This window comes from Agelaius tricolor, unplaced genomic scaffold (assembly GCF_023055355.1).
Source record: "Agelaius tricolor isolate 1412-34295 unplaced genomic scaffold, bAgeTri1.0.p SCAF_4, whole genome shotgun sequence".
Classification (NCBI taxonomy): Eukaryota; Metazoa; Chordata; class Aves; order Passeriformes; family Icteridae; genus Agelaius; species Agelaius tricolor.
The window spans coordinates 2,510,959-2,768,661 of record NW_027269264.1 but is presented as its reverse complement, the minus strand read 5'-3'; the positions used below and the strand labels follow the sequence as shown (position 1 = coordinate 2,768,661).

The following is a 257,703-nucleotide window of genomic DNA, read 5'->3' as shown; positions in this document are numbered from 1 at the left end:
TTCAGAAGGCAATACTGCTCCAAGAAAATAAAATCATATGGGTCTGGAAGTGAAGGGAAAAGGCCCAAAAGCAGTTTGCCCTCTTTCCTGTTCAAACATGAGCGTAGCCTTACATTTAGATAGGGTATGGAAAAACTGCAGCTTAGGGACAAATTTCAGGGGCTTTGCAGTTCAAAAAGCTGTGGCCTGGCCATATACCTATGTGTTTGCCTATGCTTGAAAATATTAAGACCACTGTCTTCCAGTACAGAGCTAAAAAGGAGAATGGAAATAATGCTCCTCCTTCTTGGTCTGCACATTGTCTACTAGGGGCAGAACAAGAAGCAGTAAATATAGAACTGTAGCAAATGATATGGAGGTCATGTGTTAGTAAAATTTTCCACTAATAATGATAGCACTGGAAACAATAGCCAGGGGGAAGATGGGAGAGAGTTGTAATCAGAGGATTTTAAGAACAGGTGGGAGAAGCAACTGTCTGAAATGACATGCCAGCAGCAACCATCAGAAATGCCATGAGGCAGGCAGCTGGACCTGGATGACCTCCTGAGATCCCTTTTAGGCAGGCCTCCTTTAATGGGTCTGTAATTCTACTGCAATTTTCCTCTTTAAGAATCAACTTAAAAGGGAAAACTGTGAGGTGTCCACACTTTGTGACTTTTATAGCACTGTCAAGATAACCAACAATTCTGCCTGTGGTCCATGATATGGCATTTATTTACTGAGAGCACTGGTCAGGTAAGATTCACCTATAGGTTTGCTAAGGAATCAAATAAGTGACTTCACTTTAAGCTTTCTTGAAAATGTCTACCCAAATGTAACAGCTTCTAAAATATTCCTCTGGTCTTTTAAGATGAAATCCTTTTGTTCAGTGCAATGCCCACTTTTCACCGGGCACCAGGAGCTATAAGCAAAGGGTTTTTTACAGGAGTCTCATTGTCCACTTGTTACACTGTACATGAACTGTCTGCTTCCCTAGCAATGGGAGCAAGGCCTGTGCAGAAGAGAGCTGCACCATGAAAGTGCGTGTGTAAAACAGGCTGTTCACAGTTTTTTTCCTGTTTTTCAGAGGGAATTGTTTGTAATATGTCACTTGATGAACTTGCCACAGGTGCTACTAGCTCTCTTGGGTACCTCAGGCAGCAGTGCACTTACATGCTGCAGTGCTCACTGTTTCCTGCTGGTGTCAGGGGGTAATTCACTGATGTTGCTCAAGAAGAACTCACTTGGCAATACACAGTAGGATGCTGATTAGATCTACGTTATTCCAGGTCCTTTATTTACCAAGTAAAAAAGTAAATAAATCAGCCAATTCTTTTATTTCCTGGAGCATGACATCTGACAGTTGACCTAGAGGAGACAATAAACTTCCTCTTACTATGAAGACTTAAATCCCAAAACCATGTCTGAGGCAGCTGCATTTATGTGAACTACTTTCTGAGACACTTGATAATGAGAAAATTTTGGGTACCCCTTACAGATGATGTTACAGATCACAATTGTCCTTGGATTTCCTAAAATCTTAACAGAAGAAAGAGACATCCTCAAAATCTATAGCCTATAATTTCTGGTTCCACTGGGAATGCATTTGCAATGAATAAATTTACATGCATTGCTTTTCAAATAGTACAAACAGCCCTGTGGCAAAAGTGCTGACTGGTCTCACCTAAAAGTCACTTGGATACCTCAGTGTCTTGAATGCGTTTGTCTAATATGTTCCTGGGCATACTCTCCTAAGTGGCTTTTCTGAAACTGTTTTCCCTCTACAGTACAGAGTAGAAAACAAACATATTCTGAGCAACTCTAACTTTGTGGTAGAAAACTGCTATCCAGTGACATCCAGTGTCAGCATTGAGGATAATTTTTGCCAGTTTTTAGTAGAATAGCAATATGTCTTCACAAATCTTTTGATACTGAAGGTAAGTGTTTTAAAGCATTAAAAGGAGTACTTCAAAGCATTAAAAGAAGTTAAGAACAAAGATTACTACAAAGAAATCCCATTGCAAATATTCACCTTGAGGCCTTTTCTGTCTTCATATAAGCAAGGTAAGCATATGTTGAAACAGGGAGAAAATCCTTTCTATGCCATAGCAATTAAAAACCCCAGACCTTCTCCTAATTTGCTTTTTGTTATACTTTTAAAACTAATATTAAATAGGCATGTATTTCATTAGGCAGTGTTAAAAAGACAAAATATTCACCAGGACATCAAATGAATGTGTATGTTTCAATTTAATTGGAGGTTGTGTTTGTGAAAATCCTCTACTGGAAAAGTAGTGAACTCACTCTTTTGGAATTTCTGGTTTTGTTGGGCACAGAAATTTGCCACATTACAAATAGTAGGCATCTATACTGTAGGGAGCTATTTCAGTGCCTATTTCAGCCTTTCTCCTGAAAGACAGGAGAGACTTGCACTTCCATATGAACATTTTAGACCAGATTCTGTGTGTTTAACATGTCAATTACCTGTTCTGAGCAGTCTTTAGGACAAAGACTGGACCATATCCAGCAGAGACCAAGGAAAAGAGAGTTTGGACTTGATTAAAACCAAAGTAGCTGAGCCACATGGAGATTTACATTGCTGTCTCCCAGGTAAGTGCTTGGCAGTCAAGAGGCCCCTCACGCTTCTCCGGTAACTTCACCTTTTGAAGCAGATGGAAGCCACCATCTTTAGCACTATTAAGTCAGGTAGGGGAAAAGAATGAATTTGTTCTGCCAGTAAGGACAGTACAGAATTCCAGAAACAGGAGAAATCCATTTCTACAGAGATTGATTTTTCATTTCTGCCCTTGTCCTCCAAGTATGTGAATAGATATACACTCTTTTATATGTATATTTATATGTAAATATATAGATACACATCAGAAGAATTTAAGATGTCACACAGGTATAACATAAAATATAACTTGGCAACCACTGTTAAACTAACAGGTTTTCTCTGGCATTTTATGATCTTCATCTAGATTTATGGAGCAGAACATATGTTAGTCAAACACTGCCTATTAAGAATAACAGTAACTTCGAAGAACTGAAAGTATGTTGTGCCAGGCAAAGGGAGCTCCATAAGAAATATTTCACATAAAAGTCTCTTTAGGGGCCACAGTTCTCCTAATGATATATTTAGAACTTGATTCAACATGGCTTGGAAAGATTTTAGATACAAACTTTTCAGGAAACAAGTTCAAACCATTTGCATTGGAATTCTATTTGAAACTCAGTAACTGCAAAATCATGTGTCATTAGTATGATTATCTAATTAGTAGCTATCCTCAGAGTATTGTTTTCTGTATTCCAGATGCTTTTTTTATGCAACACTAAGTGAAGCATGCTCCAGGTTTTAAAGCATAAATCTAACATTTTCTCTAGCTTCAGGCACTAAAGTATTACAGGAACACTTTTCAGCAAACTGTCGGCAAAATGCAGGAACAAATAGAAGGTATGTGAGTAAGGTATGTTAAAATAGAAGGTATGTGAGTAAGAATGCAGATATTATTTGCATGCAATAGCTTGGATTTTGAGTGGCAAATGAACAGTGTCCTGTGTGCAGACGACAGAAACACATCATGGGGATGCTGGCTGCCCTGTGGCCTCGCTGATCACCAGAGGGAGACAGAGCGTGTAACATTTCCAGATAGTGCTGAAAGTGGCAAGCAGTGCTCAAGGTAAAGGTAGCATGAGATTATGCAAGTTTCCAAAACAGTGACTGATAGGAATAATAATGAGACCTCACTCTGTGCTCTGTGTTCTCTTGGACAGACATGCATATGACAGATGAGTAACTTCATAATACCTCAGGACAAAATATTTCTGAATATAGGCAGACTTACTAGTAATCATTTTGTTTTATTCTAAATTAATGAAATACATATGTAAACACAAATGGTTTAATGAAATCAGCACAGAAGCATGTGCATATGTGCATTTTGGGGTGCTGCATTATTGAGAGAGAACAAGAGGAGCGTTTGAGACCCCATTTTCACACCAGAGGGAACCTGTTGTTGTTAAAATGGACATTTTACATCCTACGATAATATTTAATTATTTCAAAACTTCTTAATGTGTTGTAAGTTTTGGTGGCGAGAATACTGAGAAGTACATTCTGTTTTATAGCCACATTTCTTGTAATTAACCTGTGTTACAACAAGGCTGAGAAGACAGCAGAGATGATCTCTGCCTGACACCTGCAGAACAGTGAGATCATCCTGTGGATGATGAACTCAAGCCTTTACCGTTTCATCAGCCAAAATAATGATTTAGAAGTCTACAGTGGCTGTAGCAATGACTGTTGGAAAAAATCTAGCAGCCAAAAATCATAGTACTGCTCCAGGCAATAGACCAGCAGGTCTCAGAGGCCTCATAATTACCTGGATGAGATGGCTTCTCACAGGTCCCATAGCTAATCAACATCCTCTGCTCTCAAGAACTTGCATTTGCTAACTGCCTATGTGGCTAAATTACTTCGTTCTTCTTTCTATCTTACTTTATTGATAGGAAAGAAAAAACTGGCAACTTAATGATTTGCAAGTGGTTGGGCTGTCAGACAGTTTTTCCCTGAAAGCCCATTCAGTGTCATTTCCCTGACATGTGTTGGAGCAAAACCATTCTGTAATGGTCTAGGATAATGTGGGCTCTCAAGTATTCTGTCTTTCAAAACACACACAGAAAATCTATCATTTCTTCTGTGCACCACCCATGATTGCTGCAGGAATGGATTGCTTACACAGCACTCATTTTAAGTTATCAAGTACAAACAGCTTTTATCTGTTCAAACACAGTGATATGAAAAGTTATTTGAAGAATAGGGGAGAAGAAGGAAAGACACTGAAGCTTCCAAAACACAGCAAAGCAAAAATAATTTTTTAAAATCAGATAGCTCATGTTATAGTGCTTTCATGTATGGCTGTGGCCTTGGCTAATTTTGGCTATTGCAACTGTCTTAAATTTAGTGTGGAAAAAGTGTCCCACTTGCCAGTTCTATGAACCATTTCTTTTGTAGCACTGAAATAATGACATTTCTTGATCAGTCAGGCCAATGATTACCTGGGATTACCTGGTTGTTAATTTCTGGCATTTGGCTTTACTGAAAGTTTTTTACATTTAAAAATAAGCTGAAATAGATAAGCAGACTCATACTGTTCTCTTGTTCTGTTTCCTCTCAGATATGTCAAGTTTGTGCTGGTTCTCACTAGCAGAATGAATTCTACAGTGGCCAGAGAAAAGAAGCCACATATACTTCTACACGTAGGACATGCACTCACATGAATATTACCTGACTGGAATTTACTCTGCTAGTGCATGGTTTGCTTTAGGAAATCTCTGTTCTTGCAAACAGAAACTTAAAATGGGGGAAAGACTTTTTTACAAAAGCAAAGCCTAGAATTACATCTATTTTGAGCACCCATTTTAAGATCACTTTAGAAAATATATACTACTATTGTTTTTATTTCATCATGTCTTTTCCTCCTTTATTTAGTCATTTACACAGTATCCATCATGATAAAATTTAACCATCTGTACTATGTCACATGAGCCAAATATTCTTTCTAATGAAGTTCCTTGGGAATATTGTCATTAATTTCCAGCTATACTGGGAATTTTTCCCAGTGTTTAAAATTAAGTAATGTCTTTCATCTCCAGAGATCTTCGGAGTTTCTCACATGCTGTGGACCTGCCCCCAGTCATACTTAATTCTTCAAAGAATTTGTCTCCGGTGATGTGATTTAGGTTTTAGTTCAGCACATGCAGTGTTGGGTGTGTATATATAGTGTTTTTACGTCAAAAGCAAACACATTTGGTGTGAGTGCTTGAGTCTGCACACGGACAAAGGCAGGTTGTGTGTTTTAAAGGGCCATTGTTTCATTTACTGGCACAGCGTAACACGGGAGAGGCTGACGGGAGGCAGCGGAAATATTAACTATTTTGGCACAGGAGTCAGGAAGATAGCTGAGAGATCCAAAGAAGCAATTTGATGCTTTTTCACCATCTGCAAAAGAATTTTTCTCAGCTGGTTGGTACAAGCAGCTACAGACCGTGAGTGAGCTCATGCCTGTGTCTGTCTCGCAGAGCTTCCTGCCGCAGTTGCTGGAAAGTCCATTTTCTCTCTCTGCAGTTTCAGGCAACTTTGCAAAGGAAGAACCATGACAGCATGAAAGTGGAACATATAAGAGCTTCCTGTGAGAGGCCAACTTCCAAAAACTAGTTGCATTTCTTTCATTTGGTCCTTTGACTTAGAAAATAGGTTACAATTTAATTGTAATAAGAGATTACTTATAACCTCTCTTCCATATCCACAATTCTTGTTGGAATCTAAACCTCACCAGACACATATAGCTGTTCAAACTGTCCTTTACTTTTGTCTGTGTTCTTTCTCCATTCTTCTTCTGGAGAGAAGGAAGGGTTAAGTCCACAACCTCACAGAGGAGTAATAGTTCTGCCCAAAAGACAAGTCACAACCAAACTATTTAATTGTAAACGTCTCACTGAAGAATTGGTACACGAATGAGACATGACTTCATCCTTTAACCTACATGCTTCACTGGTCTAGGGAACCCTGGTGGGTTTGGCCCATTTTAGTCATAGTTGTCATGGGAGATCCATAATGACTTGGTAAAGTAGCTTAAAAAAATCTCCATGCAGAATCCAGCATATGGTATATTTATTGGCAAATGTTAATCCCCCTAGGAACAAGTTCTGCAGTAACAAATGATGAATTATGTGGCTTCATAAGCACTCATGTCGTCAAATGCACCACTGACCTTTTTACATTTTCTGGGGGATTTTCTGCTGTGTGCAGTTTCTCTAGTTTGGAACTGAAGCAGTTTAACACTGTGTCCTAAAGGAAACAGGTAATCAATAATTTCAGTTTTGGTTACTGTAAAAGGTAAATGAAGCCTGTGTATTTGTTGGGTAAGTAAGCAATACAGGGTTTAACAAAGCTTAAACAGGGCCTAAGAGAGAACTTGAACACTCACAGTACAAGGACACAAGGTAGACTTCCTTTACAGGAGAAAAGAAGTTAGGACTAGGCCAAAAAGGCCAGTCTTAAAACATGCTGTGTTTAACACAAAGAGTACCAGAGTAAAAAAAAAAAAAAAAGATAATAAGATAATTTCAAGCATTTTTTTCTGAGGGCAGTACTTCACTCCACCGAACAAGTCTGATATGAATTTTCACAGAAGATGGCCACAAGGTAGCAACCAAGAGGATGAACTCCCATTGCAGTTAATCTGAGAGATTATCTGAATCTGTTGCCTGGATCCCATGGTTATAATTTTGGTCTTGTTGGAGGGGGAAACTCTAGGAGCTGTACTGAGAGCAGAGAAGGCCTGCCTGAAATTACCAGATTGAGAAAGGGAGCTGAAGATCAAGATGTAGTCACATCTGGCCAATCCCATAATTTGAGACTAGTCTGCCCACAAGAGCAGTGTCTGAACCACCATTTCAACAAAGATTGCTGCTGAAAAAACCAGAGGACCTTTTCCAGCAGAATGGTTTTCCAAAACTTAAATTTTAGGATCTGATAGAAAGAAGCAGCTATTGCAGCGAGTGTGGAACACACACAGATCTGTGTATACAGCATACAGTCGGTGCTGCACACAGGTACCCACTGGCTGCAGCACAAGCAGAGATTTGACAACCAATGCTTTCTTTTTCTTATTGGTCATAGACCATGTTAAATTCAAACCTAACTCTTTGTTGAGCCAGCTGATGAATTTGAGTTCTTCTGTTCTTGACTTAATCACTACTAAACTCTGCTTCACCCAGCAAGAGCTGGTATCAGGCAAGGCAGTACCCATGGGAGAAACTGAAACTATATTTGGCAAGGTGCACCAGCTGCCAAGTAAATCAAAGGAATCCATAGCTGCAGTGGTAAAGCAGTTGGTTTTGGTCCTGGCTTCTCCCTGTTGCTCTGCCTGGCAGCTGAGATGAACTATCAGAGTTGCATGCACTCAGCTGTGGACAGACACATAGCTGTTGGAAACACTGTTTATCCCTGTGGCTGTATCTATAGAAGGCATGTAAGTAAAGATATAGTTGAGTTATCTTGATTGTAAGTTACTTGTGTAGTAGGAATGACTATTGTTAGTTTATCATGTGTTGCACTACATGCCAGTAAAATCCGTGCTAGGAATTGTGTAAGAGTAAGTTGCTGGCTGGACCGCTACCACTGTTACTTTCTTCTATTGTAAATCCTATGGGGCTTTTCTCCATGGCTTGTCTGGGCTGCACTGTAGAAGCTGAACAGACTGCAAGTGGAGCGGAGCTGGAAGTGCCACCTTCTCCATTTTTGTAAAGACTGACCATAACCACAGAAAGCAGTGCAGAAAGCTGTGCACTTCTGCAGCTCCACTGCTATCTTATGCCTCAGGACACCCTTACAGAGCCACAGAGAATATTCACCAGAGATCTGTCAACCATCTCTCTTACCCTCAGGCCCCAAGGTAAGTAGATGCTTTGTCAGCACCACAGCAACAATCCTTGAGGTATCACTAACCCGAGAAGCATGAGGCAAACAAAGTCGACCAGCACAGGCATACTGGAAAACACAGTAATTTAAGTGGACTAAATTGCTTGGGGCTGGGGTTGCCAAGAGAATTTTTGGGCCATGAGAACATTTATACACGCTGGGCCTGGGCTGCCTTCTCCATCCCATCATGACTTCCAGCCCTAATTGATTGGAACTGCCAAGCCTGGCTGCCAAGCAGAATATTTTTACAATCCTGGTTCTATTTATGCACTGACAAACACAAAACTTGGTGTCAGAAAAGAAACTGTGAAGCAGAACTGCAGAAAAAGAGAGGAGTTGGCAGAGAGGACTATGAAATGATGAACAGGGCACTGAGGAGTAGTGCCACATGTTAGTACTGTGCCTGGTGCAAGCGAGTGCTGAGAGCACTTCAAGAAACATGCCTGTACAGGTCTCTGAAACACACTTTGGCAAGATGCTTTATTTTGAAATGTGCACTGGCCTCTGCTGGAGATGAACTTGCTTTTCTGCTTTCAATCTGGTTCAGAGACAAGTGACACCCAAATTTATCACCTTTATCAGAGCATTTTAAAGCATGGAACCAAACCTATTACAAAATGAAAACCACAAAGGATCTCAGTAGAAGCAGAATGTTTTTATTGTCTATGACTGAAAAGGAAAAAAAAACCTCCTCTTTCTCAGGCAGGAAAACAACCTTCTTAGCCATGGAGGAAAAAGAAGTGTTCTGGTTTGATTTCTTCTCCTAGCCAGAAGAATTGGTGCATGTCCACAAGTTATAGGGGAATCAGTTTGGAGGACTGCAATTTTCTTAAGGCTGTTTTTTGCACCCGTAGCTGACAACCCATGTATTTATTACAGCTGACCCAATCTAAAACATCTTTTCTCTTTCATTGCTACCTAAAAAAGACATGAGAATAGTAACAACTTCTCTCACAACATATTCTCAGCTCTGTTTCTGCTTATGCAATGACCACAAGACTTCACAAGCTTGTTTGTCATACTTTTAGTCAGATGGGGCTGTCTCTCCAGTTATGCTTGCTGCACTTTTATGAATGCATCAGGCTTAAGTAGCACACTTGGTAAAACCCAGAGAATATCTAGAGTGGCACCTAGGAGATAGAGAGGTGAGGGTATTCCGTAATGTGATGGTTTTTCTTTACCTGAGTTCGGATCCTCTCTGCTTTTGCTCATTTGCTGTGTGGTGTGATGAACTTTTAATTCCTGTCCATGTCTGAGATTCCTACAGCAGTGACTGTCTGCAGCTGCCAATCAAAGAGTAAAAGTGAGAAGTGGGTGCATTTCTATATGTATTTGGTAAGACCTTATGTGAACTCTTACTGTGGGTTTCCTAACTGTAGTCATGAGCAATGAGATGCTCACGCAGAGACTGAAAGCAGATAAACTTATCAAAAGGGCAGTAACAAAGCAAGGAGATTCATTAAGAAGCTGTGTGGCTCCTTGAGTAAATACAGCTGCCATCAGAACACTGAAGGTAGACTGGCCCAGAACTGGTTTAGTGTGGTAAGATCAGTGTCACTTCTCATGCATTAAGTAGGTGACTTGATCTTTTATGTGATCCACCAGGAGTGCTTTATGAGCAGAACTGCCACATAGTCATTCGTCACTTCAGCACTGGGAAGATGACTGCTGAGTCCTGCCCTTCTGTCTGCCTCCAGTTATGAAAATTGATTGTGTATTGATTGTATGGTATATTGACTTACTGCTAACACCATAAATAAGGACTGCAAAACTGTCTGCTTTTACATAGCTGAGAAAAGGGATTGCCTACACATGAAGAGTGCCGTATGTGTTTTCACATTCAAGCTTTTGTAGCAGCAGCTACGAAGGGGGAGAAAAAGTGCCCAGCCACCTCATATGACCGGGCATCAGACTGAGGCACGGCCAGCTGCGGGCACAGGAGGTGAAAATATCCTGAGAGGTGACCAAATCACCTCTTTATTCCCACTCAGCCGCGCGGGAAAGAAGAGATGCCAAACCTTCCTTCGGGCATCCCGCAGCAGGCCAGAGAGGCGAGTCTCCAGCCGCTGTCCCGAGCAGCGCCGCCGGCCGTGTGCGGAAGCGCTCCTTTCCCTGGAAGCTCGCTGTTTCCTGCAGGAAGGCAGCAGAGGGGGCCCTCGGCCCGCGCAGAGGCGATGCGGGCGGCTCGGGGCTGTCCCGACCTCGGGAGCCGCGGGACCCCTCGCCCGCCGCCCTCCTTGGGGCCCGGGCACAGCGGAGGATGGAAACAGGATTTCCAAGCGCTGTCCCTGAGTTAAAGGCTGCGCTGGAGCGCTTCTGCCGTCCGAGGTGGCGTGCTTATCCTCTGCAAAAATAAAATTAGGCTGAGCAACCCAGGGGACGCGTTACTGGGAGCAGTTGAGTTTTTCTGGGTCTCCCCTCCATCTTCCTTCCCTGTAACAGGCAAGCTGAGGAAAACCTTTCCCCATCACACCCACTTGCAAGAACATCTGGTGGTTCCACCACGTTTTTTGTAAGGCATAGTTGGGTCTTGCATATTGTTGGAATTGGCAGGCCTCAAAGAGAAAGTAAGAGAAATGCAGTGAGATTTAATTGCTTCCCGTGTATCTAGGAAAACCACCCTCAAAAGGTGTGATTTTTTAAGTTTTAGTATGATTTTCCAGGAAAATAATTTGTTTGCAACATCAGAAATCAAGAGTTAGAAATGAGGACTCTCCAGAATATTTGTCCTTTGCAATCAAGTGCATTGTATGAAAATGATTAAAAGGATACAGGAAGAGCTTTCTCTAAAAAGACAACATTTTTTTAATCATACATAGAATCAAAGGAAAGACGGTAAGGAATTGATTTATCACTCATCACTAGGATTCATTTTATCTCTGATTCCACAGCACAGCATTAATGCCAACAGGATGGTGCACAGAAGCATTCTAGAGGAAGCCACTGTAATACCTACATAGTACCTACAAAGTATGATCGTGAGTACAGCCACGACTGCAGAACAGTTTGTTTCAGTAATTATAATTTCCTGAGATTTCATGTTCTCTACAGGAATAAAAGAGTGAAGAGTTGTTATGTATAGTTCAAACTTGTTCCATTTGTATCTAATAAGCAAGTACTATGTACCTGATCATAAAATAAAACCAATTCCTGATGAAACAGCCCCACTACTCAGAGACAAGACAGATACAGAAAGGGAAGGAATAATGAATGGCAAACCCCTCATTTTTATTTACTTGTGATGTTTAACATTTCCCTAGGTTTCTACCTTGTGCAACGATCTCATTTTTGGGGGCTCTCTTCAGGTGAAATATATTATATTTGATTCCTCAAATGAGCCAAAAGTTTCATGATGACCCAGAAAAAATTTTTGTGGAAACTGTAAACTGCTTCCTTTTTTCCTTTTTTAAAACCATCAGGGTAATAAATAGACTGCAAGAAAAAAAGAAATAGGAGTACCAGGACATACATAATCCTATTCCAATAATATTTTTTATGCATAAAGGAGCTAATATTGGTTTTGAGAGTTTTGAAGTAGTCACTGGGTTATTTAAAATCTATGTAGAGTGAGCATTTCTTGAGAATTTTTCTCCATAGGAAAATGTATAGAAATGCCAACATTAGTGTACAGCTGATCTTTATCGAGTATATATTTTTAAGTATAAGGGAAATATCTGTATATTTAAAAAATTTTTGTGTGTGAATAATTTTATCATCTTTCTATTGTGGGGATTAGAAAGGTTTGGTTTCTTTGCCAAATACAGGGAGGACAGAGAGAATGATGCTGACTTTATGCTAATGATTCAAATGGAGTCCTCAAACTGTCAGAATTGTTGTTTTGTCAGCACAACCTGCTTTGGATAAACAGGGAGAATCCAGCCAGAAGATGACTGCTAGGGAGGTAAAAATGAGGAAACATACAACTCAAGAATTTGAGATAAAAGTTACCTATCTTCTCCAGGGCTGTGAAGCAAATCCATCTCTGGGAAAGCACAGGAAGATATCATCAAGTTGAACTTGCTTATGACTAGCTGGGCCACCAGTGTGCTGCCTGCCACAGCACAGCATGGGTATAGCAATGTGCCTCTAGAACATAAACTCCACAGAGATTAGGATCTAAAACTGGGTTTGTGGCTCCTTGCAGCTCAGGAACCCTTGCAGACCCCTTGTTTTTTTGCAGGGTCTGCTATCTACTGTCAGTTCCTTCTGTAAGCACGTTTGTCCACCTTCCTCTCCTTAGGCACAGGGTGTCTCAGCAGTCGTGGCAGAAGTGGAGTCAGGAGGAGATAGAGCAGCCAGGGAGGAGGGAATGAACTACTTTTGGAAGAGCCATGCAAGCAGACTGTGAACATGGAGAGTGAAAGGTTCTCTCTCTGGCTGGAAAGACAACAGGTGAAAGTGAGGAAAAGCCAGAAACCTAGACAATTTACCTGTACCCACATGTCTCTCCAATCTTCGAGTGACATCATGTCATCCATCTGTCATCCTGGAGCCATGGAAGCATTTGATGTGCCCACGTGTCAGTGGATAGCCAAAAAGCACAAGGAGGCTGGGACTAGGCTGCCAATTATCACCTAGTGATGCTGAACACTGAAAAATTTTCTAAAGGCCTTCATGCTCAAACTTACACTCAAACCAGTCAATGTTTCTAATGCTTGTCTAAACTGAGTAAAGAAGCAAAGCACTGCTGCTTTGAGTTTTCTGATTAAAGTACAGTGGCAGTGAAGGTATTTGAATCTGACAGCCCTGAAGCATCACATCAGCAATGTTCCTCCTCCCATCTCTGTGCTCAGTGCTGTACCAGGGTGTCACTTCTGTCACTTTCCCATGGGCTGAACACTAGAGATGCTATGGTACTCTAACAGTGCGCATCTACCTGGAAAGAGCTAAACCTTCTTTGATATTTTATGTGTAATCCATATAATCATGCTTTAGGGTTTTTACTTTTCAATGGGTCCTGATTTTACAATAAGCCCTGTATGGGAGGAAAAGGGTTGGAATAATAAATAAGCATGAATAGGGTGCTTGAATAATGATCTGAGGTCTGGTCTTTCACAGCATTCAAGGAAGCCATCCTTTTGTGCCTTGCATTATGCTGCTGAGATGCTGCTGCTAACCTGATACAATTTCTTGTCCATCTTGACTAAAAAGGTAGCATTTGATTTGGAAATAGTACATTTTTTTATTTTAAATGGAATAGAAAAAAATTGATTTTAAGCCCTAATTGCATACATGTCAAATAACATGTCACATTTAAAGGCTGTTGTGGGAGCCAACTGGTGTAATTGTATATGGACAGTGTTATCTAATTTACCCTGCTTTGTATGATTTACTGGTATGTTTTGCTGTGGGTTGCATTATTTAGTTGTTTGATAATCTCTTTTCTTTCTGTTGTGATTTATGACACAGCATTTCTGCTTGTTTTATATCAGTGTGTTATTTTGTCAATCAAATTCTCTTTGTGCAGTGGCAATATACAAAAAAGATAGTGGGGAACAGCCCATATAGTGTATCTAATGTTTACTTTAAACAGATTATTTATGGCAAAATATATCAGAGGAACCAATTTGCAAAGCAATGGTTAGTTATATGTAAAGAACAAATGCTGCAATCAGCACTCTATGGGTTTGTTTGTGTATGTGTTGTGGACCTGTACAGTTGTCTAAATGATTAATGGGCACAAAATGAAAACTCTTTTTTTCCCTTTTGAGCCTTTGTACTTTTCCCTCCTTTTTCCTGATAGTGGAGTCATATCCTCTGTCTTTGCTGCATCACATCTCATCTTTCTAGCCTTCTCTGGGACAGAAGGAGTACATCCAGGGCCTGGCTGTTGCGTTTCCCTGCTGGAGGCTGGGGACGCTCAGAGGGTTTTGTCTGGTTTGGTGGCTGTGTGCCCCTGAGGCACAGATGATGAGCAAAAAGAGGATGGAATGTGTCCCAAAGGCTCGAGGCTGTGTGCTCAAGAGGCCATGTAAGGAAGCCAGGTAGCCAAAAGCAAGATGTAGAATACGTTAACTGTAGTCCTCAACGTCTCCTAGTGATATGAGAATGCTAGTGCTCCATTTGATTGACTTCTACACAATTATCAAACTTTGCAGTTCATAATATTTTAGATTTTACAAGCTCTTTACCAATCACTTACTGAGTTCATCATTTATGAGAAGGAAATGCAAGAATTTACTGAAGTGAAATGAACTTTGGACTTGTGAAACACCTGATTTTCTATGAGCTCTCCACCAAATGGAGAGTGGCAGTGGAGTGACAGTGTATGATACTATCATAAAGAATTGAAAGAGCAATCTGTAAGTTAAGGCTTAAAAGAAATTTTCAATTATAGTGTTTTCAATTTTATTAGAACCAATTCTACTAAGACAGGCACTCATTCAGAAAACCAGCTTGAGTACTAAGCAGTTGAATGATGATACACAGTACATGCAAGCAGCCTTATTAGATAGCTGCAGAGGCCATAAAGTGTTAAATTAGTGCTGCTCAAGTTTGTACCAGTATGAATTCATGACACTGTTCCCAGGAAAAGCAAAAATCAGATTGGTTTCTGAAGACTCATATTCACCCATGATATTAATTTACCAGTTTTTAAGCATTCGATTTTTGACAGTGACCTCAGTTATTTACATGTGATTTAGAAGTCAGCATGGTATAATAAGGACTTTAGATGGTTACAAAGAAAACAAAAATAAATTGTATTAAGTGAGAGGGAGCAAACATGCCTGAAGTAGCTTAGGAAGGTGGAGCCTCTTTGTTGATTTCAAAGAGAATGTAATAGAGTGCAAGGCTGAATGAAGTGTACTTGTATCTTTAATACCTCTCACATATTTGTCATGGGGAAAAAGTGAATCTGTTTTTAGAAAGAAACCTTGCCAAAAAAAAAAAGGGATCATGAGAAAGTGCAGTCCCCAGCTCAGCTGTGAATTGGTATTTCCGGGTTAAGTGACCAGAAGGCTTTATGGCCCTTCTTAGAATTACAGGTCTGCATGCCTTCTTTCTCTGTCTTTATCTCTGCATTCACAGGCTCAGTGGATGCTAGGTATTTAACAAAAAGATGACAATTTATTCACTTGAAACAAGAAAACTTGACAGGTCCGGATGACTTTAAAATTTACAACATAAACAAAAGCGAGACAGAAAATAAATAAATACTTCACATCAAAGCTGCTGCTGAGAGTATCCTTATTTTAATAAAATATCTAGAAAGGGCATTTTTTAAGGAAATGAGAAGATAAGATGAGTGCTGGTTTAGATGGAGGAAATAAACAGGTACTGTCTTTGGTTATCTTTCCAACAAAATGCAAAAATTCAAAAAATTAACTGTGGAGGCAGTGTTCAGACTGTGTATAAATCAAAGGTTTTCCTTTAATCTTTTACTAATCCATCACTTATCTTGTCTACTGTACATGCATTGTTAAAAAAGATACAAGCAGAGAAAAGACACACAGATATGCTAAAGGAGTTAAATTACAGTATTTCAAATACAAAATGCAGAACACCCACCACTGAAAAAGTCTTTGATTTGACCTAGGCATATTTAGTTTTCAAGATTAATAAAAAATTCTCACAGTCATTAGCAGCTCATGTATTTTGGAATTATTGAATCACTTCTTCGTTTTTAAATTATGATAAATACAAAAGATTTGTAAGAGAAGGTATTGATCACCTTTGGGTTATACCAAGCACTAGATTCTCATTATAATTTAGGAATAAGTAACAGTAATGTAATTCAAATTTATTTATTTTTATGTGTATTTTATGAGAGAAATTTGGCTAATACATTTATCTTTTGTTATAAAAATACTTCTAATATAAGAACAGAAGTTGGTCCCTATTCCAGTCCTTTTTTGAAACTTAGTTCAAGATGAAGGTTGTTGAAAATAATATAAATTACTAGCAGTGATACTGCTTGTATCTGAAGAACAGAACTCTTCTAGTCTTGGTGATAATGAATTTGACATTTGAGTGTTTCAGAAACCTGCAGTATTTTCTTAAAGCATACAATGAAACTGGAATTTGCAATCTGCTGTGTTTCAGACAATTCAAAAGAGACATGACTACAGAACTGAAGCACAATTTTACTTAGCTTAACCTTGTGTTATATTTTATTTTATGAATTACCCCAATCTTTTTGATTTTAAAATTGGAGAGGAAAACCTTTCCAGATATGACTTTTATAATCAAGTGTTATTGATTCCACATTCTTTAGTGCATATTTTAATGCCTAAATGTGAAGGATTATCAAGTCATCAAGTACAGAGCACACAGTATCTGTGACTGTATTATTTCATCCTAGATATTTTTGTGAAAACTCTACACCACTGCTCATTGTGTGTATGATGGTGCTGCTGGAGGAGGTATGAAGCAAAGTTACGAAATAAACTAAAAAAACCCAAAAACAATACCAAAAACCAAACAACCAAAAACCCCAACCAAAAGAACCACAACTCTTTAGAGACTGGATAAATAGTAAGAAGCATGTTTAATACAACTAATTTATAGATGAATGTGGTGCCAAGCTAGAATACATTAACAAGGTAAGGCTGCAGGGCCTCTAGGTAAGATAATATATTGCTTTCATTAAAAAGCAATCTGCATGGACCATATCCACTAACACTGGAAACTCTGCAGCTGTCACCTTTATCAGGGGAACAAGAGCAAGCCACTACATTTTAATCACTGGAGTTTGTCAGGAACGAAAAACAGCCAGCTTCCCACAAATCAACAGACATGTATCCTGATAAGGAGAGTGAATTGGAAAAGGACAGCTACACCCCACACTACACCACCTATTCTGGAGTGATCAAAGCACTGTAATTGTAGCAGATAAATCTACTGAATTAGGCTCTGGGATGAAACGCTCTTCTTTTCACAAAACAAATGCAGGTTTACTTGAGTCATCTGAAACATATTTCATTATTTAGTTTGAGTATTCCCAGTACTTGCCACAAAGACAACGAGAAAGAAAAATGGGATATCTGTATCCAAAATCTAGTGGCATTTTTTCCAGAATCTCTTTTCTGGTCATTTAACAGTAATTAATATCAGAAGTGCTATTCCTGGGGTATCCTTTTGTATAACTCTGACAATAAAATTAAACATGGCTATTTATTAATACTTACAGCCTTTGAATTTTTCATATCTGATATGCATGAGAGCAGATACTGTTTTTCTATGGTAGATAATTATTCTTCAAAGAGAAAGCACTAAGGAATTGAAAAAGACAATGCTTGGGACAAGAAGAACTTGAAAATTCTTGTGGGAGACATAGTATGAGAGTCAAATTTTAACTTCAAATGCAATCATAGTTATATGACAGTTTTATTTTAGGCACTGATAGCAGATGTGACCCCTGTAATGGACAATACAACAAAGATTTCCTGTAATGAAGGAAGCATTAAATAAGGACTTTAATGGAAAATATTTTTGTCCAAAGGAAATGAAAAAATCTGCTTGTTTTTGGAGGAAAGACTGCAATATTTTAAGGCAAGGAGCAACTGATAGACAAGATTTTAATTTTTTATTTTTTTTTTTTTAATATGAACAAACGCTGTAAAAGGAAATTACTTTTTTAGGGAGAGTTGTTTTGATTTCCAAGAGCTTGGGAGTACTGATTAAAATCAGTTTAATGTGACAGAGGGGTCTTTTAAAAGGAGTTATTCTACTACTGTGCAAGCAAGGCTTGGTGGGAAGGAGATATATTCATTTCATAGGATTTGCAGTTCTGAACTGCCCACCATGTACTAAATTTGGTAGAATTGCCGTTTTCTTACCATTTGTACCTGAAGTTTGAGATCTTAATCAGCAGTGAGACGGAAATAAAATAAATACTGTCTCAGTAGTAAGGTACCAGTATCAGTACTAATCTTGAAAGTACAATGCACCAAAAATCATTACTGTGAACTGTTATTTGCTGTTCATGTTACATGTCTTCGTATTTATAGTACTTCAAAACTTTCCAGCACGCAGAAAATATTCCAAATAAATTAACTAAATTGGTATTATTGGAGCCCTCAGAGGCAGTTTCATGGATGAGATCCATGCTCTTGTTGCATATTTACCTGCAGTTAACAATCACCAAATGTCAAAGCCGCAGGCGTCAGAAATGAAACTGAGTTCATAACTGGAAAAATTACTGTGAGACTGTCCTAAGAGCTAAGTTTCAGAGGGGTCCTCCTGTGGTGTATTCTCCAGAGAATGTGAGGATACACATCCCATCTGCGGGAATTTAGGAGGGATGTGGAGGCAGGCACTAGCAGACAGGTCACCACGGAGACTGCGGGAAGCACCTGAGCAGATGAGGGACATGCATCCAAGCCTTGGGCATGGGCAGTCTGCCTTCCCCAGGCTCTGAGACAAGGCAGGAGGTCTGTGCCTGTGGGTTTGCTGCTCCCCATGCCCCAGCAGGACATGGCCAGGCCGGTGCAATAAACCAGATTTCACAGGCCTATCTGCCATATCTCAGCACTGCTTGTAGGCCTGGCTGGCTATCCATGAGAACAGCGAGGGCTGATTACAGCACTCACTGCCCAGCAGGTAGCTAAGAAAACCAGCCCCTGCCACTTTCTCTCTGTTTTTGTTCACGCTGAAAGCTGTGGTATCCAGGCATTGCCCCCAGCACTCACACATGCAGAGAGAGCTACATGCACAAAAACTGCTCCTGTGCACTCAGCTGCTCTGTGGAATCCATTCACAAACATGTGGTTTTCACAGAGATATTTAAATAATTAAGTAATTTCAATATCACAGTGGTTATATACATCTTACTGTCACAGAGATGGGAATATAAGAATCTGTTGCAACAGGAGAATGAATCAGACAGCGAAGACGCACCTACCTCTGTTTTCAGGGAGTTTAATTCTATAACTGATCTCAAAGTATGAGAATGGTGTTGATGAACACTTCTGAAAAATAATAGGGAATTGTGCTCACATTTTCTAAATTCTGCACATGTTTATGTATGAGAGAGAAAGAAAAAAATCCAAGCTGGATTGTTTTATATGCTTGAAACCTGTTGGTTAGCTGAAAACCAGAAAACCAAACATTAAAGCAGTTTATTCTGATGTTTCACCTCTCAAAATCAATTATTTTTATCTTCTCTGCATTTCAACAGCCCTTCTAGATGTAAAATAATATCCAGAATGGCAAGAGAATCAAGGGTTTCTTTTTTGCTCTCATTTGCTTCTGGAATAAAAATTTGGGTCATCCATCATCTGGAGAGCTACTAAAATAAAATCACCAATATTCTGTCAACTTTATGAAGGAAGTCCCATTGTCTTTCTGTTTTCTTGTACTTTACAAGAGAAGATCTGAGTATTTCATGTTGATTGCTTGATTGGCTGCACTGGGACTCTTTAAAAATACTAAAAAATCAACAGTCTGGTACAAATCAAACACAGGCTTCTATCAATCATGAGCCTGGGGTATTATCTGAGGTTTTTACCCAGAAACATGTCATTAAAAGTTGCAGAAATTAATTGGTGCCATTGGCTGTAATGGCTTTCCTGACACAGTTTCTCAAATGTAAAGAAAAATTATGGATAAGGCAAATTCCTCATGGGATTTTTATAGATGTCTGCTTTGTTCTGTTATTGTTTATTGCAAATGTTATTACTGTGATCTATTGCCCCATCATGCTTTGTCTATACTGCTTATACCATTTTGCAGCCCGCAACACAACTGAGGGCTTCTGTCACTGACCAAGATAGCACTTATTTTTAAATTCTATGTTTCATATATTCCTGTAGTGATCTCAAGGCGTTGATTTTGTGTGTTTAAAATTTCATACTTACTCAGATCTTGTTGTGATTGAATAAATGTTGCCAATGATCTGCCTAGAAGAATTGTGAATCTTGTCTCAGTGTGAGCTTCTGTTGCTCTTGGTTGGTAGCTGTACAAAGCTGCAGGACTTACCCATTTATTTCAGTTGTTGTGATTTGCATATCTACAAAGCAGGTCTGTTAGATGACAGCTTTCACTCCTTTTTTAAATTAAATTTATTGTTTATTTATTACTTATTACCATCTTCTTGATTACAAATTATTTTACCTTGCTAGTTAACCTTGCAGAAAGGTAAATATTTTAGGAGCAGAAAACTAAGAAATTGCCTGCACTTACAGCAGTGCAAAAATAGTAGTAAATGAATTCCCCCAAATTAGATTTGGGATTCAAGAAAGATTTCATACTTAATACCAACAGGTCATCTTACCATCATCTCTGAAGCAAGATTATACAATTACATGCATTTCCAATTATGCAATTATATTGTGTTTTCCGTTCTGGGACTTGAATGATCTGTTTATAGGCCTTTGGGACCATAAGTCTCTCTTAAAAAAAGGAAAACAAACAAACAAATTAACAAACTGCTGTGAATTAAACTTTAAAGTGTATTTTTCTTCATTACACCCTCTCAGAATAATCTGTGTAAAACTTATTGGACCTTTAGGTTAACATGTACAGTGCTTTCTGTAATGCTAATAGGTTGTACATGGTACACTCTGGCAACACGACCAAAACCCAACATACATGGGCAAAAAGGAAAACTCACTGCTATATTACCATCTCAGCAATGTAGGTCTGTTTCTTTTTTTCCCCAAGGCTTCAGGCATGTGGGAAGTGGTGTAAAAGGATCAGTGTCATTAGCCATCTGCACAGCCTCCAGTCTGTAAAACAGTGATGTTTAGCCTGTCATCTTGCAGTTTTAATCTCTTTCTGCTGTGCACATTAGTAGGCTGTCTCCTGCCCCTACGTTTTGGTTCTACCTGGCGGCGCAGTGCCACTCCACTCACTGGTTCAGGTAATGTCAGCGTGCAGCTCCCAAGCACACGCTTCATCTCTTTGTCACTGTCAGCTTGGTTTTGATTGGATAGTTTCAGAGCTGTGCTTTCAGAGTATTTGAATTGATTATCCTGTGCTAAAGTTGTAAATCCTTGCAGGGCCCCAGCAAGAGTTCAGTGCAGACAGAAACAATGGGCTCTGTGGTCTCATGGGATCAGTAACAGAAACACAGATTTTCTTTCATAAGGGTTTTTTGCTCTGTGCCTTCTCTTGTCACTGATAGCCTTATTCTACAAGATCAAGGTTTATGCAGTGATATGTACCAAAGAGTAGGGTTTGGGTGACCTATTTTACATGTCATTATAATAACATTGTCATAGTCAATCATCCCTATAGCAAAAACATGACCATTTTTATTTGGACTTTTGCTATAATTTTCAGGAAAATTACGTCTCAATTTTTATATCTCTACAGCTTATGGCTTTTCTTACAAAGGTTGTTTCTTCAGGGCAGTATTGTTAGGCTGGAGACATTGAAAAGTATCCTTCTATGATTCTTGGATCAAGGGGAAAGGCTTTCTCTACCCTTCTTCCAAGACTACTACTCCACCTTCTTTTTTCCTTCATGTTTATTGTTCCATCCTCATCTCTCCCCTATGGGTCATACATCCCATATCATTTAATGACACTCACTGGGGGACTGCTAAGAACAGTGTGTTCTGTGCCTAGTGTCACACCATGTCTTCAGAAGATCACATCAAAGGGGTCTGAGCTGGAGCTCCTAGTGACACTGTTTCCACCTGAAATTATTCCTTTTAGGACCACAAACACCACCATTGCCTTAGCTAGGTACTTGTGGCACAGCATCTTTAAAGACTAAAGAACCCAGGGCACATGCATTTTTGCAGTGCCTGGAAGTTAAAGCAGTGCTTAAGTCAAGAGGTCTTGCTCTTTTCTGATCACCTCCCAGCTCCTCGTGATGTTTTAGGTGCTCATGATGAGTATGATGCTGAAGCCATTCAGTGAAGGTGTCACACAGCATGTCAAGCGATACAACGTTTACAGCAAAACCTGTAAGCAGGCAACATGTACCTTCATTTTAAATCAACTAAATTAACTATTCACCACCAAATTTAGACTGCTCATTATTTTGCAAAACTGTAATAGATCCTTAAAAATCTCACATAAAGCCTACATTTGTTTGATTGTTTTCAACAGTCAGTTAAATTCTCTGTAATTCACACCTAGAAATCTAAACTTATGTCTGAGGTCTCATAATCACTGTGTGTCTTTGTACCAAAACTAGAAATGGGCTGCATGTGAGGTGCCTTATTCATACTTGTCTAATTTCATTGTAAGAAGAATGCTTGGGCAGTACTCTGTTTCTTCTTTCTCTCTCGTTCAGATAAACTTGTAGAAGGTTGCTCAGTAGCAATGATTTAGAAGGTTTCTGAGTGTCTGTGATAACTGCCTGTACCTAGCACATTCCCCTGGCTGCCAGCTCCCAAGGTGAGTCCCTGAGGAGATGTGAGGTGTAACCCAGAGAGGATGGGCAGTTGTCTGCTTCAGTGATTTCCACCATTCCACATCACCTTGCTTGTGCCTTGCAGGTTAAGGAGGCAGGATGCCCCCAGCAGCTGATCAAGGGATATATAACATGGATACAAGGACACCAGCTTGCTTAAGCTCAGCCATTTCCTCTGCTTCCCACCAGCTTCCAGTTGTAGTAACCACCAGGTCTCAGACCAGTCTTTCCTGATTATACCCCGTGCACTGCTCTTCTGACAGTCATGCTTACGAAGAACAGCTATAAAAATCAGCTTGTCAATGTGCTCTGGGAGTGGAGTTAGGTTTTCTTGGAGAATATGGTTCTGATTTATTGAATCTGCTGATCACTTGACAAAGCCAACAGAGAGAAACCTTTATTTTTATCTGGTCACTCATGTAGCCAGGCCCTGCAGCACACAGAAAAGGGCTGTGCTGGTTCCACACACAGTGGTATTGAGGGGATTGGAGAGGACCTGCTCCTACTTTCTCACCAGTGTAGTTGTGCTGCTCTCAGAGTGTAATCAGGTTCTCTTAAAGCTGTAGAAAAACAGGATCCAGACCTGACCCTTTTTCAGAAATGAGCATGGGTTTGATCCTTAGTTTGTGTAAGCTGGCACAGCTGTGACTTGATTTTGTAGGGAATGTAGTGACAATTTGAAACACTCGAGAGACTGGCTTACCAAGGAAAGCAAAGAAAAAAGAGACATCAAACATTAAAAATCTGTTGATAATAAATTTTTATATATATATTCTGCAGGCCTGTCTTTAATCTTTGAAATTTACACGATTTTCTGTCTCTGAGACAGAACATTAAGTATTTTTGATATATTTTCAAAGGTCAGGCACAAAGTCATGCTCCTTTAGAGGCCTTATGTCTGTTTGTGCTTTTTTGATGTTTGTACCATCGTGCAGACCTGATAAGTAGATGAATGACCATGATAAATGTGCATAATGAGAAAGTGATAAGAATTGCAGCATCTGACATGAGTTATGTCTCTGTTGTCCAGAATTGGAGATGCTCTACTTTTATCTTTGCTCTCCTAATTTCTTAATTAGAAACAAAACATTTTTTCTACCCATTGCATATATATTTGGCAAGGATGCTGTGTAATAACAAGATATGTCAGCCAATGAGCTTATTATAGATATTGCTGTACTCTTTTTGCTTAAAAATGTCTCTCCTTCTTGTAGATCAGGAGACACAGGTTTGTGCATATATATCAACAAGGTTTGTGCATATATATCAACAAAAAATTCTAGACATTAAAAAAAAAGAAAAAAAAAGTTAGGGCCCAATCCAGCAAGTACTTGAAAATACATGCTCATTTTCTCACATATAAGGTCTGATTCAAGTTGCTGAGATTAGTTTTATGAGTAATGACACACAGATGTATTTTGAAAAACCTAGCTATTGAGATCAGATTCTAATCTGAGTTGCCCAGAAAGTCGGGATCCTGGAAGCCTTATAAGGGCAAAATTCCCTTTAATGAGATTTCTCCAATTGATAGGCCTCTTTAGAAAAACAACCAAAATGTAGCCATTGAAATAGTCCTCTAAAATTGAGCCACTGCGTGTTGTTGGAGAATTAGACCTGTGGATTTTTTAAGAAAGTGCAGCCTGCATTCAAGGATGTTAACTTTGCAGAAATTAACAGAGTGGTCTGAATTAATTTATTCCTTGGACGCTTTCAAGCCAGTGATCGTTTGTTGTCTTATGTCTCTACTCTGCAGAGATTCACACACTTGCATGTGTTTTCATGCCAAGCACTTCCACATTTGTGGAAGCAGAGTTTAATGGATTGAAGCTACTTCTCTCAAAGTGAGTGGCAAAACTGCTCTCTTGAGTGAGAGGAAGATAAGATTAACAGCAATAAAGCTATACCGAGCTAAAAAATTCTGCATGCTGTGAGCTGCAAAGCTGTATTGATTTCAAAACCATAGAAAAGGAAGGTAAAATTAATATCTTCTGATTATATACTTCACAGTTGTTGTAGTATAGTATTTCCTTCTGCCATTTAATTATTTGCATTACTTTTCTGTGATAATATGAAATTACTTGTGCTTAAAAGCTATCATGAATATTTGAAAGCAACTATCTGACATAACTCCAAAAGCATATAGTCCACATGTTTTTGTTTTGCTTGCATCAAAAGCCAAAGTTTATAAAATATCAGCAATACTATATGTAACAAAGAGGAGAGAAACATTTTGTGGAGGGTGTTTATTTAGACTTCTTGGTTTCCTTTCAAGCTAAGATTTGTTTACTAGAGGCATTACAATTTAGTGAGACAAATTAGGCTAAACTTTTTATCTCTGGTGGTTTGCACATGCACTGATTAAACTAGTATTTCTTCTAAAGATTGCCTAGGAAGATAAATGAACAAGAGGAGCAATTAGAGTAAGGAAAAACTAAAGATTGGCTGACATGATTTAAGTTTACCTCTAAGGCAGTTTGTCATTTTGTCTCTATAATCTCTATCAGAATTGACTAAAACCGTAAACATAAATCATTATACTAATTTATTTCACCACACTGTGGTCTGGGAGAAGAAGATTTCATTTTTTTCACAGACTTTGGGGGATTCAAACATTTTCAGAACTTTTTAAATGTAGTATAAAAACAAGCCAGCCTAAAGTATCATTGATTAGTACTTCAGCTTCTTAAAATCTGATTTTTTTGGTGTTAAGCCAAGAAATGTTCCTGTTACTATTGGTAAAATAGCTATTAAGAATTCAGAATACACAGGCATGGATTAGATTTTTTAAGTGACTGGATAAAGCTTAATGCATGACAAAACGTAGTGCAAGGCCATCAGTTAATACTCCACACTACACGAGTTAATAAGCAGCCTTCTCTCCCGAGATGCATCAGAACTAAGTCTGTAGGACCATGGAATACCTTTGTGGAAGGGAAACCAGCAGATGCCTGAGGACATCCTGCAGTATAAATCTCCATGAGCTGTCACAAGACCTGTTATAGACTCTCCAAAAATAGAGTCCTGTATATCTTCATTAGGAACTGTGCTAACAACAGTGTCGCCTGCAATTTTATTCAGATGCCACAGTAAAGCAGGGATGATATTATGTTGTTCTTGTCAAGTGAAGTATTCCTTATCAGGGACTTTAAGGAACAGATATTCCAATGCTGTTTAAATATCTATGTTGGGCTGCCTGTTAGTGAATGGTCTCGTTTGGTTCAGTGGAGCTGCTGATGGCAGCAGGGCTGCTGCCTAAATTGCTCCTCCAGAGGAAATCTCATCAGACATTTTGCCTCCCTCATGCCTGCACTCCCACAGACCCTTGATGGCACAGGCTGTGGGTTGCCCAATTTCACCACCTGCCAACCTTACCAAAACCAAAGCAAATGGAAGTTTATTTCTGGCAGAAAATTAGGAGAGGGAATATATCTCCAAGTCTGGGAGGGCAGCCTGCAGTATGGTTAAGTATATTCTAAATATTCTGAAAGTGTTTTTAAACCTGAGCTAGGGGTGGCACTTTCTTACCAAACCCTAATTTAAAAATTAATTTCAGGGTGATCAGAATGTAGGGAGCATGATTTCCTACAGATTTGTGTTTCCTGGTTAATTTATTTAGTATTCCGAAGGAAAGTATCTGGCACAGTTACCATCCCTATCAGATTTATGGTCTCTGTGCCATGTCTTGGCACCTGTTTCCATGAAACCCTAAGGAATTTAACCCAGCTTCATACCAATCTTGCTGCATCCCCCATAATTCCAAGCAATCAAGGGTTCAAATGCTGTTAAAAGGGAATACACAGATGAACACTAACATACTTACATGATTCCATAAGACACAGAAAAAGCTAAGTGAAATGCCATTCTTTCCTGGATCTGTATTTCTAGACCAGAGCTTTTACTAATTAAGTTTTGTGAACAACTCAGAGCACAAACAAAATCCTGTTTTGGATGGCTCTGTGCAGTCAAATTTACACAGGATGCAATAGCATATCAAGTTTTTTTCTAAAAAAAGATTTAATTTTGTATTATTTCTTGAACGTGTGCTTTGAAAGGATAGGTTTATTGTTTTCACACACACTCACATGAACCCTGCTGTGATGACTGCCGTTGTCTATTAAGGCTGGAACAGTAATTTCCATAACTAATGGCAATGTGTGGGTACAAGAAACCACTCATGCCCAAAAATGTCAAAGGCTTCTAAACGTCTTTAAAATAGTTGTGTGACTGAGATAAGCATTAATGATGTAATGAACAAGGATTAGCTCCGCTGCTGGCCTGACCCCAAAGAAAATGATGTAATTACAAGGAGCAAATATTTCAGTGCTGTCTCTGCAGGTAAACCACGCTCAGTGAAAGCCAGAAAAAATTCCTGCTTAGTTGTAAACTCACTCAGCCGAGGGGAATAGTGCAGTCTTCTCTCTGAACAGGAAAGACATGTTGAGAAAACGCTCATCCCAGCTTTGAACTCCAGAGGGCAATAGTCCCCAGCACGACGGGTATGTGTTCACTAAAAAAAAATAAAATAAAATAAAAAATTAAAAAAAAAAAAGACAAAACCAAACCAAACCAACCAACCAAAAAAAAACCCTCACAAAACAAAAAGAAAAAAAATTAAAATATAACTACCAATAGTTTCCTTGATACTACCATCAGGACAGGAGTCGTGTCAATAGACTCACAGCATTGGTGGGTGCAGAAGGTCAGCCAGGGTTGCCAGAAGCACAGCTGGTAACACAGTGTCGGGCTTTTTTGGGAAAAAAGGACACTTTCCCTCTGAAAATAGTTAAATGTGAGTTCAGTGACATGCTTGAGAAAAAGCAGGATAGGATATAAGTGAGGAGAAGATAGGTCATGGAAGCAGGGTTGAGTAATTTAAGTCCTGATGGGTATTGACTAACAGCATTGAGTGTGGCAAGTGTATAAAATCTTATGATTATTTATTCTGATTTTACTTTTTAGTATTGTACTTTTCACACGTTAAGAGAACAGAAATTCTTTCAATCTATCATCCAGGCTGCAAAAACTCTTGCACAGCTTTGTTAATGCTACATAATGTTTGACTCTGAGCTAGGAGCAAAAATACTTTATTACCACTGAATACTTTAATAATGTCATTACTTTTTGAAAGGCACACTAGATGGAGCCTATATTTTTTAGTAAATCGCTCCAATTCTGGATGTCTCTGGCAATACCAGAAAGCACTCTCAAGCTTCTTTCAGAAGGTCACTCCTACTGTGGCTTTTGCTACTTCCCAGAGCCCGGGAGTCATTTTAATTTCTCACCAAGATGTGTTCTGCCCACCCTGTCACTGGAGGCACTGTGCCTCTTCTCTCACTGAGCAGAGGAGGTTTCCTCGTTCTACTCCAGCTCTAGACAGGAATGAACTCACATGGGCACCATTATCAGTTTAATCATACAATCAGCAAAGCAAAGCTTGAAGAGACAGAAGGTAGACGGGGGCAAAACCAAGAATGAAACTGAAGCTGTCCATTTGTGTGTCATTCTTCTGTGCATCCATAAATCATATGTTTTTAATAAAGACTATGCAGTGTTCATTGTTACATGCTAACACCAATTCTCTCCCTGACATTGAGGAAAAGCTATACCTGTCTACCAAGCCTTCCCTGGTGAGGAAAAATGGATCAGGAAGCAGTAGGAAATTAGTCAGACACATATTTCATATTCAGAGAGGTGAGGGATGAAAAAGTACTTCACCTCACACAGATAGTTCTGAATGTCTTTTTTTTTAGTTATTCCCAAACTGATATTGACCAAATGCTGCTGCTCCTGTAGCTACTTGTTTACATTCTAAAAATAACTCATTATTTGGCTTTATTATTTTAACGTTTTCTGTGGTTTGTCTTCCCACACTAGTTTTCAGAGTGGATGCATACAGATGCATTTTGTTGTAGTTTAAAGAGACTTAAAGTCTAAAATGTTTCCTTGGTGCCATGCTAATATCAATGGTATAATGAACCTGAATGTTAACTTAGGGTTCTTACACTGTATGAAAGGACAGTTTCAAGTTAGGAGAAGGCGTGTTGCAGATACCTTTGGATCAAAACAAAGGTTAACAAATCGGGAAAGTTACACAAAAAATGTGTTACACCTCATCTGTTGGTGTGACAATGTAGTATGTGTCATTTCTAGTTCAGTTTTAGCTTATCAGCAAGATATCTTTTCCAAAGGTTTCAAATCCTGTGTTAGGTAAGGTAGGATTGAATAAAGAAGAAAAAGGATTGAAGTAGCAGCTCACATGAGAGTGTTTTTGCCTGACTGAACAACTTGGCTTCTATATATTAAAAAACCCTAAAACACATAATAGTATCACTTCAGTTTTACTTAAATATTCAATTAAAGCTGTCCTGTGTTAACAGAATTACCATTACTACTGATGTATATTAATGCTGACACATGTGAAAGCAAAAGATTTGTTCCTAGCACAAACTTTGTCTATAGTGAAAACTTATTTTAATTTTTAGTGCCAGACAGTCACTACTTTTCTGGCATTAAAGTCTTTCTCCCTGTATATTTTATCTCCTAAATTTTTATCTTGCCCTTCTGACCTTTTGAGACACTGCCTAATACCTTTAGAGTGATGGTTGTAAGCCACCCTGTACCTTATTGCTTGAAATGTGTATTCTGTGAAAGAGCCTCTCCTGTGATGGCCACAGAATTCCTGCACCTCCACACAAATTCCTTTCTTTCTGCACAGGGTCAATGAAAAAGCATTGCAGAAAAAGTAACACGGGGCTGTATTTTAAGGTGTGATCAAACCCTCCTATGCCAAAATGAGCAATGAGCTGCATTTAAGTCCTTTTATTCATTTTTCTATGAATGATTTATTTGGATGCCATACTGCACAAGTCCACACCACTCAAGCATATTTTATTCAAATACGTCTTTCAAATTGGGAGAAAAGGCATGACAGACAAAACACGTGACTGCTAACATGAGCTCATCCAACTTTCAAAATGCAATGTGGCAGGCATCCCTTCACACTCTGGGCAAATGGCACATGGTACCAGGAGACATTAGGTTTTTAAAAGTGAAGTTAAACTGATAAATTAGACCTCATTTATTGAACAGCAGTTACAGCCAATTGCCCAGGGAGTAATTTGACACCTTTGAAGACCCTGCTAACTTAATTGGTGATAGTTTGGGGGCTGAAGGAAACATTTAAGCCCGTAGCAGCAGGACACCGTGCAGCATGAAAATGGAGAAGACAAGCATTCTCACTGACAAGGGGAGTCATGTATAGATTTTTGTGTCCATTGTTTTTGCTTATTTGTGTGTGTGCTTTACTCAGTCAATCAAATATAATTGACACCACTGGGTTCTGTTGTTTTGTGGATGACAGGAGCTAATGCAAGGGAAAAAAAGCTGGGAGTAAACTTCCCCCTGAAAGGCTGTGTAAAGGTTTTTCCACTGGGCCTGTGACATTTTTTGCTCAATTGTATTAATTGATGTAGTGACAAGGCAGTTGGAAAGATGATGGATACTGATCACTACACTTTTCTTTTTTTTTTTCTTTTTAAGTATCTGGGCATTAACATAAACTCTCCTTTTCTACAAGCAGTAGGAATGCAGGCAGTAAAAATGTAAGATGAAGATTTTAGCACCTGCAGACCAAGTTTATAGGACTCAACAGTCACAGCTGAATACCACTACAGTATGAAAAAGGCATGTTGCTTTGGGACAGACTTTTACCCAGGACAACCACATTCCCACCTTGATTTTTTCCCCCTTGTGTTAGAAATTTTGATATTTACTGTGTTGTTTCATGAATTCAAGGGGTATATTTAATTAAGACTAATCTGTCTCTTCCCTAGATTTAAAGTATCTCCAAACTCAGCTTGGAAACCCAGCTGGCTGGCTGAAGTGGCTGAAACTATCAGGTTTCCACAGATAGTCATCACAGCTGGGTGACCAGCTCCCAGCTCTGCACTGACGAGGGTAGGTGGTCCTTGGATTCAAATCAGTACAGTGCAGAAACTATTCTGAGCATTTCTGTGAGAGTGATGACATAATCACACATATATGCATTTATTATTCTGCTTCCCAGCTTTCCACAGAAGACACTATAGCTCCAGCACAAAGGAGATGCCCTCATGTGCATGTGACTGAATGCAGAGTGCAGAAAAAATGTGGTAGCACAAGCACAGCTTTGCCTTTGAATGCTTGATCTGAGTTAACACAGACATCAATCAGTCAGTTTCCTGAAGGACATCATCTCTGGAATTGTCTCAGTAGGTAAATTACATAATCAAAATACTAGTTTTTCTGAAAAGACTTCTAAGCCAGTTCCTTGCTTCAGGACTACATTCAGAGGAGCTGGATAAAATGGAAGTTTGTAGGAGTCCAGACTTCTAAAGAAGAAAGTCTGAGGCCTTGACACAAAATGTGACATAGATGATGTCTGTGCACATAGATTATTTCTATGCTCCCCCTAATGTTGATTCACACTTGTGAATGAACATTAGGGGGAGCATAGGCCTTGTCTATGAACACACAGGTTGAATGAATATTGTACCAGTCATACTCTTCCATTTATTCATTGTCTCTGGTTATGGTTAGTAGGCTGGGATGACAAACACATTTTATGTGTTAATCTCCTAATTAGAAACTTGGTTTTGAATGTCCCACCACATACTTCTTATTTAAGACCTACACGTAAGAAGGATCCTTGCCTAGAGAAAGCTGTTCCCTAAGATCTCATACAGATCCAGAAATTCATGAATAAAATTCAGGCAAGTCCAAGAAAACCAAAGAATTTTTTTCACAAATTCATTTTCCCATGAGTGTCCCATAAATATTTCCTTTAGCACATTGATATAGAAGACTTGTGCCCAGAGATTAAGTGATCTGAATTCACTTCCTCCTTTATCAGAGACATTGTTCATGAGGGTGTCCATTTAGGGTGAGAGGCACAAAACAAGAAAAAGGAAGTATGTGGAACAGAGAGACCCAGCTCTGCTCTGAGGGCCACCTCTTTTAGCCACGCCTTTAGCCAGATGCAACCTCTTTCCTCTAGATTTCTGAGCTGGTTCTTCTCACACCACGTGTGTCAGGGGTACAGTGGATCACAACAAATGGTGTCCGTTTATGGGGTCATGCTTTACCTGCTCTTCTCCGTCTGATATGGAGCAACATTTGGTATCTGGACTTGGGGAAGCATCACGACACCAGATCTCTGTAGGACACCAGATGGATGTGATTGCATTGACTTGCTGAAGCTGTTTTAGGACAGGTAGATCCAGCCAGCATGGAGCCTGACTTTTTGTAGTAATGGCTGTGAGCACCTTTCTGAACTATGAACAGTTTGGTGTCAGGGCTTGTCTGGTTGGGCAGCAGCACAACAGCTTTACTGGCAGACATATAAGAATCTGGACACTGCCTCTTTTTGCATTTAAAAACTGCAAAATTTTTTTATCCCTATTTCTACAAATCCCCGGGAAAAATACAACAAAGAAAATCCATTGTTTGCCTCTGATTTCAAGCTTCAAAGCTTTCCCCTTTGGATGGCTTGGTGTGCCTGATTATAATTCATGGTGTGCAAGACCTGAAACAGTTGAGTCTCCTGCAAGGCCAGATACCTCCAGAAAAAAATGTGTAAACATTTGCAATTTAAGTGGTGAATAACCAAACACAGATACTAAAACAAAGTAAACTATGTCAGTGTAGAATTATCTTCATAGCTCAATCAAAGAGTAATAAATTCTTTCTTATTATTGCTTTGGTACATATTGATACAGCTTGCTTATCTGGAAAATGGAGATTCATCAACACAAACTTGTGATCATTTCAAAGTATTAGACTGTTATAATTTCTGGCCTCAGTCATAAACCAGCAATAAGCTGCATACAATTATTCTGTATAGATGTTTGCATTGTGTGCTATATTGCACAGGCTGACAGGAATGGAAAACCTGGTTAGAGATTAGTTGATTACCTAATAGTTTGAAGAAAGCTAAGTAGCTACAAAGGGAGAGCCATAAGTTTCACACTTTATTGAGGAATAGAGTTGTCTACCTACCAGAGTAGGCTCCTGATATAAAAATTTTTATGTTTATGTACCAGTGGAAGGGAATTTTTTTTTTATTAGGAGGACTAAGGTCAAATAAGATCATTAGAAGATACTTTCTTGAGGCAACCTTAGCATAAAGAGATGCATTATTGTTGTTGTAGATTTTTCAGCTTTGTCTATTGAATGTGTAATATTTTTAACTGTTTTTTTATTTTATGGACAATTACTAAGCTTAGCCTGCTTTGATTAGTGGGTTAAACAAACTAGAAAACAACATGATACTCCTCTTCCAAGGAAGTGGTAAGGCTATAAAAAAGGCCCAGGGACACCTGAAATATTTCATCTCCTCAGCACGTCTTCCACACTTTAGGCAAAGGATCTCAGACCCCTCTTAGAGCTGCATGGGCCATGGGAGAGTGGGCATCACCAGGATCAATAAGATGCATTTCAGCAGTGACAGCTGATGGCACTGAAGGTTCTCTGCATGCAATAAAATACTAGGATATAATTCTAAGCCTGTAGGCACACAAAAGATGTGTCACATTTGAGAAAAAGGGATTTTCCAGCTCACGTGGGAACTTGTAAATCATGAGGGAGAAAAAACTCAGTATCTTGAAAGAAGGCATGAAAGTTGGTCTCCCAACCAAACAGAAACAGCCTGATGATAGTTTCAATTTTGATGTCAAGTTCCTATGAATTACTCAAATTCCGTTAAATTCATTAAAATTTCAGTCACACAGTTGTGATGTTTTAGAACTAAAAAATGTCCTCCATGTTCATGTGGAGTGTGACACGGGTGACTTCCCTGAGATGATATACACGGCAAACTGCTGAACCAAATCTGGGACACTGTTCTTCTGAAACCAGTGTAAAGCCTTGTCTTTTGAAAGGCACTCTTACTTCAAATGGCTAATCCCATGAGAGAAATTGTATATTACTGTCCTTGTAGTTTAGCAGGTAGATTCTAAAATGTTTAAATGGAACCAGCCATTTTCTGCTGCCAGAGAAAACACTGCATGCCTGGAATTGTGGATTTCTTACAAGGCACCAAGTAACTGGTGGCACATGCTCTGAAGTCCCCTGTAGGTCCATCAATACAGGTCTGTCAAAGACAAGGACCTGCCCAGAAAGAGTAATTTGGAGACATTCAGGTAAAAAAGGGGTCTAAATAATTTCTATAATCTTCACCTTTTTTTTCCCTTTACCTTACTTCCAGATACTTCAGGTATTATTGATGTCAACTGGAGTTGACCTTAAAATTAATAATTCAGAAGTTTGATCATATATGTATCAATTTATGTTTCTGTCATGTGTTGTGTTACTTTTTACACAAAGTAAAAACAAGGCATAGAATCACTGAAAAAATCTGTCAGTGACAGTTTTATTCCATTTCTACAGAAAAAGAGTCCATACAGCTCTCGTAGGAAGAGAGAGGGAGTCCTTTTCAGACATTCCTAAAACTTAAATAACTCCACAGTCTTAGTACAGACTGTATGAAACAAATGTATAAAGTCTTCTCTTCTCCCCTCAGATGTTTTGGGGTTCTTTTCTCATTAATCCTCCCAGTGTAGTTATGGTAGCTTGCAAAATATTGGCAACAAGTGTGAGCCAGTAGTCAGCATATTTTTTGTGTTACATTATGAATTTGCAATACTCCTCTGTGCTAGGAGGATAGAATTCAGTACAGCTTGGGAGCTTGGTTCTGGAATCTGCTATGTCTTCATAGTGGAATGAGTTCTACTTTCAGTCAAAACTCTAGGGAAAAAAAGGCAATTATTGGTATTTCTTCTTGAGGTGATGAACTTTCTAATTTCATTACTACTTTTTTTTTTCCCCCAGTTATTCTGTGTTTGTTGGTATGGTCATTACTTAAGTCCATAAGAAAAAAGGCAAGTGGAAATCATTATACTAAAAATAATCATTGTACTAAAAATTGTAAAGAAGAGTGAATTCATTCAAAGCAAGATGCTTCCTAAAATATCCCATAACCTGTCATTTGTGGAAACTATGTTGCTGTTAGGAGCTCTCACTAATGCAAGGAACAGCTCATCATTCAATTCACCACACACTGAAAAAAATCCATGCATTGTTATTTATTATTCTTTGTGATGTATACTGATTGCCTCACAGAAGACATGGGAAAATATGTCATTTATTCATGGGCCTTTCAATGTATGTTTCAGCTCTATCACTGTAATAGGGACAAAAGTAGAGGCTGCAGTGGGTGCAACCCAGTATAAACAAATGCACATGTGATTCTTCATGGTAGTATTGAGGAATGCAATCTCATGCTGCTGTTGGTCCCTTCATGCTTAGTCATATACACTGAAATTTCTGAACAAAAACACTTTTCATCTCCAAACAGCCAGTTGCATGCTCCTTGATAGTAGCTTTTGGATGCACATAATTTGTATGCCATACCATTGTGAAGACGGATGTTGGCTCATACCAGATAACCATAAATGTCTCAACAATTTTATTTCAGTTTTGCTTTATCTATTGGTGCAAGTGTGTGTTTGGTTTTTGTGCCGAGCCAGCTAGCCAGATTTTCAGGAATGGAAGGCAGCTGTATTTTAGACAGATTTGTTGAGGCTCTACTGTGTGTGGCGTATTCAGGGAGCAGATCCTCCATGGGCAGAGGTGAACCTGATCGATGAGCACATGCCAAATTTACTCACAGTATTTTGTGCTACTTCTTTAAGGTCTTCAATATGTACATTTCATCTTGAGATACAACATGATCCTGAGTAATGTCCACTGAAATTGTGGATGGAAAACAAGGGTGTATGTCAAGATAGAGAAGGATGGAGCAGCTGAGCCATGTGTGCCCATTGGATCTTTAACACCTTATGGCATACCAAGGTTGTGGCAAGGTTGTTCCCATCCACAAGTCCTAGGCTCCATTCTGTTGTAGTAAGCAGTATGGGAGCTGGCTCTTTAAACATATCCACTACTGAGGTGCCTCTGTATTGAGACTTTTCTAATAGAGTTGATTAGCAAGCACTTCCCCTTCCTACTTCATAATTAGCATCTACACTATGTGAGTTATCTCAAATTTTTAGTAAGGCTTCAAAGCATCCAGGTCTGGGGAGTGCATCAAGGAAGGATATAAATATTTTAAGGGGTGGCATGTATAAGACATTATGGGCACTTGGAGAATATAATGAAAGTATATTACTCCTGGTAATGTTTTGAGTTAAAATGTTGACAGTTTATTATATTCTAAGATACGCATACCTGCAGTATAAAATTCTTTGGTTCATGGAATTTAAATACCAAAACCTTACAAAATATTTTAAATTTCTGGTTTCCAACTCCTAGCCAAGAAAGGTGCTTGGACATATATCCAAATGTGTTAATATGGCTTATATGAATGCAGGCAGTTGCCAAAATCCATTATAAAACCAAAACCTTCTTTAGTAACAGCTTTTGTATAAATATCTTTACACTTTTTTGCTAAACCTATTCTAAAAAAAAAGCCACTTGTGCAGAAGAATGAAATGTCGTGATATCATAGAAACAGATGGTCAGGAAACATACAAGGAAATTGAGACTTTCAGTGGGTTGTCTTATCTTTCTGTGTTTGCTGAAGTTACACCAATGTCATGTAAATCTAAACTTCGTTTAATCACCATGTTCACATATAAACTTGCATAGGCCAAGCAGAATGACTTTTCCATCTGATTTAAGCCAGCATATTGGATCAATGCTGCTGATGTTTTACATCAGTGGAGAATAATGTCTGTACTATGCAGCTGGCATGCTATGAGAAAAAAAACAAAACAGGGTTTTCTTCAACTTCCCACCTTCCTTGCCACAGTGGGAAGCAGAAATGCAGGATACATCTACCTTAACACAGTAATAGCTGAATGTGGTGGGCAAGAAATACTTGAAAGAGATGTGTTTGGGGTCATGTAATACACAATATTTGTTAGGGTTCATTGACACCTGCTCTTCACCTATGAAGTATTATCATGCTTCCATGATGGAATTAAGCTCACAGCATTCTTGCAGGCTCCCCAGGGAGCCTGGGTTTTTATTTTACACTGTAATACATGAAAAACAAGCAAAGCAAGTTCTTGGTATGTTTATCCAAAGTTCATTTTCTCTTTCTCTTTATAATCCTGCAATAATTTCTTCATCTCTTTCTATTGATCTAGAGAGGGGGAGCTTAGTACTGTGCCACAGTCACCTGTTCCTTGGGGAAAGAATAAACAATCCCAGAAAAAGAAGGGGAAAGAAAAAAAAAACCAAAAACAAAAGCCCTGAAGATTGACTGGGGGCCCTGGTGTATTCCTTCTTACACCAGAGCATCATTTAAGTCTATGTTCTTCCATCTACCTTGTTTGCAGTAAATAGCTGCCCATGATGTCAGGTCAGGCAGGCGCTGTGGCGTGGCGGCCGTGCTCAGCCTGCCAAGGCGCGGGGCAGCCCCCGGGGAGCCGCGCCTCCGTCAGCCTCCCGAGCTGTCAGGGCTCCAAGCGACAGTTTGTCTCCAGGCTTTAAAACATCCTTGCAAAGTTTCCCCTCCTTCCCTTCCCCCCTCCTCTTGTTGACAATCTGCTTGAAAAAAGACAGATGCTGGAGTAGTTTTCTTTAGACTCGTGTAATCCCACAAGGCCCAGTGCACCAAATACAATTCCACCCGTCTTTTAAGAGGCCAAGTTGAGGAGGCAGACATGTTGTTGTGGGGAGGACAAGGGGTCCCTTATGCTAACACAAATATTTCCAGATGAATTTGACGCTGTCAGTGTGCTTTCCTTATGTTCTTTGCCCACAATAAACAAACTACTATACAAGTTCTTAGACAAACCAAGGAAAAGTGTCTGGGGTCACATTTTTCAAGACACCTACCTTTCAACTGTATTTAGCTGAATATTTTATAGTCTTTTAAAAGAGCACAGGCTTACCAATATGACACATAATTTCCCCTTGCATCACTTTAGCCTTAGAACACAACAGTGCTCTCTGTAGATTTGTTTGCATGAAAATAAGATTTATCTTGTAAACAGAACTAAATGACTTATGAGAACTTATCTTAAAATGCCAGTTTTATGTCACTGCCACCTTTGCAGGCTGATTCTATTCATGGTGCAAATCCAGAGCCATTTGTCATAGATATTATGTCCAATAGAGTACATTTTAAAAATATAACCTCTAAATAACCCATAAATTGTCATGTCCCCTCTGTGTGCTTTGTCATCCTGTAATCACAAGGAAGCACATTTTCACTCAGGGCCAACCTTTTCTGATCCTAACTGCCTTTTGTCACAAATGACAGATAATTTCTGTGTTCACTTCCTAAATTACACCTGCACCAGGAGAAAGGAAGCATACTCTTTCACGATATCTTCTCCCTTCCTGCTGTTCTTACTTTCTGTCTTTTGCAAACATAGCGCAGGCATTCAGTATTAGAAAATCTTCCTTTGAGATGATCCTGCCCTTGGCCCTCTCCATAGGAAAAAAAAAAGAGATAAAATTAGTGAAGAAACTCTGAAATCTTCCTTGCTCACCATCACTTTTGCCATGCCTGATCTTCTTGAATAGTTGCTTTTCTTCATCAGAAGTTGCAGAATTTAGTATGGTGAGTGGCACATTTTAAACCACTGAGTTGACATGCAAGGGATTTTATTCTTTTTTCAGAATATTTTATTCTGTTTTCTTCATTTTTCAGACCAGTCAGGGAGGGCCCTTGAGCTGTCTGCATACACAAGTAATCAAATGCTTTAGGTGTCACACATGTATCCTGAAGCTGGCCTGCATGGCATTCTTCCTTCTCTATATAGTTCCCAACATGCCCAAAACATGGAACTCATCCTTGCTTTAACAGGTAACCAGTCAGGTTTGGAGTCAGCATCACAGCTGTTTGGTTTGCAGCTTCCAAAAGCATGTCTGGAAAGCCTCTTCTCACAGACACCATGTGGCTAACCAGAGAGGTTCGTTACAGCATCCATCCAGCCTTGGGTATCTGTTTGTTCAGAAGGGAAATGCTCACAAAGTACATTGGCAAAAGACATCATGACTGAACCTATTCTTAGATGCTCATTGCTAAATGTCTTTTGGTGATCATGGTATTTTCAACTGATTCCTGTTATTTAATTCTAATTCCACACTAATTCAGATAAATTAAATATATGCGGACCCTCATAGCACCAGCAATGGCATCAAGTCTTTTTCTCTGACCTAGACAGTTTCCTGTGCCTCTCGCAGATTTCTTGAATATCTTACATTAGATATTGCATCCAAATCTGAATTGACAAGTCAGTTACTGCCAGTAGGGCACACTGAATCTTATCCAGGTGCATCACAGAATGATTTACACTAGCACTAAACTTCACACACATGGCCTGCACCCCACTGAACTCAGCATGCACAGATAGAAATGAGGAAAAGGGGGCTCTGTCACTACAGCACAAGTGATTTTTCTTTTCCCATACTATCAGCAGCGTGTTAAGGTTATTTTTGACCTTAAAATTGTCATGGTTTACTTACTTGTTTATTGTTCTGCAAATCAAATCCTTCTGAATCACCCCTTCTATTTTGCCTGGCTGCAAAAATGGCTGCATCCAGACAAAATAGTGGATGAGCACTATGGGATCTTTCAGATGTGTAAACTAAGCCTGGATATCACAGTGCAGAGACACCACAATATAAAGTCACTGAGTTAATTTCCACAATTTAAAAAAAAGTGAGCTTCTCAGCCAGAAAAATTTTATTAGCAGTACAAGTACACACCATAACTTTTAGGCTCCTCAAGCCTATGCTAGCACAACACAGGCTCAGTGGGGTACCAAGTTGTGAAGTGAAGATTCAAAATTACATGTGGGTGTGGGAGATCCAGATCGTGCTCTGTGCTGCTTGGGCAACCTAATTCCTCCGTGGGACTACTTCACAAGAACAGCACAAACTGGCTTTCCAGAACTAAATCTACACTGTTTTCAGCCCCAGCCACAGCCGCTCTTATCTGTGCTACTGCATAACCAAGTGTCAATGACTGGCGCTCTTCCTGTTGATTGAATCCATCCCTAATCTTTTCTTGCACTGTGTGAGAAAGCTGAAGTAAATATAATAAATACTCTAACTATGTTAGAGTACTCTAACATAATAAATACTACTAAATACTAACAAATACCACTCTAACTTATGTTAGAGTTTCTTTACATCCTTTGCATAACCTGGTAAATGACATAGTAGTATTCAAGAGGCAATTAATGTTTTTTAATGCAATAGAGGATGTAAGAAATGTATCCTAAGCACAGGGTTATGCTCTGAACAATGAAGAGAAAAAATTAGTTGAACATGCTTTGTTTCTCTGTACTGAACAATAAAATGAACATATGAAAAATATGTGATCATAATGCATATGAACAGTTGCATAACCTTGTGGTTGGTGTAACTAGACTTTTGAAGTCATGGTACACCAAAACAAACACAACTGTAACCTCAACAAGTTTGAAAGTCTCTGAAGATTTCAATAAAGGAACCAACCAGGTTAGTAGAGATTATATTTTTTTCTCAAATGGCTCTCACATACATCTCCATGGACAGCAGTATTTGTTCACACCATATAGAAAAGCACAGATTAGATTATAGAAAAGTACTACAGTGACTTATGAATGTATATTTTAAAATTATTTTTGTTATTACATTGAAATCAATAGCTGCAATTTATGAGGACTAACATGATTCCAAAGTCACTGTTTTTCTGTCTCTTCTATGTCCTTCAATAAATTGAAAAAGTCATGAGCTTATTTAACTATTTTATATGGCATTTGGATTTGGTTTTGACAGTGGGCTATAAACATTAACCTTGTTCACAGCAACCCATACCATGCCTTTTGAAAGAACTCTTCTGTGCTGCTTTGTGCCCACTTTGAAAAATATAATACCATCAACAAAAAGCCTTCCTGAACTTTGAAGAATATTTTAAAAGTATGTACTTGAACTTAAGTAGCAGAAATTAAAAATTTTGCCTTCTCCACTAAAATTCAAGATTTCAGAGATGGTGAGAGAATCCAGGATACCACTGCTAGGACTCTGTTAGTGTTCTACTGGTTGTGCAGCGCAGTGGAAACTTCCTAAGCTATCCTTTAGGAAACCAAGTCTCTATCCACTTCAAGAATGCTCAGAATTATAAAAAGCGAACGCTTCAGTTCATAAAAATCTGACTGGATTGCTCAGAATGAAGTCTTTCAGTGCTTTTTTTCCTGCTAAAATGCATCAAACTGAATAACTGAGCTGTGTTATTGCTATTCAAGGAAAATCTACCTAGTGATTAGAAAATGTCATTAAAAGCAAAATGATTGTCTGTAAAAGTCTTTCCCTGACAAAATGTGTTGACCTAAATGATATTCCTCAAAGGTAAGTCAGAGTGTTATGTGATGTTCTCTTATCGATTGTTGATTCTATGTGTACCTCTGGGAACATAAACCACAAAGAAATGTTTTGAAAGGAAAAAGAGTGACCTTTTATATGTAGGCATTTTAATACTATGAGATGCTGAAATAAGTATAACAAAGGAAGGGAAAAATCTATGTGAAAAAGTGGGTATTTTTGTTTATTTTCAGGATGAAATCAGAGTTATAATACAGCACCTGCCATCTACACTGAAAGCTATAACTTCAAGCCAGCCCTTTATATTCATGCAGTTTATATTGGAGAGGTAAAGTAGCAATCTTTTGTATAGAAAGCATGAGAGTCTCATCTGGGATGATAAATAAAGTGTTGCATCATTGTCATTGTTAGGAAACATAATTCCTACAGTGATTTTTTTGCAATCTTTCTATATATATATTTTTAAAAATGAAAAAATCTGGGTTTCTTTTGTTTGTGTGATGTTTGATAAAAGAGTTGTATTGTTTATTAGCCAAATCAACTCTCATATTGTTAAAAGAGGAGGCTTTGTAGATGCTGTAACAGTAGAAGGAAATTGAATTAATTTTATGCAACTGAAATAACTTGAAGATATGATTACTTTAAGTACAATATTTGAGTAATGTTACTGGAAAGCTTACTTCTAGCCATCTGTCAGACTGACTTATATAATGCTCAGTTTTATACAAGCCTAACAGGGAGCACCATGTGACTTATTCTTCATCAGTTTCTTTATGGTCTAAAGAGAACTAAACAATCCATCCTAAGCCTAATGTATTCCAAATCCCAAGAGGAGGAAGGAGGGTAAGTGTGGATCTATTGAGGGTTATGACCTTTAAGAGAACTCTAATTACAGGTATGGTAGGTAATTTCTCTTGGATCTCTACACTCCTCAAGACTAAGTGGTTACTATTCCTGTGTTCAAGATATGGCTATATAAACTTACATATATCATGAAAGTGCACCTAAATATTTTAGCTGGAATATATTTTGGACATGGTATTAATGAATCATAGAAACAGTTTAACACTGAAAAATCAAACACAGCAGAGTGGAAATAACAAGGCATTTATATTAGAAGGACTTTTTGTAACATAGTACAAATATCAATATATTTTGTTTAGACAGGACATTCCATCTGTGTTTTGTATCTTGTTATGGCTAAGTTATTGTAGTCATAAAACTGAATAAACTGAGATGAGTAACTAGTGTTACAAAGAACTAAATCTAATGGCTGGATACAAAGTCTTGACAAGGGTATGGAGAGACTTAAATCTTCAGCTTTCCTTCAAACAAAAAATAACTTTTCTTTTTCCTTAGAAATAAAAAACTTGGTTATTTCCAAGTAGATAAGTTTTTCTGCATTTTAAAAATCCTAGCTGCAATTAGAAATAAAGTACAGAAAAAATACAGTGCACAATATTGCCAGTCTGTTCTTGGACAAGAAAGAAAAGAAAGAAGAGCAAATAAGGACAGGCTTCCTAATATTTATCCAGAGCTTTGTGGCTTCCCTACCATGGCATCAAAGACAGAAACCAGTACACAGATTTTCCCCCCTCCAAATCTACATGACAGAATTTCCTCACTTCTAGAGTCACCACTTGTGTGAATTTACCCAGTATTTACCTCTGCTCCTTAGCAGCATTTGAAGGCAGAGAGAAAGCACTTTGTCATGACCTGGAAAAATGCCTTTTTTTTGTTTGGGGCAGAATATTTCCAAACCCAGAAGCTGCATGCCGATAGTTCATGTGATTCTATTTAATTCCAAAATATAATTGATTTCCCTGTGACTGAAGATTTGAATGTGCAGAGGTTGGAAAAAAAGAAATACTGCACAACAGTGTGTTGCAGTCCAGCAGCATAAGAGGAGGGAAGGCCAAGAAGTGCCTAGGGCAGAATCTGGGGCAGACTTCTGTCTATACAGCAGATCTGTTTGGCCCACAAGTTGAGAGCAAGCCAGCGCAAACTAGAACTCAGCAAAGCAAGTGCTTCAGCAGAGGAAGAAGTGAGGCAAGAGATGCTCTCCTGGTCTGTTGGAGAAAATGGCTGGAAGGAAGGAGGAAGAAAGAAGTGGCTGACATAGGAGAGCACTGCAGAGAAAAGTGGAGTTTTGATACTGGCCAAAAATTCTCCCAGCATCTCCAGGATGCTGTTGTATTGAGGAGATGTATCACGCCACCAGTATGACACCTAGCCAATATGACACCTAGCCACATCTCCTTCTTCTATCTCACCAGCAGTATGCCTACTCTGCCAAAAGAGTGTCCCTCCAGAAGGCTATCCAGGTTGGCTGATTTTTCATTTAGGCACTCACTCAGCTCCAGCACTTGCCTGTTCTCTGCATAGCAGGAACACCTGCACCTCTCCCACCCTCTGTCACCCCATCCCAGTAGCCAGAGCTGCCTGAGCAAGAGGTCATTTGACACTCTGCTGTAGCAGCCACCTTCCAGCCCACGGCTTGCGTGCCACTCTCCAGCCCTTGTACCTTGCCCTCAGACCTCTCTGCTCTGACTGCAGCTGTACTTTTCCACAGAAACAATTTCAGGGGCTGTTGTCATGTGCACTGGTGGTCACTATTTCAAGTGTTGACACAAGTTGTTATGGTTTTCACCCTTTGGTTTATTTCTTAAGTTTTATCTTCCTTTTACAGTGCTATGAATGTTGTCATCTGTGCTTTCGCAACAGTACAGAGAATTTGCACTATTTGCACTATAGGAATTACTCCTGCCTAGACACAGTTGCTTATTTTTTGCTTTATTTGCATTTTTTTACTTTTTTCAACACTTTTATGCACCTTTGCTGGTGTTATTTCCCTTTAATATTTGTGCTTTTTTTACTTATACCACCTTATTTTTATTTGTACTATTGACTTTTCCAGTTTGTTCATGCAATCTGTTTGCATTTGATTAGTATTCTTGACTCTCTTTGCATTTGATAACATGGTTTGCACAATTAATTCCAGGTAAATGTTTCTGCATGACTGCACTGTTTGCACAACCAGCCTGCCTTCCAGGTGAGAGGAAAAAGGACTAGGATAGCACTAAGATCTCTACAGAGCCTTTTGCCTTCCCTACACTTCCACACAGTGATGTTGGAAGAGAGAAGGTGGAGGGGGAAAAAATGACCAAAGAATAAGACTAGAGCAAATGGAAGATGGTGCCATGGGAAACAATGACAGAAAAAAAGAAAAAAACCTTAGAAAACAGGAGATGCCAAACATTTTTAGGTTCTACACAAAACAGTGATTTAGACTTTTGTTGTTCTCATAAGTAGCAAAAAGAAAAATTGATCCTGTCACTCCCCTTTGAGTGGATAATCCCACCTCCATTTTTAGAAAGTAGCAAAAAAATATTTGACTGAGTCAGCAATTGAATGCAATCAAAAAATCTTTCTGTCATTTTTTTCACTTGTTTTGTACGTTAAAATAATTGTGTAGAAGATGGTGAAGGGCTTAGAGGGAGAAGCCACTCAAGGAGTAGCTGAGGTCACTTGGTCTGTTCAGGCTGGAGAAGAGGAGACTGAGGGGAGACCCCACTGCAGTTACAGCTTCCTTGTGAGGGGAAGAGGAGGCGCAGGCACCGATCTCTGCTCTGTGGTGACAGTGACAGAACATGATGAAGTGGCCTGAAACTGTGTCAGGGGAGGTTTATGTTGGGTATCAGGAAAAGATTCTTCTCCCAGAGGATGGTTGGGCACTGGAACAGGCTTCCCAGGGATGTGGGCACAGCATCAGCCTGATAAGAGCTCAATAAGTGTTTCTGGACAACACTCTCAGGCACATGGTGTGATTTTCAGGACTGTCCTGTGTAGGGCTAGGAGTTGGACTTTGATGATTCTTGTGGGACCCTTCTAACTCAAAATAGTCTGTGATTGTATGATTTTATTTTGTTTTGTAATTTTTGTAATTATCCCTTCCCTCTTCTGTCCTATTGCACTGTGTTTATCTCAACCCATGAGTTTTACCTTTCATCCAGTTCTCTTCCCCCATCCCTCTGGGAGGCAGTGAGTGAGCAGCTCTGTAGAGCCAAGCTGCCTGCTGGGTTAAACCACAACAGCTGTGAGTGCCTTTTGAATCAGGGAGCACACAGGTACAGCCACACAGAGCAGTCACCACTCTGCTAATGTCCAGGGCTCCTGTGGCTGTTACCAAGAGGTTACACTGAGCTAGAGCTGTGGGACATCCTGGTGTCATGCAGCTGCCTGCCCCTGAGCATGGTCACATACCAGCCAGCAACCACCATGGTCTGAAGGCACACACACAGCACCTTTCATGGCTGAAGCCCAGTACAGCCCACAGGAGAGCAGACAGAAAGCAGCATCCTGCCCATACCTAGGGTGCACTCTTTAGAGAGCAGGCATGCAGGATTCCTTGCTTTGGTATCTGCATCACATCAAGCCTGTGAATTGAAAACAAGCAATTCCTGTGTTCTCACAGGTTACTATGAGGACCTTGCTACTCCAAATGGGTCAAGAGGAAAGCTGGAGCTGTCAGAAGCAGTTGAAAAAAGACTAAGACATCTTGTTTTTCCTGGCAGGTAAGAGAAGGGTGTATTCATTCACTGATTCAATAGACAAAGGCTGAGCTCAGAAGAAAGCCCAGAGAATACTTCTCTGTGCCTGTAAACATGAACACATTTTCATGATTCTCCCCACTTTGTTGCCTGCTGAAGATGGTGATGCTTGTGATGCTTGTGATCCACTGGCAGCAGCATTGTGACCAGAATACAAACATGGAGTGAGAAAAAACATGATCAAATAATTCCCTAGAGAGCAAATAGGATTGAAGCATGCCAGAGTAGAAGGCTGTGAGCCAGGGGCTACACCAACCAGCCAGACCACTTTCCACAGCTTCTTCCTTGGGGAATGTTCGACAATGGCTCAAAAACTGCAGTGTGCGTCTTCTAATTTCACAGAATCACAGGATGGATTCAATGGAAGATAGCTCTAGAGATCATCTTGTCCAACTCCCCTGCTGAAGCAGGTTCACCTAGTGCAGCTTGTGCAGGATTGTGTCCAGATGGCTTCTGAAAATCTCCAGAGAAGGAGACTCCACCACCTCTCCTCACAGCCTGTTCCAGGGCTCTCCCACTTTCACAGTAAAGAGGTTTAATCTGATATTCAGATGAAACTTCCTTTATTCCAGTTTGTGCCTGTTGACCCTTGTGATATCACTGGCCCCACCCTTTGAAATCTACCTTTAAACTATCTGTAATAAATATTTTGGTAACGTTAATTATGTTTTTAAAGTAGGTACCACAAAAAATAATTTAGAGGGAGTAAATTCCTTCTAATGAACTAAGTAATAGTGAAGACTTGCCAGCCTTGTCTGAGTGCTCTACAGTATATGCATTTGCAGAAGATACTGTCACTGGAACAACTTGATGACTTTTTGCAAACCAGTACAATGGGCTTGTACTTGACAGCTACAGTGAAAAAAATTGCTGTGTTTGGAATTTGTACATAAATAATTCAAAGATCTGTTGGTAAACATGGTTCTCTCCAACAATTTGTCCAAGTTCACCTTTTGCTTTTTCTAAGTTCCTTGCATTTGCATAATCCCAATTTTTAAAATGAAATAAAAATGTTAGCATGGGTTAAAAGCTGATTTATCCATTTTTGATGTCTAAGTAGCACTAGGGGTAATAACATTCCAAAGGAAACTGACTAAAATATGACACTTACCAGATATATTAAGCCATAGGATAATTTCCAGATAAAGAGATTATTTTAAAAAATGTTTTACAAATACACTAATCATCCTTTTTCTTTCATATTGTGTAGAATATTTTTAACATTATTTCTTCACTTATGTACCAGGATTTCATACATTTTTAAATTTGGTATTTTCCTATGGGACTGTTGAACATTTCTAACGATAGATGCTCCATTAGGCTCCCCTTTTGACCTTTGTTCTAATCTAAGAAGCAAGTTTCAGAGTTACCTTATACTTAATTAAACTGAGTCTCTGTACTGAAGTGAGTGGAGTTACAGAGATGTTTAGTACAAAGGAATCTGTCTGTAGGTGGCTGTAAATATTTTTTTAGTTAATATATTAATTAGATTGTTTTCACAGAAAAAGACCTGAAGAAGGGGGAGAGCAGGCTGGTAGAAACCTGCTTATGCACCGTCACAGCAGAGAACACAATATCATGTTGGGTAATATTGTTTAAGCCTATAAGCCAGGCAATGGTCTAGAGTCCATGCCTTGAAGAAGACAAACACAGTTTAGTGTTGTCATACAGATCTCTCATTCTCTCCCTTCCCCCTCCCTTCCTCTCCCTCTCTTTCTTTTCTTTTCTTTTCTTTTTTTTTTTTTTTTGAATTGTAACTAATGTTTGGATACATTCTGATAACATCTCTTCTATGTAAGTTCCAGATTGCAGAAGATCAGGATATTTTTCAGAGTCACATTTTTGCCTTACAGCAAAATGTTGATACAATCAAGACTGGCTAGATTACAAGCAATCACAATTTTTTAAAGTCATGTTTCGTATTAACACAATAAATCTATCACCTGAGCAGATAAAATTATACAATGGATAAAATCTTATAGTTTATTTGTTTACAAAACTGCCAGGATGTTTCTTAGGATCTTATTTCATGTTGTCCATGTAGACATAGCTGATATAAGCACTGGATAAGATTAGGGTTTTGTTCTGCCTCCAAGAAAACGTGTAGTATTCTTCCTTTGTTAGAGGAAGTTCCTGTGCCTTAGCTTTTGATGTCTCCAGATTGATGACTGGACACTCTTTCAGGGCAGTGGCAGCAGCTATAAAAAATTTAAATGTTGTGTTCCTTCTCTTCCAGGTGCAGGTACCCAGCCCGCTGAGGCGGATGGAAGGCAGGTGGGTGTCGGATTTACCTGCGGGCAGCCAGAGCTGTCATGTGAGCCAGACAGGGAGAACATCTCTCACCCCAGGCTGTGCTTGCTTTCACAGTGGCTGACAGTGGATGGGTGAGTGAGGGCTTCTTGTTGCATTGCCTCTCGGGGAGAGAAGCCCAGGTCCTACCCTTGAGTTACAGCAACCCCAGGCAGCTCCACGGGCTGGGGCAGAGTGTCTGTAAAGCTGCCCAGAAGAAAAGCACCTGGGGGTTCACAGCAGCTGAACATGAGCCAGCAGTGCCCAGGTGGCCAAGAAGGCCAATGGCATCCTGGCCTCTATCAGCAACAGCATGGCCAGCAGGACCAGGCAGGGTCCTTGTACTTGTTAATAGATATTTATTTACCATTTGCTTTCATTGTAGATCTACATGAAATACGTCTTTGGGATTTTTAATTGAAAGTGCTACCAGGTGATCTGTTTTGTAGTTGCTCATTACAATACTTAAAAGAAAATAAAAGACTTTGTGATTGGATTTGTACTCTTCTGTCCTTAGTGTGTTTACATTCCTATTGATTCAGTTAATGCATCCATCAGGGAAATAAAAATGTTAGGCCTCATTTAATTAAACCAAATTACTTCTGTGGCTTTTACATAGTTTTGCTTGGTTTTTTTTTTCTCTTATGGGAGCCCCATTAACATATGTTGAGCTTTGCATTTTGTTTATAACCAAAAAATAAGTGCACAACATAACTTTGGTGAATTAGAGTCCTATGTAACTTATGAGACATTACAAATCAAAAAGCACTAAGTGAACATCCTTTGAAGTAACATTTAACTTTAGAAAATAATCAAAAACCTGGAGGAACTAAAATTACTTGGTTTGAATATCTCCTGCACCATTCCTTTTTGTACCAACCTCTTTGCACATTTAGAACTGTATCTGACCGCAAAGTAAGTTCCAGATATAAAAAGGTCTTAACTGTAGACAAGGACCGGGTAAATATCTGTAGGTAAATATCTACACAATATAGTTATCAGTAGTAGAATGATCTCACATTATATGCAATCTGTGGGATAGAAGAAGGTTTTCTGGAGCATGAATTCCAAATTCCCAGGCTTGCCCTTTGTAAAAGTAATATTAATTCAGAAAATAATGGAAGTAGCTTGTGAATCCTTGATCTAGAGTTTTTGAAAATCCATTAAAGATTTTTTGAAAAGCTTTTGCTTTAATATGCATTTCTATATGCACCTATGTGTTTATAAAATAGATGAAAGTAAGTGGCAAACCATCCTATTACTTGATTATTCACATTCAGCCATGATCTCAGCATTTCTGTGCATTAAACTTGCCTAGAATTGTCACAAGCAACTTTAGAAGTCACTCAAAATGAACACTAATGTTAAAGAAAATAAGTTCTCCACTATATTGAACAGTTAATGTTAATAATTAGATTCTTGGCTGAGATAAAATTTCACTATTTCTGCCTAAATTAGAGCTTTCTTTCTTCTATAAATCTTCCAAAATATGCAAAAAGAGGGGCCTGTTTCTCCTGTGAATCTATCCTGAAACAGAGTTTTCCAAAGGGAAAAAATATTAAAAAGGATTCTCAAATATACAAGTGAATAATTTGTAATAGTGGACAACCCTCTCTCTAATTTCTGCTTGTTTTTACAGCAACTTATAATGGATATATCAGTAACTCAGGAAGACAGAAATTATCTCAAGACACTAATTTGTTTTCAGTAAGAATGTATCTGTGAGTAGTTAGATAAGTACAGAGTGAAAGCTTTACCGGCAGCCATTATGCAGCAACTTCCTGAGCATCCTGGGAATACTGTAGTGTCTTTCTGATTACTGAGGGCTTTCATTTTCCTGTAAATTTAGTATGACACAGAACTTCTGAACTAAGTAGTTTTTTACAGTATTAGCTGCATGATATAACACTGGAAAATAAGCTTGGTCTCTGGACGTAAAAATTCACCATATTGAGTCTTTTTTTTTTCCCATATGCAATATGTGTGCAGTTAAAACACATTGTTCACAGACATAACTGTGTTTCACTAACTAGTCTAAGTGAACAAAATATAGTAATAGAGGCTTTAACAACTGAAGTATATTCTGAGAAACTGTACCCTATTAACACTGCAAGAGCAGGAATTCCGTCCCCAAAGACAGTAAAAAACCAGCAGCTCTTGCTCTGACCATTGGAGAGAAACCTATGTGTTCCCTGTAATGATTAACGCTCCTCATGAGTGAGAAAGCTTTTTCTTTCTGCCCAGAAAGCCTGTTAAGGCTTTCTCAACCCTTAGCACTTTAAGGGTATCAAGAGCTGTAAGCCAGCAGGATGGCTGAGACACCCGTGCAAGTCACAGGAGCGCATGACAGAAAAAGAAAAGTGGTTCAGCCACCTCTGCTAGGAGTGTGCCAGCACCACAGCTAACCCAAAGAGATTGCAGCCCCGATTAGGCTTAGTGCAGTAATGGAAAACCATCAGATTCATTCAGTATTCAAGGTAAGCAGCTGTATAACAATTTGTTTCACAACAAAAAGTTGACAGAACAAATCCAAAACAACTCTGTGTGCATGTTTACATGGGAAGCTATTGGCATCAGCAGTGCATTTGAAGGTGTGCTTCAAGTCCCTTATGCTTTTTGTAACATTTTCAAATTCATTGCTGTCTTCAAGATGACAGGAAATCCAGGTCTGCCTTCCTCCTGGGAGATCTTTATTCACAGACAAGTCAAAAACCCTTGACAAAAGGCAACCAAGGGAACTTGCTGACCTTTTAGCTGCCTGTCTAACATCAGTGCAAGTATTGCTTCCTGATAAAATGAGAAATTCAATTTAAGGGGAAACATAGCAGGTATTTGAGTAGACTCTCATTTCATTTTACTTCTTGGGCTGTCTCTCAAGCAGAAAACAAATGTAAATAAACAGGAATTCATTCTTCATTCCTATGCAGTTACCAGAGCCAACAATGCTGCTCACCAGGGTAACATCATCCTTGCACCATGGCCCACCCTTCTGTCTGCTCTCTTGTTCACTAATTGATGTTTATCTCCCCAAAATAAGACAGTCATTTAGAAATCCTAGTTTTTTAATATCCCATCATTTTTGCCCCTAATTTTAGGAAGAAATGATCCCTTGATTGAAAACCAATCATTAATACTACAGCTCTTTGCAAATTAGCTGATTGTTCCATTATGGTTAACCATAGTAAATTTCATTGTTTGGAATCAGATATACATCACATATAATGCCAGCATGCACAAAGCTTGCAGAGTTCTAGACGTAGTCTAGTTTGGTTCCCAACACAGCAAGCACCTTTCCAGTATGAGCCTCTTTTCATCTTCCATCCTTGTCCCAACAGAACCATCTGCTTCTTCCATGATCAGTCTGGAAGACTTGAGTTTCATGTTGAAAGCCTTGATTGAAGAATGCACCAAAGAGTGGAGCATCTCTCCTATGAGGAAGAGCTGAGGCATCTGGGACTCTTGAGCCTGGAGAAAGGAAGGCAACTCAGGGGACCTTTATTAATGTATATAAACACTTGAAGGGAGGGTGCAAAGATGATTGAACCAGGCTCTTTCTGGGGGTGCCCAGTGACAGAACAAGTGGCTATGGGCACAAACTGAAGCAGAGGAGATTTCCTCTGGCAGTAAGAAAGCTTCCTGCTGGGTATGACCAAGTGCTGGCACAGGTTTCCTGAGGAGGTGGCGGAGTCTCCATTCTTGGGGATATTCCAAACGTAGGTAATAGTGGACAACCCTCTGAGTGGCTCTGAGTGGCCCTGCTTGAGCAAGCAAGCTGGACCAGAAGACCTCTGGAGGTCTCTTCTAACCTCAGTTCTTCTGTGATTATGTGGTGCATGAAGGTCATTTGAACCCAACAGATATCCTGGGCTCCTTCAAGGAGAAGAGATGTCAATTTGTATATAGGAAGAAAATCATTAGAGAATGGGTCTCCAATTTTGAGAAAGACTGAGAATAGCATTAAAGATGCTTGGATTCACACACAGCGATTTAGAAAAATCTTCCTGTTGTGTTCTGCCAGTATTTTTTTTGAATGGTGGGCTGGTTGGACTTTTTTTGTTTTTGTAAGGTTTCTTTGGTTTTAGTGTATTAAAAATTAAAACCATTCTAGAGAAGTTACCTTCTCTGCTTTGGTGTGTACCTAGGAATGTACTATTTTATGTGTATGTGAGACACAAACTATACAGAAGTTTCAAAACTAAATTATCTGATGATTGTAGAGAATAACATACAGATATAATTAAATTGTGGTCTGTTTTGAAAACTAACACCAAAAGAGGGAAATGTTCAAGTACAAAAGTAAGTCTTAGAGATTTACATATCAGGCTTGATTTGTGCATATTTATTGCATATATAAGAATTTAGTACTATTTTTCTTCAAGCAATTATCAATACTAATATCTACTGTAGAGATGCATATGGAAATTAAACTAACTAACAGTCAGTGGTCAAAGTCAACAAATGAGCTGAAATCTATATTCTTCTTTGCTTATTTGTTCTGTCCTCTCAGTAAAACTGCAGCGAATGTTGATGCATGAGTCCCAGAACTTCTCCCTGTGATACCACCAGTAAAGTTAAAAATATTAGGAGTTATTTGTCCTTCACTCATGTCCACAGTAACAAACATTATCACACATGTTCTGTATGTGCTATCCTACAATGTTGAATCCCTATCATTCTGACTGAGCAGTGAAGATTTTCTCTTATTAGTATTTTAGCTATGCCTTTCTGCCTTTTCTACTTGGGCAGTAGGATAGGAAAGGGTTTATTTGAAGAGACTTTATAAGAGGAAGGAAAAGGGCAAGAAATTTTGAAGCATGCTGTCTGTTCTGCAGTGCTTCAATGATGATGTATCTTTGGTTGGTTCACTGAGTTTTTGTTTGTTTTTAAAAGGGACTGTTTTAGTATACTGAAGATACCCTAAGGACATAAACCAATCAGATCTTACCAGCTATTTCATATTCAGGCCACACATCCTACAAGGAATGAAACCTGCCCTCTCAGAACAGCCTTAGCTTCTGTGTGAACAAAGAAAAGGCAAAACAAAATGTCATTAAAGACAAAATGAGCCAGCTGCCTTTCCAGGGAAAGTTGCCTCTCCCATTTGCATTTGCTTAAATGCTGTGCATTGCAGGGCATCTTCCTTCACTCACACATGTATTCTGGTACCACATTAAAGTTCATTGCAGTTCTGTGTGCAGAAAAGCAGGAACTTTACCAGTGAGAGGCTGGAATGGATGCAGATAGGTTATTTACTCAGATGTCCATATAATCTTTCAGTAAATTCACATGTGCAGGTTAATCTCTTAAGTACTCAGTACCAAGATTTTATGCTAACCAGAATAAATTCCTGCATAGCATTGCTTTGGCTGCTTACACTGTTTATCTGAATCTGAACCATCTGAAGGAATTTAGGCCTTTCCCAAGTGTGACCTGAAGGAAATTTCCTCAAAGTTGTAATGGTTTTTATCTCTGCAGTGTTCTTGAGTTCTGAATCAGTGGCATAGGAGCAGTTTAGTAGCCATTGAAAAAGAGCATTTTGTACTCTCTGGGAGTGCAACAGGTCATAGCAGTGCCTGCGGTTCTGTGAAGAAGCATAACTATTGCTCTATTCCAAAAGAACATGGACACTTCCATGTGAAGTAAAGATGTACTGTATAGCAAAGTTCTCTACATGCTGCAAATCTTATTCTTACCATGTCTCATTCTGCAAAAATTTCAACTTTTGAGGTACAGTAACAGTGTCATAGCATAATCTAAATTAAACCAATATAAACTGTTTTCCAAAGCTGACCATGGTATGACAGGATGCATGAACTGGAATAAGGACAGTATAGTAAGAACTGAGAAAAGAGGGAAGAACTAGTGACTGCACAACATATTCTGAATTTTCAAGAGTGGGCAAGACACACTTAATCACAGTGAATGGGGATAAAGCTGAGATTCACCTATATGTTGCACCTTTGTTGCTGAACACAGAAGATGCTGGCTTATTCTGCTTTTTCAAACAAGGCTTATTGTGGGCTGCTCCACCTTCTTTCTTACTACAGGTGCCGCAATGCCACTTTGGTCCTGGCTGACTGCCAGGTGTCCAGGAAATATCACCCCAAAGCCAGGTTCTCTTCTTTTCACATTTGTTCACCTGTCTTGAGGGAATTGTAAAGTCACTGACCTGAATATACCTAGTAACACTAGGAGGAGCCTAAAAGTAAAACTGCAAAAGGATTTTTGCAGCGCAACCTATCTGAAGTGAGTTGCCAGGTCTGTCAGAGGTGTGATCTTTGTCTAGGAGTGGGCCTCTTTAAGTTATGAAATACATAAGCATGGCAATATATTTCTAAGGTGAGAAGGAGCTTAAGCAAATTTGCCCGTTTGTTATAACTTTGGAAAGGAAATTTTGCTCGTGTCTTGCTACAGCCACCAAGGGATGAGCAGTAACGGGTAAGGACACACGGTGGGCTTACCCCTTCTAAACAAAGAGCACTGATCTGTGGCATCAGAAGAAAAATAAAATGTACATTCCTAGCTCCCTGTCCCACACAGGTTCCATGCCCTCCTAGTGCTTGTACAAAGGGGCAGGACCTGCCACTGTGCTGCCATAAGGAATTGCAGAGAAAAAAGGTAATTTTCAGCAGGCTCACTCCAGCAGATGCAATGCATCTGACAGCTCTCCTGCTGTAAAGAGTGAGTTGGGTTGGGTGTGGATAGAAATGGAAATCTGTTCAGGAAGTTTTCAGCTGGCAACTGATCCAGAGATTGCTTTATTTTCAGTCTGGGACAATGCTGAGTGTACTGGATCTTGAGATCAGGAAGGCAAAGCAGGCTTCAGTTCTTTCCCCAGCCCTGCCTCTCTCTGCTCTTTGTTAAAAGCATAAGGAAATACCCTGGAGGCAATTTACAGTCCAGTCATCTATGCAACCTACAGGATTCAAACTAAATTTAGAGATAAATCAAGGGTAATCCAGTTGGTTTTTCACAGTTTATCCCTGCAAAGCTCTTCATTTCTTCAGTATATTTATTGCTCCTGGGTCTACTTCTGACAATGGATATCAATAAAGTGGATAGATTTATTATTTAAGTTTAAATCATGTTTGATAGAATTTGGTGGTTAATATTTTATTTTGTACTAACAGTTCATCTAGAAACACTACTTTTTCCTAATTTTTCCTTACACTTCAAAAATCTCTGCACCCAGCATAAAGAAAATGAACCATCTGTGTGCCTGCATGAAACCCTCTCTCTGGCAGCTCCCCTGGCTGAAGTGCAGGTTCTCTGTGGAGGAGACCCAGACAGCTACAGAGTATTGATCACAGATGAACAGTCTACAGTAACAAATCCTAGGGATAGCTCACCTTTTTTTTTTTTTCTGAAGACCTTTTCAAACCTTTCTCTAATCACTGGGTGGAAAGCTGTAAATTAAATCAGCCAGCTCAGGCTGTGGAAATGCTTAGCAGGCAGGGTGCAGCAGGAGAATATATAAGAGTTTGAATTATTGCATTGCTGCAACCTTCCACGTTTACATTCAAGACATAATTTCTGGAAGTAAGCATAAATAAGAATTAAATATCTGCTAAGTCTTTTTTCTTCTGTCCTTTGATTACAGTTGTATTTTATTTATGACTCCCAAAAGAGAGCCAAACTTCTATTATGTGACATTTCTTCTGTAAATTGTTAAAGAATCACAAAAATGAAATACTTCACAGCAGGTTTTTCCTCTATTGCTACCTGCCTGTGGTATTAGCTTGGTCCCTTTCCCAAACCACTCTTTAGTAGGTGATTTTTTTTCTGGTAGGGAAATAGCTTATTATAGTTTGTCTGTCTCTTTCTGTGAATTTCTCTGAAGGTGATTTGGCTGTACAAGGTGTTTGATGCTTCTGCTGCTTCCCGCATTGCAACACATTCATTCTTAGTACTTGGAATATATTTTAAAAACTAAATAATTTATTAAAAAAAAACCAACCAAACAAACAAAAAAAACCCTACACCCAAACTTTGCATGAGCATGTGACAAGTTGTGTACTGAATGCTGTTAAAGGCTACACAGGATTTCATGTTATTGGTCAAAGAAGCATTTTTCTTACCCTCATTACACATCTGAAACTTTTTTCCAGACCCCTTAGCTCTGACAGAAATTCCAGTCTAACTCTGAATTCCAGTCTCAGTTTATTTTTTGCCAGGTCATATTTATTTTTCCTTGCATCAACACTCTCCTTAGATAGCTGGTCTCACTCAGAAGGTATTTAAACCTAGCTGTATTTACAGAAGAGTCTTTCGTAACTTTGGCTGTAATTTTGGTAAAAAATCCTAAAGATACAAGAAATGATAAGAAATGCTGCCATGGAGGGCATAGAGCTGAGAGTATAATATCTAAAACTTTATAGGCCACTGTCTTATCCAGCCTTTATAATTATTTATTTATTTCTTCCCCAAGGTGAGCACCCCTTTAAGTGCTTTGAGATTGACCACTAGTCCATCACAAAGTATTTTTACTTTGAGATTTACTATTATTCTTTTATTTCTCTTATTTCTCTTATTTCACCTCTTGAACTGGTAATGGTTGTTCTTGCAGTATGTTATGCAAGCTTCATGTACCAGTATAAAAACATTTCAGTAACTTCTCTTCAGCCACACTCAAATTCTTCAATGAACTATATCCATCACTTTAGGTAGTGCTTTTATCTGCAAGACTTCTGCTACTATCCATGGTATTCTTCATTTTCCTTATCATGCCTCTTTCTCTTCTTCTTTTTCATTTCCTGTTCTGTGCTTTTATGCCTGAGGGTTTTTTTAATAAAAAAAAATAGGTTTGGAAAATACAGTACTGTTTTGATTTGTTTTAAAGTTCCTATTGGTTGTGGTAGCATCCATTCTGAAAAGACAGTGCCTTGCGCCCCAAGGACAGTCTGTCTGCCCAATAGGGGCACTTCTCTAGAAAGAAACTGTGCAGTTAACTTCCTTTCTCATCTTGTCATCCTTTCCTCTAGAAGATGCAATTTTGAGCATCTTTCCTTTTCGTTTCCAAGCTTTTCCCAGGAGATTTTGTACTGTGAATAGTGGGAAAGCTAGCATTAAATCAGGATTATCTCCTTATTTTATCTGTGCTCCTACATCCCGTCTGGGCTCCTGGAGGTCAGTGACTCTTTCCTGGCACTTCTTAGGTGCCAGCCCAACCCTTTCTTCTGCTCAAGGAGACACAAGAAACTTGCTAGTGCCGGGTTAACCTTTCTAGTCCATCCATGCAAAGCTTGTCACAGCGCAGGGACCAAAGCTCTCTGCTGTCACAGTGTTAAACCCCTTGGCCACCGTGGCTGTCCTGCATTTCCCGGTACAACAAAGGGTCACTCCCTGTCCTGTCCCCTCTCTTTTCCCGAGAGGCTGGAGCTGCAGAGCTGCCCCTGGCCCTGAGCCGGGCACTTGCCAGACATTTCCTGCAAAGGTAAAATGAGCACAGCAAAACCTATACGGTAAGATTGCGTGTTTCACCTCCAGAACAAACGTCAGGTTTGCGGCATAGCAACTGGGCTGACATGGGTTTCATTTTTAAGAATTCCTCACAAGTCTCTGCTTAAAACACTATTTGCACTTCTGACAGCAATGATTCTGGTGAATACATGAGTAGAAACATCAAACTTTTTATAATGCTATCTAGTTAGTTCACTCAGACAAGTCCAATTGTTAGTTCAGTCAGACTCAATGACCAGCTTTAGAAATTTTTTATTTTTTAATATCTCCCATAGAACGTTTATTTATATTATTTGCATGCTTATTGTTTCTGTATTCTTTTGAGATGAAACTTATCCAATAAGTAGAGAGAAAACATTCTTAGGCAATATTCCCACAACCCAAACAAAAAGTAACTTACTTTTAACCCTGAAAATACAAATCCCCAACCAACCAACCAACGAACTGAACATAAAGAAAAAAATCCTAACAAACAAACAACAACAACATCAACAACAAACAAAAATTCACAGGCAGGAATTTCATAATGCCTCCATTTTACTATTTCCTACTTCCTGACTGTTTCTGACATAATTTCATTCTTACCTGTGTTATAACTGTTATAACTCTGTTATAACAAATTATTAATAACCAGGGTGAGGTTAACTTTTGCACAGGCTTATTTTGAAGATCTGGCCAGGCTGCAATGTCAAAAGGCAAATTGCTGCTGGAGCTTTTAGTTGCATCTATTAATGCCTCTTTCTTTTGCGGTAAATCTTGTATATAGTGCTACATAAAAAACATTACTTAGTAATGGACACCTGTGTAGACAATACATTTTGTTAAGCAGTGCAGTTCTCAGCATACAGCATCGACAGGAGATGGCAGAGAAGGTGAGTTGCCCTCTAAAACCTTATATCCTTATTCTGAGTCCATTACCCTGAATGCTGGAAAAGTCTGAACTGAGACCTCTCTGCTATTTGGCCATCTTTCAGTGTTTTCTCCTGCAAAACCTATCTCCATTTATTTACAGACTGAAGGGCATGTATGGAGCTGGTTCATCAGTCCACAAACCTTTCTTTTATCTCTGGAAGTAGCAGCCTCTGATCAAAGACTCTGCATAATTGCAACAGAAGTAATCCTAGCAATACATTTAATGCATACTTGTAAAGAAAAGTGAAATACAGAGAAATCTCTTCAATCTAGGATACCTGCTGCTCACAATTTCTGAAAAACAGGTGCAAGAGAATAATTCAAGCATGAGATCAAACAGTAAAGTCAAAAAATATCCTAGTGATTAGATACAGATCAATCTAAACTGCATACAATTGAGTTATTTCTACTTTTTTTTTCCATTAGTAGTATGCTATCAATAAATCCACAAATAAAAGTATACCAGATTGTCATCAGCCTTTTCTTAACTCACTCTGAAAATATTCATAATCTAAATCTGTTTCTCACTCAAGCTTACCTCTGGAAGTGATTCAAAAAGATTAAACAGAATTCTCCCAACTCAGGCTTTATCACAGCAGACCAGCAGTGACATTCCCTGCTCTTCCTGTCTCTTGCTCTTAAATGTTCTCATGAATGAATTTACTGTTATAAGTTCTCATTAGTCCTGCCAATTTGGGGAAACACATTGCTTCTAATAAGGTGCAGGCTGTACACATGTTCCTTTTGGGGACTGGTGTAACAGCTTTTCATAAGGATTTTCAGCGAAAGGAGAAGAGTATTAACATCCCTCTTTCCTTAGCCAAGAGATTTCCTCAAGATTTCTTCAGTGTGCTGTTTTCAAAAAAATGCATGCAATAATGCAGCTGTTGCATCAGCCAAGCATTGTCCTCTTACAACAGTACAACAGGTACTCTGTGTCTAGATACTCTGTGCTTCTATCTTGGCCCAGTCTAATCCCACATCACACAAATCCCAGCCAGTCTTCCAAGTGTCAAAACTCTACAGGTTCTCTCTGCATTTGCCTTCTCGTGTGCAATTTCAGCGCTGAAGCACTGAACTGCTGCATAAAACTGCTTCATATGCTCTGCATAAAATATTCCTTTGCTTGTACAGAAGAAAACAATGTGTTAAAAACTAAAAACAATTACCTTCAAATTGCTAATATTATGTTGCTTTCAACCACTTCTTGTCTTCTCCTCAGAAAAATAACTTTTTAAAAATTTTACTCTATAGTGGATTTTTTTATTCTCAACATCTGTGTTTTCTGGCATTGTGTCGTGTAAACTTCCCAGTATTACTCCATAATATTGTCCTCTGACCGAATCTTAATTTTTTCTCTCACTTATAAAGTAAACTGATAATTCAAAGCTGCACTTTTCCTTTACTGAGTTTTTCCTGTTTATTTTTTTAAAAATTAAATACATATGGAGCACTCATAAATTAATCAGTTTCTTAAATGGAAGAAAGTTATAACACAAAGCCGTCATTTGCAAATTAAAGTTCTATTATTTTATTGGACAAGTGGGTCATTAAATACAAAAATGAGAAAGAAAACTTAATATCTTCAAAGAAATATTCTAAATCGGTACTTTAAAAAATCAGCTGAGGGCTATGAATCCTATTTGGAAAACAGGGATTTTGAAAGTAGTTTTTTAATGGCATATGAGATACTTTTAGCAATAATTGGACTTAATTAGATGACAAGATAAATTATTATTATTTTACTCCTTTTTAGTGTTTAATACTTAGATGATGGTTTACATCAGAGGATCTTTGCTTTACCCACAGCAGAGAGTGCATCACTCTGAATAAACACCTAATCCTTGTAAACAAGAAAATTCAGACTTGGGATGGGGACCCAAAACACCTTGCCTCTGGTCCCTGTATTTGCACTGGCCAATTTCCACATGCTCTCCAACATCAGACAGTGAATAGCTGTGCTACAGAGAAAAGTGTGTGGGCTGCACCATTTTGGCACAGAGTGACAGGCAGACGGTGTAGCCCAGATACAGGCACCACAACCCACTCAGAAGATTAAGGCAGGTAGAGGCAAGCCTGTGTGTCCTGTGAATGGCAGATAAACAGATTGGAGAGCAAGCCAGCAGCCTCTACAGCAGTGCTACTGGTTTGTAAAATGCAGAAGATGTACTGTTCTTGCTCATGGAGTCAGGAACCTCTCAAATCCCCTCTTACAGCATTGGCATTTCCTAGTGCAACAACCTGGTAATGAACATGATTACTACCACTGGAAAATACTAAATGTTTGTCCTCTGGGAAAATCTCATCATGGTGATTTAATTCCCTGGGTGTGTCCACTGCTAGTGTCATCTTTTGACCTCAAGAATGTTTCTTTCAGGCCCTTCGTTCCAGGAAGCTCTAACTTCAGTGGTTTCAGTTTCCCTTACTGACCAAATCAGGAATCCCATTGAGGAGTCTGTGAAAAGAAAGGGCTTTTATACTGAAAATGAAAGTCAATTATAAATTATTATAATGCTATTACTTATATTGTTATTCTATTCTATTCTATTCTGTTCTGTTCTATTCTCTTCTATTACATGTTACAATTTGGCAGTCATGAAAAATTGTGTACACTCTTAAGGACCTAATCCCTCATTGCTCTGTACATATTTCACCTATGAAATTTCACCAGAACTCTCAAAATGTAAAATGCTACCTGATCTTTTTTCACTGTACATACATAAAGACTAATCTATTGGAAACCACGTGTTTTTTATGCTGTGTACACTCAATTGAGATCTGACACTCAACTTCCCTTGCACTCATACCTGGCAGCTGAAACATCTTGCTGCCAGCCACAGAGAGTAAAAGCATTCCTTTGCCACTTTACACAGTTTTGTAATTACGCTGACTTTTGTTTCGGCTGTACTTCCCTTTCCCTTTTCCTTGGATGGAGATCAAAAACAGTATTTAGTTACCAAACCACCTTCTTGCTTTCATGTAATCTAAGAGCTGCCCCTCTAAGGATTTAAACCATACTCGTAGTTCCTGACTTAAGCAGGCAGTAGCAGAGTTGAATGTGAAATTTGAAAAGCACAGTCCCTTCCCAGGTTTTTCTTGCTGTTTGAGCAATATCAAGAAGTTTTCATTTTTTTCTCTCTGTTGAGCAGTGTGAATGCCTGAAGAGCAAATTACCCCATCCTCAGTGCCACAGTGAAGCTCTTATAAAGAGATACCATAATATCAGCCCATGAAGACAATGAGAAGGCTGGCGTCCTCAGTGCTTTTAACATCCCTGCTCTGACACGAGGTGATGCACTAGCCTGCAAGCTTTTGGCTGCTGAGGGAAAATGTGCAGACGTCCTGAGAGATTAGATATGCCCATCTGAGCCTCAGAGAAATGGAAGCTAAAAGTGACTGAAACATGTCAAAGTCCTCAGCTTCTGTCCCTTTTCAGGGGACCTTGTCCTGTATGTGTGCACTGACATTTCAGCCAGCTGAGGGCCAGGGATGGGAGCAGAGGGAGCAGTTCTCCTTCCCCCTGCCCCAAATGGCACTGCCGGCATTGGCCGGGGCGCGAGGCCGTGCTGGGCCTGCGGGGAGATAAGGGCTGATGGATGGCAGGGATGGCCTGGGGCATGAGATAATGCTGGGACCTACCCAGCAAGTATGCAGTGGGAGGAGATGTTCCCTGCTACTGCCACAGCTCTATCTCTCGCTGCTGTTTGGGAAGGGGTGAGGGCCTGACCCTGTGTTTCTTCAGTTTTTTACAAGAATATTTCCACCCTCTTTAAGTGAAAAAGTTACCTGGGAAAAAGTTGGAAAGCGACTCCACGCCTTCAAAGGCTTTCCTGAGCCACACATGTACACCTTTGTCACACTCCTCTGATTCCTTGTCTTCCTGCTTGCACAAGCATAAGGTCCCCAGTGACCATAAGTGTTTGGTAAGTTATTTCCCTGCTTCAGTGCCACTTCACACACATTTAATTTTACCTTTACTTGGTAATATGAAAATCTTCCATCCCTGGGCTGGTGTTCTGATGTCTTCAAGAGAAGACATAGGCTCTCAGGGTTTTATAGTCATTGCTGTAACTGTAAAATTCAGTATAACCCAGCGGAAGACAATATGCTCAGTACTTTTTTTAAAAAACACTGCAAAATGAGATTTTCAAAGTTGTATTTTCACCCTTTCTCCTCACACAATCCCGTTATATTAAAACATCCCAAACCAAACTGGTGAGTAATCCTTCGGATCTTACTAGGGTAGGGTTGACAATGCTGCTATCACAAAGATATCTGCAAAGATGAGTGTATTAGGGTTTTTTTTACAAAAAGTCAAAAAATAAAGCATTTTTTTTAAATATGAGGGCATGGAATGTGGGAAATAAGAGAAGACCAAATTTATTGTCTTTTGAAGAAATTTTTAACATTATCAACTAAAGCCTGTTGGTGATGTCTTTTTGGGAGTGAAGTCTCTTCAGCAAATGAATGTTTAATAATCCCCATGCCCTCATTTTTGTAATAATTTCAGTCTGATATTAAATATTACTTGTTCAGATGTTTCTCTGATACAAGGTAGGTGTGTCAGTGTTTGGACAGAGAAAAATTGGATTCATATCTCTGTTATGCTTTCAAATTGCTAGGTCAGATTTGGGTCTCTGGCTGTAAATTCTTCAATTCTATTCTAAGTCGAAGGAATGTGACAGATTTAATACCTAGAATAAGTTATTAACTGCAATGATGCATAAACCACTGGCACTTTCCAAAAAAGTAGCTTATGCTGCTTCTGTTTTCTAAAGAAAAATTAAAATATAATCCTATTTCCTTGTTCCTTACAGTTCTTGCAAAAATTTTCTTGATTAATCCATCAAGAACTTGAAACTGATGTGCACATAAATACAATCTTCTGAGTTTTTTTATTGCAGTCATATTTCTGTCAGGATTAGTTACCCTTTCAAAATTTAAAAAGCAAGAGGAATTCATATATGCACAAAGCATTGAAGAATCACTAGCTATAAACAGAAAGTGCCTGTATCTACCATGAACTGTTTATAGAAGACTAATATAGAATTACGGGCTGTGTGGAAAGAAATTAAGAAAGATTGGGCGAGTAGGGAACTCTGCCAGCCTGTGCATGTGCTCAGCTGAAAAATAGATAGAGTGACCTGTTGACTTTGTAAGACTGAGAACACTTGGACTTGCTTCTCCTGCAGGCTAGTAAGTTATGGTGGGCTCCATGCTTTCCACATCAGCCTGGTTTATCCCCACTCTTGTGGGGACCCTTGTATGGATTGTCAAGGTGGAAACCATGGTTCCTACACACAGTTTTGCCCTTGAGAGATATATTTTTCAAATTCTTCTAACTGGCTCTGTGCACAAGGAGAGACAGTTACATTTCACTCTTCAGGTATTGAATGATGATTTTTAGAGATTACCAAGGGCTTGGAGAAGTCAACCTATTATGCTTGTCAATAAATAAGTTTTGTTTTTAAGGTATTAGAGAATTTGTCCCTGAGCAGCAGTCTAAAGGATCACTGGGCTACTGTGAATGTCTGTACTTGGAGAAAGGTCTGGGAAAAACACATTCCTTTTTATTGCAAAAACTGAACCAATAAGGGAAAAAACCCAAACAAACAGGGTAGAACTCCAGCACATAAAAACCAGATTTGGGAATTTTGGAATTTGAAATGGAGCCATATATCTCCACAGTTAGTATCTGCTTAATTTAAACTAAAAAATAACTGCCATACCTCACATTTCTTATCCTGAAATCCTCAATAATTGGCTAGAGCATTGTGCATACTGTTATTGCCTGGTATCTTATTCTCTTTGCAGCTATTGGCATGACTAACAAGAAATGAGTGTGTTTTTAATTTTTTAAATAATATTTTTTTCAATCATTATGTTACCTTCCTTTGTTGTTAAAAGGGTGGAACTGCACTCCTCAGTTACTGCAAGAGAAATAATGTAGAGTATGGACTTGAACTGAAGACTCCCATGTCTCAGACAAGAAGTATAGTTTCAGAATTTTAGCACTCATTTTGACTGTAAGATTTATCCTAAATCTGAAAAAGAAATCCCGTTTTAGTTAAAAGGCTGCATCTCAGTATTTGCTTTCAGAAAAAAACTTAAAATGAAAAGTTGTCCTTTAGCCCTAAGTAGATACAGATTGTGGTATATAGCATTGAGCAATTCTACAAGAAATGAACTTTAATGAGTGTTACATCCTTTCTGCTACATCTGTGGTGTTTTGGAAAAACTACCTACTAGGCTAGAGGCAAGAGAATTTAAAAAGCTGTCATGAAAGCCTATGAGAATGAGCCTGGCTTACCTGCAGAGGACAATTTTGCTTTTTAAGCAGAAGAATAAAGACAGGGCAGGGTTATAATGTATTATCCTCCTAGGAGTTCTCTCGTGATAATCTTCATTGTGCCTGTTCAGAAACCACGTTTAGTAAGCATTAAATATTCACCCTGAGGTAGTACTGTAAGATCTAACAGGTTCTTAGCTCCTACCCCACTAAGCACTAGTGATGAAAGCAAATGATTGAAAGACACTACTTTATACTTTGATGATCATTTTAATACATTTATGGCATTTAAAACTTGCTTTTGGAGTTTTTTTCAATATTATACAAAGTAATATTATATATACATATATATATATGTACATGACTTCGTCATGGCTAAGTGCTTGAGCCAAAGTGATAAATGATAGGAAATCTTCAAGCTGAGACTGCTGTGCCATCTTTAATTCACCATGTTGTGTCTAGTTGAAGCTGGGATCCCAAATCAGTGGGGAGCATTCTGTACCTATAAATCACTCCCAATCATGTGCACACTTATGTCCTCACTCTTGTTTTGTTATGAGAATCGTTTTCTGTTGTCTTAGGTACCCTTGGCATTTCTGATGGTTTATGAATAGTTACTTTTGTACCGAATTATATGTTGTGCTGTGACAGAGTCATCGGACACAATATGGCAGGTCATTGCAAAGGGCACCATTTATTACTGGTGTCAACAGCACCCTGCCTCCAGCAGCCAGCATGAAAGTAGGAAATACATAGGGTGGTGAAAACAATTGCAAAGGTGTCTATTGGAACTGCTGGAATGTTTTGCATAACCAGAAGCTGTAGCTGCTGTAGGGAAGTAGTGACTGGACTGGAGTCTGTAAGGTGTGATATAGACCTACCAGGGAGTTGACTTAGATGTAAAAATCCACAAAATCCAAGAATGAGAATCACCATCCTTCTCATGGCACCAGGGTTGGAACTAGATGAACTTTCAGGTGCCTTTGAGCCCAGGCCATTCTGTGATTATATGACATAAAAGGGAGTGCACAGTTCAGAAAATTGCTGCCTGGATCCTTCAACTGCTACTTCACACTGTGTACAAAGCTACTGTGATAAACTTGATCATTTGAAAGTTGTGTTCAGTTTTTTAAAGAGCTGGTGAAAATCCAATTATTTGGGAAGTAGGGCCAACTGAATTGAAATTAATTCTGTAAGTGCTAAGGTTGCAAATTCTGTTTTTATAGAAAATGTAGCATAACACAAGTCATATCTTTGAAAAAAATGTTAAAATGGGCTTTAATTTCATACTTTTTTGATGTATTGAAGGTAGTTTTCATGATGTCATTCAGATAGTTTAAATAAACAGTTTGCATATAAGGTTAACAAGCTGCAGTGGTAGCAGGGTCTGTGTGGGATTATATTAGAATTAATTTGATCAATTACTTTTAGTTCCAGAGGTCTCCAGATGAGCCAGAAGCCAACATATGCAGTTTGGCAGATGAAGAATCAGTGCAGTCACCACATGCCGTGAAGGTAATGAACATTCTTTCAAACTTCATTTTTCATCCTGAGCAGAGAAGACAAGTAAGCCAAGACACTGCTGCTCAGAGCAGCCAAAATGATAACCATAAATAAGCATAATAGAAAGCCCATGGCTTAAATGAAATAGGGATGGATAAAATAAGTACTTTGCCATTAAAATGATGGTTCTAAACCTCAAATTTTCATTATGATTTGCCCTGGAGTACATGAAGTTTCCTCAACCTTGAGATGCAGCTTTTGAATTAAAAGATTGCTGAACATTTTCTTTTGATAAACTGCTTACAAGAAGAGGGTGGTATAAAGAACATTTAGTCAAATCAGGGGAAATCTTTATAATAATCTATTTCATTACCACTGCTGAACTGAAACCCAGGAGGATCAATTCTATCGGCCAGCTTCCATGGAAGAGAGTGGGAGGCACACCTGTGAAAGGATGCCATGGGCTCAGCGCTGCCTGGAGCTCATACTCCCATAAACACAAAACTTCTGATGACTTATAAGACACTTTTAACTAGGCTAGAGCTATAAAATAGGATCACAGATTTGAAAAACTCAAGAGCAAGCTGCCTGCAGTCCATGTCCCCAGTCTGTTTCTTGCTACTGAGAGAAATTTGTTATTGGTTTACATTTGTTAGTTTCCAAGCATAATTAAAACGACACCTTAGTAGAAATTGAAAAATTTTACAAGTGAAAAAAAATAAATGTCATGCATTGCATTCTGTATATTCACTTTTCTTTCTATCAGCTATATTTTCTTTCTTTTCCTGTCTCTCACTAATAACTTAAGTGTATGATCAAGCTTGGTGTACTTAAACAAATTATCCATAGGCCCATGGATACCAAACATTGTGATTTTTTTATTTACAAATATAATAATGCTGCTCTTCTAGAATAAGATTGTTTTATATTTAAATGTCTAAGTGTGGATTTAGAATGTTATTTTTTATTAATATGGTAACCTGCTATGAATTTTCATTAACTGTCGGTGCACAGTTTCATGCTAAGATGAAATTGTCAGGTGGTTTGTATTCATTAAAAATATAAATGTTAGGATTTGTGTTTCATATTATGCAAGATTAGGACAGAAGCTAATACAGTTTAAAAAATCTCTCCTCATTATAAATCTGATGCATGTGTTGGAAAGAGGAATTTTGACTATTTCCATGCAACTTTTTTAAATGACAACCTTTAAAAGTAAAATGAAGCCCAACTGAAGCAGATTAGCTGGGCTAAAAATACTTTAATGAGAATTGCTTATACCTTCAACTTCTTCTTCCAAAAAACTCAGTGACAGCAGTGTTTGCAGCTTAGCAATTTTTTAACAATATTTTGATAACTTTTCCTCTTAGTGAAATAGGAACCATAGTTAAATTCACTGCAAGCCATCCTGTTTTAATGTTTAAATTTTGAGATTCACAGTGCTAGAATATTTTCAATTTGCATGTGTGAAAGCAAATTTCAATCAAACAAGCCCTCATGGCCAGATATCTGCTTTCTCTCACTTCTCAGAACAGTTTGTTATCCCTATCCCCAGCTACTGCCAAGTGATTTGCTTAATGTTCATACCTTGGCATTTCTCAGTCATGCAGCCATTGCGTTTTGTTACCTCTGAACAGAAACTCTGGGCAGAAATCCTGTAGTTCATTTGGCACGTGGATTGTTGTCATATAAGTTTTAATCTGCACTGTAAGAGTAAAAATGGGACCTATTAGAGACTGTATTGCCCCTGTCTTCTTCCTTCACATCTCCCACTGCTTTTTCAGTAGCTCAAATAAATGCTCTTTCAGACTTTTCCATTTGCAGCTCCTGAAAGAAGCGAGCTGTACGTAGTGCAGACACAGCTGCCAGCGGGTGGCCATCAGGTCTACAGCAAACCAGGTCATTAAGACCTGCAGTTTGCAGGGAAAGAAGGAAATTTGGCATGTGCAATCAACACCCACGGTTCATTAAATGCCACTCAGTTGTTATGGGTGATGTTGCCTGACAAGGGGGAGCAACCCACTGCAGTCAATTTTGATAACATTATTTCCCTATCAAAAATTTGGCTATCACAGCTGTAATGAAATGTTGACAGTAGGTGATTTTAAATGTTTTCAGCATTCAGGTACTGGATCATACCACTCACAAGACACAGTTGCTTTCACCATAGTTGTTACTAGATAGGAAACTCTACCTTCACCTCGTGTCTGCAGCATTATTGGCTGTCAGGACATGTTTCTTTAGGCTGTCTTGCTTGCTCTGTTCTATCTGGATACGTAACAATGCACATCTGAAGAAATGTTTATTGACTTCAGTGAGATTTAGAGTTTATATGTCTGGGAACACTCAAGAAAACGAATACAAATTAACTAAAGGTGTGAATTTAAAGTTGTGATTACTTTAATTGTATTATGTGCACATTCTCATTCAAAATTAAAGTGGCCCTAATTCAATCTCACTAAATTTACTTCCAAAGTAAATTAATACATTCTAAATGAGAGTTGGCTATGCAGAAACTTAAAGTGGTTTAGCCAATCTATTTTAAAAGTTAATTCAGATTGATTTTTCTGCATCTTCTAGACAAAAACATCAGGTCTTAAATGAAATGTGAAATCCTGTTTCATTTAGGTGTATAGTGTAAAATGCTACTTGCTAGTTCCTCTAAGAATATTCTGCATGTCTGCAGCCTATGTCTTATACCTGGAAATATTTTTTAAGGCTCAAAATACTGGTTTTGCCATGATTTTCTACATTACTATTCCTTTGCAACAGGGGATTCCTACAGCTATGCCACTCAACCTCTCTGGACATTAGATCTGCAGTATCTGAGTGTTTTTGAAATAAATGCTTTTATGTCAGACTTTGAAAGCTGTTGCAAGTCTTCAGAAGGAAGTGAATTTAACATACTATTATTATATCTTGAACCAGCACAAAACAGAACTCAGGGCCATAAAGAACATGTAAGTAAAAGAAGGCAAGCTGGGCTGCTTTGGAGAAGTTATTTTGAGATTAATATAGTATACATGCATACATACAGATCCAAGCTCCCCTTAGATTAAAAATAATGGCTATGTACTATAATTTGTAACAGCAGAGACACTAACTGCTGGACGGCTGTAAATGCCACACACTTATTTACTGGCTCTTATAGCAGCAGAACAAAATGCAGAAAGAAAGATGATTGCAGAAAATTCTTGTTAACAACCACCCCTATCAATACAGAAGTAGTTAATGGTATTTTCTTAGAGCATGATATCATGTAGTATATTTTACCTACTTATCAAATTCAGAGCAAAAGAGCAATTATTATCACAAAGCTGCGGCATATTCTTCCAGAAAGAAGTATTAGTATATTGTTAATTCACCATTAGCTCAAACAACCTCATTTGCTGATTGATTGATGAACAGAAGAACAATATTTTTGGTATGGATAGCCTGTGAAGATAAGGTAGAGGAAGACATACGAAGTGCCTCAATGAGTTAGTATAACAAATTTTACCACTGGTCAATAAAGATTTGTGCTCCTAACCTTCTTGGTGGTTTTGATGAGAAAGGAAAGATATGCCTGCCTCTTAAAGTGCAGCTGTACCATATCCCAGTATACTGCTTTTAATTTAACTAAGGGTCCCTGGAGAGCTTCTTTTCTGATAAATCTGAAGACTACCCTGATGCCATGACTCTTATTGTTATTAGTGCTTGTTCTATGAGGTTGGTGTGGAAAAACTACCACAAATTACAGCCATACCTTCATTTGATTGTGCAGTTGCTCCTGAACAGAACAGGGTCTTTGAGAAATAGATTATTATTTAAATTAAGTTGAAAAAAAACTATTTTGGGCTGTGAAAGTCAGGGGTAGGAATAACTTTAGGATTTTTAAAGTTTGAGTTATGAAAGGTGGGATGAGAATTCTTGAATTAACTTGCAAATTGAATAATCTAAATGCCTAAATTCAGTGTAGAGATATGAATATATTCATGCTTAATAGGTCAAAATTTTAACATCTGACCTTAAAATCTTATCTTTTTCTTTTGGATCAGTTGGTATTTCAAAGAACTAAATGTACTAAATCTTCCAAAATCAAATGTAGAATGCCCAGCAAAGTGTCATGTTTAGATCTCAAGCAAGTTAATCTTATCTTTTAGCACAAGCCTGTCTAGAAGCCACACAAAAATTTAAGCTCTCAGTGTGTTCAAGACATATTTTGAATCCAAAGCCAGTTCTTTTGGCTCAGAACTGCTTTTTCATGCTTATTTGTGGCTATTAATGGAAATTCAATATCTGAGGAACTTCCTACAACGCTTTTCAAAGTCTCATAAGAGTAAAAAAAATGAAATCACTTTTGGAAAAATATAAAGATGACAAACCTGTTACTCACATTCATATAATATTTTGCGCTACCCCAAAGTACTTCATGTTATATGTACCTTCTCCAGAATTTGTATTTATGTTGATAAAACAAGGATAATTTGACACACAATAAAACACACTTACAAAATAAAAAATATTTAATCAACTATCAGTGAATTGATTCAATTTTCTATTTGGTAAAGTCTATTTAATACTTCTCCCTGAAAGTAGAAAGATTTCTCTGCGACTGCTGAATTGCAATAATAATAAGAAGGGCATATTCACTGAAAAATATGAACAGCAGTACCAACTCCATGACATAGGAAGTTTATTTAAAATAATGTTGGCTCCTTGATCTGCTAAGGCTGCAGCTGATCAGTCAGCGTGGTCTGGTATTTAACATACACCGCATGTGTGCAAGCTGTAGTTAAGTTGCAATAAAGCTGTCCAAAACCAGGCTAAGATTAGAGCTGTTTGTGAAACCAAGCCTACAGTTCTGACTGTGAGAGTGCAAACAGGTTGGGGCTACAACTCCAGCAGGTTGCAATCCTTTGCACGGGCACCTAGAAGTTCAGTGGCAAAAAGAGCTCCTGGAGCTCTCCCTGAACAGTGTCTTACCATCTTAGTGTTAGCACCCTGCTTCAGTGCAAGGGTGTTAGTTTAAACCACTGTCAAATACCATGATTTATCAGCTAAGCATTCCTCATGGGACTGTGCTTGAGCCTGTGTTGCAGCTGCACAGCTGGTGTTGTACCTGAGGGATAGGAATGAACGCTGCCTCTACTGCAGAGTCAGCACAAAGTAACATTATGTGATGCCACATGTGAAGTCCAGCTACAGAGCAAGTCACTAAAACCAGCAAAATTAAGAATGAGGAACTCATTCTGATTAGGCTCAGTGGAAAACCGGTAAAGCTACTGAACTTTGAATGCCTAGATTTTGCTGGTTTTCCTACCATAACAAAGGAAATAAAGATGTTTTAATTCCTCCTGTCTCTGTCATCTGCAAATAAAATTTAAGCCTAATTGCTACTCTTCTGTGACAAGAATCAGTCAGTGACATAGAGATTCCTTACATCAGTAATATTTGAGGAATCACTTGCTCTATTTGTGGCACCTTTAACACTGAATTTCCTACTTGAGTGAGTTTTGTAATTTTTTAATCATAAACAGATTTTTATGCATATACATTGCACCACCAAGGAGTGTGTCCTTGTTTCAGCTGGGATTGAGCTAATTTTCTTCCTAGGGGCTGGTACAGTGCTGTGTTTTGGATTTAGTATGAGAAATGTGTCAATAATGTTTCAGTCATTGGTAAGTAGTAGTTACCCTAAATTAAGGACTTTTTAGTGTCCCCTGCTTTGGCACTGAGCATAAGAAGCTGGGAGGAAGCATAACCAGGACACCTGATCCGAGATGGCCGGAAGGATATTCCATACCATAGAACGTCTTGTCCAGTATTTAAACTGTGGGGAATCAGCCAGGAGCCACTGATCTTAATCTCAGCAGTCTTAAGCTGTGCCAGGAGAAATTTAGGCTAGACATTAGAAAACAATTCTCAGCAGAAAGCATGGTTAAGCACTGGAATGGTCTGCCCAGGGAGGTGATAGAGTCACCATACCTGGAGGTGTTTAAAAAAAGAATGGATGTGGCACCCAGTGCAATGGTTTAGTTGATAAGGGAGTTTTATGTCTTAGGATGGACTTGATGATCTCAAAGGTCTTTTCCAACCTAGCTGATTCTGTGATTCTACAGCTCAGGGACAGTCTGGACATCGGTCAGCAAGTGGTAGACATTGTATTGTGCATCACCTTCTCTTGACTTTTATTCCTCTTTCTCTTGACTTTTCTTTACTACTACTACTACTATCATTAGTATTGGTATTATATTGTATTTCATTTTAATTGGTAAACTGTTTTAATCTTAACACTCAATTGGAGTGCAAATATAGCATGGTAAGTTCCTTTCCTCCAGTAGAAATCACAGCACTCACTGTGTGAGTTTCCTTGCAGGGTTTCAAGCTCCTTTTTTCAAGTTTTAAAGTTGGTGGCAGATTAGTTTTGATAATCCTTTTAAGAATTTTCAAGATGGAATGAGTAATTCCCACAGTGTAGCACAGCAGTCATTCTGATAGCAGCTTCTGCAACAACCAGGTATCTTCCACATGTGTCACAGCAAAATCCTTATAGGTATCCCTTACTACTTTGGGTGCCCAGTCACAGGGAACAACTCACAGCTCTTTTGGCCAATGACGAATGCAGCACAGAAGGACATCCACTGCCTTTAGACATCTAAAGGAAAGAATTCAGGAAAAGAAACAGTAGGCAAGATAAACAAACGGAAGAGGCTAACAAAATCGTACAGTAGGCCCGGTACACGTGAAACATTAAAACAGTAACAGAAACACTCAAAAAATATTTTTCCAAAGGACTTGGTGACATCAAAGAACACCTCTGGATGGTGTAAAGGGGCCAGTGCTGCAGTATACAGAATTAATGGCCAAAAAAAGGGTAAAGGGAGAAGGGTAAAGGGAGAAAGATCAGACTTTATTAAACCTGAGTCTTTGTTTGAGGTATTGCAGCACAACTCTCCATCTTCCATTATGCTAAATATCCTGATTTATACTTTACATCCCTTCAGTCATTTACACATAGACACAAGTTCTTACCCATTGAGAACCAAAACTTCCCTCTGTTGATTTTTAGTATGATTCAAAACTCATTCAATGTATCTATATAAACAAGCACCACAAGGAAAACAGCATTAAATAATACTCCCTAGCAGCTGTGTTTCACATATACACAGAATTATTTAATGTGATAACCCTATTGATCAAAACAGAATCTTATCAGAATTTTATCTGAGCATTAAAAGTTATTACTGGAATTTCAAAGACATTCCTAATCCAGATGCACATTTTCTACATTTTTAGGCTTCAGTATTAAAGATGGTAAGAAAAAAAACTCCTGTGTTTTTCTTTTTTCTTTAGCAGCAGACATGCAATTTTCTTTTATTCTCCTTTAAAAGCATGCCTCGATTTTGTTCAAATTTTAAAGGAAAACTGACTACTCCTAAAAGAACAGCATATTCCAGCCTAAAAGATAAGAATCTGACATTGTTACAGGGAAAAACACACCTCAGATTAAAGGCTGCTAAGTAATTCGTTTGACCTAGAAGAATTCCTGCTTCAAGATGTTCGCAGACAGGCGAACAGAAATCTGCTATATACAGAACAGTTGGAAGGTTATCCATATTATTTTAAGAACTAGATAGAAAGTTCTAAATCCTTGGCTGTGTCTGAAGAACACCTTTGTGTTTCAAAGGAACTGAAACTCTCATTTAAGTCACCCATACAGTTTGGAGTTTTAGATCAGGCACTTAACTATTTTCTCTTCTGTTATCTTTTGAGGCTGACTGAGCTTTTAGCATATCTAAGAGATGGAGATGATAGCCAAAGATTGTGTGCCCAAACAGTGTCCATCCTTGTGTGCCATCAGCCAAAGAGAGGCCAGCACCAGAGTTACTGCACTGTCTCTCTGCTGCCAGATGCCCCTTATGCTGAGGCACTCCACCTGTGCCTTTAGGAAGCCATCTGCTCTGGGGTGAAGAAATAAAGACTGAATAGGACACGTGTTCTCCCAGGCTTAGTCTTTCTCACTTGGTCATAACTTCTTTTAGATGGAGCCAAAAGAAATGGTGTTTATACATGACCTAACCCAGTGGGCTCCCAGTGGATGACATGGGCTCATATTTGCTATTCCATTGCAAAATATTAAGAAGCCATTGCGCTATGTCATTATTATTCAGTGCATGCCAGAAAGTGTAAATGGTGTTTTTGAAAAGCCTCCAGAAAAAGTTCATCTAGCTCTGTAGTTTTGCAGTGTAATGAATTGTCACTTTCCAGCCAGTCAGAATTCTAATTACAGCTCACTGCAAAGGGACAAATGAATTTATCTGGAGTCTCAGTTTGCAGTGCAGGCACACACATGCACAATGAAGTGCATGATAAATGATGATGAATCCATGATCCCTTCCATATTCTTTTCTCAAAGCATGGGATTTGATATCTGTACAAAGCACAAAAGAAAGGATAAACAGTCATCAGTCATTTTTAACAAGAGAAGTTTAGCAAAGGGAAGCAAACAAAATCTGTCTTCAGTTTATGCTACCTGTAAAAGAAATTCAAGTGTTGAGCTTTTGAGGGAAAGCAATGAGAAAAATCAACCCTTAGATCCCTTAGATACAAAAAACCTAAACGAAAACATAACAAAAAATCACCCCCTATAAAAAAAACCAAAAAGACAAGAAGAAAAGAACCAAAATAATTTTTAAAAAAACCCTCCACACCTTGACTGAGTCATTTTGCAGTGGGAAAAATGGAAAAATAAATAAAGGAGACAATTGCTTTGCTGTATTCTCTATGAACCAGACATCTAGACAAAATAACCTGTTAGTTCCTAAACCACCTGCCTGTGTTTGAGAAGGCTGTCCTAAAGATATCAGAATGACCCCTGTAAGTATGGGTGGAGTGACCTCTCTGCCCAGAGACTTCACCACTGTGAGCATTCTAGCAGTGGCTGCCTTACACCAGGCTTACTCCTCACTTGGAATCCGTCAGTGCATTCAAACTGAAGGCTTTTGACAGGTAGGAGGATACCATGGCAAAAAGCCATAGCACCCATGCTGAAGAGAGAGGGGAGAGGCTTTGCCAAAATATACTCCCTCAAAGGTAACTGCTTACTGTAATCGCACATCATTTATTGAGTATGAAAGACAGTCTGATACAGGCAGGGTGCAATGACCTTGCAATTCATTTCACTTTTCTTTGTCACAGACAAGACACAGCTGGGTCAGACTGAGGTTCTTACCCACTATCTGACCAATATGAGCTTTTTTCCCCCCCTGCCTAACATTAGTTTTCTTTATAGAGACCAATTAGGAGAAATTCCTCTTCAGAAGTTAGCAGGTCAGATGGAGTGCAGGTGTTTACACTGACCGAACTCAACTGCTCCCTGCTGAATCTGTCCAGAGCACTATCCAGCATGTCGGTGGTCTCCAGACACCACAGGGACCTTGCTCACCTTGTCTGTGCTTGCCCAGAGTAGAAGGCCACCAGGACATCTCCCAGAGCTGCTCCAAATACTGCTTGTCCTGGCATGATGCATCATAGCATTTTTCAGCCTGGTCTGGCAGAAAAATAGCATCAAGGTTTTTTTCAGATAGCATTTTTGGAACACAGTGCATCAGTCTGAGTTTCTCATTATTGGAATGTACAGACTTTATTAAATATGTCTATGCAGTTCCATGTATCACATGATTTTCCTGAGTTTTAAGAGGTTCATTAGTTTTGTGACAAACAACATTACCATAGATAAATATTTATACTGAGTAAGATGGAGCACACATAAAAAATATTAACCTTGTTAGGCAGCTCCATGCTTTAGTTGCTACCCAGTGTCTGAGTTCTTCTCTTATCTCCAGGTCCTTTTGTTTAAGTAATTAGGGTATTTTGTTGACATTAAAAGGCTTGAAGGCTTGAATGTCTTAGAAAGTTTAAAAGTATACATTCACCTCCTTTCACTGCACCCAAATTTCCTTTCAGTCTTCTCATAGCAGACAAACTGTGCCATACTCCCCGGAAACTTGACTGATTTCATTGAACTCTAGACAACCAGGATAAGCATATTGTTGACACATAAGCAGATAAGAGGATGTGGGCAAATTTTGGCAGGTGACCATCTAGTGACATGATAAATGTACTGCTGTCAAGCCATGTGCCATAAACCAGCATGTATGAACTGCCTTTTTTTTTAATTCATAGCACACATTGCATAAATAGGACAGTTAAGAGATCTGTTCATATAAAATAGGTACACTGTAGGTAGTAAACATGGATTTATTTTGTTAATGGGTTTATTTGCAGAAAGTCACTAACTCTTAATGCACATAGTTGCTGAGGATCAGAATGTGTATTCAAATAGTATGTTCTAAGTACTCCTGTGGCAAATATCCCTTTGTTCCAGCTATACTGGAACAAAGTATATATATAAAAAGTATTTTTTTTTCTTTAATTCTCCTAATTATTATACAGACAGTGCTCACTATTATTTCCCCAAGAAAACCACACATTATTTCATTTTGGCTAATCAGATCTCCATTTGTCGCTCTTTTCTCTTTGTGTTTTATAGAGCATCAATATGTTTTACATGTGCTTGCCTGATCTCTTGCTTTGAGGTCAAAAAATTTCATAGTGCAAAATGCAGACAAAGAATTTTTCCTCTTAGATGAAATGAAAGCAAAATATTCACCTCTGTAGTACTTTTATAAATCAAAGGGTAGGAGAAGGATTTAGGATTCTCCCTCATGAAAAAAGAAAAAAGACTATAGAGAGTACTTAAAGTCCTGGATACAGCTGCAGAAGGCAAAGGCACACAAGGTAAGAAAAATGTTGTGTATGCTCCCAGTATTTGCAACATTTACTCCCAGGCACTTGGGATGCTGTTAAACAATAACACCTTATGATGGTTTTACAGGAGCAAAAGGAGACAATCTTCAGTAGTAGTAAAGCCATCCAAGCCCTTCTGAATCCCCACTGAGCTGGGATCCAGCCACTTTAAGAAATGGTTCTCACATCACCATATCTCACAGCAGAACTCAGCCTATAGATTTCTCCTGAGTCCCTTCTGTATTTCATAACACTTAAAGTTATGCAAAGAGATATCATGCTCAAGGAGCTGGAAAAACAAATTCAAATTGATGTAATACAGCTGGGGAAAGTCAGCTCATGAAACCCAAATCTGACATTATTTTTTTGACTTCCTGTTATTATAATGTAAGAGGGGAATTATAATGTAAGAGTTTTCTTCCAGGCTTTTAGGCCATCAATTAAGGAAGTCTTTAAGATTTTTACTATTTGCACAACATAAAGTGTATCAAGTTTATCTACTTTCCTATAGTGGCAAATGAGAAAATGATGGAGCTGATCTCCAAACTGAACTTTATAATCAACAAACTAAATTCACTACTGAATTTACTGCTGGTGTAAATGTCCTGAAGTATAGTCCATGTCAACTCTTAGAGTGCTTCTTAGAGGAAAACTCACTAAAAATTCAATTCCTAGCTGTCTTCTGGTGGATCAGCTTATCAGTTTCATTGGTGATGCCTTAGGCTCCAGCACTTCTCTTCAACTCTGTTTCAGGTCATATATATTAGACCTTCTGGAATGCATGCTGTGAAGACATATAAAGCTGGTAAGAAAGAATCCTTTTCCTGAATCAAAGCTAACAGCTCCCAAAAAATAGAATTCCTGTGAATTTTGTAATCACAGAAATACAATTTTTTACTTTTGTTTTTTTACGTTTGTCATCTTCAAGGATCTGTGTGCTTTCTTGGTGGCACTATTGGAGTTTCCTGTTGCTGCAGCTCATTTTTCTTGCCTCAGAAAAAAAAAAAAAGTAATTTGCATAATTCCCAATATTTTGTTGGTGTTTCCCAGATTCCACACTGAAATGGATAGTCCCCACCCAAAAAACTACTCAGTCAATCAACACCAACAGCTGCAAATCAACAAATCTTCCATTTATTCAAGAAAATGTCATATTACAAGACACAGGCATTATAGCACTGCATGTGCATTAAGATCTCTTTTCTTCCCTATTTTCAGGGAAAAGGGGTCTTTGCTATCAGGTAAAAAACTTTCAGAAATTCAACAGACTTTTCAACTTTTTAAATTCTTTTTCTTGCAAAGAGAGCATAAGATTAAACAAAAAGGTTCAAGCCTATTGAGCTATTTTCTAAAAAACACACATTTAACATTCCCTCTGTGCACAATTTTTTTTGTTCTTCTTCATTTTAATCAGAATTTATAAACCAGAGGTTCACAATCCAGCTGCTAACATCGGGTATCCATTCCAGAGCAGCACTTGAATGAAAAGCAGTCCAGCTGTAGCAGACGATGTTACTGGTTTTTCCAGCTGGCCACAAACCTGGCACTGGCTGCAGAACAATGCAGATATAGCAACAGTTACTGGAAGAAAGGAAGAAAGGAGGGAAAAAGAATCACAAAGGAGGTTGAAAATAGATTGCAAAAAACTCTGCAAAAATTTATATTATTGAAATCCAAATTTAGCATAACTAAACAGTTCTGAAAATCATGGGTGGTCCGTACTGCATCATCATGGAGAGTAGAATGGTATGATATTCTCTAGGCATTTTTCAATAATTTTACTAACTATTCTCTTTTGCAAAGTTATTTCCTACCGTCAGGTTTACATTGCATATAAGAACCTTCCAAGAAACAGGCTGGATTTTTCCCTAGAGCTTTTTCCCAACACATTAGATTCCTATAAGTACAAGGATGGGAGGTCAGCCATCACTTTTGGCCTGGCTTTCAGTCATGCTACTGGCATCAGATTCATCCCAAAACAGTAGAGAAGGGAACCTGATGTCCAGAGGAAACCACAAGCAGCTGCCAAAGAAGTGAGGGAGGGAATGAGCTGCTTATACAAAACACTGGATAATCATTGTGTCCGGACCACAACATAAATTCAATCAGAGCAGGGCAAGATGGACTGGGAATGTCTCAAGATGAATACCAACAATTACCAGCACCATTTCTGTGCTTATTGCATTTCTATTTTTTTCAGTGAAAAGATACTGTACTTCTGACAGCTCTTCTATAGACACTCATTTCACTGAGTTCTCTTTGTACCATCATCTGTGAAAATAACAGAAAATAAGGGTAAAGGAAAGACAGAAGCTAGAAAATGACAATTCTAGAAAAACAATCTGTAAAATAGCATAAGGAGTAAAAGGAGAACAAAATATACATTTAACAGAGCAGAATGCTGGAAAGCAGGCAGGGAGGATCACCATAGTGTCCCAGGTGCTGTTAAGGATGTCTCTCTCTACCTTAAATTTTCATATTGGTCTTTTTCAATAATCAGAATTCTAAAATAAATTGTAAGTTTTAAAAATTGATCTGTTCATATTGTCAGATAGGAGACAGATGAACATAAGGCAGTGTGATGAACCAGAAGCTTCTTGAGGTTCATTCCAACTCCATCTCCTACAATCCCATGATAAGGCAGAGTGTTATCAGAGACAGATACCAAACTGGGAAAAGTAACTGATCATGCTGAACAAATGTAAGAGACAAGATCATTCTTTAAAGAATTCTTAAGAAAATACTGCACAGGATTTATATTGTGACAGAATGATCTAAGTGATTTTGGTTTATGTTTCAGGATTACTATTTGCTTCACGTGAACTGGAACACTTATTTCTGTTGGATGCTTCCATTTTAAACAAATCCCCTGTGGCTTCTTTCTCAGATATAAATAAAGTTGAAAAAAAAATGTGGAGTGTGGATGAAGGAGGAAAAACAACAGATCCAGACTCCCTGGTACCATTCAGTGGCAGAAGATGCCAAACATAACAAGTAAGTTTTACAACAAGCATTACCGAATAGTCACCTTTCGCATGAAAACTCTGAGGCAAGATAAAAAAACAGTTTAATTCTGTGTCTCTTGATAAGCACTTTTCAACAATCTATAAAATGTGGTTATCTCCAATGTAATGAGAGAAATCAGTTGCTCTTGCCTTTAGACCTACAGTCTAAAATTGAGCATACTGGCAGTAAGGTACCCTAGTTGTGTAGGTCTAGCATTAGAACATGGCACCTTGCCACCCAGAATGAAGAAAGTGACTCAATCCACTCCCTATTCTAAGGCCACATATATATAGATCATTCATGGAAAACATGTCCAAAATACTGTACAGTGTCTCTTGAAAGAGTTGGTTCACATTTCATCAACACTGCACATATTAGGAAATTTTCTTATTATCTGCCCAAACCTTTCCCATAGAAAGATATAAATAAGACTGCAAATAAGACTTTACTTCTTGCAACATTGTGAGGGAAATGTAAAGTTTTTCACCATCACTTTTCTTTACACCATTCTTTAAAACTTCTCATGTATTACCTTAGTATCACATCTTTCATTGCTTCCGCAGTTTTTCCTCAGAGATTATGTAATTTAATTTTTATCTTTGAAATACTTTTAGTTGATGTAGATCTTTTTTGCTGTCCTCTGCAGACACAAAGTATTCTTGGCCTGGGGCTTGAATATTAGATTTTTAAAAAAGGAAAAAAATCTGTTTCTCATGCTTTATGTAAAATGCTGCTGTTAATAAACCCCTAATGAAACTGCAGATGACATTTTGTTTTATTATGGGTTAGTTCTTGTTTTGCATTTATACACAAAACATATTTAATATTTTCTTTCTGACTGATACTTTTTTAAAAATTCTAGAAGACAATTTTCAAGTTCTTACATTTAAGAGTTTAATCATTTTTCAGTTTTTCACTTGTCTATAGAGTAAATATAAAATTATTAAACCTGAACCTATTTCATCAACTAAATCACATTTGAAGGACCGGCCAAGACCCGTGCTATCAACTTTATGTCATCTTGGTACTTTGGCTGTGAAGTGTTGACCATTCCTTTTTGACATGGCTTGTTGACTCTCTATTGTGTTAGATGGATGGGATGACCACTTCCCAACAGTTTCAGACAGATTTTCTGGGAAGCAATTGTGTCTTTGAGAGTGCATATTATGGTAATTACTCATAGCTATCAAGGGAAATGGTTTCTAAAGGAAAAAACTACTTAGAGTTTTGGTTCAGTAACACCCAATGGCTTTGATTTGTATTTTTTCAATATTGCAAGTTATTTTTACTCCTTTTTCATTCGTATATTCCTCATCATCTGGGACAGACAATGTGAGAAGTATTTTTTACCTAAGGGGTGCACAGATTTTACTATGTTTTTCTGTCGTTCATCTTTGTGACTTTTCTTACCCACTTTGTAAAGAAGGACAAAGACAGGCTCCAGTCACATTATTTTTACAGCAAGTTTTAATGCACATAGTTCTCTGCCAGGGCAGGTACTTGATCAATATAGAGAGATGGTAAACCCTGTACTGCTCAGGTTGGAAATTATCAGCAGAGGGAGTCTACCTAGTGCCACAAGTAGGACAAAATATGCTCTGTTTCACAATTTCAGACCATAGATTTTACAGAGAAGTCTGAGAATACAAAATGTAATAACATGAGTGGCAACCTTGAAGTATGTTCTGAATATAAACTGTGTTACCAAGTGTAATGTAAACACCTTTGTTAGAAAAGCAAGTTGATGTATCTTAAATTACTGAATTAATGAAGTAACCTGCTGCTTATGCCAGCTTTGACATAATTGTCTGATAAAAATGAAAGCCAACACATTGTTTTTCCTTGAGAGAGAATAATATAAAATCTTTGACTGAGACCAATTAATTTTTCCAGAAGTAACATTCTCATCTAAAATAATAGGTTCCATGTCAACATACAGACTTGGTAAAAAGAAATATATTATGGGCAATAGCTCAGAGCTGTTATAAGAGAACTAAAAGGTCACTAGTCCAAGATAGCATTTTCTTCATTTTTTTTATACTCTGGTTAAAACATAGTATGGGAATTTCCTAATGCTGATGGTTTATGTTCAGGATCTCTTAAGAGAAATGACTTTGAAACAACATTTACTCTCTAAACCAGAAAACCCATAATGCATTCTCATAATTCTGAAGTCATAATTACAAATTCACTATCATTTTTCATTTAACTTTTTTTGAATATTCTGATACTTGGATCTAATAAGTAGCACAATGTCAGCATTTCAGTATTCTGTCCATCAGAACATCACAGATGACTATAATTTCCTATATTTTAAAAGACTTAAGTACAAATTTATGACCCTAGCCTCTAAAAAATTGAAGTCATCCATGTAATATTCAAGTAGGTTACACTGATAATGGTCTTAGCTCAGCATACATAGATTTTTTAGATCATATAGAAAGATGTATTATATACTTTTAAATTCTACCCTGAATCCCACATTGTATATGCAAAAAAGTAAGCAAATAATCATATTTTTATACACCTTCCTATGTTCTTATTGGCAGCTTTCAAGGTACCTCCTGAATGCTCCAGCTGTATCCTCAGTATGCCATAAATACAGGCTCAAGAATTCACAGCACCTCAAGATGCATCATTCTTCTTCAACCCCCATCCACCTATCTGTGCCCAGTGAGCGGATGGAAGGGGTCCTGCTACATCTTTTCTTGGAGCTTGGACAGGAGCAAGTGCTGAGCAGAGGTAGGATCCAGTTCTTTGTGAGATGCTCAGCCTTCCTCATCTTTTCTCCATGAGCAATCAGTGCCTGGACCTGACAACCTGTACCAGGTTGCAGAGCACAGCAAACATCTGTCTTCATAGGGTCCAGCTGTCTGAACACCTGTGCAAAAGCACTGGTGCCAGAAGTGCACTTGCATTTCTTCCAGTCCCTCCAGCTAACATCATTTCTACAGACATTGTGGCCTCTGGACAAGCCCTGATACAGCAGCAGCCTGCTACAAGAGAACTATGTGCCAGAATTGCTTTTTCAGCCCTTCCTTGATGAATAGGCACATAGAAGTCATCCTGGTACATGGACTGGATGGATGACAGTAAATGCTGGGGCACATACCACTATCAGAAAATGAAGTAATAGTACCTATCAGATATATACCCCTGTTAATGTATTGTCAGGGACAGCAGTGATGGTGAGGATCACACAGACCGTCCTGAAGTCTCTTCCTGGAAGACCAACACCCAGGAACCAGCACTGTCTCCTGAGGGGGCAGACCATATCCTGTGCCTGCATAGACTGTGCTTCATCTTCTTCTGCTCCATGTAACCAGCCCTGTTTTCTGGGCAGGAGACAGGACCCCTCTTCTCCAGACAACACAGAGAAGGCACTGCTTGCTCTGTTTGTGGCTCCTGCTGCACTGGGAGCCCCACATGGAACTTTATGGAGGCAGGCCCCTTCCCAGCAGGTGCTGCTGCCAGCATCGCAGAGTGTGTAGGTAAAATCAAAGAAACTAATGTTGAATCCACACAGGTGTGCACAAACAATCCTTTTGATGTCACTAGAAAACAGGTACCTGGAAGACCCTGGGTATGCTAAGTAAGTTTTTAGATAAAAATAGCATGAGGTCACTGCATGTCTATGCAAATCAGAGTTGTATACATTGCCTTTCTAAGTAGGCTACTGATGTTTAGCCAAACATAGGATCAGAACAACAGCCACAACAAAGAAAGTTATGGTCTTATCCCAAACACTAAAAAATTGTACTCCAAAATTAATACAGGGTAAATCTTCCAAATTTCAACAACTGGATCATTTCTATTTTAAAACTTGAAGACTAATTAATCTTATAAATATTTAAGTTGGTTTTGTGGGAAGTGACACTACACCACATGAATGTCCAAGCCTCTCTGAAAATTTCAACAACTATGTCTAGATCCAGATTTTAGTAGTGAGCCATATATATTTAATTTTTAAAGATCTAAAGATGCTGCAACTGAAAAATAGTTCAATCATTAGGTATGACATAATAAATATTCTCTAAACGTGAATCTTGATTCTTAACAACTGTTCCAAAACTATAATGTTTTCTTCATGTCTATGCATGTGTGCTATTCATTACTTATGTGCTATACCAGAACCATATGATACTTTTAGTCCTGTCTCTGATATCCGGTGCAAGTGACCACCTGAGACAAAATCAGCCAGGCTTTTTGGAGTGCAAACCCAGCTGGATCCTGCCTGGCCTGCCAAAATAATTTCTAACTGTGCCTCTCAGCTGTCTGGTTCAGCCAGCAATAACCTCCCATAGGAGAGGGCAAAAAAACCCAGAGCACAAGCACATCCTCTGCTAACACAGAAGAAACTGGGCCAAACTTAAGCTGAGCCAGGTGACATATTTGCCCAGAGCAGGTACTGCTTCCAAACCATGCCTTGAACTGCTGGTTGCCACAAAGTGATTCCCAGTGTGTGGATCTTATTTGTTTGATCATTCACCTGACGGCTTCCAAAAGTGATCACTCCCACTGGCACAGCAGGCAGGTCCACTGAGGCGAGTGGCCAGAGGCAGCTCCCTGGTAAGCAGCTGGGGAAACAGCTTCATGACACCATAGATCTCAGCGTCTCTTGAAGAAAAAAGGCTTCAAAACAGCACATATTTTGCAGAAACTCAGCTGGCCTGTGAAGAGAAAGCTGCATGTTTCTTGGAAGAAAGTATTCCAAATCTTCAAGGATTTCAAATGCATTAAAATAATTAGTTCCATGGACTGGTTGTGTTTGTTGTTCTGGAGAAATCAGCATGTCAGCTATTTCAGATCTACATTCCTAGAATCAGGCAGGAAGTGGGAGGCTGCTCTTCCTTCTTCCATTTTAACCTTAGAACTGCAAAAAAAAGGAGGAACTGAGACATTAGTCCACTATCTTTATATGATTGTGCCAGGACACTAGCAACATCAGGAAGACAACTTGGTGATCTCCACAAAAAGCTTTTCTTGTTTTAATTAATATTTATTTAATTTAATTCTCTTTTGAATTATATATATATATATATATATATATATATATATATATAAATATATATAATACACAGTGATAGATATACACGGATAGAATTATATTTTGTATACCAGAAGAGTATATATATAGATATTTTGAGAGTGTGTACATATATAGTACTCAAATGAGAGAATATATTGAGAGGATATATATAGTCTCTATACTTCACAAATATAGACTATACACTATATATAAGTACTTCATCTATATGCAGTGATATATATTTACCTCCACATCCTTTCACTCTCTTGTATTAATTTATAGTGGATTTTTCCATGTGGATATTTTTGTAAAAAATGCATATTTTTGTAAAAAAAATTAAGATCAAGGCTAAAAAGGCTAAAATGTAGCTTGTGCCAAAGTAGACATCTACCTCAGTTACCCAAGAAAAGGACTAAAGGTAAGGTGACAATTTCTATAAGTTTCATGTACGATCATTTAAAAGAGGTACAAGAGATAGGGAGGGTGATCTAGAGTAAATTGGGATTCCTCTTTGAAGGTGTGTATCTCCTAAGTAAAAGGGAAACATAAAACTGAGGATACTTACATTAAAGGAAATTCAATATTATGCTTAAAAATAGGTAAGCAAAAGATCTTAACTATCTGTCTTTATCTGAAAGTGAAAATACACCTAAGATAGAATGAACTTCCTTATGGTGGTGCTGGGTTTTTTATGGGTTGAAGTTAAAACAATCCCACTATGGGCTACTCTAGAATAGTCATGCTGAATTTTATTAGTATCACTTTCAGTTTACACAAAAATTATTTCTAAGCAGATTCAGTGATTTCATTAATTATCTTATTGCCAATCATATTTGTAACCTCTGTTATTGAAATGAGATGCTTGGTGCCCTGTTTTTTGATATATGCAACACAAAATTAAGGCAAATAAAATATACTGTAGTATGCAATGTAAAATAGATAAATAGATTATTAGAAAGCCACACACCCTCTCTGTAGCTAAATTTGTAGTTTATGCAGGCAAAGCATTTAAAAAATCCCTTCTAAGATATCAATTTAATTTCAATGGTTTGTTACTTAAGTTCCCATCTATTCATCAATGGATTCCTCCTAACTTATTACTTCACTGAGCTCTTGAAGCTGTTTTCTTATGAAGAAATTTGAAAATGTGTTTCTTAACTTATTTAGAAACTATGTTGATCACTTTCTCAACACTCTTGAGAGATTAATATTTGTTTTCTTAGTCTGTCTTTAGCATCTGTTATCACTTGAATTAAAAGCTTGAAGGAAATAGATTTTTCAAAGCCCAGATTTATTCCTCCAGGGGATAAAATTAGTCAGAGCAGAGCGAAATAAAATTTGTCAAAGGAGAATTATCTTGCAAAACCAGATTTTTGCCTAACATGTCTGAAAATATCTTAAAGAAAAGTAAATATGTGTATTAGATACTGTATCAGCTCTAGTGGCAACAGTGCCAGACTCTTCTGCATTGCTGTTTTACAAGCTTTCCTATTCCTCAATGGGAAAGCCATAATCAACATTAAATTGATAAACTAATTGTTATAACAGCCAGAGACAGTGCTTTTTGGTGGAAATCAATTATGCTAGAAGTTTTCCATTTTTCCTACTTATCTTTTGCCTGGTTTGGCTATAATGTAGACAGATGCCCCAAGTCAGTTTACAGCAACATTGTAAATGATGCAAATTACAGCTGCATTTGGGCTGTGAAACTTGAAATAAAGCAAATTCTGGTTCATGCATATCCACTGTGCAATTTTCAATGAAAAATTGCTTTCACATGCCTTTATCTTGTACGTCCACAAAGTGGGGAAAAAAAGTCTCTGTGGATTGGAGGCTATATTGTGAAAAAAATGACTGGAAATATTTGAAACAAATCTTTCTTGTGCCTAGCTCTCACAATCCATGCAAATGCAAACATTTTGAGAGATATTTGTAAGTTGGAGTATGTTTTTTGTTTTCTTTTATTTTAGGGCTCTGGTTCTTTTAAAGCAGCAGCAGACATGTACCAGTGTGTCTGGAGGGAGCGAAGAAATTTTTTCTCAGGCTAATTTTGGACTATTTGGAGTATTATTAATACTATTTTTTCTCAAGTTAATTCTGCAGTCACTTTATAATTTTTATTATGATAAATACTATAATCAGCCAGAAAGCTATATTTAAGATTAAGGCTCATCAACTTGGTGAGTTTATAATTTAGATTATGTGCATATGTTTTGCAGAATGGGATTTTCTCACCTAATCACAGTTGGTCTAAAGTCAAGCATCTATGTAAGTATAAACTTCCTCTCTTGGCAATGAAAATAGGCACTCATCATTAAATTGCTCCTAGTGTAAGAGTTAAAGATGGATAGAATGCCCAAGAAATCATCTATTTATTTTTATTATCTCCTGCCACAGCCCAAATTAAGTGGAATAGCTTTCATTAGATTGCTACCTTTTATCCTGAAGTTATTCAATATGAACTGTACCCAAATGCATATGAAAAACCTAAGGGAGAGCTGAAGTGCAAGATTTTGGAAGGAAGTGTTGGATATGCATGTTCTTAAAATTCCAGCCGTGGTTTCAGAGAGCAGATTTCCATTCTCTTACTTTCTGCTTTAAAATCTAGGTGAATTACCTCAAATAAACTGCACTCAGCAGGCTGAGAGGCACAAACTATTTAATAGTTAAGCACTAAATATTAATTAAATGTTTAGTGCTTAAGTATTTAAGCACTATTTAAGCACTAAGGGAACAGCTGGAAGCCAAAAAGCTGACCTTCCACAATCTCTTTGGAAATCCTCTTGGCAACTCCCTAGCAATGACTTCAAAGGCCAGAGAACATACAAAATACATTGTGTCCACCACCTGGAATATAAATAACAAATATTGTTCCTTATATATTCCAAAGACATAGTAGCAATGTCACCTTTGCCTTCCACATACATTTTATGAATGAATGAATGAATTAACCAGCACTATAGTTTAATGTTTTGAGAACACATATTTTTTAGAAAAATACTGTGATCAGTAAAACTTGCATATATTCTGATGGTAACATCTGAAAACTCTCAGTCCCCTTGTGATGGATCAAGGCCCCATTACTGCGATCCCATAGCACAGCAGTAGGCTGGTGTACGGGTTTATAGCAGCCCCTACTTTGTGCCAAGCAAGCAGCGAAATAAGTTTCCTTCCCACAGACTGCAGACCTGATGGAACAGCACAGTTCTGCCAAGGTTTACAGCGGTGAGCTGGAGTAGTTATAATACTGGTTTTTGCTGCGTATCAAAAATTGCATATCTCATTTGCTGCATATCAAAAATGCATATTTCATTTTACTCCATGCTGCCACCTTCTCTACCCGTAGACTTCTTCCATGATTGTCCAATGAAGGAAAAATATGCAAAAAGTTTCCACTTCATTCACATTCTGCCTTACTCAAATCTTCTAAACTAAGATCAGCACAGGAATTGTAATACTTTGAAAGAGAAAGACAGTATAGACCTTCTTCATCTCTCAAGTGATAACACAAAATCATTTTAAACTCTCATCTTATAAGTCCTGCACTAGATGGAGATAGTACTGCTGGCTGATAGAGATACAATGAGATGTAGATCTGGTTGCAGGAATTTTTTCTCAAAGTGTGTGCTTTCAGCAGGTGATTTTTTTTAAAAATTCTCCTACAAATAGACACTTGGAAATGAATTGTTGCTTTGTTTGTTGTTGGTAGTTTTGGTTTGATTTGGTTTTTTGCCCTTGAAACTATTTTCGTTATGGTTCTGACCTCAAAGTTCTCACTAGATTAAATTTTCCCTGGACAAATTAGATGAAATTGAATGGCAATGTTACATGCATCACTGGTGAAGCAGTGGCAGTAAGAGTTAGGAGGCACTGGGCATTTCCTAGTATAGTACCAGAAATTAGCTGCAGAAAAGAGGATCACCTCTGACCCTGTCTCCCATTTGAGGAAAAGAAAATGTTCCACAGTTTAAGAAACATGAATTCATTACAGAAAAATTCCAAAGATCTAGAAAAATTGCTCAGATCAAGGCCTCCCTTACATGAAACCTCTTCTCTATCTGGAGGAATTTCCCAATGGTAACTTTTGATGTGCCACCCAGGGACAGCAGCAACTGATACTGTGCACTGACTTGTCTCTGATACTGTATGGAAGATCCAGACTCCTTCCCTCACTGTTCTCTTTTTCTTGTATCATTCAGTTTTGGATGAAAGAATTAAGACAACTCACAACAGAAATATGAAGAGATAGCTCTAAAAAAAAAGGTGTCAAAGAATAGCAACTGGAATTAGGGGATACAAACATCATTTGGATAACAGCTAAGATTGCACATGAATCTTCGGAGAGATTGATGGCTTCTAATGTTCTTATGTCTAACTGCAAGTCCTAGCAAGTCAGAGAATGGTAAAAAATGTATGTTGACTTCAGTGATTTGACATAAAAAACCTTGTAACAATTTATCCCAGATAAAATGAGTTAAAGCTGATTAATAAAATGCTGCAAATGATCATGCCCTACATGGGACAAGCTGCACATTTTACAGGATTTTGCTACATTCTCTGAAAGCAGGAAAGCAGATCAAGACAGTTATAGACAGTTTATAGTTATAGAAATGTATGAAATTGACTTAGTCATGCACCACAGGTTTGAAATTACATGGCACAAAATTTAACTGGGCTATAACTGGACAAACTAGGTCAGGGAAATGAGACAGTTGGCCAGAGCATGGTGCTAATAACACCAAGTTGTGGGTTCAATACCCACACAGGACATGTGCTTAGGAGTTGCACTTGATGATCCTTGTGGGTCTCTTCCAACTCAGAATATGCCAGAATTACTTGGCAATTAGGAACCCGTAGTTCCGTTTAATGTGATTAGGACTATGCTTCTCTCTGTGGACAAAAGCAGATCACTGAAGAAGTGTTAACTTCAGGTAAGTGCATATGATGCTTTTTCCAAGTATTGTCCCATCTTCATCCATTCTGGATCTTTTTAAACACATTTTCTACTTTGGCAAGAGATGTCTCAGGTTGGTCTGAGACATCAGGTAAACATCAGGTAAAATATTGCTAACAACATCCCGGTATTTGTCTCCAGCATGACTCCTGTATCAGAACACAACCCATGAAATTTGACAGACAGTTGTCAAGAAGCAGGAGTCTGAAGCCCAAAGCAAATCAGGATCTCAGAGGCTACTCTGTCTTTTATCAAGTTGCAATGACATGGATTATCTAAGATTAGCAGTGCAAAATAAATTCAAAGCTCTCTCTTGTAAATCATAAACAGTGGAGGAAAATCTAAATAGCAGGTCAGCATATATAACAGTAACCAGTGCTTAGTTCTCACCTGCTGCTAGTGCTTAAGAATCTTCAAAAACAAGTACTTCTACATCATTTTGACAGGGTAAACATACCCAGCTAATGCCAGTAGAGCTCTATATTTAAGTGTACTGGAACATTAGATGAACTAGGGAATAGAAATTCTCATTCCATTATTTGTTAGAGGGCAGGACCTACCACTACTCCAAAGGCAAATGAAATATCTAACTGATAGCAGAGCTGGTATCTTTCACATACATTAAAAATACTTTTCTGTAATAGATGAGAACACTGACCACCCATTGGCAAAAAAGGTGACAGAAAAAGTTGGTTTTTTTATAAGATATGCAATTAAATACTCCGATGGAAAGACAGAACAAAAGAACAGTCATCATAATTTGAAATGTAAAGTTTATTTGTCTGAAAGGATGAGTGGGCACAAAATCCAATATACAGATTTGGTAAATACTTGTGCTTTGTGATTTTTCTTAGGAACGCTGACTCACTGAAAGTCTTTACTGCTGTGAGTGAGTGCAGTCAATATACAAGAACACAATATTCCTTTTTATATATTTTATAAAAGGGAAAAACAAAATCTTAAAAAATGTATTTCCTCTAATTCTATGTGCTCTGGTGGTTGTTGTTCCCCCACTGTATTTAGCCATTTTCTTGAAAAATCTCAGTGAGGAAACATTCCTTTGGTATTTCTTGAACATTTATCTTTTATGACTGCTTCATAAGAAAGCTAATGAAACAATGTATGTTAGTTTATTACAAAGTAGGTACAAAACCAGTGTAGAAAACAAAGTCAAAAGCTATTTTTCAGTGATTACAATTTTTTTGGAAGGATGAATTGAATGAAAGATGAATGAAGTGATCTACCATAGGCTTGATACAATTTAATATTCTCACCAGAAATAGAAAGTGGAGAATGCATACTGTATTTATGAGTCCCACCAAACAGATGTAGCGTAGTTAAAGAATTCAAAATCATCAAACCAAACTGGAGTAAATGTTGGTAAAAATACAAAATTCAATAGGGAGAGATTTTATCCAGTCTGAATAATCACTTCCTACATACAAAATGAGGCCAATACCTGTCCTGAATATGGTCACAAACTGAACAAGGCCAGTGTCAGGCTGCTGCAAAATGCTACTTCATATGTGTTTGAAGATGTTTGTTTGGTAGGATAGTGATGGAATTTCTTTTCTGATCCTAGAGAGCAAAGCATTAAAGCAGTTTTGCTGCAGAAGTTTTGGGGTGTTCATCACTGGAATTGTTGAAGAAAAGGTTACAAACATTTTCTAGCCAACAGACTAGGTGATCTCCTGTGGCTCCCTCCAGATCCAAACCATGCAGGCTGACCTTGAACTTGCATAATTCACTATCACTCTCTCTCCCAAAACAGCTATTTCTAAGTCACGAGTCATGTTTTTCTTTCAGTTTCACTGATATTTCAGTTACTAAAATAACACAATATTACAGTGGCTATTGTACTAGTACAATACTAAAATAGAGTCAGTGAAGTAAGACACTAAAAATCTGACGTATATGATTGTAAACCTTGATTCACAGTGCTTAGAGCATATTCATCTTTATTTTGCATCTAATTTAATCATTTTTGACAGATGGGCAGAAGGTAGTAAACAGTATAGTGGCTAAACCTAGATAACTTCTTGTAACTATCTAAAGGCTTCAGCACCTCTGTGAGCTGAACCAGGGAAATTATATGGAGCCCTAATGCTGTTATACTGCTCATTTTAGAAGCAATTTAAAATCAAGGATATTATACTCCTGAGTGAAACCTGATTCTGCAGGGAAAAAAAATGAAGCTTTTTATTGTGCAAGAGCTCCCAAGAGTGTTTATGCAGAGTACATTTTTGACTTCTATATGTCCTCTAAAGTGCTGGACTACGGAGGCTTGCAGAGCCCACAGATGCTGGGGGCAGAAGCAGGAATGGTACGGTGACAGTTTCATGCAGCAGGTGTATTGTTTTGGAGGAACTATTGGCTGGTGGGCCAAAACCAGAAATTACCTTTTTCAGAGGGTTCTCAATGGCTCCCAAGGCTAATCAAGAAAGTTTGTGACCTGACAAGGGTTATTAAAGGCAAGAAAGTGACACAATTGAGAAGGAAAGAAATAAAAGGCTGCTCCTGAAAATGGGTGGGGGTAAGGATAGTACTGTGATACTGGGGCTTCCTGCCTAGGTGACAAAACTGTTGAAATGTTAGGTATTCTAGCAAAAAAACCCTCACAAATCCTTGTGATCTCAATTAGGGCACCCAGCTCAGTAAATAGTTTGGGTTAAAATTTTTCCATCTCTGTTCAGTTCCTATGTAATGGGCATCATACCCTGAAGATAAAGTTCATCAGCGCCTGTGAAACAGGCAGTGACAGACCTCAGAGAAATGGATGGATGTGAGAAGACAAATCCTTTTGTCTTCAGTGTAGACTTGAGAATGCATATAATAAATGAATGCAGAGCGGTTAGGAAACAAGGAAAAACTGTGACTGTAGTAAATGCTCCTTGGGAAGAGGGCTCCTGTAAAATCTTATCACATAACCAGATAATTAAAGTAGGCACGTGGCATATACACAAGCTCCACATGTAAACTTAGCTTTGGTAAGTAAACTACTTCTGCTGTTCAGCAGCTTTGCAACTTTATTCATATCCATCTCACACAGCATTAGAGAGGTGGATTTATTGGCTGCAGAGGAAGGGGTGGCTGCAGTTTCCACTAGGATCCATGAGACTTTCCTCTTAGATTTTCACTTAGTAGCATGAGGTAGACCTGACAGCTCTTATGTATTTGTCAAATATTAATATGTATTACATACATATTAATACCTACACTGACAAGGATAAGACTTGGGTTTAAACTGGTGTTTTGCTTTTTGCAGTAACATATCACAATCTCATATGTGATTGGCTTTTTGCAGTCCCTCTAAATTTTCCTGCAGCATTAATTGTTTTTCAATTTATTTCCTTGAATACTTTTCTCTAATTTTGGTTCTTTTCCCACACATATTTACTAATTCAGTTTTTCAACCCTGAACATCAATTAGTTAAAAATCCAGGTTCTATAGTTATCTTTGGGTTATTTCTTGTCCCCTTTGACATAAAGAACCCCTATAATAGGTTTCTGTGTCCACAGATCTCTTTAGCCCAACTATAATTACGATACTACTTTGAATCAAAGAAGATAAACTTCTCACACACCTTTCTTAATGAGTGCCCAAAACCAACCAAGCTAAGTTAGGGAATTCTGCATCTTTACCTCTTCTTGGGAAGGGTAAGGGGCTGAGAATGTGACAGGGGCTGTGGATGTGACAGGTGCTGTGGCACTGGTTTGAGAGGGGCTGTGGATGTGGATGTGGCAGGGGCTATGGATGTGGCAGGTACTGTGGATGTGGCAGGTACTGTGGATGTGGCAGGTACTGTGGATGGGCAGGGCTGTGATGGCTGTGGGGATGTGGCAGGGCTCTGGATGTGGCAGGGGCTTTGACGGCTGGGGGATGTGGCAGGGCTGTGATGGCTGTGGGGATGTGGCAGGGGCTCTGGATGTGGCAGGGCTTTGACGGCTGGGGGGATGTGGCAGGACTGTGATGGCTGTGGGGAAGTGGCAGGGGTTTGGGGAGGGGCTGTGGATGTGGCAGGGGCTGTGGATGTGGCAGGGGCTGTGACGGCTGTGGCAGGGGCTGTGATGGCTGCGGGGAAGTGGCAGGGGCTGTGGATGTGGCAGGGGCCGTGACGGCCGTGAGGATGCCGCAGGCCCTACGGCACTGTCCGGCCCCTCCCCGGCCGGGCCGCCGCGGTCACGTGCGGTGGGGCGGCGGGGCGGTCACGTGAGCGCGGGGGCCGGGCTGGAGGGGAAGATGGCGGCGGAGCGGGAGCCGCCGCCGCTGGGGGAGACGCGGCCCGCCGACCTCGAGGAGCTGGAGGACGGCGAGGACCTATTCACCAGCACCGTGTCCACCCTGGAGGTGAGGAGAGGTCGCCCTCGGCTGCAGGTCCTGCGCGCCGTGGCCGACCCGGCGCCCGCCGGGCCCTCCCCTCCCTGTCAGGCCGCCAGTGCTTCGCTCCTGCCCAGGCCCCCCTCACTCCTGCCCGGGCCCCCGCCCCGCCGCTGCCCCTGCCGACCTGGCCTCCACCAGGTCGCGGCCCCTCCGCACACCTCTGCTTCGGCTCCTCGGAGCTTCCGTCACGGAGAGAAGGGGGTTCTGCTGCCAAGAGAAGCTCAAACCTCTTTCCTCCAAGTACCTCCGTTTTCCTTTCATTTACCCTTTGCTTCTGGTGCCAGGGGAATATTCTCACCTTACCTCTTTCCAGTTTCGCTGGGGTATGTGGGTGTGGGTGTGAGTGTGGGTGTGGGTGTGTGTGTGTGTCTCCGCCTTTGAGTGGATTAATAACGACCCATTTTCTTTGTTTGGCCTCTTTCCGAGGCTTCACTCCATTTCAGTTTGCAGATCTTGTAGAAACTTATTTGTCTCTGAGGTTTTTTCCAAGGGAGCCGACGCAGTGCTGGGCTGCGGCAGCTGCTGGGACCTGCCGGGAAAGAAGCTGGAGGAGAGATGAGAAACGCTTGTGTGTTCATTCGTTATAGCGGGAGCCTTTCTGGCACGTTGTTGTGGTCACGTTCCACCTACGTGTCTTGCCAGTATCTTCTGGAAGAACTTTATTCTTCCTGTGCATTGATGGCCATCTAAAAAGAAAATTGTTCTGTTCCTCTTTTCCTGAAGAGTTTTCTGTCCTTGACATTTACAGAAATAGGATTGGTGCATGTTTCTCTGGTTTTGCTCTGGCTGTTGTCTGTCCTTAAGAAAAAACCCTGCAGTGTACAAAGTGGGTTTTAAATGTATGTTAAAGTCACTCGCCTTTTCTCAAGCTACTTTTTTTCCTTTCTTTTTATAGATGCATAATCTCTGCATTGGTAGAAAAAGATCTGTGGGAAAAATGCACTGAAGGAATAAGAAATTATGTGAATCAGCAGTTGACAAGAATTGCATGAGTAGACTTCTGTGCATCTCTGTGTGACACAGTGTGCATTACTGGAGTCTTTTTCAGTGCATGGAGAAAGACTGCAGTGTAACACAAACAATGTTTTTATTGATGTGGTCAGGAACTAAAGCTGCAGGAGATAAGATAGATTTAGTGTCCAAATCACAGTTACCATGAGATAAAAAAGTTACTGAAACTCCTCTAACTGCAAACGTTGGCAAAGAAATGGGCTTTGTATCAATTGCTGACAATTCTGCTCTGCTGCTTTGTTTGTGTACACAATCTGTTTGGGATAGGGTCTCTAAGGGGAAAGGGGAAGCCTTGTTGCTTAAAGAGAAGCTTTTAAAAGCTGTGTCAGTAAGCTTTTTCTGGCATCAGCATTTAGGGAACTGCCTTAATCTTGTGATTTTCCTGCAGATTTGGAAGAGAGAGGTGATGAAAATTGACTTTGGACTTCTTACTAGCTTAAATATAAATTGGAGGATTCAGTGTATAGAGTACCATAGTCCAGAGAAGAATGATTGTCTGATGATGTAGGCCTAGTTAAACTTTTGTCTTGAGTGTTACTTTAATCTGGTAAATATTCATGGACAAACTGATTATAAGTGGCAGTGGGAGTTGTATAGTAACAACAGAATGGTGTCATGCTTTTTGTAGCTAATCATGCATTCGGTTGCTGATACCAGAAGTGAGAGAGCGGCAAGGGACACCGAGGTCCAAACCCAACTTACATGAGGGATTTGGTACCTTGAAAAGGTTCCCAAATGCTTTATCTTGGAGCTATTTGCTTTTAGCATGATTAATTTCAGTTCCTTCCTATTTTATCTTGCTTTCATTCTCTTTGCAGTTCACAAAATGTGTGCTGAGCCTTTCCTGTCTGTAATTTGATTGTGCAGTGGAAAAACTGTGTGTTTTCTAATGCATCTTTCAAATAGCTTCCATATTAACAAAGTCTCCATTTGGAAAACACAAGCTAAGTTGCTTTTGACAAAATATACATTCATTGTACAGTATGAATGGCAAATATGTAGCATTTAAGTACAGAGAGGCTTAGTTACTTCAGTGGCTTCAAATGGAAAGTATTTTCTCTGTGCATGTTGCAAAAAAGGTAATGTGTTGAATTGAACTCTTTCAATTGTAGAAAGTCAGCGAGAAAGGTCTCGCTGAGCTGTAACACCTGGGATTTCTGGGGTGCAGTGGAAACACCTTTTAGGACTTGAAAATTTGCTGTATGGCAGAGAATGAGAACTCTTCCTTCCTATGGTCTTTGGACATGAGTGAACTGGGAGCTAGGTTGGGCAGCAGCTTGTCTGAGCTGATGGGATGCTCATTTTACTGTCAGGTATCCACAGTGCCTATGAGTAGTAGAATGAGAATGATTATTTTGTTTTCATTGTGCCAACTGTATTGTGAGCCTGGACCACTGCCTCTCTTACATACAGGGTTACTGAGAGATTTCCCTTCAGCTGCCAGAGTAGCTTTCATTAGTGAGAACAGCTGGGATGAATTATGTACATGGTTTAAGCCAAAATTGCATTTACAGTGATAATCAGTGGTGAGTTCCATGTGATATTATATGTGTGCTGGTTGGCATCTGCAGTGCTCTCCTAGATGTCAGGATTTTGTAGCTCAATATCTTCCTGAGGTCTAGGTAGACTTTTACCTACTTGCTAAAATTTCAAGTGCATGAATTTTGGTGGGGTTTTGTTTGGGTGTTTTGTTTTTTGGTTGGGTATTTTTTTTGTATTTTTCATGATGTGGGTTTTTTTGAGGTTTGTTTTTGTTTTGTTTTTTGGCCATTGTTGGGTTTTGTTTTTTTTTAAACAGCATCCAAGATTTGCACAGCAAGAAGTTCTGGAAGTTAATTGTGCATTATGAAAAGAATCACTCTGTATTACAAGTTTAATCAACAAGCTAATTTGCTTTTTGTGTACTCTGCTCCCATTAGAAGGGTCCACAAACAACTGCAAACAACAAACAAATTTGAAAGTTTGTTGTAATTTACTTTTTGTGTACTCTGCTCCCATTAGAAGGGTCCACAACAACTACAACCACAAACAAATTTGAAAGTCAAATTTCGTGACATATGTGTAAGATATACATTAGATTTTCTGAAAAAATAGTCACTGTTACTCTCTTTTCACCATTTCTATCTTCTCCCTCCTTCATGCACCAGTCTTTGTCATCTTTCTTGTTTGTATATCACACCATTTCTTATTTCACTTTTCCTAAACTTCTCACTTATCTCTGTACTGCCAGTCTATCTTTCATGAAGTTGCCATGTAAACAGAGGAACCTAGGCTGCCATCTACTCATTCAAACATACGTTGTCATTCCCATACTCCTGTTTATTGGTGTTTTGGGGTTTTTTTAATGGAAAAATACATGGAGAAACTTTAAAATAATCAGTAAGTAGTAGATGTGGTAATTTATCATGGACTGTAATTTAGGGCAGGATGTGTAATAATCTCATTGCCAGTTGATCTGTTTATGTCAAAGATCTGCAGTATCTATTTGTTTTTTGTACATGAGGCAAAACACTAGATAGCCACAGAAGTCTAGATGGCTTTAATAATATCCATTCAGTTTAACAGTGGCCGTTACTGTGGAAGCAGTAAAGCTCCCATTGGAATGTCAGAGAGAAAAGCACTAAGTCCTTCAATACTGTACTATACCTTTGCAGAAAACTAAGTCTGTATCCAAGATTAATTGATGTAATTTTACTGAAAATGTGTGTCTTGTTGCTTGATGTTAAATCTAGGCTGTAACGGAAGTATGTGGAAATTCATTCCAATGTGGCTGCTTGTGTCATCTTCCTTTCTGCTGCAAATGAGACTGTCCTGATGTTGAGTGTGTTGTCTCTGCCAATGCTGTGATTTGTGAGCTCCTGTAACCCTGTTTCAGACAGTGAGCTGGGTTAACCTGAACAACTAGAATATGATGATGGCCACCTTCTGTCAGCCCTCTGTGTTTTGACTGAGGGAAGCTAGGAGGGGCTCATGCAAGCAGAACTAGTTTGGGGGTACCCTACTATTAAGAGAAAGGAGGATGTCCAAATGTCTAGAGCTATAATTTCAACCAGCCGAAAATGCAAGAACTTATTCTTGTTTCTTCATAAGTCAGAGCTGTAAAATTCTTGGTTATTGCCTCCAGATGTAAGGAACAATAAAAGAACAGAAAATAGAGCTTGTTACTGATGTTGTAAATTGGAATGGGCCCATGGGCATCTTATCAGAAACTTGTTTTCAAGAAAAACATGGCAGGATCCTGACTGTCCTGGATACCTGGATGTCCTGGCCATTGAGTATCTTGGTTATTGGAAGCTTCACCAAACCTTCAGCTCAGGAGTTGTTCAGAAATTTCACAGCTGTGCACATTTCAGGAAATGGATGTGTTTATGACAGTTTGTGAATCCTTGGCATTGAGTAAATTTAAAGTTTCTAAACAGCTATGCTATTTGTCTGTGCCATGAGGTTTTTGTTAGTCTCATCTCCATGTCTTGTCTGATAAAAGAGATTTTCACTGCACTGACTACTGATTCCTTTGACAGGCATTTTTCATTGGCCATTTTAGCTGTATTTTGTAGAGATAGAAAAGCAAAGCTGGGATCCTGTCTTCTAGCTCTCATCCATAGAAGACTGTAACTGAAACAGCTTAATGTATTGTTCACAGGCATGGGTGCTTCTTTGGTTTCTGAGAGGCACTTTCTGACCCACTGGCTGTGCAAAATAATCAGGTTATTAGAAATTGACTCAGTTTTTCCTACATAAGGGCAGTGCCTTGCTGGGTTTTTATAGTTCCCTGAGAACTATGCCCATTTTGAAGAGAAGAAACTACACTTCATTGAAAAACTCTTAAACAAGCTAATGCAGTGTTCAGACCATGAATAATTTTTAAGATGCTTCTACACATTTTTTCTTATAAAGTCACAACTCTTAGTGAATATATTTAGTTCCCATTCTTAATTCATCTTGTCTGAGAACACAGCTGTTTAAAAGGACCAAAGAGCCACAGAAAGATTAATAGACAGTAGGGACCATATCACCTGTCAGCTTGTTGAAGTTTATTTCTGTCTGGCATTCATGACTCCTCCTGACATGGGAGAGAAAAATTGGAAGGGTAAAAATGAGAAGACCAGTAGACAGAGATGAAGAGAATTTGATGGGTAGAATAAAAGTTGCAGTTTTTCACCTCTTCCATGGGCAGGCCTGTGCTTAGCCATCTCCAGGAAGAGAGAAGTGTAACAAGTATTCTAACTCCAGATATCCTCTCTGTCCTTCTCCACCATAGCTTTGCTGAGCATGGTTTTACAAGGTATGGGATATCCATCTGGTCAGCTTTCCTCTTCAGGTTTTCAAGGTGCCCATAAGGGCTGTTTGAGTCCTTGCCGTTGCAAATATTCCCATATGAAGTTTGGAGAGAGCTGCCTGTAATTGTTCTACTAACTATAGCTATGAAGCCTGGTATCCAGTGCAGAAGTATTGGCTTTTTCTGTGTCATTGGACAGGCTCTTTCCCAGCTCAGTAACAGAAACGGACTTGGTGGCATGTATTTGTAGCTATTTTTAGAGGAATCTGTATCTCCCTTTAAAGTGGGAATACCTCTGTATTGACCTTTGGTTAACTTGTAACTTTAGGCATGCAGATATTTTCCTTGGGTTGATCAGATTTAAGTGTTCAAAGTGAATTTTGTGTCTGATAGAATAGATTTGTGATTAGAAGCCAGGTATAGTCAAAAATAACAATTAGTAACTGAAATAGCTACTTCCAATAAAACTCAGAAGATAGAGTGAGGGAATAGCTTGAAGGTATAAGCATTCTCCAGGGGCTCTCTTCCACCATTCATTAAGCAAGAGCATAGTTAAGTGATAAAGCAGAAAGCTCTCTGCTGATGTGCTATAAAGGTTCAGGAAGGCTTTTCTTCCCCATGGCTGTTTTTCATGGCAGTGACTTGACAAGCACAAACCTACATGCATTCTGCATCTGTGGCAGCGGGGGATTCCCAACTGTGTCCTAAAACTCCAGTCTATCAAAATGTAAGTGGATTGCTGTTCAAAGCTAAATAGCAGCAAAACTGGTTTGGAATGAGTACTCACAATGTTTCAGTGAAGAACTGTTTTTGCTGATAAAACTTTAACCTTTTTGAACCTCAAGCATTGAGAAATCAAGCATTTCCATGCTTTTCTGTTCTAGTTGGAATGCAAAGTTTTGAACTTGCACTTCTACACAGCACTGGCTGGAGAGGCAGACCATTTCTTCTGAAGTATGCTGCTTCTGAGTTGTGAAATTGCTTAAAACCTTCAGCTGTTAGGTGTAACACATACTCATTTGTGGCCTGGTTTCAGTATTGCTTTAGTTTTCCTTAGTGTCTTCAACAGGGCAAGTTCTAGTCTTCAGTGAATTAAAAAATTGTATCTCTGGTAAGCCCAGCTTCCATGTACAATACAGTGTAATCCTCTGATCCTCTGTGGCAGTAATCCTGTTCCAAAGCTAACAAAATTTCTTACAGCTCCAAGCAGCCTTTAATTATTTGGATGGCATTAATACATTCTTTTCAATCACAGAGCACTTGGAGATTTCCATATTGATTTTTGGCTATGTACAAATCCAGATTTAAATCCAAGCCTTTCCAGGAGGAACCTAATAATCAAGTTACATTTGGCATTTCTAAAAACTTATTCTAGGTCATTCTGTAGTAGCTTTTGTTTCATATTAATAAGCCTGAAGAAACTGTTGACTGTTTTTTCTCTCCAACAAAGAAATTAATAGCTGTTGACTAGCTCATATCTTTTATTCATTGTTGCTGTGCTAGGAATGGGAAATGGAAATAGCTGACAGAGTTCCCTTTCTGTAAATCTTTTGTTTCTTTGCAATGAAACAATGTTGCAATAATTCTTATATACTGACACATGGCAACTTGTTCTCTTATAATCATTTCACTTTTTTTTTTTAAACACAGTCTAGTCCTTCATCTCCAGAGCCAGCAAGTCTTCCCGCCGAAGACCTCAGCACAAACTCCAATGGTCCAAAGCCAGCAGAAATCATGCTGGATGGTGACAGAGAAGATCTCTTTGCTGGTAATGACTATTTTCTTCTAGCCTGCCTGCACAAACCATTTCACCCTTGAACTGAAGGAAATGTACTTTTCTGAGAGGGAGGATTGAAACCTTAAAAGTAGTCTGACAGCGTTGTAGAGGTCTCTTCTTCTGAAAAATGTTGTTAGTTGAGTTTGTTTATAAGTTTCTCTGTGGTGTGTACTGCCAGTGTGTAGTGTGGGTGTTAAGCTGGACATTACTAACATGTTCTGCTGACAGTAAGAATAGTCTTTATAATTTTGTGATTCAAAATGTTCAAATTGTTGGTGTGGAAATGTATGACTTAAGTTACTTTCTTGTTTTCTACTTAATAGTCATGCATAAGCTGTCCCAGCCATTTTTCCAGTTATAAAGAGAGAGGTAATTCAGATTGTATTGCAACTATTTCCTTCTTAATACTCTTGTTTTAATGGAAAGGTTACAAACTGGCACAAGGGACAAATCCTATCGTTTTACTAGTGCATGATTGTGTCTCTGACAGTTGACAGTATTGCATGCTTTAGAAAAAGATGTGGAAGTTCTGATAAGTGATCTGTTAATAGACAGAACAGTTCTAAAGGTTCGTAAATCAGTTGCTACTTCGGTGTCAGTTTTGAACTATCATAACATGGGTTATTGTTGCTGTCAGTTACAGTTGTGGGAACATTAACTATTCAAGAAAGGAGCTGGAATATTTGAAATATATTATGTGCATAAGATGGTTCTGAATGTTACATCTCAATACTATCATTTTCCCTATTACTTCATATTGCATTAGTCAGCTGACAGTCTGCTTTGAATACAGTAATCTCATCCTCATTGGTTACCTGATGTGTCATTCCAAAAGAAACTTTATAGCCTTTAGTTCTGTGTTATTTTGTAGAAATGCATATATTCACATGCCCATTACATTTGTTCTCAACTTTCATAATTTGTATTTCCATGTATTTGAAGTTGTTTGTTCATGACACTGTTAGAATGTATTAACAAGTTTGGTACCTCTCTGAAAGTGTTTTAAAAGAAAAAAGGAATAAAGGATAGAGGGGTGATCTTACTCTTTTTCTGCAATTGTTTTGCATTATAGCTACAAAGACCATAAGTGCTTTAGCAATGTAGCTTTCTAGTACTAGTACATAATTTGGTTATTTAGCTTCAGTATATAAAGCCAGCTTTTTATAACCACAGAGCCATCTGGAGTGGATATTTTAAGAAAGACAATTCTCCTTTGGATAATATTAAGAAAAGAAAAAGGGAGACTGGAGTAAATATTGAGAGGAGTCAGACAGAAGGAACAAATGTTTGTAGCCAGATTGTTTCAACTGAAATGAATGCTGTGAGAATAACACAAGGAATTGATTTAATGAGTTTGGGTTTTGCCATGTAGGACATTCTCTGAGCACTTGCAGCACTGAACTGAAGGCATCTAGCACTTCACTTCTACCTCAGCTGAGACTGGTCTTTTGAAGTTCAATTTATAGTACAGAGTCTAGTACTCTCAAACAGAGGAAAAAACAAATATGATTTATGGACCATGAGATAAAATACGATGTTTTTCACAATTTCTTGTTCTAAGCAAAAAGTTTGTTTAAAGCTGCTGAACTCAAGTCATGAACTTCAGTGTTTGTGTCACTGCCATTCTGAAATGCCATTGTGAAAAAACTGTGTTGAATTTGTGTTTCAGTGCTGTGCACTCACAAGTGTAACTATTCTTTTCTTTCTTAGGACTGTTTTGCTAGACAGTATAGAAACAGCATGAGAAGGGCAAGATGAGATACCTCACTTCTTGCTCCCAGCATGATTGCAAAAGTCTGGCTTTCTAGGAAAGCAGAATTTAATATAAAAATTATTGTGTCAGAGTTTTTCTTTGACAATTAATTAAGATTCTTTTCCAAAGAATCTTAACTTGGCACATCTTATAGGAACACTTAAGTGAAGAGGAGAAAAATATGAAGCTCCACAGCTTTGTAGTTTCTGTTGTTCCTTCATATTGAATTAGTAGATGCTTTAAAATCCAGGTAAACGAAATCATGTTTGTGGCTCCTGAGAGGAGTGATTGCCATTCTTCAGGGTCAGAAATAATTATAGTTTTTCAGACTTCTAAAAATTGTGATGGTATGCCTCTACAGCTATTGTAGACTTAATAAAACTTTTCCATTGTTCCCCCTCATGTTGCAGCGTAATGGGAAAGAAGGTGAAGCAGTACAAATTTTCTCTATGGCTTTAATGCAGGACAGAAACCTGGGAAATGGTTTAGGCTTTTTTTATTATGCTTGAAATGTCTTTGCTGTTGTGTTTCTGTGACAACTACAAAATATGTGCAATATAGATATTCATTACCTTTACTCTGGCAACTTATAACTGAACTATTAAAACAGGGTCTCAAAAATTGAAGAAATTAGTTTTTCTGCTGTCATTGGAGATGAGTAAATTTTTCTGCTTTCTTGTGGTTCTTGTTCTGTAACAAAGCAAACTGTCTTGCTAAACCCACTTAAAAACTTTCACCCTCAGAATAAAAGTCACTATGTTGATTATTTGGCCAGAAGAATTACTTTATCTTACCTTGTAGAGCTCTTGCATGCAGAGACCTTAATGGTCAGTGCTTCAAATGAGGCAGTATTAGGTGTGTCTTAAGGAATTTGGAGATGCATCTTAAGGCTTGGTTGTCAATAACCTGCTATTGTACAGTGAAGAGCTGCATATTGAACTAGTATTCCAAAATGTTGACCCAAAAGTCAAGGTATAGCTGCACAAATGTGCATGGACTGGCCATGAAGGACACAGTTGTCTGTGCTTTCTACATCTGGGCCTCATAGAAAAGCAGTAGATGGTGAACTCATCTGTAAAGTTTTATCAGTTTTTTGTCACCTTCTTCAAAAAAAGTGGGAAACTATAATATTTCCTCTCCTCTGTTGGGTAAAAGATTACTGTTATTTTGTTTTTTCAGCTCAAAAATGTTTGGGAATGAATTGTGTTATGGAAGTGTCTAGCTATTGTGTCCTGAGGAAAAGCCACTGTGCTAGGGGCTGGGGTGATGTTTGTTTTCATTGGGTTGTTTTTTTGTTTAGTGGGGGTTTGTGTTGTTTGGTTTTGTGGGGGTTTTTTTTCCCCCGTTAGGGTTTTTTCTTGGGATATGAGACAGAAAAGGAGGTGATAATTCTCTGATCCAGACAAGATATGTTCTTCAGGCACATCTGAACAGAACAGCTTCTAGCTGATGGTGTCTGTCAGACCATTGTCATATAATGTGTCTGATATGAAGAGTTTGTGCAAATGCCTTGCTGCTTTTTAGAATCTGCTTGTTCAGTTATTTTGCAAGAAATAAATGCACAAAAGCATGTGAACCTACAGTTTTGAAGTCAGAAGGTGGTCATATTAGTGTGTCACTGTTGCATTAAAACTATTCCTGTTCTCATTAAGGCTATGTTTGATACCTCTGATATAATAATAAGGACAATGGGCTATGACTTAGGTGTAGTAGTTCTTACAGTCAGTTCAGTTCAATAAAGTCTCTGAAATATTGCAGTGCCCAGAGAAGCCATTTTTATTAGCTTGTCCTCTGTTCTACATAACAGCTTCTGCTTAAGTTTACTTCCAGATTTGTATGTTAACATGGACAAACTTTCAAAGATAATAAGCCAGTTTAATCATTCAAGCTATGTCAGAATGTTAAAGATCTGACATTTGAAAGTGTGACTAGTGAAAATAACTTGTGGCCAAAATGAGCTGCTAGTGAAGAATTGCAAACTTGTATTTTCTAAGATGGTATTTCACAAAACCCGCTGGTGAAAAATAAAGAAATTAGCTCTGTGTAATGCTGAGATTAAGGCCTGTGCTTGAGTTTTGTTAGAAACTTGTGGTTGGCTCTAGAATGTTAATTAAGCATATGTAGTTGTCTCCTACAGCAGAATGTCTTCATGTTCTTTTGGAGCTAAGCAACTTGACAGTGACCCCTAACAAAGACTGTTTATAGATTGTAAAGTATGTATGTATGTCTAGCAGTCTACACTATTAGGTTGGTGGGAGTTCTTAATATGTTCTGGTAACTCACATAACTGATATTAAGTGTTGGATCTCATTATTTTCCTCCCCAAAGTTGGACAGAGCAGTTGCTTGCCTCTTTAAGTGGGAACTTAAGCTCTTGAGAACTGTCCTGGAAAAGAAGACATCTAGATTTCATTTTTCATGCTAATAAAGATACTGAATATTTTAAAAACCAAACAAACCCCACACAAGCACACAAAACCTCTCAAACCGAAAACCAACAATAAACTACACCACAAAACCACAACTTCATACTAAGTTTTCAGGTGAAGATCTAAAATTAATAGATTAAACTAATGTTTCTGGAACTGCCATAGTTTCTACTGTGAAGCCTACTATTTTAATGTTTCCATGGGGAAAAAAAGCACACCTGTAAAACAAGCAGAAGAATTATCAGTAAAACCTTTTAATCAGACTTTGTCATCTGATTACTCAAAGTAAAGGGACATGTAAGAAGCATAAATGCCAGAGTTCATCTCTATTTCATGAGCAATAGATCTTCAGCTCATGTACTACTCTAAGACTGCTTTTCTGAGGGGGGGAAGAATAGCTTGAAGTAAGAGCCTGCTGTTTTATATAAAGCTAATGCTTCTTTTTCCTTTCAGAATCCTTAAATATTTTTGTTTTAAAAAAACTTTCTCCCTGTCCAACTGAGTCCCATCATGCCCCGTCCCATATCTTTTCCATGTCACACTTCTAGATTTGCGTGCTGTCTGGTGGCGTGCCAAACCTGGGGTGAGAGGTAACAAGAGGGAGAAAGAAATAAATTCCCAATTCTTCCTAAAGTAACTGACTTACTGCTATCAAACAAACACATACTATTTTCTGTGGGTAAATTCCTTCTGGAAAATAAAAACGAAACCAGGCAGCAGCTTTAAAAATTTGCTAATCCTGCTTGGAATTCATTTGATGCACAACCTAAATCACTTTGTGATACTAAGGGTATGTGGATACAAGTGTGAAAAAGCCTGGAGAAGAAGTGTGCTTCTGTTTCATCTGATAGCAGTGCTGCTTTCTTACATTAAATTCAGTTTTTTCAGGAAGTTATACTTTACAGTAAGAGGATTGTGTTCTCAGCTAATGATTGAATTGTTTAATGACTTGTTTTATTAACTGTCTAAAATTTGAAGATATAGAGAAGTAGATAGTGGTGGTTGATGATTTCTTTCCTGAATGTGCTGGAATACAGCTAGTGATAGAAAAAAGGAAGAAGTGAAGTGCAATTGCTTTATTTTAGAAATATTTTGTATTTTACATTTCATCATGTATATAGTATACATTGTTACATATGTATGTGCATATTTTTCCAAGAAATGTTTCTGTGAAATATTCATTTATATAACATGTATGTTGAATGCTGTTAGCCACCAAAGGAGAGAAATGCCTCTTGTTGAAATGTTCCTATTCTGCCAATCTAAAAGCTCTTATGCAACTGTCTCAGCATGACTTCCCACCTGATCTTAGGTTCTGAATTAAAATTCCTTATTGATTTAAGACTCCGTGTCCTTCCTGTGGCATTTGAGGAAAGGAAGCATTAGCAGATACTTATGTTTTTTAAGATTTAGCAGTAAGAATAAAGCAATGCTATAAAAATAATTATTTTCAAAGAATGGCTGTAGATTCTTCATTCATATTAAAAATGGTAAATATAATGAGGTGCTTGGTTTAACTTCAGTTTGAAAATACTATGAAAATACTATGTAATGTGAAATTAGGAAATGCAATGCCAGCAGGCTGGGGGAATTGATCGTTCCACTTGGCTCAGCCCTGCTGAAGCCACACCTGGGGGTGCTGAGTCCAGGTCTGAGCTATCCGGTATGAGGGAGACATGGACAGATGGGAGTGAATCCAGTGCAGGGCCATGAAAATGATTGAGGACAAAATGTATGGCATAAGAGATGAGATTGAGAAAGCTAGTGCTGTTCATCCTGGAGTAGGGGCTTGGGGTGGGGATCATATAGTGGGTATGAATACTGTATGGTAGGGAATGGAGAAAGGGGAGCCGGACTTCTCAGTAGTGCCTGCTGACAGAACAGGAGGCAATGGCTATCCACTGAAAACCAGATAATATATAAGACAAATCTTATGGTTTTGTTTGTTTGTCTTTGAGGGGGGTGAGGGGATGATGCTGGCTTTGGGTTTTTTTCCCTTGTTGGTTAGGGTGGTCAAACACTGGCACAGGTTATCCAAGGAAGGGGTAGATTCTTCTCCTTGGAGATGCTCATGTGATCCAGTTGAGCCAGCTCTAGCTAGAGCCCTGCTTGAACAGGGAGGTTAGATGATTTCAAAAGTCCTTTCCAAACTGCAATTCTGAGTGATATGCTCCGAAATAAAATGATGACAGTAAATTTTGTTAGCCTCAAGACAGAATGAGTGTCTGCTTTGGTTTAATGCCTTTTTACCTGTTTGGTAAGTACTACCCACAAAAGTCTAGTTTGTGAAAGGACTTGAGGTCTATTGGAAAGTCAGTTTTGGTATCAAATGACTATTCTGTGGTCCATGTTATCTGTTAAGTAACTGAAATTCTTGAATGTGCATGTCTAGTGAGAACACAACATTGTTTGTTTATTTGAGCTAGAACAGGAACTTCTGTATACCCAGGAAATGTGCAGTTTGTCAGTGGCCAGAACTGGTTAGTGAGATTTGTAGAGCAGGGGTCTGTGTTGTCTTTAAATGTAGGTGAACTGTCCATAGTTTAAAGGGGTACTCAGTTTCTAGTGAGCTGTTTTAAGCTCCAAAGAGCATGGAGGTAAACTAAAGATAATCTTAATGTCTCATTGGCTAGTACTGGTACTTTACAGTTTGTGGGGTATTTGGCAGGGGTGGGAGTTTGTAACTACATTTGTTATATGGCTTAGTCTGCTTAATTACATCCTATATGACTAAATCAGCTATTGTTCAAGTGTGAAACAGGTGATGAAAAAGCGCTGCTCCAGTGGTAAAAAAAAAATAACAATATGTCATACGGAAATAAATTATTTGTAGCTTGTGACTGCTTTAAAATACTCTTTACTGAACAGTATTAAAAAAAAAAAAGGCAATACTGGTCTTAATTTAACCCTACACTACAAGTTCAAATGCCATATCTGGTTTTAGCTAGATATTGAAAAACATTATCATGCACAAATGGGTGCTATTTTGTCATCATGCATGTTTGTTGTCTTTGTGATGCATATCCATCTGTGTTGCAGAGGAAATTTATTGCTAACTCAATATGTTTATCTAGAGGCAACAGAAGAAGTTTCATTGGACAGTCCGGAGAGGGATCCAATACTTTCACCAGAACCTACTCCTGCAGTCACTCCTGTAACACCTACCACATTAATAGCTCCCAGAATGGAATCGAAAAGCGTAACAGCCCCAGTGATTTTTGATAGATCCAGAGAAGAGGTATGCTGTAAACTCTAAACTATGTGAATGTTTCATTTGGATTTTTAAGTTTTTCCTTGTTTTAAAATGCCAGCTCCTAAACATTGGTGCATGGCATTATACCTTGCTGTTTATTTTGCAAAAAAAGTTTAGTGTGAATTTGACTCATGGAAATACTGTAAGAATTCACTACTGAGGTGATTATATTTGAGATATGTCGTATTAGGAGTATTTCTTCAGAATAGATACTTTAAAAGTGTGTATAGGAGTAAGCTGTGAACTTGATACATAAGAAATGTTATTAATTAAAATAATTCTAACTAGCTTGTTACAGTTTCAACTTGTATTTCTGAAGCTGTTCCTAACAGGGAAATTGAACAAGCAGTTTTTAGAGTTATCCTGCATGCAAACAAACAGCTGAGGGTAATTGCATTCTTAACATTTCTATTTACATTTTGTGTTCCAGTCAAAGCATGGACATTGCTGAGTGCCATTCATTATAGAGAGTTCTCTTACCAGACAGTGACTTTGCCTATAAGACCCTACCCATGACTCAATGATGCCTGCTTCCCCAGATACCACATGATGGCATTTGATTCAGATTTTGCCCCCTTCAGCCCTGGTACTGTCCCTTCTGCCATGGCATTTCTTAGGATATCTCTTTTTATCAAACTTAGGTATAGTACATGAAGGATTATGAAATTCTGGAACTCAAACAAGTATCAGAGAATTTTTTATCTGTTGCTCTTTCCTTCCCAAGCTCTTCTGCTGCAGATAACTGTTAATGAAAAGGAATGTCTGTTCTTCGATTACAGGCACATGGAAGCATTGCAAATGAGAGTGGTTGTGAACCACAGTGTCTGCTGGCATTGTAGGTGATACAATGAACAGACCCCTAAATCTCTTGTACTGAAAGCTTTTGCAGTAGGTCTTAAAACTGAAATCACAGGACCATTTAGTTTGGAAAAAACCTTTAGGATCATTTGAGTCCAACTGTAAACTTAGCACTACCAAGTTTACCCCAAGAACTTTGGTTGCAGTCACAGTCAGTATTAGAAAGTATATTAACATTGGAAAGTATATTAACTGGAAATGTTTTATAATTACACAAACATAGATTTTCTCCTCCTTCCTCTATACTCTTTTCCTTGTACCCATAGATAATATGGATGTCCATTACCTTGTTAAATGTGGTATATCTTTTTCCTAGATTGAAGAGGAAGCAAATGGAGATTTGTTTGATATAGAAATCAATGTATCAGACCCAGAGAAAGTTGGTAAGTACCTTGAGCCTAAAAATTCAGATTGTAGACTGTCTTATTCCTTGAAGACTATTCTAGATTTTAGCATGATTTCCTCTTTAGTTTTCCTTTGGCAATTTTTAGTATCTAAATGGAAATCTTTTTAATGTATTTTTTTGGACTGAAAAGTGTATGGCAGGATTACACTACCTTGCCCTGGGATAAGTATTTTAATTTTCTTGCAGGGGATGGCATGAATGCTTATATGGCATACAGAGTAACAACAAAGGTAGGTAGTGCAACAAACATTTGTCAATACTTTGTATTGTAGCTGAGATGGATCAGTAGTTCACAATGATTTTATTTTTTTTAAGACATCACTTTCAATATTCCACAAAAACGAATTCTCTGTTAAAAGAAGATTCAGTGATTTTCTTGGCCTGCACAGCAAATTAGCAACAAAATACATGCATATTGGTTATATTGTGCCTCCAGCTCCAGAAAAAAGTATTGTAGGTAAGTGCAATTCCAATAAGGTGACACTTAAGTACTGAATGCAAAATACTCTTCTGCATAAATACTGCTTTCTTCTCAGGTGGTCCAAATATTCTTCGTGTTCTGTATTTTTTAAAGATTCATGTTAAATGGAAAGATATGTAATGGCCTCTTCCAAATTCAGACTAGTGTTGATAATGAGAAGGATAGCTCTTAATGCATGGCCTTGTGATTCTTATCTATGATTTTCTCTTTGCTGATGCCTTCAAGAGCTGATTAGTCTAGCAAAACAAGAATGAAAGAGAGTTTATTTTTAAGTTAAGCTGTTATCAATTGCTTGCAATATATAGAGGTTCATACATGCATCAGATCTCTGATACTTCTTTTTGCTTCTTTTGGTTGTGGTGAATGCAAAACCTCTCATAAATTTTGCAAGGTTTTAATGAAAAAAATGACTTTTGGGTTGAACACCTTAAAGGATCAGATCCTTTCTCCATGAGCTAAGAAGCATGCCTGGTGCATTAAGAGTCTTCAGTTTTGTGATCTCTAAGTAGGAGAGGTTCTTTCAAAATAGATAAATATTTAAATAGTAAAGCTTGTTAAAGAATTTTGTGTTACTCATATAAATAAGTGACTCGAATCTAGAATGTTGTTTGATATGTAGGTAATGGCAGAACTACTTTTCAGTAATTTAGTCTGTAAAGATAATCAGAGCAGCAGTTTTTCATGTAAGTAGGAGTGGGCAGATTGAGTAGATGTAGGCAGCAAGAGGCTTGGAAAATTCATTATTTTACTTCTGTGGGAAAGCACTGTGTTTTTAAGCCTGTGAGACTGAGAATTTGACCTGAATTTTTGGTAATTCTTGAAGTTTATGGATAATTCTGTAATAATCAGTTTTTCCTGTAACAAAAATAAGTTTAATTCCAAATGCTAACAGGGCTCATGAGGTTCCTGATCATGTCCTTTGGATGATACAAAATTTAAGGCATTTATGACAGTGTGCATTTACATGAACATGTAGTGCTTGCATCACAGTCAAATTCAGCTTAGACTGGATTTCAGCTACCACTTGAACAAAACAGCATAAAAATTGATGCACCTGGAAGACAGTAAAATGGCGGGACATACTGCAGTGCAAGCAAGCACTGGCTGGTGCTTCAAAGTCTTGTGTAGAGACTTTAACTTACAGGTAGGTTGGGAAAACTCAAATACTGTACAATATTTTCAAGAGCATGAAACTCCCTCTTTAAAGTTGAACTTCACAGGTGTTACTTAGTTCTGTTCAAGAGCATGTAGTCAGTACATTTCCAGTTCTGGAGAAAAGGAGGAGTTGATTCTGGTCTGTTTTGAAATAATGCATCTTAAAGCAGAGAGCTGAGAAAACAGCTGAAAGTAAGATTATAGTCTTTACATTATGCATGTTTATGTTTAAAGTCTTAATACATAATGTCATACATTCAGTGTTATGCAGTGTGTGTTGTAAAGAAGTCCCTTGTCTGTTAATTCTGCTACACTGTTGGTAACACCTGGAGTTTAAAGCTCCAGTTTTACTGTGCTGATGAGTGGTAGAGGCTGGAATTTTAGATCTTAGCTACAAATTCAAGTCCATCAATTACTGACTGTGGAACAAAAGGATAAAAATGAGTCAATTGTGAACTGGAATTGGGCATTCATTAAGGTACTTCACTATTTACATAAGTGTGTATGAAAATCACATTTTCATTTTTAAAGAAAGTAATCTATGTCATGGATCTTTTCCTGTGAAGGAAGAGTACTTGGTCTACAGTCTTGGAAAGATTTCCAAGAGTACTTGGAAACAGTCTTTGCACTGGTGTTTAAATAGGCTTATATTAATAGAGAAAGAAATGTGGCAAGATATTTAGAAATAACTGTCATTTTTACAGGGTAGGAATTCCTCATATGTGTCATTTGTTTGTATATTCAGTTTCTCCCTAGGAACTTCTGTTCAAAGTTCATCTATGGAGGCTCTTTTTTATTAAGCCACATGATCTCCTTCTTCTGCAGTAAAATATTATTGTATAGTAATACCGTAATGTAAAAAGATGACACGTGAATTACCTCAACTTCCCTTGAATACTTGAATCACTTCTATTTGAAGACATACTCAATTTTACTGACAAATTTATAGATTTAATTACATTATGCTGTGTAGAATAATTTTGGGAAAAAATCTTTATCAGATTTATTTTCATCATGCTGCAGAGGAGGGAAAAACTAAGGCTGAGAGGTTAAGAGTTTAGTCTTGTTCCTGTAAGGCTTTGCTGCGTGTCTCCTTCAGGGGTTACTGTGTGAAACTTCTGTGTCCAGAAGGGAGATTGGGTGAGGAACTTAGGGAACTGTTGACAGTGAGTACATCATCAGAATCTCAAAACTTTTAGCTCAAGAGACACAAAAGTAACAAATAAGAAAAATACTACAGCTAGAAATCAGACATCTGGGTTGTATAATAAAACACCTTTCCTTAAAATACCTTTTATTATTTGTATAAAAAAAATACCTTGTGTTTCAGGAAATAAGAATAATTATTGATGTCCTGTGTTTCGTGATGTTTTTGATTGGACTCAGGTTGCTAAACTCCAAGTTTAGATCTTTAGCATGACAAGTAGTGAGTTCAGTCTGACTGTTTTAGTTCTTCTGTTGCTGAGGTTGAATTTATTTCCTATGGCATGACACATCAATAACTAGTTGCCACTCTTGTCTTGATCAGAGAAAGCACTGTAAGGCTACATACATTTTATTCTGCTGATTCTGTTCTCCATGCAATTCAGTTCAGAATTTTCAGAACTTGTTAGTTTGCATTAGTTAATTAAAAAACTATTAGTTTTAGAACTTAAAAGAAAAAATAGTAGAAGGAAAATAATGGTACTAAGCTTACCAGTGAATAGGCTTATAAACTGAGAACATTTTTGTATTCTGCTTTATATGGCTAACTGTTTTCTTTTTCTGGATGTGAGTTGCTAGTAAGACTCTGATCAGCATTTACATTGTTTTCATAAATGCAAGTTAACCTAGTTTTACTTAACTATTAGTCACAATTAATATGTCACAGGAAATTGAGTATTTCACAGAGCTACTTTCACAAAACCATGCACTTTGCAGTTGATTTTTTTAATGTTCCTATGTAGTGTTTTTCACTCTAATTTGTTTTAAATGTATAAAGCTAGGTGAGCCTTATATTCTAATCACATCAGTTATGTTAATGATTTATCTGTGATAAAATCAATATGATGCTGTTTCCTTCAAGGCATGACCAAGGTTAAAGTAGGCAAAGAAGATTCTTCATCTACTGAATTTGTGGAGAAAAGAAGAGCAGCTCTAGAAAGGTAATGTGTGTATCTAACTAAAATTTATTTAGGCTCTGAATTATTTGCAGTGTACTATATGGGTTCTGTAATTGCAACACTGGTGATCTGTACTTAAGTGAATCCTGGGGTCTGTATAGAACTGTCAATTTTTTGAGTAGAAATTGACTAATTCCCATTAATAACAGGAAGGGTAGCCCTATTCATAAAAAAGATTATAGCTGACTTGTTTCAGGCTTAAAATTAAGATTGCAGAGGTTCATAAATAAAACTACCATTGCAATCTTACATAGACATTTTGGGTTGAAAGAATTAAGACAATTACCGTAATGTATTTATCCCGTAACAAATCAGCTGTTGGGCAGGAAGGCAGGTGAAGAGGCCTTCAATCACTTGAAAGTAAAATGGGCTTCTGAGGATGTGCATTGATGACATGGATGTGACTTGCTGAATTTTGGCATAAGAGATACTGGATCTCTGTCACCCAGCACTGATATATAGCGGATACTGTCAAAGTATCTTTGTTAGGAAGAGGTCCTGTCCCTGGTATACTGCCACCTTAACCTTAACTTGTACTTCATACAGAGTATGGAACAAGGGAAAAAAGTTGAGCAATCTAATGTGTAAAATAGTTTAACTGCAATCCTTACCTTCTTCAGGAAAAAAAAAACAACAGATAAGGATCTGGTAAACATACCTAGTGGAGGGTGGATAAAAAAATTACACTTGAGGTCTAAGCAGAAGTGCAGAAAAAAAAAAAGGAATGAGTTACATTGAATTGTATTTGTGCAGATATGATAACTAAATGGATTGAAGACTCTTGTCTATCCAGCACATAAATAGTTTGTACCTAGACTAGAATCAACTAACTTGTCCAAGATTCCCTATAATTCTAAAATAAATCAGCCAGAATTGCCTGTAACAAAAAGACTGTCCACTGCAGTGCACAAAAATGTTTAAACAAGTTCATTTTGTTTTCTGGAATAAGCAGGTTAATAAAGGAGTCTTCACTCAGCTGTTTAAAATAAGAAGCATATTATTTTCCCACTGTGCAGCATAGATATGGCAGGCCCCACCTTAAGGAGTTTCTGGTGTAAACAAACTGTGTTGTGAAACACTACCCAACCTTTAGTATGTTACATTGTGGTATGGAGTGCATGGCAGTATATTAGATTCAGTCAGGCACATTAGATCTGTTCTGTTACCTGATATTTTAATTTTTAAAATCATAGGTATCTACAACGAACAGTAAAGCACCCAACCTTGCTACAGGATCCAGATTTGAGACAATTCTTGGAAAGTTCTGAGGTATTTATGTTCCTTTAACTTCTTTTATTTATTTCTAAATATGGTATCCTACCAAGCAATATATTCACTTTATATTAAGACCTAATCCCCTAAATTAATATGAAATCAAATTGGACCATACCCTTCATGGCTAGAATGGCAGAGGCTACTTAGGTAATGGTGTGCCTCAGGCTCTGGTAAAACTTACAGTGCTAGTGACAAAAAGCTATTTGCTGTATAGTGACTTCTCAAGTGAGTCGGTCTGTTCAGTTCTGATGCTTGTTAAGTAAGATCTAAAATTAAACTGGTTTGGAAGCAGCTCTTTTGCATCTAGGAATTCAGCTTGGGGTATATTGGTAGGATAATGTGAAAATGCTGGCAGTGCTGCTCACTAGGCTAGGTATTTTCCTAAATAAGGATTTCAGTCGCCTGTACTATTAATCTGGTACCTTTCACAATATTAAATACATCGTTAAAGATACAATGTATGTCTTTATAAATGTGCATAGTGGTTTCACTCTAATACTGAACTGTGTTTTGGCTAATGTCAGTATCTTAGTTATACTAATACGTCACAGTGGCCTCCCTACTGACAAAAGCATCAATAGATAACTTACAGTGGGTTTGTCAATGCTGCTGACAGACAAAACATCACATGAAGGGTAAATGGTCTGACATAGGGGCCACCTTGTATAGCATATACAATCTAGCCTGAATAATAATATCAACTAAATTTAAAGTTTGTTAATTTAACTCCGAGTGTGTCTCAGTACCAAAGCAGATAACATACTTGAGGTACGTTTATAGCCTTATATTGAAAAGCAAAAAGTCATCAGCCTTTTATTATCAGCATGCAGTGTATGTGTTGCATTACAATTAAATGTGTAACAGAATTTCCTTTGTGTAATTTGTTATAAATCTAAGCTTTTCTATTCCTGTAGTGGCAGTTTGTTTATTGTAGCATATAGGTGGCCATTTAGGACATTTGGCTAGTTCATAACAGCTTTGGACAAGTGGTTTGTTTGTTCCATTTAAATGTAAAGATGTAGAAGAAAAGCAAATAGTCTATATTTTTAAGTTTTCCTCTTGAGAATGTAGAAGTAGTAAATTTGAGAAATTAGATTCCACTATATTGAAACACATAGGACTAAAGAAAACACTATATCCTTTTCTTTCCCCCTTGTGCCCAGTTAAACCTCCATCCTTTTAACCAGTCTCTTTGCCCTTATTTGTCATTCAATTCCAGCTGCCGAGAGCAGTTAACACCCAGGCTCTGAGTGGAGCAGGAATATTGAGAATGGTGAACAAGGCTGCCGACGCTGTCAACAAAATGACAATCAAGATGAATGAATCGGATGCAGTAAGAGCTGATTTTTCGGCTTGAATAATGAGATGAATTAATGAGCCTCAACAATTGCATTTTAAAGCTGTAGAAGTAGAAAATGGGTTATTAATTTCCTTATTGGCTTGAATTCTTAGCTGTATCAGTTGACCACCCTGGAAGTATCTGGATAATTTGCTTCTTTAGAACCAGAAATATTTTTGGTAATCTAATTTGTAGTGCTTGACTCTTTCATCTTTTGTCAGTGGTTTGAAGAAAAACAGCAGCAATTTGAGAATCTGGATCAGCAACTTAGGAAGCTTCATGCCAGTGTTGAAGCATTAGTCTGCCACAGAAAAGGTAACTTTACTTTTACATGAACCTTAGGAAATGGTGATGAAACAAGAGCTCAGCATGTCAGAACTCTTAACTAAAATAGTTACACAATGTATTTCAGTACAAAAATTTTCTTCTTGTATCTTCTATTTTAAACTGCTTTAGTATTTTTGTATACCTGCCTTTAATTTTAAATTTAACCAGGGTATCTGTCATTCCTAGAGTTACTCTAATGATCAAGCATATTTTTTTTCCCTTGCACAGTGTCATTATCAGACCTAGCAAGTGATTCTACTACAGTAGACATCCATAAATTTATCTTTAGGTCTCATGGCAAGAGTAATTTCTTTCTGAACAAAAAGTGGCTGCATAAATCCATTTAAACATCTTTTGGTTCAGTATTGCTCTGTTAACTGAGTTAAGTGCTTACACAGGAATATCTTATTCTTAATTTAGTCTGCATAATGATATACCCTCAAGCTACTGTTAAGGTAAACTTTTCTGGGAAGATAAGTAGTCACAGAATATCAGCTTTTTGTTTGCTTATTTTAGATAGAAGCAAAACCTGTAAGCCTATGTTGCAATAACCTGTGCTGCTCTTTGACAGAGATGAATTTCTATCAGGTTATTAAAAAAACCCAAACGTAATAAAAACCAAGCCAAACGAGACAAAACCCTAAACAAACCACAATTATGAATTTGTAGCTCAAGAAGATGCTAAGTGTGCTTTCTGATAATATTTTAGTATGTTAAAATACGATGTTACCTTTGAGTACTTCCAAAATACGTGAAAATGTCATAAGTTGCTTTCTCATAATTCTAATCAAGAATTGCTCTCTGCAGTAAGAATATCTTTAGCCACCTATCCTCAAGGCTAAGGAGTATTTAAGAAGTAATGGAAAATGGAAATCTTTATTTACAGTTGATTTGACACCTTATAGATTTGAAGAAGTGTTGGATCATTGTGTTTTTTCTAAGAGTTGTGTTCAAATTGTAAAGGTTTTAAATATCTGAATACAGCTTCCTTCTGCAATCACTTCTGGTGTTCTGATGGTTCTGCAGGAGCAGCAAAATTGCAAACTAACCTGAAGTAATTTGGACCAAACATTTGTTCAAAGGTCCTTCATGGAACTAAACTTTGTACAGGATTACTTACATGGGATTTGAGACAATTGCACCAGTATTTGTTAATAAATAAGCTCAAAACTTCACTTCCATAGATGCTGATAGTATGTGAGCTTTGGTTGTTTCTTATTTTAAGGCATATCAGAATGTGACAATACATTACAGTATGCACATGTAAAAGTTACTTAAAGTCAATAAACAACCCAACAGAAATAAATTCCACTCATGGGAGTGGTGATTTTGTGAAAGGGTTGGTTTTGTTTCTGTGCTGAACTAAATGGAAAATATGTGCTGTAAACCTATTAAAATTGTTCTGAAAATTTGCTCTGTGGGTAACTTAGCTTTTGTTTTGTCGGTTTGCATTTTCTCTGAAGTAGACAATTGGATAATACTGAAGTGACTTTTTTTTCATATCTTTTTGCTGAACAGAGTAAGCATGACATTAACAGACTTGGCAAAGCATTTACTGATTGAGAGTTTTTTTGCACAGGAGTCTTTCTCCTAAATGTGGTTTCATTGTGATGTCCTTGTGTATCTTACTGTGATCTTTACCTTAATTTCAGTTGGTCAAGTAAACCTCTGCTCCACTGATTTATGCTGCAGAGTAATATAATAAATTAACTAAATCATGCTGAACATTACTCCTGTGTTTCAGAGCTTTCAGCCAACACTGCTGCCTTTGCTAAAAGTGCTGCCATGTTAGGCAACTCAGAGGACCACACTGCTCTGTCTAGAGCTTTGTCTCAGCTTGCAGAGGTTGAAGAAAAGATAGATCAGTTGCATCAAGAACAAGCTTTTGCTGATTTCTATGTGTTCTCAGAACTGCTTGGTGATTACATTCGTCTGATTGCTGCAGTAAAAGTGAGTACTACTAGGAAAAATACTGATTTAGCATTTAAAATCACATTCCTCAGCATATAGGTTTAGGGTAAATGAATGTGTGCGTTTGCTCATGTAACACAATTAAGTTTTTGCCTGGTGTTCTAGCGGGGTAAAGTGAAAGCACTCATGAGTTATTCCAGTGATAAAAATGGCTGTGATCAAAGTTGTGAATGGAGTGGTTAGATCCAGAAAAAATGGAAATCTACTTTGAGCAATACTGATATTGTACAGTATTTGGGGATACTGTACTGTACTGTGTCTAAGCATACAACACCTGTTTATTTCAGATTACTTACTGTTATGTAAGCATACATAAATATGGAAGACCATAATTTGGTATTCTATATTTAGTAGATAGCCAGTAATGTCTTTAAATAAGAAAAAACCCCAGTTTGTGGATCTACATGTCATTTAAAAAAATATTCAATTTAAGTGTAAGCTATGCTGCACAGCATGATTATGTTTAGACATAAGAACAGGTATCTGTGAATTTCTTTCAGAAATACCTTTGAACTTATCAGGTTGTTGGAAGTACATATTTTTCTTTTGACTTTGTTTCTCTTTTTTTTTTTTAAATGCGTACTTCACTTCTGCTGCCTTAGTCTGTTGCTAACATAAATGTGTTGCTGAAAATGCGTGTAATACATATGCATGAACAGTTTGCTAGTATCTGCAGTTAAAGAATTGTTTGCATGATAGAGCACTTCATAGTGGTTGTTTTGGTAGTGCTTTGATAAAATGAGGGACATAAAATGATTTGGAGCACTAAAGTGTCTGCTATGAAAAGGGTTCTTGAACAGCCTGTCATTTGTGGAAGGTATTGAACTGTGCAAGCACGATGTCAAGTGAAATGCAATACATGGTAGACACGCTAAGGTTTCTTTGAGTATACTACTTGTTTTAGCTTTATGCTAGAATTATTTTTTTTTCTACTGAGAATTTAGATAGGCCTAACAATTCCAGTTGTTCAAGAAGTTTGTCTATTCTCACAGGGTGTGTTTGACCATCGAATGAAGTGCTGGCAGAAGTGGCAAGATGCTCAGGTCACTTTACAAAAAAAACGTGAAGCTGAAGCAAAGCTCCAACTAGCCAACAAACCTGATAAATTACAGCAAGCTAAAGATGAGATAAAAGAGGTAATGTTATCAAACATTATTTTGGAGGTCAGACTTTCTGCATCAGTTCATTCATTCTGCATTAATGCTGCTTTATACCATTTTTGTTTACAAATCACTTACTTGCTGTTTCCAATATTTACTGAAACTTTTAAAAGTAATTTACTTAAAACACTAAATGTGTGCAATTTTTACTCATTTTAAGATCTGTAAGACAGTTAATACTGTCTCTACAGTCTGGGAGATGGGAGGGAGGGAACATGGACAAGTTGATGCTTTTAACTGCTAACAGCTCACTTGGATAGGCAGAGGAGCCTTTCTTGGTTTCTAGCTGACTGGGTAAATCCAGCAAAGACAGCTAATAGAGAGCTATTCCTATGTTTTGCTTAAATATGCAGCTTTTCTACCCATATATATGTGCATGTATATATGGTGTAATTTCAGTAAAAATAAATCTAACATGTTGAAGTGTCATAATTTATACACTTTTTCTATCATGCTTCACTAAGGAAATTGAAGAGGTAGGACAACTTAATTATTTAACACTAATGCATTCTGAGTATGCTCTAGTGCTCTCCCATTAAATAATGGAAGAATGTTATTGCGGATTTCAAGCTCTTTTACACAGTTGCTTTGTTTGGCTTCGTCATTGGTCACTAACCACATGCTCCTTTGTTCTTTTTGCCCTTTGATATATTTCACATACCGTAATTAAATTACTCATTAACTTGATTTTCTTTTCCTTAAAGAAGTCCTTTGTTTACTGAGAAAACCTACAATTACTCTTGTGTGACCACATTCTTGTTGATTGCCTCTACTGATGCACAATAAATTTCCTGATTACTGGTAGCAGTGGGAAATAGTGGTTGTTTCTCAGTCCCAATATTAAAGCAATTGCTTTTTTCTCAAGGAATTATTTTTCCTGCATTATTGGATAACTAGAGAACATATTTAGTAAACCCACAGTTTGAGTGTGCCAGTTGAAAATCTCACTGGAACTGAAATGTGTTCAGAATTGCTGAATTCTGTAATAGTGGACCCGCTGGCAGAAGAATTGCAAAGTGGAAGCCTAAGCAGCTTGAGCATCATCCATGACTCAGTTGGTTTTTGTGGGTAAAAGGACAATGGATGGTCCTAGAGATATCTTATTGAATAAGAAATTTCTCGTTGTCAGATACTATAAAATGGCAAACTGTTACCCAATAAAAATTCACATAGGACCTGGGCATGATGAAACTGAAATGTAGAATTCATTAGGCCTATAGAAGCTTTCACAGAAATCTCAGGCACCTCTGTTTGACGTGGTAGGAAGGTATGGGCAATCCTAAACTGTTTTTTATACTATTTAGTTACTAACTAACTGTTCAGGCTGATCTTCCAAGAAGATACTATTATGACTTACTAAAAGGCTTCATAATGTATATCTAAAAGGGCAGTCAGGGAACTGTGAATAAATATATACTAAAAATATAAATATGGAGATGTTTATTGGAACATAGATGATGTTTATCTCATACCACAGTAGAAACTTGACACTGCATCACAAAATACTTTTGTGAAATAAGTAGCACCACTGGATTGCTAACAGGCAGATGCTACATTGAAGCATGTTGCTTCCCTGCTGCTTTTTTATGATGAAGATAAATGTTACTGAATGTATTCGTTCTCAGTTAATATGTTGAGATGAACAGATACGGTTGCATTTCAAAGAACTGCTCGCCTGCTGTGGGGCTCTCGGTTTATCTACCCAACCAACTCAACAATGTAATAGGTGTGTAAAAGCAGTTACAGGGCCACGTAGATGCTGATGATCCTTCTTGTCTAGCTGGATTCTTTTCACAGCAGCCAGGAGAAACAATCTGGTGTCATATATTGTTACAGGAATGCAATGTTCCCAATATGGTATAAACCCATAACAAACATCTCTTCCTCTGAATTTTCGTCTAGTGATCTTCTTACCTGCAGTAATGTTTCTAGTCCAGCTTTCTGTGAAAACAGTTGCCACTGAAAAAGAAGGCTTGTGCTTTGGAAAGCAGATAAGCACATCCTCAGAGGCTTGTCATTTGCAACAGAAATGTGATAGCAATAATCAAATACTTGACCAGAGGCAGAGATGAAGGTTTACTCATCTCTTCTGGAATTAGGAAAGTATGGGGAACTAACTTGAGACTTTTCCAAGCTTGATTGGACAGGTTTAGGTTCCTTTGTATGAAGTTTGTAAAGGGAATAGTAAGTAAAGTCTTTGAGATCCATTTTGTTTTCTAACGAATATTTTTTAAATGTTGTTAAATGTTTTTAATAGCTTAGTACAGTTCCCTGTACTAAGATATTTTTACATTTTATCTACAGATAGCATTGGCTTAAAGATACCTTTGTTGTAACTGATCTGATGACATCCTATAACACAAAGCTGAAATTGTTACTGTAAGATTTTCTTTTAAATAAGCCAAAACAATCAAATAGGTCCTTTTAGCTCTTAAGTGACTATCAGTGTGCTAAAAAAATTGCAGGTAGACTGAATGGACAACACAAAATCTTACCTCTGTATGTCTTTCCTTTGCCAGTGGGAGACAAAAGTTCAGCAAGGGGAAAAAGATTTTGAACAGATCTCCAAAACCATTCGCAAGGAAGTGGGAAGATTTGAGGCATGTATAATTTTTTCCAAGTAAATGAGAGCTCTACTGTACATAATATTAACATTATAAGTAAAATTTGTTAAGAAGTTAATACGCCATAATTTATTTATTAACAGAGGGAACGAGTGAAAGACTTTAAAACTGTTATTACCGAGTACTTAGAGTCGTTAGTGCAAACACAACAGCAGGTAAGATAAATTTTAAGCTTTGTACATGTTAATAAATAATACATGCTGTATTAGGTTAGTTAGAAAAATATGGGCTTTAAGCACAGCTGTTTCTAAAACATCCAGAGCTACTAGTCTGTGCCCTATTGGTGAATGACTTGATGATTGCAGTTTCCCAACCCATGCAGAACTGTAATTCAGTGAAGCAACGGAGAAGTTCCCTTAGGGATATGGGCAAGCAGAGGGTTATCTTGTTATCTTCTCAAACTGAATTAGTACTTTTACTTAGAGATTGGAGTAAATTGTAATCAATATGTACTTACACTTACTGAAGAGACTTGGATTCTTAAATGTTTATTGCTCTTTTTTAAAAATATAGAATATTATTGGATATTGAATATTGGAAAGTATTAAATATTGAATATTGGAAAGTATTAAAACAGTTTTCAGTGTCTGAGAAGTGGGTCTTGTTAGAAAGAATACTAGAAAAAGTCCAGGCTCTTTTTTCTGCTCATGGCAGGAATAGAACCCTCCAGCTTTGTTTAATTTAAAAAACCGGAAAAACAGTGTCTTAAGTGGTAAGAAGTGACTGATCTTTCAAAAAAATCTGTATCCTTTTATTCTATAACATTGTGTTCAGCATGTGGCAACATATCCATAGTTATGAGGAGATTTGTGTATTTAATACTTGTGTTTTTTCTTGCACTATGTAAAAATATTAATGAATAAGTACCTGCATTCTTACTTTGTCTCATGGAGGCAAGTTTACTGCAAGAGGAGGTAGGTATGCAGGGTGGTTTTCAACATTTAGTACCTAATGAGTGATTTTCCCTTCTCTTCAAGCTAATAAAATACTGGGAGGCATTCCTACCTGAAGCCAAAGCCATTGCCTAGAAGAAGAATATTCCAATTGACAAGACACTCTGGATGTTTGTCCTGGATAAAACTAAATTCCACAGTGAAATCACTTTAAATCATCCAAATAAACCACTATATATTTTATGAATTAACATGTGGCTTTTTTTATATACCACAGCATTTTATTAACAAGCTGCATGTCCTGACCCTCTTTGAAGTGGACTGTGGTATGATGTTCTGCAATACATTGCTGAATTGAACACTATTGTGTCTTAATCCTTGCACTAAAACGTGCACTGCAAGGCCTGAAAGCTGATATTTTTGTTCTCTACAACACAATGTTCTGTAGTATGTTTACCTGATCTTTATGAAACAAATTTAATTGCATTGATTAATGTTCACTTAAACATTCCTGTACAAAATCATGTTTTTGTGATTACAATAATAAAGGGATGTACCTTGTGAAATGTTAAATACTCTGTGCTTGTGTCTGTTGATACCTGCTGGTGTTATTAGGAGTATTGTCTAGAGCAAATTAAGATGTATCCAGGGCAAACCCAACATTTTGCAAAGAGTGATGGAGAAGGTATTAAAGATGCACAAACAATTGCCCGTGGTAAATTGTTCTTGTTTAAACTGTAAATCTCTTTGTTACAGATTTGTTCTTTTCACTTGAAGTTATCACTGGCAAATTCTACTGTGTTAGTACTCATAGGGTCAAAAGACATGCTTGGGCAACAGACAGATATAAACTGAAATCTTCTTCAAGTTTTTACAAAGCTTCTGCAGAATTAAAATCACCTGCTTGGTCAAACACTGATGTCTTACTGGACTGACACACTGCATCAGTTGTATTCAGTTGTCATCTCAGGATACAAAAATAAAAAAAAAAACCATCTTGCAGTAATTCTGGTAATAGTTGAGGAAGAAAAGTGGGTAATTCAGCTGAATGTTTTATTACATTACATTTATTACATTCAGCTGAATGTATTATTAATAATTGTAAGAGCTAGTATTCTGTTTGGATTTTCTTCAGTAGAAAATATATTTGAAGGGACTGGTTATACCTTTTGCAAGAAATCAGAGCATGTAAACATTTTTCTGAAATACACAATATTAATGTAAGATGTGATGTCCTATCATTTTAATAACATACTGAGTTTGTTGATATATTAGTATTAATGTTAACAAATTTTAGGCAAATATACTCACATAAAAAAGCAAGAGAAGCTGTTCCTTTCAGCTAATCATAAGACTGCAGGATAAACACATGAATTTGTATTGTTTGGGGTCAAATATAAAAGAGCACATAATACCATTTCTGAACAGAATGGAAACCTCGATTCAACTGGAAGGTCATACTCTATTTTTACAATAAAGTTAGTGTAAACTTGATTAGTATTTGCTATTGTTTCTCTACATACCTCTCTTAATTCAGTATTTCGAGGAGTTTTCAAGGGAACTAGAACAGAAAACCCTCACCAAAATTTATCAAGCCTAAATTAAGCTTCTTTTTAAATGGTTAAATGCCAAAGCCTTAAGTGAATAATACCCTTATGCATCAGTGTTTGTTCCATCATTGATCTTAAAACTGCCTTTTGAAGAGCTCAAGTATGCAGGAGATTTATGATGAAGAAACTGATCTAGGCATAAGACTCTGTAAAGTGTTACAATGTACTTAATGCTGGCTTACTTGCTGCTCATTAAAATTGACCAACAGCTCAGTATTAAACTTACTGCTCATAATATATATTGCTTACACTGAAATTGATATTTCCAGAACTAAAAGACTCAGTTTGGACATGGCAAGGTCAAAATAGGTGAACATATCCTTTCATGATTTTTTTTTCTTTTTTCTTTATTTATTTTTTCTTTTTTTCTCTTAAGTGCCCAGCTTTCTTAGCTCTTGATCTCTTTTTGCTTCCATCAGGGTTACAATTCATTTGAATGATGGATCACTTTTCTTCTCTTGTGACAAGAGAATAAGAAAGTCTGCTAGCAAGGATTAGTGTGGCTGTCCATACCAGTCAACTGAAAACAAGAATGAGTTGTGCAAGTTTTTCTCAAAACCAGAAGCCTTTTGGGGAACAGAAAGATAATGGCATATCTGGAGTTCACTGTCACACAGGGTTAGTTACTAATACAAAAGATTCCAGGGGTTTTTTTTCATCACAAGGTTAGCTTGAGCAGAATATCCAGATCAGCTGTTACATTTGGCTAGCATAAAACTCTTGCTGTTTCAAGAAGCCATTAATGATCCTGAGATTGGCTCAATTGGCTGATAATGCCAAGGCTCTGGATTCAAGTCCCAGGTGGGTGATTCATTTAAGAGTTGGACTTCATGATCTTTGCGGGTCTCTTTCAACTCAAAATATCCTGTGATATGGAAATTTATTTTGTTTTTCTTCCCCTGCATTGTGAAGATTGGGGATCTGGTTACCGTCTTTCCTCATGTGACTAACATCTGTATTAGCAGAAAAATTTCTCAACCCAAGTGAATGGACTCTATTACTGAACTCTTTCCTCTGTGGACCTCACTACTAGCTATTGTACTAAATTTAAGTGTGCATTTCATTAAAACTACAAGCCAATGTACCACTGAAGAATCACTAGCATAAGCAAAAAGTAAATGTTTGCAAAATGATGAACTGTATTTGGAATACTGTATGAAAGACAAGGTGCTACTGAATTCTAGTTTACTTTTTAGGTTAAAATAGAATGCAGATATTTGCAACAAATTCTTCTATTCATCATGTCCATCATCCTTTTTAAATTAAATGTAAATAACATAAAGTGACTCAAATTGAAGACATTGTTATTTCTTTCTTAAGCTGATGTTCAGTGTACAGTAAGTCTGTAATTCTTTCATCAGTATCCCTTTTAAAACAGAATATTCTGCTTCCCTATCAATTATTCTTTCTTCTACCTCTCCTAAGTTATTTCCCTCTGAAAGCGTCATATGGGAATTTGTTTCAGCTTCTGTGGAGTTCATGTCCCAAATACGTCCCTTTCTTTCAAACTGTGGAGATGAGCTGCTGGCTGGTAGGTCCTGTACATTTAAGAGAACAGGCAACATCTACTAAAATTATGTGTACAGTGAAATGATTGTCTCAAGGAAAAAAAAATAGAAACAAAACCCCATTGGGGTTATATTTTTTTCTCTCCTTCCACTGTAGTGTAGAACAGGCTATGTAATAATCTTAATTTGTGGCAAAATATGAGTCTATTACAAATGTGGGGGAAAAAAGGCAATATTTTAGCAGGTTAGAAGCTGAATTTTCAGGTTGTTCAGAATGTTACTTGTTACCTGCTTGGACGATTCTTCTTTTAAAATTCTTGTCTTCCATAGTTGAATCAATAATAGTAATTGCAGTGGTTGTAACTTGTTAGTAATCTTTGGACTGTACTGGTGAAGTCATTCCTTCCCTTTCCCCTCCCCCTCCCCAGATCAGTGAGGAAATGATTAACAAAGGAGAGGGGTAAAAAATAATCCAAATTTTTTTTCTCTTATTAAGAAAGAAGAGTACACAAAGCAGTGTAGGCAGACCTGTCCTAGGATATTCATATGCAAGCTAAAATTAAAGAAATATGCAATGGAAATGGAAGGGCAAGAAAAGACTAGAGATAATTTATCTGTGGTTTAATTTTGTGAGTTGACTTAAAATTAGTTTTTTAGCAATTGAAAAATTGAAAATTTAGATTGTGATCTAATTAAGGACTATTTTTTGATCTGGCCTCTTGTTTTGATGTGTATTTTACTTATCACTGAGAATTTTTGTATGGGTTTCTTTGCCTACTTCTATTCTGGAAATTAGCCATTCAGAAAGTCCTTGAATCTTGAGAATTACTGGAAAGTGATCTTTCAGATTTGCCTGCAATTATTCCTTTTTCTCTCCTGTGAATCATTCTAACATGATGGATGCTAAATTCCCCCTCCCTGTAAGAGGAATTGCATAGTGATTCTTTTGGAAAAAAAATAAACACAGAAGTGGCCAGTAAAGGGGCAGATTGATGGTTCCTAGTTTCTGTAATTATGGACGTTTAGGTAGAATCTGATCACAGGGAATAGTTACAGCTGGAGTTACAGTATATTATGAATTAATTTTATATTCTGGATCAAGGTAATTTAAGAATAAAACCCAAGATATTGATAGGTGCCACAACACCCAGCACTGAAGACCAACACTTCCTAGAGTACTTTTGAGAGTCTGCTCAACAGATGAATTTGAAGACAGTCTATGTCACTGTTAGCAGTAGAGTTCAACCATTTTACAGTTTCACTTTTAGGATTACTAACATAATTTTAATGCATGTTATGCCAGTTCAAGTCAAGCTACATTTGAAGTATTTTCACCTTGCTTTGTGTTTTGTGGGAACAATTATTGTAACATCTGTGCAGTTAGCTTTTAAAGACCTGGATGATTTTGAACACACTTTGATAGCATTGTATGAACTAATGTTTCTTAAATTTTTGATCTTTGGTGTGTTAGACAGAAAGACAATCTTGGCCAGCCAGCCATGGGAAGAAATCCTTTTTCTTTCTTCAGATGTAACTCTAAAGATTAGCCAACTAATGATGATATATTGTGTAAATTAAGTATTTAACATTCCAAAACATATTGACGAATTTGAATTCAGCTCACCATGTAATCTTCCTTGTTCCTCTTGGCTGATGCACAGTCAAAATTTCCATTATATTCTATTGAATTTGAAACCAGATTAATGTCTAAAACGTTTCTTTGTTAATAAGTTATATTAAAGAGAAAAGTACCTTTTTGAAATTACTGCTTATTAGGTTGCAAACAGCCACAAACAGTGCTCCTCTGAAATTCTTCTACTGACTTCTCAGCGTAAATCCATTATGGCACAAGTGGTGTCCTAAGACTTATCCCTCTGGTTTTTATTAGAGGGAGAACAGAAACTACATCTAAAGACTGGATTCTTAACCAGAAAGTAACAGTAATGATAGCATGGTAATTTTTACCTAGTATGCCCACGTTTACTAGAGTGATAAGACTATTATCATATGGCTAATCTTTCCTTGGGACTGTTGTAATATCTTTATCAGAGGGTGCTTTATGGGGGAATGGGATTTCATACACACCTTTCAGTAAAAGGACATGATGGAGAACACACGGGGGCTGGAAACATTGCTCTTGTCACTACTACCACAGAGCAGTGCTGGGACTGTCCTGCTGGTTGTCAGCAGTTGAGGACACTGGCCCAGGAGCAGTGTTGTGCAGAAACAGATGCTTGAGAAATATCTGGCTCTGATTTCAGGTAATTATTAAAAAATTTTGGTTTGTTACTTCACTTAAGCTTAACAAAGTAAAATAGTGTTAGTTTGCTTAAGTCTTCTTGATTTAAGTCAAATGATGTCTACTTTGTATTGCATCCTTCAAGTCACAGTTCTTTGTTTAGAGCAAAATATAATTAAATTTACCTTTCAGTAAAATAAAGAGATATGGAGGGAAAATGGGCCTGTAATGTGGCACTGTGGCACTCGATGAAGATGCAGGACACACTTTTATGGTGCAAAGAAGAAAAGGATAAATCTCAGCTTATTTTGTGTGCCTCCTTTTGTAGAGTTTTTAAAGAACATCCCATGTCTATCCCCAACTGGTCAGTAACAAGTTGTTACCCTGTATTTATTGGTCACTCAAACTCCCGGTGTGTACACACAGGAAAAGTTCTTTGTGAGAGATAGTTTTCATTTTTCTGTCTAACGGTGTAAAAACAGTTTATACAGGTGGGTAGTATTTATCACAGCACTAGAGTTCTTTCTCAGGGGAACCAGGTTGTTTTCCACAGACTTACAGCTCTTTCTCAGGGAAAACAAGTTATTTTTCACTGCTGCAAAACTCTGTTCTCAAGAGCTGTCAGTTTTCTCATGGCTTCTGTTGGCTCGAGTCAAAATTCAGTTTGTCAGCCTTTGGCCTGCTGTTTCCCCACCACAGTAATGTTTCCTTCTCCCTCTCCTCCCTCTCCCTCTCCCTCTCCCTCTCCCATGCTATTAATCTAGAAAGAAACAAGTTAGTTTTCAAAATAAATTTCAAAAAGCTCATAGCATAAGCCACAGACATCAGATAAATTTGTTTTCTGACCATTTTTGAGGTATGTTTTTGTACTTGGATCTACTTGTGAAGATCAAACCCATCAAAAAAATGAATTTATCACAGTAGCTACTCCAAAAGATCAGTGAGAGTGTGAGGTTGTCTCAGGTAGTGCCTGAGACTCTCCAGACTCACAAGGTGAGTTTTAAGATACACTGTTTAATACAGTGGCAGTTTGTTGACATTTTGCTTCCAAATGGTTTGGAGCTTGGAATTGGCAAATTTGCGTGAAGTCAAAGCAGTTGCCTGTGCCAACAGCCTGGCCTCCTAAATTCACTTCGTGTGCATTTAGAAACCTTCTGCCTCCATTATTCTTTAAGCCATCAAAACAGCTGCCTATTCTGGAGTCTTATTTAATTTCTCCAGTGGTGAGGAATCACCTACAGTTCTCTGAAATGATATGGTTTCCTTTGCTAAATAACAAAGTTAAGAGTTGGCTTCTTGGGAACACACACAACACAGGGAACTTTCCTGAGTGCCACTTTTTTTCCCCCTTTTAATTTCATGTCTGTTCCCAACAGGCACTACTAAAGGTGCTGCATTTGTTTATTGACTGACCTAGTCATAGCAGAAGGCTGTGCTGCTATTCAGTGGGCTTGGTGGACTGCAGCGTTGAGCGGCAAGAAGTGGCATGATGTTCAGTAAGAGCAAATGTAGGGTCATGCACAGGAGTAACATATACAGGAATAACCCCAAGTAACAGCACAGGCTGGGGCTGACCTGCTGGAGACCAGCTCTGTGGAGAAGCATTTGGGAATCCTTGTGTATGACAAGCTGGCCATGAGCTGGCTGTGCCCATGGTGTCCTGGGGTGCGTTGGGAAGACTGTGGCCCACAGGTGGAGGGAGTTCCAGTGATGCCACATCTGGAGTGTTGTGTTTAATTCTAGTGTTGGTACCAGAAAGACGAGGTACTACTGAAGAGAGTCTGGTGGAGGTCAAAAAATGATAAGGGATCTGGAGAGGAGAGACTGCGGGAACTGGACCTGTTTAGTCTGCAGAAGAATGAGAGGGGATCTCATTAATCTCAAAGTTGGGTGCCAAAAGGATGGTGCCAGATTCTTTTCAGTAGTGCCCAGCGGTAGTACAAGGAGTAATAGACATAAACTACAACACAAGAAATTCCACCACAGCCTGAGGAAGAACTTTACACTGAGGGTGGCAGAGCACTGGAACAGGCTGCTCAGGAGGGCCTGAGTCTTCCTCTCTCCCTTTCTCCAAACCCATCTGGATGTGTTCCTGTGTCACCTGCTCTAGGTGACCCTGCGTTGGCATGGGGTTGCTTTTGGTGATCTCCAGAGGTCCCTTCCACCCTAATGATTCAGTGATTCAGGTTTGAGCTGCGGTGTGAATTTAGGACTGGATAAATTCGGCCCTCCGGAATTTAATTTTTTTTCCCCTCCGCTTTTTGTGTGCTCCGCAGTAGGGCTGCAGCTCCGGCTGAACCAGAAGCCGACGCTGTGGAGCACCGTTTGTTTCAAACCACGTTTTTTCCAGAGGAACCTTGTCCCGCCTCATCCCGGCAGCGCGAGGGGCTGCGGGAGCGGGGCCGAGCCCGCCACCTGCCCCGCCCATGTCACGTGGTGCGTGGTCACGTGACGGGCGTGCAGATGGCGGCGGCGCTGCCGCCGCGCTGAGGGGAGCCGGCATGGAGGTGTTCATCCCGTCCTTCCGATACGAGGAGAGCGAGCTGGAGCGGGGATACACGGTGAGGTGCGCCGGGGCGGGGCACGCCCGCGCCTCGGGGAGGCCAAGTGCCGGCAGCCAGCAGGGGCTGCGCTGCGGCGCTGTGCAGACATCAGTGTGCCGGGGCCGTTCTGCCCTCCGTGCCCATGCCGGCCCCGACCTGCCCTGCCCAGCCGTGCCCTGACCAGCGCAGCTCGTCCTGCCCCGCCAGCCTTCTCCCCAGCTCTGCCCAGCCTTGCCCCGCCCTGCTCTCTCCAGCATTGCCCTGCTAACCGTGTCCTGTAGAGCCATCCCAGCCCTGCTCTGTGCACCCCAGCCATGTCCTCCTTGTCAAGGCCGGCCTGGAGGGAGCCGTGCCCTGCCCAGCGCAGCCCATCCCTGGTCTGCTCCTCTCGGCACGGGAAGGATGGCCTCAGCCTGCCAGACACCTGCTGCCTCACTCGGGCGCTGCTCTGCGGGGCAGCAGCGGCAGAGGCGGGTGCGGCGTGAGCGGCAAGGGAGGGGAGGCAGCTGCTCCCTCGCCGCTCCGCCCTGCAGGGTCCAGGTGAAGGGGCTGGAGTATCTCTTGCATGTGGAAAGGCTGAGAGAGCCGGGACCGCTCATCCTCGAGAAGAAAAGGGGCAAGGACGTCTCTTCAATATGTACAGATGACCTGAATGGCCAGAGAGAGAGGGCCAGACTCTTCGTGTTGGTGCCCGGTGACAGGAGAGGTGGCAGTGGGCAAACACCAGCACACAGGGAACGCTCTTCAAACATATGACAAGACTGGCTTGTTATCATGAGGGTGGTCGAGCAGTGGCATAGGTTGCCCAGAGGACTGTGAAGTCTCCATCCTTGCACTTTCTCAAAACTTGGCTGGACACTATCCTGGGTAGCCAGCTGTATAGCTGGCTCCCCTTGAGCAGGCAGATTAGTTTGCACAGGTTTTAGAGGTCCTTTTTGTTCTCAGTAGTTTTCTCAGCTCACAAAACTGTTGGACAGTAGCACATTCACATGGTGCTGGGTGGAGACAGGGGGACCAAAACCCAAGGTATTTATCTGAAAGTGGATATTCAAAACTTGCTTCCTCTATTAAATAAATTAATTTAGTAGCTTAGAAAAAAAATCTGAATCCTGTAGAACTTCTAGAAGATTAATCCATATAGTTAGTCATAGTTCCATGAAGCAAGTTCATCTTCCTTATGCTATATATTATTTGGTCTTCACTACTAGCAAGCGTTTGCAGGCCTTGCAAAAGGTAAACCACTTCAGTTGTGTTAATGTGGGAATGTAGCAGCATTAATACTTTTGCCTCTTGGGTGAACTTAAATGTAAGTGACTCTCTACAAGACACCTGTGTGGTTTTGGGGACTTGGCTTTCAAACATTTTGAATTGAATGTGATTGAGTGTAATTACAATAGCACGGACTGATTCCACCACATCGTAGTTGAGCAGGTTAGTTGAAATGACAGAGTGATTTCTAAGATGCACATATTACACAAATAGGATTTCTCATAGTAATGTTTATTTTTAGTATTTTCATTTAGTGAGTTTCTGTTTCTTTAAATGTAATACTGTCTATGACTCCTGCTATCTACAGGATATGGGTTTTTAAAATTTCATAAACGTTAAGCTGTGTAAGCTTCAAAGAAATCAGAAATGAAACTATAGGATTCTAGGCGTCTTCCAAGAAAAGGATCCTGAGAGCAAACATGCTCTATGACGACACTGTTGATTGTTACAGCATTTTTCCTCTCAAGTCATTTACTGGTGGTGAGTCAGTCTAATGGATCTGAAAGTTGCTGTAGTTTAGTAGATTTTGGTAGTTTTTCCTGCATGATTATTTTGCCATTTTATTCAGGTGAGGGGATTTTATTCTACATCCGTACGAACCATGATTATACTTTATGCTGACCATGAAACTGTATGAGGTAGTGTGGCTGAAGTTTGTCTGAGTTGGGCATGCTTGTAGGAAAGGATATGGAAAACTGCCCTTATGATAACATTGTGTCTTTCCTTTGTGTTTTAAAGGACTATTCATGAGAAAAACTTATGCCAGTCTAATTGCCAATTTGTGATTATGTAAATAATTTGCATAAGTATTGTTCCAAATACAGAAATTCAAAGGGGTATACTATATGTCCTCCTTACAGCAAAACTGAGATTAATGAAAGCTTACCATTGCTCTCTACTAGCTATGAAATTATACAGGTAATCCACTTTATGTTAGTTTTCATCAGCAGCTTTACAATATTAGCATTAAAAAGTGTGGTTTAAAGGTCAAAGAAAGTGTATTCCCAATGGACACTACTGGCAAACTGGTAACAAAAGACAAGAAAAGGCTGAGCTACTTAACTTTTTTTGCTTCAGTCTTCATTTGTGGGTCTCTTTTCCCCACAGTTCTTGAGTGGATGGACTGCAAGGCAGGGAATGGGGATGTAAGTTCTAAGAGATGATAAGGATCATGAAGAACCTGAACATACCTAAGACTATGGATGCTGATGAGATGCATGCCAGAGTCCTGAGGGAGTTGGCTGATGTAGTTGCCAAGCCACTCTCCTTGATATTTAAAAAGTCATGTGAAATCTGAGGTGACTGGAAAAAGGAGTACCCATCTTTAAAGAGCATAAAAAGGAGGACCTTTGAAACTACCAACCTGTCAGAGTCCCCTCCATGCCTGGGAAGATCCCAGGACAGATCCCCCTAGAAGCTCTGCTAAGGCACATGGAGCACAGGGAGCCAGGGCATGCACCAAGGGTGAGTCCTGCCTGACCAGCCTGGTGGCCTTCTGTGATGGAGTGGCTGCATCAGTGCCTGAGGGAAAGGCTACAGGTGTCATTTACCTGGACTTCAGTAAGGCCTTGACATGGCCCCGTAACATCCAGCTCTCTAAGAGGTGTGGGTTGTGCAGATCAGCTGTTAGATAGACAAGAATGGGTTGGGTGGTAGCATCCAGAGGGTGGTGGTCAATGGCTCAGAGTCCCAGAGGATGTCAGTGGCAAGTGGTGCCCTCAGGGGTCTGTACTGGGACCAGTATTATTTAATATCAATGACATAGACAATTGAGTGCACCCTCAGCAAATTTGCAGATGAACACCAAGCTGAGTGGTGCGGTTACTGTACTGAAGACAGGACGCCATCCAGAGGGACCTGCATAAGCTCTAGAAGTGTGCCTGTGGGACCTTAATGAGATTCAGAAAGGGCAAGTGCAAGGTGCTGCACCTGGGCTGGGACAACCTCTGTTATCAGTCCAGGCTGGGGGATGGAGGGAGAAGAGCAGCCCTGCCCAGAAGGGCTTGGGGGTGCTGGTGGGTGAGGAGCTGGACATGACGCAGCCATGGGCACTCACAGCCCAGAAAGCCAAACATGTCCTGGGCTGCAGCCAAAGCAGGGTGAGGGAGGGGATTCTGCCCCTCTGCTCTACTCCACCCTGGTGAGACTCCACCTGGAAGGGGTCTGCTGCATCCAGCTCTGGGGTCCCTAGCATAAGAAAGGGGACTGTTGGAATCAGTCCAGAAAAGGACCACAAAAAAGGGATCAGAGGCATGGAGCTCTTCTGCTTTCCTCTTTCAGTGAGGAAAGGCTAAGCAAGTTCGTGTGTCCAACCTGGAGAAGAGAGGACTTCGGTGCTCCATTTTTGCAATAAACAAGGCTTTTAAGAAAGGTGAGGACAGGCTTTGTAGTAGTAGGCTTTTTCAGTGGAACAAGAAGAGTGCTTTTAAACTAAAAGAGAGTAGATTCAGATTAGACATAAGGAACACAGTTTTTACAGTGAGCATAGTGAAATCCTGCACACGTTGCTCAGAGAGGTTTCAAATGGCCCATCCCTGGAAACATTTAAGACCAGTCTGGATGGGACTCAGACTCAGCAGCCTGACATAGATGAATATGTCCCTGCTCATTGCAGAAGGAGTGGATTAGATGACCTTTAAAAGTCCCTTCCTACCCAAACTATCACACAATTCTGTGATCACAGAAGTACCACTTTACACAGTTGATTGTTTTACTGTTGTCTTTCCCACAAGTGCTCAAAATTAAAGTTTTTTGTTGGACTGGAGTAGCTGGAACAAGGAACTGTCAGAGCTTATGCAACTGAGAATAGCAGAAAAGGATGATGGAAGCAGATGGAAGATTGCTGACTTGCAGACTTTCCACCAGCCCAGTCACATGCCGGCGGGTTTCAGAGGGTGCCTTCTGCACTGTGACTGCCGGGGCCATTGCAGACAAGCAGCAGTCATGGGTGGTTTTCTGAGAAGAGTGGTGATGGTTGTCCTGGCATCTTTGCTAGAAACAGTGATGGTGATGACCTCCTGCATGAAATGAGGGACTGAAGGGAGAGTTGTTTCTCTCTGTGGTGGCTCTGCATTGCAACCCTAGCATGCTTCCCTGACATCCCTGTGTTTCTAGTTCCTTATCTTTAGCAGAATCGAATCCAGTTCCCCTGGATGCACGCTGCTGCTGTGTGTTCTTACTTCCTGAAAAGAAAGGACACAAAAGGGGTATTTGTCCTTTTCTTTATGGGAATTCATTACCGATTGGTTTGTTTTCAGCTTAGGCCTGTTGTTTTAGATTATTTTCTTTTTTTCCTTGGTGTGGCTGGCTAGGCAGCCCTTGGAAAGTGGAATGGCCAGAGATCCATCAGTTCTGCAGAGAGGGAGGAAATGACTTGCCATAGAAAGTGGAAATTTCTGTCTAGCTTTAGAGGGAAAACTACAGTACAATTATGAAATAGAAAGGGAGGTCTTGACCAGAGAAATAAAATACTAGGGTTATAAAAGATTAGAAAGAAAAATTAGGGAAAAATATAATTATACAATGCTTGAGATTGGGTTCTTTCAAAAGTGTTTGTTTCAGGAGCTCAGCTTTCCTAAAGCACTGTTCCTCTGATATAAAATCTTGAAAGTCATTTTCCCTCATCCCCTACACAAAAAAAACTCTATAGAATATTAATCCCAAAATTTCCGGGTGTGGGGTGCCTAGCTTCGTCTAGCCCTTGCTGCTAGACCAAAGGCAGCAGCTGTGGCCTTTTACCCCAGAGATACCTTTGGCCGGCTGGATGCTGCAGCTGGGCACTCGGAACAAATCCAGGCAAAGTAGGAACTCAGTTTACCTCTGGTGGAAAAGGTTCAGGCGACGGTGAAGAGAAAAGGAGCGGGTTCTATCGTAGAGTCTTAATCCAGAGTTTTATTTTAGGGTGGTAGATCTCTGAGTGTTGTAACAGCTCCCAATAGAACTCCCGGCCGCATGGTCTCGTCTCCTTTTAAGCCCCGGGGACAGGGGGAGGGAAGGGACAGGTGAGGGCCAACCAGGTGTGAGGAGGGGAAGGCTCAAGGGATATAGATGCTTGGACAGGCCAATGAACCCGGACCTGAAGGGCATCTTTTGAACTTCTGCCAACCACACGATGCCTTGCTGGAATGTTAAGATTGATGGACAGTTCTTAGCAGGAGGGCAAAAGGGGGAGGGGGAAGGTTGGCACACCTGAGGGGATTTGGGATAGGTGAAACAGGAAATCACACTGCAACAAAACCCAAGGAAAGACCCCAGAGTAAACTTGCACTTGTTCCAGTTCTGTTTGGAGTGTACATAAAATGATGAAACACAGAATATGGGAAATGTCAGTTTTCTTGGTGGACAATTAAATTTCATTGTCAGTTTAAATTGATGACACTAGCTTCTAAACTATTGAGCCTGTGCTAATAAATGCAACAGTTGTTCATAATTTGGCAGTGAATGACCTTTAAATGTAGGCGCTTACTAAGGATGTCCCTAGAGAACAATTCAACTTCGAAATGACACCCACGTGTTCTTGTTGTCATTTAAATATGCTCCCTTTGTCAATAACAGAATAATAAATACTAGTTAGATTTCTAATGTTGATTCAGATCCCAGGAAACTTATTGAATAAATTAGTGTACATTTGATTTATATTGACCAAAAAAATTTTACAGTGGTATATTGCAGGTCAAGGTGACATACATTTAAATGTGTTGTAGAGCAGAGGGCATACTTGACTGACACAAGTGCTTACTGCACTTTTAATTAACACTTCCAATACTACTCTCCAGATTGCTCCTGGAGCTGCAATTGTAGAAGCAACATCTGACATGTGAGATCATAAACTAATGTGGGTTTTTTGAAAGTTTATTCACTTTACCTCCATAGAAGCAGCAGTTTAATTACAAGATTGTACTTCTCTTCATGGAAGTATAAAATCACAAGGATCTAAAGTTTGGTAAAGTTTATGTATTTCAGCATTCTTTGCTGTTAAAATAATGTACATAGAGTCAAAAAGGGAAGTTTTCAGTTCTTCTATGAACACCTAGAATAAGGCACTATAGCAGATTATAAAGGGGCAATATTTATTCATTTTTTTAATGATAAAGTATAGAGGGAGTAATTATGAGTTTATGAAAAAGATTTCAAAGTATTAGTGTTCTAGCCCTTTAACTTTTAGCTTTCTATACTGTGTAAACTTAGCAGTTTTAAAAAATCTGAACAGATTTTGAGTGCCTTGAGTATGAAATCTACCAGCGTGAAGACGACTTGCATACCGGTCGGGCTTATGTAAGCTCACCATGTATTAACCTTGGGTCAGAAGTAGAAATCAGTGACACAGCAGTCACTCCAAGTTCAAGGAAGTTAAACAGAAGTACTCAATCTATTAGATCTAATTAGTCTTTCACAGTCTTAGTGTCTTCACAGAGGATTTTCAAATGTCCTGGTTTCTCTACCGGCAGTCAAAGTAAGTCTGTACAGATGCATTTCTCTCCTACAGGGATAATGAAGATGATAGAAGATAATTTGACAGATGTCAGTGATTCTGTAATGTCAGAAAAATGCTATTTTGATCATTGGTTTTGGTGAGTTTGATGTTCCAATGAAGGTGGAACATATTAGGGGAGGAAATAGACTAGGTAATTTAAGCCAGATTGCTGTTTCTAAAAATAGATTTTTTTCCTATTTTTTTTTAGTAAATCTTATTGGAAAGGGCCATCTAAGATTTCTCTGAGCAAGAAAACCTTTTGTTTTATTTGTGATGGGAGGGTTGACAGCTGAGTAGAAAAGCAGCAGCATGATTACCTCTATCAATTTTCCATCTGAAAGAGCAAAAGTTGACACATTCTATCAGTACACTACAACTGCAAAACATGTATTATCCATTCATCTCCCAATATCTACTGGTTTGCAGTTTTAATGAGGAATTTGCATTTTCAGAAAGATTGGAGGTAGCAGGGCATTCAGACATGCATCACAATAAAGATATATTTGAATTCCGCTGTATCTTTTGGAGGTATTGGTGACAACATTTTGTTAGTAATGTAATATTATCAGTGGAATTATTTCATCAGAGGATTCATGCTTAACTGCTCCTGGTGATGTTTCCAGATAGCATCAAGTCATGATAATTGTAAAATCTTGTCCACAAAGATAGTGTTAAACAAGTACATAGTACATTCTTCACTAGCCAGGAGTGAGAACACACCAGACTTTAAAATGCAACATGAGGGAGATGGAATAGATTTCTCCTTTTTTCTTACTGCAGTGCAATTTTAATCGGTCTTTGAATTTGAATACACCACCTGATGTAATTAATTCCAGGTTTAATTGATAGTTAGTGACTGTTGTTTTGGAATTTATTAAGTTATCTTGGAATTTCACTTGGAATATGATACCGAAGAGGTGCTTCTGTGCAGAGTGATCGGTGGGATAACTTCAGTGCTGCACTTGGTTACAGTGGAAATACTTGGTTTAGGTATGCACCATGGAAGTGTGCTAGTGGAGGCTTTCAGGCCATTGTATTCTGAATATTCTTGCTATCAGTAGCCATTCTATTTTTGTGTTTAAAGGAATTATATGAGGACTTGTATCAACTCTTCATTTTCAGTTTTCTATAAGCCTGAAATTTTTGTGGTTTGTGGAAGACTAAAATAGCATTTTGGAGAATGTTCTGTGAGAGGATTTTAAAGACAAAACAGATGTGTTGTCGTTCCCTTTGAAAGTGGCATTGTATTTTTAATAGAAAATGAAAGGAGAAGTGTGTGTTGTCTGTTAATAAACTTATTCTGAGGTGTCGTGATAAGTCTTACAGCTAGAGCATGAATACCCTCTTCCTGTAAACAAAATTATTATTTCAACCTATATATGGTATAAATTTCACATTTCATAAACCAATAAATGTTGTAGGGTTTTCGTTTTTTGTTTTTAATAAAATATTTGGGGCACAGCAATCAGGCTTGGATACTTTCAGGCATTGAAATAAGAAGAGACAGAAGGAGTATACCATGAGTAAGGAGCCCATGTCCATGCCAGGTTCGAAACAAAGTATGTTTCTTCTCATTCCTCCTCCGTTGGTGCAGTGAGAGCTCCACCTCTTGTTCAAAAAAACTTTTGGTTCTGGGAGTGTATACATAGGAAATCTGAGAAGATGAATTTGGATGCTGAATTTGCCCTCAGTGTAGGGTACTGACTCTGCTAAGTAATTTATGAGAAGTGATAGCCAAACCTCCACTGCAACCTCCATCTAGTGTATTATTTATTTAGATGTCACAGTGTTTGTGGGACCCAAAGGACCCAGTTAAGTCCAGGGCCTCTGTGAGACAGGTGTGGAATGATGTACATGCTACACATAGTTTCAAAAGTCACTCTTTAAAGGGGTTGCCTATACTTGATAATAGTTGTTTCCTGATGAGATGCTGTGAAAAGCATTGCATATCCAAAGATATTCTTACTATTTGAGCACGTAATTCTTTAACAGAGTGTAAACATGTATAAAACTTCTGTGAAAATCTTCTGTCCCACTAGGTTAACTTGAAAATGGTAAGATAAGAATTACTGATCTTCATTATTTTATTTTTTATATATCTTGTCTCCCTGTGATTGCTTCATTTTTTAAAAATGGACCCCCTTTTTATACCAGAGCAAAAGGTATTCAAGTACTGCAGTATCTTCAGATTGGAAAATAATGAAATCTAAAGCTTTCCTTACAATCTTTTACAAAAGGATGAACAAAGTCTTGATTAGGTAGTGAAATAATTAATTGTTCAGCAACAGGTCTGCATTGATGACAATACACTGCTTTTATGAAAAAGGACCATGTGTGTTGAGAAATACAGCTAGCTGCTTCTACTTCTGGTTTTGCACAGGACTCTTTCTTTGTGTATAGATTCCCTTCTCTACTCTTTATTTAGTAATCAAGCTCTTAGCAGGAATAGGACTGATCATGTGGCTTCCTTGCAGCTGAGCTGTGATGGTGATTACAGTCTGACTTTCTTGTTCTTTTAAGATGCGGAGAAAGAAAAAAGGGATTATGTCTTCAGTTTAATAGTAAATTAATGGACTAGTAAATTTATTGTAATGTCAGGGAATGTAATAAAAATATTAGCTTTGCTTTAAATATATGAAGAAATGGATATTCAAGAAAAAATGCACATCAACATTGGACTTGAAAGTTATGTCATTATAGAATCAGAAAACATATTAGCCTATTATTTTTCTTATTTGTTCCAAATTCTAAGGCAAATTATCTCCTGTGATGACATACTTCCTATAAAATTTTGAAATGCTTCATTCTTACAAACAAGATGGACAACATTTGAAAACTGTTTTCTAATTAGAGATTTATTCTCTCACTAAAAGTCAAAGACCTCCCAGGTTTATGTTCTAGCAAGGGAGCATAAAAAGTCAGTAATAAGTGACAATATCTATTTTTGGTGTTGAATAGAAATGTCAAAGGCCTTTCCTTTTGCTGAGTGTTCAGAATGTGGGTGTGATTGTGTGATTGGTAGGAATAGTGGTTTTGCACCATTGCCTCTGACACAGTGACTAGAAAGCTCAAGTACATTCTGAAGTATGGCTGAGTTTGGGGTGGATTTTTTAGTTGTTTTAGGTTTGTTGTTTGGGGGGGGGGGGTTGATGGGTTTTGTTGGAGTTTTTTATTTAATTATTTCCTTTTCATATTTGTTGTCTCTATCAAAATCCATTCCTAATTTTGGTTTTATCTTCCTGTGTCAGAAATGTTTCAATATCAGACATCCAAGTTTTGGCATGGATTTCTTTTGCCATTTGAGAAGAGGGAGACAATATTTTTTGAAAGAAATTCACTAAGGTCTTGATGAGCACGTCATTTTGGCATAGCAATTTTCTTCTCTCAAGTAACCCAGTCCTTATGTTGGCCTGAATTAGAGGCAAAGTAGGAAAGTATACTTTGTAAGAAGTTCAGCACTTGCAGCTAAGAAGTCTTTTAACATTTTGTCTTTTGCTACCTACTTGCTACTATATATTTATCTGGAAAATAAGGAGAATATGATAATGGGAACCAGAAACAGTTTGAGGGTTCTTGTTAGAATAATTTTTTTCTACATACATTTAGTCTTCATATTTGAATTTTTCCTTTCCTGGCTTGTCATTACAATTACATAATTGCAGCTGTAGAAAACCTCTAAAAAGAGTTTTAAGGGTGAAAAAACCTTGTACCATCTGGTTCGTAGTATAGAAATCTAAATTAAAAGAGTGATTTTTTTTTTTTGTCTAACCAGTGGGAGAAAGAAAGAAATTTCTCCTGAAATAAATTGTTCTGTATACTAAGAAAAGATGACTTGAACTTAGTTACTTAAATCATGAAAGTCATTGCTGTTTGCTTTCTTTTCCTTGCTTTTGTTTTGTTTTTTTTTTAATAAATTGTGAATGTTAGCATTACTGTCCTTGAATGCAGTGGCCAGAATAATACCACTAACACAAAATTTTCCTGACTGACTAAGTATTTAAATAATACATTTTGTGAAGTGGAAAAGAAAAGGTTAGTTTTGAAGTGTGTTTGGTGTATAGGAAAGAAATGGTAACATGCTGCACATTCAAAGCTTTTTTTTGCTACTGTAAATTGTCAAAAATTGCTGATTTGAAAGGGGGTAAAAACCTGCTTAAAGTAATCACAGATACAACTGTTATCTGTTACAGGCTAAGAACTTAATGCCCTATTGCTCAAATGAGTTTTTACAATAACGAGATAGCTATATCACACTCCTAAGTGAAAAGCTCATGAACTTTCCTGCATGGTTATTTCCAACCTCTACTCTTCTAACAAGCTCCCAAAGTTGTTGTTGCTTATAAAAGTGGAAAATGGACCTGATAAAAATGTTTAGTCTGCAGGGCTGTGTTTTATTTATCATATCACAAAAGAACAATGTTTTGTTGCATCATGGTCAAAATAGAAGCGACCTTGCTTGTTCATGAGTGTTCAAAGCATAGAGATAAGAGGCAAAGTAATAGAGTACAATAGAAAGAGTGTAGTGTAATTATTTGTGGCTTGTCAAGTGAAGCCCTTTCAGGCCCCAAGTGATTCAAATCTGGGAACTCTGCACAATTCTGTACACTAACCATAGCCAGCATCAGAGAAATCTCACCCAGCTTCTCCGACAGTACTGAAATTGCATCAGTTTGTCACACACTGAGCATGCCAGCTCCGCACAATATCATTTGCTTGCAAATGGGCCTGGCCCCAACGCCCTGAGACACATTCTTTGGTATCTGACTCTTGGCCTGTGATTTGTCATGTCTCTAGTGCTATCGGCGTAAAGTAATTTTAATAGATTCTGATGGTTTGCTTGTGGAAGGTAAAGAATGCACTACAGATTGTGTCAGGTAGCTTTCTATGGCATGCAGTTTGGTGGAGGCCCTCATGATGGTGATAGCCAAACAAAGACTATGGAGAAATGAGAACCCTATTTTGAACAGTATTTAACACTGCCCTTCTCAACACCCTGCTGTGGACATCCTTGCTAACTCAGCAGGTCCAAGAACTTAGCAGCTCAGCAAAGCAGGGTTATTTGTGCTTCAGACTTATTTATGGATGAGAGGATACAGCAGAAAAACAGTGGCTTTTTTGTCCCTACTCAAAAAGTGTGTAAAATGTATAAAAATGTTAATTTGTTTTAAAGAAGTAAACTGGATGTACATTTGTCTTGGTGTTTACCTTTTTATTATTTGTTTCAAGTATTAGTATTCTCTAAATAAAAATCCCTGTGTTTTTTAGCAAGTATGTTACATAATACCATAAAATTTTTTTAAAAGGCTTATGTGATTTATACTAACATGTATCTTTTTATAAAATTATATCAATATGGCCCAAAATATATATTCCTGAAGAATTTCTTCATAGATTTTAATTGATTTATTTATTTAACAATTATTTGATTGCTAAATCTTTGTTTGAAATTGTTTTCTTACACTATGAAGTAAGTATGTGGCATTATTTTACTCTTCCTTTGACACCACTGAGATGAGATTATTTTGCCATTGACAACTCTGATCTTTGCATCATTTTTTTCAGCTGACTTCCTTAATTGATTACTACTTTGGTGTTGGAGCCTGCGGCATAGCTCTCCAGAATTCTGCTGACACCAATCGATTAATGTGAAGGTGTTAGTTAGTGATTTCATCTAAGAAACATTCAAAACCATGTCAGTAATCGGTTCTTAAAAACTGCCAGATCACTGGATTTTGTTAGTTTGAACATGTTATTTTGCGTTTACAAGGATCAAGGATTTCTCTGGAGAGACGACAACAACAACAAAAGCCCAACAAAAGAAAAGCCAACAAGAAAAACCCCCAAAAACCAAGCCAACCCCCCCCCCCCAACAAAAACCAAAGATTCTCCACACTTTGAAGTGAATCTTGTGGGAAGAACAGATTTTATTCAGTTGTACATTAATATAGTATACGTGCACATGCCTTAATAATTAAAAGACTGTTTTAAAATATGTTCTTATTAATATTTAAGGTATCTCTGAGGAATTTATAAAAATACTTCAGCACAAACTATTTCTTTTTATGTTTACCTGGAGAATTTTTGACAGCAGTGTAACTCTGAGCACCCCGCTAGCAAGTCTGTGCAAGTCTGCCACTTTCTTTTCTGCAGTAACTTTCACATTTGCTTAGCAGCTTTGCATAGCTAAGCAAATTTTTAAAATGAGCCTGCGGTTTTTTTTCCTTTTTTCTTCTAAATATGTTCAGAAAAATAGTGTTGTTTTATACAATTCCTCAGAGTAATTCTGTGTTATGACCAGAACTCACTGTTCAATATTGCACATAAGAAAAAAAGGAGTAAAGTTTCTTTTTAAGCTTGATATTAACTTTTGAAAGCATGTTTTGCTTTTATTTCCTGGTGGAGTTTTTTGTAGGATGACTTCTTAAAACAACATAGATTTTTGCAGTGTGCTAGGCTTTGTGTATGCTACTGTGCATCAGTAAAACTTCTCTGTCTGATTTCCTAGGGGTGGTTGTGGAGTGTGCAAGTTTGCTAAGTCCAGTGAGCATGCTGTGTTCACAGGCTTTGTTTGTGCAGAAGGCAACCTGAATCAGTTGCCTCTACACCAACATCAAAACCAGCAAAGTATTGTGGTCTGTGTAATATGCTAATATTCAGAATGTAGATGGGCATGCATACACACGTGTTCATGGGTGCAGATATACAGAAGCACGTGCACATGTCAGCATTGGAAGGATTTGTTGGGTTGTATTGCTGAAGGGTCTGCTTGAGTTCCGGTATGACTTGATGTTTTAGTGATGTGGATGATAGAATGAGAATGTCCTTATTTAAATTTGCCATTGACACCAAGGTGGAAGTGACTGTGATCATGCTGGAGAGCAGTAGAGTTTAAAATAATTTTCATAAGTTGGAAAGTTTATTTAAAAAAGGGAAATGAGGTGCTAACTCAATAGGAACTGGTGTCAAAGGTCATATTTATCAAAAAAATAATCAGTTACATGGAGTAACATCTAAAAGATTAGGCAGTAGATATTCCTGAAAGGATCTGGGGGTTATCATGCATCACAAGATGGCCGTGTCACAAGGCAAATGCCTACTGGGGTTCCAAAAGAGGAATGTAACAAAAATGTCAGTGATGTGAAGTTTATACTAAGTGTGGAGTTCCATGTCCAGGTTTAGGTAGTGCATGCTAAGAAACATGAGCGAATGAGAAAAATTGTGGGTAAAAGAAGGCAATGTAAGAGCACTTATAACAAGTTACATTGCTTTCTGGATCTCTGATCAATGTGAAGGAGCTCTTTAGATTGCAAACAAAACAGTGGGTAGGAACTGCATGACTGTCTCCAGCAACAAAAAGCTGTTGAATAACAGAGGCAGTTGGTCTGTGTATTGACAGTGTTGTGGTCTTCTGCTGTGCAGTTATCAGAAATACAGGGCTAATTATGAAATGGTCCTGAATCCTAAAGCTACTACACCTCCAGAACACTCTTCAGGAGCAGGGTACAGAAGCTTTGTCTGTATGAGGCTTACAGGTTTCTGTTAAGAGTAAGAAGTACAGTTGGTAAGATGTGCAGCCTAGAGACAGCAGAAAAAGCCAGGTAACTCCAAGAAACATAGAGCCAGGTTAGATCTCAGGCTCCTTTTTGTGAGCCCCCCATTGACACTTCGCTGTCATCCTTTGCATTATTTCAAAAATTTTGTTTGTATCTTTGCCCTAATCTTTTATGTCTTACAAATTCTTTGGCTTTCTAAAACTCATATTTAAGAGCCCACACAGAGTAGTTCTGTCTCTTTTCCTGGGGAATGTGAAAGCATCTTATAATGGAATGGTTGCTGAAACAATCATGAACGTTTCCAACTCTGATTCTTTGTGCAAGAGAAAAAAATGTAATTTGTTTATTTGCTCAGGTAAGCCTTTTTCAAGGTCTTCCTGGGAGGTAAAAATTCTAGATTTTTCCCCATTTTTAGCTAATATTATTCAATAAAGCTTTTGTGTTTGGTATTTATCCTGCTTTCATGCTAGTCTATATCTGGTTCCATAACTGTAAATATACATAGCAATGAAAGGAGGTGCAGAACATGAGGACTGACATCTCCCTTTTATAAGCTAGTCAAGAAAATGCAAAAATTCAGTGCTACTCGTACTTCAGTCAGTATGCTTTTTCCTGTTTCACAAAATGAAAGCTTTCTGAGTGTTTAAATTGCTGGATGTGTGGTGTTTTAAGAGGTGACTAGATCGGTGGTTTAGCTGTGAAGCAGAAAGCAGTGTGGGGACAGGAGGGTTAGGAGTCCGGTCAGAGGTCTGAGTCTCTAATCCCTGTCCTGCTCACAGGTGTGTTTCACCTCAATCCTGTCTCATCTGAAGGGCATGAAGATAGACTGTACAAGTTAGAAGGCTCTTCAGGTTTACTAAATGACAGAAATAACAGAAGGGCAAGCAATTTTTCCTCAATTTACTCCCAAGTATTTTCAGGAGCTGATGAAAAAATTGTATTTTTAAAAGATTATTTCAGAGGGATTTGTAGGGCAACAATTTTTTGCCAAACGATATACCTTATAGTTATACTATATATACCTTATGTGCAGAACTTTCTGTAGGTATCTTTCATTTGATTCTTTCATTTGATTAATGAATTATGTACTAATTTTAATTTTGTGGGACGAGTTGCTGCTTTGTCAATGTGTGCTCAAACATCAGCATTATCTCCATTTCCTGATGTTTCTTGCATTCTCAGTGGTAACACCAGAACATTATCTCTGCCCTGGTGCAGGAGGCATGATGTGATGCCTCTCAGTAGTAAGGTCTTGTTTGCTTGTTCTCATGTGCTTTCTTTTCAGCACTGCTATGATCCATTCCATGATGTGATCATGTGCCTTGGCAGAAGTCAACGTCAGAGCAAAGAATAATGCTCTACCATTTGCCATTCTAGTTCTGTCTTGCTACTCTTAGCCAAGGACATACACAGATAGTTCAGCTTCACTTAATTCTTGATGTATGTAATCCATTTATAGCTCATGTGTAGATGTAGCTTTTTACCCTTCACACCATGGAAATCATCAAAAAATCCGCTGCAGTTTCAGCTAGAATGGTACTTTAAAACAGAAGGCTTGGTGCAAAATATTGGATGCACAGCAGTATGGTGATGTGCCACTGTCCTGAACACTAAATAGAAACCTCTCATATTTCACTGCTGTCTTTCTCATTAGTCGGGGGTTTGATGATAAGTGATTTAAATATCCCTAGTATGCAAGAATCATGGTCACTGACAAGGAATATGATTACAGAGATTTTTTTTTTTTACTCCTCATAGCTCAAATAGGCTATTTCTATACTTCTCAAGGTAACAGGGTGGGGTTATGCTGAGCAGCATGATAAGTAGGCAACACGAGTCAACATTTACTCACTCCCCAGTTATAAACCCATTTTTACCTCCTACATTACAAAAGTTTTTAATTTCTTGTTTGTAGACAGTAAAACATGATTCCATTTACCAACTGTCAGCAGACTTGCAGAAGAGCATTGAGAACTAATTTTTCATTCCCCAGAGAATGCAAGTTTGTTGCCAGGTAAGCTATCTTATGACTGGCATATATTGACTGTCAGCCTTTCAGAGGCCCCAGTGCTGGGTCCTGCAAGCACCAGAGACACAAGATTTAATTTTGATTACTGACTAACTTCCTTCTGGGTGTTTTTAACCTAAGAGCTCTGTGCATGCATGGATTGCTTACCTGTTAGATGAGACAAGATGCCATGAAAACATACTCAGAAAAGCAGGTGAAGAGGGAAATCTCCAAGTCAGCCAAATTTGGTTTTGTACTCATGCAGTCAAACCATAGCTTTGCACTGCTGTACAGAGGTCAGGGGTTTGGAACTAAAACAGGTAAAAAGCAGTAGTTTGATCAGATAGCCTTCTGTCCTAGTAGTACATTTGGTACTGAAGCTGGCTTGGCAATAGCTTTGGCATTGCACTACTTTTTACTACTACAGAAAGGGAATCGAGGTTCCAAATAGACTTAGGGCCCTTTTCTGGTATAGACAGCTTGGAAATGTAAAATGTGTTCTTGCATAGAATCATGAAGTGGTTTGGATTGGAAAGATTGGATTTAAAAAATATCTAATCCAACTCTTTACCATGGGCATGGACAGCTTTCACTATTTCACGTTCCTTGTTAGATTCAGCCTGACCTTTGGCACTTCCAGTGGTGGCATATCCACAGCTTCTCTGGTCAGCCTGTTCCAGTGTCTCACCACCCTCATCATATAAAAAGTCTTCCTTGTTTCCAATCTAAATCTACCCACTTAATTTATGAGTTAACGTTGCCACCTGTCCTGTCACTACAAACCTTGGTAAAAATTACCCTGTCTCCATCTTCCCTGTAAGCCCCCATTATGTATTGGAAGGCCACAAAATCTCCCTGGACCCTTCTCATCTTGTGCTGAACAACCACAACTATTTTCCTCTACAACTCGTCATAGCAGGGATGTTTCAGCTCTCTGGTCAATTCCGTGTCCCTTCTCTTGACTTGTTCCAACAGATCCATTTCTTTCATGTTACTGAGGACCCAAGCACTTCAGGTGAAATCTCACCAGAGCAGAGAGGGAGAGTCTTCTCCTTCTGCCTGCTGACCATGCTGCTTTTGATATTGCCCAAAATGCAATTGACTGTATGGGTTGTGAGCACACATTGCTGCATCGTGCCCAACTTTTCAGTCACTGTAGCCCAAATCCTTTTCTGCTGGGCTGCTCTCAACCCATTCATCCTCTAGCCTGTGTTGATACTGAGGGTTAACCAAACCCATGTTTGCTTTTGGCCATGTTGAATTTCATTACATTGGTATGGGCTCACTTGTCAAGCCTGTGAAGGTCCCTCTGGATGCCATCCCTTCTCTTCAGTGAATGAACTGCACAGCTCAGCTTGGTGTTTGGTTCAGTTTTGTGTAGAGGGCACTTACAAGGCCTGGGATCAAACATGAGCAAGACCAACCACAACAATGGCAGATCACTTGCTCGATGAATAATGCAAAGATCTTGACAAGTAAGTTTTTAATTATCACTTGAGGCAAGCCCAGTGGGATTGATTAAATTGTACATGGACAGGATTATTTCTTGAATTCTGTGACTTTGGAGTTCTTGACTTTTAACGTCAATGGTTTTGTTGTATTTTCTTTGATGGAATAATGTCTAAATTTATACTTTACTATCGTACTCAGTATTTCGGTGAAAACAATAGAAAAGTTCGCTGTATAGTTTGGGGGAAAAATAGCTGAGTTACAGGCTTCTTAAATGTTTTATAACATGTCACTGTTGGTTTCTTTTTTTTTTTTTTCTTTTTATTCTCCTTTGTGTAACACTGTAAATATTTAAATATGGCTCCCAAAAATAAAATCTCTCTAAAATGCTGAGCTCCTGTTGAAGGCTCTAGGGATTTGGTGTACTAAGTTAGAACTGGTTGAATGCATTTTAAAAATAACTTGTGGCTATAATTATTTGCTTCAACAGCTTGACTAGTGGTCAGAAGTAGGAGCCAGGGTGCAGGTCAGCCTGCTGGTGGCCACTGAAACAGCTGGAAGTCCAGTTTTTGCCTCTGGACCTGGAGGCTAACACAGCTGCTCCTGAGCAGCCTTTTTTTGTAAGCTCCCAGTATGAGCACATATTGAGTAACATTGGACTGGCTTGGTTTAGATGCAATGGAAACTTGTAGTCACTCCAGAATATTCCTTTCTAATTAGCAGAAATTTTGAAGCAGAGAAATTGCTTAAGCTTTTTAAGCAAAGGTTTTCCTCAGAAGAGGAAATCAGTACTATTTTGTCTTACTAGGTTGTTGGGATTACTTCTAGATGAAGTGAAGTCAGAGGCAAATATTTGTTTTGTTTGTTCCTTCACTTTATGTTGTAATCCTGTGTTTGTTACTAAAAAGTCCAGTGGTCAAAGAAATGGATTTAGAATTCACACTTAGCTTAATTTTGCTGTTTTCTAGATCTTGATTCTAGCTGGGTTTTGAACCAAGTATGTGTATGTGTGTCTAGTTTGTCTATTTAGAAATAGAGGAGAACATTCAGTAGTTCAAATAAACATCTGTACCCTTCTTTTACTTTCCTGTTAATGTACTCATGTTAATGCTAAGATCTTGAACAGATTCTCCTACAGAATTAAAATAATAAAAGAATGTATTAGTTGATAAATTGTGTGTGTTATGGAGCACTATCGATTACCTCACTTATTAGTTGGGCATTAAAGCAGACAGTATTTAGACAAATAATGAAATGCTCTTGTGACTTGCTTTTTATGTATAAAATGAAAGAGTAGCAAGCAAAATCTGAATAATGAGGGCTTGTTGTAATTCACATTAATGTTCAATTGTGAATGTACAGGATGTATACATTTTTCTCATTTAGAAACATCTATACACTAAAGTTTGTTTCTTCTGGGTAGTTTTTAAGTAGCTTTTTTTTTTCTTTAATTAGAATTCTTCATAATAATATGGTTTTCAGCTATAGATACTGGTATATAGGTGGTGCTCTTTACAAGCCATCTACTTGATAATTTTGGGTGTTTATAATTACAAGAGGAATTAAAGTTTAAAAGGCCATAGGAAGCACTGGAATATTTTTGCCTCTACAAAGTTACTAGTATTAGTCATTCTGTAGCTTGAATAAGGTATGTGTGCTCAGCCTGAGGGTTGTCCATGTAAGTAGGCTCAGGATCAGTCCTTGGAGTGATGGTTCTTGTCGGTTTGTGTCTTTGCTGGGGTGCCTAACAGACCAGTAGGGGTCACTCTATGCATTGAATTAGGGAACATGTTGGTAATTTTAATTACTCTTTTTAATTGCATATGCTAGCACTCTTGAAAAGAAAAAATCCTAGAGGAGAATTCTACTCATTGTTTATTAAATTACTGTTTTTTCTTTGAACTGGGAATATATGTACAAAACATGTACAATAGTTAACGTATTATAAACTAACATGGCTATTTCACAGATATCTCATGATAAAATTTCAGAGGAGTTTTTGAAAGAGTCTCCACAGTTTGCTGAAAGAGAGTGTGTAGAAAAGAAAGTGATTCTGATTGGGGTCGCTGCATTTCCATGCCCCAGCTCAGTAAAAAAGGCTGGAAAGTCTGGTGAGGCAGGTCAATGTGCCACATAAATATTTCAGTGATGTATTCTTCCATTTCTCTCAAAGTCAAACTTTAAGGCTGTTTTTGGTACTCTAGGAGAAGGATATCAAGCATGTGTGCATCTGTTAAATGAAAGAGATATTCTGGTAAAGATATCCTGGTCTTCTAAGTCTGGCAGTTAATTGTGCAACTAGTTGATGATTAATGCAGTCACTTCAGACCAATATATAAGATCCATCTATTTCCAGTTTTTCTGTAGTGGCAGTGTTGTGAAATATATTTTTGCCTCCTGTTTTCTTCTAAAATCTATATCTTAGGATTTAAAATGTTTTCCATATAAGATTGGAGAAAGCTAAAAGCATTTTAATGCTTGTGAAAGGACATAATCCTGTCTTAAATGGGGCATTTATCCAATTTTAAATTAAAGGCTGAGATTTGTACTTCATAATACTTTCTTTACTAAGATTTCTTAATGAGGGATACATTGCACATTTTGATGGAACTAGATATGCTATTTAGATTCCTATCCTTTCCATGACCTCCTCTTCCATACTTACTGCAGTAGTTTATGTATTTGTGTTTTTCTGTGCCACAGTTGTGCGCAGGAGCTCAGCTCTTATTTCAAAAGAGCTGGAAGCCACAGGCAATCTTCAATGTAAGTGGTCAAATCTTCAGTGTAAGTGGAAAAAGGCCAGCAAAAATCACTCCAAACTGGTGGCTTAGCTGAAATCCAGGACCTGAGAGTTCAGTTTCTGACTCAGGCAAGTCAAAGTAGTCTGGTAGTTTGCTTCATAAAAACATGGATAGACACGTGGAGTCAGGTGAAACAGATGGAGAGGAAGAGCATATTTGTGATATTCATGATCTTTTCTTCAGAGGCTGCCAGTAAGGATAAAGTGATTAATTTCAGTAATACTGACACAAGAGCAGATGGGAGCAGAAAAAGTAATAGCAAGGTAGTAAGGACCAGCAATTGCTTGTTTTTCTGTGCCTGGTGAGATTTGCTTAATTTGATTGATAAGGGTATCTGAAAAGTTGTGCTGATCACTTTTGCATACATTTCACTTTGATGAGAAAACAAAAGATCAGCTCAGGTGTATGTCTATCTCCATTTTTCAGTGAAGTGGTTGAAATTCTATTTATGTTGGTAATATGTTATTATAGTAAAGAGTATAGTTTCTTCTTTTTGTTAAGTGTTGTCTCTTTACTTAGAAGTGTGTATCAGGGAAGAAAGGGAAAGGTGAAGAAATAAGAGATAAGGAGAGTATTGATCTTTTCCTTGTATTCTTAGTTCATAAAACTGATACTTTATTTCTTTAAGTAGTCCAAAAATTTGTATCTTACAAGCAGAGAAATGTCTTTAAATGACAATGATGCATTTTTAATTGGAATGGAATAAGAAATTTTGTAATCCTGTAATATAAAAACTATTTGCATCTTTCCAGCCAATGTTACTTGAATTCACAAAATTAATTCAACTTTAGTGTGCTTTTTTCAGTGAGACTGCTTGTTTTTCCTTGCAGTATTTTTCTCTGCATTTCCAGTGAAGTCATTATGGCTTAAATAAATCATAGCTTTTCTTTATTTTCTCTCTGCCCCCAGGTGTACTGGTTGTTTTGGTCATCTAAGCCTAACATGTTTTAATGCCTTTATATGTAGCCCTTATTTCTCCAAAACTGATCTTTGAAAAAAAAGCTTGCTCTCCTTTTCACAGAATCAGAGAATGTTTAAGGTTGGAAGGAACCACTGGATGTAACTTTCACCAATCTCTCTATTCAAGGAGAGCCCCATAGAGTACATTATTCAGGGTTGTGTCCATATGGCTTTTGAATATCCTGCAGTGAGGGAGACTCCAAGACCTCTCTGGGCAATTTTTCCAGTGCTCAGTCACTCTCACAGTGAAGTTCTTCCACATGTTCAGGTGGAACTTCCAGTGTATCAGTTTCTGCCCATAGCCTTTTTCTGTTGCTTGGCACCACCAAGAAGAGCCTGGTCCAGCCTCCTGGCACCCTCTCTTCAGATACTCATGGACATTGATAAGGTCTGTTCTTAACTGTCTCTTCTCAAGGCTAAACAGTCCCAGCTCCCTAAGCCTTCCTTGTAAGAGATGTTCTCCACTCCCCTAAAAACCTTTGAAGCTCTCTGTTGGCCCTACCCCAGGAATTTGATGTCTGTTATGCTGAGGATTCCAGAGGTAGTAGTGGGGATCAAGCACAGTTCCTTTTGGCCCAGTGTACCATAGCATGGCTGCTTGTCTAACTCCAGATCCCCACCAAAATTAATTTCAAATTCATTTTGAATACTTTATTATGTTTTATTATGTTTATTGTAACTTTAAAAGAGTGAACATGTGAGTATTTCCACCTCTTTGGTTGATGCATGTAGCAAAATTCTACAGTAGCTTTACAGTATTGTTGCTAACATGATAACACAGAGATTATTAGTTTCAGTTAGGTAATGCTAATACTTACCACACCACATTATTTAACATGACCACAGATTATTTATTTTAATAATTATTGATAAATGAGTAGTGAGAATTGGGAGATGATAAGGTTTTGGAGGATTTTTTTCTGGTTTTTTTTTTTTTTTTTTTTTTTTTTTTTTTTTTGTTCTTGTTTGTTTGTCTGATTGGGGTTTTTTTACGGTAGGATTTGGTTACAGCAAATGGTTGTGTCAGTGATTACTTGTATTAATTTATGCACCTTTTTCTTGATAAAAGCTATCTATTTGGACTGAGAGTGAAACAAGACTTGGAGAGTTCAGGGGTTTGATGTGAAGAAGGAATATGACAAATAGCAACATATTGGACTGTATTTTCACGCAGCACTAGTGGACATAACAGAAAAAAACCAACCAAACCATTCCTTTGCTTCTTCATCCATAGAGAAAAGATGGACTTTCTTCAAAATATATCCAAAAAATGTTTTTTAAAGAATGTTGACAAAATCACCAGATTTGTATGTTCGGACCAGATAAAGGGAACAGGTTATAAGATTTGAGAAGATAAAAATATTTTCTCACTTTATTGACTTAAACAGTATTTCTGTTGTTTCTTTTAAACATGTGATTCTTTTTTTGTCTACATACTGTTTTTCTGTAGGTACATTATAAATTTTGATTCTATTTAGGCTTTTCTTAAATCACAGATGTATCAATTTACCTTTTTTAAAACTCAACCTCATTTTCAAGTATACTTGTGTTTAACATTAAAAGCTTAAAACTGAACTTTAGAAAAAAGTGAAAAAGATTTCAAAAGCCCAAGCAGTAATGTAACTGGTCAGTCAGGCCACCTAAAGACAGGGAAAAAACATGTTCTATCATATAGTATTAAATGTCATACTGGTTTTGGAAGTTACTTTGTGTACACTGAGCTTTGTACAGAACAAAAATTGATAATTTTGTCAAGGAGCAGAGTAGGAAGACTGATGCTGAAGGAAGCATCCGAAAGTGACACTGCTGAAGTTGTCATAGATGCTCAATGTAGATTCCTTTTGAGTGGTGTGTCTTCAGTGCAAAGATGAATCCCTGCTTTAAAGAGCCCTCCTAAGTGATGTTTGCTAATGGAAAGATGTAATTATATGGTTGATGCAGGTTGTACTGTTTCATGCTTTGGAATTCAAAATTACAGCAAGAACTGTAAATTATTGCAAAATGGTAAATATTGTAATGTTTGTGACTACATGCATTTGTTTTCCTTAGGTTTTCAGGATTCCTTTTAGAAATGTTGGGTTCTTGATGTATTGTGCACCTATTTTAAGACAACAGTCTATGGCACTACAATCTATACTTATTCACTAACCAGGGAAGATGCCTCTAATGCATAATGAATCCAAGTATTAGTTTTTTTCTTTTGACTTTGACTTTAACTCCACTGAGTTTAACTAAGAAAACAGAAAAGTCATTGCTTCAGCTAAGTGTGCCTGTCCAGGAAGAAATGGTGATACTGCTACAGGCATGCTTTGAGCAATGGCTTGGGTATTTACCCAGTTCATATATCCCTGTCATAAAGAGTCAGTTTCTGTTCTTTTGAAGTGATGTGGCTTTCTGTGAATTATTCACAGGGAAGAAAAGGTCTTCTGTGCCATCTAAAACAGAAACAAATGCCTGTGATATGATTTTGTGTAAGGAAATCAAGAAATATTAGAATGGTGCCCTAAATGGAAGAAAGCTGTTTGTATTATTGCATGATACAGTTAGGATCAGCCATAAAAAGATGAAACCTGAATCTAAAAGAAGGAATAACATTATCAGATGTAAAGTTGTTTTAGATTATCTAAAGACTGAAAGAGATTATCTAAAAGACTGAAGTGTGTTCATCATAAATCACTTTCAAATTCTGCACATCCTCTATACATCCTTATGTCAGCAGTCTATTATACAGTTTCTCTTTCCATTTCTCTTAGCTCCTGCTCTAATAGGGTGGGCATGTATGGCTTCATATTTTTCCTGAGAGAACTGACTCCAAGGTACTAGTGCAGTTTGGGAATTATTAATATTGAAGAGTGTTTCCTTAATTTTCAGGGTGATTTCACTGAAGGAAGATAGATGTTTCTTGTGCTTTGGACAGATACTTTGCACTTCAAATAAAACAAATTGTTTTAGATCCAGAGTTAAATTAGAAGTAGGTTCACATAGGGAATTTTTGTTTTTCATAATTGGTTAGGAATTGCTGCTGTCACCAGTATCAGTGTCAAGGCTTTCAGCCCAGATATTTATGCATATCAGATAACTCAGATGAAGAGAATTTCCTGTTTTCTATATAAGCACCAAGTACAAAGACCAGACTTGGAAAGAACAAAATGTAATTTCTCGTCAACTTCTTGTCTAAAGATACTCTTCTATTTTTCTCGATAATTTTGCGTCCTTATGAGTAAAAGTGTATACAGTAGAAGATCTTACAGAAGAATACAGAACACGTCTTTGTTTTCTTTGTTTAAAAAAACCTCAGGGCTGAAATAAGTTTCATAAATATACCTTAAATAGCATCCTATCTATACTTTTCCATTGTCTGGGGTACTTCCTCTTTCCTTCCCACTGACTTCAAGATTACAGGCAGTTTGCTTTTTAGACATTTGTCATCATATTCATTGAATGTTTCTTTATCTTCCATTTTCCTCTTAGATCTGTATATATTAAATATGCATGGGTTTGTGTATGTGCAAATAAATGCTGACAGCTAGCCACAGCATCTGAGATGACACAGTTTCTTTTAGATGCACACTGAGATAGCTGTGAAAATTGTTAAAGATGTATTTGAAAGCTGTTTGCTATGAATGAGTTCTTGGTTTCACATAATGTGAATAATTATAAATATTGGCTTCTGGGCTGAAATTTTCCATCACAAATAATTCGTACACATTGAAATTCTTAAGATTCAGTGATATAATGCATCTGCTTCTGAGAAGAACAAAGTAACAAAAACCCCCAACAAAATGAGGAAATATTTTTGCCAGAATTAATAAAATAAATTTGATCATGTAACTGTTGTGTTACCTTATTTTTCCTCTCTTTGGAGTGGGAATTAAAAAGTTTTATTAGAGTGGGAAAAGTAATTGCTCTGTACCAGTCTTAGCCAGATGACCTCTGAAAATGTAAGTTTACCCCAAGTTGAGTCTGAAAGCAAAATTCTTCTAGGTTTTTTGCAGAAAGTGCATTACAAGAACCCCAAGAAAAGAAGAAAACACTTCTAACCATTATTGCTTTTGTCTGAAAGAAGTTTCGGTGATAACAACTGGACTGAAAGTTAGCAAGGCTGCTTTCACATTTTTCCTTTGTTGTTAATGAGTTTGTAGAGATTAGTCCATATTGTTTCTACTGTTGAATAACAGAAGATGTATTCTGTTTAAGACATTATTCACATGCATTTCTATGTTATTTTCAAAGCTTGGATTTCTCTAGTTGTATAAGATTTGGATTTAGTTAACCTCTGGTTTCATGCTGTTTGCCTAAATCAAGGTATAGGAAATGCCTTCTCTGAGAACTGAGTCTTTTATCTCTTTCCCCTTGAAATGGAAAGAAATTTCTGTGTCTGAGGTGGTGAATAATTTTGTTTTGAATCAGAAGACTGATTCATTTATATTCACTGTATTCATTTATAAGCAGTTAGCCTAAATGCAAGGCTTAATTTTAAAAGGTTGGTCATCACTTACCTACAGTAAAAGAGCAACTTTTGGACCATCAGCATCTTCTTTTGGATTGTTTCTTGAAAACAAAAACCTACTGCTGCTGCCTTCTGTAAGATACGAAGTGGAAAGCAAGTCTGTGCTGTACCTCTAGAAGTTTCATGATTTCAAGCCCTTCAGGTACTACTTGTAACATATTGGCTTTTTTTGAATTACTTCTATTTACTTGGTGTAACATTATCCTTTAGTTTTCCAGTTAGACTGATAATGCAAACATAGATTCTGTAAGAAATGGTTGTATAGTGTAATTATACTCTGACAGGTTACTCTAGTGGAAAATGAGTTTTCTGTCCAAGATAACAAAAGAAAAAAGAATGAAAATAAGAAAATTAATATTTTAGCTGCAGGACATTTTGTATGGAGAGCCTCTGCTCATGAATGCCTCAGCATTTAAATCAATACAGTTTGAAAGACTCTTATACAAGCTGATATAATAACCTCTGAAATACTAATGATGAGTTATCACTTCCACTGGGAAACTGTACCAGTCCCAAGCATAAAAGTGGTCATTTAAAATGTCTTTACTAAGCAGCACAGTATTCTGCAGAACTAAATCTCAAGTAGATCTGGCTCCCTAAATGGTAATTCCATCTTTTTTTAAAAGGTCAGCTCAATTAGATTTTGGCAAGATTGAGTCTTCAGTGTCTCTTATGATATTCATCAGGACACATTGGCTGGTAGTTTGCAAGTGTTCATGAGAAAACAGGTTAGTAATATGTTGGTACCAGTACAAATAGATTGTCCTCATCACCGCATAGACAAAACACTCATGAGAACTGTGCAATTCTTTAAACACTAGTGGCATGATATAATGAAGTTGTATTCCATTAAGCACTTGTATACAAGGGAGCAAAATGTCATCACCTGAGTGTGGCTGCATTTCTGTGATACAACCTCATCTGTTCCGTCAACTAGTTTTGCTCTGATCAATAAGCAGTTTTCTGTGGCCTTTCACTACTGTCAGATGTCATTGAGTGATGTAAATACACATCAGAAACTAGAAACTTGACAGCTCACCTAGACTAAAGAGAGAAGTGTGGGAGGGGGTGTACTGCTGGGATAGACAGAAATGACAGCTGATGTCTGCTGTGTATAAATGATTTGATATTGCTACAGACAAGATTTTTCATTTTCCATAAGCATGCAACAAAATGGTTCTGGCTTCTACAAGTCAAATCATTTGAAAAGACCAAAAAGAATAAAAAGGATTTTTATATTGCAGGACAGCACTGAACAGAATGGCCCACTTACAGATTACCTTTATTTCTATTCTTATTCTTGCCTTTTGGTACTAAATATTGGGTTCTACTTGATGCTACAATGAAGGAAGAATAAATAAATATTAGAAATGTTTGCCCAGGCAGCATACAATGAGTAAAATATCTATTCATGCTCAAATACTCTTTCAAAGTATTAGAGAACTCCAGTATTTCACTACGTAGAACTCCAATATTTCACTACAGAATCAAAAAACTGGAGGTGTTTTGGTTGCTTGTGTTGTTTTTCAGTTGTGAAGAAACTTAAAAATACTTTCAAAAATGGCAATAGAGGGCTAACTATGAAAACAGTTACATTCCATAGTGGGGAATTGAAACTGGAATGTGCAGGTTTTTGTAGTTTGAAGTCTTTTTGAGATGCTTCATGATTCCAATGAAGATCAGCTGCCTGGAGTTAAGATGAAGAGGCGGGAGTTCAGGACTATTCAGTGTTCATTTATAGCTGCTGTATTATGGGTCTTGCACTCTGGAACATACTTGCTCCTATTTTACCATAAGAAATTTACATTATGAGTTCCAGAATACAGTTTTCTGTGAAGAGAGGAAGTTTCTGTAATAAATGGTTGGCAGTAGAAAAACAATTAAGCTTTTTGAACAGGTGCATGGTATTTGGCCTTTCATCTTGAGTGTTGGTTTTATCCTTCCTATGCAGTATATATATAATCCTGACATGTATAGATATTTCTTTATGGTATTTGCTGCTGTGTGAGAAGCAAAATATGGAAGTCATGATTTTGAAGAGAAACTGAATATGTTAGTAAAATAAAATCTCTTTCTAAAAAATTCTATGGGTTTTGTAACTTAAAGTAATAGCTACTGATGTGTTGATCTGAACTCTGGCCTACTTATAATAGCAATGTCACTGATACCAGCTTGCACTCTAGCTTGCTCTCCTGGCCACTGGCAAAACTGCTGAGAAAGTGGGAGTGTTATCTCTGTGTGATGGTGTGTGCATGTGCATGCAGGAATGTATGGAATTCCCAGTCTGCACCTCTGCTCCGGTCCAGGGAGACCCAACGTGCAGTGCAGCATCCTGCTCTGGGGTCCCCAGCACAGGAGGGACACCAGCATGTTGGAGTAAATCCTGGGAAATGGCACAAAGATGATCAGAGGGATGGAGCACCACTTCTATGAGGAAAGGCTGAGAGAATCGGAGATTGTTCCACCTAGAGAAGAAACGGTTCTGGAGTGGCCTTCTGGCAATGTTTCAGTACCTAAGGGGAGTCTACAAGAAAGATGAAGAGGGACTTTTAACAAGGGTGTGTCGTGATAAAACAAGGGGCAATTGAATTAAACTGAAAAAGAGTAGATTTAAATATTAGACATAAGAAAGAAATTTTTTGTTGTGGGTGTGGTAAGGTACTAGAAGAGGTTGTCCAAAGAGGCTGTGAATGCCCTGTCCTTGGAAGTATTCAAGGCCAGCTTGAATGGGGCTCTGAGCAGCCTGGGCTAGTGGAAGGTGTCCCTGCCCATGGCAGAGAAGTTAGAACTACATGATCTTTATTCTGCTATCCAACCCTTTTGTGTTTCTTCAATATCTTTGCTGCCTTAATAATGCTGTCATGCTTCAGTGTTCTTATCCACTACACTGAAGTATAATTTGTATGGAGAAAAGCCTGTGCTTCTGCTCTGCCAAGATTTGGGCATGTGCCATGAGGTCAGTGCTTAAGTGTTGGAGATTGTGTCTTCAACAGTTACTGGCCACACTGTTCATATACACCAGGATGTCTCAGCTAAGAAGCCTGGATTCAGACCAGGTGTTGTGATTCCCATTGAATTCTGGAGTTCTTAATTTGGGCTCTCAGGTTTCCATCACCTCTGTCTCTAAGGGTTTTATCTGCAGGGCTTTCAACACAGACAATAGTTGTCCTCATCTGGAACATTTAAAACAGGTTTCTTGAGACTGGCATGAAACTTGGTTAAGAATAGCCAAGCATAACCACCCTAAATTACATGCATTCCCTGTTTTCTCAGACATCAGATCATACCTCTACTTTTTCTTTATATTGTCAATTATTTGGTGCTTTGTGTTGCATACAGGGAATGACCAGGTGCTCATCTGCCATTATAAATTTGTAAGGAGCACAGTGAAATGCAAAGTATGTGATGCTAAGTCATCAATTGTTACTCTGCTAGCATATTTCAGTGAATTTACTGTGAATTATGAACTATTGCTATGAAAGAGATGCTGCTGGATGGCTCTGTGTAGGCTGATGTTTATTTTAAATAAGAAAATTATTTTGAGTTTATTTCTAATTTATCTCATGAAGTCACTCAGAACCAGTAGTGTGTGTCTTGCAAATAAAAAAATGTCATTTTTTTCTGATACAAAAACAACCAGTCTTAGTGTGCATATAATAATGGTAACAGAAAGAGTGATGTCATGTTGTAGCTGTTAAGCAGGACTTTGGTAACTAAATTCATTGTGACCAGGATATTATCCACTTTTTTGTGGGGGTAGAAAGGGAGGTAATTGACTCGTGGAGGAGGTCATTACACAGCAGGAAGATATTCTATATCTTTTAGTAGTCTTACATCTTATCTATATAGTCTTTTATGTCTGGACTCAAATCTTGAGAATTATTCAAGTTCTCTAGAAACTAGCAAGAGAGCTCTAGGGATCTGCTTCAACTTAGCCCCTGCCTGTGCTTTAGGATACTTTATAGGTTTAGACCAATCTAATGTAATTGTCTCCTTTTTTTGACTTAGTTCCTTATACTGGCAAGTGAGATTAGATGTCTGTAGCCCAGTACAACACCTCCAAATACTGTAACTTCCAGAACACATTGAAAATCCCCCCCCAAAAGACGGTATAAAATGCTACTTTCCATTGTTCACAGTCCCATTCTGGATCTGATATTTGTAAGATTCTTTCTAGAGCTATGTCTGCTGTAGTTTTGAAATACACTTGCAATTATAATGTATGACCCAGTGATAAAAAAGATTAAAACTCATTTGTGGTAACAGATGGTTGTGTGGTTGCCCCAAATATATAGCGATTTTCCATTCTATTCTTTTTCTCTCTGTTTTATTGTACATAATAAAGTAAGCACATAACCTGGTTTGTTTTGGGTTTTTTGTTTTGGTTTGGCTTTTTTTTTTTAATTTACAGATTTTGCAGTGTTTCTGTCACTTCAACTTCTTGTTCCTTATTAAGACTTCAGAGATACAAACCAGTAGCTCAGTAATTGCTTTCTTGAATCTGCCTTTAATAATTACATTTAGTAAAGCTGTATCGAAAATTAGAAAGGCAGAGACTAATGGAAAACTAGATTTTTCACTGAATTAGAAAGCAAGACAATCCATATATTGACAACATTTCAAGTTGAAACAGATCAGGAAAACTGTTTTGGACTGTCTGTGCAAAGAGGCAAACACAGGCCTGATGTGCAGTGGCATCTGCATTTTATACCAGCAGAGAAACTATAAGAGATTTCATGTAAATAGGTGTCTTGAGAGGGGACAGTAGAAATCTGGTTTGGAAGCTAGTCACCTGAGGTTTTTTTAGTCAGAGAACCTTTTTCTTCACATTAACAAAAGTCTAGAAAGTGCTAACTTTTCACTGATTAAAATACCTTATAGGCAAGGTGGGAAAAGAGGAAACATGTTTTAATTTCTTGTTTTAGATCTATGGAAGAATATTTGTTGAGGGTGGTATCACAACACTGTGAGTCAGCTTGTATGAAGGGGGTAGAGGAGAGGAGGTATTGTATCAGCGTTTAGTCAGTAGTGGAACTTTTCACTAAAAATTTACGGCATTTGAATTCCCATTTAAAGAATAAAAAATGGGAATTCAAATGGGAAAGCATGAAAACTCTTTTCAGGCTTCTATCCCTGATATGCTAATATTTTAAATGCTTCTTATTGCAAGCAGGCAGGGGATTGCGTGATTGATAGATTGATTGATTGATTGATAGATGTATTAAGCTCAATGTGTTCATTAATTACTAGGTGTTTTGTTTTACCTCAAAATTTAAAAAATGCCCCAAAACCTAAACAACTTTGAAATGTACGTAGATCTGACAGTGTAAAAAGATCATTTCATGGTTGTGTATTGTTAGTGGGATGTAAAAGCTTGCGCTTACAAAGATTTTTTTTTTCCTGTTTTTTTTTTTACTGGTTCTGTCTGTTAAAAGCTTTCCTTTTTCATTTCATAACTGAGCTGGTTTTAGTTGATAGAGGTTATTTGGGTGTCTTTGGGTCTTTGGTAGCATATTGAGATTGGTCTTTGCTTCAGTTATCTGCTAAACAGACACTGGGCCTAAAAATCGGTTGACACTTTCAGTATTTTTGGATACCCTTATTTTTAAGCAACAGTACAATTCCTCTTACATGCTGCACATTAAATAATAGTTTGCTTTGACAGCGTAATGCTTTCTTCTGCTGCATTTTAGAATGCATATACAGAATTAGGCACATTTTGCATGTATGATTTGGATTGGTGTTGATTAGTGCAGCATAGATCTTGTTATTTTTATTGCACTGGGGATCAGTTTTGATAAACATGAAAATAGAGTTTTTATTATGTAAATTTTTACAGTTTATTGGATGTTAAACTCATTTTACTGCAAAATGTTGCTGAATTTTCAATTTTTATTACATCTCATTGAAGATAGGTTGATGGTTTGCACGTTTCTGAATGTAGAAGAGATTTCTTCAGCTAGAAACTTCACCTTAAGTCCTAATCACATAGCATAGGATTAAATAGTAACTTTCATTGTTATACATGTATATTAATCAGTGTGTAATTTAAAGTTAATTAATAGTAACTGTTGGTAATCTGATCAATAGTAACTCTTGGTAATCTGATAGACTTCATCACTAATCCAGCAATTTTTATGACATATGGAAAGCTCCAGTTGTTGCTAGTGTTACAGGCAGTGTACTGTACTGTATGGTGATAGCAGCAGTGAAGCCACTCTTAGATCACCAGCAACCTGACACATTTCACTTCCGTTTGTAGAACCCATAGAAGCTAATATTTTCCTTGTTTGGAATGGAAAAACTAAATGTATAAGAAAGCACTTCAGAAGTCACAGAGGAAATGGAAGGAACCAGAAAGGTGAGGCATGCTTGAGATTCCTTCCTGTGTCACTGGAATTCCCATAAGAGCAAACAAGTATTCTTTGTAATTTGGAAGGAATTTGTCAGTTGCAAATAATTTGCTGTTTTGATAGTAACTTTTGGACCTATGGTTTGGTTTTTTTCTGTAGCTGGTGAGAAAGATGAAAGACTCTTAAAAAGAGAAATAGCATGAAGCTAATGGGAATATCTATCATCTTCATCCCATTCACCTTCTTCAAAATATTGCAACAGGATCTTCAGAGAAACTTTGCAAACCTAAAGAGCAAATTGCTGCTTGATAACAAAAACCAAAAAAAACCTGTAAAATTTGTGACAGTTGTGAATATATAACTGGGTCTTCTCAGTGTCTTCCAAAAACATGAGCATAGAAAAAGAAGCAATTTTTTTCATCTTTCTTCTTTTCCTCCTGCCTTGGAAGGAGCTTTCATAGGATCATAGGGTCATTTGGGTTGGCAGGGGCCCATGGAGGTCCAGGCACACCCCCCCACCATCCCTGTTCCACAGAGGGCCAATGTAGATCAGATTCCACAGGGTCATGTCCTATCATGTTTTGGCTTTCTCCACTACTTCTCTGGGCCTCAGCTCCAGTGTTTATCTAATATACACTTTCCAATGAAACTATTAAATAAACCAGATTTGGCACTAGGTCTGGTCTTATTTTCCAGAAAAATTGAGTGGTCTTTGCATGCAGTAATTTTTCTTTGGTTCTTTAAAAAGAACGGATGGAATATTTGATAGAAAATGTTTTCAGTGGAAAGAAAGATGTGGGAATAGAGTTATAACAGAGTGTCCTAATATAATAGAAAGATAGGCATTTAGGCCTTGGACTTTTAACTTCAGGCCTCTGAATTGTGCCCAATCTGGATGCTCTAAGTAGATTTTTCTAAGCACAAACATGAAATAAGTTGTTCAGCATTGCAGAAGCACTTGGATTTTAGATCTAAAGTTTCCAAAGTAACCATGATGTTACTATTTGCCATACTTTCTGTATGTGTGGTTTTCCTCGTTAAATGGTTTTTTTTTTTTAGTTCTTACATGGAAGTACCCCATAACCCATAAAGACGTTGTCCTTTGTTAATTTGTTCCCACCACAGCTGGGCATGCATGCTGAGCCAAGTGGACACTCAGTGGGGAAAAGGAGTGTGTGACTGAGTGCTGCAAGTAGGTATGTGCAGCAGTGTGGGTTGCATTGTGTGAAAAGCTTAAATATCACTGTGAGCATTTAAATTCACAACCCTTGTTTCTTAGCAGTTTACTTCTTTTACTTACCTTTTTACTCCTTTCATCCCTGAGCAGGTAACTGGGAATTAAGGAAAGGGAAAGGAATATATCATTTGTACAGGTACCGCCGCAGTCATATGTTGATGTCTACCTTTGACGTCCCCAGTAGAGACCTCTTGACTAAGAGACACTTGGGTTTTTGTCATCCAGCCGCCCCACCAGCTGTGCAGGGAGGGAGAGGAGTACTATGTGTTACCAGTGGGTTTTCAGAGCAAGAGGTGCAGTGACATACACTTGTGATTCAGACACAGTGGAATTGTGGATTCCCTTTAAAAATACAGGAGTGGGAGTATTTCAGACTATAAGCCCCTTCTCCTGCTCTTCCTTGGCCACCTTATTTTAACAGTATGGTGTTCTCAGGTGTTGTTTCCCTGTGCCATAGATTCCTGTCCAGCATCTCTTACACAAAACTTTAAAATGTCCTCAATTGCTTTTCTGCTTCCTAACATAGGAAGCTGCTTCTGAATAGAAAAGTGTTCTATAGGTCTGAAATTTATCCTAACTTTGTAGAGAAGCCATGAGCTTTCAATCAGATCAGACATGCTGTGAAAATAACAGAGCACCAGCAGTGCCTATCCTGTTGGAAAAACTACATTATGAACATACTCAGTACAAAGTTTTGTTAGTAGTTAGGCAGTTTTCCAGAAATTTATGACTTGGCCAAATTTTCCTCCCAGATGTCTTCCTGGTCTTCTTGTCCACATCTTGGAGAAATTTGAGTGAAGCAGTTTGGGTTTTGTTTTGGATTGGGTTTTGGGGTTTTGATTGGGTTTTTTGGCATTGATAATGTAAAATGTATTTTTCTTTAAGTATGTGTTTGGACTGTCTCAGCTGTAACTTTCTAAAAATATTTTCTGTCTGAATCACATACCTGATACAGAAAATCTAAGCACAAAAATTAAAGGTTGGCAAAACTATAAGTAACCGAGCACCGTCTTGTAATGGAAAATATTAGATTATTCTAATTGCTCCTGGCTCTGCTATTGAATTCAATAATGCGTTTTATTAAATTACTTCCATCTCAGGTCCTCTTCAGATGTTACTGAGATTGTAAAAAGAAAAATAACATCAGTGTGTCTGAGCTGCAGCGTGAAACAGGCGGGTGAGGAATTAGTTGATGCAAGATGAATATCCCCCTTCATTACCCCTTTAGAATTCTTACCCATGAAAAACATGCAGGTGAAAGAAAAGGTAAGTAGGGACAGAGCCTGTACAGAAAGATGAGTATGTTCTTGCTGAGGCAGTTGGAGATGACTTCTCAGTCACATGTAGGATGCATCTTTTTTTGCCCTATAAATAGAAAAGTGACACTTAATCTAAATATGTGGAAAAATCCAACTTTTGCTGCAAGAACTTAGAGTTAACAGGGCATTTACATGCCTTCTGCAGGGGCCGACTGCAGTTTCATAATAATAGAGCCTTTGTAACAGAAAAAATATTAGAAAAAGTTATTTATGGCAGCATTTTGTGTGAATAAAAATGTCAGAAATTTTTCTATTCAGTACAAAAGGTAAAACAGGAAAATGGCAAGATTCAAAGGTTTGGATAGGCGAGTAAGTTTTTGCTGAGTACCTAATAAAGCAAGAAGAAAATTTGAAGCCTCAGAATGAACTAAGGAGTGATACCCGTGACAGTATCAGGTTGTACCTGTAAGACTTCTTAGTGGTATCTCTAATATTTTCTTGGTAGTATTTTTGTCCAACTGAATTTAGAGTTTTAAGTCTGTATGTATTTAAATAGGGAACTTGGTTGGTATCTGTTGGTGATGAACATCAAGTTTTCTAGTAGAAGATTTCTTTCACACCTAAGAAAGAATAGGACATGAAATGGGACTCATATTTGAGCTTAAATGAGTGTATGGATTCTGTTTCCTCATAATACTGTTTTTAGGTAGATACTAGCTTTTGTTACCAAAGTGTTCAAGTCAAGTTAGTTCTTTGGTAGTGTGTGCTGGGCTGTGTCTTCTTTTTTTGTCTTCATTGAGGAAAAGGCAGTTGAGGATTTTTAATACATCCTGTGAATAGTGCTGTTTGATTCTTTGAGTTAACATTTGAGGAGGCTGCCACATCGTATTATCATTGCAACAGACAGCAGTTAAAAACAGCACAATTTTCAGTCATCCACATCCTGTTGCTTTGTTTGCAGTATGTATGCTTTTTTTAACATATTTCATGCACCAGACTCAATTTCTAACTTATTTAAAATCTCTCAGAAATGTGCTGGATACATAAAACCTTATCTGGCTGAATACTTGTACAGGCATGTAATTAGCTGATATTTACCTCACCATCTTCCAAGCGATTGAGAGACCAGTTTAAAATAATATAATATTCACTGAATCAATTTTCATGTCTTTGAAATATAAATACATGACTGTACAACCTGTCTTCTTGGATAGCTTCAATCTTGTAACACAAAATTACTAATGGGATACTTTTATTATATATATTATGGTGGATATTGGTTTGTATTAGTATTTCTACTGCCTTTGAAGCTATAGAATCTGTTGACATAATTGTACCAAAAGTAGTTCCCATAATTGGTCTAGATATTGCCTTTTCTCAGACATGGCTGTTTGAGTCAAAATCTGTGCTGCCTTAGCTCTTCCACTAATGTCAATGTAGTTCTCTGTTTGAAGTGTCTTTGATTTACGTATTTGCTGTATTTTCTATTGTAAGCAAAGCAAGTTAAGAAATATTTGTTTCTCTTGCCTGTGTTATATTTTTATGTTCAAGTAACATCCATACCCTGCTCTGAACTTCACACTCACCTGCTCCCTTTTGTGGTGTGCCTGCACCTTGCTGACTGCAGTCCCCATAGACATACTTTGAACAGACGCTCTTGTCACTGAGCTTTGGCCAAACTTTACAATGAGTTCTGCAGTGTGTGCTGCCCATGCTGCTGCTACTGTTAATGCTGTCACCAGTCCCTGAGCCAGTTTGAATCTAGCCCAGGAATATTTGTATTCACTATGTCCAACAAGCCAACTATATAAATACTCTGTTAGTCACAGTGTGTAAATTCAGAAGCTCAAAAGCTTAAATCTCAATTTGGATGCAATATTTTATTATTTTTGAGCACTGTTTGTGGTAGCTGCTGTTGCATTTTCTTCAGTAGTTATGCAGAGTTTGTCACTTCTCTCTACCTTCCTTGCACATGAAGAAGCATTTGATTTTCTGCAGCTGGATACATTGATAACCACATCCTGGTAACCTGTTTTAGGTCTTGTCTCAGTCACAGCAGGCTTAGTCCAGAAACAAAACTTTCTTATATCTATTTGAGCTTATTTCTTTGTTCCACTTTGAATTACCATTCCAAAGAGATTGACCTGGCAAGGGAAACCTTTGGTGAGCAGGATGGCATTCTTTAATAAATTGATGCAGTGACTTGTCTCTCCAGGAATGAGTGCTGATGTTTGAAACTGTGTTGTGTGTAAGAGTAACACAGGTGGCAGGCAATTGCAGACGTAATGAGGTTTCCATTTTGGAAGACCGGCCAGTGCCAATTTAGTTGAAGTTTGGATGATTTAACTCAGTGAAAGTAAGTGCCTGAAGGTGTTCCACGGATCCTTACTGCTCATCTTCCTATTAACAAAATAACATATTAACAGAATAACTCATTTTGGGTCTGAAAATATGATAATCACAGTATTTAAATGTAGTACAGGAAGGATATTTGCTAAGTTGCACAGACATTTAGGAAAACAACCTCCTTTGACTACTGCTCTTAAAAATTTGCTTGGATGAACTAGTTACGTGATAAAGAGGAGCAGAGACTTCTCAGATGGATTACTGTGGAGACCCTAATAAGAAATGTTGCAATGTGGATATACATTATATTTTTCCCCTGGTTTTTAATCATCATGATGAATGTGGAGCTGACTTTAATAGCTTGTGTGTGTGGTATCTTGACTAAATCCTGTTGTGTTTCGAATCCATATGTGTTTTGTTAGTCACCAGGAGAGAAAAAGACTAAATTCATGTATTATGGTAGACATACCAAGGAAAATGAGACAGTGGGAAGTCAGTTCCTTTGAAATGCTTATTACCCTGATGTTTGTATATCTTTTTATGTGTTCTCTGGCAACATTTACATTTCTCTTTGTAAACAAAATATCTGTGCTTTGGAGGCATTAGGTCACCCAGGTGCATTCACTCCAGACAGAAAATTCAAGTGCAAACAGAATAACACAGACTCAATGTTTCTAGGAAAAAACTTAATGTTGTGTCTAACCTCTCACAAAAAGGAGCTTCTTGCTGCTAGTTGGCTGCAATATGAGGGTACTTTCACTGTGGTTAGGAATTGCATCCTGCCTTGGGAAGTGAGAGGATTCATTACAGACTCTCCAGAGAAAATAGCAAAGGATTTTGTGACAAAATAGAAGATTCCTTATATTTTATCCAACTTAGATTTAATCTTTTTCTTGTAAATATACTTCTGGCAACAGTTATTTTTTGCAGTATTCAAGTATTTTATCCCAATTTACTGTTTCTATTGGAAAGCTAATATTTTCCATAAAGAGGCTCATAGTTTTTCTATTAGTAGAACATCTATGATAAGAGGCATTGAGATGATCCAGATGAGAAAATAGAGCAGATTAGACTAATTTTATTTTTTGTCTGCATAACTATAGGCTTTAGCATGGGTTGTAAACTTTTTCCTTTTTCAGTAAATGATCAGCACATTTTCCCTTAAGTCTGACTGTAAGGAAGTTAGCCAAATAGGTAACTGCAGTGAAAATGCGATTTTGAAAGGATGTCTGTCGTCTATGTAACAGTTGTCCTCTGCGAAAAATGCCAAAAACAAATCAGGTCTTGTAGCATCTTGGTTTGGTTATAAATTAGATTTCCATAGCCAGTGTATCATTGGCAAGGGGGTAGGTTTTTTAGTTTAGAAAGCCAAGTAAGTTATTTTTCAGGAAATGACAGAGAGGTTCCTATGGGATTTTATGAACCATGTGTTTGGAAAAGATTGGTTTAAAGAGAGTTGAAAAAATCAGAAAACTACTTACTCTTACATGTCAGCTACTCTTTCATTCAACAGTGACAGCTCCGTAGAAGCCTCCCTTGAGCTTCCCATGTTATAAGAATTACAAAACCGCCTGACTGTGTTGCAGTATAAATTGTTTTTTCTATCTCTTCCTCCAAACCCTAAGAAATATGACACCTCTAAAAGGCCATCTTCAGGAAGAATATCCCTGAATCCTATGCATGCATTTTGTACATTATTCCCACTAACACTGCCATTTTACAACTGGAGAAGCCTCATACTGCAGAAGAGTGTAGGGGAAGTGTAAGGAAATAATCCTCAACTATTTTGTATTGTTGGTGGAAAATATGAACTGCATGCTGGAAGGTTCCTGAAGAGACTGTAATCTGATTTAGGTAGATACTGGTACCATTAAAACTGGTAACTGTTAGGGAAGAGAGAATTTTTTAAGTAAACAAGTGTGAAGGTTGTATAAATTGGTAAGGAGGCATTTGAATTAGGAGTCACATTCATAAGAACAAGTGATTTTTCTTACATACACATCTTTTTATTTAGTTATTCTTTTTAGCAATGAAAGCCCAAGTTAGATTGAGTAACATGAAATTTAACGGAGTCAGTGAAACAGCAGACTTGTCCTCTTATGTCACAGTAGAAAATCTATTTTTAAATGTTAAAAGCAGTAAGGCTGTTTTCCCAGGCAAGAATGGGTCATGGAACTCCTTCACACAGGCTGGAGCTGTTGGGAATACTCTCTGGAAAACCTACAGTGAACATTTTATTTCTCTGTCATGGTTTTTGTCCCTCACAAACTCTGGACAAAGCAGTGTCATAATTGGATAATACCAAGCTTTCATTTCCATAGTCAATAAAACTGTGTATTTTTTTCCTTGTGCTGTAACTTAATATTGTATATTGTACTTGGGACTAAGTGCAACATCTGATTTCATATAACAGACAGTGCTTGGGGTGAGGGAAGGGACACTGAATTTAACCCAACTTTTGAGCTGACTTGGGGTGAGATAAGCAAATCTTGTAATTGATAAGGCAGTGGGTCTGAGTCTCTTTGGGGCCCCTCAGTAGAAGTGCAATGTGTGTTGAGCAGAGCTGTACTGCTGGAGGGTGAGGCGCAGGCACAAGGAGCACCTGCCCCAGGTGAGCAGGGAGGTGAAAGAAGCTGTGAGGACCAGTGCCCAAATGTCTGTGCCAGCTGAGTTGCCCCACTGCAGCTCTGGCATTCTGCCTGCTCTCATAGCCATCAGGAAAATGTTCAGCATGTGTGAGGATGATACCAGGAAGTGTGGATGACTCTTAGCTCTGTGCCTGTTCATACTCCCTCCCAACACTCTCGATTCCTTAGGCATTCACTTCTCTTCCTTTGCTGCCTCTGGCAGACATTCTCGTCTCTTCTTTGGGGCCCAAAGCAAAACCATATGGAGCAAACTGGTCTCATTGGGGCTCTACTGCTTCCTTCTTTACTGTGCCCCAACAAGTTTCCCAGTTCTGCAGCAGAAAAGGGGCCCTTTCCTTATGGGCAGACTGCAGGAGCTCATGTAAGGGCTGCTTGTGTAGAAGAGCAATTTCTAAAGAGAGGAGTCAACAGATGTGACTATAAGCAACCCACCCAAGGAACAGAAGGCCTTAAGTCTCAGTAACTTGAAATGATGGTGATAACCAAAGTAAACACTGGGTGCTAGACAAAGGAGAACTAGAACTGGGGGGAATATGTTTGGAGAGCCAAAGGGAGATTTCCTTTGCCTCATGCCTCTGTGGACCATGTCAGCCTCCATGCCCTTGAACTGCCCTGTGCCCGCTGCAGAGCTGATTTTTGCTGCCCTGCTTTCCAAAAGATGAAGTCAGAATAAGTTAATGTGTTTTCATTTGGGGAATAGTGAGATTCAGTTTTATCAAGGCTACTCTGAAGTTTGAGTTGGCTCTGAATACTCTCCTCCTCTCCGCCTCTGCTGTGGAGGGCATTCAGAAGTATGGAGAATTGCCATGAGGCACTGACACTCCCAAGAGGCAGAACTGCTGTTGTAGCTACATGCAGTTACCACAACCACCCAGATGCTCTTACTGATCATGTAAAATATTGTTTTCTCCTGAAACAGGCTTAAAGTTATCTTTTGATCTCTACTATTTTCTGCAGTCTTCTAGTCGTAGTCGTTGCACATCTGAGACAGAAAATGTGCCATTGTCTGAGCGATAATGAAACACTAAACACGTGGAAATCCTATTAGTGTTTCATGGACCGTAGCTGTCATTTCATTTGCTCTGGAATTCCTTCCATATGGCCATGACAAAGGTTTAAGGTTGAGTTTTCTTGACACTTTGAATGCATTAGCTGTTCCTCAGACAAAAGTCTGTCAAGTATACTGAAGCATCTGAAGGGATGTATTTATTTCTGTAAGTAATATATTAAATAGAATTAGGGTCAGTAAGCTTGGTCTTGAGAGATAAAAACATGACACTAGAATTTTGTGGAGTCTTCTTTCCTGGTGAATGTTAGACAAATGTATCTGGTTTTTGTAAATTTATCTTTTTCTGCTTCTGTTTTTTGTATCTTCTTATTCTAAATGACACTGCCCCAATTCTCTTTTGCAGCTATAATTTTTCAAAAGTATTGCAATTCACTTTTTCATGTATAAGTATGCACAAAGTGTTAGGATTAACTTACCATAATAGTAAACTATATAGCTGGCATAATTTCTATGAGTGAATGAGACAGTTGTCTGTGTAATTTCTTGTGTAATAGAAAAGCAAACTGAGATGTTATTACACTTGTTAGTTTTCATCCTTACTCATGGTCACGTTTATCATTCTTGTCTGCATTTTTTTGTTAAATTGATCATTGCATGATTTTTTGAGATTAAGTTATAGGAACTGCATATTTTTGCATCAGATTATCAGATAAAATATGTTTTTTTGTGTCCAATATACATATGTGACATAGGTAAGAACTGACTGGAGGCAGTGTCAGTGTTACCCACAATACATGATATGCACTTGTGGGCACCGTGGGCAGTTTTTGTACATCTTATTAGTTCCTGTTTTCTTCCATTTGTGCTTTCTATCTTCGAAATTCCCAGTGATACAGTACCAATTTTTTGCCCATATATAATCCAGTTTAGTTGCTATGTCGGACTGTCAAGGTTCGGCAACAAGAAGAGAAATGTATACGTTCTTGAACGTATCAAAAAAGGACCATTCGTTTAGAGGTTTGGTAATGATCAGAAACAGATAAATTCAGGAAAATGGTAAAAATCAGGGATGGTTGCTAATAATAAGAAAAGAAAATGGTTTCCAGGATCTGAATGTAATCCATATAATTGGAACAAAGTGAAGAGGGGAAAAAAATTATGTGTAAATTTATTTTATACTCAGACCTGAAAGTTTTTACTATTTTATTAACAAAGACCTTAGGAATTCTTCTTTCAAAGTTTTCATCACGAATTTGGTTATGAGTTACAGTGGCAGAGCTGCAATTCTGCTAGTTTAAGAAATCAGCATTATTCATACTGACATCCAATGCAGAGATTTTTGCCCCATACATTGTTAATGTGTGTTAAAGTCTGTTGGAAGAATGCTTTTAATGGCTAATGATCTTGTAGCTATGTGCAGACATCACTGATAACTATTGTGGCAGCAACCAAGAACAGTGAGATGTTTTTAGTTTCCAAGTACTCTTGGAGTTTTCTAATTGGTGTATTAAAATCTGTGGTCCCTTGTGTCCTAGTCAGGGTGAACTGCAAATTGTTCAGGGAAGTGTATTTTCTGGTATTATAATGGCTATGGGAAAAGTATTTTGCTTGTCTAATTCAGAGATTAATTCTTGCATTTTTCATTTAAGTATCTTTCACTTATAAAAAGTCATATATCTTTTGAGAGTTATCTGTTCAAGGAACATGAACATTTTTACTAGAAAAGTAATTTCCTAGCACTGTTGCAATTTTTCCCCCGTAGTTCTTCCGTCTTTATTTTGGCACTTTCGTCTATGTTCACCAGTTTCCTTATATTGTTTTTCTGCCAGGGCCTGCAATTGCACAGTTAAATTTGTGCGAGATTTGCTTATAGCTATTTTGTATCCATTAAGAGATCCTATCTTTCTCTCAGCTTAATGTATTTTTTGTCTTTCACACAAAGCCATGTCATTTTATGAAACAGTGGCACAGAAACTAATTCATATGCTTTTTAATTTGCTCTTGTGAATTGTGATCTGGTAAATAGTGACAAGGCAAACCTGGAATTTATGCAGTCTGAGTTAAGTCATGTAATCATACATGTTTATAAACATAATTGTGTTATTTCTTGCATTTCTGCTTTACGAGTTAATTTGTAAATCAGTTTAATATTTAGATTTAAATTAGATGAAAACATTTCTGCATTGTCCACTCACTTATCACAAATTTCTTTATATTTCCGAAGTCTAGGTGCCACAATGAGTAGATTAGAAACACCATTTGCACGGTTTTGTTTTGAGTGATACTCAACTTCAAGCATAGCAGTTGCTGTTGCTTTTGTAAATTTTAGGTGTCTTTTAAAGCTGGATCTGAGGCCTCTGGAATGTGAGGGGCGAGTTAAAGCCTTTACACTTTAGGACCAAGATGCAAGGAGTTGAGGGTGTAAGGGTGGCAGTGTCTGTATTTTGAAATAACATTACAGGAGAAGCTACGCTTCCTTCTTTCACCTTCTGTGAAAGTAATTGTCAAATACATTGTTCAATGTCATTACATTAGCAAAATTTATGAAACTTATCAAAAGAGGATGAAGAACAAAAGTAGCATAGTTTTTGGTGTTCTGAAAACATTTATGTGGTTCCTTAACCCATGATGAAACACAGAACAAAATAGATACATGCTTTGAAAACAAGGTCCACATAGGGATTTATATTTCATTTCACATAATCCACTCTTCTCCTTTATGAAAAAATGAGTTTTTAGATTTCAGAGGGGCAGATATTTCTCTGAAGACACACAAATGAATAAAATCAAAATGGAACTTCACATGCCAACCTGTAATTCACAAGAAAGTTACCTGCCAAGGGAGTGGTTGTAGCTGAGGGAGGAGCCCCTTTGACTTCTCCAAATTGTTTGGCAAATCCTGTAGCCTACAGAAGTGCTAAATTTAAAGTGGTGAGTAGGTCTTAGCTGACTGACGTGTAAGTGGGTGTTATAAAGTTCCTCATAATTCCCAGAGATTTAAAATCAAGTAAATACAAAACTGTTGCAACACCTTAGCTAGAGAACCATGATCACTTTTCATTTAACTGCTTTCATATTTTATTACCCATTCTTTCTAACAAGTTATCCTTAAAACTTCTTTGTTCTTGTGCAATCCAAAGCAAATTGTTCCTTGCAGAACTATTTCTTTTATGTAATGTGTAGAATATGAAATGTAAATAATATTTTACTCTCACTTAATTAATATGTTAAGACTTAACTAAAGAAAATGTCTCCATTGATTTTCCTTTGCATATGATTCCCTTTACAATTCTGAACCTAAAGTTGTAGGGGTGCCTTGGAGTTTTGTCATGTGTGGAGGAAAATTGTTTCATAGCCACTGGCTGTCCTTCCAAAGTGGTGCAAATAGAAGGGGGATGGGGCGCGGGAAATCAATGCACCCAAATAAGACCATCTGCTTGTACTGTTAGGACACAGACATATTCCTATTCAAAGATGTAGAATGTAGCACAGGTTATTACAGCAACCCAAATGAATTTTGGTAATGTAAATATTGGTGGGAAATGACTGTGGTCCTATTCATACTGCATTCAAACAAAGGTAAAAGCATTTCAGTCTGGATTAAATAAAATGCTGTCTGTTTTTAATGTTGTTTGGCTAGCCAGTGAAAACCATAGCATTTTGACCTGTTTGAAAGGCAGGTTCTAGTGGACAATAGGAGGTATTTATCCAGTATGGTATGTCAGTGTTTGCTCTGATCAATGCTAGCTGGGCATGTTGTGACAGAAACCCCTTTTTTCTGCATTCAGGCATAAACACTGTTTGCAAATTTATTTCAAAGAACATTTTATTTGGCTAAGTTTTGGGTCTTGATGTGATCATCTGTCCTGAACATTGTTTCTCATTGTCCTGAAAATAATTATTTCCAGCATTTTCTGGGCAAAACAGAAAACAAAGAACTCCTAGATAGAACAGGCACCTTTTCTGTATTACTTCTCTGTTGATTTTGTCTTCATTTAATAGACCATATTTTCTTGAGTACCTCGAAATATTTCTCGTCACTTGCCCTCAAAACTGACCTGCTGACCTGAGAATCAAGAAAATGTCATGTTAGTGACTACTAATTAGTGGATCCAGAGAGTTGCTTCTCCTGGCCTTTCAACCTTCCAGAGGCAGCAACAAAAGCTGTCACATGTATCATACAAAGAAAATAAGCATTTGCCATGTGTGCATTTTGTTTTCTTTCTTCATAGAGTGTACATAGCACAAATTCAATTGAGACTAGAGGTGAATTTGTAGGTTAGGAGGAAATTAGCCTAGAATATAGTGTTTGCATTTATTTCTCTATTTCCATGCATAACATAATGCATATATTGTCCAGCACTTATTGGACATGTGTGAATGTATTAGTACGCTGCATTGTAAGAAAGGGACAAGAATTAAACCCCTCCCTGATTTCTTTTTTTCTGTCCCTACCAATTTCTCCCTGATTTTTTTTTCTGTCCCTACCATTATTTTTTATTTTGATTAGTTCAAAGTATATTGCATCTTTCTGAAAGGAGATATTTTAAAGCTTAGTTTTTAATATAAAGCATATAGTCCATGCTTAAGCTGGTTTTTATGTTTGTTGAAAGAACAGGTTAACAGAAGATTCAGCCATATTTAGCATTAATCACTGTTGTACTTCTGCAACTCATGAGGCACATTGGGTTTTTTGGGACTACTTAGAAGAATGACTGTGGTAAAATGTGCAGTCACAACCATGTCACTGAACTGTTTGTGCAAGTAACATTACCCTCTTTTTTATTATTTATAATTTTCAGGTCTTTAAAATAGAAGTGCTGGTGAGTGGAAGAAAACATTTTGTGGAGAAGAGGTATAGTGAATTCCATGCACTTCATAAAAAGGTACTGATCTTTTGCTTTATAATATGTTGCTTTGTTTTGTGTCACTGATGTTTTCCTCTCTCTTGTAATTGTGGTTTTCCTCTCTCTTGTACATGGTTTATCATAAATACATCCTGTGATTCATGCCTCTGGAAATTAATTCCTAACTAACTCAATTTCTTCTTTGTTTTGTAGAAGGGAGTGATGATTTCTCACATTTACTAAGTCTCCTTTTCTTTTTGATTATTGTTTACATGCCGTATGGCTAAAATGCTGTCTGTAGTATGTTTTTGTCTTCTGGTAAAGTCACAAAATAAATCCCATGCCAGCCACGAATAGAGTGGTTTTTTTCCAGTTAGGCAAATAATTTGTTAGATCTATACATTTTGTTGCTAACCTGCCAAATGTAAAGATGAGGAAACAACTTTTGTACATGGGAAAACCAGATACGAAAATGAACAAGTAAATCATCTCAATTAATGTAATATAAAATAAATGCTAAGCTTGTCTACTGAATCATCTCAGTAACATATAGAAGGGAGCTTGGTGCTTTCAAGGGTGGTTATCCACTAATACTTCTGTAAATTGCTTTGACCATTGTTTGTTAAAGTATGAATTTTTCTCTCCAAGCTGAACTGAAAGACTGCTGTGCAGCTGAAAGGCATGCTTTATTTTTTTTCTCTACTTAATGGAGGCCAGGTATTGTGAAGGAGAATTCTGGAGGAGCATTGCAGCCCATTACCAGGAGTGGGACTGTACTGAAGAGCTTCAGTCCTAGGATCTGGGTCAACTAAGGCGTCTCTTGGTTTGTAGGTCTGAGTGGCAGTGGAGTGTGGGCACAATCAGCTACTTTGATGCTGCTTGCCTTCATTGTGGAAGAGCTTCCTCTGCAAACAACAGAGATCAGCATGGGTATTTACAGCTCCTGCCAGTGCAACTTCAGAGGAGTTTATTTCCACCATTATGTTTGCTGGTGGTTCTGAATTAGCTCAGGAAAGAAGCATTAACCTGAGGATGATTTTGCCAGGCTTGTAAGGTGTATAGGTTTAAGCAAACTTGTCTGAGCAAAAGGCAACTATTGACCCATCAAAATCTAAAGACAAGACCCATTTGTTTTACTGCACCATAATTAAGATGTGCTAGTGCTTCTTGCCTATTTGCTTCTTGCCTCAGTAGTGGTATCATCTGCCATTTATTAATACTCATTTCCTTGTTTATTGTTTTACTACAGATATGTCTCAGATATTGTCATTCTTGTGTTCATATTAAATATGAAACCAAATAAGCAACAGTGTCAGAAACAGTAAAATAAGTCACTCAACAACTACTACGCTTTGTGATATATGAGTGCTTTGTTTTACAGATGAAAATAATTCTGCAGTTGAAGGTAAAGCAGAGGAATAGAATTTATACAGTGAAATAGGCTAGGGCACATTAAGAGGGAAAAATCAGGATTTATATCCTTAAAATATGCCCTATCCAAGTAGGCAGTCTCCTATTGTTAGAATAGTACAGTGTTGCTGCCGCTTGGGGCGTGGCATCCTGGGTTGAGGACGGCTCGGTGGCAGCACCTTTGCCACGCGGACCACCTTTGTCACATGCACACACGAAGTGGTGGACGGTGAAATGGCATTTATTAATGGTTGGACAGGGTCATTTATAGCAGGGGTTAATGGTAAAGTAACCATAAAAGGGGAGGGGTTCCGCCTGAGCGTAACATCGCGATATCTTCCCACATTTCCCCCCCTTTTATGACCATCAAAAATCATAGAAAATGCTAAGGTTAAAACTGACAAGTGGGAAACATATAACTGGCAAAATGCACGGAACTTGAACAATGTAACACAACCGAAACAAACTTGTAACTGTAAATGTTTAACAAACAAAAAGCTAACAATCTCTAACTGTTTTTTTCTAAAAAACAACACAAAGTTGTTTAAAATACAAGGTGATCAGTCATGGGGGCTGACTGAACCATGACTTTGGATATCTTCACAGGACCTCCTCAGTTTTTTGGTTGACATCAGAGCACCAAATTATCCTCCCAGAGTCTGCGACCTGTTTGACCTTAAAACTAGAGAGATTTGGAGAGCTCATGTCCAGACTCATGTTCTCTCCAAAACGCCCTTTGAACCTTTGATGCAGGAAAAACTCCAGGTTGATTGGCATTCCATTCAAGTAGAGCCAGAACCCGGCCAGAGTTCGAACTCTACTTGATGGATACCACTTAAAACAAGACTTTCAAAAACAACATTTATGTGAACCATGACTGATAACATTTTGTTGAGCTTTTTCTCCCAGTCCTTCTCTGTGCCAGCCTCTCCTTTAGTTTGGTCACTGAGTTCTTTCACGACCCCGACATGGTCTGCCATCGGGCTGCTTGATGATTCGTCACAGCCTTTAGGAAGATACGGGCCATGGGGGTGTCTGAGGATTCAGTCCTGCAAAACAAACTTTACAAATTTCATTAGTTTTTGCCCTGAAGGTCCGGTTTTATCGACTTAAGCGGGCATCATTTTAATTTTACTATTTTTCCTAACAGCTGCGTACCCTCGCCCTGTGAGTACTAGCCTCCAACCCGTTTCCCATTCTCCTAATTCATTTTTGATCATGACTTGTGGGCCTTCCTCTAGTGGCCCCACGTGGCCCAGTGCCTCTGGGCAGGACTTTTTGTTTCATCTCCCCTGGGAAACTGATTTAAAGCCAGTAGGGCGGTTGCTAGGATGTGCGCTTGGTCTTTTGGTGGGATGGAATTGGTAAAACCTTCTGTTTTCGCTAGCACCTCCAGTTTAGTTATTAGGGTTTGGTTAGCCCGTTCAACAATAGCCTGTCCGGTGCTATTATACGGGATGCTGTGGACTAAAGTTATACCCCATCTTGATGCGAACGTTTGGACTGATTTTGAAATGAAACTTGGACCATTATCTGTCTTGATTTGCCTCGGGATACCAAGCCATGCCATGGCCGTTAACCAATGCTGGATAGTTGCTTTGGAGTCGGTCTTTTGGTGTTGTGTGGCCACGATTACTCCACTGTAGGTGTCCACTGTTACCGCAAGCCATGCTCGGGGTTTCAGCAGCTGGCATAATGTAGAATCTGTTTGCCATATTTTGGCAGCCTTGAGGCCCCTGGGGTTGATGCCGCTGGACCACAGTGGTGATTTTTGGCAGTAGGGGTATGAGGCAACGACGTGCTTCGCATCAGCGGCTGAGATCCCGCATTTCTTTGCGAGCGCTTTGGCCCTGATGTGTCTGCTTGATATCAAATGGGAGCATGTCATCCCCTCCAAAAACACTGTCAATGAGAGTAGAGACCATTGCCGAATTAATCTCCCTGTCTGCAATCGCTTTGACAATTGCCTGTATGTCCTTGGCGTTCACAGGCGTATAGGTTCTTTGATTTCCGCCTGGCCCCCCACCCGGACGGGAAACGCTAACTTGGCTGAAGGGGCCCACTTGGCACACGCTATTTTTATTCTCCTCCAGTCCATAAGAGGAGCTTGTTCTTTTCCTACTTTTCCCTTGACCCAAGGAGAAGGATTGTGATGGCTTACATGCTCCCCCTTACGTGCTCCCACCCTACGTGCTCCCACCTTACGTGCTCCCACTCCCTTTTTGTCTGAATCAGAATCATCAGAATAAGAGTCAGGATCAGCAATGGACCACCTGCGGAACCACTCATCCCAACTCGGTCCGGGAACTCGACTGGCTGGAGACTTCTGGGCTCCAGGACCTTTGGGAGCCACAAAGAATGTCCCCGCGGCTGTAAATCCCCACACTCGGAAAACTCATGATTGCCCACAGTCTAAAGGTCCCTTGTTCGATCCCGGGTTTCGGCACCACTTGTTGCTGCCGCTTGGGGCGTGGTGTCCCGGGTTGAGGACGGCTCAGTGGCAGCACCTTTGCCACACGGACCAAGCACACGCACACACCAAGTGGTGGATGGTGAAATGGCGTTTGTTAACAGTTGGACAGGGTCATTTATAGCAGGGGCTAACGGTAAAGTAACCATAAAAGGGGAGGGGTTCCGCCTGAGCGTAACATCGTGATATCTTGTGCGTAACATCGCGATATCTTCCCACAGTATAGTACTGTATAATGTAATGTAGTACAGAATTAGAATTAGAAATATAATTGAATATTTTCAGTTGGAAAAGATGTACAATTATATAGTCAAACTGCCTAAGCAATGCAGGGATGACCAGAAATTATAGCATTATATTAAGGGCATCATTCAAATGGCCCTGACAGGTTTGGGACATCCACCACCTCTTAAAGATCTTCTTTCAGTGTTTGATCATCCTCTTGGTAAAGAAATGTTCACTCTGAACCTCTCCTGGCACAGCTATGAGCCATTCCCACATGTCCTGTTACTGGATCCCAGGGAGAAATGCTCAGGACCTTCGGCTCCACTTCACCTCCTCAGGAAGTAATGACATCATCCCTCATCATACTTTTCTCCAAACTAAGCAAACTCAGTGTCCTCAGCCACTTGGCATCTATCTGCTGAGCACCTACAAGAGGGTCCTTTGCAAGCAGAGGAGAAGAAATGCCAACACCAAGGCTGGATATGGAAAAGGGAGAAGAAAGCCTGTGGTTGTGGACAGAAGCCTTTCCCAGGCTGCTCACCATCGGGGCAGCTGTGCAGCTGTTCCTTCACAGGGGCAGGACTTTATAATTCCCCTTCTTGGGCTCCTGCTGTGGCAGGGGATGACTCTGGCATGGTGTAGAGTCAAATTGTGAGTCCAAGCAGCACCAAATTGTGACTCCAGGCAAGAGGAGAGATTTGGGTGCCACTGTAGGAAGGCTGCCCCAGGCATTGCAGGTTGGTAGGAGAGCAGAGCCCAGGGACATGGAGCAGAAGGTACAGAGAAGAGGAAACAGGCCTGGAGTGATGAGCAGTGGGGTCATGGGCTGGGTCTGGAGACCCCAATCTGGGAACACCTGTCCCAGGATCAGCTGGGCAGTGCTTGCATATAGAGGAGCAATGATACAGTACTTGACACAAGTAGAAGGAGCCATCAGGATTAACATTCCATCCTACCTGGCAAAAAAAAGCGAGGACAGAATCTATACTGTTCATAACACTGAGACTTTCCCTATAGATTTGTGCATTTATTTTATTTCAAGAGTTGGGGCTGGAAGCTTTTAAGGGCTGACACATACCACCAGTTTTAACCATGTTCCAAGGCACCTTCCAACATCATGGTGCTGGGCTCTTGTTTGCTGGAGAGGCCTTGGGGATCTCTTTCCCTTCTCTTTAGGAGTTGCTGTGACCCTTCAGGGGAGCATTTACTGTGCCATTTGGAAGTGGCAGCCCTGGGCACAGCCTTCCCTGACTCAGCCAGGGGCCCTTCTTACTCTGTAGAATGGCAATGGAAGCCCAGGGGTGGCTGCCAGGATCCCCACCAGCAGCAGTGGAGGAGGTGCCTTTCTGCTGCTGCATTGCACAGCAACACACGCACACTGCTGCACAAATGTCACTATGCAGTTTTGGAGGGACACCCCAGCATTCAGGCCAGCAGCTCTGCATTCATCCTGTGTTTGGTTGGGATGGTTGTGATGGCGTCTTCCACCATGGCTCATCCAACACTGTTGCCAAATATCTCCATGCCATGATGGTTGCAGTGTCTGGAGGAGCATACTGTGGTTCTGAAAGCAGTTCAATGAGCACACAGAGGCTGGATGCCATACACAGGACACCTGAGCACTCCTTCTTGAAGCCCACCTTTGTGGTGCTCCAGGATGATGGATGTCCCAGAGCCACACCCACCTGGTGGATGACTCATGTCATTGGGGGTGTGGTGACATGCTCCAAGCAGTCATCATCCAGCTGAAATGATTGCAAGACCGACAGTATCCTCCTCTTGCAGAGGGGGTACTTGGGCTTGTCCTCAGCCCATCGCAGGATGGATATGTAGCAGAACTGGTGGAGGGTCCACATCACATAACTGGCATTCTCCCAGCTAGCCAGAGAGATGGGACAGCAGGTCCAACTTCAGTGTAATTTCTGGAGCTGCACAATTACTCCATGTAAAAGTCGTGGATGGCCGCAGTCTCACTCAGATTTGTCTTCTTGTACACCATTTTCACTGCAATAACTCCTTTTGCAGAGATTTCTTATAACACCAGAAAAACCATAAATGATGCCCCCTTTCTTTCTCTGCAGAAGTAGCAGCAAAATAAACAAATCTGAAAAACAGATATTCTAACCAGGCACTTTGCACCACATTTCACTTTGTTTTGTTTTCTTATTCACTTGCTATTTATATTACTCTGCAAAGGAATAGAGACTTTTCCTTATTTGTTCCCTGCACAGATGCAAAACATACATCATATTTTTGCAACAATATACGTTTTCAATAAGTATTACTTTTTGAAGTTGTAAAATTTTGGTTAGTATTGTTGAACAGCTCATACTCTGAACCTTAGTGCTTTCAGTGTTACAAAAATCCTAGAGAAAGTATTTGCATCAGTTTGCTATCAGCATGCCAGTATGGTCTTTATCCTCCTCTCTTCCCCTTTAATTTGAAATGTATGTTTCATTCTAAATTCCTGCGAGTACATGGCAATTGGAAAGGTCTCTTTAGACTTGCTGCATATTCAAGGTGCCCTTAATGTTGGAGATGTCTGTAGATAGGAGAAACAAAGTTTCTGTAGAGAGCACCTGTGGTAGAAAATGGACGTAGAGGCTGATGAGGAGATTGTGCCTTTTGCTGGAGAACAGTGCGCCTCACTGGCATTGTGGGGAGGAAGGAGGACTGTTGCTCTTAGAAGACATTATTCATTCATCAGAATGCCAATCAATGTTTTGATTAATTACATTTTTTAAACAAAGCTGTTTCCAAGAACACGTCTGGATTTCTGTCTTGGGTTCAATCTTTCATAGATTCCAGTTGTATAAGAAAGTAAAGCCCCACTTCCTGTGTAATCTGGCTGTAGTGGAAAAGGTTTAAAATATTTTCAAGACTTCCATGTTACACCAGGAGTACAATTTATACTTTTCACAGAAACGACCCACAGATGTTGGCTTCTATGAAATAGCTTGCATAGATCATTATGCTTTGCCTTGATTATGAACAACAAACCTTGCCTGTCAGGCTATGCACCATACCCATTACAGTATTATATATGTCTGAACAGAAGTTTTATTATTCTCATTTGGAAAGTTTTTAGCAAGAATTAAATTATTTCTAGGTGTATAACATAGTTTAAAATACAACCATTTGTTCATATTTATCCCCAAATATCTTTTTATACTTCTTTCCCCATATGTTAATAAGTATTGGTAGTTCTTTTTAAATATAATTATGCTAGAAGGTCACAATGTTAAAACTACTGCAGTGAAATTTGCAAAAAACTGAAGAGTAAAACATCTTTTTTTTGCAAGTTGTCTATAATTTTAGAGTAACTAGTGTATACTCTACATCATATTGTCTTTTCATAATTGGACAAATAACTCTTTACTTGATCATGTTCACCATCTTTAGGTCTTTCAGGAAATAGAGACTACAGCATGTCCATGGGCATTAGGTCAGTGTTACAGACAGGAAGGTACTGTGGCCAGTAATAGTCCTCACATAAATATGTTTTGTTTTGTGTTGGAACAAGTCTGAAGCAATACAGCTAATGCATACATAGTTTTGCTTAATGTTCCTTGACATTGTTATAATTTTTTATAGCAATATATATGACTGGATTATTGTAAGCATAAGAAAATGGGCTTTTAGTATATCTTTTGTATATGTATATCTGTATAATGTTGTTCGTACTTACAACCAGTATCTATGCCAGCACATTAAATAGTTGGGGTTTGGATGTTTTATATGTAACAGGGCCACAGAGCACAAGGGGATTGTTAATCACCAGCTGAGTTACCAGCCACAGAGTATTTGTCTTGTAAGCAGCTAGGTCTTGGTGGATGCTTGTATATTTTCAGATTTGTCTGCACTCATCTGGAGCATTCTTCTCATTTGTTGCTCGCTTGCAGGTGCTGTCATAGTTCGCAACAGTGGTGACCGTAGTTTCTTCAACATCCCCAATCAATTTAGAGGGAAAAATGGGGGGTTGTATTCTGTTTTTAAGATCAGCTAGTAAACGTAGCTGGGTTTGGAGTTTTATTTTCAAGTTGTTTTTCTCACTTCACTTTTAATTGTAATTTAGCACTGTTAAGAAATAAGGAAGTTGCAAAATGTTTCCAGAGCAATTGAGGTTTCCCGGCTGCAGCTTCGATACTTGTGATTGCAGAGACGTTGATACGTTGCCACTGCTTTTTCCTATAGTGACATCCCAGCAAGCTCAAAGATGAAATGTAAATTCTCAGTCTCCCATGGGTATGCATGTCAAAGTCAATTTTGAGTTTCTTTCCTTGCATTCTTTGCTTCAGATTTACTCAGAGGCAATATCCAACAGAAAGAATGCCAGCTTCTATTAAAATGCAATAGAGTCTATTTCAGTTATTATTTTTGCTCTGTACTTTTGAGTAAAACATTAATATTTTTTGATTTTAAAAATATGTTGCTCCAGCAAGGGGATTTTTAGTGTTGTCAGGTTGCATGTTTTTGTCTTTGTATATACTATCATATGTATACATATATAAATATATATATATATGTGTGTGTGTGTGTGTATAGATCTATATAGATACACGTTATGTATAGATCTATGTAGATACATGTGTAAGGTTTCCCACGGGAATCTTTAGAGGAATAGTTATGGAGCTGTCTTTGAAATATAATCCGTGACAATCTTGCTGTTTCTCTGTGTAAGATATTAAACACAGACTGTCAATCTCTTGGTACACTTTAAGAGCATCAATATTTTTCTCTCTTGATTGCAAGCTCTCTAGAGAAATGGTTAGCACTCCTCCTTGTACTTTTCACACCTGTTTATAATTGCCTAAGTCTGGAATTAAAAGCCATCATCGTGTGTTCACTGCACTTAGCAAGGTAATTTCTGGTTATGTCATGGTAATGTTGTGAGGTATTGTCCCAGGTAGACTAATGGGAAAATCTAATTTCAAATATTCTCATGTAGTGGTTGCCATTTCATTTTCAGGCTATTAGTCACAAATAATTGTTAGTAGGGTTCCTCTTTACTATCCAAGGCAACTGGATGTGAAGATTTCTAACCACATTCTGTAGGTATGACAGCTGTTATTATTTCAGGGAGATGATTGTTAGTAACTTCATTTCCATGCTGTTGTCCTTAATACATAGGTTTTTATGCTCTTTTTTTTTTTCTTTTTTTTTTTTCTTTCTGTCTTTCTTTCTTGCAGCTCAAGAAGTTCATAAGAACACCAGAGATTCCTTCAAAGCACGTGAGAAACTGGGTCCCCAAGGTCCTGGAGCAGCGACGACAAGGCTTGGAGTTGTACTTGCAGGTGTGTCTCCTTGCAGCCTGCTGAAAGTAAAAGCAGCATCTATTTCCACAGCATTAGAAAGTAGGAAGTGTGGCATTTTACTGATAGGCAATTTTAGAAGTGGGAAGTAATCTGTATACTTACCAGCAGCAGTGATTTCTGTTCACTTAGCAGAACTACCAGCTAGAAATCCAGACTGTTTTGCATTTTTTTCCTGATTTTTCCAAAGGCTGCTCATTGACTTTGGTGAACCTTCATTTTCGTCTGCCTAAAATGGGGAAAATAATGTTATTATTTCCAAAGAATATATTCTTTGTTCTGTCTATACCAATCAAAAATGTTGCAGAAAAACTATAAGGAGGCTTTAATTAGCTCACCTCCATTTAGACAGACTAGGGAAGCATCAGCTCATTAAATTGATATCACTCTGCTGTACATGCCTGTATATGAACTGTTCCTCTAGGTGAAATAGGCACCTGTCATCTCATATTAATCTCAGTTGGTTTGGACATTTGCCTTAAATCTTAGGATCTACCTAGATGGGTCATGATTTTGATAAAGACAATAAAAGGAGTCTTCAGGAATGATGCAATTGTATAGACGTCTAAATATATCAGGAATAAATCCCATTCATTTTTAATAAATGGAATTTCTATTGTCACCATGATTGCTTTAAAAAATGTCCTGTGGTGTACGTTCACAGCTGTTTCTCTGGTGGCAAAGCCAGATGAAGGTGTTCCTCTAAACATGTTCCCAGTTCACTGCGCTTTCAGCTATACTAATCCAAGTGCTGTTTTACTGAAAGAGTTAATAGAAATAATGTGTCAAAACATAAGTGTTTTGAGAGGAAGGCAAGAATAAGTATTCTATTTTTACTCACATTGGCCTCTTGCAGTGAATTTTTGGTTTTTCTGGTTTCCATACAACTTTCTTTTGGACATAATCACTACCAAAGCACACGTACTAGTTAGTCTTAAGCAGCTGATTTCATTAAAAAGGTAGAGATGTAATCTGGTTATCACTTTTAATTGCTGATAAACTGTAAAAGAACATCTCCCCCTACTGGAAGAGTTAGTCAATTCTTGTTCTTTTGCAGTCTTGCACGTTTAATTAACTCTTCCTCTATTCTATTGCTGTTGGCTGTCATAGGAACATGCCGTGGTTTAGGTTGGAAGGGACTGCTGGGCATCATCTGTTTAAAAACATGACAAGCCTCTAAGTTGTATGCATACCAATGTGCATACTAATTTAAACAAGAAGAAAAGTTGTTAATACTTTTGTCATAGTAATTAATTTCTGTGCCCATTAGTAGAAAGCAGAATTAATCATCAGTGAAATTTTAACATTTAAGATAATTAGAGCCTGGTTCTAGACAATAAAAATTGCATAGTAAGGCGCTTCAGTTATGAGACATTTTTTAATAGTGCCAAGCATTTGCCAAAGCACAGTGTAGAAATATACTACAATTTCAGAAAATGTGATCAGTTTTTTATTTAACACCATTTTTGTAAAATATTGCAAACATGTTTTCAGGTGGTACTACTGACAGTTTATCTGTAGGAGTTGTTTGGCTACTACTGTCACTAGTCAGTGGTGGTGCTTGTAGCCAGACATTTGTGCAGCAGATAAACTTTTATGATGACATGCCAGTCATTAATTGTTTTGTATAAAACCAGCCAGAACCATATGCAAATCCTGAGCTATTACATAGATGTAATGTTCAATGAATTCATACCATGCAGATGGCCATCGAATACAGACCTGTACCTGACAAGGTCTTATCATATTGAGTTCTTAAGATATTTTCAACTGAATAGTTGTCTGTAATTAAATGCAAATAAAAATATTGACATGAAATGAGGGTAGTAGAATCATTCTCTATAAGTAATAAAGAAAGCAAGACATTCCTCTGTCTAAGACAGAAGGTGCTTCAGTTGCCAGGACCTTGTTACTTTTTGTGACCTTTTCATGATGAAACCGCCCTTTTAAATCCTTTCAGCGCAAGTCGTTTGTTTCTTGGAGTGGATGGACAGGAGCTCAGAAACATTTCATTATATCTTTCTGAAGAGCAGCAAAATTACAAATAAATGAAGTATTATTAAATTGTGAGCTACAAAGAGTATTTATTTATTATTTTTTAATGTATCAGTAGCCACTGGCAGCTAATTGTCACAAGACTGGTTATTTTACTTCTGTTTTTGAAAGGTTGCATCAGGACTTTTTCTTGTTATAGTAGACCAATTTTAATAGAATTTTGAAAGAATGATTTATCTACACTATTTTTAAGTAAGACTTTTGTATTTTGCAAGTTTGACTGGAATGTGCTACTTTTGTTTTTTATACTGTGAAACAATTGACTAGAGCACTAATATGCTTAGTAATTCAACTGCATGTATAATAATATTTACAGAGTCCTTGTGAATACTGAGAACAATCAACTTACTGACAAGAGGAAAGAAGGATTGTGTTTAATTTATTAATGAGGAAACAGATGCAAAGATAAGTGAATGACAGATTGTGGCCCCAAACATTAAAGCAAATTAGTATGAAGAAATAAGCTATTACTATTTTGTTTATCATGGTAAATGTCTCTGTGCATGAGCTTAAACTACAGCACAAAGCACTTAAACTGAGCTGATTTATACTTTGCTAAATAAGAAAATCACAGAATCTGAGAATAAACTGAATTGGAAGGGACTCACAAGGACCAATGAGTCCAACTCCTGGCCCTGCACAGCAGAGCCCCAGGAGTCACCCCATGTGCCCAAGAGCACTTGGTCCAAACACTTCTTGAGCTCTGTCAGGCTGGCGGTGTGACCACTGCCCTGGGGAGCCTGTTCAGTGCCCAGCCACCCTCTGGATGAAGAACTTTTCCTGATATCAAATCTAAATCTCCTTTGAGAGAGAAGAGATCAGTGCCTACCCCTCCTCTTCCCCTCCTGAGGATGTTGAAAATGATGCCTCCCCTTGGTCTCCTTTGAATCTCAAAACACCTGTTACTGTCAGTAGAAGAGTACTTAACCAGCTTTTACTACCTTGTAGTGGCCATTGACTAAGTAACTTTATAGTTACTTACTTGTATATCTGAGCTTGTAGCTTGCAGTACAGCAGAGATGAGAATCCAGGTGGTTTTGATTTTAAATTTGTAAAATAAATCACTGGGTTACACTATTGCTCACAAAAATCTGTCTTGATAGTAGTTTTAGTATGCAGTAAGATTTGGACTTTATATTTATTTATGGTTAGAAATATCTTCTCTTGATGAGCTTCATGAGGAGCTTTGTGTTGAAGAAAGGTAGAAGATAAGGATTTCAAGCAGCTGGTTGTATAAGGCGCCTATAATTTGAGAAAGGCTGCCTAAGGGATCTTCCCTGAAAGCCTGTGACTGCTCATAGTAGTGAGTGTAGATAAATGTATTTGCTTTGAAGTACCACAAGGTGAAGGTAAGTGTGGAAGATGATGAAGCAGGCTGATAACCAGCATTGTAGCTTCTGGATGGTGTTTGTTTGGTTTGGGTTTTTTTCATCCACTGTCCAGTCTGGGACTGACTGTTATCACAAAGCAATACAGAAATATAATTTGGTTTTTATTTGTATTTAAATAAGATATAAATCACTTGAAAACTCCCACAGTTTTACTGTGTCTGAGTTCAGTAAGTCATTTTGTAGATGGATCAAAGGAACAGGTAGTTGGGGTCTTATTTTGAATGTTGAGGGGTGACGCTGGAGGGACCTCATCTAACTGGCTATCAGAGCAGCTGCAGCTGCTTTGGATCAGATCAGTATTTGTTACAAATACATTTCATATTATATACTATTGGAGGAGCAGTTTTTACAGAGCTTATTTCCTGTGAATTGGTAATGGGGAAGAATTTGATCCAGCCACCTGCTCATTTGGAGTTAGGTCATATCCTTGTCCCAGTAAGCTGACACTGGATGTTATTGCCATCCAGTCTGTCTACCCCAGGGACTTGCCCTTTGACAGGTCTGCCTTTTAAAGTTCAATGGAATAGATATTTTCAACCCCCTTGGGCTAAAGAAATCTCATCATTTGCTGATATCATCAGTCCAACAAGATAACAAGCATCGTTAACAGAATTCACTTTGAAGTGGCACCCACACCTCAGCAGGAGACTTGATAGCTGCTGCTAGTCTTCACTGAAATAATTTGCTTATAGGGAGAGATTTTGAAGGAGGCCCATATTTTTTATTAATTTTAGAGTACTAACTCATTTCATGTGGTCTGGGTGACCTGAAGAAATTCTTCTTGTAACTAGCAAGGCTCTAATATAAAACAGAGTTGTAGACCTTCTAAAGTTCTCTGTATAAATGTATAAATGTAGGGTCTCTATGTACATATGTCTCTAACCAGAGTTAATATGTAGAGTTAATATTCCTCTCTTGGCTGAGGTCAAGAAAACATACTTGCCTTTTATTTATTCTTGAACTTTTTACAAAGAGAACAGTCCTGATTCCTGGAGATAAGATTGGTTAAAGTTCTCCTTGGCTGTGAGACATGAAGACTTGATGAACTTCAACATTCCAGTAGTTTCAGGAATCCAATCTTAAAAATGAATTATGGCATTTATGAAACTAGACTAGAGATTTGTTTTCCATTTAAGGAAATAATCTGGAGATCTGAGAAGCACTTTGACCTATATTTCAGTATTCTTCAGAATGCAATTATCTTTAAAAATATTTTAACTACCAGTCTTTCCTGAAAACCATAAGTAAAACCATATCTGTTATAATTTTTCTTTTAAGAAATTAAAATCCAATTCTATACTCCTTAGCTGTCTTAGTTTCCAGCAGGGTGGAGTTAGGAAAACAGTGGATGTAATAATGTAATGAATAATGTGTAGTTGCTTTATGAGTAAGCTCATCAGAAATATAAAGAAGAAAAGTACACATTATTATATTGCTTTTTTTTACTCTTTTTGGGGGAACAGTTCAACTGCAATTGCAAAAAATGAGGACAAATGAGCTATTTCTGTAGTTAGTTAGACTGCAGAGGACAAACTGTCAATACAGAAAATTTGGCTAAAGGTGTCTTTTCTTCATGGGCATCTATGATTTTCTTTAATTACTTCAATAAGCATTGATACATAATTCCTTGTGGTAAAGTTTAAATAAGTAAATAGCCTTTCCTGACGATATAGTGGATATGAACAAATTTTTTGTACTATTTTCTTTTAAGTTGATCTAATTTTGTGATGTTACTTCATAAAAGTTTTAGATTCAATTAAAAATACTGAAAGGTTCTTTTTGTTGATTTGAAAACTCTGTTGCAGAGCATTTCAAACTTAGTATGGCATTTCGTATTCAGCTGGGGATAAGAATTGTGCTTTCCTCAAGCTTCAGTCATTGTTCCTTTTCACTATCATTCTGAGGGCTGTGTTAATGTGATTTCTCTGGGTTTTTAATCAAATTGTGAAGAAGAAAGCTTTCCATCACCTTATGCGGAGCTTCATTAGTTTCTTCACTGCTTAACTGATTCAATTTCTGTTGACCTCTTGCTATTCTAACAAGAAGGAATGCGAATTCAGACATTTATAACTTTATCCATTGTCAAGAACACTGGAGAGATCTCTGCTCTAAAATGAGGCATCTGGGCTCCTGATGCTAGTGTGCAAGTACTCCACGTAATCTGTTTGCTAGAGCTTTGCCTTTCAATAGCCAAATAGCCTGTTCTATAACTGCAGCTGAAATCCTGCTGCAGAACTCTGAAGTAGGAGTAGGATCAGAAAAGAAAAGAAATTTATTCAGGGAAAAGAAATGCTTGGTGATGTACACGGTTTTTCATTGTTTTCTCTTCTCTTTGAAGTAGAAGAAAAAAAAGGTCCCATAGTAGTACATAAAAGTTATCTGAGCTCTCTTAAGCAGAACAAAAACTAGGGCTTCATATAAAGACAGGAAGATCTTGATTGTGGCTTAAGCTGATACAGTCCTCTAGTATCAGATGTAATCTGTAAGTGCTTTTTAAGTGGAACAGTTTTTGATGTTACATATGTAATAGCTGTAGAGGTGACTGGTGCTTTTGGAGATGTTTAGAATTATTGAGATCTCTGTGTGTGATAGGTGCATTTTATGGGACATTTTATTGCCTTTGCCCAACAAAAATGAATCAAGTTGCTTACTATTTAATTATGGAAATGCAGTGGCAAAATGATCTTAGAATTATTCAATGATGATTCTTCAACTATTTAAATTTTATTTCTGTGCAGTTCAGATTCATCACATTTATCCATTTTGTCCATGTTCATTCACCACATTTATCCATTCATTACAATTTTTCTTGCTTTATATTTTCAAAAATCCATTCTGTATCAAGCATTTAATTGCTCCCACATACCTGTGTACCTTCACCAAAGAGTGTTGTGAACACAAAATTTTGAGTTAGTTCAATTGGAAGGCTGGAAAGGTATATGAAAGGATAGCCTATGTCAAGCATAGAAGGTTCTCTAGTTGGAAATAACTTTTGAAGCTGATTTTGTTTTGAAGAAAAATGTCTTATATGGTAGTCTTGCACATTTATACTCTTCATTGGTATCCATTTATAGCCATTTTGGGATATAGGATACAGTCCTAAATGGATCTTTGGTCTGAAGCAATGACCTTTCTTATATAATCCTTAAAGTAGTTAGAGACACGCTTGTATTTCAGGTTGTTACTATATTTGTTTAAACATTAATGTGTTTTCAAGAACTGAGCTCTGTATATATCATGACCACTATCTAAAAAGAAAAAGGAGTTAATTATGTGGTTGAGAAGACATATTTGAACAATTGAGATATATCTATAGAGATATAGATAGATAGATAGATAGATAGATAGATAGATAGATAGATAATGAAGAGGCATGCAGGTGATGTGACTGTGCAAAGCCACTTGTAAAGGCTTTTTCAGACCAAATGCTTTACACATGGGAGGTAATTGGTTATATACTTAAAATCTGAATTCAGAGGTTGAAATTCTAGGCTATGAAAGTTTTACACAAAATGTGGGCTTATTTTTTTTCTTCTCCACCTTATCCTCTGTGTGCCTAACCTGTGGGGTTTTTTCCCCACTAGGCTTCTGCTTAACCATTCCCCATGTCTATGAGCAGGAGTGGACAGAAATGACTTTGACTTCCTTGTATCATTCATTAGGCACCACAAAAGTTCCTGCAGAGGCAGTCCTTTCCTTTGTCCTATATACACATTCACTGTTAAGATCTATTTCTAACGAATTTAAGATCAAATTAGCTTATTTGCGGAAAAATTCCCATCAAGTCCAGAAGAGATGCTTATCTTCCTGATTGCCGTTTCTGGAAACCAGTTTTATTTTAAATACAGGAGAATATGCTGAGAAGAAAGGGCCAGCATTAGAAAGTTGCAAAAAAAAGTTGGATTCGGTGAAATAAGATTTAACTAATGTTTTGCTGGAAAGTCTGTTGAATCACCCCCATCTATTAATCACATTGAAAATTCTCTCAATTATCCAAAATTATTCAGTGTCTTCTGTCTCTAACTCCATTTAATGTGCAGAATCAAGGCTGAACAGCTTCTGTAAGGAGTTCGAAAAGCAATGGTATGATAAGTATAAAAAGACAAAATGTTCTTTGTCCTCATTAAAGATTGTGAGCAGAGTGTTAAATAATATTAATGGCTGGGATTGTCAGTACTTAACAGTACTTTCCTAGTACAAGTGATTTTATTGATCGATACAGTCTCAATGTAACAGGGCAGATTATTCTACTGATTTTATCGAAACCTTAACTAAGTTTGTTAGTGTACCACATATCCTTAAATAGATCTAGATGATGATGTAGATTAAGAAAAGCAGACCACCATCCATCTTTTTTTGATCGGTTAATAACTTAAATCCATCATTGTTGTGACCAGCTTTTTTAAGATTCTGTTGTGCATACGTGTTTCTTTGGTGGTAAAGATACATAGCTGGGTCTCGATGGCTGTGGATTTTAAATTAGTGTGCCTGACACATGCAGGATTGCATATTTGTTAAGAGGAAGCAGAAAGCCAAAGAAAACAGTGAAGCAAAATAATTCTGTAGATAGTTTACAGGAGACCCATTTATTAAGTGTCTGTCTGCAGAGATTTATGAAGAATTATTTAAAGCATTTTTCAAGTATGCTCAGAAAATTACCTGGTTTGTGTTTTAGGAGTTAAATTTTTGCTTTTCAACTTGTGCTGTGTTGTGATTTATGATTAGTATTTTTTTCTTTCATCTTCAATAATCTGTTTGGTTTTGCTGTATAGAATTGTGCTGCATGAACTCTCTTATTTTACTCTTACATGTTAAAGTGATCAAAATAAATTTTACTCAGTTAAGCACAGAACTTATATTAGTAGTTGTGATAGATTTAGAAATCATGTCCAAGTGCTTGTTCCCTTTTCATTATACTGTGTATCATAATGATATTGTATTACATTCTTTGCCAAAGTTAAGATGAACATCAAAGTGTACTAATCATGCACTTCCACACAGTGAGAAATGGTCTCTGTCATGACTATACATGCTCAGAATAAGTGGAAAATATTTAAGAGGAGAGAGAAAGAAATTAAGTTCTCTGTCTAAATCACAGTCTATGAAATCAGAACTATGGGTATTAAAACTTAAAGGCTGGCACACTCCTCTAATCTGCTGATGACTATTCTAACAGCCCTGATTCCTTCTAAATCCATACAAAGTATGAGATACTTAATTCATTTAGCTATGGTAAAAGAAATCACCTTCCTTTTCCTGAATGCAGCTCCACATTTCATGTGTAGGCAGTAAATTTTCTTTTTCTTTAATAGATATGTAATAGACTTGCTTAAGGTCTTTGGCAAAGGTGGAGGGAAATCAAAAATGTTTGTCCATTGTAATAAAGAAGGAAGGAGGGGGCAGTAATTCCTGCAATCTTATTATCACCACCTGAAGTTTGGTAGAATGATTCAGGTTTCCCCCATCTTTTTAATCAATCCATAGCATTTTAAAAACATTTTCAGTTCCTTTTCTGTGCTGTTTTACATAAGGTAATTCTTATATTTAGGTATACAAATGACTATTGCTTTTTTAAATTGGACTTTCAAAGTAAGGTAAATCTTAAGGGCTTTTTCTTCAAAATTAGTCTGTAAAGTTAATGAATTGCTAATAAAGGGATAAACTTATTTTCTGCTGAAGGAGTATTTTATTATTGCAGGTGTAGTGTAACACACTATGTTTCATTAAGGTTGTTCAGTAGTATACAGCACTAAATTAGAATATAGTTTAGACCTAGATTGCATTGACCTTATACAATCTGGTAGCATTGTTCTACATACACTCTTTGTGTGAGTGAAGATCCACCATTAATATTCTTTACACATTTATAAATTGCACATGAGGGCAGGGGGAAAATGTTCATGAAGAAGTGTATAATTCTTTTTTTACATCAGGACTTGAATCTGCACATAAGGCACAGCCTGTGTTTGGAAGCCAGAGGAAGAAAACAAAATATGAAATAACTGAATCATTTATTATGTGCTTTGGATAAAGAACTCCTTCTGGGGGAAAAAGTAGTGTAGGATCATGCTACATGTGTAAGCAATGTTAAATAAATCCTTATACATAAGGAAGCTGAATTAAAGCTTGATTCTAGTGTGCCATAACTTTATTGTCCAATATCGTTTGTATCATTTAACATAGACCATTCTGAAAAAAAACCCAGAAAAACAAGCAAACAAAAACCCAACAAGCTGTGGAACTAATCACAGGGGATTACCAGAAAGATACTGAAATAAACAAGCAGTAATTCTTGAACTTCTGGTTTAGATGTTGAAAGGAAGGAGCATAGGAACTGAAGAATTCTTTGCAAGAAGGACTGCTAAGCAAAACATGAGAGCTGGTCTAACAGTAGCTAAGAGAGGTGAGCAGAGGAAGAGGCAAACAGTCTTCCTCAGACAGGTTATGGCAGAGTAGTGAGCCTTCTTCTTTGGTTCTGTAGTAAATTGAATGCTCCTGCATTAGGTGTTATTCCCATGTGTCTGTGTGTCTGCTGCCTTTTCTTGGCATTTATGCAGTCTTAGATGACTCCTTTCTGAAAGTTGTTGAAGGATTTCAAGGTGAAGTAAGGGGGGAAGGTCCTGTGGTCATCCGTAGCTTAGAAGAATAACAAATGCTTGTTATCTTCTCTAACATTGTCTATCTCTACCCATATGACTTTTGATTGTCTTTTTTTTTTCCCTCCTGCTTATTGTCTGTGTTCTCAAGATATAATATAGATTTAGTTACATGTAAAAAAGCTCATTGCAGAATTTTTCGACTGAGATTGGCTTGGATTTCTGTGAAGGTACATTTACAAACAAATACACATTGAATGTTCCTAAGTTTATAACTCTGATATGGATTTTTCCTGTAGACTTTGAAAATATGGACATTAAAATAAGAAACTTCCAGGGTTGCTTTTGATAAACACTTTGAGTTATAAATAAGAAAATTTTCAAGTATTGATGTAAAAGTTGAGGCTTGTGGTGCAGTTTCTTCTTTTTAATTTCTTAAAACTGTCTTTATCTAATATACTTTTTCTTCTGTAGATGAAAAAAGTTTGCAGAAACAAAGCATGAAGCAGAAGTAGAATCTTTAATTTCATTAGGAATGTTGTAACTGGTGAAGATTAATGTATATATCTCTTGCTAATTCTTTTCAATTACTCAGTTCATATAAATTCCCAAACCTTGTTAATTATGCTGAAGTCAGGTGGTAATTTTTAACAGTGTTTCCACAGCAAGGGAATTTTCCTGGTCTAACCTTGCCCTCCTGTAGAAACTCTCAGCAGATTAGGCATTCTGACTCTAGTCCATTCGTTTTCAGCACAAGCCTAATTGCTGCCGACTGCCTGCCACAGGTACCCTGGTTATTGTACATTTAAGGGATGCAGGTTCTTCTGAGAACAAATAAGGAAAGATTAATTGTTTGTTTTGTTTCATCCCAAGAGAAATGTGGGAGCTTAATCAAGAAAAATAATTTCTTCTGTTGATTTGGCTTATTTGTGGAAAGGGATAATTGTATAGAGGCAGGCATAGAGCTATGCATTTTGAAAGAAATTTTGCCATTTACCTACTTGGGAGGCAAAGATACAGCAAAATGAATGTAACACAGCATTGGAATTGATGGGGATGGTTCACATTTCTCATAGTAAGTAATTTGGCTACTGGGCTTTTATTTTAACCAATATTGCTAGGTGGTGTTGTCATTTGTTTTGTCTGCTTCTTTGGATATCTAATCAAGTAGGGGGAAAAACGCTTTTCCAAATTGTCCTTAATTGCCAGAGCACGAAGTGAGCTAAGCACTCAGGTATTTCCAATTAAAGAACTTGTTTCCAGCAAGCACCATTAAATCTATCTTTCCCAATCTGATAAATAAGCTATCAAAGAGTGGAACAGATTAATTGAGAGCAATTAGTTCAAAGCTCAGTATAACAGGCTGAACCAACATTATCAATGAATGCAAATTTTACGTAAAGCAGTAAGAAGCACTGATGCAGCAAAACTGAGTTGAGAGTAGCCACTAAGCACAAAGGAAAATTTTATATGTGATACAGAAATAAAAGACATGGAAGAAACACAGGTCATACAATTCAGAAACATCACAAGATTTATTCTAAAGCATAAGAAAGCCCCGCATATATTTCAGCACTTGTGTTTGTAGACACAGTAATCTCCAAGTGTGCTTCGCTTATGTTAATAATCAGTAACTCCTGTATTTGGTAGAGACTCAGCTTACACACTGTATTTTGATTCCCTTTTAGTACAGGTTTGTGTTCCTATATATCTAGACCTTTTGGATGGGTGTTCCTTTCTTCCAGCTGCCTGTGCATGCCAAATTGCAGTGGTCCACATGGTGCAAACATCATTCTGCATCCTCTGGATGTTTCTCTTAATGACAAAACAGAAAAAGCACCTGAATGCTGGTGTCAGCATTTTGATAGCACACATCATCATGAGGAGAAAGTCTCTCTGTCACCGTAGATATTGAAATAAACTTATAGGCTTCGAGTATAAATACGTTTAAAATTGTTTTACGAGTTTTTTTGCTTGTTGATAATTGTTTTGTATACTCTGCTTTGGAGTAATCTACTCCATCAAGAAGTGGGCACATGAAATAGACTGATTTCTTCAGTTTTTGTAGAACTACCTTGGCTAGGCAAGTTGTATTGCTGCTCTGTGTGTTGGCATCATTCCCATAAATTGACAGCACAAATATACCAGCTGCCACAACTTTTAAAACTGCTCTCTTAGAGCATCAGTTTGTATGGTGCATCTCTGGCCTTTACAGCAGCAATGTAGCTGGAGTCTACTTTTGCAGAATTACAGTTTTAAAATGGTTGGATAAAAATCTTATTTCTTATGCTGTTGCAACCCACTGGGTACATCTATTCTAGGAAAATGAAAAGGTCAGTGATAACTTTCCCAATAAAACCTTCTGAGAAAATGTCATTCCACTTATGTGTATCTGACTGGGAGAGTTCATCCTCCATTTTTTGAGCTTCATATTTTTTTTATTTCTGGAATATCATCATCATTAGAGGAATTCAACATTCATAACCCTGATAGTATGCTGTCATAGCAGCTCATGAACTGATGATAACATGCATGCTTTAAAAGACACAGAACTTTGAATACAGGTAATTTACAGTATTTTTCTTTGTATCCTTGCTGGCAAGTCACACCTGAATAAGATCACAGTTGTATTCTGTGTAACCATGGTCTTCTGAGCAGCTTCCCCTTAATGCTGGATTCTGAAAAACTCAGATTATCTCCCAAAAATGATGATGAAATTAGACAGGTGAAACTTCTCTTAGTTTCTTTGGATGTCGAGGCATCCAAATCTTCAAGTGCACTTTCACTGTGGGATCCAGCTCTCACACATAGTTCAGTGGGAAAGGTTCCTGATGTAACACTCATAAAGAAAAGCACCCACAAAGCCACAGGAGAGTATGGAGGAACAAAGACCATGCACAGAATTCAGAGTCTGCAGTCTTGCAACCAGCAGCAATTAAGCAGCCATCTCCACATTATCCCATCAGACGTTTCTCTGTGTATTTGGACTCAGTCAAGGTCAAGCAATGATATGTGCTAATAGTTTTGAACAGCAGCAGTTGTATTACTTCACAGTTAAGAAGCAATTTGTGTTTCTGTAATGATATTGTATTTAAATGCCATGCAGTAGTGCTTACCTGCCTTACAGGGGGATTTTTTTTTATAATTAATCAAATTCAGGCAAGTTTAATTATGTGACCTGAATTAGTTATCCAGTTTTAAGTGCTGGAATTACAAGAACAGGTACTGCAAGAGTAAGTTACCACAGAATATTGGGGTCTTTTCATAGTATTGGAAATAAAGATTAGCAGGTTTTATGACAAATTTGCCTTCTAATGTTGTAGGAGGCTCTTGATAACTGGGTTCAATGCAGAAACTCAGGAATTGTATTATTAATGTAAAAGTATAGATAGCATTTCAGTGAAGAGGTCCAGCAGCCAGGCTTTGCATCTCAACCCAAATTTTAAGTGGCAAAAAATTCCAAAAATAATCAAAATTTCTTTACAGAAATTAATGTCAATTATTTTTGCCCAGTTTTACAGAGCAGTGATGTTCACCAAGGAAGTCAGAGAGAAGTCTATCATCAGACTAGACTGATGGGTTTGTTACTGTGTGTATGGAGACATGTAAATTATTTTTCCTGTAGCATATTTGCCAGTTATAACCACCATATTATCTTTTTTTAAATCTATAGCAGATTCTATTAACTTCAGATTCTTTCAGCTCTCCATCTTTCAACCTTTTTTTGCTCTGTTTTTCTTCCCCCCTGATATTTAATTTTGTCCCTTTGACTTTATTCAATCTTATTCAATTCAATCTACATGTCAGTTTAGTATTGTCTTCTGATGATCATGTATCGAAGGTCATCTCTGTGGCCAGTTAACAATGATAGGTGTTTTGTGGATTTCAGATCTACTATAAATCCTTTCTGAACTGTTACAGTACATCCACATCTGGTGGCATACTCACTTTTGTTTGCTCATCGTGGAGTCTAGAGTTTGATTAATCTTTCTGTACCACTGTATATAGTACTGTGTTGCCTTTTCATTGAAGCACCTCGAGGTGTGACTTAAATAACAATTTTACCTAGCTTCAGATGCCACAGCTTTCTTAAAAAGTAGAGTCTTCAGAGAAATAATAACCACTGGGAAGAAAAGGTGCAACACAGCGTTTTTTTATGAATTCTTCTTGTATGGAAAACATGGAGACCATATATTTGTGCCAAAGTGAGTAATAGAAATAAGGAAGATTGCTGTCTAAAATGCCAGAATATATGTATGATTCATTAATCTGTGATACTCAATTTCAGCCTCATTTGTGGAGTTTACTGACCATAATTAAGTAGTTCTCTGGTTGCTGAGTGAGGAACATCAAGTAGTTGCTAAGTGAGAATATAGCATCAAAAATACGGGATTTATAGAGAACATCTTGGCATTCTTGCGGCATTCTAATGTTATGATAATTTTTAATGGAAATACAGATAACTCTTCTGCTTCTGTTAGCAGGCTAAATTGCAATATTTTTTCTCTGTTTTGGAGAAGTTATCCCTCTTCCAATAAGAATGTGGACAGTTTTTAACCAAATCAGAACATTGTTCACAGAATTGCTATGGTGTGACAAGTACAGCCTTCCAGCTGATGCCACTTGTGTGCCATCAGCACAGAAAGGTAAATAAGCATTCACTGACCAAGTAGCATGTGTCTTTTCACAAGTAATTGCATCATTCCTCACCTTTATGAAGGACTCTCTTGCTGGTGAGTTTTGGGAGGGACAAGTGTCAAGGAATAGAACCATAATGAAGTACCTGTGATTGAGCAAGGATTACATCGCTCTGTTAATTCTGTAAAAACTTGTCAGTTTGCCACCCAAATAAATGCCTAGACTGTGTAAAACATGGAGCAGAGTGACCTCTAGAAGAAAAATCAATGGCAATTCATATTTCATACGTCTATTATTGCTTGTGAGAACATGGCAGCAGTTTGTTTATAGAGTAGCTTGTTCTACCAGGGATTGTTTCCTGACTTTTTCTTCTTTCTAGTGGTGATGCCTCGCATGGACTGTGAATTACAGCTAGACACAGCAATAGACAAGTTTTATTGGTGGTGATTTTTTATTATTGTTTTCACATTACTGTCTTCAGAATTGCTGCAATGTGTTCTGTTCCAACCAGTGCACTAATCTATAGTTACATGTAAATCGTGTTCACAACTGCTTCTGTGAAAGACTCATGAAGCTGTTTTTTACCTTCTCTTTAGTAGGCAAGGTTCTATCCTCCATGAAGTCATCCATTTGCTAGTATTTTAGTCATCTAAACTGATTCCATTGTATCGCCATCATTTTTAAGCAATTTGTCAGAGAAGCAAGGCATTCTCACAGTCTGCTAATTTAAAGACAGAATTTTGAAAATATCTTTTTTCCCCCTGCTTTGCTTTGTTTTTGTTTTTTTTCTTTTTGAGAAGCTGTTGTAAGATTTGTATCCCCACTGAGGACTGAGATGTCATAGGGATAGAGAAAATGCCGCTCACTTTATGGATTACTGTTAGGTCAACAAAACTTTGGCAGCATTGATTAACTTGACAGTGAGTACAGCAGTACATTTATCACTTATGGCTGTGCTGTAGAAAATCTAATAAGAGGCAAACAATTCCCTTTAGAGCAGTAACAGGTTCACTGTGGCTAACGGTGCATGCACTGGAAATTTCTGACTTTAAATTATACCCTTGCTGCTAGTTGGGTCATTGACTCCAAGCTACTGCACTTTCACTACTATGTTCTGTATTATTAATTTGATCAAAGTTGTTTTGGCTTCTATAAATGTGTGCAAGCCATATATTGAGGTTCATATAAACTCATAAGCATTTTTGAAGAAGGGATGCAGGAGGAACACAATCCAAGCTACATTATACAGAAGGAGCAGTTGCTTGTTACCACTACAAATGTTTGGGGTCTTATAAGGTAATAAAAGAAAAATTTTGAACTGTCGCTTATAAACCTGCCTCTAATTCACAGATTTAAATAAATCCTAATCCCAAATCTATCTTACATTCATTAAGTTTCATTGATTGTTCAGAAGGACTTTTTCCAGATGTGTGAATATGTTCTTTTTTAATTACCAGTAATTACCTTAAAAATTCTATACATGCTGATTTGCAGATATGTTCTTCCAGTTGCCTTCTTTTTGCAATAATAATGAAAACTGAACTGCTAATGAGAGATTTTTTTTGCCTTTCCTATGTAGAAGTACTGCTGCTTGACTACAAGTTACTGTTTGGTTATAATCTTATGGTGAAATAGGGTTTTATTCAGTATTTCTTGGTTTTACTTTAATAGAACTTTTCTCAAAGCCTGTGCATTGGAAAATGCCTTTGCATTGCAATTATTTAAAAAATCAAGGTTTTTTGGTTTTGGGGTTTTTTTTGAAAATTGTACTGATTAGTTTTCTTAAATGGAAGCCCTGCATAAGATATTCTTCTACAGAAGAATATCAAGCTTTTTTTTCAGTTCAAATAACCAAATGTATGTAAAGGTCACATACCCAAATAATTGTGTTTCTAGAAATATGCAGGAAACAAGATTGAAGAGAATTTGGTGTGAAGTGCAGATCAGAATACAGAGTGTGCAGCTTAACTTGTGGCTTTGTGATACAATCCGTAAAATTGCTCTTCAAATGAGAGAGTAATTTTAATTTTTTTTTAATGTTAGGATATCTGGTACACTAGACTAGAGAGCATTTGTGGGTAGCAGCTGTTATTTCAAGTATTTTATGTTATTTTAGGAAACTGTTTAAATTGGAGGTTTTGTTCTGCAGTATCTGTAAAAATGATGTTGTTTTCTTTGTTGGGAGAGAAGTATTCTACTTGAATCAATTGTCAAGAGGCTTAATGTAATAAGGCAGTTTGTGGTCTGACTAAAAGAAACACTGTGCAGAAGAAATTCCCATAGCAGTTTGTTTTTAACAGAAAAACTGAGTTCACCTGAACCATAAATACATTGAAAACTGAGGCTTAATAAGGTAGAGCAGCTTCAGAAGGAAGAGGGTTTGTTGTCCAATTGTAATGACTACAATTTAACCAAATATCTGTGTAATGATAGTGGAGGTCTAGCAACACCACAGCTGATTCTTTGCAAGAAATGATCAAGCAAGTTGACATTAGTAATGTTTGCATAGTTAGGGGGAAAACACAACTAAAATAGTGGCTCTACTTTTTATTTTACTTTTTTTTTAATTTCCAGGATAGAAGTTGTGATGTTCACTCTTTTATTGCATTTTATAGGTATGAGACACATTTCCACACTTTCTCCTGGGTTCATACAATAAAGGAGTTACCCTACTGGCTGCCTTACTGAACAGAGACCTGGTATTGATTACCTATCACACTGGCATCAGAACTACTCTTAGGATTCAATTTTTTTGTTGTTTTGCATATTTTATTGATCAAAAGTGGTAAATGAGCATCAAGCGTGCAAGAAGACGATGAATTGTTTACTTGCATAAAATAACCTTTCAATAAGGGAAGATGCATTGCTCACACTTTTGGTGCTGTTCTGCTGCCCGAAGCAGATGGCATTCAGCTGCTATTGATTTGCTCCTATAGTTACAGAGCAGCATGTAACAAGGCATGCTCATTTCTCTGAAAGAGAGGTGAGGTTTTTTTGCCAGGGTGGCAGGAGTGAAAAAAGGAAGGATGGAGGGTTATGAGGGTTGTTTTAGGGTTGTGGGTTTTTTGCAAGAAAAACAGGGAAGTCCTGTGTGAACAAAAAGCAGGAGTTCTGTGTTTGCAGAGGAAGGAATTACTTTGTCCAGTTCTGGCAGTTCTGATGACATTAATTCCTGATGCAGATTGAATCCATGAGCAAGCAAGTACTTGGGATTTTAAAAATAGCCAGAATTTAGCATCACAGGCTCCACATCACTAGTCTTAACTGCTGTGGTTTTTTGATTTATACATGTTTGGTCCTATATGTGTAAAGACTGTTAATTCATCAGCAAGACAAAATCATACTGCAATGTGTTGGGATTGATTATGCAAACAGGTAATTTAACTGAAGAACACAGAATTTAATAATTTACTGCTGGATCTCTCCTGTAATGGAGGACATGCAGGCATGACAAAGTCAGCTTTCTCTGAAAATATATGTGGAAGGATATTTAATGCGGAATTTTGACATGAACAAGATCTCTAATTCTTTGGCAGATTTTAAAAAAATGCAGATATGTGATAGAAAAGGATGTCAGCAAATACAGTATAGGCATGTTTGTTCTAAGACAAAACATTTTAGTTAATTTGTAGTCTTATTCCTGAAAGAGTAGTTTAGTGGGTGATATTGAGGATCAGGGTACAGTCCTTGATCAGTGTCTTTTCACATAGAAATAACCCATCTGTCAAGATCCACAAGTGTTGTAGTGTGAGAGCTAAATTCAGACTCGTGGTGACAAAACTGGACAAGTGTTACATATTAAAGCCTTTCTTGCTCACCTGACTGTTCTGCAGTGACTTACTGCAAGAAATGCTTACTGTTGCTTTTGGACAGTCTTGAGCATTTTCCTGTTCTTAGATTATTTAGGAAAATAAAATTAAATAATTTACTCCATTATGACTGCTCTACTGTCCTCGATTTCTTTTGTATTGTTTCTTTTTAATGAAAATAATGACTGAGTTATGACCCCTGGCAAAACATTGTCATGCAGAGTTAGTTATTAGAGAGCAGAGTTAATTACTTATCAAGAATTTAATTTAAACATGCATATCAGCATCTGTTAAAAATGTACTTCTATTCTCTCTGACATTGATTTCAGTCTGCTTGTGTAATTTATGAAATGCTGTCTTATGCTTTTTTAATATCCATATTATGTCACACATGTCATTACACCTTGACCATTTCTTATGATGTTTCTATAGCATAAGCAGGCAAGAAGACATTGTTTGTATCTTTGACTTTAACCTGTTGGTTCCAATACATAGTAGACATTCCTTATGAGTGTTTTTCAAAGCAAGGAAAACAGATATTTTTTAATCAATTGCTAATACTATCAGCACAGCATTTATTGCATTGTTCTAAGTTGATTTGGTCTTGCTCTCTTGTGGGGCTATGGAAATGTTTGAAACATAAGAATGTTTACAAACAGAAGTTAATATAAAGAACATCGGTAAGTGTGTGTTTTAAAACAGGGTTTTCTCTTGCTAGGAGAAAGCCCTTTGCTTTCACAAATTTAAACAAATACATTCATATTCTAGTTCTATACCTGTGATGTCTATCTGTACTGTTAGCACTGACTCCAGTTTTCTTTGTTTTCTCCATTTCAAAGTTTGTCAGTGGTCACAATATACTCTGTGCTTCTTTGCCATGGTTAGCAATCACCCCTCAAGTACAGAATCAAGGTATCAAAGTAAATTGTTAGTATATTAACTATTCAGACAAAAAAAAAAACCCAACCAAAAAACTCAGCCCTACACACAGATTTTTTACCTTTCTTTTGCTAATTAAGGTAAGTAAATATCTTGCGCACAGCATGTATTTTCTTGTTGACTAAAGTTTAAGTAAGCTTCAGAATTTTTAAAATAAAGCTTGCCAATTTCATCGTAACTACACTTCCAACATTATGAAACAGCCTGGAGTACTTATTCAACATTGTGTTTTGTGCTGAAAGGGCTACCAACACTCAAAACTAACAAACAAAACCCAAAAAACACCGCTATATAAGTCTAAATATATTTCGCGAGCTATATTACCCCTGTTTTACCTCTGCAAAAATGACACAATTGAGTTCATTAACCCCAGGTGAAGTGAATTCCCTGGGCTTTCTACATTCTGTTGTTTGGACTTTGGAGTGGGTACCTGCTGCTTAGTCTAATTAGTTTCAAAGGGAATGTAGAATCATTTCTCAGGAGTTTGCCCTGACCCAAAACATCTGACAAGAAAATGTCAGAGATACAAAATAAGAAGTTATTGTAGAGTTGAATAGCATTTTTGTTACAGTATCTTGTAGAAATAATGCAGATGAGAAAATCATGCTCAGATGACTTTTAAATTTTGATACAAGATTTGCATGAAATTGTCATTCTTGTGGAAAGCAAGACTTGTTTTCATAGATAAGTTCCTCAGACCTTACCAAACATCTGTCTCTTCCCTTGTTCTGAGCAAAGCCAGCAAAATGAGTTAGAGCTGTGGGAGATTCCTCATGAAGCTAAAAAGAAGTGAAAATGCTATTATAGCCATCAGCAACTCACTCCCCCAGTCGCTAATGGCATTCTAAGGTCCATCATTGTTTTGTTACATTTTTCCAGTATGCATCACTCAGAGCAGTGTTCTCCTAACCTAGCTTATAACAACTTATTTATCTTTGCAAGGATCTTGTAACAACTTATTTATCTTTGCTGAGTTTGCCTTAAGGCTTTTGGTGGGGGGGGACGGGGGGGTGGTTTGTTGAAACTGGGTCTGGTTCCTCTGTTGTACTTTATAGTCAGTAACCATCTATCCAGAGTCTCTCTGTTTCAGTCACACCAGTTCTGTGATATGTTTCCATTCACATGTGTATATCTTTGTTGCCAATAATTCTACTCCTTATTGTTATTACTATCTTCCTGCTACAGGCATATCACTTTAATGCCCAGTTCTCTCATGGTACTCTATTGCCATCATCATTATTATTATTACTATTACTATTGTTGTTACTGTCATCATCATCATCATTATTGCTGTAATTTTTTGGTTCTCTGGTTCTAAAGCAGATATAAACAAGATGCTATACACCATTGTTAATCCAGAAATGAATAAGTTTCTTTGAAGGAATACTGTGCTCCTGCTGACGTGTTACTGTTAAAAGCAAATACCTTTCTGTGTGTTTTATGATCTCAACTATGGAAATGCTTTGATGAGGATCCAAAAAAAAGGGAAAATGGAAGTGTATGGTGGGTATTCTGAGTTTAAATCTGACAGTGATGAATGCTGATGGCTTCACAACGGCTGCTCGTGTCTAGAACAGACATACTCTTTGCTGAACAGCCAGGCCCAGAGAGTGGAGGCGAATGGAGTTACACCCAGCTCCTGGCCACTCACAAGTGCTGATCCCTAGGGCTCACCCTGTGTAAAGTCTTTATCCATGATCTGGATGTGGGGATCAAGTGCACTCTGTGTCAGTTTGCAGATGACACTAAGTTGGGTAGCAGTGTTGATCTGCTGGAAGGTAGAAAGGCTCTGCAGAGGGATCTGGACAGGCTGGATTGATGGGCTGAGGCCAGTTGGTTGAGGTTCAATAAGGTGAAGATCTGTGTCCTGCCCTTGGGTTGTTACAGCCCCCTGCAGTGGTACCGCTGGGGGCAGAGAGGCTGGAAAGCTACACAGCAGAAAAGGACCTGGGTGTGCTGGTTGACAAGCAGCTGAACATGAGCCAGCTGTGCCCAGGTGGCCAAGAAGGCCAATGGCATCCTGGCCTGTGTCCACAATAGTGTGGCCAGCAGGAGCAGGGCAGGGATTGTCCCCCTGTACTGGACACTGGTGACACCTTGAATCACAATCATACCTTGAATCCTGCATTCAGATCTGAGCCCCTCAATTCAAGAAGGACATTGAGGCACTGGAGCATGTCCAGAGAAGGGCAGTGGAGCTGGTGAAGGGTCTGGAGCACAAGTCCTCTAGGGAAAAGCTGAGGGAGCTGGGCAGATTTAGCCCAGAGAAATTTTTTCTCAGGGGGGACCTGATCACTATGCAACTACATGAAAGGAGGTTGTGGCAGAATGGATGTTGGTCTCCTCTCTCAGATAAGAAGTGGCAGGATAAGAGGAAACGGCCTCTAGTTAGGCAGGGGAGGTTTAGATCTGATGTGAGGGAAAATTCCTTTAAGGAACAGGTTGTCAAGCATTGGAACAAGTTGTCCAGGGAAGTAGTTGAGTCACCATCCCTGGAGGTATTTATTTAAAAGACACAGACATGGCACTTAGGAACTTGATTTAGTGATGGATTCAGCAGTGCTGGGTAAGGGTTGGTCTTAAAGACCTTTTCCCACCTAAATAAGTCTATAATTCTAAGAGGGTTGTCACATATTAAGTAGACAGGGGTGTACACTAAACCCTGATATTTAGAGGAAGAAGGTTAGGACTTGCAAATTTGAAAAATGTAGAACTGACATTTCCACTTTAAAGTAGATTATGTATTTATGATAGTATTTAATTACCTGGTCAGATCTGTTGCAGGGTTTTGCTTCTTCTTCCCATGCAACCTTCTCCCTGATGCACAAGGATCAGCATAGAAGGAGGGCAGTACCTGACTGACAGAAAGCAAAAACCTATCAATTTTGAAATTTCCCTGGTGTTATAATTTGCAACTACATTTGTTACGCTTCTTATCTTTCTTTTTCTTTTTTCTCTATTTGTCTTGGTGATCCTTTTCCTTTATGTTTTCCCAAATGTAATTTATAGATAAGTGATGTCGCATAAAGCTCTGGTAGTGAACAGCAGAAACTTTGTGAACAGGGAAAATACATGCACTTCTGGTGATATGAATTGTGCTGTGTGCAGGCAGTTCTTGTGGCTGGTTTGTACCTAGAGTGTTCTATGAGGAAATTCTGGCATTTACCCGTGACTCTGTTGGTCTGGGGGGCTGTGTAAGAGGTCTCAGATGCTGCCTGTCTCAGGTGAGCATCCTGGTGCTCCATGGCACTGCCAGTTGGATCTTGCCCTGGGAGAGGGACTGGGTAAATGAGGCACCTTGCTTCTCCTGAATGTTCAGCGGGGCTTTTTTTAATGATAGCATATTTGTATTTACTTCTTTTAAGCTTTTAGAAAACAGTACTGCAATCTACTGTGTATGGTAATAGTAAATATGATTGCTTTTTTATAAGGCTTCTTCCCCTGTACTCTTGAGAGAACTTTTCCAAGCCTAACTACATAATTTCTGTATCTTCCTAGAATTTCTGTATCTTCCTAGATTTTCTGGATCTACTGATTTATATATATATATAGAGAGAGAGAGAGAGAAAGTTATCTAAGATATTCCTGCGCCTGTTTGTAATCACCACCACTATTCACACTGTCTTTGTTACTTGTTAATTTTTCATGTCCCCAGTGGTCTATTACTTCTGAAAAATACTCCAATTTACACATTTTGAAATCAGCATCTAATTTTGTTGTTAGTGGATATATTTACTCTTTGTATTACTTTTTCCTGTCACTTATTTTTAAAAGCCTTTCCTATTCCTGCTAAGTTTTTATAACGTCATTAACTTGGCCTGCCCTTTTTTTTCCTTTCTGCCTGTTTCTTTTCCTTTCGCTCTGTTGATTTCTTCATTTCTCATCCAGCTTTGTCTTAACCTCCAATCCTTTGAGCAGTGTCTCTGGAAATTGTATTGACCGCTTACTTTCATTTGTATTTTTCAAAGGAACCATTCTTGCACTTTGTTTCTAATCTTTCAAGGACTAGTCTCCTCTTTTACTGAAGAGAAGTTCACTGTTTGCTCCCACTAAATTATGTTCCCAGTTTTCTGGAAAAAAAAATTCAATATTTTGTTTTCACATGAAATGGGTTATATTTGTAGACTTAACCACAAGTCTGCACTTAGTAATTAAATATTAGTTGGAACTGTAACTGTGTTTTCAACTACCTTTCTATCTAAAATGCTCTCATCTTTAGACCTATTTTTAAACAAAAATCAGTAAACTGTCTTGGAGTGTAAGTTATAGGCACTGTCATGAATTTCTGCACACAGATTTTCACTGATGATCCAGTAGTCATTTAAACTATTGGGCTTCCCTTTCATCTAATTTATCCTTTGCATAGCTTGAGATGACTATGATAGATGGATTTGTCACTCATGAGATATGAGGGGAGTTTCAAGCTCACAGGAAGTATCCTCCAGTCTTGAGGTTCAGAGGTGCAATTCCCCTCTGTCCTTCTTTTTTTTAAACTCTTGTGACTTTACATTATCTTTCAGATAGTTCAGTTGGAACTTCTGGATCTTCATTGGATGTATTTTGTCTTATAATCCCTATAGTCAGTATTTTTTCCCTTTCAAGCTCCACTGCATGGATGTCACTCTTACTGTTGACTTCCCTTTGATACACAGTGTGGGAGTGTTAATTAGCTGGTGCTTAATATGGAGCATCACTTCTGTGTTGTTGTACATGTATTTGCATGTTTCTTGAAACTTTATACAGGTTTTTAAGCACGTTTGATAACCTTATTCTATTCTTACATATGTAAATACTTGTGGTAGTAATGAAAAGTGGAAATTCTTTTTAGAACTAATCCCAGTTAATAACCTCTAACAAGCCTCACTGAACAAGGGAGTGAGTTTCTTCATAGTTCTTCACAATGGATATTATAAAACATGATTGTATCTGCTATTACTTTAAAAAAGAAAAGCTTAATCATTCAAGTCTGGTTCCTTTGTCTACTTGGTTTTTAGCTAATGTGTTCTTTTGATAACCTTTTTATCATTTCATGGGACTGTGTAAAGCAGTTCAGGAAAAGCAGGTTAATAGAAGAATATAGACTCTAAAATGTTCTAAAAGATGTGGATTTTGGTCCCAGTGGAGACTGACACTCCAGCCTACTTACTGTAGCTGGAATGTATTGATTTTCTTTTCCCCCATCTTAGCTGCACCACTGAATTAGGTATTGTGAAGCATCTTTCCCTGTGAAGAGAGGAAAAACTGTCGTGAACTTTTTCACCCTAACAGTACAGCCTTTCAAACTAAACCCGACTGAATAGAAAAGTCTGTAAAAACCCTGTAACTCAGCTCCCACTCTCTTTTCTCCCTTTCCCACAGTTCTTCCAGCAACCTCAAGAAAGTGTGATAGATGACTGTAAGAAATTGATTTTTAAATATTTCTTTATTAAAACCAGCAAGAATAATAATAACAATAACAATAACAATAATAATAATAATAATAATAGAGAATGATGCATATCTGTGGCATGATCTCTGAAGGTTAGCAAAGTGGTCTTGTTCAGGTTTTCAGAGAGATGTTCAGTTACTGTTATAATTGGCTGATGAGTAGGTTTGGGCCTAACTAGAATGCCAGTGTTCGATTTCACAGTGTCCTCTGTGAAGATATGTCACCATTTACCCTGGCTTTAGTGACAATTTTCTAAAAAGGAAACTCATGGGAAATCATTATGCTGTTTATATGTCTCCCTTGTTGGAGAGCATTATCCTGTGATATTTTAGCACTGTTTTCCACTGCATGATGGCATCTAGCTAAGGTTAAGGCAGAACAAGTCCCTTTGCAATTTTGTGACTATATTTTACTTACTGAAGGAGAAAAGATAACCGACAATTAAGTATTTCAGATGTCACTGAAAGAACATGTGCAACTAATCAATGACATCCTTAGGGAACATGATTTTATGAAACTGATAAGGTAGAAAAATCGGGGATTTTATGATTTGTCTTACATAATAATAATTGCACCCTTCCAATGAAAAAGACATTTCTACTGATGTAAACATCAGACTTTCCCTTGTGTTGTGTTGTGTTGTGGGTTTTTCTCCTGAAGCACAGAGTAGTTCATTAAAGTGTGACAGTAAGAGATAAATACCCTTTACAATTTTCTAAGAAAATATGGCACTTTTAGTTCAGCTGAAATCAATGAGTTGAAAAATGTATTTCTGGAGTCACTTCCCAAATCACTTGCTAGAGGTTGTATTAGGTTTAGTTTTGGGGGAAGAGGGAGTTTTATTTCATTTAGGAAGGAAATACACATCCTGGAGATTTTTTCTTAAATTAGCTTCCTTAGCACTCTGGGGCCCATATTTGAAATTCATTGCTATGATCTTGATAGAATTTGGATGCAACAAAAATTCGCATTACAAAGAACTAAGTGTGAGTTTTTATTTCTTTGAAAATATTTATCTTTTAGATTCTGACGGCAGAGCAAACAAGATAGCTAGTCATGCCTACAAACCAATATCATATATTCACTTGAACAAATGCTGCAGTTGAGCATATTAAATCACAAATTATAGGTAATGGTAGAGAAACTACCTGCTGGTTCCTTTTCTGCACACTTATTATGTAAAGATGGTCAGGTTTGCAAAATATGGATTTCTTACAGGTTTTCTGACAGAAGTAAAAACTCTCTTGTGTTATGGGTTGTTCCAGGTAACTTAAGCCTATTATTATAATTTATAATAACATTTCTGATTTAAGAACAATTTTTCTTAACTTAAATAGGAAGCTGAGAATGCTTCAATTTTTTTTTCTATATGCACACGCCTAATCCATTGTGGCTGGTTGGTGCTTCTAGAGGTTTTATTTTGGTATTGGTTGGTTTGTTTGATTTGGGGCTTGTGTGGTTTTTTGTTGGCTTTTCTTTGGTTTAGTTTAGTTTTGTTGTTGTTGTTGTTATCAGGCGCTTTTTTTTCTCCTCTCCTTTGGTTTCCACTGTGTATTTTAAATGGCAAGATTATGTCCTTGCCCCTTGTTGAATCAAAGCCAATAAAGTCAAGCCAGAAGATAATTTGCCACCTATTAGTATAATTAACTTGTAAACTTCATATTTTTATTTTTAATGCTTAAAAATCCATGTCACATTATATTACATCACTTGCAAAATCCTCCTTGGTCAATGCAGTCATTCCTTCCTTCATAAAATTCTGGAAATGACAATATTCCCAATCAGCAGAGGTGGTGTACAAATACAGTGCAGTGCAAAATTGCCTTTGCTTCTCTTCAAATTCTACATTTTCAAGTTTAGTGATCACTAAAGCAGAGTTATTGACCACTAACAAACTGTATGGTTAACAGACTAAAATGGATACTATTTGCTTACATTTTTTGTGAAAGCTGTGTGGTCAGGCCAGGATTAGCAGAGCTTGGTTTGACTTGATACATGTTGTGGGGGAAGAAAAAAAACCCAAACCAAAATAGAATAAGATATTAATCTCAAGTGAGTGGAAGTAGAAGCAAATAAGCTTGTAAGACCTGTCAATAGTTTTCCTTTTATAAAATGGTGTATCCTTCTGTTCTTCCCTGCTCCATTCAGCAGCCTCAGCAGGCAGCTCAGCTTTTAGAAAAAGCTGTCAAGAGTTTATGTATGAAGTCGCACATAAGCACTGGATGCCCTTAAACATCTGTCTACAACTTTTTGCAGTTCCTCATCGCATATAATTAGCAAGATGGTTTTATTTGAGCCAGCCATACACATTTCTATGCAATTCACACACTCTCTGAATATGCATCTACCTCCACACCTTCTTTTGTGCATAACGTGAATGCAGAATGGAATAAATTTTTCAGGAGCAGAGTGCTGATTTTGCAGAATGCAAACAGAGTAGCATTTTTAATGCAGCATCTTCATATAAAGGTGAACTGAAAGGCTTAACACTTACCAACATCTTAGAGCTCCTTGTTTGTTATATCCCTCAAAATCTAGAACAGAAAAGTTCAAAAGCTGCATTTTTTGCTGAACTTTTATTCAAACATTTTAGTGATGGCCTCAGCTGTTAAGAAAGTATAGCCTCTGAATTCAGACTCGCAAATGTAAAATAAAAAAATATCCAGTTCTCAAATACTTCTGGTTTTAAATGCTTTTAAGTCCATTACATCTTATGTAATTTTAATATTGAGTAGGTTTTCCTTACACAAATAACCAAACCATTTGCTATAAAACCTGCTATAAAATCTAGATGACTTCTAGATGTCTCTTCCAACCTTTCTTTTTTGTGATCCTGCTATCCTCTATATACCACTGCCTCCCTTGTGATATTGTAATGCAAAAGAATACACATGTGGGAGTAAGTTACCTTCTGAATGTAAGAGTAATGTGTCTTTCCAGACTTGTTTCTTCTCTATATTTATTTCTTCTATCATGGGGTGGGAAAGTGAGCAGGATGAACATGGAAATCTTTGCTTCTAGGAGTCAATTTAATTTTAAATCCAGTGAAGTTTCTTCCATACATACATTCACTTCAGATCAGGCCTTTACGAAGAAAATCTCTTTAAGAAAGCTTATGGCTTAATTTTTCTTGTGAAGTACACGGTTTCAGAATGCATGTCAGTATGAACAATAAAGAAATAGGGGCTTTATCTTTCAGGTGAGACAGTTGAATTTATGAACTGTTTTTCTTTGCCTTGTGAAAACCATAGATCATCTCATCAAGGGAAAAAACAGAGGATGTAGTCTGGGCATTATGTGTCCCTTGTATCACGGTTGTGGAAGAATGTGGCAAGTCTGGCCAGCAGCTGCGTGGTCAGAGCTTTGTCATTCAGAGCCGTAGGGCAGATAAATGGAGTGTATTGTAAGCTGACCTGTCAAGCCAAGCAGGGAGTTTCCCTTGTTGTCATTTACCAAGACGTGCATTAATAAAACTGCACAAAGTGAAGACTTCTTCTGCTCACAAGACAGATGGTAGTCTTCTGTGAGGTGAACATGAAAGCACTAAGCTGAGGCTGTTTTATTTTATACTTTAAATAAACAGAACTTTATTCACAAATGAGCATGCCAGTAACTTAGTTCCAGAGTCAGACATCTCTGCTTGAGAGGAATATAGGTTGGCACCAGTGATGGCAGGTGAAAAAGAATGTAGTAGCATAAGCTGAATGTATTTCCAAGTGATTCATCGAGAACTGTGGTTTTCCTATCAAAATGAGGCATTCCAAAATAGGTGTAAAAATGGAGAACTGAAAAGTATTGCAAGAGAGAAATGTTCTTTTAGTAGCTTGAATGGAACTGTGCAATATCTAAAATATTTTTTTAAACTTGGGTTTCCATTGTGCCTTTTTTTTTACAGACAGTCATTTTAGAAAATGAAGAGCTCCCTAAGATATTTCTCGATTTTTTGAATGTTCGTCATGTACCTACCTTGCCAAAAGCAGAAAGCTGTGGGTAAGCTCTCCTTTACTGAAAAATATATGGAGGCCAAAAGGCCCATATCCACTCAGTGCTGATGCAATTCCATTGACTTAAAATGGTCTTGCTGCCAACTCTAACACTGTAAAATAAATGGGCATTAGGCTAATGTTAAGTATGTTTATGTATCCCCAAAAGGTCGTAAAATAAATCCAGCATGTTCACAACAGAAGGGAAGTTTATGTAATATTCTTGGAAAGCAAAGGAGAGCTTAGATGAGAAAAATATGACTTTCTTGTAGATCATGAAGTATCTACTGAAATGTAAGATATTCATAAGCACTTAGTAAAATTGCATAGAAAACCTTTGCATGTGTTTTATGATCATAGTATCTGCACAAAATAGTGCATCATTCCATGATAATTTTATGATCTCACTCTATGTGTTCAAAAATGAGGTTCTTTTTCCTTTCTGATGACATTACCCCAGTGACCCGATTGCCCATCTCTGGGAGGAGCTCCTAGCCAGTGGCAGAAGGGAATCTTGGGACGATGAATTTAAGGGCTACAGAAATACCCAAACCAGTGTAACTGGAAGCTCTGTTACCATCTGCAGCTGTGAGCTTTGTAGGCAGAATTTATTTTGCTAGGTAAGATGATGTGGTTGATAGTTCAGAAGCATTACCATTCTGCTCCCCAGAAAGCCACATGGCCCTTTTCCACTTTGGGGCAGGCTGTTTGGATCCATAGTAGTGAAAAGGCAAATTTACCTGAAGATAATTTTGAGGTCCTTTTATCCTTGGAGGTCTCTATGGCACAGGGCAGTGTCCAGAGTGACTCAGAAGCTATCAGGCTTGTAGTTTTCACTTGCAGTTAATGACATCAGCCAATATCCTCAGTGGAACTACACCTCAGTACTTCACAGATAGATTGATGGAAATTAATCTGTTACAGTAAAATGGATGCTGTCATTTTCAAATAGTGGTGGTTATAAAATGATACAATCTCCCATGTACATTTCCTTATGTGGCATTATGTGGCCACTGACCAGCAAATTGCTCCCTTTGGTGATTCTTAAAGTATTTGGGGGTTTTAATTGTAAAATTAATTTTGTTGTAACCAAAGCTTCCTGTCACTTTACTTGCAGCTCTTTTGATGAAACAGAATCTGAAGAATCTAGGTGAGCTTGATTTCTACTCTTTATAGGGCGCCTCATTAATAAACTACTTTAATTATTGCCATTTACTTTATTTGTTTCTTGCAGTTAACAAATTAGAAGTAGTTTAGCATTGAAATTGTATTTGTTAAATATTACCATCAGCTGTGCTATATCTATCCATTTTTAGTGTGGCTTGAACATCCTTATGCTAGTGTTGAGAAATTCTTTACAAAACTGACAGAACAGTGCCAGCTCTGAAATATATCTGGGAATGTATTTTTTGTAGCAAGATTTAGCAGAAGGAATTAGAGATCTGGGTTCTTCCCCATGCATTTGATAGAGCTGGTGGCACTACTTGGAATGTATATTGTATGCACAGAGCAGAGTGGAGAGGGCTGGGGGAGGCTGTCTGTGCTATGGCTAAGGGTGAGAGTCAGGCATGGGGGGCTTTCAAGGGCTTCTCTCGACAAGTGATGGATACAGCAACTGCTTTGGGGGCTGTAAGAACACGGTGGCATTTTGAGTCAGCTTGGTGGCCTGGAGAGCCTATGGAGCCGGGCTGTAGGTGGTCTTGTAGCCTGCATGACACCACGTGCCAGGGAACAGAGCAGCATCAGGAAGTCTCAGAGCTGCAAGCCAGTCCTCCTGGATGCAGCCCCTTTACTCCAGCTTGACATTGAGGGTTTCAGTGTATGGCTGAGGAGCAGCGAGCTTTGCTTCCCGGAGATGGAGCCTGCCCTTCTGGGCAGTGCTGGTGTGTGGAACCACACTGCATGGCCCCCAGCAGCTCCACCACCTCACTTTATCAAAGCTAGTTTGTAGAACAGTCTGTTTGCTGTCCCTTGATACTGACATCCCTGTTCTTGACCTTTCCAGCAAACTGTCCCACCAGCCTGTGCTGCTGTTCCTAAGGGATCCATATGTCTTGCCTAAGGCCAACGGTAATCAAACCTGTCATCTGTTAACAGCACTTTACTGATCTGACCCTGCACTGCATAAACCACATTATTATTATTAATACTGGCCTAGTCAAATGACACTGGTCCAAAATCTAATAACCTGCCAATAAAACGATAGTTCTTGTGTAAGAAACCATTAAAACACTAAGTGGGGTGGGTGATTTGTAAAAGGGTGGAATTTTCCCCCCAGTTGTTCTCTCAGGCAAACCTACTGAGAATTCAAATCAAAAGAAGAACACTGCTTTTCTTTTCTTGTTGTTGACCCTTTGGCTGTTTTGTCTGAAGGTCTTGAACTTGGAGGCCCAGTCCTTTGTAAGTGTTTTTTCCCTAAACAACAGCTGGTCTACTGCAAGCATGTTTGTATTTCCATTTGGATTATTATTATTATTTCTTATCATTTACAATCTCTGAAGCTCTCTATGGGGAAAAAAGTGTACTTAAAGTGATATATTTCACAAGACATTTACATTAGACTTACGTGATTCAAAAGAGCATTGGAAATTGTTATAAACTCTTTTTTAATATAAAAAGTTCTTTGAATTAATAATTCAGAGAATTTACCCTGTCTCAAATTCAATGTGTGCAGGGAAAAAAAGTACCATTTTCAGAGTGGGTTCCTCTTAGTTTTGTCATTTTACTTGTTTGAATGTGTTATTTCTAATAAATATTTTATTTTTAAAATGTAATATGCTTTCAAAAGAGAATTTTCTCCCTGAGCTGCACATAATTTTTTTTAATATGGCATTTTGTTTCATTTCACTAAATACTGTGTGGAAATCTCACACTGCCTTAAAATTAATTAAATTTTTAAGAATAAATTTAGGAAAGAACACTTTTTTGCTTTCCCTAGACAATGGAGTGTACTTCCTTGATATTTTCTCAAGATGCTTCTAAATCCTTGAGGGGAGGGCATAAGGAAGACAAAGCCAATCTCTTTTCTGCTGCCCAGTGATAGGACTAGAACATAAGGAGTATTTTCCCAAGCCCAGACACGGGCTGTCCAGAGAGGTGTTGGGTCTCCACTCTTGGAGACACGCAGAAGCTGCGTGGCCATGGTCCTGGGCGACTGTCTGGAGGTGCTCCTTCTTGAACAGGGGTTTGGACCAGATCACCTCCAGTCATCTCCCAGCTGCAGCTGTTCTGTGGTTCTGCTGTTTTTTCAAGCTGTTTGCCACAACCATAGGGATGACCTCATATATTTTGAGAGGGTTAAGCAGTCTCTCTTGCAGGCAGCGACCATGCTAGCTAGTAGTGGGGCCAAACACTATTGATCCTATGAAGACTTACTGAACTCCAATATGTAACTAGAGTGAAACTCAGACAACAGAGGTCCAGTGTGATTCAGGTCCACATCAGAAGACACATTATAAGGTTGTTTAGCTTTTACTTTGACTTAGCACAAGTCTGATTTCACAGACTGAATGTTCATTTGAGGCTGAAGTGCAGATCACAAAATCGATGAGCCAAAGCACAGTAAGGGAAGGGGGTCACTGCACAGGGTCACATCTGACCCAAATGACAACAGTAATGAAGAATCACCCACAGAGAAACCTCTGTTTAAAATTTGGTCCAGATGCTGCCTATACTAATTCTTCGAGTGAGCCACATTGCATGTCTTAATCTTAGTGTTTAATGCTCCTCCTAATTATATACTTGATTCCTCAAGAGCCTGGTATAAATTATGAACATCATGTAACTCCATACCATTCTGAAGAGAGAAAATGGATTTCATATACTGTTATCCCAAAAAACTGAGACAGATCTTAGTATTTCCAGCCCACATGTAACATTTTGCTCTAAGACTTCAAGATTCTGCAGTTCTGTGATGGTATTTATCTCCCTTCCATAATATGTACTCTGAGTAAGGCTCCTTTTTGTGAAATCATTAGGAACTTTCCAATGAATTTTGTATCTGTTCTTTGAAGTAATGCAAAAAAGCATTAAGATAAAGCCCTCTTCTAATGAGTAACATGTTTATATATTGAGTAGGCCTCATTAATGACATATGATATAAAGGACATTTCAGATTCTTGCCAAGGCATTTTCTGACCTTGATCCACAGTATTTAGAATTTTATATGGCAGGTGAATATTCTTTGTATTTGAAAGCCCTAAAACATCAAATTCGCTGCAAGTCATTCTTTAACTAAATGAATTAAAACACAAATTAGAACGTGAGTTGTGGTTTAAAAAAGGAAGAAGAAAACCAAGTCCTGAGTCTAGAGCCTCTACTAGTTGACTCAAGTCTAGTTAGAAAGGAACAAAGTTTTTACAAAAGCTAGCATTGCCTTTAATTCTTCTTTGTTTTTAGTTTGCAGCACAGAGAAAATATAGATGAGCTTTCTAAAATTTTCCCTCTCAGATTAGTTCTTACTTTGATAGACTCTGATTTCTTTCTCTGTAAAAACAGCCAAGGTTGTTCAACCTACGACCAAAAGTAAGTGTCTGTTAACAAATAACTATTTATTATATGCTGTCTTTGAAGAAGGTGAATTTCAATCAGAAGTCTTTTCTGGATACAAGGATGCCTGTGTTAACATATTTCAATAAGTAGGAAACAGGGTGAGTTTTAAACAAAATAAAAAACTATTTCTGGAATATAATACTCAAAGAAAATTTTTACCCTGTCATTGGACTGTGACTTGTCATTATAAAATACAATCTTGCCATTACTCTAGTGACTGGGCTTTAAGCACTGTTGAATTGCAAGACAGTTTTTCCAGAAATAAGATGCACAGTTACGAACCTCATTGATTTTCAGATTCCCTTTTTCAAGATGTATTTAACAGTCTGAGGGCCCAAGTGTACATTACTTTTTGTGTAAGGGTACAGGGAGAAAGAAAAAATTAATGTTCTCAAAAAAAAAATAAAGGAAAAACCTAATGTGCTTCAAACTGAAGATGATACTTTGGAAGCTAAAAAAGTGGGATCTTACATTTACTGTCAGTTGTTTGAAAATTGTTCTGATGGTTCTTTAAGCCATGCAGGAGTCACAGATCTGCAAGACTGTGCTTTGTTGTGTTTATACTTAAGTTTTATATATATATATATATATATATGTATATTTTAGTTGCCTTTAATTTAAATTGATATGCTTGATTTTTTAAGTAGAAAAGGCTCACATTAAATCTAATGTTGTGAGGATGCATCATTTTGAAAATTAATCCTTATTTTCCTATATATACTGTATGTTATAGAAGAACCAATAAAAACGGATATCTTTTAATCTACAAGGAAAGCATCTGATCACCTTTACAAGTGTATTTTGGTAACATTAATGACAGCTGCATAGGGTTATTCTGCCAGGGTAATTTGGGACAGATGATCTTACAGGATTTGAGAAAACACTAATGGATTCAAAATATCAGCAAGTCATTTCTAATTATGTCTTACTATGAGAAGCTGGGTAGAATTATGCATAACTTGTTTACAGGGGAGGTTAAAAACATCCTAAAGTATCTATGTTCATAAAATCTGTAATATTCTGAAATCACTTTATTAATAACAAAAAAATAACACATTTAAGACAATAAGGATTGCATTGATAGGGTCCAAATCTACCTTTGTTCTGTATTTTTAATTCCAAAATTATTTATGTGAAAGAGTTAGGGGCAAACCCTAATTCCCACCCACATTAGGTGATCTAATTTATCACGTAATAATGATTTTTATAAAAGTTGCATCTTTCCTTTGTGAATACCTGTAAGCTGATAGTTGAAGCTTTGTTTCATGTGGAGAGTTCCACATCAGGAACCGTCTACTCTTAGCAGGAAATCCATTTCTAGTATACTAACAATTTTAAGGTTGTAAGATGTGATCAGAAATTCTTAGTTTTAATGTCTGGTGTTTTAAATAGACCCTTCATTAAAACCTCAGATGTTGGTGCATTTCAAAAATCTTTTTAATTCAACAGTGTAGATCCATGTACATGGATCTATTATTGTGTTCTATCTGGCAATTCTTTCATGCCAAATGGAACAAGAAAATTAACTGGCAGTTTCCTCTGCATCCATGACAACAAAGTAGTGGGAATTTTTTCCATCAAGTACTGTAGGATGACATTTTGTAATGTAACATTTTATGTTGATTGGACAACCTGAAAATTTCTTTCCTCAAATAATCATTTTTGTACAGGCATCCTCATGTCTTCTCCGTCTAAACATTGCTGTAAACCACAATACAAAAAACAGCTTTGAAGTATTCCCAGTAGTAATCTAGAAATTTCTTCAAGTATATTGAGATTTTGTTAGAAACTGAATTGCCAGTGTAATCCATCTTCCTTGTGAGAAAAGATTCAGATAAAGAGCTGGAGCCTAGCAGCCTTAAGTATTAGAACATCCCTTTAAATCAATAAGCTACAAATCTGGCAGCGCATTCATGCAATGCCCACTGCTACCCTAAAGTGGCTTTAGTGCTGAAACAGCATTACTAATAGCACATCCCCAACGTGGATAAACAGTTGAGTGATGCAGTAACCCAAAGTAAATGAGGCCTTACCTAGTTAAGTTTCACAAAAACATTTATATTGCACTTACATGGATAAGAAAGTAAGTTTCTTTCTTTTTTTTTCCCTTTTTTTTTCAGATGACTTTCCAAATGTAGTTATAGACGGCATTCTACATGGAATATTTTATCCTCACTTACTGCCCAGGTAGAAGTAATACGAGGCAAGAAGAAGCCGAAGTCATGGTTAATAGAATTAACAGGAATAAAATTCTGTGATGTGAAAATTATGCTCAGAAGCAAGAGGCACAACCTCAGATTAAGTTCAAGCATTACGACTTTTTAAATAAAATCACTGTCATTACAGTTGCTGCTTTTAAAAAAGATATGGAAACAACAGTATTGAAGTTATTTATACTTTCTATATATTGACATGCTCTGTTTAACACTAAATGTTCTAAGTCATACACTGAACTATGCTAACCTTTGAAGAGAAAAGTTTTACTAATTATTTCTATAATTTCTCTTAAAGCAAACACTAACCATTTTGCACCAGGATTTTTCCCAGCACATTACCCATTGCTGGCACTGGATGGATTAGAAGTGCTGAAGAGAGTGTGTGCAGAATTGGAAACATGCTTTCACATTCTGAAACACACAGCACTCTCTGAGGAAATTTTCTAGATTTCAGTTTAAATTATTTTACCTACCAGGAGCTTCTCTATGGCTTTTGCACATCTCCATTCAGTTATGACATCTAACTTGTGTGTTTGTTTACTTTCCACACCAACTTGCTGACTGTATTCCATATATTAACGTTTTATAAGTCACAGAACATACAAATCTGTGGTAAACTAAAGCAAGAATATTATTAAGATTATGATCAAACTAAAACTGATACATATATATGTATGTTCAGATTTAACTGGAAACTTGTATGTGTGCTGCTGGACATTATAAAATAAATTACTAGGACACGAATGTACCACTTCAGTGTTTTTTTTGTGAAATTTTTCTATTGAAATTTTTCTGAGATTCTGTTCTCTGAGATGGGTCTCACAGATGTCTGTCTTCCCAAGAAGTGTGAGAAAATACCTGTGTGTCTGCTCATTTAAAGCTCTTAGCTGAACATGGTAGCCTTACAGAACTGTATGTCTCGGTGAAAAAAATTAAGGTTAATGGAACACAGAGGAAGTCACTGGGCTCATCAGCAGAAGGGAATGCTACATAAAACCAGCAATGACAAAGCTGGGCACAAACATAAATCAGATCCTGGAGACACACAGGTTGCTCTAACTGGTAAATGTGTTTGGAAGCCATCTGGAGAAAGTGGAAAGCTGGGACTTCAAAAAAAGGTAGGCCTGTGACTGCAGCACTTGTTCAGGTACCATAACTTTATGAGGTCTGTAAGCTCAGCCTCCAGGAGAGCTTTCAGCTACTGGCAGACTGAGGCATTCTCACTCCTGCTTGCTAACCCTGCTCCCAGAGCTGCTTTTCAGAGAATTTTACTTTAAACAGCTATTAGAAAGAAAAGTGATCAGAGGCAAAATGGAAATCTGATTGCCTAGCCCTAGGCAAATTTAGAGGCCCTTGCCAAGTTCTCCTCCAGTTCTGTTTGCAGAGGACAGTAGTCCTTTCGCAGGTCTCTGAAAAGGAGTGTCAGCATTTACCTTCAGGAGAGGCCCCAGGGCTGTGGATGAAGAACCAGCAGGAGCATCCTCTAACAGCAAATGATATGAAGAACCTAGGGTAAATCCCTGCCCACAGTTTTTTCCTGTTTCCTTGTGAGTGGAATGCCAATAGGTACCTACAAGCTCTGTGCTGTAGCAGCCTCTTCTGCCCTGAATCACTTTGGCTCTGGATACACCTCAAAGCTCCTGCAGGACACCCTTCAGGAAATGAGTCATTACAAAGAGGAGTAGTGTACTGCCTGCCTGTGTAACAGGTGGATGAGCCCTTCATCAGATCTTGGCACTGCCTCTTCCACATATCTGCCCTGAACTTAACATAGGTGTCTCTTAAGTGTTACCCTACACTGACCTCCTCTGAAAGCTACCAGTTGTCAGCTTAAGAGTTATTTATGAACCATCACAAAAAAAATGAACCTAAAGTTCTCAAACTTACAGCAAAATGTAAAGAAAAAGTGTTTGAGCTTTAATATAAGTAACATTAATTAAGTGTTACAAAATTCACCAAAACAAGAATTCTTCTGTTTTAATCAGTTTCTAACAGACTACCTAATTTAATAATAAGACAGAAAAGCTGCTTGTTCTTGATCACAGAATGGTACCTCAGTACTGTGGTTTTCTGAAAGACAGAAGGGACTGACATGTTTAGATTAGGAAAATTTACCATCTCTGCTCTAACCTTACAACCTTATCTCCTGAAAAGCAATACCCCCTGCATATTATGTGGAATCAGTTGAGGTGAGAAAAAAGACTTGGGGGGGGGGGGGGGGGGTGGAGTAAAAAATGCTCTCAAGTATTTATCTGAAAGCAAAGTTTATTTATTCAAAACACTTCTATATTTCACCTTTTTTTTTAAGTTTTTAGAAATGCTGGTAGTGTTACAGTAAATATTTTCAGTTGAAAAGTCAAAAACAAATATTGCTAAAATTTCCAAACAGAACAAAATTACTATATTTTAAACCCTGGAAAAATAGAATTACTTCTATATTTTTTCATTAAAGACTTTTTCTGCAAGATCTAGAATTTGGTGGGATATGTCTTGAATTTCAAGGAGTGGCAGCTCCAACAAGTTGTTATAGAAATAGTCATATCCCTTCTGTATATGGCAAATTACAAGTACTGCCTAAATGTAACTTCAGCTGTTTTGAGGAGAAAACTTGGTGGATCATTGAGATTGGTCAAAAACCAGCATTAAAGACAAGCGATTAAGTTGTACTTTTCATTCTGACTATTGGTCTCACCAGTCACCAACTTCAACTACAAATGGTTCCTTTACAACTATTTTGCCACTGTTCACAATCACACAGTCTTGAAGGGGCCGATCATGTTCATCTGTCTGCTGGAGTTCTATCGAGTGCACCACAGACTGTCAAACAAAAAAAGAACAAACAGAAAGGTTCAATTTAGCCAAAGAAACTCCAGTGGCTGAGGTCTGGTGCCACGGAAACAAAAAAGTGCACCTAACATCACTGCTTATTAACCAGTTTGTGAACAAAGTCCTTTACCCTGTAAACTTCCCATATCCTTTTCTTTCCACATTAGCAGTTGTGCCACTCTGTAAATCAAACACAGTTGACAGAAGCACAGGGAAAGCTGTTTGCCCTCCTAGAAAATCCTTCAGTCAACAAAAACATTTCGAAGGGGCAACTAAAAATATACATTCAGCTGATTAAGCTGGCACATACGGGATTATATCTGTGGTCTATGAGCAAAAAGTGAATCCAGAGATCACAAAAGGCAAGCATGATTATTTTTCTAATTATACAGCATAACTGCACTTCCAGAAATCTGGTTACTGCTTTTACCTTTAGCATATAACACACACATACAGATTTTTAGTGTGGTACCAGTATTTTTAAAGGACAAAATTAATTTAGGTATATTGACAACTTGTTTTTTATATTTATCCATTAATCTGACTAAACTGAAACTTAAGTCTAAATAGCTTCTCAAAAATTTACAGCTACTACTGTAGATCATGAAAATGGAATTCAGTATGAATGTGGGAGTGAGGGGCAAGTATTCTGATGAAGTTTCCAAACTCCTCAAAGTCCAGCAGCTCATGTTTTCCCCAATAATTTCAAAACACAAATTAAAAAGGAATAATCCATAAGGAGAACCAGACTAATAAAAGTATAATCACTTGAAAACATAATTTTTTAGCTGAAAATTTGATTTGGCCTCTCATCAGTATGTGTTTGCCTGCTTTACATTCACATATTTCTAAAAACCCTTAGCAGTGAAAGTGTTACCCATAACTACCATGCACTACAAAATTTGATTTTAGCCTGTAGAAAACAGTGTTACTGAAAGGAGGAGCTGAACTCTCTTCATTTGTAATTTGCAAAGGTGTAATTTGCAAAGTGTTGATTTCAGTGCTTAGCAGTCTGAAGTAAGGGCTGTGAAAGCCAAAAGCATGGTACAGGTTTCCACTTCTGATATTTCACTTCTAAATTATCCAGCTGGAGCTCCTCACAATCATTTTCTACCATGTACATATTAGATGAATAATGAACTGTCTCTCAACAGGGGTAACAGGGGTATAATGGGCACAATTTGTCCAGATCAACCACTACTTTAAACTTACCATTCCATCAAGGACTTTGCCAAATACTACATGTTTTCCATCTAACCAGGAAGGCTTTGTCACACTGATGAAGAATTGGGATCCGTTGGTGTCTGGGCCAGAATTAGCCATGCTAACCCATCCAATTCCATAGTGTTTGAGCTTGAAGTTCTCATCAGGAAATCTTTCTCCATAGATGCTTCTTCCTATGACAAAAAAAATAAGAAAGCAGACTTTAAAAAAATAAATAAGAAAAAAAAGCTGCTTTTTGTTCAAAAATGTGGAAAATGAAGTATGAATTCAGGACTTGAAGATTGATTGTTTAAGTAAACACAGCAGCATCACTGTCAAACCATCAGCAACTCCATAACTAAAATCATTTTTTGTGTAAAGGTAGGCTAAACCACTACACATAAGGAAGGAATAGTCAAAGCCGATGATGCTTTATCCCTTGAATTTAAGCAAGCTGAATACCTTCAAAGGTCTGGCTTACAGACACCACTGAATAATAGTATAGTTCATCCTGTTGAGCAAATTAAAGTACGTATTTATGGCCACCAACAATAAGATGTAATTGTCACAAAATAATGTTTTGTGACAATTTCAGTATTTAAACCTTTCCCTTATGCTAAGAAATTGCTTTAGGCACGTTTAAAAGCATATGAAGACCAAATGGAAGTTAGACTAAAATATTTGGTGTGTACGTGTACAACCACGACATAAAGATTCTGATGTTTTTAAAATAGTTCAGAGAAAAAACACATCAGTCATGGTTAAACCACCATCACTCTAAAAAGAGAAGGCTGTCTGTCTCACTCTTTGCTTGTCCAATGCCTAGCACAATGGGGACACTTTTCCCAGCACCACCAGATGCTATCCCAATAAACAACATCAGCAAGCAAATAATTGCTGCCTACCTTTAATGCTAAAACTATGTCTTTGGTATTATGGTCATCCCCAGTGCTGACTGCTATGAAAAGGAATTAATGTTTTCCATTCTATCCCAGCAGGGAAATCACTAACAGTTCATGCAGACAGTTCAAATTGTAGCATGTCAAGAATGTGCATGTAAAGGAAGAGAAGATATCTGCAGCCAGAGTGAGTGCAGTGCAAGAGATGCTGTGCTGGCATTGCCCCCTGAGTGTACTGAACTGTTCTTCTGGGGGCTCAGGAGGGAGAAGTGATACACACAGCCAGGACTCACAGCACCAGCAAGTTTACGGTTTCAGTTTTAGTAAGAGAAAAAGGGAGAGAGGGCATGACCCTCATCTTCTAATTTCTTTCTCTCTCCCTGTTAAGAAATTCCTTCTCACAGCACATTTCAGAGGTTCCTCAGAACAGACTGAGCTGAGGGCAGAGAGGACAGCCTCCTCCTTCCCTACCTGCCTTCCCTCTACGCGCTTTCACTGTTTCATCACGGATTAGGCTTCTGCTGGATGACTTGAATTGGTTCACCTATACATGCAATCAGTGAGTGCCTCAGGGAAGGAGCGCTGTCACAAAGCCAGAGCAGGGGAAGGGTGGAGACATCCATCTTTTGGAGACGGTAAGTTGTAGGAGCAGCTCAGCTGGTCACGTGGCTCCAGCCCAGCACGCAAAGCCATGCTTCTTGAATGGGGACAAGTCACAGACAGAAAAGAGCTATCTGCAAAAATTGAGGACAAAGGAAGAGCTACACATACTTATAAATCAGATAACCCAAATAGCTGCAGCTTAGGCTACAAGACACTTGGAAAAGTACTAGGTGCTCTAAACCAAATGTGGGCTAGTTTGGGGTTTTTTCATTTATCTGAGCAGAAACCATGAAGGAATATGCTGGTTTGCCCATACTTTCAGCAGACATTTGAACAAAGAAAAGGGAACCTGGAAGATACTAAGTATGTTACCTCCTGATCCATCTCCAGCTGTAAAGTCTCCTCCTTGAATCATGAAGTCTTTGATCACACGATGAAATTTACTTCCTTTGTATCCATATCCTCTCTAAGAAAATGAAATAATTCTTTAAATGAATGTAACATCCAGTTCTATATACAATCATAGGAAATACACAAGTTGTGAACAGCTAGATTTCACAGAATATACCACCAAGGGATATAATACTGTCTAGAAACACGTTAAACTGAGGTGCAGGTAAAAACATCTAAACTGCACTGCCACAAAGAAGGTATTTATTCAGGTGATCAAAGCCATTGTCTTTATTTGACTTTTTTGTCTGTATCTGACCACAGTAACTCCATATGCTAGATCTGCAAGGCAGGTACAGATTGAGGTGCTCATATCCAGCATCTCGTAATTACATCTTGCAAACCAAGGACCTGAGAAGACACACACTAGTGTACATCCCTGGGGATAGCACCTGTGCACAGGCTCCAGTGAATGAAGACTGACAGTTCACAACTGAAACAGCATTAAACACACACTGCTTTCCCAAGCCAAACTTGAGTACACAGCGGAAGAAAACCACAAACATACTTCTCCAGTTGCCAACACAATGAAGTTCTCCACGGTCTTTGGGACAACTTTTCCAAACAATCCAATTACAATTCTTCCGACATCTTTGTCTCCGATCTTCACATCAAAGAACACCTGAATATTTTTGTGAAGGGAACAAAAGTGATATAGATGTGAGCACAGCAAACAGCCAAGCTTTTCAAAGAGTAAGGTGGTAAGAAATTACTTCTGGCTGGTTTGTAGTAATAGTATCCTGCAATTTCTAAGGGTGCTGTTTCAGAGAAATCCTTTCAGAGCCTCCAAAATCAGGTTATGCAGAAAACTGTTTGAGAAATGGTGACTATATGTTTTGATTCTTACTACTTTTAATGGCTCAGTGAGACTGCTGTATCTCAAGTTTGAATAGTGTTCAAGAAGATTTTTCCCAAACATGTAAGTCTTTAAAGCTGAATGGAAAAAATTAAATATGAAAGTAAGGAAGAACAACAATTCTATTCCCATATGGGGGAAATAACAAGGAACTATAGTACTGACACTCCCCACAAATGACCATTTGCTATCCACTCATAATCTTCACTGTTTTAGGTATCAGTACGTATACACAGTATAAACAGTGGGAAGAAAATCCTTTGGCTCAAGCAAGCAGTTGCCTTTCTAAACATGAATTCAAATCTAGCAGAGAAATAACCAGGCCAGATTATTCAGCTGATTGCCTAAATCTTCAATGTATATGTCACTGAAAAGCAACTTCAAAAAGACAAATGAGTTACAAGACATTTTAATGAATCTATGAATGCATATTTGAACGTGCAAAAATGTTCCAATAATTACTGAAAATAGGAACAGCTGTCAGGAAATGAGGCATTTTGAAGTTCTGAAAAAGTTACATAAAGGCTATTACAACTTCTAGGAAACAGCAATGTGTATTCGTATGATGTGGTATTTGCTGTTCCTTGTGGCACTCAACCAAGTACTACTTGTCTGTAATGCTAAGAAATTAGTCCAATAATGATAATAAATGATCACAGTCTCTCCAATGTGAATGCCTCTTTCACGCTCTCCTACTAAACATTTCTACCATTTCTTGATCTTCTATGTGGTTTTGACTGTTGAACTTTTGGCTAACACTATAAAAGCGCTATAAAGGAAATAAAATTCCTTTTGATACACCTCATTAATTTCCTTGACACTTGGCACTGAATAACACGCTTCTTAGATATGTGGCCCCCAAAGTATTAACAGCACACTCTCACTAACTTTTTAATGGTTCTATAAACAAATCTCTCTGAATTGTGCCGCCAGGGTTATCTAGGTAAGGGGCATTGCCTTTCTACGTTTTCTAAAACCATTGCCTGTCTATTTTGCCTGGAAATGTTGTTCTAGTAGGACTGCCTGAAATACATGGGCACATGTAAGTAAAAAGACCAAGGCTACCAAGCAATCACCCCACAGAGCACGAACATCATACACTTTGTTGACAGCACAAGGAGACAAGTTTGTCATACGCTGCAAGCCTAGCACAGCCACAAGGCTTCATACGTGGCACTGCTGCTTGCCTAAGCAACAAACCCAGTATTAAAAATGTGTCTCTGCATATTTTTGGCCACAAAATCAAGTACGGAAATATTTGGTAGCCCTAGACACTATTTCTGCATAGAAAAGCCATGTTCTCATGAGTGTATTTCCACAGGTTCCCTGGAAATTCAGGGAGCATGTAGACACTTGTGAGCTGGTTAATACAGCATTTTTAAATCTCAAAAAACATCTGGCCAAATTCTTCACCAAAAACTCTGAAAGAAATTAAATATTATAAATTTTTGGTCTTATTAATATTTTTATAAATATTTAATCATATTTACAATCTGCAGTTAAGTATTTCAAGACTGAAATGAAAAAAGAACACACCAGTAAGAGTGGCTGGTTCTCATAAAAAGATTCATATATAATTTACACAAGATGCTGTACATCTAACTGAAAAAATGGACAAGAGCATTCAATTATTTAAGGAAACTAAAGTGACTTTGAAAGGAAGATCTCATGATTCTTAAAGACCAGCTAATGTAATAACCTCATAAATGCAAAATTACTGTCTATGGTGTAAAGCCACAACAAGGGGGCCAAAATACATCTGGAATCATCCTGAGTAGTTTAGTGAAAGGTTTGGCTTTGGGCTTGTGAAGGTCAGAGAAGGAAAAGAAATACTAGAAATAATTAAAATGGATACAGTAAAGAGATGGGCATAGCTACATCTGTACTGTGAGTTCACACCCTGAGTGCTGCATGTAATTTTGGCCTATCTACTGCAGAATGATAAAACCAACCTAAAAAAATGTTAAAAAATGGGCAGAACAGATGCCCAACAGGTACGGAATATCTTTTGTATGAAGAAAGGTTACAGAAAACTACTTAAACTGGAAGAGAGAAAACTGGTGTGATTTGATGAGCTCTGTAAAGTTACTACTGCCTAGGACACAAAAAACTGGCAAAGCAATTCTTTATGTGCCACAGCAATCAAAGAGCATAACATTATATATAGCCCAGGCAGAAGAAATGAAGAAGGAAAGTACTTTATTTATAATTAAATAGAAATATATTTCCAGAAGATTATTTGAAGGTCAAATTTACCCTTCCCCCCCAAAAAAAAATCAAATCTGTGGTCTAGAAGTCCATGGCAATGAAACTGTAAGCAGTTGCAGACAACAGAGGCAATGAAGCACAGAGATAAAGGCACAGTCCGTGGCTTAGGATACTGAAGCCATGCTAGAGCAAGCAGTTCTGCCCCTGTCACACTTTCATGAGTGAAGGGGTCTTTCCCAGCATGGACACATTCTCTCCTGACTGCAGGTGGAAAAACACTTGGGGGTTGAAACACGGAATTCCAAAGCTGGACTAAACATCCCACCTCCTGCACCAAACAAACATTTTTTGGAAAGAGATGCTGTCATGGTGGAGTAGTTAGGTGCCTCCCTATCCCGCCAGCCAGCCCCACAGCCCACAAGTCCATCTCCTGGCCAGTACCATTGCAATCTGACCCAACCTCCCCACTCAACCAGGGCCACCAATTCTCCTCAGGGCAGAGAACTGCGTCCAGGTGGTTCTTGGATATCTCCTGTGAGGGAAACTCCACAGCCTCTCTGGGCAATCTGTTCCAGGGCTCAGTCACTTTTGTGCCCTGCACAATAAAGAAGTTCTTCATATTCAGGTGGCACTTCCTGTGTACCAGCTGGGCACCACCGAGCAGAGCCTGGTCCATCCTCTTGGCACCCTCCCCTCAACATTCTCATTGACATTGATAAGGCCCTTTCTCAGTCATGCCTTCCCCAGACTGAACAAACCCAGCTCCCCCAGCCTTCCTGGCAAAAGAGATGCTGCACTCCCCTGATAACTCCGTAGTGCCCCGTTGGATCCTCTCCAGAGTTTCAGCAGAGAGAAGGAATGAATAAAACCCATGGCACAGACGAGCCCCAGAGCAGTCAAACCCCGTCCCGCTCGGGGAAGCCTGGCAGCACCAGCAGCCCAAACTGCCCTGGCAGCAGCAAAGGCTGCAGCAGAGCTGGAGGGGTGAGGAATTTAAAAGTTTACACTTCCGCAAGCCAGAGGGAGGCTCTGCTGGCCCGAACTCCGCGATGTGCCAGCGCCTACCGAAAGGCGGCAAGCCCAAAGGGGTTAAAAACCAAGTAAGCAACCAATCAACCAACCAAGAAAACCCAATAAGACGGTGAAGCTCTGGCGTTAGGCCAAGCCCGCCCCAAGCCCTGTGTGCCCGGGGCCGGCTGTGGAGTGGGCCAGGGCAGAGGCCGGCCGGCTCCCCCGGGACGCCGCCACGGCCGCGGGACATCCCGGCCGCGGGCCTCGCCCGACCCGAACCGAGGCTTCCCGGCGGAGGGCGAGAGTCACCTTGGCTGTCACGCTGGGTCCCCTCCTCTTGAAGGCCTCGGCCACGGGGGCCAGGAAGCACAGACAGGCCACGGCGCCGAGCAGCGCCCCGCGGGCCATGGCGCCGGCCGAGTGCTGCGGCGCCTGCGCCGGGGAAGGGCGGCTCCTCCCGCCGGGGCGGGGGGCTCCCGGGAGCGGCTGCCCGCCCCAGGGAGCGGCCATCCGTCCCGGAGAAAGGCCACCAGTCCCAGGGGACGGCCAGCCATCCCGGGGAAAGGCCACCCATCTAGAGGAGAGGCCACCCATGCTAGGGAGGGGTCATCCATCCTCAGGAGCCATCATCCATGCCCGGGGAGTAGCCACCCATGGTAGGGAGCGATCACCCATCCCAGGAAGCGGTCACCCATCCTGGAGAAGCCGTCACCATCCCAGCCGGAGTGGTGACCCGGCGCTGCCCGGGGCTCCCAGGACGGGCCCGGCGCCCTGGCTGGATCCGGGGCGGGTGCTGGATTCGGCGCGGGTTCGGTGCTGCACCTTCTGATGGGCGGCGGGGAGCCGGGTGCCCTCCGCCGGGCCGGCCTCGCTCAACGGGAGCTACGGTACCGGAGACGGGCACAGTCTTCGGCTTCGGCCGAGCTGTGTGCCCAGCAGGCTCCCACAGGTGGGTGAAGAGGCCAAAACAGTAAACGCTTGAGAGATTGAGCCAGCAGTGTGCCCTTGAGGGAAAGGGCAATGGTATCCTGGGCTGCATTCCAAAGAGTGTTGCCAGCAGGTGTAGGGAGGTGATGCTGCTCTTCAGCCCTGCTGAAGACACATCTGGAGTGCTCTGTCCATTTTTGGGTTGCTCAGCATAAGGGAAGTGTGGAGCTCCCGGAGCAGGTCCAGCACAGGGCAAGAAGAGGACTGGAGCATGTCTCTTGTGAGGAAAGACAGAGAGAGCTGGCCCTGCTCAGCCTGGAGAAAGGATGACTGAGATGGGACCACATCAATGACTATGAGTATCTGAAGGGAAGGTGTCAAGAGGATGGACCAGGCTCTGCCTGGTGGTGCCCAGAAACAGCATAAGAGGCAACAGGCAGAAACTGATACACAGGATGGTCCACCTGATTACAAGCAGGTACTTCTTCACTGTGCAGGTGACTGCACATTGGAACAGATTGCCCAGAGAGACTGCAGACTCTCCTTTATTGGAAATACTGAAGAACTATCTGGGCTCAATCTGAGCTGTGTGCTCTAGGACAACCCACATGACAACCCTGTGGTCCCTTCCAACCTCAGTAGTTCTCTGATTCTGGGATTTTGGGAGTGGGTCATTAGTCCTTCATGTTTGCTGTATTTAATGTGCTAGAAACTACAGGAGCTTGTGAGGCACCTGTAGTACTTTTGGCTTCATTTGTGTTAGCTGTGGTGGTGTGCTGCTTGTCAGCTCACACCTCTGGCTTTGGACAACAAACAGAAATGCTGAAGGAATTCATCAAACACAAACATTTGTCCCAAGCCATTATGTCCTAAAAAATCATTTGCATTCAGGACCTGTTTCAAATGGTGTTGCTGCTGCAGTCCCTAGAAAATTTGTAACTTGTAGCACACTGAAATTTTGTGGCCTCTCAGCTGCCAGCATATGAAAGTTGAAATGGATGCCAATAGACTGCAAGCAGGAAGCTGTCAGTGGCTTATGTAAACACACTTAGGCTTAAACCCAGCAGCACTGTGGTTCTGGGTGTATGGCATAGCACTTACACAGACAATCGCAAAGGCAGCCCAGAGCTCAGGTGCAGTGCCCAAGGGAGTGTGTGCTCTGCACCACGCACGTGCGCTGCATGTCTGCCAAACTCCTCAGCTTGAGACTGTGCCTCAGCTGGAAAGTAGTAGAGACAATAGCCACAGACTCATAGATTTGTTAAGGATCATGGAGTCCAACCATTAACCCAGCACCGCCAAGCCCAGCACTTAACCATGTCCTTAGACACCGCATCTACATGTCTTTTAAATACCTCCAGAGTTGGTGATTCTATCACTGGCCTGGATAGCCTTCAGTGCTTAACAGCCCTTTTCATGAAAAAATTTTTCATAATATCCAACTTAAACCTCCACTGGCACAGTTTAGGGATATTTCCTCTTGTCCTAAGGCTTTCTACTTGTAAGAAAGAGGCTAACCCCCTCACTGCAGCCTCCTTTCAGGTTATTGTAAAGAGTGAAAAGGTCCCCCTGGTTATCATTTTCTCCAGGCTGAATATCCCCAGCTCCCTCAGCTGCTCCTCATCAGACCTGAGCAACAGACTGTTCCCCACCTTTGCTGACCTTCTCTGGATACACTTCAGCATTTCAACATCTTTCTTGTAGTGAGGGGCCAAAAACTTAACCCAGATTTTGAGGTGGCCTCACCAGTGCTCAATACAGGGTGACAATCTCTTTCTTGGTCGTGCTGGCCACACCATTTTTGATACAGACTAGGATATCATTGGCCTTTCTGGCCACCTGGACACAGCTGGCTCATGTTCAGCCTCTGTTGACCAGCACACCCAGGACCTTTTCTGCTGGGCCACTTTGCAGCCTCTCTGCCCCCAGCCTGTACCACTGCTTCGGGTTGTTGTGACCAAAGTGCAGGACCTGGCATTTCCTCTGTTAAACCTCATAATCTTGGCTTCAGCCCATCAATCCAGCCTGTCCAGATCCCTCTGCAGAGCCTTCCTACCTTCCAGCAGATCAACACTGCTACCCAACTTAGTGTCATCTGCAAACTGACACAGGGTGCACTTGATCCCCACATCCAGATCATGGATAGACTTTACACAGGGTTGTCCCCAGCACTGAGCCCTAGGGATCAGCACTTGTGAGTGGCCAGGAGCTGGATGTAACTCCATTCGCCTCCACTCTGTGGGCCTGGCTGCCCAGCTGGTTTTGGGCAGCAAGGGGTGCACTTGTCCACGAACAGACAATGTCTTTGCTGTGTGTTTTCAGGTGGCTTGTGCAGCTGACCAAATGCCTACGACACTCAAAGGATTCAGGCATGCTTGTGGAACATGTTCTCTCATGTAGACATTTGTCTGGCATCTGGTTCGTGTACGGCAAGGCTTCTCTGAAACAAACATGGTAAGCTGGTACACTGGAAAGATCCACTTCAAAATTCATTCCTTATCCAATCCAAAACATAGCATACACCGATGCTCACTTTTGGATCTGTGGGATGATCACAGACTGTCTTTCACAGGGGTTGTAACTTTTCTGCTCTTTTCCATTCTGCCCACATGCTGCCTGCACAAGTGGATCTGAATGTAATGAGATTTCTCATCAGGTGACTACAGTAAAAATTAATTTCGCTGCCACAGCAAAGGGCGTAGTTACAGCTTCTGCCTTACATAGCACACGAGCAGAAGCACCAAATTATCATCTTGCTTAATTGATGATTGACACAAATAGATCCTTTTTTCTCAAGAGGTGTAAAACATACTTGTAGTTCCTGAGTCAAAGAGCAATCTGGACTAATCTAGGGCTTGACTTTGACGTCTGACCTATGTGCTGGCATTTTGTACAACTGAGAGTTTTACCAAAGCCCTGCCCCTAGGGGATGCCATCAGCACTAGGGGATTTGGGGCTTTAGGGCATGGTTCAAGACATTTATCCTGTAACTATTTAGATCTGTTCATTTTAGTAAACCAAAACTAGTACATGTGTGTGTAGGTGGTTATGGCACTTCTCTGATCCCATTGCTAATGAGCACAATATTGCACAATAATATCCTTTAAATATCAAAGCAGGCCCAAAAGGAAACATATGTCTCATATGATATATCCTTTGATATGTCAGTGCACTTTCAGCAGGTATGTTAGTATGCGAGTTTATTCAGGGTAAACTGCATATGTGTTTATATTCTCTGCCAGTTAGATAAGGTACTGAGAATTTAATATGATTCAGCTGCCTTCCTTGTGCTGCAAACACATAGCAATGGTGCTCAACTAATTATGGCATTAAGATTTACTGCAGAAATGTAACCAAGTCCAAAGGCTTACTGGTTTGTTCCAGTAGTTGGATATAAACTTTAAAAAAACTATATTGCTTTATAAAATCATTAGACAATAGTTAAGGATTCCGTCTAATAGTGACAGAAACATTTTCAGTCCACATATGTATCTAATCACATAAGTCTCAATAGTTAAAATCCAGGAGGTGTAAACTTACCATTTCCATCTCTGTTTAGAGAATCATAGAATCATAGAATGATTTGAGTTGGAAGGAACCTTAAAGATCATCCAATTCCAACTCCCTTGCCATCAGCAGGTACACCTTTCACTAGACCAGGCTGCTCAGAGCCCATCCAACCTAGCTGTGAGCTCTTCCAGGGATAGGGCAGCCACAGCTTCTCTGGGCAGCCTGCTCCAGTGCCTCACCACCCCCACCATAAAGAATTTTCTTAATATCTAACTTAGACCTTTTAATCTTTTAATTTGAAGTATTTTTAGGTTTGACATGCATGGGACAGAACATTTTTGTTACTTCAAATGCATGTGGGTCACCAGATGAATGTGTAAAGAAATAAGGAAAAAGGTGGAGCCAAGGCTAATTCCAGATTTTGCGTTTGAAAGAAGACCAAGGCTGGCTGATGAGACTGTATTGTCTCAGAGCAATTCAGTCAGAGTAGTACATTGATTCAAACCAGGAGGTGCAGAAGAATGAGCAAGGAACTGGGAAGACACAAAAAGATGATCTGTCTGGGAGGCTCCTTAATTTAATACTCCTTTATACAGAGTGTATATAGGTATGCTGAATGACACTATCAAGTCACAGTACTCCCAAGAGATCCCTTTCACTCTCCCTCAATAAAAATGTTGGTGTTTGCAAGGATGACTTCGCTGTTTATTGACATGTAAATATGTTTCATCCATGTACAAGAGGGCAGTATGAGGCAGAAAGAATGAAAGGAGTACTTGATAGCACTGAAGATCTTTAAAAACAGCAAGATGAGAAGATGAGATGGGATCTGGTTTATATTATCTTGGAAAGTTTATGCATACTGGTGATGCTGCTAAATAATTTTTGGAAGAAGATAAAACAATGTTTAAGGAGGAAATCTTGAAAAGACACAGAAACTTAATATGTTCAGTGAAAAGTCAATTTTACACAGAAAATCTCTTCCTGATGCTAAAAGAAGTACACGTTCTTTTTGCAGGAGTTTGATGTCATGACTATCAAATAGGAAGTACACAAAAGCCAGACAAACAGTAAATTTTGTGCTAGCTGTGAAAAGAAAGGAATCCTTTCAATGAAGCTAGACAATGTGTAAGAACTTGTTATGAAGTCTTTATTTTTTTGCTTTAATTATTCATCACATTCTTGAAGAATTTGGAGGTCTTTGCAAACTCTTTACACCAGCTGGATACAGTGTGCTGAGAACTACACTGAATGCACTGTGGCTTTGCAGAGACAACTTCTCCATGTTAAAATTTTTAAAAAAAGGTGCAAAATCAAGAGAGGGTCTTCGATAGAAAACCATTCTTTCAGGTTCCATCTTTCCTAGCCATGAACAATTTGTTCACCTCTTCAGTGAAGCTGATTTGAAAAAAACTGTTATCATTTCTTCCCTCAGTTTTCCTTCCTGTAGACTAAACAACCCCAATTCCTTCTATCTTTCCGCACGGGTCAAGTATTAGAGCAGGCGTCATCTGGATGTATAGCTTTTTGTTGAAATATTACCTTTGTCCTTACACATCAGTAGAAGCTACAGATAAGCACATTTTGTCATTTCTTGCCCTTTTTTTTCTCCTTTATTGTTGTATTGCACTAAATACTTTGTTTAGTAGTTGTTCCGCACTGGGTAACGGGAATTTTGTACTGAGTGTGGTATGTCATGTAGATTATTCCTCCTTTCTCATCACATGGTTTCTCACCTTGCACTCCTTTCTACACACCTGCTGGTCTGCCCCATGGATACCCCTCCCCTCGCCCCTCCCCAATGGCATCCCATTGGCCACAGTCCTCTCTCCCCACCCCCATCCCCTGGGGGATAAAACCCCACTGCAGGGACAGGTTTGGCCTCTTTTGCCATCTGGGTGGTCACTGTGGCCAGCGGTGTCCCATCACAAGCCAATGAACAGGATATGGTGGAAGAGCGCTCCTCGTCCTTTATCTTCAGTCCATGCAGTCCGTGTGGGCTCGGGTTCCAGCTGGCCAGATTGGACCCATACGAAGCCCAGAGAACCGCCGGTTACTGCACTTTATTTTTAAGTAGTTCAAGTGGCATAAGGCTGTTGTGGCAAAGATTATGTAGCCCATTCAAAGACTGTGCTCAGGCTGTCTTGTGTTTGTGTTACGGTGTAGGGGACATGTTGCATTTTAGAGCTGGCTGATGCGTTATTTGGGTGCTTGTCTCTTGAAGTCACCAACCTTTTAAAAGAATAATTTGCTACTGTTTGACAGTCTTCGATTTAAGTAATAGTGTCTGTAATGAGATGTTTTGTTGTTTCTTACAGGCCTTCTACAATTTAAAAGGGGTACAGAAGAGAGAACTATTGAGCTCATAGAATCTGACAGATTTTGATTTCTAGTCATACTAGCATTGGCAGTAATTCTAGACATCCCTTCATCACTATGGCATGGTATGAGCTATGATTTATTGTAGTTATGTAGAAATATTTTATATCCAAATTGCTCTAGTATATCACATTATACAGGTAAAAGAATTCTGGTACACATAATAATGCTTTATGGTTCTGTAGGCACTTTCATCGGTGTTAACTGCTTGATAGCTGCCAGGATATAACTTGGAGTAAACATTGTGTTCCATAAGACTGCTGTAACTGAGCTTTTATTTTTATTTTGTCACTTTGAAATGGGTTTTGGATTCTCAAGGCTGAATAACTGAAGATGTATCATCCCTTCCAGGACTGATCTTTGTCCATAAAGTTTCACACTGCCATAGTGTTACTTGTCTTGTTTATTTTATGTATCACTGGCAGAATAAAATCATAGGTTTAAAGCCAAGCTTTAATCCCATAAGGACTGAGAAATGCCCCACTACATCTTACATACCAGCTAAATTATAAAATGGTTAAAAGTGTTAAAAGATCAGAGCCACTGTGACCTGACATATAATTCTGAGATGCAACAGTTAAAAAAAAAAAAACATCTTAAGGTCTGCAAATTGTAAGTCACTGTATATGGCCCTCTTGAATAATGAAGAAAGAGGTTTATGGGAAGTTTTGTTTGTGTTTTTTTGTCTTTTCCTTTATGTGACTTCAGAAAGATGGAGTGTATTGTATGTGCTGTCTCTTCTATTAAACCACTTGTAAAATGGCTTAGACTGCTCCTGTCATCTGATGCACTTATGCAAAATGAATGTGTCCTATGCTCCGGATAAGTGTCTTCCTTCTGGTGAATAGTTTTTAAGCTTTTTAAATTTTGTATCCAAACACGATTTGAAGTGTCACCCTTTCCACTCTAATGGTCAAAGCATTTATTTAGGTGATACCAGCAATGTGTTTTCAAAATAGTGCAGCTGGAGGCAGAACCATTTTGAGCCTATATGTTTACAGGATATCAGAGCTATCTGTAATTGCACATCTCATTTAGCACATAGTCATTCATTTAAATTCTGGTTTTCATAGCATCTGTGGTTGCATAAGATCCCTTAGGGCAAAACTGAATTTTTTTTTTTCAGTAAAGCATAGTTGTGAGGAAATGTACAGTAAGATTTCTTTGTGTTCAAGGCAAAAAAGCTAAAATTTAGGAAAAATAAAAGCTGGAACTGCATAAGATCCTATTTTTTTTCCCTTCCCCAAATATTACTTCCAATTATAGTACATTGTTCATTCCAGTTTTCCAAACACTATTGCATGTCCCTAAATTGTGGCTGCCATCTCTTTTCTGTGAAACTACTTACACCTAAAGGTAAGTACATAGATGTTTCAAAAATATGTCTTTGTCAATAAATTTAAGTTCCAGTAATCTATACTTCCAGCCTGATAATGCCCAGAGGTGCAAATCAGAATATGTAGCCTGTGTTTCTAGGCTCTTAAGAAAAAAAGATAATTCCTTCCTCAAATATGGAAATGGGAAACTGAATAAGTAGCATTCCATCACATGTCTGTGGTGAAGGATAGGCACAGGTTTGTTGTTTTCATGTGATATTTGCAATTATTATTATTATTACTGTTGTTCTTGGTGGTGGAGCAGGAGAAAGGTAGGGAAAGAAGGGTAGGAAGAGTGAAACAGTGAAAGCTCATTAATTGTCCAAGAGGTAAATGGCAACCCAGGAGTAGCACTCAGAAGAAAACAAACATAATCAGCAGTGCTAAGCTGTGTGAATGAGTTTGGCCCTCACCTTCCAAACATCAGATGAGGGTGTAGTAATAAAAAGGGAAAATGAAACTTGAAGCTGTTAAAAGGAAAGTGAAAATTACAAGAGCTTTTCCTTTACAAATCATAAGGAAAATATTGGATATTTAGAGAGATTTTGTATGAAAACTGATCATTTTAGAAAACACCTGAACATCTAGAACAAGGGAAGAAGCTGCTGCCAGGATAGTTTTAAATGGAAGGAAAATATATTGGTGGTTTGTTTCAAGATGAGTGAAAGGTGAAGATGCATATTTCTCTCTCCAACTCACTCTGGAGCCTGCTGTGCTGACAGAAGTACAAAGCTAGCCTCATTAGTACAGGAAATATGGGTTAGAAGATACAGGGGGAAAAAATAGGGGTAATTTCAGTGTCCCTGAAGTTCTGCATTGTTATTACCATGTTAAAAGTAGTGTCTGGTCAAGGACCTCATCTGTCTAGTTTCTTTCTAATTTCTATTCAGTATGATGCACTGGTTCTGAAAAGATGTATTAATTTGCTATCTGACAGATTACACTATGTAAAAAAGATATCTTAATCTACCTTAAGATTTGTGTCTAGTTCTTCACCTCTATATTTACTTTAACTTTTATTAAGATTTTATTCTTATGCATATACATGGAACTGCATACACTTGACTTAGATACCACCCTATTTGTTGCATATTTCAGGTCTTTCAGAAAGTACACACTGAAGAAGGCAAAGTATTTTATTAGTGCTGTAATATTCTTCTTGGAGATCTTGCCAGTCAAAGATCAAATTTCTTAGAAACACTTACCATGATCCTTTATCTAGAGGAAATAATTTTGTATACTTTTTTGTATATTAAACCCATGCAACAGCTAGAGGAACTCTGCCAAGATTGTGTAAGGATCAAGGAAAGGACAATAGTCCTGCATACAAGGTGGGCACTAAGTGGTCAACTGTTAGCAAATATATATAGTTGGTGTTTTTACTTAGTATCTTTTATTTGAACAGTGCTACAGTCAGTCACAGGTAAAATTCTCTACAGTGATGCTCACTAAGAATTTCCATGTCACAGTATCTAGGAAAATGTAATGATTTCTCATACATAAAAGAAAAAGAAAATATTCTGATGAGCAGGATACAATAACTCTGCATGTATTGGTGTTTGTTGTGTATGTTCAAATAAACACCATTGAAACTATTCTTGTTTCTCTAACCATTGTCTATGCTAAGTCAATTGTCTCTTTTTTAAATGATTTTTTTCAATAAAAATCCTACTCTCAAGTGCTTTGTAAATACTATGTTTTCTGTCCAGTGACTTATTCCAGCAGTCAACCTTGCATTTCATCATTGTAATGCTTGTAATGAATGGAAGTGTGAGTTATTTTTGAGAAAGGAATTATAGGTAATTTGGAAATAATTCTGACTCGGAGTTTTGGAGAGCTGCACTGATGGCAGCAGGACCTCTCTGTGGGAAGAGGGCCCTGGCTGCATACAAGATGCCCACCAAGTTGCTCTATCACTCTCCTCAGCAGAATGAGGGGGAAGGAAATAAGATGGAGAAAAGAGCAATGAGTTAAGAAGAGGGAAGTTTAACCAGAAAAAAAAAAAAAAAAGAAAGTGCAAAGGGCAAAGGTTGTGCATGGAAGCAAAGGAAAGCATAAGATCTCTTGTCTACTTTCCGTATGCAGGTGTTATCCAGCCACTTCCCAGGAATTAGGGCTTCAGTACACCTACCAGTTGCTGGGGTGAGGGAGGAGGCAGAATGTTGGGGAGACAGTGCTGGTGCCGTGGGGCCACTCAGCAGCAGCAGCCAGGGCACGGCCAGCACCTCTGCAGCCACCAGCTCACAGCACAGCAGGGCGAGGGCTGCTGAGGGAAAAGAGCCCATCCCGACCCAGTGCACCTCCATTGTCACAGTTCTGGTGTTCAGGGATACATGGAGGATCTCAGCTTTGAATTCCCATTGTCAACAGAGATTTTAAATACCTTCTTCGCTTTTGGGAAAGGAGCTTTCAGCCATGGTGGAACTTTTAAGTACTGCTTTTATATTTTACAGTTAAACTACTGAAAAAGACTAGGGTTCTCGTGATTTTTTTTAAAGTGTCATCAACCCCCTAAGCCCTGAAGACCACAAAGGCATTTTAAAACAAGAATTTCTTACAAAATACTTAGAATATGCATAATGTATGGAAATGCAATTGTCTGGAATGAAAATTTGCTCATACAGCTGTCACTTCTCAATATTTAATTCGTCAGAAACTGATGCTGATGGCAAGTTTACCACTTGCCATTTGTGTTTCTGTATTTCCTGTGAAGCAAGACTGCTAAGCTGTAAATGTCAGTACTTTTTCTTAGTATATTGTCATTAAATGTTTTACTGATTTTTGGTTTTGTCGCCCACTGATATGAAGAATTGTAAGAAAAAAGTAGGAACAGTCTGGGAAATTTCAATTGGTCTGAGCAAACAGAGCAGGTTTCTGAGCAACCTAGTCTAGTTCTAAGATATCCCTGCCCATGGCAGGCATTTGGTCTGGCTGACCTTTGAAGGCCCCTTCCAACACAAACTGTTCTATGATTCTGTGAAGATGATCAGATTTGTGACTGCAAGCAAAGGAACCTGGAATAAATAGCTCAAAGATCAGATGTGTTAATAGCACCTCACTGGGAAATGCTCTCAGAAATAAAACTTCACGTTGTATTTCATGTGCCAGCTTACTTAGTGTAATTGTTAACACCATTGAAAGCATTGCTTTTCCTTTAGTTTTTAGATTCCTTATACTTTGCTGGTATATCCGACAGTTTTGGTTGGCAAAATAATGATTTGTATGGTGAAACAGATTGGAGAGTCTCCCTTATTTAATCCATTAAATTCTAGATAAGCTTCATTAGAGACTCCAAAGACTTGCATTGATTGCTGGTTTTCAGTTCAAAATAGACATTGGTGGATTTAAATGTAATCCCACAAAAGCTACCTGGAAGCTGACTTATTTTTATGTCAGTTTTTACATATCTTAAAATACAGCCCTGGTTTCTAGCAGAAGCAGCATCAGAGTAGAAACAAAGCAGATGTTTCTCTGATTGTATCTAAGGATATGTCAATGGTATTCTTAGAAATAGAGAAATTTTGGCTTGGCAAACTAGTGGTGGCATTTTTGTTCTCATTAAAACATCAGATTGATAAAGTCCATGTACTGCTTTGTTCCAAAATGTTCAGGCTTCTTTAAACATTAGCATTCTTATGATTTCATTGGCATTGCAGGCTTCTAGGAAACTCACTTTTTTACAGATCTCTTTCTTCACATCTTTGCTTCCATCAATCTGACAAGTGCAAAAAAGTCAGCCCTAAGACTGCCAGTTGGAGCTGCTGCTGAAGACACAACGAATACTTAAAATTTGCTTCTAGGAAAGCTTTTCCCTGTTCGGGGCCCTGTCTCTCTCCCCATTGACAGGAAAGCCAGGACTTTTTTAGACTCAGCCATGTTCTGCGTCAAAACTCTCTAACTTCAGACAACATAGTCAGGGAAGTGACAGCTTTATATGTATCTCTTTATAGAAGACCTCAGTGGTGTTGTAAATCCAGAGTATATTCACAACTGTTGTGCTTAAACACTGCTGTAAAAGCAGATGGATATATCATGTGACATGCAAACTACTGTTTTCACACTTAGGACACCAATCTGTAAATTTGAACCAGTAAATCTTTCTGAACATGAAGACAAAGTTGGTACTTGTTTCATAAACACATTGGCTATGTATATTATGGCTAATGCAGCAAATGTTCCCCTAAAGGATAAACAATGTCATCCACAGCTAAAGTGTTGTCTTTTAATGGCATGGTTCATAAATTACAATGTCATTAAAAAATTAGATTCAAACTATTTACAAAAGCAAAATAAGTTCATTGCAAAAGTGAGTGAAATGTAAATTAGAACTTGGATCTTTATTCTGCCTCTTTAGCATCAGTGTAAACTCAGTTCTAACCACTGTGTTTGCCTCTGTCAGAGCAGGATATTCCAGAGCACAGGAATAGTGTGCTGGTGAAGCATTCCAGCAGGAGTGTCCTTGTTGGCTGACCCTCTCTTCTCTCTGTCTTCTGTCAGTGATGCTTCCCCATTAATTGCATTTTCTGTCTGAGTAGGATTTTTACATTTGCTGGTGTAAGATTTATATATTTGGCAGCCCTTAAGGATCAACTTGGCTAAGAATGTTTTTCTAGTGAGACTAAGAGTGTCCACATGTGGTCTTTTCTGCCAGAAGATACGAGTGGTAGAAGAGACATTACACAGCTATGATCTGATTAAATTAAGCCTATCCATAGTTGTGTCTGCCTTACCAGTTCAAAGATAGAGGTGTGATTCATGCTTCTCCTTTCAGACCTAGAATAGGACTGTGTGACTACAGATACTATCACAAGTTATATTTTAGACATCAACTGAATAAGAAAAATTGTAAGGTGTCCTAATCCTGATTTCTGAAGGAAAATAAGATGACCATGGATTTCAGATCAAATAATTAGAAAGATTTCCTCTGTGAACACTGGAACAGGAGCAGACCATCTGTGAAGAAGCCAAGGAGACAAGTTCATACTGTAGCAAACGAGGATAGACATGAAGTTAGGACTTTCCTGAAGTTAGGACACCTTCCCTTTCCTTCCTTCTCTTCTTTTCCCACTGACACTTTCAGAGATTTACAAAAAAATGTAGCTCATCTGTCTACCTCATTGCGACATACACATCAGTGGCCCCATTGCAGATTCCATCTGTATTTTTCAAGAGTTGTGAGAGAAAATGGTGAACTCCCTCGGCAGCAGCTTCCAGCAGTACCGTGACAACTGTGTCTCCATATTCCAGTGGATGCTATTGCCTCCTCTATTAAGACATCCAGATGCTGACAAGAGAGCTGCTGTGCAATTAGCTCATTCTGAATCACAGTAAGGGCAAAAGTGTGCTATGAGATGATGCTTTGACTACCTGCCTGAGGTACTGTTTGCAGTAGTGTACAGAGCTCTGTGACACTCATTGAAGCCTTGGCATCCTGTCTGAAATTGGATAACCAGATACTGTCAGTATCTATAACTGCTTTATTTAACATTTATCTTGCCTGGAAACTGTTTCTCTCCCTGCTGGGCAAGGTACCTGATAAAGCAAGCAGTGAATTTTGCTGAGATCTTGAACAATCTCAGCTGCTTCAGTTGAAGCTGTCTGCCTGAGGCTTTGAGGAGACCATCAGTCAGTCACTAAGCTCCTATCCAGTTTTGCATCTACTTTTTCAGCAGAATCATCTTCAAGGTCATGTATTGTCTGAGTGAGTGGAATGAGGTAGAAAGCAGTTTTCTTTCCCTAAATTCCTGCTTCTATCGCCTGCTAATATTGCATTTATGTGTCTACCTAGCAGTAATGTCAGCAAGACAAGTAAATATAATGGAAGGCACATTTTCAAAGGGTCTTCACAGGCATTCAGAGTTGCAGAAGTGATGCCTTGTGAGGGAAAGCAGGGGAAAGCAACAAAATAAACCAAGTATTTTGGCATGAGCAATGCTGGCTGCTATGAGTAATATGACTTGCTGTCGCTAATATTATGCAGGGAATGATTATAAGACCGAGCACATGCTCAGTATTCTGGGCAAACAGCTGAATTCAGTTAAATTACTTCCTTGATTCTAAAATTGTAATCTACTAACCAGTTGCAAATTATCTGCATTTTGCTTTCGGAACAGCAGATGTGTTGGGAAGGTATTGTACTTCAGATTAATAGAATTGTTTGTTAATAGAACTCTGGGTTTCCCAAAGAAGTGTTTTTCAAAATTGCCTAGAGTAAGAAAGAAAATGTCTGTTACAGAATCAGCTACAGGTTCCTTCTCAGGAGAAATGATCATAGATAGCTACACATCATGAATTATTAGCTATTTTATTACAAACGTTATCTCTGCAAAATTGAAGGAGCACCAGACCTCAGTTGTTGGCAGTTGTCAGTCCTGAAGTAGCAGAAATTATAATAATCCATGTAGAAAGAAAGACTCAGACTGAGGAGCAGGAAAAAGGGTTTGCAGGCTTTGCACACTGTCACATCCATCTCTGACCCAGACTCAATTACTTGTAAAACTTTAGAATTTTCAGTGGCAGTTCCATTTCTATCATAAAAAGGATTGGCAGTTGGAAAAAGAGCTTTGTATTTTGAGGATTTGCCTTTCAAAACAGAGTCATAATTTTATATATCAGCCCAGAAAGTGCTGAAAGAAATTCTGAAAGAAATTGTCAAAAAAAAGGTAGCCAGAAGAGGCCCATGGGAGTAGAGAGAGTGAGCGAAGAGAAATCATGAATGCCTGGCTTGACTTCAGGTGCCATCAAAGCTGGCTTCATACATAGCTGACTCCAGAAGGCCTTGACTCAGGAATAAAAGTCTGGTGTCAAGAAGTGCATTGTGACCAGTTCAGACCAGTATCACCACAAAACCAGTATGGATCAAATCTTGGGTGCTTAGACGCTTTACAACACTTTTATCCCCCTATCATGATCAGCGCAGTAAGTTCAACAGGACTTGGAGAACAGACTTACTCTTGTTTATCCTGGAAATAAGGCATAACTGTGAAGAGAAGACTCAGTGAAAAGACAAGTAGTCAATGTTTATTTTGTATAAGAAATGCCAACAGCACAAAAAGAAGAACGGATGGAAGTAATAAGAGCAAGACAAAAGTACACTAAGAAATATATAGTTTCAGCCCAGCTTTCTATTTCCATTTTCACTTGAATGCAAAAGAAAGGTGGTTTTAAAGTTTCCCATTTACTGTATATAGCCTAAGGGGCTGCTGCCATTGACTCTGAAAGGAGTAAGGATCAGAAGGGATGACATAAAATACAGTCTTTAGTAAAATTCTAGTTAATAGAATACATCTGGGGTGCTTTGTTTTAGGAAAAACAGGTTCATACTGTTTCACAGATTAATATGCTCAAAAGTTGCTGGTATGAATCATGGAGGCATAACCTTTTTGGGGAATGTTATAGATTGCTTATTTGCATTATGTTAAGTTTTATTTACTCCATTTTCCTACCTTGGTTCAACCACTTAGGAAACAGGAGTAGCACAACTGGACTTGGAGAAAAATGGAGAGAGAGTAGTTTATTATGTAAGATCATAGAGAACATGTAGATGTACCCTAAAAAATAGCTGGACAGACTCAGTTCTGGGATCTCAAAGTCTGTTGGATCCTTCTGTACGCATTTTCTTTCCACTCAACAGAGTTGAGTAGAACAAATGGTTTTGGTTTTTTTTCTTGCAAAGCACTGCTAAAACAAATGACTGATTCAACAACATAATTTCTCTCAGAATTTGTTGTAGGTTCTGGTGGTAGACTGCAGAATGGGACTGGCTGCAGTGGGCTTTAATTCCTCTTTCTCACACAAGTGAGCCCTGAGACTCTTACAAAAGGTTAAGTTATATAGATGGTAAATGGTGCTGTTTGGTTTGGTTTGATGAGAACATTCAGGTGGTTGAGCTAAGGCATGCAGCTATGCTCATACATACAATCCTTGATAACAGCTTTCGTGCTGCTCTCACTTTTTTCCTCAAAACTCTTCTCTGTTACATCACTTAAACTTACATTAACAATTTCTATTAATTAACACAGCAAATCAGGATAATGGGATACTATTTGGCATAATTTTATTTTTAAAACTGATTGCATCCCAGCTGACGACTTCCCAGTAAAAGAGACACAGACATACTAGAGATAGTCCAGCCATGAAGAAGATGAAGGGATTGGAGTATCTCTTCTATGAAGAAAGTCTGAAGGACTTCCTCCCGGAGAGCAGGAAGCTCAGGGAATCTCACCAATGCATGTAGACACTAGAAAGCACAGTGCAAACAGAGCCAGGTGCTTTTCAGTGGTGCCTATGGACAGGAACAGAGGCAATGGGCACATGCTGAAATACAGGAGGCTTTGTTTAAACACCCAGAAACATTTTGTTACTGTGAGGGCAACTGAGCACTGGCACAGGTAGCCCAGGATGGTGGGGGAGTCTCCATCCTTGGAGATATGAAAAACCTGATGGGCCACAGTCCTGGGCTGCTGGCTGTAGGTGTCCTGCTTGAGCAGGGGGTTGCACCTGATGATCTCCATCATATCTGTTCCACAATACCATAATCTCCTGCTTTTACTGAGAGTTTGAACGTCTATCACTAACTGCTTATGACCCTTTCTGATGATAAATTACAGAGTAATGTGGTGTCCGAATGTGTCTGATGTTCTGTATTATTCTTCCACAAGAAGGAATACCAGAATTACTGCCATATGCACACTGTCTTTAATCTTACCAAAATAAACACTGAAGGCATCGACAGTGAAGCAAATTGCTCAGTTTCCTAAAATAGAACAAATAGCACCATGTTATCCTCTTCTTCTTCATGCAGAAATAACTGAAGAACTCTGTGTTAGTAATTAATATGGTAAAAATGTAAGAAATACAAGACAAAACCTATATGAATGTCAAGGCAGTTTAGGAGAGGTTTTGGATTATATCGTTAAACCCCAAATCTTACATGTCCCGTTAGCTCCAAGAACAACATTGTGATCTGTCATGAACAGAATTTTCAGTAGCTTTACCAAAGTCTGTATTCATCAAATTTAGGCACAGAGGCAAAGGAAATATACCCACTTCTGGACCACTTTCCTCTGAATGTTTAGCTGTTCATATCACACTTATTCAATTGGTTTCAAAGGATATATTATGTGAGAAGTATAAAGCCATACTTAATCCATGTAGGATTAACACCTATTATTTTCACTGACTTGCTGTCTTCATCTGGAGGATAGCCATCTACAGTTAGTGATACTGATAAGAGGCTTTATAGGTAAAAATTCTGATGGAGGTGCTAATTGCCACTATTTCTTTTTTACTTGTTACTACCATTTATTCTTAGCCAAATAAAAAGCCCACACACACACAAATAAAAACCCAAAACCCATGCACACTTACAGAAGAAAAAGTGGCACTAAAACCAACAACACCCCACCACTCAACCACTTAATGAAATAAAACCTAAATAAGGTTTGTGATACCTTAGCTTTCCACTAATTTTTAACTGAATGTAGTTGTCTGCCAGATCAAAGCAGTTTCCTTTTATACTACAGGATGTTTCAGATTTTTCTTAAATATATAATAGCTTAACCATCCTTATAATGTCCTAAAGGGGATACCAATTCTGTACACTTACTTTTGGAAGATGTACTCAAAAGTGAATGTTCTGGGCTGTAAGTTAAATGCTGTTTGAGGACTTCTTGTCTGCATGTACACTTACAAGTTTGTGCTATATAAATGTGTACAGAGATGTTTTGAAACAAGCCAGATCTGCTTATTATTCCAACTTAATTGCTGAACGGGCAGACTGCCCTACTTTCTTGTAACTTTTTATTGCAGGGAAGCTGACTAATCTGGCCCTTCCTCCATCAACAGAACTTTGTGAACTGTTCACATCCCACTTTGAGAACAAAATTAAGATCATTGTGAGTTACTTGCCCCCTAACAAAGCTGCCAACACTAACAATTCTCTAATTCCAAATCTTGAGCCTGTCAAAATTTTCAAACTACAAATGCTTTTGGCATTTTATGTTCCAAAACCTCAGGGCACTATTACATTTTGCCAAGTCTTTCGTCTAAACAGTTACAGTTTTTCTTCATTCTCTAATCCCACTGGGTTCTCACATTGTTAATCTTTCTTTGATGGTGGGGAATATCTTAATAATGGCACAAAGTAAAACAATTATCAGTCCGGTTTTAAGAAAATAACCTGCTACCAATAGAAGATGTTGCATTTGCTATTTAATATTCGATCTTTTTTTGTGTGTGTGTGATTGTAGCACACTGTAAATGTGCAGTATCTTTCAAAGAACATTTCTCGGTTTCATCTCAAGCTGGACCCTGTCCTCTGCACTGGGAAACAGTGTTCTAAAGAGTTAATTTTTGGTCTTTGTACCCTGACTGGTCATGAATTTTTGCTGCTGTTGCTTGACCTCTCAATTTACTTTGACATTATTTTGATCACAATAGAACATTAGGTCTCTTGGCAACTCAGATTGGTTTTGTTCTAGTTTTCATTGAAATTTTTTATGCACATAGTGGTTCTGCCTTTCTCTTTCTGTCCCTCTCTCTCATGCATGTAGTCACAGGCATGCACAGTCTGGAGTACTTTACACATATCATGGCACAGATCAGGCAAGAAAAGGTGGTCTGATGGTTAATAACCAGCTCTCCTGGCCAATGTGTGGGCTCATTCACATTATGCCATTCCATTAACAGATTATATACCTAGCACACATACCATTTTTCACCAGATGACATCAAAGCTTTTTGCAAATCAGTAATAACTAGTACCTCTGTAGAGACGACATTGCTGCAGACAGGAAGGTTTGCCTATTACCTTATTGGGGAAAGTAGTTAGCCTGAGTACAGAAACCAGAGATACAGGATCATGAGGAACGGAGGATCATTACAGAACTCTCATGGTTTTTCAGCCATCCTGTCTCAACCTATTTATTTGACACAGTTTTGTGCACACTATTCAGGATATAAACAGGTTTAAGTCCTGGTTTTCTCATTCTCTATGTCTCAGTGCAAATCTTTTGTGTCATTTTGTTAGTTTCTGTGCCATTTTATGTGGACAGCGCTGTCCACTGGGTATCCATCTGCCCAGATATAATTTAATTCTATACAGTGTAGCAGGTCTGCTTAAGTCTTCAGGTGTTAGAGCCCTTCTTTTTGCAACACAGTGTCTATTAGCACTGGTCTTTTTCTCAGCTTTTCTGGAGATGTAAAACAAAGGCATGTAAAGTGAAACACCAGTCATTGGTTCTCAGAAAGTACTTGCACACAGTTACCTTGATTGCATTCTGTATTGATACTCCGGGTGTTCCTGCCTTATAAATCAAATGCCCTCTTTTACCAGCTCTTATAGACAGCTAATAACTATTATCCTCAGCCCTTTTTATTTAAGTTATTCTTGGTATTTCTTATGTGCAACAGACCCAGACATCATGTGTTTCCAAAAGGCTACCAAAATACTGGTCCATTTCTTTTTATAAAATATATTATTTTAAATCCTTTACATAACCAAGTCCTCCTAATGTCAGTATCTATTTTCCAGATTGTTTTGAAAGTATGTGGGATATTTAGGCAGTGATCTAACTTTCTTCAAGTCAAAAAAGAAGTCTTAAAAGGTTAGAAAAAGGAAAATTTAATTAGATTCTTCTTGGGTCATTGTTTCCATGATTTGTAAGACTGTATGAAATATTATGGGTGAATTACATAAAAATATATATTTTAGATGAGTCCAGTGATAGATCACCCTAGGTTTACAATATTAGTGATATTTTATAACAGACTTTATGTGGGAAAGTGCTTAAAATATGTATTTTAAGTGACTGTAACTATACAGTACTGACGGTTGTGTTTTATATTATTTCTTAGATTTTCTACTCTGCAATTATTATTTTGAGAAATCCAAAATTGTTTTGATGCAGTTATTCCTGAAAATACTACCTGTGTTCAAAAATCAAAGCTGGAGGTTTTTTTCTGTTCACACCATATCATAGATAATAAAGATTAAAAAAATCAAAGTTTAACTAATAATTCTCCTTATCTTACATAAATGGAAAACTGTCTGCCTAATTCTCTTACCACTGTGTTGATTCCACACAATTACCAGAAATTAAAAGTGGTGGAAGTATATATTTTAATCACAGAAAAACAGAAGAAGGAAAAGCAGCTATGACTCAGTGAAGACCAGGAGTAAGTCTGTTGGAAGATGTCATTTTTATATAGTCACTTTCCTGACCATAGTCACGTTTTGGTTTTAAAGTTGTACCAATCTTAGTGTAAAAGGCTTGGGGACAACTTTCAGCACAGTGACAAGTTCCCATTAAATGAACTGAAATTAAGTACACTTAACAGTAATAATTTTCTTTGAAATCGCAATTTTCACATGTCTATTCAAGCTAGGGGTTGGTTACGTATAACAAACTAGTCATCTCTATATACTTTAGATACTTTTATATTTCCTGTGTGTGTGTCAGTGTCTGTGTGTGTATCTATATGTCTCTCAGTATAAGTACATACTTTGGTCATTTGGCAAGTGAAAATATGTTCCAAGATTCTACTGAATGCTAAACCAGATCTAATAAATCCAGTATCATACTCTGTTTTATGCAGAGTCTATTCCTTCTGACTGAATCCCTATTGATTTGCAATCTGCCTCTTAGGGTACAAAGGTAACATAATGCATAGCTGTCAGATTAATTTTCAGAATTCTATATCTGTCTGTATGTGCAGATTTTAGCAGAAGTGAATGGAGATGAATGTGCTGTGACTCAAGCTCAGATTGTACTCAGGGCACACTATATTGCCTGCTCACACATTGGCATGCCATTCACCATTCTAGAAAACTCTCTTTTATAAAAGTTATTGCAGAAAACACCCCTTGAGCAGCCTCCATACACTCTGAAAAATATGTTTTTGAAGGTTTTCTTGTTCAAAGACTAAGCAGACTTTATTGAAAGGCTCAGTTCTCATGCTGAACCTGAAGGAGGTTCTTAGGCCATTCTGAATTAGTCTGTGAATATTGTCTCCCTTTGTACATGATTAGGAAAATTTCAAAAGAAGTAATAATGTTTCTGTAATTTCTTCAGGTCATGCAGTTTTAGCTGAGGAATCATTTTCCCTCCAAATGACTCAAGAGAATTGCTGTAGTCTTTGGTGATGGCAAAAATCTATATTAAAGTGATTCTTACTTCTTTTGTCTAAAGCATGTGATCAAAGCCACATCTTGCAAATCTTCAGTCTTTTCTAGGAATAGGATGGAAAATGAACACTTGATTTAAAAACAGAAGCTTTGTGCTCTCAGTTCCTGGTAGTGTTAATTATAGCACTTGTCCTGCTGCAATCAGTGAAACTTGGGATGCACTGATGTCACCAAAATTTGCCCACTCTTATTACTCTTCACTCTTGATTACCAAAAACTTAAATAGAAAAGAAGAAATCATGTATAGTGCATAAGGGAGTTTCTCAAAATGTATGTTTTTTCTTTGTTTGAGGTACTTGCTTCTTCCAGCCCTATAATTTTTGGCTTTGGAATTATAAATATAATCATAAAAGGAATGTTTTAATGTAACATTTTGTTATGGTCTGTACTACCTACATTGTTCTGCATTCATTGAAGGCAGTCTAATATTGCAATCCTATGTTAAATGTGTCAAGCCACAATGCTTTGTGGCCTGAAAGAATTAGGAGATACTCAAGAAAAACATCATCTGTATTTTTTTTCTAATTTTTTTCTGGGCACTACTGTATCTTTACATTTCCTCATGCTGCTTTCTGAAAGTAGTGTCACTGGCTCTCTTGCTAGCTGCTCAGCTTTCCTTCCTCTGCTCTTCTCTAATGGCTTTGCAAATCTGAAGAATTCTCTGGAAGTCCCATGAAGAGCAAGACTACATGTTGGACAACCAAATTAACAGTGAAAATGACAGGAAGAAAAGGTTTGAAAAGGTACATGCCAGGGTTGCTCAAGGAATGTGAAGTTTAACAGAGCAGGAAAGTAAGATCAGGAGTGTAGTCACCTCACCTCCTGGAGATGTAACTAGAATCTGCTGTTAAGGAACAGGAAGGACAGCAATCTCTCAACAGAGAATGTAAAATTAATTTCTTCCTAGAATCCGTTTGAGCTTTTAAAGTACTGGAGGTTTAGTTTAGATGTTTAGGACATGTCATGGTTTAGATTACACTGGATTTGTGTGATGACTGCATTTGTTTCCTCTCCATGTATTAGTGTAAACATAGTATAGTACAAATACTATTAGCTAAAGCTTAATATTTTTATGTTATCAGTGGGTTTTAGGGCATTTTATCTTAGGTAGTGTCATTGTATTGATTTGTGTGGCATGTTTTAATAATCCATGCAGGTGCAGAATAGACAGGAAATTAGTCTGAAGTACAGAAGTTTTTGAATGCTGGAGGACACCAGGTCGATTAACTTGCCTGGCATGCATTACAAGTCTGTTTCACCAGAGAAATGGGTTTTTGTTTTGTATGAAAAGTAGTGATAACATTCCTGAATTTTATAAATCTATTTCACATAAATAGCCCGGTAATCCATTTATATTTAAGAAGTGTGATTTGGTTTTGTATGTCTGAAAAGAGGCAACACAAGTAATGACTTGTGTGAGAACTCCACTGAGTTGAGTATGCTACTTGTCCCTTAAATTCCTTATCATACATGATATTGACAGCATGACTTTGATTATTTTACATTCCCTGGAAATATAAATATAACAGGTTGAAGTTATTAACTTTAGAGAAATTTAAAATGTATAAAGGCTCTAGTGAAAACAATAGTCCTACTAGGAATTTACTGTAAAAAATTAATGCATTTATATGACTAATTACCTTAAAATATGGTAACAGTAAACTAATTTTCAAGTTTAGCACTAAGTACATTCTCTCAGTAGGGAGATGGTCTTAGTAGAGCATTTGGTAGACATGGAAATTTTAAATGAATTCCAAACACTTTTCTGTATAGCAGTAGAGGTCATTTTGCAAATTCTCATGGCCTTCAGTGTCACACAGACCATACACAAAGACTTTCACTTCCGCAGAGCTGAGAAGAATTTACCAACTTTTTATAGTTTTTGTTTCACCTGACAGCTAAAAATTACATCATGTTCAACCAGCAGAACAAACAATATGGGAGGTCCCTTTCACATTAATCTGCCTCTGAGGGTAATTTGCTTCAATCTGGCTGGCACGGGTTGAATAAGGATGTGATTCCTTTTCATAAAGTTGATTGTAAGCTCCAGAAGAAATGTGATATAGTTATTTCAGAACAATAGCCCCTCACACTCTAAGAATGAATTTCAAAGTGAAATTACAATACTTTGGTTAAGTTACTGACATAAGAAACACCTGTACCTTACTACTCACATGTTGTCCTATAAGTTTCCTGAAGTAACTGTTGAACCTCTTAAAGTGCACCTTCTCATACTTTAAATTAAATAACCAACAAAAAAAGAGCATGAGGAAAACAAATCTCATAGTTTGCAGACTCCAAGAACCTCCAGGCTCTGCTGTCATGAAGATCAGGACAACTTACCTGCAATGAGTTTCTTTCACTGGAACAGAAGAAGCAGTGGTGATCCTCTTGGGGTTAAGTGGAAGGAGATATCCCTCCCATACATGTTCCTAGAGGAACTGTTTGCATGCCAGAAATGGAATGTGGGAGGAACAGCATTCCAAGGTTAGCTCTTGGCTTTAGGATGGAACTGAGGTCTTGTGACCACAGCAGTGGCCATGAGGGATGTGTTATGTTCTTGCATGGAACATGGTTTAGCCAGTGGCTCTAATGACTGAGATTTGTCTACAGTGGTTGTCAGGCAAAGCTGAAACTTTTGTCCATGGTGCTTCACCCAGGCTCCACATGGAGCAGCATGCTACCTGAGTCCTCACATTCCAGTCAAGTTCCTCCTGCCCTGCTGGGCTCTAGCTGTTCTGTAGACAGAGTGCCCAGCAGGGATGCAGATAACTGCTGCCTGAGCCTCTGATGCTCTCCTGCATTGTTTGTTGTCAAGAAATTGGATGGAGCTTTATTACTTGTTGTTGGACTCTTAGCCCTTTTTCTCCCTCCGTGGTTACCCCAAAATACCAGGACAAGTGTTGTCTGATCACTGCTGCTATAGCCTGAGTCTCATCCCATTTCTTTTTTTTCCATTGGATCTTTATACACAACCATGGCTTGCTTTGCATCAAGGTTTATATATTTTTTCTTGATACAAAGTCATGTTCTGATAAATTATTTGTATTTGTCTTTCTTTCAAATATCAGGAATTGATAAAAGTGTACTGATGTGCTTAATGGCTTTAAGCGGTCAAGCATAAGTTTCTAAGTATATAAAATAAACCTGACCATTTCACTTGGACATTTTTATTTCCTCTGTTCTCTGTGGGGTATTCACTTTCTAAGGTCCCTTGGGCATTTCCACTTGACCAACTCTTGTCTCAGTGCAGAGGTCCACAGCATCACTTGTCTTTCCATTTTGCATATTTATGTATTCTGAAGTTTATGGGGTTTCTTTCCTGCCTTTTCTACTGAAAGCCCTGAGATTGTTATTGGGTATTTTCAGGGGAAGAAGGAGAGGGTAGAGCTCTTACAGCATACAGTAGAAAGAAATTATTTCTTTTTAAACTTATTTGGACTTAACAGCTGTTCCACAGTTGACTGCAATGTCAATGTACTGAACTCAGTAACCAAAGTGTTTCCTCTCACTCTATGCTTTCTCTTCTTTCTAAACCCAAAATCTGTACTTGCACTGCCAGTGTAGCAGAACAGCTAACCTGTTCCAGCCAAAATGTAGAATAGCTCACAAAACCACGTGTCCCTAGAGCTTTGCCATTTAGGGTTGCCTATTTTTTTAATATCAGTTCAGCTGGATGGAGGCTAAGTACCTGTGATAAGCTACAGAAAGCCTACTTGGTTTCTTTTTTTTGATCAAGAGGTTAGCTCCCAGAATAGATTTAGCTCAGGTGCACAAAGTGAAATAACAAGGCCAGTCTGATTGTCAGAAGCCAAACAGGAATCTAGAAAAACTGATTCTTGTTAGTCAGAAAGGAAGAGTTTAGGATTTCACTATGAGGTACTTAGGCAACTCCTGAAGTGTGTAGCCATTCTATATGTTTCCATAAATCAGCTGTTTTGGTTTTGGCTCCCTGCTTTTAATGATTCACACTAGAGAATGTGTGTGAATGTTAGAATGTAAACGTTGCTGCAGAAAATTGCCAGCTTCAGTATGCTTGCTCTCTATTGAAAACCTGCATATTTTATCTATATTGGTTTGGTATACTGCATATTTATCAAAAAAAAATCTGTATTTCT

The 257,703-nt window shown here is 38.3% G+C and overlaps 3 protein-coding genes and 1 long non-coding RNA gene across 11 annotated transcripts; 2 read left to right on the top strand and 2 right to left on the bottom strand.

The window, feature by feature from the left end:
- Positions 1-94,164: 94,164 nt before the first annotated feature.
- SNX2 (sorting nexin 2) lies at positions 94,165-124,079 on the top strand. 6 transcript variants are annotated; one of them, XR_011678798.1, is made up of 16 exons: positions 94,209-94,321; positions 100,283-100,371; positions 101,295-101,412; positions 108,677-108,840; positions 110,030-110,096; positions 110,306-110,349; positions 110,435-110,576; positions 113,821-113,899; positions 115,111-115,186; positions 116,412-116,525; positions 116,753-116,846; positions 118,603-118,808; positions 119,822-119,965; positions 120,454-120,465; positions 122,509-122,768; positions 123,591-124,079. XR_011678798.1 is itself a non-coding variant. In XM_071424371.1 (15 exons), exons 1-15 carry the CDS (start codon positions 94,214-94,216, stop codon positions 123,639-123,641), a joined length of 1,560 nt encoding a protein of 519 aa, XP_071280472.1. In that variant the 5' UTR covers positions 94,165-94,213; the 3' UTR covers positions 123,642-124,079. The 6 variants fall into 6 exon arrangements, 4 of the variants coding, with proteins under 4 accessions (XP_071280472.1, XP_071280469.1, XP_071280470.1 ...); XR_011678797.1 differs by lacking the exon at positions 100,283-100,371 and having other exon boundaries at positions 94,165-94,321; XM_071424371.1 differs by lacking the exons at positions 100,283-100,371; positions 120,454-120,465 and having other exon boundaries at positions 94,165-94,321; positions 122,509-122,589; positions 122,697-122,768.
- Positions 97,144-97,537, bottom strand: LOC139588765 (uncharacterized). The gene is made up of 2 exons (XR_011678799.1): positions 97,396-97,537; positions 97,144-97,300 (listed from the first exon to the last, which is right to left on the bottom strand). It is a non-coding gene; the product is annotated as an uncharacterized lncRNA (long non-coding RNA).
- Positions 124,080-131,296: 7,217 nt separating the features above from the next.
- Positions 131,297-222,899, top strand: SNX24 (sorting nexin 24). 2 transcript variants are annotated; one of them, XM_071424366.1, is made up of 7 exons: positions 131,297-131,424; positions 177,084-177,167; positions 186,423-186,527; positions 215,297-215,391; positions 216,502-216,534; positions 217,390-217,454; positions 222,056-222,899. In XM_071424366.1, exons 1-7 carry the CDS (start codon positions 131,365-131,367, stop codon positions 222,124-222,126), a joined length of 513 nt encoding a protein of 170 aa, XP_071280467.1. In that variant the 5' UTR covers positions 131,297-131,364; the 3' UTR covers positions 222,127-222,899. The 2 variants fall into 2 exon arrangements, with proteins under 2 accessions (XP_071280467.1, XP_071280468.1); XM_071424367.1 differs by lacking the exon at positions 177,084-177,167 and having other exon boundaries at positions 131,298-131,424.
- A 1,499-nt stretch (positions 222,900-224,398) lies between these two features.
- Positions 224,399-232,816, bottom strand: PPIC (peptidylprolyl isomerase C). 2 transcript variants are annotated; one of them, XM_071424364.1, is made up of 5 exons: positions 232,517-232,816; positions 228,641-228,754; positions 228,055-228,148; positions 226,190-226,374; positions 224,399-224,968 (listed from the first exon to the last, which is right to left on the bottom strand). In XM_071424364.1, the coding sequence occupies exons 1-5, from the start codon at positions 232,799-232,801 to the stop codon at positions 224,840-224,842; spliced, it is 807 nt and encodes a 268-aa protein (XP_071280465.1). In that variant the 5' UTR covers positions 232,802-232,816; the 3' UTR covers positions 224,399-224,839. The 2 variants fall into 2 exon arrangements, with proteins under 2 accessions (XP_071280465.1, XP_071280466.1); XM_071424365.1 differs by lacking the exon at positions 228,641-228,754.
- Between the last annotated feature and the right edge of the window lie 24,887 nt (positions 232,817-257,703).

Excerpts from the sequence above, each read along its gene's own strand:
- PPIC (XM_071424364.1), bottom strand. The coding sequence starts at position 232,801 with ATGGGTGGCCTCTCCTCTAGATGGGTGGCCTTTCCCCGGGATGGCTGG. Across the intron at positions 228,755-232,516 it reads GACCCAGCGTGACAGCCAAG|GTGTTCTTTGATGTGAAGAT; the intron begins GTGACTCTCGCC and ends AAAAATATTCAG. Across the intron at positions 224,969-226,189 it reads GCAAAGTCCTTGATGGAATG|TCTGTGGTGCACTCGATAGA; the intron begins GTAAGTTTAAAG and ends TTTGTTTGACAG.
- SNX2 (XM_071424371.1), top strand. The coding sequence starts at position 94,214 with ATGGCGGCGGAGCGGGAGCCGCCGCCGCTGGGGGAGACGCGGCCCGCC. Across the intron at positions 110,350-110,434 it reads CATACAGAGTAACAACAAAG|ACATCACTTTCAATATTCCA; the intron begins GTAGGTAGTGCA and ends ATTTTTTTTAAG. Across the intron at positions 122,590-122,696 it reads AGGAAGTGGGAAGATTTGAG|AGGGAACGAGTGAAAGACTT; the intron begins GCATGTATAATT and ends ATTTATTAACAG.
- SNX24 (XM_071424366.1), top strand. The coding sequence starts at position 131,365 with ATGGAGGTGTTCATCCCGTCCTTCCGATACGAGGAGAGCGAGCTGGAG. Across the intron at positions 177,168-186,422 it reads TCCATGCACTTCATAAAAAG|CTCAAGAAGTTCATAAGAAC; the intron begins GTACTGATCTTT and ends TCTTTCTTGCAG. Across the intron at positions 216,535-217,389 it reads ACAGAATCTGAAGAATCTAG|CAAACTGTCCCACCAGCCTG; the intron begins GTGAGCTTGATT and ends TGACCTTTCCAG.